The sequence below is a fragment of the Nematostella vectensis genome, chromosome 10 (assembly GCF_932526225.1).
Source record: "Nematostella vectensis chromosome 10, jaNemVect1.1, whole genome shotgun sequence".
Classification (NCBI taxonomy): Eukaryota; Metazoa; Cnidaria; class Anthozoa; order Actiniaria; family Edwardsiidae; genus Nematostella; species Nematostella vectensis.
In genome coordinates this window covers 7,729,242-7,945,191 of record NC_064043.1, presented here as the reverse complement: position 1 = coordinate 7,945,191, position 215,950 = coordinate 7,729,242, and the positions used below count along the sequence as shown (strand labels likewise).

The 215,950-nt window shown below is 40.5% G+C and overlaps 21 protein-coding genes and 3 long non-coding RNA genes across 36 annotated transcripts; 9 read left to right on the top strand and 15 right to left on the bottom strand.

Annotated features, from left to right (window-relative positions):
• The first annotated feature begins 286 nt into the window (after window positions 1-286).
• Window positions 287-11,035, top strand: LOC5521892 (phosphoribosylformylglycinamidine synthase). Its single transcript, XM_001641610.3, has 10 exons — window positions 287-1,219; window positions 3,598-3,725; window positions 3,837-3,965; window positions 4,764-5,024; window positions 5,374-5,604; window positions 6,032-6,244; window positions 6,495-6,769; window positions 7,887-8,117; window positions 8,406-8,783; window positions 9,359-11,035. Exons 1-10 carry the CDS (start codon window positions 336-338, stop codon window positions 10,715-10,717), a joined length of 4,089 nt encoding a protein of 1,362 aa, XP_001641660.3. The 5' UTR covers window positions 287-335; the 3' UTR covers window positions 10,718-11,035.
• Window positions 11,036-11,824: 789 nt separating this feature from the next.
• On the bottom strand, window positions 11,825-15,198 carry LOC5521880 (universal stress protein A-like protein). Its single transcript, XM_001641721.3, has 4 exons — window positions 15,034-15,198; window positions 13,827-13,916; window positions 13,393-13,496; window positions 11,825-13,133 (listed from the first exon to the last, which is right to left on the bottom strand). The coding sequence occupies exons 1-4, from the start codon at window positions 15,125-15,127 to the stop codon at window positions 12,939-12,941; spliced, it is 483 nt and encodes a 160-aa protein (XP_001641771.1). The 5' UTR covers window positions 15,128-15,198; the 3' UTR covers window positions 11,825-12,938.
• A 359-nt stretch (window positions 15,199-15,557) lies between these two features.
• LOC5521893 (nudix hydrolase 20, chloroplastic) lies at window positions 15,558-23,961 on the top strand. 3 transcript variants are annotated; one of them, XR_007314048.1, is made up of 10 exons: window positions 15,559-15,744; window positions 15,868-15,939; window positions 17,803-18,056; window positions 18,308-18,371; window positions 19,098-19,228; window positions 19,715-19,833; window positions 20,185-20,317; window positions 21,340-21,436; window positions 21,554-21,772; window positions 23,599-23,961. XR_007314048.1 is itself a non-coding variant. In XM_048733817.1 (9 exons), exons 1-9 carry the CDS (start codon window positions 15,684-15,686, stop codon window positions 21,610-21,612), a joined length of 843 nt encoding a protein of 280 aa, XP_048589774.1. In that variant the 5' UTR covers window positions 15,558-15,683; the 3' UTR covers window positions 21,613-23,961. The 3 variants fall into 3 exon arrangements, 2 of the variants coding, with proteins under 2 accessions (XP_048589774.1, XP_001641661.2); XM_048733817.1 differs by having other exon boundaries at window positions 15,558-15,744; window positions 17,950-18,056; window positions 21,554-23,961; XM_001641611.3 differs by having other exon boundaries at window positions 21,554-23,961.
• LOC5521885 (glutaredoxin domain-containing cysteine-rich protein CG12206) lies at window positions 23,719-28,963 on the top strand. Its single transcript, XM_032367408.2, has 4 exons — window positions 23,719-24,069; window positions 24,279-24,512; window positions 26,463-26,528; window positions 27,853-28,963. Exons 1-4 carry the CDS (start codon window positions 23,719-23,721, stop codon window positions 28,039-28,041), a joined length of 840 nt encoding a protein of 279 aa, XP_032223299.2. The 3' UTR covers window positions 28,042-28,963.
• A 939-nt stretch (window positions 28,964-29,902) lies between these two features.
• Window positions 29,903-38,816, bottom strand: LOC116604679 (nucleolar and coiled-body phosphoprotein 1). 2 transcript variants are annotated; one of them, XM_032367407.2, is made up of 7 exons: window positions 38,427-38,816; window positions 36,814-36,881; window positions 35,941-36,479; window positions 34,701-34,872; window positions 32,563-34,022; window positions 31,539-31,598; window positions 30,712-30,814 (listed from the first exon to the last, which is right to left on the bottom strand). In XM_032367407.2, the coding sequence occupies exons 2-6, from the start codon at window positions 36,866-36,868 to the stop codon at window positions 31,572-31,574; spliced, it is 2,253 nt and encodes a 750-aa protein (XP_032223298.1). In that variant the 5' UTR covers window positions 36,869-36,881; window positions 38,427-38,816; the 3' UTR covers window positions 30,712-30,814; window positions 31,539-31,571. The 2 variants fall into 2 exon arrangements, with proteins under 2 accessions (XP_032223297.1, XP_032223298.1); XM_032367406.2 differs by lacking the exon at window positions 31,539-31,598 and having other exon boundaries at window positions 29,903-30,814; window positions 38,427-38,815.
• Window positions 38,817-39,957: 1,141 nt separating this feature from the next.
• LOC5521881 (N(4)-(Beta-N-acetylglucosaminyl)-L-asparaginase) lies at window positions 39,958-47,138 on the bottom strand. The gene is made up of 12 exons (XM_001641722.3): window positions 46,913-47,138; window positions 46,346-46,451; window positions 45,965-46,012; window positions 45,472-45,584; window positions 45,260-45,320; window positions 45,091-45,142; window positions 43,974-44,032; window positions 43,706-43,758; window positions 43,152-43,227; window positions 42,859-42,966; window positions 42,236-42,369; window positions 39,958-41,594 (listed from the first exon to the last, which is right to left on the bottom strand). Exons 1-12 carry the CDS (start codon window positions 47,031-47,033, stop codon window positions 41,497-41,499), a joined length of 1,029 nt encoding a protein of 342 aa, XP_001641772.2. The 5' UTR covers window positions 47,034-47,138; the 3' UTR covers window positions 39,958-41,496.
• Window positions 41,326-42,527, top strand: LOC125573284. The gene is made up of 2 exons (XR_007314049.1): window positions 41,326-41,465; window positions 42,260-42,527. It is a non-coding gene; the product is annotated as an uncharacterized LOC125573284 (long non-coding RNA).
• Window positions 47,139-47,487: 349 nt separating the features above from the next.
• Window positions 47,488-66,702, bottom strand: LOC5521891. Of its 2 annotated transcripts, none has more exons than XM_032367272.2 (18): window positions 66,586-66,702; window positions 66,387-66,490; window positions 64,280-64,467; window positions 63,682-63,856; window positions 62,566-62,716; window positions 60,671-60,909; window positions 59,797-60,138; window positions 54,370-54,490; window positions 53,949-53,996; window positions 53,153-53,265; window positions 52,903-52,963; window positions 51,408-51,459; window positions 51,148-51,206; window positions 50,924-50,967; window positions 49,897-49,972; window positions 49,022-49,129; window positions 48,421-48,557; window positions 47,488-47,926 (listed from the first exon to the last, which is right to left on the bottom strand). In XM_032367272.2, the coding sequence occupies exons 2-18, from the start codon at window positions 66,424-66,426 to the stop codon at window positions 47,721-47,723; spliced, it is 2,160 nt and encodes a 719-aa protein (XP_032223163.1). In that variant the 5' UTR covers window positions 66,427-66,490; window positions 66,586-66,702; the 3' UTR covers window positions 47,488-47,720. The 2 variants fall into 2 exon arrangements, with proteins under 2 accessions (XP_032223163.1, XP_032223164.1); XM_032367273.2 differs by having other exon boundaries at window positions 50,924-50,964.
• LOC125573285 lies at window positions 55,608-57,225 on the bottom strand. Its single transcript, XR_007314050.1, has 2 exons — window positions 56,649-57,225; window positions 55,608-56,450 (listed from the first exon to the last, which is right to left on the bottom strand). It is a non-coding gene; the product is annotated as an uncharacterized LOC125573285 (long non-coding RNA).
• Window positions 66,703-72,328: 5,626 nt separating the features above from the next.
• On the bottom strand, window positions 72,329-88,255 carry LOC5521888. 4 transcript variants are annotated; one of them, XM_032367234.2, is made up of 7 exons: window positions 87,787-88,254; window positions 87,450-87,686; window positions 86,001-86,112; window positions 84,657-85,604; window positions 77,716-77,898; window positions 74,946-75,296; window positions 72,329-74,225 (listed from the first exon to the last, which is right to left on the bottom strand). In XM_032367234.2, the coding sequence occupies exons 3-7, from the start codon at window positions 86,071-86,073 to the stop codon at window positions 73,564-73,566; spliced, it is 2,217 nt and encodes a 738-aa protein (XP_032223125.1). In that variant the 5' UTR covers window positions 86,074-86,112; window positions 87,450-87,686; window positions 87,787-88,254; the 3' UTR covers window positions 72,329-73,563. The 4 variants fall into 4 exon arrangements, with proteins under 4 accessions (XP_032223125.1, XP_032223127.1, XP_032223124.1 ...); XM_032367236.2 differs by having other exon boundaries at window positions 72,329-74,222; window positions 87,450-88,255; XM_032367233.2 differs by having other exon boundaries at window positions 87,450-88,254.
• On the top strand, window positions 75,964-77,305 carry LOC116604617. Its single transcript, XR_004291141.2, has 2 exons — window positions 75,964-76,080; window positions 76,282-77,305. It is a non-coding gene; the product is annotated as an uncharacterized LOC116604617 (long non-coding RNA).
• Window positions 88,256-92,414: 4,159 nt separating the features above from the next.
• On the bottom strand, window positions 92,415-95,699 carry LOC5521879 (carbohydrate sulfotransferase 14). 2 transcript variants are annotated; one of them, XM_001641726.3, is made up of 3 exons: window positions 95,435-95,699; window positions 93,693-93,757; window positions 92,415-93,276 (listed from the first exon to the last, which is right to left on the bottom strand). In XM_001641726.3, the coding sequence occupies exons 1-3, from the start codon at window positions 95,595-95,597 to the stop codon at window positions 92,461-92,463; spliced, it is 1,044 nt and encodes a 347-aa protein (XP_001641776.2). In that variant the 5' UTR covers window positions 95,598-95,699; the 3' UTR covers window positions 92,415-92,460. The 2 variants fall into 2 exon arrangements, with proteins under 2 accessions (XP_001641776.2, XP_032223130.1); XM_032367239.2 differs by having other exon boundaries at window positions 93,726-93,757; window positions 95,435-95,698.
• Window positions 95,700-97,651: 1,952 nt separating this feature from the next.
• On the bottom strand, window positions 97,652-105,644 carry LOC5521887. Its single transcript, XM_001641727.3, has 9 exons — window positions 105,207-105,644; window positions 103,444-103,615; window positions 102,388-102,489; window positions 101,225-101,385; window positions 100,905-101,139; window positions 100,245-100,471; window positions 99,297-99,491; window positions 98,732-98,791; window positions 97,652-98,121 (listed from the first exon to the last, which is right to left on the bottom strand). Exons 1-9 carry the CDS (start codon window positions 105,545-105,547, stop codon window positions 97,896-97,898), a joined length of 1,719 nt encoding a protein of 572 aa, XP_001641777.1. The 5' UTR covers window positions 105,548-105,644; the 3' UTR covers window positions 97,652-97,895.
• Window positions 105,645-105,911: 267 nt separating this feature from the next.
• Window positions 105,912-122,098, bottom strand: LOC5521901 (protein Jade-3). The gene is made up of 18 exons (XM_032367333.2): window positions 121,207-122,098; window positions 119,616-119,676; window positions 118,956-118,993; window positions 118,352-118,422; window positions 116,412-116,528; window positions 115,259-115,299; window positions 114,922-114,960; window positions 114,267-114,385; window positions 113,422-113,480; window positions 113,053-113,142; window positions 112,532-112,716; window positions 111,980-112,085; window positions 111,531-111,596; window positions 111,069-111,173; window positions 110,464-110,621; window positions 109,532-109,718; window positions 109,309-109,383; window positions 105,912-108,782 (listed from the first exon to the last, which is right to left on the bottom strand). The coding sequence occupies exons 1-18, from the start codon at window positions 121,301-121,303 to the stop codon at window positions 106,638-106,640; spliced, it is 3,759 nt and encodes a 1,252-aa protein (XP_032223224.2). The 5' UTR covers window positions 121,304-122,098; the 3' UTR covers window positions 105,912-106,637.
• A 2,749-nt stretch (window positions 122,099-124,847) lies between these two features.
• On the bottom strand, window positions 124,848-129,379 carry LOC5521875. Of its 2 annotated transcripts, none has more exons than XM_032367335.2 (5): window positions 129,078-129,379; window positions 127,682-127,797; window positions 126,676-126,805; window positions 126,093-126,175; window positions 124,848-124,985 (listed from the first exon to the last, which is right to left on the bottom strand). In XM_032367335.2, the coding sequence occupies exons 1-5, from the start codon at window positions 129,340-129,342 to the stop codon at window positions 124,941-124,943; spliced, it is 639 nt and encodes a 212-aa protein (XP_032223226.2). In that variant the 5' UTR covers window positions 129,343-129,379; the 3' UTR covers window positions 124,848-124,940. The 2 variants fall into 2 exon arrangements, with proteins under 2 accessions (XP_032223226.2, XP_032223225.2); XM_032367334.2 differs by having other exon boundaries at window positions 126,093-126,178; window positions 129,078-129,377.
• Window positions 129,380-134,947: 5,568 nt separating this feature from the next.
• LOC5521902 (putative fibroblast growth factor 1) lies at window positions 134,948-140,148 on the top strand. Its single transcript, XM_032367336.2, has 4 exons — window positions 134,948-135,128; window positions 137,540-137,854; window positions 138,924-139,030; window positions 139,342-140,148. Exons 2-4 carry the CDS (start codon window positions 137,545-137,547, stop codon window positions 139,516-139,518), a joined length of 594 nt encoding a protein of 197 aa, XP_032223227.1. The 5' UTR covers window positions 134,948-135,128; window positions 137,540-137,544; the 3' UTR covers window positions 139,519-140,148.
• LOC5522004 lies at window positions 140,140-151,924 on the bottom strand. 2 transcript variants are annotated; one of them, XM_048733264.1, is made up of 19 exons: window positions 151,625-151,924; window positions 149,776-150,907; window positions 149,325-149,384; window positions 149,203-149,258; window positions 148,889-148,977; window positions 147,932-148,008; window positions 145,318-146,650; window positions 144,345-145,242; window positions 144,118-144,203; window positions 143,988-144,021; window positions 143,762-143,896; window positions 143,291-143,346; window positions 143,000-143,112; window positions 142,446-142,570; window positions 141,860-142,026; window positions 141,621-141,688; window positions 141,351-141,442; window positions 140,780-140,900; window positions 140,140-140,497 (listed from the first exon to the last, which is right to left on the bottom strand). In XM_048733264.1, exons 1-19 carry the CDS (start codon window positions 151,782-151,784, stop codon window positions 140,452-140,454), a joined length of 4,848 nt encoding a protein of 1,615 aa, XP_048589221.1. In that variant the 5' UTR covers window positions 151,785-151,924; the 3' UTR covers window positions 140,140-140,451. The 2 variants fall into 2 exon arrangements, with proteins under 2 accessions (XP_048589221.1, XP_048589222.1); XM_048733265.1 differs by having other exon boundaries at window positions 145,321-146,650.
• A 1,400-nt stretch (window positions 151,925-153,324) lies between these two features.
• Window positions 153,325-157,078, bottom strand: LOC116604643. Its single transcript, XM_032367341.2, has 6 exons — window positions 156,928-157,078; window positions 156,464-156,654; window positions 155,580-155,627; window positions 155,308-155,399; window positions 154,913-154,985; window positions 153,325-153,855 (listed from the first exon to the last, which is right to left on the bottom strand). The coding sequence occupies exons 1-6, from the start codon at window positions 157,019-157,021 to the stop codon at window positions 153,805-153,807; spliced, it is 549 nt and encodes a 182-aa protein (XP_032223232.1). The 5' UTR covers window positions 157,022-157,078; the 3' UTR covers window positions 153,325-153,804.
• A 1,838-nt stretch (window positions 157,079-158,916) lies between these two features.
• On the top strand, window positions 158,917-161,850 carry LOC5521904. The gene is made up of 2 exons (XM_001641614.3): window positions 158,917-159,142; window positions 161,267-161,850. Exons 1-2 carry the CDS (start codon window positions 159,057-159,059, stop codon window positions 161,619-161,621), a joined length of 441 nt encoding a protein of 146 aa, XP_001641664.1. The 5' UTR covers window positions 158,917-159,056; the 3' UTR covers window positions 161,622-161,850.
• A 366-nt stretch (window positions 161,851-162,216) lies between these two features.
• LOC5522005 lies at window positions 162,217-174,492 on the bottom strand. 2 transcript variants are annotated; one of them, XM_032367343.2, is made up of 17 exons: window positions 174,222-174,492; window positions 173,908-174,125; window positions 173,466-173,542; window positions 173,210-173,309; window positions 172,651-172,820; window positions 172,363-172,443; window positions 171,788-171,924; window positions 171,546-171,616; window positions 171,205-171,263; window positions 166,939-167,035; window positions 166,702-166,815; window positions 166,496-166,555; window positions 165,262-165,902; window positions 164,845-164,982; window positions 164,392-164,522; window positions 163,964-164,060; window positions 162,217-163,330 (listed from the first exon to the last, which is right to left on the bottom strand). In XM_032367343.2, the coding sequence occupies exons 1-17, from the start codon at window positions 174,321-174,323 to the stop codon at window positions 162,990-162,992; spliced, it is 2,634 nt and encodes an 877-aa protein (XP_032223234.1). In that variant the 5' UTR covers window positions 174,324-174,492; the 3' UTR covers window positions 162,217-162,989. The 2 variants fall into 2 exon arrangements, with proteins under 2 accessions (XP_032223234.1, XP_048589220.1); XM_048733263.1 differs by having other exon boundaries at window positions 163,230-163,330; window positions 163,964-164,061; window positions 164,397-164,522; window positions 174,222-174,491.
• A 235-nt stretch (window positions 174,493-174,727) lies between these two features.
• On the top strand, window positions 174,728-177,008 carry LOC5521905 (short coiled-coil protein B). The gene is made up of 6 exons (XM_001641615.3): window positions 174,728-174,902; window positions 175,072-175,134; window positions 175,832-175,909; window positions 176,014-176,075; window positions 176,297-176,373; window positions 176,836-177,008. Exons 1-6 carry the CDS (start codon window positions 174,818-174,820, stop codon window positions 176,879-176,881), a joined length of 411 nt encoding a protein of 136 aa, XP_001641665.3. The 5' UTR covers window positions 174,728-174,817; the 3' UTR covers window positions 176,882-177,008.
• Window positions 177,009-178,225: 1,217 nt separating this feature from the next.
• LOC5522006 (pre-mRNA cleavage complex 2 protein Pcf11) lies at window positions 178,226-189,518 on the bottom strand. The gene is made up of 13 exons (XM_001641733.3): window positions 189,263-189,518; window positions 187,242-187,367; window positions 186,591-186,773; window positions 185,898-186,128; window positions 184,469-185,692; window positions 182,380-184,156; window positions 181,965-182,268; window positions 181,397-181,577; window positions 181,010-181,052; window positions 180,761-180,867; window positions 180,284-180,376; window positions 180,165-180,197; window positions 178,226-179,690 (listed from the first exon to the last, which is right to left on the bottom strand). Exons 1-13 carry the CDS (start codon window positions 189,422-189,424, stop codon window positions 178,791-178,793), a joined length of 5,364 nt encoding a protein of 1,787 aa, XP_001641783.2. The 5' UTR covers window positions 189,425-189,518; the 3' UTR covers window positions 178,226-178,790.
• Window positions 189,519-190,805: 1,287 nt separating this feature from the next.
• LOC5521906 (kielin/chordin-like protein) lies at window positions 190,806-200,960 on the top strand. The gene is made up of 10 exons (XM_001641616.3): window positions 190,806-191,026; window positions 191,837-192,143; window positions 196,233-196,521; window positions 196,904-196,970; window positions 197,050-197,126; window positions 197,494-197,607; window positions 197,685-197,787; window positions 197,898-197,999; window positions 198,707-198,912; window positions 199,887-200,960. Exons 1-10 carry the CDS (start codon window positions 190,963-190,965, stop codon window positions 200,007-200,009), a joined length of 1,452 nt encoding a protein of 483 aa, XP_001641666.2. The 5' UTR covers window positions 190,806-190,962; the 3' UTR covers window positions 200,010-200,960.
• Window positions 200,961-202,013: 1,053 nt separating this feature from the next.
• On the bottom strand, window positions 202,014-206,318 carry LOC5521907. Of its 2 annotated transcripts, XM_001641734.3 has the most exons (3): window positions 206,164-206,318; window positions 205,854-206,047; window positions 202,014-203,802 (listed from the first exon to the last, which is right to left on the bottom strand). In XM_001641734.3, the coding sequence occupies exons 2-3, from the start codon at window positions 205,946-205,948 to the stop codon at window positions 202,260-202,262; spliced, it is 1,638 nt and encodes a 545-aa protein (XP_001641784.1). In that variant the 5' UTR covers window positions 205,949-206,047; window positions 206,164-206,318; the 3' UTR covers window positions 202,014-202,259. The 2 variants fall into 2 exon arrangements, with proteins under 2 accessions (XP_001641784.1, XP_032223162.1); XM_032367271.2 differs by lacking the exons at window positions 205,854-206,047; window positions 206,164-206,318 and adding an exon at window positions 205,014-205,830.
• Window positions 206,319-215,950: the final 9,632 nt, after the last annotated feature.

Below are 215,950 nucleotides of genomic sequence, written 5' to 3'. Positions count from 1 at the left end.
CAAGGTGGAACACTTTAACACAATCGCGCATAAACCATAGAATGGGAATACGTTATCTGAAGAGCCCGTCTTTCTGTGTCAACAGACATAAAAAATAGACTTGATCATAGTCGTAGTAGGGCAGCTTTTCAGCAATTTCATTGCTTGATTGCTATTTTTTCAATAAAATTCCTGGGATCTTCCATTTCTTCATTTTCATGACTTGTCAACTTGTTGAAAATAATAAATTTCCCGCTTAAATATTTTAAAAGCTGATTGGTCAACTGCTAGGTCACGTGCCATAAACCACACCATGTGCACATAAGTCTCACATCACGTCTGAACCTCGGCAGTCGATGGCAGCAAAAATGCCTTCTAAAATCATACGCTTTTATCAGGTACCGGGCTTATCCACTGGGAAGCATGAAGTAGTGCTTTCTAAACTTAGAGCTGCCATTCCTCGTGTGGAAATCACAAAACTTGCGACGGAGATATGCTTCAACGTGAGCATTCAAGATGGCTGTGAACTTGAGGCAGACAAAGTCGAACATTTAGAATGGCTTTTTAGCAAATCATTCGAAAGGGAGAACCTCACGAGAGATACATCCTTTTCAGTTGAGAAAATTGAGGCAGAGCAACCGGCTAGTAGATGTGTCGTTATTGAGATCGGTCCAAGGTTGAATTTTTCAACAGCAAACTCGACCAATGCAGTGTCCATATGCCATTCGTTGGGTTTAAAAAAAGTTGATCGTATCGAGCAATCAGTGAGATACTTGATACAGACAAAACCTAGAAACGAGGATGATGAAAAACCTCTGACTGATAAGGAGGAACAAACACTGGTATCTAAACTACATGATCGAATGACACAGTGTAGATATACTAAACCTATCACTACATTCGAGATAGACTTTCATCCCGAACCCTGCTATGACGTAGATGTCATGGAAGGGGGAAGGGGTGCATTGGAGAAAGTTAACAAAGACCTAGGACTTGCCTTTGATGAATGGGATCTCAATTATTACACCAAGCTTTTCAAGGAGAAAGTAGGCCGCAACCCAACAAGTGTTGAGTGCTTTGATCTGGCACAGTCCAACAGTGAGCACTCGCGTCATTGGTTCTTTTGTGGCCGGCTAGTGGTAGATGGCCAGGAAATTGACAAGTCATTGATGAGGATGGTCAAAGACACTCAAATAACCAGTAATGATAATAACGTCATCAAGTTTAGCGACAATAGCAGGTAATTTATATGTACAAATTGTACAATACTTCAATGATATACAGTAATGATAATAACATCATCAAGTTTTGCAATAATAGTAGGTTATTTATATGTACAAATAGTACAATACTTAAATAATAAACAGTCATGATAACATTATCCAGATTAGAGACAGTAGCTGGTAATTTAAAGTTGAACAATTTTTTATTGTTATAAGAGAACTCATCAGAATGTGATGAAGGTTATATAAAGTGTTTAATTTAACAATAAGCCACCTTTCAATTTCTTGAAAACAATTTAAATATACAAATGTAGTCCCAGTTTTCCTTTGTCGGCTTGCCAGGTATCATCTGCCGACCATGCTTTACTTGCATTCTGTAGTATAAATACAATACAACCCCCTATTCAAATGACAAAGGCTAATGTTTGAAATATACTCTGTTTATAACCCTTTTATTACTATTATGCCCTGGGGCACCTGTAAAATATAGGCCCAACTCCAAAACGTCAAAAATGCAAACCAAACATCACCAGACCCGAATACTCATGGATTCTTCCAAGGCATAGACGACCTTCTAAAGTGCATCCAAGCAATGTGATAGAATTGACTATATTGTCAAAATATCAACCTTGATTTCTGACCAATTCGTAAACAAATGCTAAAACCTGGAAACATTTCTTACGGAAAAAGGCAAAATTCCGAACTACAAATAGAGACAAGCAAATACAAATCAAGTCACAAATAGATACCTTCATTGCACTCTGTCAGGTCCCATTTTACAGCCATCAGCCACAATAATCAATGCTAAAACCTCCATTAGAAGCGAGTCACCATCTTTAGGCTAAATTGCATGCCTGCACTACACCTTGGGGTCGTTTCTCAAAACTCCCTGTAATATCCGGGCCCTTTTAGGATAATTTACCTGGCGAGGAAGAGCGTTTCTCAAAGCTTGTGGTAGCGTCCCGGTTGTTTACGCGTTCCTGATAAGCAAATTATTATTTTCAGAGTTAATGAATAAATTGGCTAAATAATTATTGAATATCAATAAAAATCGTAAATTTATTGATGTCTGTAGACATCCGGTACCCCAAACACTGCTGTGGCATCGGCACTTTTCGAAAAAAAGACAAAGAACAAGTAGATCAAGTCTCATTTTGTAGCAAACTTCCAATATCATTTTTTAAGGCGCACGGTGACAGCTAAATGTCAAATCATTTGACAGAAAAGAAACCTGATTGGCTGGTAGTGAATCCCATAAAATGATGTTAGCCGTGATTGGCCCACTTCTTTCCTGGCAGTGATATGGTTTCCTCAAGTGATGAAAATTCACTACAACTCGACACAACTTGAAAATGGTGAGATTTAATCGGAAAAAAAGCACCAAATTGGATAGTTCAACTTGGCCAATTCTAGATGAATAGTTGATCTATAAATTCAGCTGAAAATATTAAGGAAAAACATCGTTTTGGGTATCAATCAAAAGTAATTAAATTTAATTAAAAGTAATTTCTGGTAAGTTAACGGGCGAGTTTCCGGGATTTTTTCCGGGCCCGAAAATAGCGGGCGCTTTGAGAGACACCCATAAAGTTTATCGGGGGCTTACCGGGTTACTTTCCGGGTTTCTGGGTTTATCGGGACTTTTGAGAAACGACCCCCTTGACAGAGAGGCGGGAAAACTCCTCCCCCATAATCATAACAGTTTTTTTATAAGTCTCTTTGCCCCAAAGCCAGACAAAACATTTCCAGGTCCAAGGAACTCAGAATAAGCCTGAAAACAATTTTTAAATAAGGTTGGGTAGCAAAGATGGTCCACATTGGAAAGTGAGAGGCCATTCACTAGAAAATTCCTTTCCCAAACAAGAAATTATTCCATTGAATCAACCTCAGCGTGCAAACATCCATAAGCACAGCATTAATTATGCCCAAATAGACTTTATGATGTCCTAAGGCACTCTCCAGATGTGAAAAAGCTGTAATTTTTAAACAAATTACAAGCAAAACTGTTGTAAGCAACAGGCTGTAGCAGTGCTGTCGCTAGAAAGAAAAGGCACCGCAGTGCATTGTTGGAAACTTCAAGGCACACCGTCTTGGGTCAGCGGTAGCTTAACTTAACTCGTAGTGTTGGACTTGAGATAGGGGGGGGGGTTCTGTTTTCAGTCTGTTTTTCTTACAGTTTTGCTCAAAAGTACCCAGGAGTGAAAGGGCTAAAGAGTTGTGCAACATATTACTTCAACCCTACTGTTTATTGATCTATTTCCATCAACATCCACGCAGACCACTTAGATTTAGTACTAGGTTATGGGTTTGCTATCTTATGCCATTTGTTGCAAACACAGTAACTTAATGATTATCCAGCCTCCAAGTACAAGTATGCATGTGTCTTTTCAATTCGCAGTTCCATTAAAGGTTACCAAGTTCCTTTACTTATTCCTGATGAACCAGCAACTGCTAGCAAGTTTCATCTTTCAGAAGATACCACCAGACATATCATATTCTCAGCAGAAACCCACAACTTTCCAACAGGTATCTTAAGATTTGTGGTTGTAATCATTCATGTTTATTTGTGTATATTGGTCAATATGAGTTTTACACATTTGACATCTTAATACACACAATTGAATTATTTCTTTCAAGGGGTAGCTCCATTCCCAGGTGCCACAACTGGCACTGGTGGGAGAATCCGTGATGTCCAGGCTGCCGGCAGAGGGGCCCATGTAATTGCTGGGACTGCAGGATATTGCTTTGGAAACTTGCAGATACCAGGTAAAAGCTTATTGGAAATGATGGTATAAAATTCATTCTGGCTTGACAAACTGGGTAATGGCTTCTTGTGAACCAAAGTAATGCTATATCATTGCAAAGCAAAAAAATGATCAAATTAAGAATTCCATTTGTTTTTGAATGCCAGAAGTTTTTTTTTAGCATTTTTAGATTTTCTTTGGTGAACCAATCAAAAGAAGCAAGAACATATTTACAAGTTCCCCCATATAATGTACCTAAAAAACTGTATTATTATACAAATAACTTACCATAAAAATCATGTGGCTTTTTTGGGCAGCAAACTCATATGTGTTACTGCTTTTTGTGTCAAAATAGCAACAACAAAAGGCCATTTTTTTCAGCAGATACAAATCAGTCAGGGAGTTTCTTTGACTGAAAGGGTTATTTTCATTAAACAATGTTATTTTTGCATTGCTCTCTGGCATGCCAGGCACATCATTTCTGTGTTTATTTTGGCTTGAATTTGCCTATCAAAAAAGTCACATGGTTTTTAGCGCAAATTGCCTAAACCCTAAAACTTAAATGTTAAAAAATGTTGTTTTAATGAGCTATAATGTTTTTGTTTTGGCTTACCAAATTTCTAACAGCACTTGCTGTTAGGTTGCCTTGTTTACATGTAGCATTACAGAACCTAAGGACCCACTGAGAATTTATTCTTTTCCAAAATTAGATGTTTTGCTTGCAAATTATTTTTGACTTGTATAAACCAAATCAAGTTACAAAAAAAGGTGGCCTTAACTGTGCGGTCTTTATTCCATTTTAACTTATCTTACTTTCCAGGCTACAAGCTTCCATGGGAGGATCCTGATCTGGTTTACCCCAACAACATGGCGCCTGCTTTGGAGGTGGCAATAGAGGCCAGTAACGGTGCATCTGACTATGGCAACAAGTTTGGAGAGCCCGTCCTTGCCGGCTTTGCCAGGTCATTTGGTATGAGGATGCCAAATGGAGAGAGACGTGAATGGGTGAAACCCATCATGTTTAGTGGTGGATTAGGAACCATTGATGCCCATAGTGTGACTAAATTGGCACCAGAAAAGGGTAAGTGTACCTATTACACCTATCGTACCTATCACAGTCCAAAAGGTGGTTTATTTCTTATTGGAGGATTGTCTGCTTGCTTTTTTTGCTAATCGTATTATCCCTATGCATCCGAATAAAGAGAGCTAGCATAGGTTATTCTATAATTGAATGTTAGAGTAGGCTGGAGGTTATTCTGTATTTTTGTTAGGGCTGTATAGGGGTGTACCCCCTCCCTGGCTGCTAAAAAGTAGTTTGTTTCTTTCTGAAGGATCTTCAAATACTATCCTTTTACCATATGATACATATGACTGTGCATCCCCAGCAAATACTGGGCATGTTTTTCTCATCATATTTTTTACTAATCTAGGCATGGAAGTGGTCAAGATAGGCGGACCTGCGTACCGCATAGGGGTAGGTGGAGGGGCTGCTTCATCTATCCAGGTTCAAGGAGACAACATCTCAGAACTCGACTTTGGAGCTGTCCAGCGGGGGGATGCAGAGATGGAGCAAAAACTAAACAGGGCTATCCGAGCCTGTCTGGAAATGGGCAAGAGAAATCCTATCTGCAGTATACATGACCAGGGAGCTGGGGGCAATGGTGGGTATACAATCATTGCAATTAAAGGGGCAGTGTCATGGTGATAGCTTTGCAATAGCTCTCCATCCCGGACACAAGAATTTTAGTTAAATTCTAATATTGACTTATGAGCCTTTGGTACATGTGGGAGGGTAGGGTTATTTTCAAGATTTGTATTAACAGAAAGTACATTGAATGTAATAACAGACAAGTGGGCATTCCCAATTTGATTGAGTATGTCTCAATCAGCCTGCTTGAAAACATCCCAGACCAACTAAACCATTTGCCACAATACATCTGACCAATTACAATTTAGAAAATTTGGATTTGACTTTTTAATTTTGATTTCTAAAGAGGTGTGTTGTAGTAAAGCCATCCTTTGTGTTGGTCACACAATCTCTAGTATTAGAGTTGTATTCACACCTGCAAATAAGTATTTTTGTTTCAGGTAATGTTTTGAAGGAGATCTGTGAGCCTGCAGGTGCCGTTATAAGAGTGAAGGATTTTATCCTTGGAGACCCAACTCTGTCTGTAATGGAGCTCTGGGGGGCTGAATACCAGGAAAGCAATGCCCTACTTGTGAGGGCTGAAGATGCAGCAAAACTAAGAACAATATCGAGTCGAGAGAAAGTTCCTGTCTCATTTGTAGGGACAATAACTGGTAAGACAATTTTAGGATAATTTGTCCTTTCTGAATTTTAGTGAGATAATGTAACATTTTTGACCATGAGATTATCACAGGGCATGAATGTAGTTAGTGTGTATGGCCCGGACTTGAGCTTGTAAGGCATTCTGGTCTTAAGGATTTGTGTGAGTTGTGTAATGGAATAAGGCACCCCGAAAGTGGTGGCGAAGTATATAAAATGTTATTTTATATTTTGTGTGTAATCCGTTTTTTTTTTTTTTTTCAGGTGATGGGAGAATAGTTCTTGAAGATGATAACTCCTCTGAGGAAAACGGGATGCTTGACACTTCTTTGGCTAAACGCCAAAAGACCACAAAATACCCTGTAGACCTAGAGCTGGACGTAGTTTTGGGCAAGATGCCAAAGAAAGTGTTTACACTTGATCACGTCAGTCCCATGTTGCAACCTCTTTCATTGCCTCAGGGTCTAACTGTGGCAGAAGCCTTACGCCGTGTTCTAAGGCTGCCCTCAGTGGCCAGCAAGCGCTACCTAACAAACAAGGTACATTTATTTTTATTTCTGTGCGTAAAGTTTAACAAAATAAGACCATGTTTTTCAAAGGACCCTTTTAGGGGTTGGGGACTTATTATCAGTGACAGGAGGTGAGGGCAAACAACGCCAAATGCATGGTGGGTGATAATCTACAATGCAGCCCCACCCAAGGGGAAAAGCAGCACTCAAGAACGATAGCACATATAAGCTACAATCATACCTTTGCATAGTGTTGCTACTTAAAGCAAAAACAAAATGCTTTGTCAGTTATCCAATCACAACACAAGAAAGACACAGCCCATGCAAATGTTTGCCTGTATTGTGACAGGAGAAGAGCAAATGCAAATTTGATAAAGGTGGCAGACTTTCGCCCTTATGAAAAAGCTACTAACAAAGCAATTGTACCGCAAAGACACCGCCCATGCAAGTGATTGCCAGTACTATGCAAGAAAAGAGAACAATTTAAGTTAAATGGATTCAAGCAAACTGCTACCCTTGTAAGCAGTTGCCTTGTCTGGATTGTAGCTCAACTTAAACTCAAGGATGTGCAAGAAATACACTACTATGCAAGTTGCTACATTTGAGATGTACTGCACACACTCAATCTACCGCCCTTGCAAGTAGTGGATTGTATATCTATAGTTCAAATTACACTTAAGTCGACTTAAAAAAAAGTAGCCGGCGCTGATACTTAACACTATGAATACCTTAGTGGTAATGTGGTACTAACCCTAGGGCGGGGGGGGGGGGGGGATAGAGTACTTCAGGGTAAAGGATGCTTTTCGGGAAATTTGAAAAATACCCCAGAAGCCCTAAAAAATACCAATTCTAAGAAAAAAGCCTATTTTTCTCGGATCCCCCCTACAAAATACCTGAAACCCGATTTTGACCCATAAAAAATATGACGAGCATTCCTATCAGGTCGACATGGGAAGAGCCCCCCCCCCCCGGGGGTACTAACTCAATTATCAAAGCTCAATACCTGAACAAATACTTGTATAAACTGTGTACCTAGTGCTTTATCTATTCTGACAGTTACTCCTTGTCATGTAAAGCACAAATTGAACCATATAAGTAATTCCACAAGACAAAGTGCTAACATATTCTCTGTGTGATTCCTGTGAAGGTTGATCGCAGTGTAACAGGACTGATTGCACAGCAGCAGTGCGTTGGTCCTCTCCATACGCCAGTTGCAGGTGTTGCTGTTACAGCTCTCTCCCACTTTCACACTGTTGGGTCCGCAACAGCTGTAGGGGAACAGCCAATCAAATGCTTGGTAGACCCTGGATGTGGAGCACGCATGACTGTGGGGGAGGCTCTTACGAACTTGGTGTTTGCAAAGATCACAGATCTAAAGGTACGTTAGCAAGGAAGACTTCGCAATCACCCTACTAAAATACGGGTTTGCAAAAGTATTGGACATCTTCCTCCTTACAGACACTTCCCTAGGTCTTGGCTTCATATTCTTTACTTAAAATCTCTTATTGAAACCCCCATTAAAGTGGATATTACATAAAGGCCATCTGAGAGTGTCAGTGATATGGTAGTTCTACTTTAATGGTTCTAACTGTCCACGTTTTATGATAGCAGTGTACTGTGAAAGATATCCATAAAAGATTTCTCATTAGTTACGCTTTTGTTTAAGGACGTCAAATGTAGCGGCAACTGGATGTGGGCTGCCAAGCTTCCAGGAGAAGGAGCGGCTTTATACGACACATGTAAAGCCATGTGTGGTGTCATGGCTGAGCTGGGTATCGCCGTGGATGGCGGCAAAGACTCACTAAGTATGGCTGCCCGTGTCGGCAGTGACACGGTAAAGGCACCAGGTGCTCTGGTGGTGTCTGTCTATGCTGCATGCCCTGATGTCTGCTTGACCGTGACCCCAGACCTAAAGCTTCCTGGCGGGAATGGGACCCTCCTGTATGTCCGCATGGGTGCGGAGGGGTGGCGGCTTGGTGGAAGTGCACTGGCCCAGGTGTATCAGCAGATTGGGGATGTGTCGCCTGATATGGACAATCCACAGGTTCGTACAGAGAAGGGGATGGAGGTACTTGGTTCTTGGGTAGGTGGATGACTTGTAGGGGCTACATCGCTTTCCGTGGGCCATGGATAACTAAACTGTTTGCATCAGAGGAGAGACGCAAGCTAGCCTGTAGAATCACACCTTAATCCTTTCATTTGGCTGACTTTGGCACATACTAGATATACTTAAAGAATCATACAATTTGCCGAGTTAATCTCCTTATTTCTGTTTGCCACTACTTTACATCGAGGGAATACGATCAACTGTCAGATCTCTGACCGATCAAATTGTAGTTAATGTAATACCTACTATAGTGATCCAACTATTAGGGCTATAGTGTTCCCAGGCTTATTTAACCATCACTTGGGCAGACTTGTTACGGACGTTACTCTTTTGTTTCTGGTTGGATTTATTTATTTATTTATGTTCGAACTTCGGTTGGTTTAAGGTGTTTAGCATTGCCTGCGTTCTGTGCCCTCGCTGTCATTTTTTCTAATAATTAGTAAAAGAAATAGGTTAAATTAGTTAGGAGTTGTTGCCCTTGTTTTTTATGCTTTTTATTTTATCATTTTTAGCTTTTCATCTCTGCGTTCAACACAACGCAAGAGCTACTCTCACAGAAGCTCATCACTTCCGGTCACGACGTCAGCGACGGAGGCCTAGTCACCACTCTGCTGGAAATGGCATTTGCTGGAAACTGTGGCCTGGACACCAACATCCCTGTCACCAGCTGGACGCCACAGCACAGCAAAGCCATAGATGTATTGTTCGCCGAAGAGCTTGGCCTGGTTCTGGAAGTTAAACCTGAGAATGTCGAGGCTGTTCAGAATGCGTATCAGAGGAACGGTGTATGTTGTCTTGTGATTGGTAAAACTGCCGGATTAGGCGAAGGTTCTGGTATCTTAATCAAAGTTGATGGTGAGACGGTCCTGGAGGATAAGATGGTGGCGCTGAGGGACCTGTGGGAGGAGACGAGTTTCCAGCTTGAACTGTTGCAGTCCAACCCAAGCTGTGTGGAAATCGAAAAGGCAGGGCTGAAGCACCGGAAAGCTCCGGAGTACAACCTCACCTTTGAACCAACCGCAGTGACGCCTATTGAAGATCGAGACAACTGTCCCAAAGTGGCTGTCATCCGCGAGGAGGGAAGTAATGGTGATCGAGAAATGGTTGCGAGCTTCTACATGGCGGGATTCCAAGTGTGGGATGTGACGATGAATGACATCTGTCGGGGAGATTTAACTCTGGATGGATTCCGTGGAGTTGTCTTTGTAGGCGGCTTTAGCTATGCAGACGTCTTGGGCTCTGCCAAAGGATGGGCAGCAGTGTGTCAGATAAACCCCACCGCAAAAGCTCAGTTCGAAGCTTTCTTAGCCCGGGACGACACCTTCAGTTTAGGTATCTGTAACGGTTGCCAACTGATGGCTCTTCTCGGCTGGGTTGGTTCTGAAGATACGGGCGAAACCCCCAAATTTGCCTCCCCGTCCCAAGGCGTCTGCTTTACCCATAACATCTCGGAGCGGTTTGAGTCTCGTTTTGTCACCGTCACCATTGAGTCCAGCCCCGCCCTCATGCTTCAAGGCCTGGAAGGGTCCAGCCTTGGGGTCTGGGTCGCCCACGGCGAGGGCCGCGCCCAATTCGTCAGGCCTGAAGTCCTAGACAACGTCGTATCCAAAAATCTCGCACCCGTCCGCTACGTCGACGACGATGGCAATATCACTACTCAGTACCCCTTGAATCCTAACGGGTCACCCCTCGGTATAGCCGGGCTGTGTTCACCAGATGGGCGGCACCTTGCTATGATGCCACACCCAGAGAGGTGCACGTTGCCATGGCAATGGGCGTGGATGCCTGAGGAGTGGCGTGGAAGTATGTCTACGTCTCCATGGTTACGCATGTTCCAGAATGCATATGAGTGGTGCGTGAAAGAGGGATAAGCGCAGAGGCAGAAACATTTAGAATGAAAACAATTATAGAATTGAAAAAATAGAAGCATGCATCGTGTACCTTAAAAAGCATAATAATATTCGTGTAATCAGAATAGAGCAGTTGACACGGGCGTGACATAAAAAAAAAACGCAGTAAATTTGAATCATACTATGTAATTTGCCGTTTTAGGACTGCGCACTTAAAGGGACTCTAGAATCCTTGATGTTCGATAGTATATGTTTGTAATACTATTGAATGCGCTAGGTCTTTCAGCTATCGCTGCATAGCCTCACCGCTCAATAAAATAAAACCACCTTAGAATTACCGTCATTTGTTTTGCTACAATTATAGCACTCTATATTTGTAGATATATTTTCCAACCTGAAATGTTACTCCCTCAATCAGCTCCGCGAGGCAGGCAGCGCTTATCGAAGTTAAACACAAACGCGGTAAAATCAAACACAAACATAACTATCTCAGCCACATACTCGATGATTCGGCGCTTTCTCGTTCGGCCGCGCAAAGCAGAGGTAGAGACATTTAGGATCCCCTGGGGCTTCAAGCATGTTTCGATCACAGATGGCCCAAGCTCTAGGTCCATTTTATCATTTGTGTTTCTAGGCCTCCTGTCGCGGCTATTTGCACTCGATTTATATGAAGAGGGTAAGGACAACTTTACCAGGGTCACCCTAGGTACCGCCATGTAGTGTCTGTAACATCGGGGTTTTTGTTAACAGGCTGCCCTTAAGAAGGCGCGCGCGTCAAGCTTTTTTCATTTTTGCTACCTTGATCGAAAACAACAATTTGATTATTTTGTAATCAGCTTGTAGTCCCATCGTTAGAGTACATAGAGCAAATCTGTGTAGCAAAACCATTCAGGAGTAACTTAAAATCGCGCTTATTGCGCTAGAATTGAGTGGATAGCAGTGCGGTAAAAATTGGTGCGCGAATGTGAAGCGCCGAGTCCAGGTTTGAAATAATGAATTCTTGCCATATTTCAAACGCAAGACTGACTACTCTCTTGAGGAACAGCAGCACAGAGAGCCCAAGCTCGAAGTTTGTGGTTTGGAGGATTTGTACGAAATTCACACAAAAAAAACACTGACTCATTGAGCTGTTAGAAGTGATCACTTTTAGTCCCTAGTATTCCCTAGTCTATGTATCGAAAAACTCGGCTACCTCTGCTTTACTCTACTGTAATGATATGTCACGCGATTCACATCCGGGTTCTGTGTGTGTAATAAATTCAACATGGCGGCGTTTACCATGCGGTCGTTTGTCCGTCTCGTAAATAACTAAACATTATTATTAGCCATGAGCAATTAAGCCCTTGTGCACCGTTAGCAATAAGGACCGTGCACACTATGAGCAGTTAGGCCCTTGAACAATTAAGCACTTGTGCAACGTAAACATTTAAGCCCTTAGTGCACTTTAAGAAGTAAGGCCCGATCACGAGAGAAATTGGGACCCTTCAAACTGATCACTAATACCTGTATGCACCATGAATTAGGCCATGAGCAGTAAGGCCCTTGTGCTATTATGCTCCAGGATCCAGCGTTCTTTGCGGGAAACGCCCGGGAAAAGGAAACGCCCGCAAAATACGCTGGATCTTCGAGCATGTTGCGCTATGCGATTGTAGACATTTTTTTACCTTCTGCGTGTAATTATGATTTGCTGAAGGGGATGGGTAGACACAGATACCATAATCATAGAATGTATGAAAACTTGGCTTTCTTTCAACAAGCAAATATTGCTTTTTGGTGTCAGAGTTGGGTTGTCTTTTCCTACTATCTACATTTATGCTGGAGGAAGCAGTACCTGCCAGTTTTTCCCAGGTTCTTTTAAATATTGCTTTTTCATGGACATGAATAGTGACCCAGTACCAATATCCGTGTTGTAAAGGCCGAAAGATAAAAAGGGGAGGACAGCATACAGCCCTGGGTAAGGAAAAACCTTTTCCCCTTTTTTCCAATTTTATTCCAGCAAGGCAACCCCACGTTTCATGGTTGATGTGCTTGCATTCTAGTTAGACAACCTTGAGAACAAGAAAATTTGTCGCATAATTGAGAAATTGTAATAAATAATAACTGCTCTATACCCTGGTTCTAGAGCCTTGAAGGTCTCTATTTAGTGGCCAGCGAGGTTGAGATGTCTCTCCAAGGGAACTGCTCTAGGGTGCGGTTTTCATTGTACATGTACATGCCTATTCACTATTTTTTAATCCAACAATCAGGGAGGGCTGATGCATACAGGAACATGTGCATGATGTATTATGAAGTCGCTCACACTGCCCATGACAGTCCTTCGGACCATGCTCTGGCCACGTGACCCTATCACCACATAGTTAGGTTTGGACTTTTTTATCAGTTTGATGATGGCTGGTCCAGGGTTGTCTCCTTCCAGTAGATGCTTCTCACACTCGCACTATGGACAAGAAAAAAAAAACAATAAATAAGGGGGGACTTCTCAGGTAATGAAATATCTGATCAAACAAGTAGGAAATAATAGATCAAAAGATGCTTTGAGGAGGGTGGGGTGGGGCAAATTCCCACCCCACCCCCCCCCCAAAAAAAAAAACAACAACAAGTATGCCTTTCACAGAGGAAATTCAGAACTATTCGAAGCATAAATTGCCATCATCATTCAACTATTGGATTTTTAAATTTAAAACATGAATACTTACATGCCGCTCTTTACACATCCTTTCAAACCCCTCCAGTAGTTTCTTGCTTTGTAAGCTAGCCTTCTTCGCTTCTGCCAACCATTCATTATACAGGGTCGTTCCAACTGGAACACACAAAATGTAAAGTGTTATACAGTACAGGGGCGTAGCCAGGGGGGCGGCCCAGGGGGCCCGGGGCCCCCTTCTAGCAGCCAAAAATACAGTACATGTATGAGACATCTAAAATACAGGAGAAAATGCCTTGAAAGGGCCTTTTGCACCCCCTCCTGTTAAAAATCCTGGCAAGGCCACTGCAGTATTGTATTGAACTTCATACAACAACATGCAAGTATGTCAACAAGCCTTAATTTTTGTTTAGGCTTTGAGGGTGTTTCTGAGGCCTGTGGCCTCAGAGCCCTTGATTTGCTACTGTCCATATTCCACACTTCACTTACAAGCATCCGGCGGAATGAAAATTGGAGGAAGTTCTTGTGAGTGAACTAACATCAGAAGATTATCATCTCTGTGGATGTTTTCAAAATACCCTGGCAAAAAAAGATACGTAAGTAGAGCAGACATCCAAGCCTCCTGTGTGTTTGGTGAGGGGAAGGGGGAAGGGGGAGGGGGGGTGTTCTGAGCCCCCCAAAAAATCCTGTCTGTGCAGGTTATGGCCTGCGTCAATATCATTATCTACAAAAGTATTCTTATGGCTGAAACATCTCTTGCAGTGGGGTGCTGTGATAACCCCAGGATACTGATAATAACTTGATTATATAATAATTATGTAGACATTTGCTGGAAGATACAGGCAATTGTAATATGAATAAAGATTTGGTATATGCGCAGATGAAGGGGAATGTGGTTAGACAATGGATCTGAATTAATCCGTTTCATTTCACACCTGCACCAACCAACCAATATATACAATATTAAAAAAAATGTAGGGTAATAATTGTCGGGTAGTGTAGTCTGGTAATAATGGGGGGAGGGGGTGAATAGGGGTATGTAAATCCACCGAGCCGCAAAATTTTCGGGGCAAATCCGTGAATCCGCAGATATTTTTAGATCCGCTTGGTTTGACAGGTAAACAATATAGCAACGATTGTAATTCATTTAAAATCCGAAATTCGACCGTCAATGCAGTCAAAATCCGAAATCCGTGCCCAAATTGTCAACAGATCCGTGATCTGCCGTATTTCCAAAATCCGCCAATCCGCTGAATAAATCATCAAAATCCGTAATCCGTGAGCATTTCGGGGCTGAATCCGCCGATCCGCGAACCTATTCACCCCCCCCCCCCCCCCCTAGAAACAGTAAAATGCTTATAGAAAAAAATCAAAAAAAGCTACTAAAAACAAAAGCATATTGTCAATACACTGCATAACTTCTTAACGCTTTAATTACCTTGGCCTTTCATCAGAGTAGCTCATTAATTTCAATATTGGGCGATAACCGGAGAGCGTAAAGGTCAATTTCAAGGAATACTTTACCCATGATAAGCTCATTATAACTCGCAGATGTTAAAATCATATTCCTTACGTACCCAAAAAATACAAAGAACGAGTACAATTTTCTGGTGCGACACGAAGGAACTAATTTACGCAAGACTGACTACACGAGATCTACTCGTCACAAAACACCAGTCCATAGCACATTACTCACATTCAAATGCCCTCATACTGTGCTCACTGTGGTCTATGGCTAGCAGAACTCGTCTTTTCTCATATTTTGTATCTTGCTGAGACTCTGTGGCCATCTTGGCGTACTTTATGCGGGCCTTTATGCGGACTGTGTAGGTTTCTCGCCCGAGGAAAAACTCGGCCAAGACAAGATGATTTATGAGTGTCCAATTTATTCAGCATGGGAGGGGCCAATCCCCTTCTCCCCTCCTTGTATGTCACGCAATGCTCTTGATTGTCAAGTTCATCATATACAGATATAGAGTAATAGAGAATAGAGTAGTATCAAGCGTGACGAAATGCGATATTTTCATTTTTTTTTCATGTTGCTTAGGGTCGCTCTTGTTTTACTGGGGGTCTCCTCGTTCGCCGTGACTCGGGCCAAGTCGTTTTATCATATCATATCAGACTACTTGAGAATTTTTATATGATAGATAATCGTTTGTTGTTGAAGTATCAACTAATGCGCAAACCTAACACGGCGGGTTTCCTGTGTTTTTTAATTCTGTTACTAGGCCAGCGGATTCATCGTTGCGGCAGCAGTTGCTTTATTTGCCCACTCTCAACTGTTCAATCTTGCTTTCATGTTTGTAGGATGAGTTTTATAAGATCAATTATCTTGATTGAAAAGAAATGAGCTCGAAGGAATACAGAGAACATAGCTACGCCAGCACACCTACAATATCACCAACAGGTAAAAACAATACTAACCAAGCAGTTAGACCATCCATCTTTTTTAACCTTAGTGAATAAATCGTATTGTTTCCTGCTTGTTTCTCATTTGATGTACATGACCTTCTATGACACACTTTTATAGAAATGACAAGTAGCCCATGGTCAAGCAATATCTTGAAGCTCGTTCAACGACTGAACAACTTTCATGCAGCAGGTATGTTTTCTCCATTCCAGCTCTGAACAACAATACCATACCTGTCAACTCTCAGCTTCAGGTGGAAGTCTCAGGATTTTAGGCCGGCCTTCTCCCGCTCTCCCGCCTTGAGCTAGTCTGCTAGGCGGCTCTCATTCAGGCTTATTCAGAAATGTTTTGTTTTCCAATATTGGGAATTCTGGCAAAGGCCAAGCAGAATTCCCAATATTCGAAAACAAAACATTTCCGAATAGCCCTGAATGAGACCGGCTAGCCTGGAACACCAAATGTCCCGCTTTTAGCGATCTTATCACTTCAAAAAAATTCCATCTATTGAAAATTGACATATTGCCTATTTTCTATCAGTGAAAAGTAATAATTCCTTGTGTAGTGCCATTGTGCGCAAGAGCTTTCTAATGGCAAACATCTGCTGAGTGCTGATTGGCTTAATGATAACAGGAAACCATTTAGCTGCTTTAGCTTGTGAGCCCTCTGTGAGGGTATACCCCACCCCTCCCCCCAAAACATATATACTCACCCCTCCCCCCCCCTCCAAATAAAATTCTCACGTCTGGGGTGGACAGTATTGCGATACTCCATAGATTGTGGGAGTTTAGAGGAGGGGGAGGAAAACATTTCAGGGCACCCTGCCTACTATATGCTTTCTTCTATTCAGTAGACGTATAGGGCCATCAAAGTTGGTGTACCTTTTCCTTGAAAGGTTGGCCACGCCTCTGTGTCAATAGAATTATATATTTGGCTTATGAAAATGTCTTTGATTTTAATATTTTTGCTAACTTACCTGAGTTCACACAGGAAAAGACAATATAAATAAGTGCCTCTTCTTAAACTTGGTTGAATAGGTAAGTATTTGAGGTTACCTTAGTAAGTAGGTAAATGCAAAACCCAAGATCACTCATAATTCATAGATCTGACGCACACGAATATCCAATCAGAAAGCAGCAAATAGAAGCCAGCTAAGTGCAACCCAAATGTCCCACAAAAGTCCCACAAATTGTACATGTCGAATGAAGACAGTGAATCCTGCTTTGATTTATCTAAAATATAGACGTTTATAGGGGTTTTCCTGTGACTTGGAAAAAAAACACGGTGTCCTAATATGATGGAAACTTGTCTTGTTAATCCAAGCTTGGTGAAAATCTTTAAGAGAAGCATAGAAATAGATAAATATGGTTGTTGAATGGGAATGAATCCAGCTCAAAATACGAAAACTTGGAAATGTTAAGATTGAGCGGTGCTTCTTTGGTAGGCACTATGTGTTTATGTGTTTCAAAGCTATTTTTGTCAACTTACAGTGATTTAAGTGCTGGAACAGTAGAACAAATCCGGATTTGCTGTTTACGTCTGACTTCTAACTACAAGTTTTATCAGCAAACGTCAAGATCTATAGCAAAAATACAAACGACAGTCTCATTCTTATATGTAATTGTAGTAACCTAGGATAATATCAAACACAAGTTTAATGGAAGGACTTACACTGCTCTTGTATGTGGTTTGTTTGCTTTTGGTTTTTCCTTTCTTTGTAGTAAGCTTTACAGGTTTTTCTTTAATTTGAGTTCAAACTCCGCACTAAAAGTGGCCAGTCAACGAAAACAGGGCTAGCACTTTCTACGCTGACCGGAAAATGCTTATTTGCTTGTCCAGATTCACAGGAAAATATCTCAAACCAATCTTGTTTGGCATCGATTGCCGACTTTTCGTGGGACATGTGGGACCACATGGCTGTTATTGCATAATCTCTTTCCTGATTGGCTATTCCTGTGTACGTGATTGACATGTCGGATCTATGAATTGAGGTATGATCTGTCAAAAAAACAATATTTGATTTGCAGTGAGACTTATGCCCCTATTTTAATTGTGTAGGGTCATCCAAGGTTCATTGCAAGCCATTTGTTGTAGATGGTATCACAGTGGGAACTATACTACCTAATGTTCTAACTCAAATCAGAAAATACCCAGATATCTTTGCTGTTATCAAGACTACTGACAGTGATGAACATGTGACACTAGTTCCCAGTCTCTTGACATTTGAGGAGAGAACACAGAAGGTCAATGAGGTCGTACAGGAGTTTAGAAAAAAGGACTTGTTTGTCACTCTAAGAGGGTGGAGAGATGAGGTAGGAATAAGTTCTTGAAGGTCCGATCATATAATTTACAAAAAGACTTTTAGAGCAATCAGTTAGGTTAAATTTAAACCGCTGAATGCTAAATATTCTATGAGGGGTTAGGAGGGGTATATTGGTTCCCTGGAATAAGATACAAGCAAGGTTTTTGTCCTATCCCATGTGCAACCTTATTCCCAAAACCACCCCTCTAACAGCGAGAATTAAGTTGTTGGCTATAAAGTGTGCACAATTATGTTATACAGATGTATGCTGTAGGGAGATCATTCAGTGACAGACCTTTCTTCATGATGGAGCGTTCCGCCGCATGTGAGTGATTACATGCTCTCTATCATTTACAAAGTGTGGATTGTAGTATTATTGTGTACATAATGCAATCCCACTTTTGTCACATTGAAGGGGAAATTAAAGATTGGTGATCATTATGTATGATGTTAGAGGGAAAAATCAGGGATGACAAGTCTTTCAGCGATGTATATCCCAAAAGATCTATTTCTAAGGGCGGATAACAGGGAAGAGTTTTTTGGGTCTTTTGAAAAAAAAGGAATCCTCTTTGGGGTGGATCTTTTCTTATGCTTTAAATTTGCAGTTGCTTTCTCCCCTTTTGCTAATGGTGATGATGCGCCTGGTGTTATAACTGTGATGATGATGCATCTGGTGTTATAATTGTGATGACGATGCGTCTTGTGTTGTAATTGTGACGATGTATCTGTTGTTATAATTGTTGTGACGATGCGTCTGGTGTTATAATGTGTTGTAATTGTGACGATGTATCTGTTGTTATAATTGTGGTGACGTGTTATAATTGCAACGATGCGTCTGGTGTTATAATTGTGATGACGATGCGTCTTGTGTTGTAATTGTGACAATGTATCTGTTGTTATAATTGTGGTGACAATGGGTTTGGTGTTATAATGGTGATGATGCATCTGGTGTTATAATTGCAACGATGCGTCTGGTGTTATAATTGTGACAATGCGTCTGATGTTATAATTATGATGATGCATCTGGTGTTATAATGGTGTTATGCTTTAGGTCTGCTTGGAATAACTCAGTATGGTGTACATCTAAATGGTTACCATAGAGATGTCAACGGCATGCTTTTTATGTGGGTGGCCAGGAGAAGTCTTTCCAAACCAACATATCCTGGAAAATTAGACCAACTGGTATGTCAAGTATTGTTTAACAAATTTTTGCGTACAGATTACACCTCAAAGGTACTGTTAAAATAACACACTAAAAACACACAAATACATAACTCACTACAATAACAACTAAATGGTAGATCACAACTGGCACTATTTCCACTTGTCTATGTAAAAAGTAAGTGGATGTCTGGGGAGGGGATAGTCCCTTCACACTACCACACTACCTATTGGCACTACTACATTGTTTCCTAAGTCTTAAAGTGATTTGTTTTTTGTAAAGGTCTTAGGGAAATTTAGGGAAAGGTAGCTTTTGATCTTAAAAAGTCTTCATTTTGCTTGCTACATGTCATGTACTGGGGAGGCATGATACATATAATTTATGAAAACTGTGAGGAAGAGCCACACCTGTATTTATTATTTCTTTTAGAAAACCAGGGGGATGGGGGGAACTCAGCCACTCAAGCACCTAGGGGTGCTTCGGTACTGATAAACAATGTGATTTAGGTGGCTGGAGGTATCCCCTGTGGTTCAAACACAAGAGAAACATTGATCAAGGAGTGTGCAGAAGAGGCATTGATAGCTGAAAGCCTTGCAGCAAACGCCAAGCCTGTGGGGACGGTCAGGTAAAGAAACCATTAACTATTTAACCTTAGTTTATTTTTGTGCAATCATTGCTCTTGTGCTATACAATCAGGCACACAGCTATAGCTGGATACAGAGGACACACCCACTGCTCTTTGATTGTCAAAAACACCTTTTCTTATTAAAGACACATTTCAATTCCTGGCACCTTTTCCCAAGTCCTAATCCCAGTTATCTATTCTTCTGAAAAAGTACCAGCAAAGATGATGCAACACTACTTAACTTTATAGCAAATTACGTATAAAGCTTTAACCTGTGCTATTCCTCTATTGTAGATGTACTAACTATGTAGGTACCACTGCTCCATTTGAGATTTTTTGTCTTTCTCACAGCTATGTGTTTGAAGATGAACGTGGGGTCTTTCCCGAGGTTCAGTTTGTTTATGACCTGGAGCTACCTGAGAGTTTTACTCCAAAAGCAAGTGATGGTGAAGTGAGTGACTTCTACTACTGGCCTATCAGCAAGGTATACTTTATACAGTCTTATCTTCGGGAACCCAGGGTGCGGAGTAATAAAGAAGCAAATTAAAAACAAAAGCAAGTTCGAAAAAGATGCAAGCAATATAGTAAGGGGAGGGGTGGGTGGGGGGTCAGTGAGGGGATATTGTATGGAAAAATGCTGGGAAAACTGAAATAAAGCTGGAAGAACAAGGTGGAAAAAGGCGGGTGGAAAGGGTAGGGGGAAGAGAAAAGAAAGGAGCGTAAAATTTCTCTTAAAAGAAAGGAGTGTAAAGTTCTTCCTAAAAGAAAGGAGTGTAAAGTTCTTCCTAAAAGAAAGGAGTGTAAAGTTCTTCCTAAAAGAAAGGAGTGTAAAGTTCTTCCTAAAAGAAAGGAGTGTAAAGTTCCTCCTAAAAGACAGGAGTGTAAAGCTCCTCCTTTCTCTTCTCTCTCGCGCCCACTCCCCCTCCACCGCCTCGTTTGCGTGCCTTGTTAGGCTGACCTCGAAGTCCTGGGTGCCCGAGGTTGACCCAGTCTACAAATTCACATTCTACACTATTTTGTTCCCTTGTTGTTCCCATGATTTTAGTCAAATTTTGTACGATTTATTTAAACAATCATTCAACGATAGCATTCATTCCTTGAGCCTCATTCCTTTACAGCCCGAACCTGACACTAGTTGATCAATTTGTAATGCCGAAAACAGTCTCAGGTCTGGTTATGTGCCAGTTTTCAGCTTTCAATGCATTTTTCACCAAACTTTTAGGCTACTAGAAGGTCAACCAATCGGAATACAGTTCTGATAATAGAGCACTTGCGTGATTTGACTAATCTATGTTATTTCGGAATTTTCCCAAATTAGATTTTGCGCTAGAAACTGCGCGCTAGAAGCTGCGCGATAAATGCAAATCAGCATTGTTTTAAAAATGGGAATGTTTGTCTTTATACTGAAATATAATACCACTGTACCTCTAGTGAGATTCCATTGAGACTAAACTGTACATTAATAAACATAAAACATGACATGATGTTCAATTCGTGTGGCTTCAGGTAAAGGAGATGATTGCCACAAATGAGTACAAGTTCAACAGTGCCTTAGTAGTACTTGATTTCCTGATACGGCATGGTGAAGTCTCCCCAGACACCGGTAAGTGAAACTGGTACAAAGGATGCAAACATATTGTAAATAAAGACGAATAAACGACAAATGGAAATTGCACATGAAGCAAAGTTGCTCATCCTTTCCCTTTCTTTTACTTTTTAGAACCAAATTACATGGATTTTGTTCTCGGTTGTCATCGTCAAGCTAATTGGCGGTTCTAGACACTGAACTGTTTGTTAACATAGATTGCCTGAGTACCTGACTATCATACTTGGATCAGGCGCACGAAAGCTCTTACGGCTTGTCACCAAGTCATTCTAACCAAAGCCTTATAAAAGCCCTGTGCAAATAACGCCAACATCGCACAGTAATATGGGAAAGGTTGGTGACCAACCTAATAGCATCGTCCAGCGTGTGTAGCAATAAGTCGCTAGTGTTTCTGGGGACAGCACCTGCTGTGTTTTTCGGAATCAATGCTAGTAATGTACAGTGGACCCAGGCGAATATGAGGGCTGGACGCATGCGCATGTGAGGGATAGACGCAGGCGAATGTGAGGGCTGGACGCAGGCGCATGTGAGGAATAGACCCTGGTGCATGTGAGGGATGGACGCAGGCGAATGTGAGTGCTGGACGCAGGTGGATGTGAGGGCTGGACGCAGGTGAGTGAGGGATGGATGCAGGCAAATGTGAGGGATGGACGCAGGCGAATGTGAGGGCTGGACGCCGGCGCATGTGAGGAATAGACCCTGGTGCATGTGAGGGCTGGACGCAGGTGAATGTGAGGGCTGGACGCAGGTGGATGTGAGGGCTGGGCGCAGGTGAGTGAGGGATGGACGCAGGCAAATGTGAGGGATGGACGCAGGCGAATGTGAGGGCTGGACGCCGGCGAATGTGAGGGCTGGACGCCGGCGAATGTCAAAGCTGGACGCAGGCGAATGCGAGGGATGGACGCAGGCGCATGTGAGGGATGGACGCAGGCGAATGTCAAAGCTGGACGCAGGCGAATGTGAGGGATGGACCCTGGTTCATGAAAGGGATGGACTTCACACTAGGCATGAGCTCGCACTGAGCCCTGTGATGACGAAATCTCTTTGGAGCCCTATTAACGACGGTGACGTAATTCAGAAAATTTCACGAATGAGAGAAGTCCTACACTCTCTACGTGCGGAGTATACAATACTGAGTGATAGTGATGACACTGGAACGCGGGCCAACTTTAGGCCAGACTGGTAAAGATTTCGCTCTTGGATTCTTGAATGGAATTACGCATAATTTATACCTTTACAGAATAATGACGTTGTGCAACAGTAACTATTCCGAATGGGAATTCCCACTGAAGGAAAACGTCGATGAAAAAAAAAATCCTAAACGTTATCTTAATTTAAATGTAGTTATGAAAGTTAATATTAACTATGATTCAATGTTGAACACGATCAACGTGATCGAAAAATCTGTCTCCACGCTTGACGCTCATTTCTGGACTAGTTTCGTCGCCAAAGGGATAAAGTGCTTCGTCAGCCCTAGTTGCTCGGAAATGCAAAAAAAAAGACAATTCGCTTTAGTACTGCTAAGCCTAGGAAACGTTATATCTCTTAGCATAAGCGGGTGTTAGGTTTACAGCACGGCTTAATTCTCCAAGACTGAACGCATTCTTACGAGACCCGTTTGACTATCTGAGTTGATTCTATTTTTGCTGTCACCGTTATTACCGCTACGTAAGTTTCTTAAAGGCAAAGCAAAAATTCAAATCATCATTGAAGTTACACAGTGCGTGCATTAATCCTTATTTTTGTATAGGTTTTGGCGTACGGACAACACAGAAATTTTTGAGGGCAGATTTCGTTTCGTTTGGTTTTGTTTCGCCGGAACGAATAGGATATTATTTTCATTTAGGCGAGTTTTAACTTTAACAATTAATTATTAACAAATAACGAATCTTAGTTCTACTTCACCTGTCTGCTAAGATGTATGCAAATGACATCAAATTATTCAAATTCTCGTAGACAAAAAAAGCTGCCTAGCCATTCGTTGCAAATCGCACATAGCGCGTAAGTGCTTGTTTTGTATTTTTGAGAGGGTTACGGTTCGCTTTTATCAGGAATTATAGTAGAAGCTACTTTGAGTATGCTTTGAAGGACCTGGATGCCCTAGTGAGCGGTCATCTCATGCCTGCGTATCCGAATAAATTATTTGTTTGCCACTTTAGACCTGGTGGTCGTGCGAATCAATTGTGGACTCCGTAGAAAAGAGACATCAAGCCGTGTTGGCAAAAGCAGCTGTCGCTTCCGACTCTTAGAATTTACCTCCTTGGAGATCAGAGTTGGTGATGGGTGATCGGTTGTGCAACACAATCAAGGAAACTGCGGAGGGTAGTGTGTTTTCGCACGGTCACACTGCGTTGAGATTCTTCGTACACAGGGGAAGGTTACGACTTCACCATCCAAAGATGTCAAATGATATTGATAACGGAGTTGCACTAAACGGAGTAGAACTCATCGGGTACAGTGATCGGAATGGGAGAAAATCAAGTTTAAAAGATGTTATCTTTCCTAATGAGAGGCAGGAACAAGAGGAAGAAATATTAGGCCCCTCTGGGACTATCCGAGGAGTGAAGAACTTGATCAAACAAAGGCAGGAAGCGCTCTTGAGGAATGAGACTCTTAGTAAAACGAGACAGGTGGGAAAATCATGAACTTCCGTATAAAATATATTTGGAGCAATATCATTTCAATAGTTAATTTTCGTTTGAAATATTCATTGTTTGCTGTAGAACGTTAACTTTAAACGAAATAACTTTTAAATTCGATTGACTTAGAAAGAAGTGCGCTGAAGTTTTCCGAAGTAGTTGGATAAGTTTGAAAAGCAGTTTATTTCCTTATGCTTCAGGAACCAGCTGATGAATTTTTGGGGAAAATAATATTTTACACGACTTCCATGGGTGGTATTCGCTCGACTGTGGACGAATGTCGGTTCGTGAAGAAACTTTTTGACAACCTTAACGTGGAAATCGACGAAAGAGACATCTTTATTCACAAGGAGCATCAAGTAGAGCTGGATAGAAGGTTACAGGAAGAGAAGGCGCCCGTCCCGCAAGTATTCGTCAATGGCATTTGTCTAGGGGTAAGAGACTATTAGCTTTTAATCGTTTCTTTTGAGATTAACTCGCATTATTGTCTGTATGTATTGCCGATAAATTGAGCCATTTTTTCTCGCATTAACCCGTGAATTGTTCCATTTCATGAGCCGCTATTCCTATGAATAAGATTATACAACTGCAGAATGCTATAAGTAGTCCGAAAGTAGTCTGAGCTAAAAACAGTTCAAGATTTACAAATTTATGCAAAATGTTGCAGAGTATTCAATTTGCTCTACAGGATGACTTACGCTCTTTGCGATTCAAATGTAAGGATTTTAGACAGAGTCTCTGAAGTGTGTAAATACACTTATCTTTAACTATATGCTACAAAACTTTATGTATATTCACTTTGCGGTTGTAATCCTATGATTTTCTTGCCCTCGCTAGCTGATGATATAATACTATATTATATTTTGTTTATTTTCTGTTGATATTTGATGTTTGGTTCTTTATTTAAAATTTAGAAAAGTTTCGCCGATTACCGATACAAGTATGTGTTAATGACACTTCATGGTAAACATTTCGACTCCTTATAAGTCTTTATTTAAACTATTTTACGCTGTATTTGTCTCGGTAACACAGAAACAGCCTTAGTTATTATTCAGGTTATTATTATGTCGGTTATGTTTTATTAGAAGGGAGGGGAGGTAGGAGTGCAGACGGTAAATTTGCAAAGATAACTTCATGGTCAAGCTTCTATTTTATTATTATTTATCGCACTTATCTTTCGTTTTAATGAACGCTTTACAATTATTTCATGCTGCAACCGTCGTTGTCGTTTTCCTAATTTTGATGCTCCTCTTCCACCGCATGAAGCGTCTGTGGACAACGTAATGTGTTTACGCACTCTCTATTAGGGGTTTTCTAAGTTATGTGCACCAGTCTATTTAAAAATGCTAGACATTCTAGTAAGATTTTGCCATTCCGTAAAGGCGGTGCTCCTGAAAACACATTTTTTTGACCTGATGACAATCGAAATCAAAGTTCTTTTTATAGAAATAATTTCAATTACGTCTCTTTTCAAAGTATTGAAGAGCAACTAGCTCAACATCCGGTGTTTATTTTACCCCCATTTATTATTTTACACAAGCTTTGTGCTCCTTGTTTATACATACTGAGATTTGTGCGCGAAAAGTCGTCACATGAAATTCTTATGATCACCCCAGATAAGTCACCTTGGTTTTATTGATTTCTTCCCAAGTAGAGAAAAAGAGCGAGTCGTAGAGATTATTCCATTTTTTTTTCACTAGTGACGACAAGGGTATTGGTGTGACCGGCTTTGTCATTTGTTGTCAGAGCACTTGTTTTAACAATTGCATAAAAACGTAAATGGCATCAAGCCGGTTTTAAAACCTTGCGTGGAGATTCTTGAATATGTGTAGGAGAACGATACAAAAGACGAAAAAAAAAAAAGAAACGGCTGCAACTCTTTTTTGGTTTGAGAGACAGACAGAAACTTACATTGAAATATATCTGTCTCGCTAGTGTCACGTACCAGACTGAAACTACCGCCAAAATATCCGCTCGACCAATCCTTTTGGTGCTTTAGCCAATAATCAGCCCGAGAAATCGGTGCGCGTGAATTCGCTTTACCTATTGCCCATTGCTGGGTTAAAGTTGCGAGGTAAAATAAAACCAGCAATACAGGGGCGTGCTTAGAGAAAAACCTAGGGTGGGGTCCAGGGTAGTAATCCACTGATCACACATCAATTTAGTTGACAATAGGGATCCTTAACTTTGGTAAGAAATCACTAGATCCATTTGGACATTTTTTTCTATCCAAATGCACATATGAAATTAAATCGTCTTCGTTAACCACCAAGGAAGTGGTCAACCGAAGTCGAATACATATCTTCTTATGAGCAAAGTAGGGTAACAAAAAAGACACATACTTATAGTCTAACACTACTGACCTTTGTACTTTACCTTCTTAGGGTAGTAAAGAGTTATTGCATCTAAACGAAACTGGTGAGCTCAAAGAACTGCTTTCTGGGTTCAAGGTAAGGAATAAAGATTGTGAGGATCTTCTTTTCGCATTTCCAATCAAATAGCCGCATATGCGCACATATGTATTTCCTTGGACATTTCGTGAATTTAGGTAATAGTCTAGTAGGGTTTTGGGGAGCACTTAAAGGGGGGGGGGGGAAGAATGGCCCCGGTGATCCAGCATATCGTTACTAGTCACCTACTATACTAGTTCTCAAATTATATTAACGAGTCCTGTGTTAATCGTGAAAGGTTCTGATCCAGGGCGTTTGCTAGTTAAGTAGTAAGGCAAAAGTCACTTGACATCTTCTTTCCAAAACACAGAAATCCCCAAATTGCAAGATACATAGACCAATTCGTTCATAGTCTGTGTCTGGAAGCACGGGTGGCTTAGCGTGTTAGCGCGCTGGCCTATCACCACTGTGTACCGGGTTCGAGTCCTGGCTCTGACTCGAGGGCTTTTCTCGGGCTTGGTATCTCAAGTGAGAGGGTTTTCTTTCTCTTGTGCTTTCCAGTCCGTCCCATTCACGGGGCGCACCCCACCCCACCCCTACATTATCCACCCATACTCCAACCCAACCTTAAAATATACCAAAACCTGATTATCCAAGATACAATATGCACCGGATTACCAAACACTCATACATCAGCATCAGCGCACCTTAAAACTCAATTATTAACTTGTCATCATTCCTGCTAGTATTTCAAGTTAAACGAATTCCTATTTTTAACATCCGTTATTGTGTTTTTTCCCTTTTTTTAATACTGTGTTTGTTGGATGTAATAATATACTCCCACCCCGATGCCTCTTAGGAGAAAACGGCTAAAATGTATCTAGACTTTATCCTGTTGTACTTGTTATAAGAAATATTCGATATACTAGAACAAAAATTACCTCGCATGTAATAGACCCCGGTAACTAGTCCCGCCCATAAGGCAAATAAGTAATATCGTGATAATGTCATCGTATAATGTCACCGTTCGCTTTTTTATATTTTTCTCCCTTTACGATGTTAGTTGTTACTTCTTCACAACCCCTCCGCCGGTACATCCCTCCTTCCGTTATTTGTAGGGGCGTATCCCAGCCACGTAATCAGGAATGGGAGGGGGGCTGCGCAGTCATGGGCTTCATATGGACAAAGTATAGTATTTGAATATTCCTTAAATGAACCACTTTTTGGCCGCCTGCCAAGGGAGAGTGCGCGCGGTATCCAGGGTCATTCAAGGGAGGGGGCTCATTTTATGCCCAATACTAAGGCCTCTTGGGAACTCTCTCCCTGATTAGGACCGGTGACTTTCAACCTTCTGACCACTGTAATTATATTCTCTTTCAACCAGAAACAACGAGACGTGTGTGCTAGATGCGGTGGCTTTCGGTTCATTAACTGCTCCTCGTGTAACGGTAGCAAGCGGACGCGGCGCATGCGCATTTCACGTGAGATCAACATGCTCAAGTGTACAAAGTGCAACGAGAATGGACTTCTGAAATGTCCGGACTGTGCCCCAGAGCCAGTTACAATAATCTAGATTCCTCAAGCTTATGCCTACAACACAGAAAACGCCCCACTGCAGTTCCCGCAATAAGAAGTCTAGATTGATGCAGCTAGCTCGCTACCTCGCGTGTAGCAGGTGGCAAACCCGTAGTATATAGGAAAAGACTCGTTTCGCCAATCAGTGCGGCCATGGTTAGAAACTTTTGCCTGGGAAGAGAGGGAGGGGGACGTAGGGACAGATGCTATTTTCTTTCATAATTCCTTTGTACGTTTCCGATTTTACTAGGGGATCATGCCCTCCTGTGTGACGTAACACAGTGACGTTGTGCCCATAACACGGCCCTGCAACAGAGTAATATGCAGCGTTATTCGAGGATGAAGCTTATTTCAAAATTCCAAATACATTATAATTTATTATGCAGTACACTATCCTTCGAGTTAAATTAAAGCGTTCTAAGCCTGCAAAGATTTTTTTCTGATGACATTTCTAACAATGACAGGGCCGGGCCGCAGCAGGGGATGGAGCACTGGGGCACGTGCCCCCATCCCCCCCCCCCCCCCCCCCCCCCCCCACAATATTTGAAAAAAATATGTGGCTGGTTTCTTTATTGTGCCCTTCCAATATCTTAAAGCTTGCTACGGCACTGATTGAAAATGTATCATTTTAGTGTCACGCGACTAGAGTTAGAAACACGTACTTCCACGAATACAAAAGGTTTCCACACCATCAAAACCAATTGCCGCGAACTATTTCCAACACCTTCTGACGAATGTCTGATTTAATTAGTCATGGGAAACCAGATCCTTTTTTCTCATATAAAGTTTTACCCTTTTTTACACCTAGCTAAGTAACGCTTAAATCGTATGAATAACTAAAGAGTCACGATGGTATATAAATAGGCACTAGCAATGTGATAAAAAAAGGGAAGAAGAGATCAGAGGAGAGAGAGAGAAAAGAGGGAAGATTTCAGTTCAGAAGGGATCGGAGGAGAGAGGAGTTAAGTCAGAGTCACACTGAAGATGGCCTGACCGAGGTTTAGTCAGAGACAGAGAGAGAAGACGACTCGGAGGGAGTTCTACGAGGAAATAAAGCAAGCATCAATACGCTGTCCTATAACCCCCTATGACATTAGGTAGACAACCTTTAAAATTAGCTTTATATTCAATACTTTTTTAGTTTTATAGGTCGAGGATCCGCAGCGCTTTTTTTTCTTGAGGCCACTGGGTCTCTACCCGCTGGTCACAAGAGAGACGCACGAGGCTCTGGGACCAGGGTACTGGGTCTCCGAGTATGCATATGATGAGGCCCCTGTGTGATATAACAGATAGTGCACATTTCTACCTCTCTTCGCAAGAAAAACAAATTCTGTTTTTTTTTTTATTCCCAAAGTAAAATGATAGTCCTATCTTCTTTGTTTCCTAACTCAAATCTATAGGGCTCCACACCGCAAAGATGCTTCAAGGAGCTTCCGCAAACCACAGGCCCTAAGGGGGAAACCTCGTTCCCCATTTATATTGAAAATTAAGAAGTCTTTGGGGACCAGGGAGTCATGATTTAAAGCTGAATTGACCAAATCCCCACTGTTGTTTGACCCGTGATTGATTTGTTTGACTTTTCTCCCAAAAGACTTTGAGAATTGTCTTACCATGCTTTGCAAACTCTTATGGCGGCGAGATGCGTCATGGGTTCCACAAGCCTCCAAGGAGTGGACATTGTGCCACCTTGATCGGATGTGCCTCTCTAAGACGTGTCAGACATGTCTGAGTATCTTGATCTCGTCTGTTTATTGCTTTTTTTCGAACGGTACTGGCCGTTTGACGGGTCAATGGGTCCGACTGCGTGATTAGTTGATTTGCACGATTATCGCGCTTTTTGCGATAACCTGTGGAACAACTTCTAGAAACTTGTTTTAATTCAACGTCTTATACAACATTGTTGACATCATTCTTTACGTTTTTTTGTTGCGATCGTTTTGTACGTTTATTGTCTTTTTTAAATCATGTGAGTGTGATAAAACTAATTTAATGTTTAATTTATAAGTAAAATAAACCTATCTTTGTGAGATGGCGTATAATAAAAATATTTATCTCGTGTCTATGTTATTGAAAATGGTACTTATCGACGCCCCTAGAGACTCACTATGCGTTGTGGGGTCAAGTTTCCCTGCAAAGCATCCTGGGGCTCAAGACACTGGAAAAGCATTCTGGGATCAGATTCACACGCTAAGTATTCTGGAACATACAAACTAGTAAGTACTCGGCCTAAAGATCGTGTTCTTGTGTTGCAAAATATCCTGGGATCGATACGCTATCGAGGTATTCTGGGCTCAAAGACGTTCGCATAGCATTCTGGTACACGAATACTCGCAAACCTTTGTCTCTTATGACACCATGACACTCTGGCTATGAGAGTTGCAATAAATCTTGCTCTCTGTCATCACAAAGTTCCCCACGGTGAGGTGTCTCTTGCAGACGACACACTTCATGCACTGGCGGTGGAGTATGCAGTCATCAAACTTGCACTTCTCCATCTGATACACAGTGGTCCCGCACACCGCACACTTGTCTACCTTCGCGCCTCCGAACGCACTCTTGACGGGCTCTTGCAGCGAGCGCCTGTCGCGCTGAATGTTAGATTTGTTGCTAGGCTCGGAAACGCGAGGCTTGGAAGATTCGGCGCGTTGTAAGGGTTCAGCGGTTTTTCTAGTTTTGCTCTCTTCCCAGGACATTTTGAGCGCGGCCGGGGTGACATGCGTGGGCGACTCGGGAGACTTTTTCTCCTTGACGTCACCTATGATGATCGGCTTCTGTAATAATACAACGAAAGATTCATAAGTTAGGAATGCAGAATGTTACATTGGTTAAAAACATGAAAAAAAACGTGAGATTCTAGAAATTCTCGTCCCCTTCACAAAGGATGACTAATACTCCAAAGGTGGGAGATCTTTTTAAAGAACTTTAAAGTTCCATTTTTAATTACGGTTGTTGTTTTACAAACACTCTGTATCTCGGGATTTTTTCTGGAACCTTTTTTTGTGAGTTCTAAATAATTCTATTCCGTTTCGAAAAGCACAGCAATGCGGTTTTATATTTTCCATGGAAGGTTGAGGGAATCGGTTAAACGTGCAAAGCACGTTTAAACTTCTGTAAAGATACTTTTGATTCATTACTTGTATTCAAATTATTGCGTACACACTACCACGAGCTCCCAAGCTACCAAAGAGACACTTACCCTTTATGCCTTAGATACCTTTTAATACCCGGTTAGTAGATTACACGACCAAAAAACAAATTAAAGTTTATAAGACGACGATATTGAGCCTCGTGCTGACAATTCCCCTAGAGGCTAATTTCCGTTATTGCTATACTCGGATAACTCAAACTCCCCGCTAACTGGAACTGACTTTAAGTCCCCTAGAGGCTAATTTTCAGTCATTGTTACTAGGATAACTAAAACCGTTTTTGTTTCCTTGGAGAGTTGTTCCAGTTAACGGTGTTCGATATCGATAACGTATGCCATATCGTACTAACAAGAGACCAAGTTGTTTTTATGTATCCCGTGCACTATGAGTGTTGTATTTCTCCAGAATCCTGTAAGGAGAGATTGCGAGCATCATTGGGTATAGTAAAAGCAATGAATAATAAAACAATAAAAAACTGTGCTAGGTAATAATTCTCATGAGACAACGAGACTATTTCCACTTTTGCAATAGAACGTGTGATTCCATAAAAGATCCATACATCCAAATTAAAGATATTTCTCAAAGACCCGTGCTCCCCCTGGGAGTGGTTAAAATATAGTGTTTGACGGGAAATTGGCACTGAAAGACGCCCACTCCCATACCCCGGAATTTCCAATTTTCTCTGTTTGGGGTATGGCTTCTTTTCTGGAATCACACAATCAGATGAAACAACAATCGGACTAGCACTTGTCAAACTAAAGGCTCGGTTGTAAAACAGCGCCACAGGCGCGTACCTTAACCGCTAAAAAACGGATCATAACTTATTGGTTAGGTTCGTAAAACACTATGTTTTGCTATATGATAACCCCTCAGAAAATCGCTGAGTACGCGCTTGGTGCCGGTATTATTGGGAATGTTTTCAAAAAGCAATCGCCAACAACGGGGAGTCAAGATGTTACATAATCACTATGATCAGTCACATGATCACTATGATCAGTTAAAGGATCACTATGATCAGTTAAAGGATCACTATGATCAGTTAAAGGATCACTATGATCAGTTAAAGGATCACTATGATCAGTTAAAGGATCACTATGATCAGTTACAGGATCACTACGATCAGTTAAAGGATCACTATGATCAGTAGTTACATGATCGTTATGATCAGTTAAATAATCATTATGACCAGTTACATGATAACTATGTCCAGTCACATGATCACTACGACCAGTTACATGATCATTGTGATCAGTCACATGATCACTATGACCAGTCACCTGATCGCTATGACCAGTCACATGATCGCTATGACCAGTCACATGATCGCTATGATCAGTCACATGATCGCTATGTTTTGGTCCAGCTATCATTACCTGTTCACTGGTAGTGTTACCATCCTGGAGGATCTGTGAAGCCCGCTTTGACTTTCTATTGGCCATAGCGATCCAAGCAGGCTGGTCAGTCGCTACCACGAAATCCTTAGCGGGCGGTGTAGATTTCCCAGCATCCTCCATGGGTGGCTTTTCGTCCTTGTTGTCATTTGTGTCCCTGTTACTTGGTGGAACACACCACGACTTCGTTCGTCCCCGAACTTCCTGTTGCTTTACAGCCTCGATTTTTGCGGGCGGGGGTGGAGTTTGCCCAGATTTGCTCTTATTCAGCTCGTTTTTAGACTGATCAAGGATGAGAACTGACTCTTGGGAATGGGTGGCGATCTTCACACTCCAAGATTGGCCTCGTCTGATGACAGGCTTAGAAGCGATCTTTTTACCCTCGCTCGTTTCTTTGGAATCAAACTTATTATCTTTGCGCATCTCGGTGATTTTGTCTGACTCATTTGTATCCTCACCCTCGAGGCTCATATCTTTTTCCTTTAAACTTTGTTTGAGTGTTTTTACATTAAAACTCTCCTCCTTGACAGTGTCGGTAGACTTACTGTCCTCCTCTTTCTTTGAATGACTTCGCTCAACTTTTCGAAGTACAACTTTTTGGATTTCGTCTTTTCCATTATCAGCTGACTTTAAGTTCTGAAATCTTTTCTCTGATGATGAAAGGTGTTCAGAGGTCTGTTTCTTAAAAGCCGGCGTTTCTGTTTTGTGTGGGCCATCGATGTTTTCTCCATCCTGAGATTCATGGTTGATTTTAGCAGATTTTAAGCTCCCCAAAGAACTTATTCTTTTCTCAGATAATTTAGGCGATGGTTGTTTTTTCGATACGGGGGGAGGCGTCTTTGCTTTAATAGGCTTTTCAGTTGATGCGCTGGATGATGTGGTGGGTTCTAAACCTTGATGGGGTTTTTCAGTTGTAGGTGGTGGTGTTTTTGTATTTTCAGTAGCCTTCGCAGCGTCTGTTGTCTTCTTTTCAACGCGGAGCGAATCAGACCTTTCTTTTTTCTCAGTTGACTGTCGAGAAAAAGTTGCCTTTGAAACTGCAAGTTTTGGGGGATTTCTCGTCTCTGACAAGATTCTATCAACATCAGACATAATCTCACCCATCACATCTTCCTTTCGCTCTGTGCTCTTTTTATTTATTGGCGAACTGACCGAGGATGGCGAACTTTCCGAGGAACCTTCCTCGCTTCCTTCCAATATCGTATCTTCGGCCACACTTTTCTTTTCCTGTGCGGTTGTGTGCACTTTTAGGTCTTTAGGCAACGTTGTTGATCTCTTGTGGTGGGTAGGATCCTTTTTGATAGGGGGCTCTGTTGAGACTTGTGATGAGGTCCTAACACGTGAAGGGGGGCGTCGATGTTTGGGCTTTACTTTGATTTTATCATGAGCTGCTTGTAGTTTTTCTACAGATGTGTTGGCGCGCGTATCAAAGTCCACAGCACCTGAGAGATGATAACAGAGTTGTAAATTTCAACGTCATATTCAAACTCCATTTAGGTTCATACAAGAAATAACAAGCCCTAGCCTTCTACATACCTCCTCCCCCGTCGCTTCTTGTTCCCAAAGAAATAACATTTGATGTATTTATGCCTAGTTCAGGAACCATTATTGTTGTCTTTAAGATACAGACTGAAGTAAGGAAAACGGTGCGCTCCGCAAGAACAACTTCTCTCCGTTCGTCCGTTCTCCATTTTGTTTTTAAACGGCCCCACGGCTTTCTGGGATAGACACAGGGGAACCATAAAGCCTTTCTAAAATATATATTTTTTAAATTTGCGCATATGATGTTTTCCAACCTCAGCAAGACTGCCGCACTTCCATTATCATCGGACGTATCAAAACAGATATGCCCCTTGCACGTTTAAATACCGCTAATACTACTTTTATTTGGAATTTTAGTCAACCTGATTAAAAACTTCTAGTGTAACAACAAAAGGGAAGCCCCTGTGCTGGCCGGAATCTCGTTTTTATTTGTGATACCGCTGTTATTTCTCGCGGGCCTAGCAAAATGTGAGCCCAGAGAAACCGCTGGCTAATGTCCCTTATTTCTGGGAATGAAGTATCTCCAAAGAGTGAGTAAAGTTCCCCCTCACCACCCCAAGCACTTCCCGTCCACATACCTTCCGCTCCACCACTAAGAGTCTCAAATGAACCATATACTGGTGAGTACAGTGTAGGGAGGGAGGCCGCTTTGGTAGGTCCCCTCTGCACCTCTAGCCCCTCCTCCTCCTGCATGTTTTCATGGCTGCCACCTTGTCGATTTTTAAGCTCCTTCAACAGGCTATCTGGTTTCTGCAGAACAATGCTACATATTAGCAGTGATAGAGAAAAATGGCATGCGTTTTGAAGTACATAATTTTGTCTTGTTATTAGGGGTACCCTTTGCACTGTATTTCAGTGTAATTTCCATGAGAAGCAAACCTTGAAGTGGTTGATTTGCATGAAGGAAACAAATACCCCATGAGTAATACTGTGAGTATAGCTTTAAAATGATGAGTGGTGACTGTTTGTAAGGGTGGGGAAAAACTACCTCATTTTTGTAGGGTGGGGGAAAACTACCTCATTTTTGTAGGGTGGGGAAAACTACCTCCTTTTTGTAGGGTGGAGAGCAACTACCTTCTTTTTGAAGGGTGGGGAAACCTACCTCATTTTTGTAAGGGTGGGGAAACCAACTCCTTTTTGTATGGTGGGGAGCAACTTTCTCCTTTTTGTAGGGTGGGAAGCAACTACCACCTTTTTGTAGGATGGGGAAACCAACTCCTTTTTGTAGGGTGGGAAGCAACTACCACCTTTTTGTAGGTTGGGGAAACCAACTCCTTTTTGTAGGGTGGGGAAACCAACTTCTTTTTAGTAGAGTGGGGAAAACTACTCCTTTTGTAAGGTGGGGAATCCAACTTCTTTTTTGTAGGGTGGGGAAAACTACCCCCTTTTTTGTAGGGTGGGGAGCAACAATCTCATTTTTGTAGGGTGGGGAAAACTACCTTCTTTTTGTAGGGTGGGGAGAAACTACCTCCTTTTTGTAGGGTGGGAAAACTACCTTCTTCTTGTAAGGTGGGGAAACTTCTTTTTTTGTAGGGTCGGGAAAACTACCTCCTTTTTGCAGGGTGTGGAGAAAATTCCCCTTTTGGGGACAGCTATCCCCTTTTAATAGGTGGGAGGGAAACTATGTACTTTGTGAAGGGTGGGAAGCAACAATCCCCTTTTTGTAGTATGGGGGAAAACTCCCTTGTGAATGTCTGCTTACTTTTTTCTTTCATTTTGGGTATGAGAGGGCATCTTGTGCCTTTACAAGTTTAAAATGGCTCGAGAGCATGGAAAGAATAAACCCTCCCACTGCGGAAGGCACAACACTGATTTTACCTTAAAAACGGGAGGAGGCATACTAACAGTACGTGCTACTTCTGTTTTATGCACTGAAGCAACAGCCACACTAGCAGGTCTTTTCTTTACTTCAGACCCTAGCATCGGGTCTGATTTGGCTCTGTAGCGAAGGTTGCTGGCCCCTGATCTCTCTCCAATGGCTGCTCCAATCGGTTTGTATGTCTCCTCTGGTAGATCTTCACAGGACTTTGTTCTTTTGGGATTTTTTTTACGGCTGAAGAATTTCCTCACCCTCTTCCAACTTGGAAGCTTCCACCTTGAACGTCTTTTTTTCTCATGCTTGTCATCTTGCTCATCTTCAGACATAACTTCCTCTTGACTACTCATGTCTTTCTCAGGGAGCGAAATACGAACGTGAGATGTCTTGGTCTTTACATTCTCAGTTGATCTGGATACATCACCACTGGAGCCTGGTGCCAAACCTCCCTCAGCTCCTGAGGGCAATGCTGGATCAGATTCAAACTTACTGAGAAATTCTAAGGACAGCTTGCCAGGCTTTTTGAGTGGTTTGTCAATATCTAACAAATAAAAAATAGCACATTCCATGTCACCAAAATATTTTTAGACACCCATCTTAACTAACATAAGATAAACTCACCACCTTCAACTTCAATCTTATTCTTACCCCCCCACCCTAGGGGGGTACTTAAAGGGGCTCTTCTAGTAGATTATAATCAAATCTAATAAACGAAACTAGGTATTTTTTTATGATAAAATCCCAATTAGGAGAATGTTAATTCTATAGTGCTATAAACTAATGAAATGATAAAACAAAGTATTTCAAGATCATACAAATTATAGAAATTTACACATAATAGGAATCATGAATAGACACCATCAGAGTCATTTTACCATTAGCTGAAAGTGAAGACTTTAATCCAGTTGGGCTGGAAGATCCTTCAGCCATGGTGCTAGGTGCTCTAGAGAGATAAAAAAGGACTTTAGATAGTTTACATGACTCTTGACCATTCAGAATGTCAGAAAGCCCCCATTGGATGATATAAAATTGTTTATCAAATATGAATTGATTTGAGAGTGTGCATTTTTATGAAGTGTCCTAATAGCATACATACACCTTTAAGCAGCATTGTCACCCAGGGTGGTAGCAGGGGGTGGGGAACTAGGGGCACGTGCCCCCCCCCCCCAATATTTTCCAAAACGATAAGGCAATGACTGGTAGGGGCGTGGCTTTGCCCCCCATTATTTTTCATAAGTGGCCTGTTACGGCCATGTCACCAGTATAGGGCAGACAGAAACCTTAACCAACAACAGGCAGAAGAATCTATTAGAATCTACACTATTTAACAGGGCATCCACCGTCAATTATCAGTCACATCCTCAAAGAAACTTCCAATAGACACACTGCTTGTGAAAGTCAAATGGCAGTTTTAAGACCAAGGGTGGTACCCTGTACTTTGTACAACTAGATAAACTTCAGCAATGCCAGAGCCATATAATAATGGCCATAGATACCCTTCTAATTTGATTGATCCATAATATCCTGCAATCATTTGGTTGTAGAACCAATTGACAATTAAGGGGTGGCAGAGTGGTCCCATAAGTGTGGAGGCAAAAGTTTGGAGGGAAGGGTGGGTAGTGGTTCTTGCTGAGTTGGGGAATGAACATTTTAAATTGGCCAAAGGAAGAGCCCTGAAACTTAATGGTCATCATGAAGAAGCATTAAAAACCTAAGGTTTTTAGTTGGGGGGGGGGGGGGGGGGGGGCGAAAAAGCTGTGTAATTAAACTTGTCATTGACGACCAAACAGCATGTCTATGTCGATTATGTAAATCTTGCAAATCATTACTGGGTTTCAGCTTTTTATTGTTTTGCTTTCTGTTTATTTGTTTTTATTTTTAATTACGAAGCATGAAGGAGTCACTAAAACATATCATATCAACTTTTAATACGAAATATTTTTCAAAGCTTCAACTTTTTCCATGCAACAGGTCAAATAGCCACTAATGAAGTTGTGATTTGAGAGTCTATGTTACTTAGTTATTTGTTCTTCATTTTTTTATTATTGAATGCAGATTATGGCGTACAAATTAAATGTCAGCAAACCCAGTGTCACAGCAACGTTCAATGAAATAAAAATAAATAAAAAAGAAAAAAAAAACAAAGGGGTTATCTATACAACAAATTGGTAAGGGTTAAATTGGCCCTGTTAAACTTTGGATAAGAGTCGAAGAAAGGCCACAAGGCCAGACATCATCGCAAGTCAACCATCACCAAAATATAATCGGGAATCAAACATGCGATTATTGCTTCGATCAATCGCCCCAACTGAACATTAAGATTCGTTCCGAGGATTAACAAATTGTTAAAATCCTCAAAATCTAGAAATGAACTAAATTACCTAGAAGCATATCAAGAGAGACCAGATAACAACAAAAAGCGAAGAGATTTGAGCTGTTTTATCAGGCTAACGTGTTTGTTTACGAACGATGGAAAGATTCAACTTACCTTTGCTTTGGATTCCAAGGCCTTGTTCCCGATTGATTCGAGACAATTGTATCACAAATCTAACCAGAGATTCAGCTGATGAGATTTGCACTCACTCGTGCTGTAGCAATCAGATCCCGATCATTACGATAGGCTTTCTAGGGTGTAAAATCAAATAATTTTTCTGTATGGAGTGCGTTGACCTCGAGAAACGCTACCAACATTCATCTTTCGCGTCTCTATTGCCGTACCAATATTTTTATAGACACCGAATCCTCGTAGATACAAATACGAGAGAATGATAGTTCACTCAATGGTGTGACATTATCCTACGACAGTTCAATAACCTCAGCACCCATCTAATTTCCAATTCACGATGAGTAGTCTCTCCTTTCCAGCGTTTAGTTCGAGAAGCTCCGATCACAGTTCATTGTGTTCACACATCCTTATTTGGTATGACTGAGGGTCTACAACTCTTGAGAAAAACACAGGCTACCCAGAATGATCTCCAGCGGTATGTGTATTCTTTAGCTTTGAAAAGGAAAAATATTTCATGTTAGTCAGAGTATCCATCTGGAACACAAATATTACTCACTACAGAGTAAATTGCCTCTGGATGACATATTAAATACTTATTACGTGATTTTTCTCTCTGCAGGGCTGTTATAAAAATACAAGAAACGTATGAATAATAAAATCTCCTAGTGGCTTTCTGTGGGTTCTTTTTGGCTTTGCATACAACCCGTGATTGCGTTGCTTGCGGGGGAGGCTAACCTTTGCATATGCGAGAAATAGTGTTTGATGAACCAAATCAATGTACGTATATTGGAAATCAGCAGAGCACGGATAAAGTCAGGATACCCAAGCGAAGTAGGCATGTGTTACGTATTCAGGTATAGCAATATACTTGCTTGATAGTACAATGTTTTCCCAGACAACATTTACCCAGCCAACGGTTAATTAAAGTTAAATTCATTTTTTATTTTATTTTGAGGTCTAAAAATCCCATTATGCTCAAACTATGTGCACTTTTTTTCTAAAGCGCTAAGTAAAATGAAACAGAGAAAACAAAAACGGCGGCCCCCTACATCTTAAAAATAGAAACAGGCCCGTAGCCAGGGGGGGGGGGGGGGGGGGGAGGGGGCTACCCGGCTTGAAGGTCCGCTCAGAGTAAACAAAAAAATATAACGTTTGGCTGGATATACCGTGCACATCAATATGTTTTTAAAATGACTATAAAAATCTTTTTATGATTATAATCTTTATTCTTGTCACTATACCATAAATTGAATTTATTTGAAGTATTGATTGCCTAATGTAATAAGGCGAGGAGAGGGGTATATCGGAAATTTGGTCCGCTCAAATGGAAAAACAAACAACCCCGCTCAAAATCCTGGCTACGGGCGACTACCAGGAGATTAGCAGTGTGTGTTGAATCAAAGATTATAGGACGAACGACTGCAGTTGTAGTCGCCTGTGTAAGCAAGCATTTCTGTGTCGTTCTTAGGGCGAAAAGATAAGAACAAGACCGGAGAACGATTTTTTTTTTTTACGATTTGACCGCGCGAAAAATAACATTATCATCGCAGGCTGCATAAAGCCAAAGTGCAACTAGCCTGCTTGCAGGCGTTACTCGGTGTTATTATCGCGGAAAACCCGCTCAGTTCGGTGATCGGGCGCCATCTTGCAGGCGTTACTAGGTGTTATTATCGCGAAAAACCCGCTCAGTTCGGTAATCGGGCGCCATCTTGCAGGCGTTACTCGGTGTTATTATCGCGGTAATCCCGCTCAGTTCGGTGATCGGGCACCATCTTGCAGGCGTTACTCGGTGTTATTATCGCGGAAAACCCGCCCAGTTCGGTGATCGGGCGCCATCTTGCAGGCGTTACTCGGTGTTATTATCGCGGAAAACCCGCTCAGTTCGGTGATCGGGCGCCATCTTGCAGGCGTTACTCGGTGTTATTATCGCGGTAAACCCGCTCAGTTCGGTGATCGGGCGCCATCTTGCAGGCGTTACTCGGTGTTATTATCGCGGTAAACCCGCTCAGTTCGGTGATCGGGCGCCATCTTGCAGGCGTTACTCGGTGTTATTATCGCGGAAAACCCGCTCAGTTCGGTGATCGGGCGCCATCTTGCAGGCGTAACTCGGTGTTATTATCGCGGTAAACCCGCTCAGTTCGGTGATCGGGCGCCATCTTGCAGTCGTTACTCGGTGTTATTATCGCGGTAAACCCGCTCAGTTCGGTGATCGGGCGCCATCTTGGTTTCTGGGGGCGAGCGCAAAAACGGACGCAGGGCAGGGGGGAGAGAAAAGAGAAGGGGGGAAAACCGCCTGCACAAATACCCGTGATTCACACATCCGCCCTCAACTAATAATGACTTCCGGTAGTCTTGTCACGTATCCTTTACGAGCCAATCAAATCAAGAAAAGTTTTCCTTTGCTTTGAACTGTCAAATGAGAGGTTTTGTAAAGCAGTTCGCCAACATGTCACGTATCCTTTACGAGTCAATCAAATCGAGAAAAGTTTTCCTTTGCTTTGAACTGTCAAATGAGAGGTTTTGTAAAGCAGTTCGCCAACATTTCCTCTTTCTTGTAGACAACCGAGCGTAGCGTTGACAGCAAAGCTCTACCGACCACCAACGCCGTAGCTGAGTTCTCACAACATCCCAGTCGCCGCCTCCGGTGGTAAAGAACCAAGCCTTCGATAATTGTTCTCTACCCATCCCCGCGGACCCTAGTCGAGGGTGTGGACAAGAGCATCGCTCTCAACACCTGCGTCTTCGAGGTGCCGTTATTGCCGAGCGCTCCATTGAGCTTGGCTTTACATTGACTAAGAGACGTAAGAGGCTTTGGAAACGGGAATTGTTTTTGTGTAGATCGTAGAGCTTGATTAGCAAGTTTGGAATGTCTACACTCGTTAATCCCGCTGCGAATAGCGACAGCATTTATGTCAAGAGCAGCCAACATTTCTGGCCAGCATTGGGAGGTGCTGTGAATCAGTTTGCCAACATTTCCTTTGTCTTTTGTTTCATCGAGCGAGGCGTGGCCAGCAATACTGGGTAATGTTGGCGTTGTATGCACGGTGATATATTATTCAATGGGTTTGACAGGTATAACAGTGACGTTCCCTCCAAGCTTGGGACTCACGACAGAGAACTTGAAGAAAGACCAGCCATGACAGGCAGCACCTGAAACAAAATATCAAAATCCAAAAATAATAATTAAAGGCGAACTTTCTCTCTAAAGTAGAAACGTTCCTTAAGCTACGAACGCGCGTCGGTTGAATACGAACGGTTGACCAATCAATCAGTTTATAATCAAATGGCTCGGCACATCTGGTCTCTAGCAACTAGGCTACTGTCGGGTACCCGAATGCGCGACGAATGAATGCCGAGCGACGGGCTTATCAATTAGGCCTATAACCAAAACGCTTAGTGCGACGAATAAATGCTGAGCGGTCATTTTATCATTACACCTATAACAAGCATAACCAGTTTCTGGAACCCAGGCTACTTTCGAAGAGCAGTAATTTACACAAAATGAGTAAAAGACTAAAATTTATCGTACGTGAGAGCATAATTATGGTGCGAGTACGACATCTTCTACTCGTGGCTCGCAAGTCACTCGTTCATATAAAAGCTTTAAGATTCGTTTCTTACCATGAATAGTGTCCAAAAATCTGGTATCGCGATTGTTTGAGTGACGCGAAAAAAAAAGTGTCGCGAAATTTTCATGTCACAAAAATTCAATGTAATTAGTTAGTTCGACAGAGATGTACTGGGGGAGTATATGCAACATCACATTCTTGTGTACAGTTCTCGAAAATTACCATATTCTCCTTGCTTGTTTACAGCCACCAAGCCCCCACTAAAATCTGGGTAATACTTGACTATCCTACCAAGTGCCATTTGGGCCGCCTGTGTTGGGGGTTTTCCCTGACGCATGTACTCCACTGCTACAAGACTGCAGTTGATAAAACAATGAGCTACTTGCTGCATAATGGAATAAGATTTACAGGGAAATGTGCACAGAGGAAACTACTCCCAGGGATTGAAATAACAAACAATTGTGCTGCATTGTTCAGGGTAATCCAGTTTATATTAAAACAACAAGTTTTCCAAGGTCTCAATTGTCTATCCAGAGGACTAGCATACCTTTTGCTTACAAGGGTGGTTCTATTGAACCAATAGGACCACCCCTGTGTCAACGACTGCCATGACATGCTGTGCGTGTGTGCTTGTGTTAGGAAAGTCGTTTTTACGTTATTGTGTGATCCCAGGAAAAATCCATGCCCCTCTACCACAGAAGAGAGGCCCTTCACCTCCATAATTGGCTGAAATTCTGTTTAATTGGAAGTTGGCACTCAAGAAAGAACCCCCCGCCTTTATTAATCATAGGTGCGTGATGAATAAATGAATTTGAGTCTATGAAAGCTTTGTGTGTGGCTCTTACCTTGGCAAAAACCTCATCATAACGTCCCCATCACCAGTAGCCGCCGCACCACCTACTTCATTATCGACATAAGCACCTGAGCCAGCAATAGGGGAGTCACCAACCCTTCTGAGCGGAGAAAGACAATGACCGTGTTAATAAAATAACCCTAGCAGATCCTTTATGGACAATGGTCATAGAGATTCTTGCAATAATGAAGAAATTTGACAATACTTAGAACAATTTAATTTTTCTCTCTTTGGAAACACCTGCCTCTCACCTCGTACTAGGATTTCCTGGTTGGATGCACTTACCCAGGGACTTTATGACTTGCTCCATTGGTTGAAGTTCCTCCTGCCATATTGCCATTGGCATCAACCACCACCATACCTAGAACACAGAAAGATAAGAACCAAGGAGAAGAGAGGCTCAAAGGAGTAGGGGGGCGGGGGCATTAAGGGGGAAGAGGCATAAAGAGAGAGGTACTGAGGGATGGGGAGAACTCAGGGTAAGGGGTCATGCAGGGAGAGGTGATAGAGGGGGGAGGGAACTCAGGGGAAGGAACTAAGGAAGAGGTACTAAGGGGGGAGTCCCCCAGGGAAAGGTACTGAGGGAAACTGGGCACACAGGGGGAGGAGCTCAGGGGGAAAGGGAACTCAGGGGGAGGCACTAATGGAAAAGAGGACTCACAGGGAGGCAGATGGGGGGCAAGTGTAAGGGGGCACTAAGGGGGAACTAAAAAGAAGGGGGCCCTCAGCTATTAAGATGGGGATATGAAATATCAAAAGTTTCATATGGGCTAAGTATGTACAGTAATTTATAGTAGATTTATTTTCTCCATAATCATAGGAAAGAAGTTCTTACATACCAATTGTATCATGGTTATTTCTGTCAACTTCTTTGTTGACTTTGCTTGTGTACCTGGATGGTCAGATTAAATAAAAGTGAAGCTGTCAACAATATTTTTTATACTCATAATGTTCTTCTTATAGTAAGGAGAATCCTATTATCAGGTATTCTTGACAAAAATACAATGGCATAAGTTCTCACTACCTGAAAATAAGGAGAATTCCAAGTTTATCATAATTGTCATGAAATAAAGAGATGGCAGCTCACAACCCCCTGGCAGCACAAACCTTTTATCACTCTTTGGTTTGTACGGGCCACAGGACGTTGAAGGGTTGGGCACAACGTTCTGATCAAATCAAGAACATTTGTTAAGGCTCTGAAACAACATTCTGCTCAAATCAAGAACATTTGTTAAGGCTCTGAAACAACATTCTGATCAAATCAAGAACATTTGTTAAGGCTTTGAGACAACATTCTGCTCAAATCGAGAACATTTGTTAAGGCTCTGAAACAACATTCTGCTCAAATCGAGAATGGGATATTTCATTTTCGCTATAAAGTGTTAGATTTTATAACTCAGTTTCTTGATCAGAGCATGTGCACAATTTTATTGGAAATGTGTAGCACACGCTCATGCTCATACCAGTAGTGGGAGCTTGGGGCAAAAAATACAAGAAATGAGGAGGTTGCATATGATTTTTGAGATGTCGTAAGCAGAAAAGTTGTAGTGTGACGTTGGTTGGTGAGCCAGCAGTTGTAAGGAGCTAGTTGAGGGCATAAACAGCAGCAAAAAGGGGTGGAGATACTGTAGACCCAGGTTGTTTACCATTTAATCAAAAATTCGGGTACTTCTGGTTATTTTGTACATGGTAAAGATTCCTCCCACTGGAAAATTTCCGGAAATTGTGGAATTGCTTGGGAGTTAGTCCACTTTTACTGGGGATACCAGAAATCCTGTGTAGTTGCAGTTTTCCATAGAATATCTGACCACGGCCACTATTCTCCAGGACCCCAAAAGTAGAACTTCTGGGTACAGAAGCAAATTGTACATAAGTCACCCAGGAAATTTTGGAATATAGAAAACTTTTTCTTACCATTTTGGCATCCCGGAAAAACTGGATCTCATTCCAGAATTTTCTATTAAATGGTAAACAACCCTAGTATCCACCCTGCAACTTGCGAGTCACTAAATTGGTCATCCGAATCCTTTTCCATAGACTGCAGAAGCAAAAATGTATTGGGGACACTTTATCCTCCGCTAACCAAAATATAGGTTTTCTTTTGTAAGGCAGAAACATTATTTGGGTTAGTGCCCCCTTGCCCCACACATTTTCACTGTCCATGTTCATGTTGGTGTCAGCAAAACCAAAGAAGATTCAAAGCACATATATGGATCAAGAGTACCTGTCTGTAATTGGGTTGACATTTATTGCTTTTCCATTTTTTCCACATATCCCTGAAAATAAGCATCCTATGGTAAGAAGACTAAATTGCTTATTAACTTTCTGCAAGGCCATTGTTACAGAATCCTTAAATATACACAAAAACACTCACAATTATATTAGTGTCTTACATTGAAGCTTTTGTTGTCAAGTTCTCTTCTTTAAATCCCATCTGAATTGCAAACCTTGTAGCTGATAAAAACAAAAGAACAAATAAAAGACAGATGAAGATTTTCCCCTTTTTTTCTAACATGTTCTCTCTTATCAAATCTCTAAGAATAGTTGGGGCATACCCATCTCATGTGAGCTTTGAGACTGTATATTTATAAGTAATGCTGCCTACCATCTTCCCCCACAAGAAAGGTCTCTTTAGAGTGTTCCATCACACTCCTTGCCACACCGATGGCATTCTTAACCCTCTTTAAACATCCTACTGCTCCAACATCGTGTGTTATCCTGCAAATGATACACACTAAATTACATTCAAGTGGCTAGTACAAGTACATCAAGTGGGGGATATTGATTCTGTATTCGAAAAAGAAATAAGAATATGCATTAAATAATGTTTTTCTGCCAGCCAGGTAGGGGTGTGGGAAAGATAAGAACCGACTACTGTAGATTAGATAACAATGATCAATGAATGAAAAAAGCTTATCACTGACATATGAATTAAGCACGCAGACCTAGACATCATAAGCTGTATTCTATCACTACGCAAATTCATGTATGGCAGCCATAGAATTTAAAATAAAAAGAACTGAATTCAGCTATATGTCTTTATGTATGCCTGCAAATTTCTTTTATTCTGAATTAGGGGCTAAAAAGGTGTTACTCACCCATCCATAATCATAGCATCAAGAGTGGTTTCCCCATCTTCATTCGGACTTGAAATAAAAAAAGCATTAGAATCAAAATTATTGGATTTGCTTGTCACTTGACAGACAGGCAAGAGGGCCAGACAGGTGAGACAGACAGACGGATGGACGGACAGATGGACGGACAGACAGACAATGGAATGGACAGAATGACAGACATGCAAAAAGACAGAAGGACAGACAGACAGACGGACAGACAGACAATGAAATTGATAGAATGACAGGCAAATAGAAGGATGGACAGACAGAAAAACAGATGGATGGATAGACAAATTGAAAGAGGGACGAAAGGACAGACAGACGGACAAACAAGGCACACAGACAAAAAAGTTGTTGCCTCACCTGCCCCCATAACCCACAGTTCCGTCACACTGCTCTACCTCACACACAGAACATCCAACCTCCACAGCATCCAGAGCTGAGGACCCAGAAGATATCACCTTCCATGCTAGCGATAAAAAAAAGATATATAAAGCACATACGTGATGCTCATCAGGAAATTTGAAAAATACCCCTAACAATACCTGCACACCAAACAATGTTACCCTAAAGACTACCCTTCGAAAGACAAATATTGTCAAAGAGTCTTGTTTAACAGTCTAAGTATTAAATTGTAGAAAACGTTGGCTCGTAGCGTCTCTCTCTGCAAACCCCTAAAAATACCATTTCTAATAGAAAATCCTATTTTCTCTCAGATACCCTGTAAAAAAGCTGAGACCCGATTTTGATTCCTAAAAAAAACGATGGGCATCCCTTTCAGGTCGACCTGGCTACGGGCCTGTACAACGTATGTTAAATGTATATATTCTCCGGTCACTAGTCAGTCTAGCGATCTCGCAGAGAGAATATTGAGCAGGGAACTCTTCCTTGGCCACATCATAACAAATTTCGTTTCAGTTTTCTACAAACCTTGTGCAGTGGCATTTGTGAATGGCGGGCCCCATGTGTTGATGACGATCGGCAGACTAGCTTCTTTGCATTGAAATAGATGAATTGCTAAAGCTATAAAGGCAACAAATAATAGTCGCATGGCTGTTCCGTGAGACGGAAGGACTTCATGCGACCATATGTACAAGACATCAACTCTTTTTCTGCCAGGCGTTCCTACTTCTACTTAAAGTTGCCGCGGAGGCCTGGTAAACTTTAACGGAAGAAAAGGAACGCTGTGGCAAGAGAAAAGGGGGAGAGGGGGGGAGGTAGTCGCTAACCAAGCTTTCGCGCAATTTCGAATATTTAATATATATTTTTGAAAAATTCAGCCTATTGGTTCCCAAGGTTCTTTTACGAGGCGGGTGTTCGCTGAATTTAGACCCTCCCATCTATCCACCCCGTAATCTAGGATGGGGCTATGATAGGGCAATGGCGTTCAGTCCTTGAATGATAACGCCCCGGGCTAAAATGGGCGTCTAGGTATTTTATTTTTTTAGAAAGAGCCATCGGATGCAGTTGATGCAATATTTCATGTATTGTCTAACTCTTTTAGCTTACGGTCATAAGCGTGTTTATTGAATTTTTGGTATACAACAGTAAAAAAGCATAGGCTATTCTAAAACCTCAATTTGCCAAGCCACACGACGAAAATATTGTGGGCACTTTTAATGAGTTTGTCATTTCTTTTTTGGAGTCTGCACTACGAGTCTGTATTATGAACGTGGACATTTTTGCGCTACATTCCTTTTTTTGTGAAGCGCCGCAAAACTCAACAACGCAACGCCTCTTACAACACTGACATGACGACTATCGAGAACAAGCCGACACAAAAAATCTTGACTGTACTTGACACTGCTCCGCTCGTGGGTCCACACGCGGGCTCCCGTGCGGCTCTAGCAGGATCAAATGGAGCCTTGTCCCCAACTACTGACTTGCCCAGCGCGGGATTACGAACCGAGTATTTGAAACTTGTCCATTTATAACTAGCAGCACCTGGGAAAGGGACAAAGGAAACACAGTGAGATAGAGTAGAGGTGTAGTTCGGCATGATTGCCTTGATTGCGCAGTGCCGTAGCAGGCCTCGTAATATTTAGGGGGAGGGGGGGACAATACAAAAACATTAAGAAAATATTTGTGGGCACGGCCACGCCCCTTCTGGTCAATTCCTTTTAATTTTTAAAGATATTGGAGGGGGGACACTTGCCCCCAGTGCCCCACCCCCTGCTACGGTCCTGCTGCGTATTCAACCACGAGTACTCAGTAGAATTTTGAAATATTTGTACAGTGACAATTGCCACATGCTTTAGATGTTTTTTACATAAGACAGGGGCGTTGCGTGTTTCTCTAGTACACAACCTTTTAGCGCCATCGCCACTTCCACTACCTCATCTCTACCATCGTTATGGTCACGAGCTCCCTCTGGGGAGTACCTGCTAGCCTAACCCTTCCCTCCCCTCCCCTACCCCTAGAGGAACCAGTTCTCATACCGTATTCTCCTTTTTTGTTCACGGCGATAACAGAGCCAGTAAATCCGTCCTTGTAGATTTTGTGAATCCTCATCAGTGCCATCTCGGCAGCTTTTTCGGGAGAGAATCCTTGTCTCATGAACTCTACTGTCTGGTACCTGCCAACGTTTGCAGTTAGTTTGCCGGCATATAGCTGGAGATGGGCATAGACCATTCAATTTTAAATAACATAGATACAATTACTATGTCTGCTCACCCTCCACCGCTAAGCTACAGGTTTGTATTCATAGGGGCGTAGATAACAGAGACAGTGTGTGGGTCTTTGCTGGTATTATGTAAAAGTGATAAAAGAGCTATTACATGCAAAATATTTTGTGCCCCACAATTTGAAAATTTTGCTTACAGGCGTGTTAGATAGGATCATTAGATAGGAGGTATTCTTTAGATAGGGGGCGTCTATTAGGTCATTTACGGTAATATTAAAAGATAAATTTCATATTCTGCGACACAGATAAGAATCCCTCCCTCCCCCTCTTCAATAAGTACCCCCTCCCCTCTCCCACGGGGTATTATTAAAGCTTTTTGGTTTATTTTGTTTACGCGAATAAGGCATGGTTCTCACGTGGGCAAGTATTTCGCCATGATGTCACCGTTACCCGTGGCAGCGGCTGCGCCCACGTCATTGTCAGCGTACGCTCCCGCGCCCGCGATGGGAGAATCACCGACACGTCTGAAAATAAGCACATATATTTTGGATTCAACAAAAGAAATCGTCATCCGAGCTGGAAAACGTACGTAGCTTTAATGATAGGGAAATCAGGGGCGGATTCTGGGGTAAGCTATAAATCAACACAACGTTGAAAAATTATGTTGTACGCCTATGTAAAATAGAGTAGTTATTAATAGTAGTTATAGAGTAGTTATTAATAGTAGTTATAGAGTAGTTATTAATAGTACTTATAGAGTAGTTATTAATAGTACTTATAGAGTAGTTATTAATAGTAGTTATAGAGTAGTTATTAACAGTAGTTATAAAGTAGTTATTAATAGTAGTAATAGAGAAGTTATTAATAGTAGTTATAGAGTAGTTATTAATTAATAGTAGTTATATAGTAGTTATTAATAGTAGTTATAGAGTAGTTATTAATAGTAGTTATAGAGTAGTTATTGCGCTGACGTTTCGAGCCCTAGCCCTTCGTCGGAGAGCGCGACAAGTCTTTTTTAGTCTTTCTAGTTATTCCATAAAGCGCGGACTCAGGGGTAGTTCCGCGGGGTAGTTCGCGGGGTAGTTCCGCGAATTTACAAGAACCACCAGCCTTAGTAGGAAAAATTAATTTTTTTACTATTTGTATAGTGCGAGTTACAAACACGAGAACTGATCAAATAAGTGTAAGTAATTTATAAGCACGGGCCACCCTTACGTCCTTATTATGATGGGGAAGACAAGGGCTTTAAAGTGTTCCGTTTTAGAGAGGCTTAAAGAAGTGCGGGCTTTACCCGGGTATCTTGAATCCGAGTCCATTGGTGGAGCAACCCGCGGCTACATTACCATTGGCGTCAACAGCAACCATTCCTACGGAAAAGACTTCTTTTAGGATGCAATTCTCATATCTCTAATTAGCATCTCACATAGCTTCACACAGTAGGTGTTGTTATCTTTCCTGCGTAACTAATATGTTTCTTGTCATTTGCAGGTGCGTACGACATGACGGAAAAACCCTGAACATGCGAAGAAATGGAGAAAGAAGATACAATTTCTTACAATGGCCGTCAGTTCCTGGTATTCCGGACTGATTTTCCCTTTTCAAAACACAAATAACGTGAGGCTGAAATGCACATACCCAGATTTTGGCCTTTTAAGATAATTTTTTCCTTGATCATCTTTGCGCTTGTATGAGCTCAGTGACGAAAAGGTCAAATTTCAATGTCACTTGAAATTCGCACCAATTTAAAAAAAGTCGTATTTGATATTTTGTTTGATATTACTCCCTAAGTACTTAGGGGAATTTTCCGCCCTATTTGATGTGAAATGTGCTTATTGGAAACTTCAGGTCATGATTTTCCGTCATGTCGTTCCCAGAGCCCACGCATCTTTGTGCCAGCGGCTTGCCGCGTAGTCCATGGACCCACCCGACAACATTTGTAAGCATTGTATATTACTTTACATATTACTCTCATGCGAAATCTCGTGATGAAGGCCCGTAGCCAGGGGGGTTTAGGGCTCGGAGGAACACCCCCACTCGACTGGAAGGTCCGCTCTAACGAAGGAAAATTAACTACCACTACGAAGTAGGACGAGCTACTTAAAAAAAAAATAGTCCGCCTAATAGGTAAAAGAACCCTCTCCCCCGCTCAAAATGCTGGCTACGGGCCTGTGATAAGGATACATTTACCACTCTTGTCCCTTGGGTTTGTTAGGGAAAGCCATGTTTACCATGATATCACATCTCCCACCAACCACACGGAACCCGATCAGAACGCCTTCAACTAGGCTATTCCATAATGTCAGAAAAAAGTCAAATACCTATTGTATCGTGATTGTCCTCGGCGACCTCTCTTCTCTTTCTACTAAGGAGAGTGAGAACAATTCAGTGTCAGCTTGTTTTTTCCATGCTCTGAAACCCAAGCGGGCTTAAGGGGAGGGAGGGGAGGGGGGAGGCGGTGGGTAAAGGTCTCGACCCCAGAAAGGGCTTCATCTTCAGATCTTCTGGCCTGTCTACATCAAGCCACGATCGAAGTTTGATTTACCTTTGTGTATCTGGGAAGGAGTAAGGACGGCAGCCTGACTGCGGGTCCCCTGGAAGATTCTTTAACAGAACAAACAACTGAATCAGCGGAATCATACTACGAGGGCGGGGAAAAGAATCAGTGAAAAGTAAAAACATCATTTGTCTGATGCACAAAACTCAAACCAGACGTTTAAACCCAATGTTTTTTTCTGTCTCTGAGCTCGTCGGCTAGCGATGCTAATTTCGTTATGCAATGATCAATGGTGTTAGTACACAAACCTTCCAGAAGTTTGGTTGGCATTTGTTTGACTTCCAGTCCTCCCAGACCTTTCTAAAAAAATAAATATTTTTTAAGACTTTGACCCCTTTATTGTCACCTCTTATCGACCCTCTTATCTAGTAGAAAACCCCCAAGGGAGCTTTCTCTTCCCACTCAGGGCCATTACAAGCCCACCAACCCTATTACGTATGTCGAAGCCTGCTACGGCACTGCGCAATCAAAGAAATCATGACGAAATACACCTCTACTCTATTTTACTGTGTTTCCTTTGTACCTTTCCCAGGCCGGGACCTAGGCAACGGCAGGCTGATTATTTGTTTTTTTATACGGAGAGACCGAGTCGCTTGGTATCTGGCTAGAAACCATGCGCGGGCTAATGGATTAAGGTAAACATTCAGGGTTTCCCTGGATACGCGTATCTAGAATGATCAATAGATCAAAGAAAACGTGAATGTCACTCCATTCCTAGTGTAGCTGTTCAAGCCTAAAGCAGAGTCTGGATGGGGTTAACCGACTAGCGACAAACGGCTTAAAAAGTAACTGACTACCGATAAAACATGAAAAAAAACTAGTGACTAGCGACAAAAAAATATTTGCCGACTACCGACATTTTATTATTTCCGGTATTTTTACTATTTACTAAAATTGTCAATCTACTTTAATTCGGCCATTTCCGAATCTGCACTATGCATTTTCTGTTGCATCAACTTTTCAGTCAATTATTAATACATAATTAATTTATTATCAATAAGTTATTTATTACTTGTCAATCCTAAATAATGTTTAATCTTGTTTATACATGAAATCTAGTACAAAAGCGACGTACTACCATAGATTTACCGACTACCGACAAAGACCGATAATTCTTACCGACCACCGACAAATTTTGGAAATTTTAACTGACTACCGACATGCAGACCCAGACCGACATTCAGACCGACATGCAGACCCAGACCGACATGCAGACCGAGACCGACATGCAGACCGACATGCAGACCCAGACCGACATGCAGACCGAGACCGACATGCAGACCCAGACCGACATGCAGACCGACATGCAGACCGAAACCGACATGCAGACCCAGACCGACATGCAGACCGACATGCAGACCGACATGCAGACCCAGACCGACATTCAGACCGACATGCAGACCGACATGCAGACCGACATGCAGACCCAGACCGACATGCAGACCCAGACCGACATGCAGACCCAGACCGACATGCAGACCCAGACCGACATGCAGACCCAGACCGACATGCAGACCCAGACCGACATGCAGACCGAGACCGACATGCAGACCCAGACCGACATGCAGACCCAGACCGACATGCAGACCCAGACCGACATGCAGACCCAGACCGACATGCAGACCCAGACCGACATGCAGACCCAGACCGACATGCAGACCGACATGCAGACCCAGACCGACATGCAGACCCAGACTGACATGCAGACCCAGACCCACATGCAGACCGACAAGTACAACTTACCTGGAGTTGTTAGTGGTTAGGCTCTCTTCGGGAAAACCAAACTCTTTGGCAAAATTTGTTGCTGAAAGAGAAGTTACAAAGCAAATAGAAGAGAAAAGATGGCTTACACGTTGTTAACTTGTTCAATCATCGAAAGTGCGAGAATAATATTTTGCCCCTCCCCCCTCCACCCTCTTATATCCGCCAAGCCCTCCTAAATCTTATCATTTTATACTATACTATGCACATTCTCATCAGTTTTTTGCTGTACCATCATCTCCAATAAGTAAAGAGTGCTTCGTGTAGTTCATGACCGCACGGGCTACCCCTATAGCGTTTTTGACGCGTCTAAGGCAACCAACAGCACCACTTTGATGGCCGACTCTGAGAGAGAAAATTAGCTGAAATGAGTAATGCGTATGTTTGGAAAGGTGTAATCCAGCTCTAATATAACAATATAGTGTTGAGGTTCGCCGGCATGAATACAGTAGATTGGCAAAACGCTGTATATATTATACACCGCGTCTATGGCAAAAGTTATGCGGTGGCTAATATATGCAGCTAGGAGCTTCAGTGGTTTTTACACATGCCTACATGCGGGCTTGTCGTGTAGACGCGAAGCCGACTTAGAATAATTTTAACCCGAGCAGCGCAGCGCAGCAAGTGTAAAACCAAAACATTTACAAAGTTCCAATAAAAAATATATCATCTGACAATCCGGGCATCGATGATAAAAGGATAGACATTGACTATTCTTCGATAATAAATGACCCACCTTTTGGCGACCAAAGGGTGCGCAAATTCTGCGCAGCCCCTAGGTACGCGCCTGATATTACAAAAGGCGTCCTAATAGAATTCATTTCTGTAGGAATGATTGCGCGCAAGCTGCGACCTAGGTACGTGCTTTATATCTGTATACTGATAGATCAACCTAGCGTAATGATATAAGTAGTTGGTAGAGTCCTCGTCCCTTCAAGGGCAAACGAGTATATGACTCGAGCTATCGGGATGATGTGAGTCGCTTGTGAATGAAGAAAAAGGCCAAGGCATGTATTTTTGTGACTCACCCATTCATAATAAGGGCGTCAAGCGTGGTCTCGCCCACCTCGTTGGGCCTGTGAATCAACAAAAGAAATATCTGAATATGTTCTCGTCTTTTGGTTATAAATACAGGCAACTTTATTAAGCCCGTAGAAGAACTACCCCAAACATTTGAAAGTACATGATATCCTGCTACCTCCCCCCCTCCCCTTTTCTTCTAGCATATACAAGGAATAACGTAGCCTCCTTCCCTCACTCATATATGGCAAAACTTTCTAGCTACGATCATGGGCGGTAAGGGAAGAAAAAAACTGAAATTGGATAAATAAATTAATCGTTTACACGGTCGCAGTCTTTAGTTAGTTTTTCTCCTAGATTATTTTCAGCACTCGTGCCAAGCCGTCCTGGATCTCCACAGGTATAATCAGTTAAGTTCGCTTTACTCACTTCCCTCCAAAGCCTACGTTTGGGTTCAAGGGGTTGTTCGCACACGGCTTCAGTTCACATGCTGTGATACCACTCACGATACCATCCACAGCAGAGCCGCCTTTCATCAGCGTCTCAAAGCCTATGGAGAAGAAATAATGACAAAAGAGGAAATACTTAATTAAGGTAATTCTCTTGAATTGCAATGAGCACCCCTTCTGCGCATAGTGGAGCGCGTTTTTTTTTTTTTTTTTTTTTTTTTTTTTTTACTATAAAATCAATTTTACAGAAAAACGAAGTCGGTTACCCCCATTCTTTATTTACTCGAATAGTTAAATATATACGAAAAAATGATGTACTGAAAGAAGGAAAAATAGTAGTTGGAATGGTAGTTTGATAGTAGAAGTTTGTTTATTCTCTCTTAAAAGCCTTAAAAATACTTTAAAATTGCGATTTCACCGTATAAATAATGGGGAAAACAGTGTCTTTTAGTGCGATCTTCTAAAATGTGATTTGTCTTGAACGTTAGCTACAACGGGTTATTGTTTAGGAGATCGGATTTTGGCAGCTCGTCAAACAGAACTTAATTTTCTAAAGACTATAGGCACTCTTTTTGAAAACTAAAGGTTTGGTTTTCACTTGTGCTTAAACGGCAGCACAACAGAACGCTTCCGCTTGCGCTTGTGTTTGACCGATTCTCACTTGTGTTGCGCTTGTGTTTGACCGATTCTCACTTGTGTTGCGCTTGTGTTTGACCGATTCTCACTTGTGTTGCGCTTTCGTTTGCACTTACGCTTGCGTCCTTGTGAGGGATTTTTCCTCGCGCGATCAGTAAAAACGCGTCAACTCTGCGCCCCTCTGTTGTGAAAACGAGCTCGGTCCCCCCCATTTTTTTAATTACATTTTTTAATGCACTTAACTTCAATATTGTTTATGCCAAGTTTTAAAAAATTCTGGATAGTAGAACTATTTTTTAAGACAGCGGACTAGAAGGAAAAGACGGCAAAACCGCCATTTACCAGAATCGCAGAAAAGATACCATAAAGGATAAAAAGTAATTTAAATAACACGGACAGAAAATAGTTGGCAGGAAACGGGAAGAAGGCAAAAGACGGCAGAAACCTCATTCAAAGCCTAAATGATAAGAATTATCAATGCGTGAAAGACGGGAGAAGAAATAAGGGAGGATATAGGGAACTTATGAGGACGAGGAAGGGATGAGAAAAGATATGACTTTCCCACGTCTTCTTTGTTTTTTATATTGAGTATAATACTGGCGACTCTTGCATCGTTCTTTGCGTTATTAGACAGCTGTGATGAGACTTATTTAACCAGAAATGTAGCTTTTTTTTGTTAAAAGCGGGTATTCGTACCATGGCACCTGGGGAGAAGTGGGACATAAAAGGGGATAATGGTTGTGATACGGGTAGAGATTGGTGGCAGGGGTGAGGGCGGGTGGGTCATTGTGGGGATAATGCTACGGTGAGTGGAGTTAGACTATAAGGAGTGTCCAGGATAGTGACGCGGTTGTTCTTACCATGGAGTATAGGGTGAATGGGAAGATTAAGAAGGAGGTAGTGGGTAGGGGAGGTATAGACCGGAAAACAAAAAGGCTGATAAGGGGTAAGGTGTACATGCTGGTGGAAAAAGAAGTGAGTTCAAATATAATGAAAACAACAAAAGTTCAAAAACATGCACGTAAATGTATAATAAATGACGGTAAATAAGGAATAGAATATTTCATAGAGCTCTTTGAAAAGTTAAGCAGCCTCACGTGTGTTCTAGTACAGGGTTTATCATCAGGAGGTAAGAACAAGTACTAGTAAAATGCGAAGGGGAGAATGGAAACTGGGAGCCGAGGGATGCTAGGGGGAGGAGAAAATATGGAGATACCTGGTAAGGAAAAAGTTCGCATTTGAGACGTGTGTCAAAGTAAATGAGTTGCTAGCCAATTCACCTTACCCCTACACGTCAACGTGAGGTTGCTTTAGGGAAGTGGATGCGACCTTGCTAGCTGTATACTAAATTTAATTTCTTGGTCTTGACTTCTAACACCTTTAAGCTATCTTGAGCCTGGTAGGATTTCTTATAGCTGGATGGTGCTATTGGAAGCCAAAAATATATGTGAGATAAGTCTGTAGTGAGCATGGCTGACAAACGCGCAAATAAATCGGTGAAATTATTGAATGGCACTTAAGAATTGTAAGTACTTGTTATGTTGTAAAGTACAAATGTATTCGGGCGCTAATGAAATCGAAGTTAAACAAGGATGAAATTATTTGGAAAACATTATTTCTTACCTTGTTGTAAGCGTGGTTTACTTTTTGAAAAAGTGTAGAGTGTACGTGATAACAGTTTATAACTGTTTGTAAAGCTCGTGCTTCTCATTGTCTATTGTATTCCCGTTCTACTGTTTCTCCCCCATTGCTTTTACCCCATTTAACGAGCGGATGAGGATTGCCAATAAAACATATTGTGTGATTTAAACTTTTCTTTCTACCCTCTGTTAATGACAGTATTGGACAGTATTGCTGCATCGAGAACCCCACCCCCTCCATGTTCCATCTGCTATGTTGATAGGTAGATGGGATGGTATGAATGTTAATGCCTTTATTTATTATGATATGGGGGGATTAATTAATGTTATCACATGCAAGCTATATAAGAAGACTTTCCTCTTTGTGTTTATGAAAGTAAATTGCCAAAAATTGCAAAAAAAATGCCTAGATTGGTACAGAGTTCGACATTTAGCAATATCATTATGTACAGTCATTCACAGGTCATTAAGAAACTTGTTGAACTACTACCGGCTTTCAATAGCCAATCTCGATAGAAAGTTATCTGTCCCGTGATACCGAGTCCTTGTCACGAGTCGCATGTTACCTGTATCTGAGGCGAGCGTGAAGCTCCATGTATTCAACACTACTGGAAGTTTGGACGCCCCAAGACTCTGATGCAAATAGATATTTAGGACAGCCAGAAACAGTACAGATCTCAGAACAATCACCGCCATGTCTGAAATGTTACTCGAGAAACAAACGCCACGCGTGACCTCTGTAACAGTAAGAATACCTTTTGTCAGTTTCTCAGGCATGTGTGACGTCATGGATCTCGTGGATTCCTGTGCGTGACTTATCACCAGGCTCATCACGGATCACAGGGAACCCGAGGCGAATGCGAATACGAATGATATGATAGGGCTAGGTTGTTATACTTTGTTTTTTTTTTTCATCAAGCAGACAGAAAGCGGAAGGGTTTCGACATCAGGTCCGTGACTATGACTGAGGAGAGGAGTTCGTGTTTGACTTATTGTTTAATACAATAAATACGATGAAAGCCGGATAGATCAATCTTTCTGCTCTGCGGGTTAAAGGGATGTGTAGGGAAGGAAGGAATAGAAAGCAGATAGAAACCCGGATAGATCAATCTTTCTGCTCTGCGGGTTAAAGGGATGTGTAGGGTAGGAAGGAATAGAAAGCAGATAGAAACCCGGATAGGTCAATCTTTCTGCTCTGTGGGTTAAAGGGATGTGTAGGGAAGGCAGGAATAGGAAGCAGATAGAAACCCGGATAGGTCAATCTTTCTGCTCTGCGGGTTGAAGAGATGTGTAGGGAAGGAAGGAATAGAAAGCAGATAGAAACCCGGATAGGACAATCTTTCTGCTCTGCGGGTTAAAGGGATGTGTAGGGTAGGAAGGTATAGGAAGCAGCGTTTAAGGAGAAAATAACAGCTGGAGTTGTCGAGAGTTCATTGGGATTTTGTTTATAAAGAAATATAATTTTTATATTTTGGAACTGGCTCCCAGAACTAGAGAAAAGCACTTGGGCACACTTTGCATATATTGAACTATTTCCCCCACTTCCAGCCACCAAGCACCAACACTCCCTCCTCTATTTAAAATCAAACACATCAACAGTCCACTACAATTTACAATACATACCAAGATAATTGAGCCAAAAATTGCCGTTTTTGCCGAACGCGTTCACTTCAATGAGGTGAGCGTACCCCAGGGGCTTCGTAAACTTTATGACTTGTAACCAGAAGAGCAAAAACGTTACTGTGACCATCTTTAGTTAGTTGAGAAGGTCCCTGAAAAGAAACTAAGTTTCCTTGGTACCAGACCCCCAAAACGACAGCGTTTTCTTCATATGATAAATGGAAAAGATACATGTTATAAAATGAGGAAAAAAAAAGAAAAAAATAGAAAAGAAAAAATAGAGGCCGGCAAGGATCGAACTTGGTCAGATATGGAGAAGCCAAAAATATAGGATACTCCCAGTCATGCGCTGAAACACCGTATGGCGGCTAAAGCTATACGGCTAGGCTGGAGATTTTGGCCCCAACACCGCAACCTTGCGAACTGTATAATGCAAGGAGCCACCCGCACATTAAGAGGGAGCAAGTGCTCATAAGTAGGAGCAATCAACTTCCCCATGTTCTGGTACTATATAGGTGTCACGGCGTTTCCTATGATCAGGCTATTTTTAGACGCGCGGATGAGCCAATCAGATTCAACCTTTGTGTTGACGTTTTGGCTGAGCTCAACTGCACGCGCAGTCTCAGATAAAAAGCTATGGCCTCTCTTCGGTTCTTTGACTTTTTGTTGCTCTTTTCTTTAATATGAATCCAGCCCTACCTATGACTTTGAATTCTAGCTTGCAATTTTTTTGGTAAACAAACAAAACCGACAGATGATAGATAAAAATGTATTCTTCCTAACTGCAATTTGCGCGTGCAGCCTCACGTCACTCGCGCGCGCGACCAACGTCAAAGTAGCTGATTGGCCCGTTCGTGCGCGCACGTCTAAAAATAGCCTGATCCTAGGAAACGCTGTGACATTTATATAATACAGATGATTGCCCCTACTTATGAGCCCCTGGAGGGGCGCAATAACCAGGTTCCTAGCCCTGTTTTATACGATATACCCAACACACCCCCCACAAGTCGTGTAACAAATGAAAGGAACTGATTAAAAAACAGATTTATTACAAGTTGTCAAAAATTGAGCTTTAACGCTCTAGAGATCTCAGAACACTAGGAACGTACTAGTACGCATGCGCAAAAAACCAGATTAACACACTGAGGCACGTCATCACCAGAGTTGAGCTCGCTGTTAATAGCAAAAAAAACAAAACAACGTGTTAGTTGCGAGACGGAATAGAATAGTATTGGAGAATCGAGATGAGCACCCCCCCCCCCCAACCTTTTTGGGACCGACCCGACCAAAAGATGCAGCAAAGAAGAATTGATCAAGCCAAATTGCCAAATTGAGAGAAATATCGAGCAAGAAAAAAATGTACCCCCCCATTAGATTTTAAATGTCCGGTCCTTCAAATCAGACACTGTATTTTTAAATCCCCTGCCTACATCCTATAAACCCCCCCCTACACACACACACACTCTCCCGTGCACCCCTGACCCTCCACTGTTTATGTAAGGTCATGTTACCTCTTGTTCCGGTACTGGGGCTAGGAGCTTTCTTCGCTTCACACATTCTTTCAGTCAACAATGTAGCAGCGCCCACGAGCGCGTCAGCGGTTTTTCCAAGCGACGTGATCATCTCAGGAGTCACGTGACTTATGTCGTCACACAACTCGTGGTAGCAGACGGTCATAAAGCCGCGATAGTCAGCAGAATCCGTAAGAAACACCGCTGGCCAGGATGGCTCAGAGTCCCAGAATTGTCTGTGATCGCTGCGGAAGAATGCTTCCATGGCGTATCGTTGAAGGGATGGTAGCTTGGATGTCTGACCGGTGAACGGAAGTAGAACATCTTCAATCCGGAAGTCATCTATAACGGGATGCACACAACTGTAGCAACAGAGATTAGGAGCGCAGAGATACATGGGGGGGGGGGGGGGGGGGAGGGGCAGAGAGGAAAGATAGGCATGGATTCCAACATGCGGTCGCTTTCGAAGACTTTGGAGGCTCATTTGTTCAAAATAATTACAAATTTCCATGGTCTTGTCATTTTTTGGGAGAAGGTTGGCAACATTAGTAAAATACAGATTTTTAAGAAACATTTTGGTTTTAGTTAGCGGGAGATTCGAGGGATTCAATGTAGCTAACTTGAGTCAGGCTAATCAACTGAGGAATTTAGGAATTCTAAAACCTTGTAGCCTTTTACATGGTACAGGACCGTAGCAAAGGGTGGGGCACTGGTGAACTTGGGGAGATTCGAGGGATTCAATGTAGCTAACTTTAGTCAGTACTTAGAACTGTGCGTTGTAGTGAAATAAAACTCGCAACCAGAACAATAATTTTTCGCGTTTTCAAAAACTTATTTTTGGTTTTAAGGCAAGCTTGTAAAAACTTTTTCTCACCATCTTTCTTGTAGCTATCATAAAACGCCTTCTGAAGGCTAGCATCCGGGACCTTGCGCCCGATAGCCACTAAGAAGTTGCCACGATGCAGGTTATCGCTTATTCTCTTGAGCTGCTCCGGTGGCATGACATGCCCCGCCCCTGCTGGAAGCACCTGAGAGTTTGGCGTCGAGTTGTAGTTCATGACAGTGTCCATCACGTAAGCACCCTGGATGCTCCCCCCGGTCTCGTTCAAATACCTGATAAAAACGCAGTCAGCAATCCAAGAAGTTTTCATTTTCAGGGAACTTGGAAAATTCAGGCTGGTTCTCATTAAAACACAAGCGCAACGCACATCATTTTCTGATTCGAACGCAAGATATAACTCGACTTTTTTTTTTACGCTTGCGTTTGACCGACTCTCACTTGTTGCGCGCATGCGCTTGCATCCTAGAGAGAGACAGCTTTAAAACACCATAAGAGGTTTGATGGTCTTAGACTATCGCCAAGCTGATAGAAATCCTTGTAGAGAAACATGGAAATAAATATAACTTTACGAGGTACTTGGTTTGAACAAGGGGGTTTAAAATCGTTTTGGTATGAGATCGGAGGATAAATGAAAATCAAGACAATGTTATTTTTTGAAGGTGGGATTAGGGATAGATACTGAAATGCAAAGGTGTAATACTCTGGGTGCCAGAGACTTATAGACCCCAGGCTACAAATAACAGACCGAGCGGCAATTACACGCAATCCTATCTCGACCGACAGTGCTGAAAAACGCAAGACTAGTTCTAGTACCACGCGGTTAAACCAGCCTTTTTGTTTTGAAATGGCGGCGTTTTACCGGCGAACTGTCACATTTCGACGAATGCTAAGAAAACTAGACCAAACCTAAGGTTAAAATTTTCTTTATGACTCCTTTATTATCACACAAATCTGGCATCTTTTGTACAGTTGGTTTTAATGCTGTACAGTTAGTCAAAACAACGACTGAATTCAGCCTTTCGTACCTTTACTCGAACGATTCAACACTACAATTGTGTTTGGTTTCGCCAGAGCACGCGCATGCGCATACGTTATTCAGCACTGTCATCTCGACCAAGGTGCGTACACACGGGGGTGCACACTGCCCCCCCCCCCCCCCCCCCCCTTTGCGGCCAAAATAGGGTCTTTTCTTATTAGGGAATCTTAAAATACTATGCTTTTTCCATATGATATCTATGACTGCCCCCCTCCCCCCAATATGTCTATTTTCGTGCGGGGAAAATTCCACAACAGGTCAGAGTGAAATTGTACCAGAGAAAGGTACACTTTGCCAGGAATGTCTGAAAACTCTCCAAAAAATGGGCCAGGAAGGGTAGTAATCCCCGCCAGATCAGGTAAAAATCCCCGCCAGGTCGGATAAAAATCCCCGCCAGATAGGGTAAAAATCCCTGCCAGGTAGGGTAAAAATCCCCGCCAGATCGGGTAGAAATCCCCGCTAGGTAGGGTACAATAGGTAGGGTAAAAATCCCCGCCAGGTCGGGTAAAAATCCCCGCAAGATCGGGTAAAAATCCCCGCCAGGTCGGGTAAAAATCCCCGCCAGATCGGGTAAAAATCCCCGCCAGGTAGGGTAAAAATCCCTGCCAGGTAGGGTAAAAACCCCCGCCAGGTAGGGTAAAAATCCCTGCCAGGTAGGGTAACAATTCCCGCCAGGCAGAGTAAAAATCCCCGCCAAGTAGGGTAAAAATCCAGGCCAGGTAGGGTAGAAATCCCCGCCAGATCGGGTAAAAATTCCCGCCAGGTAGGGTAAAAATCCCCGCCAGGTCGGATTGCACAAGGTCACTAGTGGGACGGGGGCGAAGGGGTTGTGAATCGTTCGCCGCGCTTTCAGGTCTAGGCCGGTGCGAATATTTCAGTATCATACACAAACCTGGTTAAGTTGGAGACAAAGTAACCGCTGCCGCAGAGTGCCCTGGCGCATCCACAGCTAAAATTGCCACAGGAGCCCCGGTCCTGTACCTCCTCTAGGTCAAAGGCAACGAACAGAAGCGTGTGGTTTTGAGTGCACTTGACGTCTTCATCTGCGAGGTAATCAAATAGGGGGAGAGTATCAAATGAAGGGGTCGGGGTCATTATAGCCCCTCCCCACGACTATCTGTTCTATAGCTCATCGGTCGTTGTATAATTCTTGTTAGTATAAAATCTACTCACATACTATCACGAATCTGGCAATTTGATTGGCTCCCGTATTCACTATCTATTGAGCCATTAATAGTGATCAGCGACAAAAGCGGTTATTTATTACAGAGAATTATTAAAATGGTCCTTTATTTGAAGGTAGTACGTGAGTGTTTATATATTAAAAACAGTTAAACTACTCGTTCTCGTTTGCTATGAGTCAAATAGTCAACTCGGCGCTACTATTGACTCATAGAAAACTTGAACTCGTAGTCTAATTGTTAATTTGAATTCATCAATTAGAGGTCTATCACAAATCCTTCATTCTGATTGGCTGAGCCACTCATGGTCTATTAGTAATAGAGGGTGAGTAGCGAAATTTAGCGACGACTTTTTAACGGACTTTGATAATGCTATCCCAGAAATAAAACAAAGGCAACCAGATATGGAATGAGGATTTTTAACGGTAAGAAAACAACCGAAAACGCCGATAAATTCATGTAACATTTTCAAGTTTTTTCAGCGGGAAATCCCCCAGAGATGTAAGTAACAATACAGAAACAATCAAAAATATTTGGGGAGCACAGCCACGCCCCTACTGGTCTTTTCCTCATAATTTTTGAAAATATTGAGGGGGCCCGTGCCCCCAGTGCCCGACCCCCTGCTACGACCATGCCATCTAGTTGGTGAATTCCAAAACAATAAGACCTCTTGGCCTATTGGACTATGATTTTGAATAGACCAGTTGGTATTTTAGATTCTAGTCAAATCGGCCTCGAGGTCTTATTGTTAAATAGCGTGTAGAAGGGCCGCCATCCCGGGCTCATTATACCCCACCCCACCCCTATCAGTTCTCTAGCTAGCTCACCTGTCGTGGTATAATTCTTGATAGCGTGTAGAAGGGCCGCCATACCGGAGCCATTATCATCCACGCCATTGGTAGTTGATACCGTGTCGTAATGAGACGCGATGATGACGAGTTTGTCTTGGCTTGTGCCATAGTATCGACCAGGAAGGAGACCAATCACATTCAAGCCTGGGTACTAGAATTAACCAACCACATTAACCCCTGAGTACTAGATTTAAATAATCATATATTCAAGCTTGAGTGCTAAGGTGTTGTGCTGGTGCGTAGTCATAGATAATATAAGATTTGACTCTTTTTTGTCTTTGTTTTTATTTGCTTTTGTTTTTTGGTTGACCGCGTTTTCCAGCGAAACGGAAAGGAACGCTTCTCTGTAGAAGAGCTTATTCGGAATTCCCAAGTCATCAGACCAGCTCTGCCACCCTCCTTATACAGTCGAAGCTCTGAGCGAGAAGCGAACAGCTCATTTAACGACCATAGTTTCAAACCAACAACAAAGTTTTTCTTTTAATTTTAAGCTCTCATAAGAGACAGCTCCTTTAACGACCACAATTTTTAGTTCCTAAAGATGGTCGCTTACGAAAGCCTCGATTGTACTCACATTTTCCTGATTGGAAGGAAACTGTTCCGTCCACGTGTCCAGTCCGTGCTTAACGAATAATTGGATGATGTAGTCCCGAGCCACCGCCTTCGCTGTTGGGTCTACGTGGTTGTTTCTTGTGGCATTGAAGTGAGAGAGGTACGCGCGCAGCTCTTCCTCTTGGAAAATGCCCTCCGCGAAAAGAAAGACTAGAAAAAAAGTTTAGAGAGGCTAGGGAGGAAGAAGTTCTTATTTTTGAGTTTGGAAACGGTCTGCTTTTGTACGGGGAGAATTTTCCTTGAATCCTAACACTTCAACCAGGCGTTTCTCGAGCACTCGTTCAGGGATCTGGACCGAGCGTCAAATCGAGGCGAGGCGAGGACCATGCCTCTTTTGAAGATCGGGCAATAGCACATTCTTCGCTAAACTACGGGAAACCAACTACGGTCGCCTCGAGTTTTATATAATTATTACAGTTCTTTTTACGCATTGCCGAATTATAAAGTTCCGAAAGTCATTGGAAGATACAAGAATTCTTTACGTGAAGCCGTGGACAGGCTAATGTAAACAGCCGAGAGGCTGGGAAGGGCGGCATCGGGAACGGAGAGAGTGGCCACGCCTTCGTCGACCTCAAGTTCTACCTCTTCAACTTCGTTGCCAGCCGCATCCACTTCTTCGCCTTCTCTATCCTTGCCCCTGTGGCCCCTGGCCCTAGTCGTCAGGTCCCTTACAGCGCCCCTACGCCAGCGGCAGAACACTCAAGGCTGTTTGGGTACAGACCACCTACTAAGTCCAGGCATCGAAGGCATCGAAGGCAAGGGCGAACGAGAGGCCGTTCCCGGCTATATCAAAGGGGGTACACAGGGGAAGCGCTAGATTTCGATACCATATAATTTTAAGTTTTGTTTTTATATAAATAAGTAAATGGATTGTGAGTAAAAGCATGAGTGTTATACATGAAAGTACAATAGTGCAGTTGCGTAGTTGCGTGATTTAGGTAACACGAGAAAGGGATAGAACATCTATTCGGTGTGCCAATCGCGCCAAATGCCTTTGAATTTGTTGAAGGCGGAAAAAAAAGTCTGCAACATCCTCGCTAACAGAATTAATCTCCGAGAAAGATCGATCAAGGTACTACGGGAATATGCCTCAAAAAATGCTTTTACTCGTACTTACACTTAAGACCCGAGACACGCGCCCGGGGGAGTTTTTCAGGTTAAAAGTGATAGGGATGCTCGTCCGGAAATTCGAAAAATACCCCTAAAAAATACCTGTACACCAAAAATTGCTACCCTAAAAATACCCAAGAGGCCCTGAAAAATACCAATTCTAAGAGAAAAACCTATTTTTTTCTCGGATACCCCCTAAAAATACCCGAGGCCCGATTTTGACCCCTAAAAAATACGACGAGCATCCCTATCAGGTCGACATGGGAAGAACACACTGGATTTGACGCTCGGTACAGATTCCTGAACGGGTGCTCCCAGGAACGCCTGGTTGAAGTGTTAGAATAGAAAATGCGACGAATTTCGACTTCAAAAGAATTGTCAGAAAATATCGAACCGGAAATGCGGATCAAAATTAGAGCAAACACCGGACGCGCTTAAGCAACATTGACACGTAAAATGAGCGAGACACGTTTCAAGTTTCTTGAGAATGAAAAATGTCAAACTTTAACCACTTTCTAGCGAAAAGATTCTGCATTTAAGTTCGAAGTATAGGACAGAAAATGCGCCCAGCCTAACATTGATTTCAGTAGTGAAAATGCTAAACATTTTTTATGCAAACAGAAAAAAAAAACGGTTTTATGATTACGAAACGTAAAATTTGACATTTGTGAGATATGTTAAGCTTGATGTTGATTAAGGTTGATGTTTGACTTTTAAAACATAAAATGTAAGGGTAGAACCTTTTTAATTTTGACCCTGAAATTACCCATAAATGCGGTCCCTAACCAAATAAACCGAACGATAAAGAATAGTGATGGATCATTTCATCGGAGGACTCTTATGAATAAATGAATGATTAATTTCTAGGGTATACATTATAGTTTTATAACAAGGGGCGAAACTATCGTAATCACTGGTGCTATACCTACCCTAGCAGCAGAAAATAAGGAGAATCTTACCTTGGAAAATAAGTACACAATGAATTGTTATCCACCGCATGCCTGTGTCGTGGCAGGCGAAAATAAAGTCGAAAGAAGATGTGCCAAACAGAGCTCTTCAAGGCCTAATATAAAAGGGAAAGAAGTATTAGAACTCACGTTAGTCATTTGAAGACGCTCTCAAAGATAGGGGATGATAGTAACAGTACTCTGTACCAACCTGTTAAGAGCAGACAAACGTAGTCTCACCTAGCGAAGTCAGGACTCTAACCGCGACTCACTGCTTACTGGTAAAGAAGATCAACTAGGATCAACCAGGGGTCACAAACGGTGACGTCACGCCAGCAACGAGGAGCTTTGTTGCACGGCACTGTGCACGGTAGTCTCCCGCGCAGCCGCTTTATTGTGATCTAGTTCCATTGTTCTCTTTTGTGTTTTCCTGACTATTTAACATTGCCAATCACACTTTATTTCACGGGTTAATGAAAACCACTCTAAAAGTAAAGTCCCGGGAAGGGGGGGTAAGGGGTAGGGGTAACCGTCGGAGACCCCGAAAAAATACCCTAAAAATAACACCGTGCGAAAAAATCACAACCCCCCCCCCCCAAAAAAAAAAAAAATACCTTACAAAAAATGTTTTGTCATCCTTTCAGTTTCTTGGAAAATAGTTCAATATTCAACACAAATTTGGGATGCATTTTTGTTTATTTTAGCGGAGCCAAGCGCGGCCGCAGGCCGCGCGCGTAGCCCCATAGGCATAGAAATATGGTATAGGTATGCGACTTGGTTTTTGTGGTCACCGCGCGGGTACCCTGTGGTGTCACTCGCCAGCCAGCCAGCCAGCCAGTCAGCCGCGCGACTCCCAGGCCCCACTCGGCCCTGAAATGGCGACTAAATACAAGCACGGACCAGGGGAAAAAGTTCTTGTCGGTTATGCGATGATTATTTATTTTGCCTCAAATTTTGTGATTTAAGGATAAAGTCAACTAGAGGAGATCTACTAACATTCATTCACGCCAAGATTTATCTGGTTTTAGCTAGTAAATTTAAGCAAGTAACAGTTCACATTAAAAAGCGAACAGAACCACAAGAAAGCGACCAAAAAAAAAAAAAAAAAAAAAAAAAACAATGCAAGGTGAGTTTCGGACGACGATTTGTATTTCATTTCTATTGAGGATATGACAGTTATTAGGCTTTTTGTTGTCCTTTTTGTATGCTTTGAGAATGCGAGTACTTAACTTAGTAATCAAATTATTTGAGCATAACAGGTTTTGTTTTGACATTCTTCGTTTTATCTATATTCTTGATTGTGTTGAATAAAATACAATACAACAAAAACTGGAATTCGTCTTTAATAAGACTTCTTCAGGGCAGATTGATTGTGTTGAGATATTTCATAAAGGCTAACCAATATCGTGTTGCATTTGTCAAATACTGCTAAAGAAGACCGTTTTTGTCTTTATATCCTGTGCTCTTAGTCCTAAGAAGATACATATCCTTAGAAGATACAGCAGCTTTTTCAACTTACAAGAGAAATTTTGCTTACCGAGGATAAAAAAAACACCCTATTTTCAATATGTATTGTTGTTATTGTCTGCATCTTGCATCTCATGTGTTTATTTTTTTTCAAATAGTTGTGAAAAATTAGTTAGATTATAAATGGCTTGATAAAAAGATTGTTTTGAAAGAAATAATAAATAATTGTTTTCACTCTTTTATGATCCAGTAACTACCTGAAGGCCAAGATGAATGCTAAAAACTGGAAGACATGAGAATTAAAAATCATGTCTTGAAGAGAACAGTAGGATGTTCTTATTCACTAGTCATTTGATACCCCCACACCCATGGTCCCAGGGAAGGGTGGGGGATTAAACTTTAATAAAAGCCTGTTTCCAAGTTAAGAGTCAAAAACAGTCAATACCACCACCCCTCTTGACATATTCTGGTTAAAAAGTGGTCTAAAACCCCACATTAACCCCTGACTTCTGCGGAACCATAAGGGAGGGGGCGCAAATGACTAGTTCATTACTATGTGATTCAGCAGTACACACTCATAGGTTTTTTTAGAACAAGATACTTATATAATATAAAACTAGAAACAAACTTTTGCTTTTTAAATAATAAATCTGTAAAGAAAACAGTTTTCTGTCAACCTAAAGATAATGGGAAATGGGATATTTTAGAAAAGTACTGAATATAATTATCACATTATTGTTATTATATTTTCTTTTCAAACATTTAAGGAAGAGTCATATTTCTTCCTTTTTCTTCTCCCTGTTGACTATTTTTATGCAATTGATGCTCTTTGCTATTTCCCCTCTACACCAAAAATAAATTAATAAACAGATTTGATTTTTAAATTATAAATTTTCATTTATTACTTTCACTTATATTTTCTTTTTAGGATTTTCTTTCCAAGTCTCTTGCCCATTACATTTATTTTAAATGTTTAGATTTATTTCATTGGAATAGTTAGATCCAGGGTTTCTCAAAACACCAAAATATAATGCATTACTGGATGTATATTTGTAGATATTAATTCCCATGGGGATGGAAAATCACCACTTAAAATGGTACATTAAATCTTCAGCATTGCATCTTATCTAAAATTGTGTCTGACACTATATTCCATCTTTGAAATCCTGTTTCATCCATTGTTCTTCGCAAGAACAAAGCTTGTCAGAATGTAGCTTTACAAATGTACATCAATGGAACTTTTATTAAGGGGAATGGTTTTTTAGGGCAAGATACTCAAACTTTATAACACTAGCAACAACCTTGTTCTTTTTCAATAATAGAATTCTGTTCACATAGCTTGGATAGCAAAGACATGGCCTCTTTAGAGGCCTGTGGTGGTGAAAGGGTTAAGATAATGGGAAAGGGGAAATGTCAAGAAATGCTCAATCAAATTATTTTCATTACTGTTATATTTTTTTCACCAAACCTTTCAAGTTGAGTCAATTCACTTTATATCTCCTCTCCCGTCGATTATTTTTTAGTCAATTGATATTCTTTGATTCCTCTCTACCCCAAACATAGATCAATGAAAGGGTTTGGTTTGAAATTAGAAGTTAGCATTTTCAATCTGTTTTTTCTTCATTGCATTCATTTGGGAGTAGGCCATCAACAACAAGGCCACTATATGGTAAAGTGGGGTGCACCAATATGTAATGCATGAAAGGAGATATATTTTTGGATTTTAATTTCCAGACATTTTTCTGAATATTCGATCCAATGAAGGAGAGAATCGCCACTAAATCAATACATAAAAATCTCAGTATGGCATCTAAACAGTCTAAATATATTATTTTGAATCTTTGGAATGCTGTTACATCCATGACATTTTCTGCACAAGGGCAAAGCTTGTGGGAGTATTGTTTTGATTACAAAAAAGATATTCATAATGGAACTTCTATGATGGGACATAATAATTACCATTAGACTCTTGACAACTTTGACAGCCATATCCACACCAGGAATTGTGTTTGTTAACTGCATAATTTAAATTATTGAATAAGGTCTGGATCCATTTGGTTGGTACAATAAATAAATCTCAGTAGAGAGCAGGATCCTAGATCCCCCAATAATACCTTTGATCAGTCAACACAAAAGGTGTTTATGTTGGCTCCGCTTTTAGGCAGTGCCTAAATATATATATTATTAAGAAATTGCTGACAAAGTATCCTACTAAGGTAGGGTAAAAATCCCCACCAGGTAGGGTAAAAATCCACACCAGGTCGGGTAAAAATCCCCGCCAGGTCGGGCAAAAATCCCCACCAGGTCGGGTAAAAATCCCCACCAGGTCGGGTAAAAATCCCCCCCAGGTCGGGTAAAAATCCCCGCCAGGTCGGGTAAAATCCCCGCCAGGTAGGGTAAAAATACCTGCCAGGTCGGATTGCACAAGGTCACTGGTGGGACGGGGGCGAAGGGGTTGTGAATCGTTCGCCGCGCTTTCGGGTTTAGGGCCGTGCGAATATTTCAGTATTATATACAAACCTGTTTAAGTTTAATACGACTCATCGGTCGTTGTATAATTCTTATTAGTATAGATCCACTCACATACTATCACGAATCTCGCAATTTGATTGGCTCCCGTACTCACTATCTGTTCAGTTTCATGTGAAATAGTTCAATATTCAACACAAATTGGGGATGCATTTTTTTAAGAAATTGCTGACAAAGTATCCTATTTCCCCAGTTCCCGTGATTTTACTCGATTACACAAAACCTTGGGAGGGCGTTATTCAAAGTTTTGGTTCAAAGGGGGCGCTTATTGGGGGGAGGCGCTTATTCGAGGAAGGCGCTCATTCACGAAATACGGTAACTCTCCGGCTAGGACACAAAGAATTTCAGTCAAATTCCAATATTGTCTTATGATCCTTTGGTACATGTGAGAGACTTAAATTCAAAGGATGTTACAACAAAGTGTCAATAAACAGTCAATAAAGTTTTCAATAAAATATTGCATTAACAATGTATTGACAGCTTAAAGTTCAACTGTTTGTAGACAATTAAAGCCTACAACCAACACTGGACAGACATGCGCAGTACCATGACGCTGCCCCTTTCAGTAACCAAAGAATTCCGATCGTGTTTTTATAGAGTCGGTAGTCCAACACATGAACGTACATTGTAAAGAAACCCCACGGATCTGTGTGATAGTTTTGTCTGTGGGCTTACAACAAATTATACGAAATGCGCAGTTTCGTTTCCGTTTTCAATGTAAGCTGGACATTCCGTAAACGCACACGCAAACTTTTCTCCTTTAGGATGTGGTTTTTTTTTTTGGCTAGGGTGCAGATTACGAATTTTTTTTCAATTAGTCCAGTCGGTACGCACGATAGAAAGCCATTATTCTTTGGCCCTCCTTACTAGTCGGGAAAATATTTACAAAATCACCCTCTCCCCCCCCCCCCCCCTCCTCTTCAATGCTCAAACTTCTTCGAGACAGATCGGGGTAGCGAATTTACCAGAGTAAGTTGATAGCATAAAGTGCTCGGAGTTGGTTTAGTTTTTAGAGCGGGGTTAATGTAGTTATTAGAAGTTAGAGTAGAGTTAGTAGAAATTACAGTTGAGTATAGTGGTGAAGAAAGGGGATGGCAATAGCGATTGGAGTTGAGATGGAATAGAGTGCGGATAGGAGCAGGGGCTGGCGGGAGGAGGTACCAAGAGGGGGCTCAATGTATGAACGCTGGGTGTTGAGATAGGACAGAATTGAGATGACAAGGAAGGGATGGTATAAGGGGATGGAGAGAGGTAGTTGACACCATGTAATCAAAGATGAGAGTTGGGCATTTGGGATAGGTACAGGGGAGAGTAAAATGGAAAAGGGAGAGGGTTGATGGAAGGGGATGGAGAGAGGTAGTTGACACCATGTAATCAAAGATGAGAGTTGGGCATTTGGGATAGGTACAGGGGAGAGTTAAATGGAAAAGGGAGAGGGTTGATGGGAGGGGTCAGGCGCATTCCTAGGATTGGCCGAGGTGGGGGGGGGGGGGGGGGGGTCGCAGTCATAGGTATCATATAGAAAATGCATAGTATTTTAAGATTCCTTCATAAGAGATGACCCACGCCGCCAAGGGGCGAGCACCCCCCTCTGTACGCGCCTCGGGGGTGGAGAGCAAGACTTGAAGGCACAAAGTTTAAAGCCGCATTGTCACCAGTTTACTTCCGGAGGTCCGACGGAAACCTTGACCGTTAAAAAGACAAAAGAATCTATTAGAATCCGAAATATTTAACAGGCCATCCGCTCTAAATTATCAATCACGTCCTCAAAGAAACTTCCAATAGACTTACTGCTTTCAATATTTTAAAATATTTTTCGCGTTTTCCGTTAAAACTCATCGTAGATTGTTACGTTATCGACCGGAAATAACCTGGTGACAATGCGGCTTTAAGCTCAGGGCTGGGATATAGAAAGATGGTTAGCGATTTGCCAATGCACGCAGACAAACACACGACTATTTCATTCTAAAAAATTTATATCCGTTCTATGTACAGTTCTAAATCTTATATTAAAGAAATTCCATCTGGCCGGAATGGCGCCAGGTTTAATTGATTTCAATAAATAAAGCTATTTGTCGCGACAAACACGTTGAATACTACGGAATAACCCGCCTTTAAATTACCTCCATTCGGAGCCTCACCCGGACTTGCCGGTTGTGTTGGTGTGATGCGTTGTGTGTCGTGCCCGTTATGTGTTTACGTGTCCGTGATTTAACGATGGCAAGCCATAATACGAGCACCGAAAAGAATCGATCCAAAAAATATGGCGGGAGGCTGAGCCAGAAGCGAGCTTTACAATCAAGTTTAAAAAGACGTGATGCGAAAAGTTCGTTTCACAGAGCAGGGCCCGTCATATCTTTTGAACAATGTTATCTTCATATCTAACTAAAGTACTTTATACGTACCTACGTCTAGATTAACTACCTTTTCTCGGTTTTCAACATTACGGTGATGTGTGGATTTTGCATATAAATTTTAAATCTCTGTTTAAAAAATCTTATAAATTATTATATTTCTCTTTTACTAACGCCACATGATGGATCAAGTCGCGGGTGAGAAAACTATTCGTATTGTCTTTGTTCCTATTTAATTATTTTTTACAAAAACGCGGGCACTGAGTTCCGATAATTTAGCCCCATTTTGATAACTTGGCTTTGTCGTGTTGTTTAGAGAGACAGTATTTGCTTATTGTGGTGGGCTTGACAGGGAATTTAACAGCAAGGTGCCATTATAAGATTCTGCAACGTTCCCATCCCGCGCTGCGGGACAAAATCGCTTAACCCTTTCCACTCCAAAGTCAAAAACAGCCCCAATTACTCTCATTACTGCATCAACATGCGAACATTGGTTGAAAATTCAGATAAAGATTTGGATGGTTCAAAGAATGATCATTATACAGACTCTTGAAAAAAGCTGAATTTAGGAGCTGGTCAGATTTGGAGAGAAAGGATTAAGACAAATACCACGCGAATGGAAACTCACGTGTCGTCGCATTACGTCCTGTTGCCACCTAACATCACAAAATCGCGCGACTGTCTCTTAAAATCTACAACATTTACTTCTCGTAAAAAAATTTAAAGCCTGGGAAACCAAGCCTTGAATTCAGCACAGTGCGAGGGAATCCCATGCGCCACTTCGGGCATGAATCCGAGGCTCAGTAACCCAGGGTGCCTAGGTTTACTCAGGGAGTAAACTATACATACTGCGGAAACGACCTTCTGTAGTTTCCAGGTCTCGGCATTTCCACTAGTATGGGTTCCTGGAAAGACTCATTATGCATCCAGTCTCCGTAGTATTTTTTCTCGGGCGAGCCAAAATGTTCGTGGAGGTAGTAGTCCTGCTGTTGTCTCACGCATTGCGGGCACTCACACTCCTCGACCGTTCTCTCCAGCGTTCTGTAAACCCCGCTATTCCGTCTTTGCGGGGACCCGTCACTCAGTGAGTTCGACCCGGATTCTAATTCCGTCTGTGCGCACGTACAACGCGGTAACGGAGTACTCTCGCAACACAGCCTTTCGTTCATCTGCGTTCGTCTTTCTTTATGACGTCGCTTCCGGTCTTGGTTGGATTTCGCAGGCTTTTTGCGCGCGTTTCTATCGCCACCCTTAAGGGGTTCGTTGCTCGATGCTTCGTCTTCTAGGGGTGACGGGGGGCCTGTGGAACGTATGGTGGATTCCGAAGTCGTTGAGCTACCGCTGGACGGAGGAAAGACATGCTGGCGGCGCAGTTTCATGAAGACGGTTAACAACAGGCCTCCCATGACAAGGACACCGACTATAAAGATGGCGAGGAAGGAGATCTCAGCGCTTCCAAGAGTGCGTGTGATTGTACCCAGACTCACAGCGGGAGGTCCTACTGAATCAGAGCACAATTTATCAAAAATAGTGATCAACCTTATTTAGGAAAAGTAACAATCCACAAATAAATTTGATACTTGATTGATGACGTTTGAGGACCTTTATAGCTATATAAATGTGGCGAAACTACGTGTGACTTAGTTTGTGCGTTAACGCGTAGGTATCCCGCGTGTCACAATCCAACCAGCAAGCTGCGCACACGCTGCCCCAGCGCTTCGTAAAACCAGCCAAGAACGCCGTGAAAATAGCACTGAGTTTTACTGTTAAAAAAGGCCAATCACGCCGCCAATTCATGCTGCCGCTCAATGTGGAGCCACACAAAGCATCCATTTCGATTTAAGCAAGTAACCAAGATATTTTCCATCAATAGCGTCAATAACGTATCAGATTTCATTCATAGATTGTTATTATGAATTTTCCTTGCGAATAAACCGTTGTATTTTCAATGATAAACAATAACAAAGGCGTGGTTGTTCTCATTCTTTAAGATCTTTTCTTACCCTTTGTCATTACAACTACCACCACCACCACCACCACCAACACCACCATCGCCATCGCCATCGCCATCGCCATCGCCATCGCCATCGCCATCGCCATCGCCATCGCCATCGCCATCGCCATCGCCACCGCCATCGCCATCGCCATCATCATCATCATCATCATCATCATCATCACCAACATTGTCAACTAGTATCGCCCTCACACCAATCATCGTTACCTTCAGCAGTGTAGGACGCTGTGAATCCCCGTCTGGTTCCGTTAATCCACTTCCCAACGTGGTAATAGTACAAGTACATGCTGTTACCGCTCGAGATGATCGGTTTGTCGTAGTCGTCTCGTTTAATCTTCGCCAATAGATCGGCGCTCGAGTCGTTTCCGTCGCGAACGAAGATGTAGTCGCCATCGAGCTTGAGTGCGTCAAACCAGAGCTTGACTTTTTTCCCGCCCTGAATGTTGATTACCCATGTGCACTGTGATCGGTTTGGTTTTTTAAAGAGCTGAGGAGATGACGTGATCATTCCCTCTTGCTCCGTCAGGCGACAGCCACATGCACATCTGTTGCGAGTCTCTGAAATGGAACAAAGTTGATCACATTTAGTTAAATCGGAAAAATACAGTGCAGACCCTCCAGCCTCCCGAACCGGACTCTTAAAAAATATCTAAATGTCTTTTTTTTTTAACAATTATTATCCATAGGTTATTTTTAACGTTAGCAATTTAATGGAGCCTTTTTTTGGTCAATATGTAGCAGGCCTTGAAATATTAGGGGGGGGCACAGAAACATAAGGGAATATTAGGAGACACTGCCACGCCCCTGCTGATTCCTTATAATTTCTAAACATATTGAGGGAAACGCGACCACACCCCTCTGCTACTGCCCTAAATTAATAAGGGGTTTAAGTAGATTTAGTGCGTTGCTAAAATGGCATCTCATTTACATGGATCTTTCTGCGACACACAAGAATCTCGAATCTAAACTCCTTAATAAAGAAAACCGCATTACTCAGGACAGTTGTTGCCCTTATTGCCGGGGATTCACGACGTTGCTAACAGGGTGATAAACGGTTAAAAAACGGCGCGGGTCAGGAAAAATTCTGAACGAAAAAAAGCTTGCGCGCGCATAACCATAGAAACCTACCTCAACTACCAGAATGCAGCGCGCGCTTTTTTTTAATTTTACATCAAACGAAGCGCGCGGTGCACGCCGGTAGATAAGGTACGTTCCCATGGTGAGTGCGCGGGCATGCTGAATGGCCTATTAACGGAATGAATACATGCAGCCCATACGTTATTAATTTTGACATTTTTACGTAAACATGTGTAAATAGGTCTGGATCACCGCCTGTTACAAGGTAAGTATTTTGACCGAGAAACGAGAGAAATCCGCCTCGACAAATATTTGTTGTAGCTCGTTAGCATTTTTTTCATCTTCCGTAAATTGAGATTCATAGCCAAAACTAAAGCGTTACAAATGAAAACTTGTTCAGATGGCATCTTTGAAACGAGGGTGTGCTATTCGATATTTTAGGCTACCAAACAATTTTTTTTCCTAGGATCGTCAATCATTTGAGATTCAACAAACGTGCCAAGGTCAAGCGTACGTTTCAAGCAAGATAAAACGCTTTAAAGTGAGATGTACTAAATATAGTCATGCCCCCTCTTCTCCTCTCCTCTCTGGCGAAGAGGTCAAGTGACTATTCTAAGACAAACTGGCATTGGACGTGCAAGCTTCACATGCCTCTCATAAAGAACGTGCGCCAAAGTGATTGTACACGTGACTGGTGTCTTAACACGTGCGAACGAAGAAATCACGCATGCGCACACGACATCAAGCATTAAAAATTAATGAAGATTGAAATAAAAAATGGAAATAAGGGGAGAAAAGGAGAGATAAGGAAGAACATTTTTCCTTATTTCTAGACGCTTGCTATCGTTCGATCTTGAGATACCAAAACATGCTATTTCAAAAAACCATTACGACCATCAAAGTTTGGCTCATTATCATTACACCAGACTATGTTTATGGTTTTGAAAGGAGAGGTGAATCGCGATAAGTAAACACGACGTTATCGCTATTTTTGTGCAGAAATCAGTCGAATAAAATATCAGAAATCGGCTGGGCTTTTATTGGCTCTGCCCTAGACGACGTGGCGTTTGAGTAAATATTGCACTGTTTGTTTTGGTCGCGTACATGGCTCGGCTCGCATCGATATTTCTTACGCATTACTGTAACAGAAAACCGACTTTATCTACTAGGGAATCAATCACGCGATGGGGAAAGCCAAGTAATATCCAATTTAAAAACGTGGTTATATCGATATTTCTTCAGTTCGTCGCAGATATTTAAAGAAAAAAAGGAGAAATGATAACAGAAAAGTACAGTTAGTTTAGTCATCAAAGTTTATGAAAAACGATATAAATCAAACTGCTGCACTTGGGACTTTTCTTTGCTCTTTTACTGGCGTTTCCAGCCTGGAAATTTTAGACTTTTTTTTAAATAAGAACATTTATAGCAGATATAGTTTATGTCAACATTCCGTTTCGCTAAAGTAATCGAAAGCACTTCGCCCACGTTTCGCGATGTGTATTTTTAGCTGCCTGTTATATAACTACAATGATGCTCACGTGCCCGTGTGTCGATGTGTGGAAAGAGAGATTGGACCCACAACCATATAATTACTTATCAGATTTAAAAAAAAGGTATACAACCTAAAACCCTGACATAGATCAACCATCGCACTCCCCTCTCACACACAAATTGTATGTTTTATGATAATAACAAAAAAAGATCATGATAATAATAATAATATACTAATAAAAATAATAAAAATAAGTAGCTAATTTGCTACTTGACGTAAATTTTTATCCCTCAAAGAGAATAATTCACCGCAGAGCCCAAACTTTCTTCTTTTTTTATTCGCTCAATGATCTAACCCATTTGAACCTTAGATTGACAATATCATAATAAAATAAATATAGGGCCTTACCGGGGCAGGGTCTGAGTGCACAGGGCTCCCACATGACAGATTTCCCAACGCAGTCTTTCTTCTGATCTCCAGAGGCGGTCAAACTCAGGCAAAACCTGTACCTATATCTTCGTCCCTGGCCACAGGAGCTTGAACAGAGGTTCCAGAAAGACCACTGACTCCACCCGTCATAGATAGACTTGCCTGTGAGGGAGAGGCTTGGTGTTAGCACTGATACGAGGGCGAGCAAACAAGGGCATCGTACTCCATACATGTTCACACTTCGAGATCACACGAAAATTCTTCATACTAAGTGTTTGGAATTTTATCTGATATTTTGGGAACGAACCGTTCACATATTAAACTCCCTGTACCTTCTATGTGACAATCATATAATTTACAGTAAGGAGAATTCATATTTGGAGCTGATGACGAGCAAACCGCGAATACAAAATGCACTTAAGGGGAACCACCAACAGATAAAGCTCATAAATAGAACCAAGCAACTTCTATTGCTAGCTACATTCGTTCTTTGTTATGATTTTATTTGTATAAAGAGCGGCTGGAGAGTTTTCCTCCAAATGTGTAATTTTAGACATGTTGAAACAGGGATTTGTTAGGTTATGCATCTATTTTTAACAGTTTTATTCACGTCAATTAGTCAGCTGGATAATACTTCTTCTGATTTAATATCAATTATTAGTTTTCAGCTGGAATGACTATTATCTTTCTTCGATGTGTTTTTCTCTCTCAAAATACTCTATAAAGTTGCCCCCGCAACGTTCCCCCTTGGTCTATCAGCAAGTGCAAGGTTCTTTCACGCCATGGTTTAAATTTGTTTTAAATACTTATTTTCCCTCAGGCGCAAGAGGTTCTTTTGCTTTGGAAAGATATTAATGCATGCCATCTAAAGATCCGACACTAGAAAAGTCTTGTCAGAAAAGAGAGCTCGCGCTTCAGCTGTCGCGTGATGAGTATTAAATATAAAGGAAACCTTATCTGATTTTGCACTTATCCAAAGACACGAGAAAGGTTGTACTTGTATCAATTAAAAGCCGGTATGTAAAACAAATGTTCCACGCGATTGAGAGCTATGTCATTTAAAAAAAAAACAAGAGAAGAATATATAACTCGATGCACGGCCCATCACACCAACCAAGCGAAAGGTGGTCAGCAAAATAATGCTCCATTAAACCGCTGTAGCCCTAAAGACTGGAAAATTTGACAATGCTTGAATCATAAGATTAACGCTTTGGTCTGCTGTTATTAGTACGAGTGATGTTTTTGCTTTTATCCGCGGATCTGTGGTTGGCCGCTCACTTACTCTCCGCCTTTCTGGAACCTGGACTGCCATCAGCTGTTATTCAAAGCCTTATACAATTCATGTGAAGTGGTCGTGCTGCTTTTACGCCCCTTTGAAGATGATGCGAAACCCACTGCACGTCGAATTTTGTGCCCAAGGGGGGGGGGGGGGGGGGGGGGGGGGGGGGCTCACCCTCCCACAACGACCGAAAGTCTATTGAGAACTTTTGGTTCTCAATAGACGTGCTATTTGTAAACAAAACTAAAAATCATAAGCTAGATCGCTCTGGTATGTAGCCAAATCCGACAATAAACGCACAGTGGAGATACTGCAAAGGCATAACAAAAAACCCGTTTTGTTCTTTCGGATGTGATCTGATTTTTATCAGAGAACTCCCTCCCTCCCCCTCTCCCCCCAAGAAAAATTCATGGGTACGGGCCTGGGTGTACATACATCATTCGGATGAAATCGAAAAAATGAATCCAAATAAACTGCTCGTAAAATTATTTATAGCAGCGACACTTTTTCTACAATACGGCTTTGCGATATCGGCTTTTTCTCTTAAGATTTCCATATCAAGAAAATTTAGCCAAAACTTGCCGTTTTCCCAGACGCGGTCATTTCCATATAAGGAAACTAATATATTCCTTATTTGGAAAACCTGCATGATTCTTGTCATTTTTAAGGCTGCCGTACCGCAGGGTCTTCCCAAACTTTATGAATTGTATTCAAAAGAGAAAAACAGTGACTGTGACCATCTTTAGTCAATGGAGAAACCCTCTGAAAAGAAACTTAAATTGCTCGGTACCAGACCCCTAAAACGACAACGTTTTCTTCATATGTTGAGTGGCATCTTTTTATAAACACTGTGCATTAATATCCATTCAAATAGTAGTACAGTAAGACTGAAAAAAAACTCATTTCTTAGCATAAGCTAAATGATTGCCAAACGAAATTCTAACGAATCTAACACGATATATAACCCATATATAACCCATATATAACCATAATATCACCCCCTTCAAGCAACACGTGATCATTTAGGGCAATAAAAATCAATAAACATTTTTCGAGTACTTGTAATTGTTTTGATTGATTAATACTTGGTATTTTCCTAGAGAAACTCACGTTCAATCATATATTGACAAATTACACTCTCTGCTTTTGGTTGCCACAACAGACACGAGGCTACACCTTTCTAGAAATCAATCTAGTACTACTAGATTGATTCATTTGAACATTATTGTGGGTTTTGAGTAAGATGTTGCAAAATATATCCTCGAAATTTTTGGATCAAATGTTGCAGGACCATAGGCAAAAAGTTCATAAAAACTCAATCTAGATAGAACTTTAAAACGGTAATTCGAGTCACAAAGATCCAATATTGTCTGCTTGGGTGTGCTGGCGTATAGACTAACGATGCGAGGCGCAGGCCGAAAAAACAACAAAACTCCGAATTGTTTAAATACTGGATAAATAGCAATTATATCCAACTCTGAGAACCATCTAAGGTATTTATTGAAACGTTTAAGCTGACGAAATATTCAAGAGTAAAAAATACTTATGTGACAATGACGTTTATTCCTTAAAAAAACAAATACATTTTATGCGACAAATGGAAAGGTTCCAATGCTACTCGCTTGTCATTTTATATCAGTCGTTGCAGTCGCGGGTCTTATTGTCTATGCCCATGCGATAAGACCGCCACATAGCAATAGTCGACCACATGATACGCCAAATCCGCTCTCCCAACACGATATTCACAGTTTGCAAGCAGTAAATACAACCACGCCAGAGGGTCATTTTTCAGACAACGCCATCTGAACGATCTCTGACAAGCCACACCGCGATAATACCAAGCTCCTCCTTCTGCTAATGAGTTTTCTCCGCCCATCTAGACCTTCCAGACGACAAGCAACACCTGCTGAAGTCACACAGCCATAACACAACGCGTCACACGATTCATCATATAAAGTCCGTATAACATAGTCACACAGCCACAAACACAGCACGGCATACGATTCATCATAGATTCATCGTTGCCCTTGTACCTTGCAAAGACACAACAACACAGCGATTTATCAGACGTCTGGAATAAATCGCAGCGTGTCTTAGAAATTTCTCTGCGCTGAGTACAGATTTCATCATATCCAGCCCCCGTTTGATAAACATGAACCATCTTAGACGTTATCTTAAACTTTTCTGCAGCGGCGTAGCCAGGATTTTTAACAGGAGGAGGCCCAAAAGGCCCTTTCAAGGAATTTTCTCCTGTATTTTAGATAATGTCTCATACATTTGCTGTACTTTTGGCTGCTAGAAGGACCACCCCCTGGCTACAACCCTATTCTGTAAGGGAAACACAAACAGAACATTCCATCATACGACTCGTCATATACCCAGTATCCCTAAAAACTGAGAGCTTACATGATAAAGGGGATGTTTTTTTCTGAGTTAAGCAACAGTTTCATCATTTTCTAGTCCGTGTTTCAAGTACACGATTAAACGACTTTTTCTAAAAACCTTTTTTTTGCATCCCTCGAATTGTCATATACATAAAATCGCAAACTTTCATGATAAAGCGTGTTTAAACAATTTCTTTGCGTGTATCACTGGTTTCCTCATATATGCCAGGGATGGATCTAGCTTTTTGCCAAGGGAGGAGGGGGGGGGGGGGGGGGTTGACCAAAAAATGTCGTCATTATTTTACCTTCGTAACGATTTTAAAATGAACAGCCACTATAAAAACAATAAAAAAGGCCAATGTTTCATGCACACAATTACTTGACGTGACATTTTCTTAGACTTTTCAGCGAGGAACAAACCAACGGAACAATAGAGCACTCGATTCATCATACCATTCGTCTCACCCTTATCAAGCATAACATCTTAAACTAACTTGCTCCTATGCCTCATACGTCCTTAAATGCGCAAATACTCAGCTTTATACATCGTACCCGCCATACCCTTGTATCACTAATAAAATTACAAAACTAACCTACGCACATGTCTCGCGCCATTACAGACTTCTAAAAGAACAAAGCATCTTAAAATGTTCCAAATAAAGCCATTACAGTTTTGTTCCAGACAATGGTAATGATTTAAAATAATAGCACAGAATAATAATAAAAAAGCATTAACCCTTAGGAAGCCTCCAAATCTCCATTCTACTTTCATTTCCTTTGGAGTCTGATACGGTGCTATTATATGCACGTGGTCATATCCTATTCTTAATTGAGATATTTCGCTAAAAAGCACAGCGATTGAGTATCTAGGAGGCGGGGCGCTTTTATCTATTCCTGCTTAATTTGGAATCTGATATTAGTTGCTATTTTTCTGCAAAGTAGAGAAATTGCGCGTCAATAAAATCCGCTCGAGGTCCAAACGGAAACTTGCTTGAGTGTACTATCAATCAAATTGATGAAATACTTTTTGTTTTGTGGGAGTGTCTAGACGCTTCTGGAAACGGCTCTTTCGATTCATTTTTAACCCTTTTAAAAAGATTGTCAAATAGTTTACTAAGCCGAAAATTTTCCCACAAAAAAGCCCTTGAAACTGAACCAGATTCATAAGTACAAGGTCAAAATTTAGGCGTCTCACACGACAACTTAACCAAACATCCCTAGGACATAGCGCGGCTTCCTTCTAAGACGACAGGCTCTTGGTATTGATAATATTATCTCAGAATTAAAGCAAAGATTTCTTGAGTATTATCACAAAATTGCAGCACGTCGCCTTTAAATGTTGGCAGAATATAGACAATTTGAGACAAAAGGCCGGTCGAAGTTTCGCGCTTGCAAATCAGATAATACACTTGCTGAAAAATACGTCTCTTTGGACCGACAACTCAATTTCTTTATTGTTATTTTTGGTAAACATATTTTAATAAAAAAATGTTAAGTATCATAGTAAGTGATTTTTCAGTCTTGGATCTTTTTTGCGATTATTTTTGGCGGTATTATTGAAGCACGGTAACTAAATACACCTTATCACTTACGTCTCGCGACCACTTTTCGCAAAGCGAAAATGACAATGTACAGGATCCTAAATACGAAAGAAACCAAGTACACAAATACAAGGAGACTGCGAAGATACAACAAAACAAGCACTACACTCGCAAAGAAAGCGAATAAAATCGATTTTATGTTTGCCTTACAGTCTTTCAGGCAACAGATTATAAGAGTTTTAAGCCCTTATCTCTGCTGGATGCTAATATAAAACGCAGATAAAATAAGATGGTATGTAGGAGCCACTTGGGGAATCACACACGGCTTGTCATTATGACAGACTGTCACTTAGTGAAGCAAATAAACCACTTTCTGCTTGCTCTTAAGTAGTTACCAAACTACAGATTGACTGTTGCAGGCTCTCCAAACATGCATTTTTAAAGATAGCCACTAAAATATTCGATATCATGAGATAAAGGAGCGTTTTATGTGAGCAATTTTGAACCGTGTCCAGAGCTTTTTAAGTGGGGTGCTTTGACATCGCTTAGCCAACATTAGCCCAAATGGATTTTTCAGTTTCTTTTTGTTAAACGTCAAAACAAAACTAAATGACGCTATTCATTGTCGGGATTAACTACAGTTGGAAGGCTTGTTTAGGGAATAAATTATTGGAAACTATTTTAAGGAATGAATGTGCAGAAAATGCTAAGAACCGGAAACGATTAGCAAGTTGCAGTTGCATGCGAACATTATCACACCCACAGAATCCGCTAAGCGGGAAAATAACACCCTTGGGACCGATTTTCTGCATAATCGAGCTAAAAAATATTTAATAGTTTTACAGCCGGAACTATGGCTTTGCGCTAAGCCAGTATTTTACTGGGTAATCGGCTTCAATATGGATTCAAAAGTATAAAATCCCCAGAGATATCAAGAGAATGTCAAAGGAAAGAGACCTAATGTGTACACACATCGCAAAGAGACAAGGTCAATAACAATGAGTATTGACTTTTGCTGAAGCGAATAATTCTGTTTACCCTGCTAGCTATTCATCGGTTAATTACTTTTACACAATTTCCCTCCTCCATTGTACAATTTCTATAACCTCGTATTGTTTCAAGACACAGAAGAAGCCATTAATTACACCTAAAACCGCGAAAAGAGCGGAAATTTCACCTCATAAAACCCCGAAATCCCATTCACACCAGCATGTCGCTAATGCTAGTTTATTGTCTAAAGTGATGTTGAGTTTCGTAAAGTCCTTTTAGTTCAATCTTCGTGCACTCACTTTGTTGGAATGTTGTAGCCTCGGAGCAAATCGGACTAATTGGTTGTTAACGAGCGGCAAAGTCGTTGTTAGTGGTGCAAACACTGCCAAGAGCTAATAACTTCCAGATTTCGCTAACTGTGGAAAGCTCAACTAATACTTATGCCCTCCCCCTGTATCACAAACGATTAAAAACCCATTACACACTAGTATACCGCAAAGGTTAAACACAACGCAATAGGATCGCTGTTTATAGAGTATTAGCGCCTCTGGGGCCGCATCTGGGGGCTTTAGAATGGGAATGCGCCTAATTCTACTACCCTAAGCCTACAGACATTATTATCTTCTTATACTCTCCTTAGGCAGTGACGTGTGCTCAGAGACACTTATGGGTCACAAGGTCGCATCGGTAAATCTTAGCAATGTGGACTAAGCCACTAATTCTTACCTGGTCCAAGGGTTGAGACGCATAAAGAAGACTGCACAGTTTCCTTCCCCGTAAGACTCGATATTGTAGTGTAGCGAAAACAGTATCCCTTGATGTAATCGTTGAATAAAGTACATGGTAGAAACACCGCCGTTTGCCCGGGTAGTGCGGGTCGCTCAGTTATATATTTTCTCGAAAGTTGCTCGTAAACTTTGATAGTGTCTGTAGTTTTGTGGCACTCGGGGGCCGCGAATGAGATAGAGAATGAACCTGAGCAAGGCAGGATAGATTTGTGCGGCGTTGTCAACTCGTGCTTGCTCCATCTTACGCTCACCGGAGAACTCGTGGATAGCGTCTTATTGCTGAACCCAGAGACGTACTCAAAGTAATAAACGCCCTGAGTATCAAACAGGTCACAACTAAACATCAGCCGGATTCTGTTCTGACTACCGCTCTGTTTACCATTCCTGAGTTTCCTTACGTTCCTCTGTGTGATCAAGATGCGTTTCTTGTCGTGAACAAAGTACAAGTTTACCTGATCTCGGTACTGCCGTGATCTAGGTAGACAGACTCTGTCGTGGTAGATCCAAATAGAACCGAATCTCGTGAGTGTTGTGTGATTCCGGGGCGCCTCGATCCTAGTATTGCCCCAGGATATAGCCATGCTTTCGTTCAATAAACCGGTCGGCCCGTTGTTAGAGACACGATATTTGAAGGTGTATGTAGCAGCATGATCGAAGGTGTCGCACGGCACCCGTAGCTTTAGTTCAGTAGAAATTATTGGTATTTTAAAGGTTCGAAGTCTCTCTTTCCATTGATCGCTTAAAACGTGTACTACGAGTTTTCGCGGAGCTGTAGAGTTTACGAGTTGCTTGGGTATGTAGAATGTGATGTTAACATCCCCACTCAATACTGAGGAAATTGTGGATACTCTGGCGAATACACTGTTCTTGCCCGCCTTTGCCACGTCTAAAGAAAGGAAGAAACAATATGAAAGAAAACTCTTCAAAGAACAAAGAAACGATAGATTCCGATAGACCCGCACTTATTGGCGACTCGGGAATATTACGGAGAGTATAGTGTTCAGTAACTCCTAGGTCATGTTTATGTCTGTATGCAGTTCAGATAAAGAGAGTCAGACGCTGTTTAAATGCTCATTTGTGCATTGTTGACCAAACATAAGCAAACACAATTCGCGCGTGAGGTTCTACGGACGAGGTTTGGCCAACTGCGCGTTGTGCAGCCATAGACAAATAATAGCCGCTAGCGTAGCGCACAGTAACCGACGATGGACATTTTAATCAATGACACAACAAGCAATATGTGAACATAATATACGCACACCACGACAAGCTGAAAACTCACCAGGAAACTCACCGTAGCAAATCGATGAAAGAGAGCCGAGAAGAAGCAGGTAGCATGCCCATCCATCCCTCATTGTACCGCCGTCATGGATGAAACTCTACTAGACAGTCCCCTGTATAAACGAAAACCAGTCGAACTCAGCACGATGGAAGAGTGCAGCGCGCGCCGTCGGGGATGTGTGCTTTATACATATTTATCCATCATTTACTTAGCCATTTAAGCCGTTATTAGCTGGCACCATCTCGTGTGATATTATGCTGTAAAACAATTAGCATTCCGCTCAGATTATGGCTCTTTTGTACCATGGAACAATGCTCCGGGGAGCAAGCCAATAAGATCTTCGCTATCGCCAGAGCTCTTCGCTTTGAATTAAGCAGATGTTTCTGTGGCAGTTTTGACCGAGAGTCGAAGGGCTCTCGCGAATTCTCGGCCTCTGACTGCGATAATGTGTTTCTAAAACTCTCTACAGGGTGCATGTAGAGTGTTTACTTTAACTATTAACCACATCCCGCCTTATATCCTGTTTACATGTCAAGCTAGGCTTCAGGTTCAGCCCCTAAATGTTCACAGTCATTAGCATATTTTCGCTGAGTAGATATTATGTCTCCACTATAAACCGTGCGATCCTCACTTTCTTTACTTAAATCTGTTGCACGCTTGTAATCCTGTCACCGTAAATAACCATGGTTAAATTTGAAACTAAATTACTACCTATTTCTCGAATGTATTCAGCGATCTACTAGCCTCACGCCATAATCGCAGTTCTGGTTCTTACTAGGAACAATATAGGTCGTTGATTATTAGGCCGGGAATAATAACCTAACACAAGATGCCGTTCTCCCCTGATACTATAATTGAATATTCTATTTTAAAAATAATTAGAAGTTTACAATGAAAGGTTTTTCCTTCAAACGCCCCTTCTTTGGTAAGCTAATCTATACACGTGTATAGGCAGATTTGAGCTGTCAGTCCGACCGCTCAACTTCAGCTCATGTCAAACAATTTGGACAAATACGTCAACAGATGCGTTTAGCAAGATAAGTGTAAGATCGAAACTACGGTCTGAGATGATTTCGTACATTGACAAGGCCGTGGCAATGTTTGCAGTGTTTGAGGCCCTAAGCAACAGAGGCAGCTAGATATACAAATTTCTCTCTTAAGAGATTAATTCTGAAAGTAAGCCCAGACCAGATGCCCCTATCCCTAAATGCCGTATGATATCACTAGTGATTGCTGTGTTTGTTCAAAGATTACGGAATTACAGTCCAAATTTCTAACGCAAACAAGAAGGCGCGAAATAGGACGAAATCGCTGACAACAAATGCCCACAAACAGGGTTTTTTAACCAAAATAACACGGATAAGAAATTACCGATTTATGACTTAACGCTTCATTTAGAAAGCGAGCGAAGGAACTGTCTCGAGAGCTTCTTAAACACACGTAACTTACCTTACTTATTTCGCTCGCTTCTCGTAAAGTGATTGTTCGGTGATTGTTCTGTGATTCTAACAGCTTGGTGTGAACTCGGGTTGTTTTGTTCTTTCGTGTGAGACGCGCACGACAGTGTAAAACTGAAAACCACTTAAGAAACTCGGTCAAACTTGTGTCAAGTTCGTCTAAAAAAATCCGTAACCGCCACGACTCAGATATCTTGATAGCAACAGCTATAGGCACAACAAGATCTCCCTGAAAGAACGTAGAAAACCACGGAGTTAAACATGGCGCGAGTTGTGTTATTATTGTTCGCCTTGTAAGCGCCAACGGAAAAACCTTGAAGCGTTTGAACCTTTCACTCAATCCTGCGTGCCAACTGATTTAATCCTCTCCCGGACGACCCTGCTGATATTTACTTTCGACTTCCAGCTCTTAGATTCGCACATGAAAACAATCCAAAGTCCGTAGGGAGCGCGAAACCTGTATAGCTTCTAAATGTTGTTCTGTGTTGTTGTTCTGATCCTCAAGACCGAAATTATCATGCGAACGCAAAGCACTCATGGATTATGACAGAGTGGTGCTGACTCTTTCCTAATGGACTGAAGTTAAGTATTTGAAATGCTTCCCCAACAGCCTCTTTCTACCGGAAACACATCTAGAACGATGGCAATCACTACTCTATCATTCCAGTCTTGTATTTTCTATTTGATCGCGAGTTCCACGTGTCTTCCTATCACAGAGGAGAACAATTTGATACGATTTGCATGAGAATAAGTTGATTGCACGCTCGACTAGCCTGCGGCAGTTCTAAGTGTGCTAAAATTGACAACGGTATTATCACTTGATGAGGGGGGAGGGAATGTTTAGTCCATCATCCAATAAAACACAATAGTAATTTGTGTCCTGATAGATAAGTGATCAAAAACAGTTTTACAACAAAAACGAGATTTCGGGTGAAAGAATCGCACGCATTTAGTAGGGCTTTTCGAGTCACGACTAAACCCCCAATATTCATTATTCTAGCGATAAATCGAGAACCAAAACATTGACTAGGTTGGCAAAGGCCATTTTCCCCTAAAAAGGACTCCCGTCCAGACCAATTTACGGATTAATTATTCAGACAAGGTCGTTCCTCGATTGGGATTAAGTAATTTTAAGTCTTTACGATGTGTGTTATTTGTGAAATTCTTTCGCGAAAGCCCAAATTAGGTTTCCCTCTTAGCGCTCTAGAGGACCACTCGAAGTAGCCCACTCTTTGCGCTCTAAAGCTACTTACTCTAACTCAATTCAGACTCTGAGTGTGAGTCGAATTTGCATATGGGTGTAATTAGCTTCCAGAAGTTTGTCCCGAAAGCGAGTGGGAATAACTTTAACACTTTGCCTCGACGCCTGAATAAATAATTCTCACTGGAATCGACGCACGCCTCGAAATTGTCTGACCCAACCTCGACTTTTAAACTCCCCACTTTAAGACTTAAACTGAGTCTTTTGTATTTTAAATTACTATGGAAACACTTTATGGTGCTTTTTGCTTTATATATGGGTTGTGTATTATTAAAAAAATGTTACGTTTAATCATATTTGGTGCGAAAGTATGTAATATTTTGGTGACAAAGTATGTATTCAGCTAGGTATTGAGAGGCTAAAAGCAGCAACCTGGTAAATTGGTTCTTTTGTGCGATATTTATTTATCTATTTATTTACTTAAAACCGAAGGAAATTAGAGTGTCGATCGATAAAATCTTACCATATTAAATAAAAAAAAAATTAATCTATAAATAAAGTCTTTCTGAATGAAAATACAGATCGAACTCGAAAAATATTTTTGTTCGAATACGCAACCAAATACATTTTTCTCTTGGCCTTAGCTAAGAAGCTATCGCACGGATAAGTGCTTATCTAATACATCTTCTTCCCCTCCTCCTATAATCCCCTCAAGTGTGTGTAATGGCTGAAAGGAAGGCGCAATGCGTCCACACACGTTACATTTGACATACCGTCACGTTTAAAAACAGCCTTTTTTTTGTGCGCAAAATATAAACTGCATAGTATTGTTCTTGATGCGTGCCATTTTTACGCTCCAGCACAATACCGAGTCGCACAAAGCATCCATTACAATATTCGATAATTTGATTAAAAATCGTTAATATAGAAACGGATTTTAATCGGGGAAGATTATTTTGGAGTTTCCTCATATAGATCCAGTAGACCATCAAAATAAGCCTGAACAGAGGAGTGGCTGTTCTTGAGGATAACTTTTAGAGAAACGCTTGAGCTTGCAGTCTTTTGAAAAAAAAATAAATAATGTGATTTCCCAAGGCCCTAATAAGATGTAAAGCTGTGAGAAGAGGGATGCAAAGAATTATTAAATGAGTTAGAGATTCTATGACTATATTTTCGATGTATATCAAGATTAGACGTCATTTATCAATCATAATGACAGTTATCAAGCTATTCCACAATTTGTCAAGACACCATTAATTTTCTCTTCAGACTTTGCGCATGCATCATTCATAACCAAAAAAAAAAAAAAAAAGAAAAAAATACTCTCTCAATGAAAACTAGATCGATAAAAAAAAATAAAAAAATAAATAAATAACAAAGTTAAAACAAGCGACACGTAAACTGATGTAGTTCCGGAAGGTAAAATTTTATTTCTAAGCAAAAGACTCAACAGAAAAAAAAGAGCTTTGTTATATTTTAAAAATCTCGTTCACATTTTGTGACCTAGGGAACGTGTAAAAATTATTCTAGGTTGGACTTAGAGATAAGCGTTGCCTTACTAGGTGTTCAGGCGCTAACAAGGCTGATTGGTAGGACATTTCTTTTATTGTCTCTCTATTGGTCAAAGTGCCAGGCGCTAACAAGGATGATTGGTAGGACATTTCTTTTATTGTCTCTCTATTGTTCAAATGCCAGGCGAAGGAGTTTTGCCTTCAGTTTATAAATCATTTCCATAACAACACCGTCTTACGACAGGGGTATAGTTAAAAGTTTGAATCTTTGCGTAGCGAGAACTTCCATAGGTAACGTTTCGCTGAACTTGCCCTATTCCCCCGTGCTCAAAGTGAAACAAACTTGTTAGGTTAACATCTCAGCCTTGCTAGACGAGTTAAAAAGTTCGTAAAATTGAAATTAATAAGATGCAGCTTACAAAGAGATTGCAGACTATCTCTTTGCGATTAAATCTGCCACGAATTACGATAATAGGGGACGTTGACATTTGAAAAATGAAAGATTGAGATCTGAAAATAGATTTCAAAACAGAGGGTCTTCACTTATGATGTCAGCCATTGTCTGGAAAACGTCAATTGACATTTGTAGACATTGCCTATCATTTTATCTTAAGTAAACATCTAGTGAAGTTAAAAGAATTGGAATAAGAATAACATAGCAGGAAAAAAATAGAAATTTATGAAATTTGTATACAGGTACTTTACACAACCGATTGAACCAAACCGGCCCAAAATAGTTGGTGATGGATGTACTAATCAATAATTGTCTATAATGCTCTTACACAAAAACACATCTAGATTGTTTCCCTTGAAAACACTGCAAGTCTGACAACTCGATTCTAAAAAAGTAAATTTTGTCTAGGTTCTGACATATTTGCGCTGTGTTGTTTGCTTATTTATCTTTTGTGATTTGACTGAAGAATAGCAAGCGAGCATAGAATCTGACAGGTAAAGCGATAGAGGGTGCTTTCCTCGCATGAAACATGACTTTGAGCAAACAGTCTGGCAGGTAGTGTAGGATGTGTCACAGTTCTTCCGTCTACAATTGTGACGAGTTTTTGACATTTTGAAACAATATTCTGACAACTATGGGATGTTCGTAAAAGCGAGGCATCCGTAGAATTGTCAACCCAGGTGCCGTCTGTTCAATTTTGTTATAATTCATTTACAAACAAGGTAACCAGAATGACTTTATAGTAAGCAGAAGAAGGAATCCTAAAATAATAGGTTTTTTGTACTGGTATTCCCCCTTTTTATTGATAAGAGAACATTTTAATCATAGCACCTGCAGATCTATTTCAATTAGCAAAGGAGAGTCGGTCATGGTGTTAAGTCATCTCAATAAAGTTAGAGTTGATGACAAAAGATAATCATTTAGACAATTTTAAAAAGATTGAACTTACTTAGAGAAAGCCCATATATTACTTGAAGTATTGGCTAGAAGTACGTTATACGTCGTTAAATCAAACTTTCATCTCAAACGCAACCTATTTTTGCGAGCTCAAAAATGCCATGTCTCACAGTTTTATTCGTAACCTTTTTTGTACCATTTGTTTACCAAGAGTCTGCATCTATATCAAGTGAATTTTTAGCGCTATCTTTGTAAATATAAAAACAGACAGTAGCAGAAATTTTATGACAAGAACGGGGCATTACAATTTGTCTTGCTATGCTATCACTAACGCGCCAAAATAACTCGTGCTCGGATAACTTTTGCACATGTGTGCACACAGCTAATCCATAATAACAACCACTTTACACGTTATTATACTAATGCGACCTTAAAAGTCACGTTCTATCGAGGTGAAACTTTTTGCTGTTTGTGCCTCCGTGAGGTACGCTCAAAGACCGGCGAAGGCGGTTTAGAAAGGTTAAACCAACGCCAGTGCTGTTGACATACCAGAGATGAAAGATAGAACCCCCACAATCAAAATGACACCTTGGACAAGTTAAATGCGACCGAGCCAGTCTACATTCATACCCACTAACATTAGCGCGAGCCCTGAATAAGAGAACTGTGGTATCTATCATTTACTTGAAATTATTTTAAAACTCAGGATAGTCAGTGTCGCCAGTGGCAGTGGTAAGGAAAACAATTTAGCAATAAACCAGTAAACTATACTTTTAAACATCTAGAGAACCTACAAGCAGTCCAGCTACTCAGAGATTGACGTGCGTGCTAAGTTTGGGTGAATAAAAAAAACTGTAATGTACTTTACTTGATTGATACTTATCAACTCTTGAATGCGAAAAGCATAACTCCAACTTTATTTCAAAACTTTAAATTTATGTTAGGAGCGTCGCCTTAGACCAGGATAGGGGTACGAAAAGAGCACGTAATCGCGCTCAAACTTCCTAAGCGCTTTTTGCACAAGTTTTCGAGGTACGGTGCTCAGTAATTTATCATTTAATCTATTCCCAGTCTCTGGATCATCATAGTAATGTTGTCTTGTCGGATACACAACCTTGTCCTGAATATTCAAGAGTCTAAACACTTTTTGTGAGTCTTGCTCTATGTTCTCTAGCGAACCTACGAAATCGTAATTCATGGCGCATGGCTGGCACAAGTCTTTGAATGGCATCCAATGGTCATTTAACTTCGCTGCCTTTGTTTTTGATATATGCAAGAAAAAATCGGAGAGAGTTATTGACAACTTCTCGGAGTTGTGTTTTCTTCGATGCTTAGTCATCTCGTTGACGTATCGCTTCACGAAACCATTTCCTGGTATGGCCGTTGAATTTTGTAGCTTGTTTTTGTAAGCCGAGAGTAATCGGCTGAGAGGCTCCCTTACAAAGACGAACTTAAAGTATGTGTCTAGCCTTCGCTGAATTGCACGCGGGGGTAGGTCTTCCAGAAACTTAAAGTCCTTGTGGTCAAACTTGGCAATGTGGTTCACATTTTTGTCACGGCCGTCTAACACACGAAAGACGCGCTTCCAGTTCGCGCACCCTGCTTTGGGGATGAAACAGAACAACAGCTTATGTTCATCGTCCACGATGACTTGTCGGGCAAGGATCCGTTTCTCAGCGACCGATAGTCTAGACCATGATGCTTGACGGCCTTGGCACTCCGCTCTTAGATTGGCGAGTCTCTCCTCCGAAGAGATCTGAGAAATAAAAATGGGATCTAAACATTAAAGTCCTTTGCTCAGACATGTGTGATGTAAAAATAAAATAAACGCAGATAATTTGCTTGTGCATAAGAAAGCCTATATTTTTTTTAAATTAAAAGAGTACATTTGGTTTCAGCTTGCGTACGGCACTCGTACGCACGGCACTCGGTACTCTTACGCACGGCACTCGGCACTTCTACGCACTGCACTCGGCATTCTTACGCACGGCATTCGGCACTCTTACGCACGGCACTCGGCATTCTTACGCACGACATTCGGCATTTGTTACGCACGACACTTGGCACCTAGTTAAAATATTAAAAAGGAAAACAGAACAACATCGTCACGCAAGTGCGGCCTAAGCGACTTGACGTAAGTACGTTGCGTGATTATGTGACCGATAAACTAACCATAAATGTCGGGTATAAGTAAGACCAACTTACTAGGTGATTTGGAGACTCCATTTGATTTGATTCTGAAAAAAAATGAGTAGGTCAAAAACAAGCTGAAACAAAATGAGATAGAGGACGTGTCGATAAATATTAATAATGTAGAGAAAGTTCTTAGCCTTAAATATGTTTCCTGTCACAAAGAAAACTTAGCACCAATATCTTGACACGAGGCGTAACACTCGGTATTCGTACGCGCGACACTCGGCACTCGTACCCGCGACACTCGGCACCAGTACCCGCGACAATCGACACTTGTACGCACGACACTCGCCACTCACAATCGGCACTCGTACCCTCGACACTCGTACCCGCGACAATCGACACTTGTACGCACGACACTCGCCACTCACAATCGGCACTCGTACCCTCGACACTCGTACCCGCGACAATCGACACTTGTACGCACGACACTCGTCATTTCTACGCACGACACTCGGCACTCGTACCTGCGACAATCGGCACTCGTACCCTCGACTTTCGGCACTCGTGCGAACGATACTCGGCACTCGTACGCACGGCACTCGGCACTTGTACGCACGACACTCGGCACTCGTACCCTTGATACTCGATACTCGTGCAAACGATACTCAGCACTCGTACGCACGACACTCGGCACTTGTACGCGGGATATTCGGCATTTTTACTGACGACACTCGACACTCGTACCTGCGACACCCGGCACTCGTACGCACGACACTTTTACGGGGGATACTCGGCATTTGTACGCACGACATTCGGCACTCGTACCCGCGACACTCAGCACTCGTGCGAACGACAATCGGCACTCTTACGCACGACACACGGCGCTCTTACGCACGACACACGGCGCTCTTACGCACGGCAATCGGTATTCGTACGCTGGACACTCATACGCACGGCACTCGACATTCGTAGCACGACATACGGCGCTTTTACGCACGGCACTCGGCATTCGTACGCTGGACACACGGCACTCGTACGTATGACACTCGGCATTCATACGCACGACCCTTCGTGCGTACATTCGCACGACATTCGGCATTCGTACTAACGGCACTCGGCAATTGTTCGTGAAACACTCGACATGTGTGCTGCGACACTCGGTACCGTACATTGCCTTCGGCAGTTCGATGATGCGAGAACCCCTCTAAGCACTCAGAATGTCATTTGGCTATTATACTATTATTTTGCGCTATGCTATCGTTATAGCAACAAAATTATGGTTTAGAATTCTTTAGTAGTGCTCTCTTAACGTTCGCCTCAAACTCAAACAAAAGCTTGTGTCCTTTTTTCAAGAGATGGCTATTTAAATTATAAGCGTTTATAGAGGATACTGTACGAGAAGAGCCCGAGATCAAAAAACGCTAGAAATGTGTAAAATGCACGACAAATGGTAAAGTATCGCAAAATGCGAAAGTTCTTCCCCGTCGTAGGCAGAGAGAAATCCGAGTTGAGCGCTATGACCTCATTATTGTAACTGCAAAAACTCTTAATACCCGCCGGTAAATATCTGTGAGCCGGTAAGACACAACATGTTCGGCTATTGCTGAAGAAACGATCTGGCGGAGTATCCGTTTACGTGCTACAGGAGAATTATTATCAAGTCCGAAAGGCTTGAAAATTAGTCCTCTAAAAGGAAATTTCTTACAAGCACCCAAAATATGTGAAAGGAATATCCAAGTTGTTATTTGTGTTTTATAAACATCTATAAATCTGCTTACCTTGAGAATTCCGTGTCTGCCGTGTCAAGGTAGCCAAATGAAGAGGCTTGCTTGTCGAATCACTGTCGTTTGTGTTAGCGTCGTAAGTATAAAATAACAGACATAAAGTAGCTATCAACAAGAGAAGTAAAGTGATAGTTTTCTTTCTAGGTCTCTGGAACATCTTTAAACGCCTCGGCAAAGCAAATGTCACTAGTATATATATGCGATCAATTGGAAGCTTCAATGACGGACGTTGGCTTGAACTCCGGAAGTCAGAAACAGATAATATCCCCGGTTAATTCTATCCACTGGGGAAAAGATGGGAGGGGAGGGGAGTGATGTCAGGTTCGGCCACGGATGGCATCCCCCCCGCATAGGATCTACGGATGGGGGAATGTGCGTATACTTTATAAGAACGTTTGATTTTCAGTTGAGGCTGGGCTGTTCCTATTTTTGGAAAATTTTAAGGCTGAATATGTTCTTAACGATTTCTTAAATTTAAGTGTATATAAGAATATACCCAATGAATTACGAGGAAGACGATTACACACTAATGATCATTAGCAATAATAAGGTTGTTACTATGAGTAAAATTTGATTCTGCATTTTAGAACGCATCAGGACTAAAAAGGAAAAGTTTTTCTGCTATCTGAGCCTCGGCATGTTCTTAGCATGTTCCTAAAATTTGGTGAAATCTTAGGCTGGACGTTCTTATTAAAAAGGTTCTTATAAAAAAAAAGAGTGTATATATAAAATCCCGACTTTTCTTCTTATAAACAGCGCAGGCATTTAGTAATAATAGTTGCTGGTTGTTATCATGCAAACAATATTTCCGTACGTGTGCGGTGTGCTTCGCGAACATTTTTCTTGTCAGAGACGTAGGGCAACCGTAAAATAGGGGGGAGGGGGTGGCACAATACAGAAACATAAAGAAAATATTCAGGGGGGGGGGGGCAACCACGCCCCTACTGGTCATGTCCTTATAATATTGGGGGGCACATGCCCCCAGTGCTCCACCCCCTTCTACGGCTCTGTTTGTTTAGTGGTGAGCTAGCAAGGCTGCGCTAATAATTCAGGGTGCGGGGAGTTTTCTCTCCTCCCCCTCTTCCGTAGAGACACTGTCTCAGCCTCCTTGTTTTGTTTAGCTTTAAAGGATAATTTAGATTTTGTTTACAACTGATGGTTTCCTTAGTCTAGATTTCAATTTTCTTCGAAACCACATGTAATTCTCACCCCGTGCTTTGGACAAGGACAATTTTATTCTCTCCTTATATTAAGAAATTTGTTGTACTCACGCGCTAAGTTGCTTAATCAGTAGTGTTTTTTTAAATTTGATTATTTTGAAAATACGCAGGGACGAGAGACCAACCGTGATTTTCCGCACCCTCAAGAGCTTTTGGCTGATTGGTTCGTTTTGCCCAATGTATCCAATTCTCCCCGTTCACTCTTGAAATGTGTTACATATATTTCCTTTCATGTAAGACCACCACATAGATTGCTGCCTGGTCGAACTAGCGAGCCTAGTTCTGTATGTTTTGTGTTGCTGCTGATGTGGGCAAACAATCAAAGCAGCTTGAATCACCACCCTCGCCTTCGTCTTAAAAATCCCAGGTAGTCTTCTAACAATATTACTCCGCGAGGAGTCGTTTCGACCCTCACAGTAAAGAAGTCGCTGGACTCCTTTAAAAGGGTTATTCTGGCTATCTTGAAATAGTCGATTTGGGGATTTTCGAGGAATGGGTTTACAAAAAAACTATTCCAAGAAGAGTCGTTTTGAATCTTTCATCGAGGAGATTTCTGCTCCTCCAAGAATCATTCTGCCGAATTACTATGTCGTAGTGTAAAATAAAAGGGATTCACATGGCATACCGATACTGATGTACTGAATAACAAATCAAAGCGTAAAACAAAAATGTGCGAATCTGATTCTGCGATTACGAAGATACTGGGCCACCTTAAGAAAACGTTAATACCTATGCTCTCTCGTGCTCTCTGGGCCATCTGTGGTACGAGCACGCGTTACGCGCTTTTAACTGCCACAGGAAACCATAAAAAGAAAAAGCCTTCCACCTGTTGAAATGCTACGTAACTAAACAATTCCACGCACAGTTGCACCTAACTAGCCTGAAACTCAAGGGCGAAATGAGTCAATCAATAAGAGATAAATATTGTGAATAAGGTCATATAAAAAGAACTTGGAGGTCACAATATGACTGTATGCAATATGACTAAAAGTCAAGAAACGGCAGTTTATTGGTCTTGTTGATTTCTTAAAAGGTTTGAGTTATCGAGGTTAAAATATATATAATTGGACCCCCTTAACTTGAAACCTCAAGGCAAACGAAAAACAGTTCGAGTTAGCGGGGGCTGGGATTGATGCAGATTTCTTTTAAGTACTTTTAAGCATTAAAATTCTTCACGGAAATCACTAACAGAATTCAACAGTATGTAATCACGTGACTCGTTGCGAGTCGAATGATCACATCCGGGTAAGCTTCTCATTAGCCTCGTTCTCGTGGGCCCCTTCCTGCTTGCCACTCATCTCCATGTCGTCGATGTCCATGCCTGGTTCCTCCATGCCGCCGCCTGGACGGTGGGAGGGCGGGAGGTTACAGTAGGCCATGGCGCGTGAATACGAGCGAGGTTTTTCGATGGCGCACAAGCTACATCCGCACATGCCCGTGTAGCGCTTACGGAAGTAAAAGCTGAAGATGGAAGGGCATCCGTTAGCAAAGCTCTAATAGGCTTCCGCAGCAAGACCGAATTCAAAACGTTTTTTGTAAACGTTTTTTTTTTAATATCAAATCTCTTTTTATCTATTTTTAAATGGAGAGAGATAGAGAGAAAGAGAGAGAGAGAGAGAGAGAGAGAGAGAGAGAGAGAGAGAGAGAGAGAGAGAGAGAGAGAGAGAGAGAGAGAGAGAGAGAGAGAGAGAGAGAGAGAGAGAGAGAGAGAGAGAGAGAGAGAGAGAGTTCAAATTTGGCCAGCAATGATAGCAAAGCTCTAAAGCTTTAGCAGCAAGACCATATCAATTCATTCGTTACACCGAATCTTTTGTTTATTTATTTCTAAAGGGAGAGAGAAAGAAAAAAAAGGTCAAATCTGGCCAGCAAAGTGTGACGCACATTGTTTGTAAAATGAACAAAACGCGAAAATTATATGATGCGTAATACACACCTCTCAAAATCTCCAATTTTTTTTTTAAAATAAACATTAAATAACAACCAACGTTCAACCCAACTGGGTTTAATTGGAGCTTTACCTCTAAGAGGAAACATAAACAAGACAATACAATAAATAAGAATGAGTACTTACAAGAAAGACAGAAGCCAAAGGGAGAACACACTTGCAGCGATGGCCAAGACGATCCAGATGCTGTGAACAAGAGAAGATATGAAAACGACAAACGCTGAGGCAGCGAAAAATGGAGAGGCAGAGATGTTGGCCCAGTAAGGCTGGCGCTGGCGCTTGGCAAAGCTGCACACAATGTTGGCAAGTGCTGCGAAATAGTTCGCCAGCATTTCTTCCAGTCGATCAAACATACGCCAGGCCGATATTGGCGCTGTTTTGAAGGGAAGCCTAAAAATCCTTCAAGGGCACAGCGGCGTAGCCAGGATTTTTAACAGAAGGGGGCCCAAAAGGCCCTTTCAAGGTATTTTCCCCTGTGTTTTAGATAATGTCTCATACATTTACTGTATTTTTGGCTGCTAGAAGGAGGGGGGGGGGGGGGCGGCCCGGGCCCCCTGGGACACCCCCCTGGCTACGCCCCTGCGGCAGACAGAGAAAACACAGGAAGCAAGGGTGACCTAGTTCTCACCGCCCTATTCAATACAAAAACCAGCCTACGCCTCCCATGGGTTGTTCGAGACGATGCACTCACTTGAGCACGTGCAATAGAGGCAGAGCAAGACAAGTCCACACCCCTCCCCCCATGAAGGGCGAGTGTAGCAACTGCTTGAAGGCGAAGTCTGCAGCGACCGGCGTCTTGGATTCCGGGTCGACCATCCGCAAGAGCACAAGTCCTGTAGCAATAACCCCTGTGTTCATACCGAAATCAGCTATCGCACGCTCAAACCTGGGACAAAACAGAGTTTTAGTAGTATATTGTATAACACACAAATTTCGTGTCACTTTAATTTTACCAACTACGCCATTTTCAAAACATCCTGACAAATAACAGAAATATTAAAGTACTAAGGAAGTTAGGTGATGCGAAAATTCCGTGATTGACATATTGATGGATTGAAGAAGGACGCAATCAGCCAAAGAAAATGTAAATACCGCTCCCTAACATTGGTATAATACCAATGAGTTCACATGTTGTGTCGTTAAACATGGGCCTCTCGAAATCGGGAGATTTAAACTTGTAAAGTCTCAATTAGATATATTCTAAAGTCCCTAGTCGATTTGCGCGAGGCGTGGTTTTGTAGTATATAGAAACCCGCGACATACTTATTCCTGCGAACTAACTATGCTTGAATCCGGGTAAAATAAAGTTTGTCATGCAATAAAACACGTCCAAAATAGGTCTAAATATTCAAACAAAAAACGACACAATATTGTCACCCAAGTCGGACCTCCTCCGCAGGCATCTCTCTTAGAAAGAGAAAAGAGGAATCGAAAACGCGAACCGAGCTCCCTGTGTAGAAAGCAAAACTTCTTGGTAAGGGAGGGAGGCCCCTCGTTCCCACTCCCCTCACGTCCCAGATGCTAGAAACACAGGTAGCCTAAACCGCCCACAGCGCTTTTTGGTCAATAGAGTAGCGTTTGCCAATAGATTTGCCTGCGAAGGATGCTATGACGGACCAACGAACTTTAAGCTACACACCAGTGATTGGGGAGCAGATAGCGTGCGAATACACCGAGCATCAGGAAATTCCACAAGAAGCCGCAACCACACAGGATCAGCAGGGGACCAATATCTACAGCTACAGCTCGGATATCCACGGTGGAGACGGCGGCGGTGATGAGGAAGTCCAGGGATGATGACGAGATGCGCTCCATGAGTGACGCGTCTACTAGTTCGTTGATTGTGTCCACTCGCTCAATGATCAACTGTCAATTAAAATACTTGTCAAACAATGATACCGAATAAAGGAACAAAGAAACCCATACAAGATCTAAAACCTGTAAAAAATGCAGCTAAAGCCAGAAAGAAAATAAAAACATGTACACAACAAAATCAAACAAGAAAAAAATATCCATGCTCTCACAGAAACGAAATAATGCACATCTTGTGGCAGACAAAACGATAACAACACAGGACTTACCCCCCATAACTTATCAAATGGTCCCTCCCTAGATGGTCCGCTCCTAGATGGTTTATGTGGCGACAGGGTAGCATGTGTATGCCAGTGAGCTTTAAACATTATTATCGCTCAAATAAAAGCCACAGCTAGATAACAAGACGAAAATAGTAAACAGAGACTGCATAATAAGAGGGCTCCGTCAGTGTGAGCTCTTTGCACCAGAACTTCCGCAGACATACCTGCAGCACAATGCCCCCCGCCATGCACAGCGGAAAGAGTGGAATCCCAGATAGAAAGTTCAGCTCTATCAACTTGTCCGAGGTGCTCTCGATAAAGACTAGGGCGAGTTTGCAGCCGTACCCGAAGAGCATCGCGATCCCGAGGATGGCAATGTGGAGCGCGAGAACATCAATCGAGCTTGCGCGAACCGTCTGTATACCAGCAAGCGGGCGACTGCCGACCGCATAGACGCCTCTGAAGTGGAATCGGAATGTCAGGGTTGTCTGTTTGTCTCTTTTGTCCTGTCTGTCCCTGAGGGAGGGAAGGAAGGGGTGCTTACCTGATAGAAATCTTCACATCTTGTGCGGTGTCGATCCGTTCTTGCTTGACCCAGCCCCGGTAGGTAGCGATATTGACCCACATCACACCACAAATGACAGAGAAAACAAGCCCGAGGGTAGCAGACGCCAGACCGAAGTCTCCACCATTCTCAAACCCTAACTGCGAGACAACAGCGAAAAACATTCATGTCACAATCTCAATCATGAAACCAAAAGCCCATGTACACGCCAGTCTCAATCATGAAACCCAAAGCACATGTACACGCCAGTCACAATCATGAACCCAAAGCACATATATACGCCAGTCCCAATCATGAACCCAAAACACATATATACACGCCGGTCTCAATCATGAGCCCAAAACACATATATACGCCAGTCTCAATCATAAACCCAAGGCACATATATACGCCAGTCTCAATCATGAACCCAAAGCACATATATACGCCAGTCACAATCATGAACCCAAAGCACATATATACGCCAGTCACAATCATGAACCCAAAGCACATATATACGCCAGTCACAATCATGAACCCAAAGCACATATATACGCCAGTCACAATCATGAACCCAAAGCACATATATACGCCAGTCACAATCATGAACCCAAAGCACATATATACGCCAGTCACAATCATGAACCCAAAGCACATATATACGCCAGTCACAATCATGAACCCAAAACACATATACACGCCAGTCACAATCATGAACCCGAAACGCATATACACCTATTTCAATAAACGTTGTCAGTGCAAATGGCGAATGGCAGTTGCCAAATGCCAGTTCTAACACCAGGCACTGCTTATGGGTATAATTATTTCTAAGAATAAAGATGATTAGTAATAAAATCGCAGAAATTATCCACATTATCCTACATTTAGTAGAATTTTTTGAAAGGAGAGAAGCTGGGTTGGAACAAGAATGAAAGAGAAAATGATGCTGATAGCGATGTTTCTGTTTACGCGAATGCACAGAAAGGATCATAACCTGTTCGTGGATAGCCTCTGTGCAAGAAAGCGAATTTTCACGGACTTTTTTAAATGAAATTTCGGTCTTGTTTATTGGCTAAAGTGTATCATCCCGAATTTTTCAATCGGAACCTTCGGCATGCTTTCCTCGTTCCCAGAGCCCGCTTACTTTGTATGCGCATGCGTACCTTTTTGTAAGTTTGTGTCAATCCTCCAGCCGTCCCATGACCACCTGCGAACCCTATAGGCAGAACTGACGCAAACAGGGGGCTCACATCAAACACAGGGATCTGGAAAAAGGATTAGGTGGCTTTTACAAATCCTCTTACAGCATATACGCCTATACTTCGCAAGACCCACTCACTATCTAGTTTACGATTCATCCTGAAAAGGGTGTTGCAGTTTATTTTAAAAAAGTATATTGGCCAAGCAGTCCCTATCCTGTACATTAGCTAGGCCCGCCTCCCCAAAATCAAATAATCTAAGCCGGTTTAAGGCATCGAGGTAATTTCAATAGTACGGTGGATCCCAAGCAATGCTGAATATCCCATATTCCCAACGAAACGAGAATTTCCACAGGCCGATCAAACTGATCAGCAAGCCTCAGAACTGGCCTTAAGCTAAATGCTATCAAAATGGCTGTACAGGGGTGGTGGATGAGGAGAGGGTGGGGGGACTCTCCCCCCTCTTTGCACAGAGCCGATGATTGTATGTGTCTTTGTTTTTACATTAAGCGCGCGGCAAATTTGCATCAAACGTTACATGTATAAATCGATTGTAAGATAAAAGACGATATTATCAGGGGCAGATCCAGGATTTTAAAATGTGGGGTGGATAATGGCCGGATAGACAGCTTATAACTGATCAAGTGGTTCTTGTTAGGTCACTACAGATCTTACAATACTTCATGCCGAATTGGATTTGTCGCATCAGCAAAGTCAAGCTATTTTCTTTAAACAAAGTGACTTTTCAATTTTTTTTTACTCAAAAAAAGGGGGGGATTATCCACCCAATCCGACCCCCTTGTATCCGCCCCTGATTATAAATTTTTAAAACTGTTTGAATTAATTTTTAGCGGTACACTATGCCAAACACAGGTACCCCCTTCCCTCCTCGAAACCACCACCCCTTCCCCCACTTCCGCCCCGCACTGCCCTGTGTACGCGTCTGTGAGTCGAGATGAGAGTACACGAGAGTATATGGTCAAACGGCTATGCGTCTTGGAACTCTCATCGTGGCTTTACCAGCAATGCCGCTGTGACAACAAGAGCTACCGTCCACTGGCCCCAGGCAATCAGCATGCCGTACATGAGTTGAGGCCCAGCCTGATTCCAGATGACCTTGACATTCGGAATCTTGGTTCCGAGGAAGAGTGAGGAGAAGACGATGTTGATAAGAAATCCTGCTAGGTTGTACCTGGGGGTAAACAACAGTGGTCAGGGGCGGACCCGGGAGCTCCAAAAAGGAGGGGGGGGGGGGGGGGGGGCAAGGACTCTTAGTTTCTTTTCAGATACCTTCTCCATTGACCAAAGATGGTCACAGTCACTGTTTTTCTCTTCTGATTACAAGTCATACGATGCACCTGCGGTACGGTAACCTTAAAAATTACAAGAATCATACAGTTTTTCCAAATAAGAAATATATTAGTTACTTTGACCGCGTTTGGCAAAAACGACAATTTTTGGATTAATTTTCTTGATATGGCAAGGGTTTCAAGAAAGGGGGGGCGGAGCCAATGTTCTTCTGTGTATTTCCTTATATTATTTGTTATTTTTAGGCCAAATATCTGAGGGAGGCAGGGGCCGCTCGGCCCACCCCTGAATACGCCCCTGGTGGTTTATCAAATTGAACTGACAACATTGGTACTAGAAGTAGACTGCGAATAGCTAGCATTTTCGTGGATTACAGCGAAAATATTGACCGAGCGAAAATTATTGGAGAAGGGTTTTCTCTCTAGGAAATACTGCTGCACAGACTAGAGTACTAACCCAATGGTAAATCGTTTATGCCACAAAGCAAGTCGCCCAAAAGTAATATCATGTCCTTTTTAAAAAATCATTTAGTTTAACGAGAATTTTCCTTATCACCAGAAAGTTCATACGTTTCCTGAGATGGTCACTACAGTTGAGCCTTTTTACCCTGTCCGGCATGTGAGGGCAGGACTTTGTATAAAAAAAAATAATGAGACAGGCCCGTACCCAGGGCAGGGGGTGCGAACGAACCCTCCACAACGGCCTCTTTCGGTTTTCAATAGGCGTGCTTTTTTGTAGACAAACCCATAAAGCATAAGCTATATCACTCTGGTATGTAGCCAAATCCGACAATAATCCGTTGTCGTGGAGATACTGCAAAGCCATAAAACATCCCTCTTTGTTCTTTCGGGGTGGTTAAATTTTGATCAGAATCCTGGGTACGGGCCTGTGAGATTCTAAAGACTTGCTACTTGAGAACATGATACAAATTTTTCATATGGGCTTATCATGAGCTAAAAAAGGAAGTGCGATAAGTAGAGAAATAAAAACAACCTTTACGAATGATAAACCGCCATTGAAAGGAAGCCTGGGGCGAGGAAATAACTGGATTACTGATAAGACCAAACATTTCACGTGACATGACCTTCTATGTTCTTTCTTTCTCACCAAAGCTGATTGTACATTGATTAGTACTTTTGTAAGTTCAGGGCTACTGCACTGCGCTTAGAAACAATTCTGAAGAAATATAACGTGTTGGATTAAAAGTTGCCAAGTTAATCAACCAGCCAAGGGCTCTGAACACATTCTCGGAAACCCAGGGGTATTTTCCTCAAACGTTTGTCTCGCGAGTGAAATGTTAGAACACAGAGTCGACAAAATGTAGGTGTTTAGAGGGCCAGGGGCCGCCGAGGCAAACCGCAGCGAGAGACACGTGGTCATGAAAACACATCGCAGATATTAACTAAAATAAACTGAAGTTTTCAAGTTAACTCAAATATCAATAGATGCAAACAATTATAAACAAATTTACTTACCATCCTAGCGTAAAATTCCTTTTAATAAACCCAGATACTTGAGGGTCTAAATTCGCAAGCTGCAGTATAACAAGTCCAACTATCCCACCTATAACAGAGGCAGGGAGATACAGCTTCTGAAAAATCCAACAATACAGTCGTAGAAACTTTCCCAGGACAAGCAGAAAGCACAGCCAACAAAAAGAGGCCACGGCGGCATAGGGCAAAGACTTTTCAGGTGCCGTGCAGATTCCATCCACTAGCTCATAACCAATAGGGCATAAACATGCTGTAGCGTCCGATTTTGCTACGCAGACCCCAGCAGTACCACAAGAGCCGCTTACGGAAGCATTACAGCTCATGTTTAGGCTGTTGGGGGATCGAGATTACGCTACACTCGCTGGCGTGGAGATCTATAAGAACACTTGATCTCTGTTTTGCAGGCGAGCCGTTGGTATTATGAAACACGATAGCTGTTGACAGGGTTGTCAGTCAAATGCGGGACTTTGCGTCGCTAGTCTTGACAGGAGAGCTGCAGAGGTTGAATTACCAATTAAAGTACGATCCTAGCGAGCGCAGTAGAAGACGCTGCCATAAGTAAATCAAATTTTCCTATGTAAACTCTCGGTTTGTTAAGAGGTGCGCATTTGTCCCTTAAGTATATGAAATAAATCGGTTTAAGAGGTGCTCTTATGGTCGGTAAAAGGGCCACTACAAAAGCACATGTTCAAAACTCTCTCCTTTATTTCTACTGAACACCCTACTATCATTGACCTTACCATAAACAAACAAAACTGAATACACTAAGAAGTACCAATAACTTAAGATGCAGAGCCGCCCATCTTTGCAGAGCACCTTCCACAAATCACATAAAATGGGGTGTAATGGGGAGGAAAGCCAGACATCAGCCACATCCCGAGTCATAACTGAGATAGAGTCAGCTCAACCTTCCAAGAATACATTGCTCTTCGCCGCTAAAGCAGTACGTTATCGAACTTTGCTCCTTTAGCCTCTGGGGTGTGAAGTAAATGCTACTTCAGGAGTGGCTCGATTATTTTTCTTTATACATAAAAAAAATAAAATAATAGCAATAAAAAAATTATGATAAAATTAAACCGGCTGCCTTCCGAGCAAGACAAGCCATTTTAGCCCGGTGTTTCTCTTCGTACGTTTCTCTTTGCTCTACTTGTATATTCATTGACGTTTCTGAAAATGGTTTCTCAATGACGGAGAAAGCGGAGGAGAAACGCAGACAGCGCTTTTATGCATAATATACGCATCTTACAGCCCCGCTACGATTTTATTTTTCACTTTCTTCACTAAAAATAAACCAGCTTTAGCAAGGGTTCCTCGCTAGCTTAAACGTACAAGACTACAATCCTCTAAATACATAAAGTCTATATTGGAAAATTTCTTAGACGCACGAAGTAACCCCGATCACTGACGCTCAATTCAAACCATAGCGGAGCCACACACTCGAGCTAACATGTTGCCACAAACGCGGGCAGGAGATAGACGCAGGCTCACACTCAAGCGGCCGCGACAACGCAGTGATTCCGAGTTACGCATGCGTAACTCTTTTGCCAAAGGGCTGCTGCCTTTCGGACTCCGCCGATTGGCGCTTGGCAAGAACGTGGGGTGCCTGTGGTGCTGGATTTGACATTCGGGGCAGGGGGACTCGGGCTGACCGCTGGTGAATGATCGAAGTGACGTGAGCCGTTGAACTCGATCCAATTCGTTCTCCTCGTCCGATTCCGCGCTTTCGTTCCGTTCTTCTGAATCGGAGGTCTTGCAGTGATACGCAGTCTTCGGTGAGCGCACTTTTCTCGCGAGGAAGTCCGTAATGTGAGGATGTCTCGTGCCTACGTCCTCGTTATGTTTACTGTTCAATGTCCGCCGTCGCTCTACCTTCCCACCACGTGAACGCCGGTGCGCGCGCATATCGCTACTTCGACGCCGCTGACTAGACAAAGGATTCTTATTGTCGGATCCGCAGTCCAAATAAGCTCCATTCCTCCTTTTTCGAGGCCGAGACTGAGGCTTATTTTCTTTCATAACGCCGTCACTCTCGCTAGACTCCGACTCGGTTTTTCGACGAGTCCCGAGGTTTTCACTCGGTAGGTCGTCGCTCCGGAGTCGGGTGCGTCTAGTTTCGCGAGCCGGCGAGTTTTCGAAATCTAATGGACTTTCTTTCATGACTTCTACCCTGTCGCTCGGCTCCAATTCGGGTTTTCGCTTGGCAGGTGGACTTCCATACGGAGGGTCGTCGCTCCGTATTCGGGTGCGTCTCGTTTCTCGAACCGGGGAATCCTCAAAATCTGACGGATTATGCAACTTATATTCTTTCGAGCTCGAAGAATTTAACGACTCGGACACTCTTTGTAACTTCGTCGGCACAGAGTCGGTATCACTATTATTTCGTCGAGCAGATCGGACGAGTCTCGTGTCCCGACCAGTTGAACTCTCAGAGTCATCGACCTTAAGGATATTGATAGGTGCCGGCGAGATACCACAGAGATCGTTATTCATCGAAGTGCGTCGTGGTCGGGCCGATCTCGTCCGAGACGGCGAAGACAGAACAGCGTCGAGTGTGCCCTGGGCACTGCAGTTCTTTAGGTCTCCTGTGGAGCTATCGCTGATATAAGTCAGCTGTCTGCGACGGCGTAAAGACCGAGCAGGATTCGTTGCGCTATCATCTCTCGTGGCGGCGTCTTCGGATGACGACGTGGCTTCCCCTTCAGAGCCTCTACCCCTGGTTTTAGGCCTGTCCAACCCGATCCTCTGCGGACTCGATCCAAGTGGAACAGCCTTCTCGTCTGCGTCTTGTTTCGAATTCGTGCGACGCCGAGTAAGAGGAGCCTGGGGAACATCGCAGCTTTCTACCTGCTCTCGCCATTTAGTCCTGGGACTAGGGACCTTATCTGATGCGTCCGTCCTCGGGGGTGCTTCATCTGAACGGCTCTCTGAGCACTCCTCAGAAAGGTTCCTCAAGGACCTTCGCGGCGTGTGTCTGTTGTCGCTGACCGAATCACCGCTAATGCCCCTAGTACGTTTCTTTGACCTGGAGGGAGGAGTACTTGGCTTGCCGTCTTCATCAACGGCGTGCTGCGGCGAGTCACACTTTGCGGTAATAGCTTTAGCTGACTCCTGATTGGGAGTGCTAAGACGCTGGGACCGTTTGGTCCCTACCAAGGACCTCGGACGCCTGGCAGGGCCCGAGGACTCAGAGTCAGATGAGTCCCCTTCCTCCCTCGCTCCCGATAGGTCGCACGAATCGCCCTCAAGACAACTCCCAGGAGAGTCCTCCTCTCCTAGACTACTACCCGCATCTTCGCTGTTCCGAGGGCTTCCAATATTATAGGCGCTATCAAGCCTCGTGGACACATCTCCCCAAGGGGAGTCCTCCTGGGGAGCACTGCCATCACTGCTAAAGTTTTCTCGGCACGCTGCGCGGATGTAGCTGAGCTCTTGGTCGTCAATGGTGATAGATTCGTCGGTCATGACCTCATTTGCTTGCCAGAAGACTCTTTCGCGCACTCGGAATAACTCGCGACGCATCTTTTCACGCTTGCCCACCATGTAGCACAGGTTCCGAAGCTACGAAAAGAGGAGAGGCCACAAATGAAAAAATCGGTAGGGACATGTAGAAGAGGGTTCCAAAGATACGAAAACACGGGAGATCAAAGGATAGGACAAGGAAAAAAAAAACTCTTTGCCTCATTTAGACTGGGACAAAGCAGCAGGTGCAAGAGAACCGTACTGCTCTATTTACGGTCATTCCCGTGCAAAAGTAGAGCCAGGCTCCACAGTAATGATTCGGTTAACGTAACTGTGAATTAGTATATGAAGAATCAACTTTCAGGGCTTTGAAGGGCACCCTTTTCTTTTAAAAAAGCGGTTGTTATTTTTCATAGATTCTTACATGGAAGTTTTCATTACACAAGCTTATGAAGCTAGTGCAACGAGACGAGACAGTTTCAAACGAGATGTTTTCACATAACGACGAGTTTTTTTTTTTATCTGTTGAACAATCCCAGACTCGACCAGGGTCTACCCCTCTCCTTTAACCTGGGGCGTGAGGGGTGGACCCTGGCGCGCGACGGTGAGGCCCAGCCATGCTTACCCTCTCCAGATCACATCGCATCTTCATCAGCCGCTCAATCTGGACTTGCAGATTTTTACTGATATCAGCCGCACCCTAGAAAACAAACACCCATAACTTTGTTCAACCTTTGCACAATCGATTGCATTTACCTAACACATACATGGGACAATACATCAAAGAGGAAAACATGGGAGCCTAATAATATTAAATTCTTTATGATTATATTCCATTAATGTTATACCTGTTTTCCTGATAATTTCTCCTGCTGCTGTGGCGTGGGAGGTACCAGTGGGACGTCGTCCCTGGCCTTCCGCTTGAGCGTCCAGTACGCATGGATGTGACTGGCAAGCTCCTTAGGTAACGCTAGATCCTTTGCTATCTCACCCACATCGACATAGTTGTAGAATTCCCCTTCCATCTGCTTTAACCTGAAACGGAGTGGCACACAGCTTAGTGCTACAAGCTATGTCTCTCAAGCTAGAGGTATCTACATTTGGGACTGTGAATCCTTCATCTTCTGCGATAGGTCGTCAAGCTCCAGGTCCCTACCCTCAATGCACTTCATGGTCTGCATTGGGGGAGGTAAAAGAACTACCGGGGACAATGACCATGGGTATTATAGTGTTCTCAGTGAATCTTATAAACACAGAGTAAACACTGCGAGCAGGTTAGATCCTTAATTGCTGGGGTCTGAAATAAATAAAGTGTTGATACCGTGTATAGCGAGAAGTAACATGGTGAGATGATCTGACTTCAAAAGTACACAGTTAATAAGTGTGAGTTAGTATGTAACCAATGTCACTGAGAACGGTACCAAATAATCCAAATAATCCTTACATGCTGTTTTCCATCTCACAAAAGGGATGTAGTGCTATTTGTATGTGCTGACCACAATTACTCTTTTCTTTGAATTTCTTACTTCAGATACAGAGATTAGTGCAGTGTGCGGCATTCCTTACATGCAAATTGTAAGGAAACCAGCTGGGAAATGGAAGTAGCATGAACACTTACTGTCCAGTAATGATAAATGATTTCGGGAGCTACATACTGCATTTCTGATACTCAATTACTTGACAAAGTATTGCATTTGCTTATAATGGAAAATATCTGGAAATTCATCAAAGTTATGTCTCAACTGTTTCAGTGACAGCACAGGGGAGTATGAAGTCTAACCTTTTTTGTCTTTGGTTTTCAGCTTCTTCCTTGTCCTGCTTGATTTTCTCGGGTGATCTGGGTGGTGACTTGTTGGGTGATTTCCGGGGTGACTTGGGTGGTCTTCCTGGTGACTTTCCAGGGGACTTGTTCTTGTACCCATGCTTGGAGCAGTAACTCTAATAAAGATATAGTGTTCAGTAATCCACTTGTTTTGATGCCTTTGTTATTCTTTTAAAAGGAAACAGGCTGACTAAATACTGTGTTGCAGATAATAATAAAATTAAAACAAGCAGCTTTGAGTATGGAGGCAAAGAATATATTTGCTAGCATTAAATGGGAAATGTACAATTATCAAACCCCAAAGCATACGAAACTGAATTCATACCTAAAAAAAACATTGTTTGTACCTTTACCAAGTACCAAGTTCCTAGAGCAAACATTGTAGAGAATGCTTTCATCGTTATTCTAATGTTGAATAAACTGTTTACCTAACCTAGAGAATACCAATTAATTTTTATACCATCCAACCAAGATTTCTACTAAAAAAATCCTAAAGATTTCTTTTAAGATGTCTAATTACCCCCCATTCCCTCCCAGGAGTATTTCCTTTGCTGTCTTCTTACCACATGTCTAACACCATCAACCTCCGTGTCGTCCAGTATTGTTCTCATGTCGAGCCCCTCTTGAAAGCCGCAAGTTACATGGAAGGCAGTTACACATGATTTTACCTGGGAATAAGTAATATAATGACTTGACAAATTACACATCACTTTTGTTCTTTAAGCATCTCACATCATAGCTGTCTGTCGTGATAATTTTCAATAATATATTATTATTATTATTTTATTATTATTATTATTATTATTATTATTATTATTATTATTATTATTATATATTTTATTGTAAGAGGATTGGATTTTAAGAGTTTTAGGTGGTTTTGTAGCCAATGAAAGCATGCATCATTATTTTATTCTTTAGATGAGGTAGCATTTTAGTTGATACTGACAAAAAAGTTTTTCTAACTACATCTATAGCAGCAGCACAAATGTCCTTGCATGGGCCAATCAGAGCCTTTTATCACTTACCGAGCACTGTATACATGCTCCAACCTTTTCCTTGCAAAGATAACAGACCAGATTCCATCGGCTTGTCTGCAAACAATACCACACTCTTTATTAAAGTTTAAACTAAAAGATATATCTATTTGTATGAAGGTTGACTTCCCAGTGCTGTATAGATTACATATATCAGCATAACACAATGAGGACTTGAAATTTCATCATTTTTGGAAGACCAACGAAATCAGTTCAAATTCCAGTGCTTCAAAATCAACCTTTGACTGACTTTGAAACAGACTTGACACATGCTCCTTCTGCTGCTGAGCTTATTTTGAACTTCCTAAAGAGAGTATACCATATGTTTGATCTACAATAGTTATGCCCTGACTGCTACAAAATTCTACAATTTTAGGATAAGTAGATAAAAGGTTACAGCCATCACATACAAGGGCTGGCTTTCCATATTATTAACTTACTGGGATTTTTTCAACCTTGATAATTGGCTCCATTCTTTCAACATTGCCGAATCCAACCTCTGGCACCCACAAAGCACAGCTAACATGGATGTAGGTCTTACCACCCCTGGTAAAATACAACAGAGACATTTATTTAGGGCTGGGCTAGGAGAGGATTGGGGGAGGGGGGGGGGGGGTTACACAATAGGCAGCACTTTATCTGCATAAAAAAATACAGTGCACCACACATACATACTTGCATATATGGGTCAGATTTTACTTCTAACTATACCTATATGTTACCTCAATGTATAAGGTTTTTAGAATTGACAAAAACATTTTATTTTTGTATCCAAATTTATGGATAATGAAAATCGCGTGGTTATTCCTAAAAAAAATAAAAATAAACATTGTGGATTTGAGTACTGTACATTACTGAGCTTTTTATTTTTATTTTGCAGGGCCTAAAACAGATGGTTACTTTGTCACTATAAAAACTCTATGAACTGATCAATGGGACTAGAAGGGGGAGGTACAAATACATAAATCACAGGTTAAGACCCCATGGCTTACTTTGCCTTCTTCATAGCCCCTCCACACGCAGAGCAAAGTTTGCACGGAGGTTTTGCCACACCCCATCGACATGGTTGACATAACCAGCTACCAGAGGGAATGCTTTGAATTCCATAACAAGCCTGATGGACACAGATGTCGCACGAGTCACAGAACACCATTTCATTCCCTTCTTCACTTTCAGGCTGCAAGAGGACAAGACACAGATTAGAGATAATAATATAACAGTAATTTAATAAGGTTAACAAAAAACAAGCAGAAACAATACCTACCTGAGTTGTCTATCATACTACAAACAAATTAATTTTTCTTGTAACAATTCAAACAAGCATTTTACATGAAATGTAAAATGAAATTGTCTGTTTTAAAAATTTTTAATAGTACCAAGGTTTTAAGCCAGAAAGGGCTTAAACAAAATCGAAAAAAATAATTGAAGTAAAATATTTAAAACCTGAAGTTAAAGATTAGAACAGTATATAACAACAACACTTGAAATGTAAAATATAATTTATGATTTTTACCGATTGACAAACATCACAGCAAACGCTTTCATCATATTCAATGCTTAATCCCTTTTGAGTGACAATGGCATATCCCATGTTTTCATAACACTAGAAAGGGAATCAGCACATGTTAGATAAAGTCTCACATTCTGCACGTCTATGTAGCACAACAAGAGGGGTAAGAGAACAGGCAAAAGCCAGAATTTGCCAAAGCTAAAGGACTGTATAACTTTACAACATTTAAAATATTTTCAATATCAGATCTAAGATTTTCACTAATTGGTAGTCAAAAGTGTGCATAATGCCCTCAGCATCTAACAACTAGCTATGTATCTGGTATTCAAGGAGTTCCCATTCTTTTGGTACAACATCAAGTCTGCACTGTACCTTGTCCTCCATGTATGCAATGGCTTTCTCAAGTGTCCCTTCATCAAGCTCAGTTTTACCTAAACAAGACAAAGTTATACTCAGCAGGGGTTTCATTAGGTTTCTGAGTAGGCGGTGGAGATTGATAAGTAGAGGGTGGAAGTTATTTCATTTCATCAGTTCAAATAATGCATTAATCAACTATTTTTAAAAACTAGTCAGCATTTGGGAAATAGTAGCTGGCTGTCCCGCCGGCTGCAAGGCCAAAATGAAACCCCTGATCAGAAAAACATAGTAAGCTTAACCTACTTCACTTGTGGCAAAAGTCTGAAGGCTAAACAGTAAGAATGACTGATCATAAGATAACCCAGGAAGAAGAATATCACAAACTCAGATGAAACAACAAACTTTTTGAGAACAAGAAAATTATTTAGTGGTATTTACCATTGTGTAGCATACCCCACAGAATTTAAGGTACAATGGGTAGGTAGTAAATTCAAACCCAAATCAAAGTTTGACACAGATTTGTGGTTTATAAAGTAAACATCTCAAACAGTGTACTGTGATTAATGAAAAGTGAAGGAAGGCGAAACAGGGCAAGAATATACCACCAATGCTTGTTACCAGTTAAATGAAGGACAAAAGGGGAAAAAAAGAGAAAAAAATGAAATAAATAAAAATACGAGCAAAGAAAGGAATAATGCAGTTGCTGGTCAATGTGGGTAGTGTAATTATATAATATTGTAAGTGTATTTTTCCATTGTATTGTATCTTATGTATATTTATGTTTTATTTATGTAATTATCTGAAACATTCTAAAATGTAAAAAAAGTTAAAAGAAAGGTTTTAAAAGGCAGCAGACTCACCCTTGTTCCGTCTTGACCTATTCAAAGCAGTCAGCCATTCCACATCTGTCCTATTCAAGTCATAGATACACTGAGTCCTGCTCTTTTTCTTTTCATCTGCCTTCAGAAACTTGGGAGGTCTAGAACAAATGAACACAGCAAAAGGATAAAGGACAGGATGGAATCACAGATAATGGGATCCACAATCTAGGGCATGCAATTTGATATTTCTCTGGGATGCAAAGTAAAATGGGAATCTGGAATCTGATGAAACCAGAGGCACTGGGGTCCTGGATCTAAATTCCAGAATATGAAAGATTCTTTCATCTCTCTATACAGGGTGACAAAGCAATCAGTTATCACAAGGGCAGAAGGATGACTGTTTTGATTTACAGTATTTACCAGCGTATTGTGGATCCAAACATTTATCTCATCTTGTTACTTCTGTTTCTTTTTTTTGGTTGTTTCTCATTTCCTTGCCATTTCTATTGGGGTGCATATTATATGGGGGTTGTCAATTTCTTTAAAAACTTTTTTTTTAAAGTGCAGATTATACACGGGTTCACATTTTAAGCCAGTAAATATGGTATAAAAAATAACATTACACCAATAAATATCAGCTTATCTATGAAATAAAATAAAATGCTTTAAATAATCCATTATCTTTTCCACTCACAGTTTAAAAGATGCCTTTTTATAATGAGCCTCCACAAGCCTACAATAAAGGAAATAAATGTGAGCAATTGCATGTGGGAACAGCTACATGTACATTCATCTAGCAGAACAGAGTAAAAGATAAGAGGAAAATTGGTGGGGAAGAAAGGGGAAAATTTAGTATAAAACAGGCTTCACAGAGTTTTTTCTTGTCTTTGTAGAACTGGAGAGAAACATTTCCCAAGCAACCAACAACCCAGGGTGCTGAATACATGGTCATTATGATAAGGTGAGAACAAACAACAACACTTAGCACATGGTAGTACCCCCTACCATGCCGGAACAAGAGATGCACTTACCTAGCACATGGCTGAGACAGCCCATCAGGATTTACTGGGACCTGAGACAGAGCATGAGGAATAGAATGAGAATCACTTAAATATAGAAACATCAGTTATGCACCTATATTGGCATTGTAATTAGTAATTTGAAGGAGACGCTGAGACATATCACAGCAAGGCACCACCTACACAAAATACATTTAAAAGGGATCTTTTATTTGGAATGAGTGTTTGACAAAACAACTACCTCTCCTCCTTGTGGGCTAAGTGGTTCTGCCTATACACCATTCTAGACTAAAGAGCAAGTGGCTTCACCTGGTACTCCCACTAGACAGACCTGGAGGTCTAACCCGCACCCCCCTCCCTTGTCTGGCTGCTACTCACCTACACCCCCCTCCCTTGTCTGGCTGCTACTCACATGCACCGCCTCCCCTTTTCTGGCTACTACTCACCTGCACCCCCCCCCCTTGTCTGGCTGCTACTCACCTGCACCCCCTCCCTTTGTCTGGCTGCTACTTACCTGCACCCCCCCCCTTGTCTGGCTGCTACTAACATGCACCCCCCTCCCTTGTCTGGCTGCTACTCACCTACACCTCCCCCCCTTGTCTGGCTGCTACTCACCTGCACCCCCATCCCCTTGTCTGGCTGCTACTCACCTGCACCCCCCCCCTTGTCTGGCTGCTACTTACCAGCACCCCCCTCCCCTTGTCTGGCTGCTACTAACCTGCTTCCCCCTCCCCTTGTCTGGCTGCTACTCACCTGCACCCCCCCCCCCTTGTCTGGCTGCTACTCACCTGCACCCCCCTCCCCTTGTCTGGCTGCTACTCACCTGCACCCCCCCTTGTCTGGCTGCTACTCACCTGCACCCCCCCCTTGTCTGGCTGCTACTCACCTGCACCCCCCTCCCCTTGTCTGGCTGCTACTCACCTGCACCCCCCCCTTGTCTGGCTGCTACTCACCTGCACCCCCCTCCCTTTGTCTGGCTGCTACTCACCTGCACCCCCCCCCCCCCTTGTCTGGCTGCTACTCACCTGCACCCCCCTCCCTTTGTCTGGCTGCTACTCACCTGCACCCCCCTCCCCTTGTCTGGCTGCTACTCACCTGCACCCCCCTCCCCTTGTCTGGCTGCTACTCACATGCACCCCTCCCCCCTTGTCTGGCTGCTACTCACCTGCACCCCCCGTTCCCACTCTTGTCTCCAAGTGTCTGTAATACTCATGTAGTTCTCTGTATTAAGGATCTGAGAGTCAGGGAGCTTCATGGCACTGATTAGGTCTGTGCGGAAAATCTGAAACATCAACAAAAACAAGGTTACATGTCAGTCAGAGAGAGTATATTCGTTTGAGATTTCATATCAAAACAACAAAATGGTTGTGTTTTGAGCCTGAATACAGATTCAGTTACATAAAATAACTAATAGTTTGACAAATTTCATCTGTATTTAAGACCTCTTTGAGGCAAACCTAAAGTACAGCATTTAAGATTATTTAAAAACTGTGAATTCTATGATATCTGGCTAAGAAACACGAGCTTCAAACAGTGCTAAGTCTCCTTGAGAGGTAAGGATTTTGACTGACAGAATGGATATTATTTTTTAGCAGACATGCCATTTACAGCAGCCTTCTTTCTTGTGTGTTAGTCTATGGCATTACTTTGAAATTATTCTATTGAATAAATGGTACTGTAGGCTCTAAAACCCAACACAGTAGCTTTTTATGAGAGATTGTCATACTTTTAGTGCTAAAAGGGTTGAAAACAAAAGATTTGAAATAGAACATGATTGTAAGTAATTCAAATACATACAGCCTTGAAAATAATCATTGTCAAATACAGTAGAATACTTATTTCAAATATTTATCTTTGAAAAACATTTCAAAACTCCCCAAAATGAATAATTTTCTAGCCATGCATATAATATTATCAGTGAAATTTGATCACAGGGGAAAGCTTTTTTAGTCTGAAGTTATAATATGTTAAAATCCACAATATCCTCACACAAAACACAAAACAGTGTACCTCTATAAATATATACTTTAGTACAGAACTGGGCGATGTATAGAAAGAAAAATAAATACATTCAAGACAACAGAACAAGAATCACACCTTAGAATCAGTTTTACCTTATCTGACATGGGAAGCACTTCCCAGACAAAAGCAATAAATGCAGAACAAATATATTCATATCTTGAATGAGCTACTGCACCAGGTATTAATAATACCAACTCACATCTGAGATTTTTAGCAATAATGCACCAAAGCACAAAGAGAGCTAAGGACAAGACTGGGGTCAGATGCTGGCTATGTCTAGCCAGTTCAACAGGGACTGTAATTTATTCACAGTAATTAAGTTCGGAGCTCATGCTTCCTGACTCCCCTCTGTTTGGGAAGAGATCAGCTTGAAGTTCATTCAAAAAACAAACCCAGTACGATTATTTCCTACACATTACAATTTTCAGACATAACCATAACCATAAGCTTTAGAAAAAAATGAACTACTTACATCTTCCACAAGACAAAACTTTGTCATAACAACATTGGTATATGCCATGCATCAAAAGATAAATGCTTCTAAGCATTAAGTATTTAAGGATCTCAAAATATATGCAATATGAGACAAAGAATCAAATTTACAGTTGGAAGATCAGAGCTTACTCTGTGTAGTTTTGTATTAATTTCAAGCATGGAAAACATAAGAGGTGAAATGTTTTTTTTATAAAGCTGTAGACTAGAATAACAAAAATCAAGTAATATTATAGTATCAAGTAATATTAAAACACAATCAAGGAACATGGCAATCCTCAGCAAGCAACACACAATAAGGAAAAGTCAAAAGAATTATTCAAGAAAACAAGCAGGGTGCATAAAATAAAACAATGTGTCCAAACAAGCTAATTGTGCTTTGAATCAAGTGGAAAAAATATGGATAACTCATTCTTACACTAAAAGAAACAATGCAAAAAACTTTTCCCTACTTACTCATTTTTTATTGGAACTCAATTTTAGTTTGTAAAAAATAAAAAAAAACATTTCAATAAGTGGTGTTCACTGGACCAAGAAGTTCCCTACACAGTATATAAATTACAATATGGTAATGGTTAGCAAACTTCTTACCTCTGCTGGTTTGTGACCTGTGCGCCCATCCAAAGACAGAAGTGGGATGGGAGAGGGGGGGCAGGATGAAGCTAAAGTAAAGCATGAAAATATTGAACATTAACAAATAAACCTTGACATCAAATACACCTATTTCAATTAAGTTTGATAATAAGAAAATGAACAGTTTGACCAATAACAATGTTTTCTTGTGTTAAAAATGTGTTCATTCATTACAAGGGCATCACTTAACTTAATTTAGCCTCACTAAATGTTATTAAAAGATACAAGACTTGTTTTCGCCAACTATTGGTGTTAGGCATTCATAATTTTCCATTTTTCTTATAGGCAATCTTAAGTGAAATATGTGTATAATGAATAGTTTCTAGGGAATAAAGGGGAGTCAAACCTTGATGGTAGCGTAATAGGAATCCTAAATTGAAACACTATGGGGGAATCTACAGCAAGCAATTCTGATTTTAATTTTGTACATTCTTATGCAATATCAGCAAATTATTATTTCTTTTTTTGCTATTTATAAAAAAATAAGTCTGAGAAAAAATGAAGGGACATATCTTTAAATATAAAAAGAAGAAAACACCAATTACTTAAAAACATTGCTTACTTTTCCATTCTTCAGTGATCAAACTAAATGTTGGTGTCCTAAAAAGAAATAAACATTGGAGATGATCAATAAAATAAAAAAAATATTATTAATTACGAACATACTTGAGTGTATTTACATTCTTCTGATAGCCACAAAAAATATATTCAATTTAAGATTGATCTGATCTTTCTTTAGGATGTAACACAACATTTTGGAAGACTTTATTGATATTAATTAAATTATTTGATTTTAGACTAAAACTAAAAAAAATATGTAGTGAACTTTGAACAAATTTTTTACACCTAATTCAGAAAATGTTATAAATGAACTCCAGTGATGCCAGAGCCAAATATGGATGTTTTTTTTTTAGGGATTATTGAAAGATTGATCCACATTCTCCAGCATTCAGTTGAAATAATGGTACCCTTCAGTTGTGCAACTGCCATTTGCCAATTGCAATTTGCTGTTTACCATGATAACTTATTTTAAAGGAGTAGATTATATAAGCACAAATGATAACTTGTTAAATAATTTTGAAGATTGCTTGGGTCACTTCTATACCACAATTTAATTGAGCATACTGCCTAACAATGGCCAATTGTTACAATGATTCCTGTATATCCTTCCACACAGGCGACCATAAAATGGATTATTTATAGTACTTCATTGCAAGCTTACCCTTTTCCTTCTAATGGTTTTGGCCTTTTGCTTGCTTTCCTTTCAAAATCAATACCTTCCTCTGTAAAAAAAAAATATGGTTACTATATACAAGGAAATGTTTGACATGACCGATTAATGGATTAAGCAGACACAGTGTACTAAATAAACATGAAAATCAGAACACAAAAAATTAAATTCCAAAGTACAAAAATATTAAATACATGTCAAGCAAAATGAATACCAATTTTGCAAATTGTCAAAGATAATTACTGGTTTGAAGCCTAATAAAAGGTTTACTATTTCTAACATCCCTTTTTATTCAGAATACAATAAAACAATTTCCTCTAGTTGTTGATCTTGCAACTTCATAATTACTGTAAATCTAGCTATAAAGAAAAGCTTGCATTAAGATAGATGGTCAAAATCAGACATTCAAAACTTTTATTTATTTTTTTATTATGACACAGTAAACTCAATTGTGTTGTTTTTATAAGAAAATATTGGTGTTCACATTGTGTTACAAAATAGCTAAAGCTGCTGTATGAATTTACGAATTGAACATAAGCTCAGAGGAAACCCCTAGGCCCTACATAATTAATAACACTTTTGCATTCTGTTAGAAATGTTAGCAATACGACCTCAACCAATCATAGTCGAGAATAAAGCTTGAAATGTATGATACAAATGCGTATTTGTGTCATAATTTTTCAAAACCTAAATGGAAGTTACACTGCGTTAACTCAATGTCAAAATAAGTGTTTTACATTAATGTTCGCCCATGGCTGGGACAAAAATGCCTTAGAGGTTATAGGCAAATTGGCCGAACTGAAAAACATAGTCTTTTTTATCATCATTCAAAACAAAATTTATCCACCACCTACTCTTTGCTTTCTATACAAGAGCTGTCGTAGTTTATAAACCTTTTTGTATTATGCAAATTCCAAAAACTATCAGACTAAAAAAAAAATTGTAGATTTTAATGTCAAATGAAATATTCTTGTAATATGTTTATACCGCCAAAAGTTACAAGGTTCCATGATTTATCCCATTGTAGGTCCTGCTATCAAAATACGCGCTGGGAGTAATTAGTTAACAGGCTGACAATATCCTCTGGAAGTCTTAATTTATCTAAGAGACGACTTTAACTAGAGATCATACATTATAAATGCAGAGCGAGGGAATCACATGGTCTGAAATTCGATAACAACAATACAAAAATACGTTTAGTGGTGGCGGCGCCAGGCGAGCGTTGTCTAGTCGGCATGTGAACGATTCTGTACTAGATAGAGAGAAGAGCACGATTTAAACCAGTATTTTGGAGATACAAGCGACGGTAAGCATTCAACGGCGAAACGAAATTACGAAACGTTGACCCAAACTCTACGCATCTCCAAAATAACGACCGCCTTCTAAACTTCGGGAAAATGTGGCGAGGGTTTTGACCTGGTAAAGCATCCAACGATAGATATAAAGCCTAACGAAAATACCTCCTAATGTAACGAGCTATTGGATTGAATTTTTTGCGTGTAAAGTTTGTAAAAATGGCGGAATTACGAAGCGTTCTCTGCATATATTACAAGGTTCACACGATCGAGAGGCGAGGTCTTACCGAGCAGTGATGAATCAACGTCCTTTTTCCCTGTCTTAGAATTTGATCCCATGCCTGAAATGCTGTCGAAATGATAACCCAGGCCTTCTTCTATCATACAGACTTCAAATCACAACGGTTTTGTATTTGTTTGTGTCCTAAAATCCCACAAATTTCGGCCATACTAAACACTTCCCGCCAAACCGACGTCATGCTCGAGCGAGGCCTGCAGAGCACTCATCCATGCCGTGACGTCACCGCCACCCCAGACCGCCGCCGCGCGGGAAAAATACGCAACGGGCTACCTGTACTTTTGAAAGGGGAGAGGGATGGGGGCGAGGTCAGAAAAACTTATCAAGAACTAGAAAAATAAAGGGAAAGATTGCATTCCTACATTGCGCGTTCTTTTATTTGCTCAGGTCCTACACATTTTGGATGAAGACCAGAAAAAAGATGTAAAATTCGTGAAAGAAATAAGGTAAAAAAACAATGATTATGTACCCTTGGGTTTCCAGGGGTGAAATTCAACAACCGACCCTTTAAAAAATTTCCAAGGTCCGCTTACCTAATTCAACAAAAACAAACATCTTTGAGGATGGGGGGGGGGGCGAAGCAAGGGTATTAAGAAAGGGGAGGGGCAGATTCCATGGATATGCTTATATTTCTTGTGATTTCTTGTGATTGAAGCCAAATATCTAAAAATTGGGGGTGGGGGGTGGGGTGGGGCCTGTTCAGTCCATCCCTAGATCGGCCCCTGTTGTCTTATTCATAAATTCCATAATAAATACATCATTAACATTATGTGCATTCCTCTATACTGTCTTTTCTTGTCAACTTGGCCTTATTCATAAATTCTATAATAAATACATCATTAACATTATGTGCATTCCTCTATACTGTCTTTTCTTGTCAACTTGGCTTAACCAATGGAAGGTACCACTGGGGACAAAAAGAAAATAAAATAAAGTACTTTTAGTAAAATTCTTAAAGGGGCAGTGTCATGGTACTGTGCTTGTCTGGAATCTGTGTTTATTGTAGGCTTAATTGTTTACAAACAGAGAACTTTAAGCTGTCAATACCTTGTTAAAATAATAACAATATTTTTTTAAAAAACTATGTTTATTGACAGTATTTGGTCATTTCTTTTGAATGTAAGTCTCACACATGTACCAAAGGCTCATAAGTCAATATTAGAATTTGACTGAAATTCATTGTGTCTGAGCCAGAGAGCTATTGCAAAGCTCTTACCATGACACTGCCCCTTTAAAGTATATTTAAAACATAACCCCTATCAGGTTGCTGGCATATTTCCAGGTATTGTGAATGTAAAATGATCTGAAAATAAAAAGACTTTGCTTTTTCTCTGCCAGGCATTTAGTTGTCAGACTATATTTTGAATCTGAAGACAAATATATATAATGTCAACCACTATATGGAAAGGGGTTATTTTTTATGTTCAAAAGATATATTTGATACTCACTGCTTCAGTCATGCCTGCTTGCTCTCTGCCTGATGTATCAAAAGGTGGTTTAAGGTAGCCCCTTAAAAAGAAAGACAACATTTTCAGAAGATTGAGAAGGTAAGGATAATTATGGTCTTGACCTTGACTTCAAGAAATCCATCAGAGTTGACGGCACAAAATTCATAAAACTATCACCTGTCTTATTTTATAAGCTGGTTAGTGGCAAAGGATTTGCCAATAAATTACTGGGCTAGGACGAAAATTATTAGGCTAAGCTTGGACAAATACTACAAATACAGAATTTGTACTTTGTAACACTTTCCATATGGTATAAAGAAAAAAAAAATCACTGGGATATTAGAAAACTTACTTGAAGTGCTTTCTAACCAGCTCATGAAAGGTTGTTATCTTGTCCTGAAAATAATATCAAACATCATTTTGCATAAAGATTACTATATTTAGCAGTCACAAAATTATTGGAAATAAAGGGAAAAAAAAGGAAAGACAGACAGACATTCAACTTTATCTAGTTTTACAGCCTGATTAACAAATGTTATATGGGTCTTTTAAATGAGCCACTATAACAGGCACAGTGTGCTGCCTTGTAATAATAATTGGAAATTAAACTAACAGAAATGAAGAAAGTGGTAGTACATGAAAATTAAGGCCTAACCCAATCCTTCTTTCTCACATTTCAGCCACTTACAATATTTTGGGTGGGTCTGTCACACAATTTTAAGTATTCTTATGGTCTGAGGGTGAGTAATTTTAGACTGTGCGACTCAAAATGCGAGTGACATGCCTTTATGACACAAGCAATTTCCATAACTTCTGTGTCTCATTTCTATCTACTGCTTAGGAAATTATAATCACTTATGCCACAGACTTACTAAGGGTGGGCAAACTGAATCACAGATAAAGGAGAACCATTGAATACCCGTCGCTACATGGGTTATCTCTTCCGTGTAGAGAACTTCCAAGAGATCAGCAGATTCTTTATCACCAGCACTTAAAAAGCGGGCGTGTGTTTTAGGGTGTACATCCAAGCCACTACAATCAGATGACAACATGAAAATTATCAGGCTATGGATTAAGACCACTTTATTTATCACAAGCACTTAAAAACCAGGAGTGTTTTAGAGTGTACATCCAAGCTACAACAATCAGATAACAAAGGTGACAAAATATCAGGCTATGGATTAAGATTACTTTATTTATCGCAAGCACTTAAAAAGTTGTTGTGTGCTTTCGGGTGTACATTCAAGCCTTTGCAATCAGATAACCAGCAATTAAGAATTAGATCTTTTTTTTGTTGTGAACATCCAACCAATAGCAGCATCAGATAAATGATCAGGGCATGGGTAGTTATCACTAGCACTCAAAAACAGGGCAACTAGCATTGTCTAATTTTTTTTAGCTTCTGAAATAGAGAAAAAGAATGCTGTCTGTGAAAAAGAAATGATCAACCACTAGCAACTATTAAACAGTGTGGTTCATAGTTATTTGCACAAAATTCTTGCAAGCAAATGAAACAAGCAACACAAAAAGCTCTGCGCAGGAAGGTATATACCTCCATAATCACTTGTCATTTAACCATGTGCCTTACCGAGCTTCATGTACCATATGTACTATGGCTAATCTACTGAGAAGACTGTGAGATGTTTCTTGAGCAGACTGCCATAATCCTGCAAAAGTAATTTTGCACAAATCTGTTTCCATACAAGGTCTTAACAAGGTGTTGCTGTGCAGGGTTTGGCAGGAAATTGCTAGTCAAGAATATTTTCCACATATTTTACAGTTGATGGACTTGAAATCATTCAATCAAGATTCAATTGTCACTCACCAAGGCAAGCAAAAAGAAAAGAAAAGGGATTGATTATGATCAGATAAAAGAAATATGATACAGAGAAGAAGGCAACATACCATTATGCACAGGTTGAGAACCGAAGAAGCTTCCCAGGGATAATAAGCGTTCAGCCAACAATTTATAATGCTAAAAAACAAACAAATGTTTCCAATATCTTAAATATGTGTGAGATTCAAAACAAACCAGATAACATTGCCATCGTTTATACCTTTGCCTCATCAGCAGCCACCTTGACAAAATCTGTGAAGAATTCTTTGGGCAAAGGTCTCTCCCCATCAACACATGATCTGGAAAACCTGGCAATGATATCCCAGGATAGATCAATTGCCCATTGTTCTATATTAGCCAATGAGTGAAGAAGGCTGACTCGGGATCCTAGACTTCCAGCTTTTCCAAGCTTCCTGGTTTTTCCAACAGCAACAACCTTCAGGTCTTTGGTGTGGACCGGCTCGTCAGGTGGTGTGCATTCTCCTATATCAGAAAGGTCACCTGTTATCCATCGATCAGCTACCTCTAGAGTAAGCCTAACCTAAAAATAATAAATATAAATAAATAAATACATAAATAAATGAATGAACGAATGAATAAATTGGAGTAGCTAATTACCCTCACTGCAGCTAGATGCTGAATTATAAAGCCCAGATTCAGCCGTGGTCAAGTTGAAAGCATGGTAAAGGCGCCTCAGGCAGCCGCCATACAACTCATGTCTGACCACGGATCACAGTTTTAAGGAGGGAGGAAAACTGGAAAACCTAGAGAAAAACCCTTGAAGCAAAGGCGAGATCCAACCAACTCAACTCACGTCGGAACCAGGAATCGAACCCAGAACCCAGTGGTGAGAAGCTCAGGCACTACAAAGCTATGCAAAAGTCATCCACTACTCTCTTAGCATACCAAACCTTTTACAGGGCTTCTGGAATTACAAGCTTGTGTGGAAGCGCGTAATTTGGCTTTCTCCGCGTAATCCACAAATTTCCGCGTAATCCCGCATAATTTGGCTAAATGTTGAAAGACAAAACATTTAAGTGCACAGCTGATGTGTTCTTTTAGGGTTCTTACCTCTATTTCTTGTAAGAAAAGAGAGATATTCTTCGTAAGAGTGCGATATTTCGAACCGAATTTCGAAAACAAATAAAAAGGTCTAGGCATTCTTTCCTAAACCGCGAAGGCCTAGGACTAATAATAAAATACCTTTTTTAATTGGCTGGTGGCTAGGAGCCAATGAAAGCTCGCCTAAGATATTTTCGCGCAAAAAATTAACAAGTTATTTTGTGCTTTCCTTCGGTACATATTGTAGTTTGGACGTAACAGTTGATATTCCGTGTAATTTAGCGCGTAATTCAGTAAAGATTTTTAAATAAAAATGTATTGCAAAATTTCGCGTAATTTAGCGCATAATGATTTATTTTCCGCGTAATTTAGCAAAGAATCCCGCGTAATTTTGAGGTTTTTTCTGCGTAATTCCAGAAGCCCTGCTTTTAACATTATCTCAATGCATTTTTCAGGAGAATGAATTATGCCCTATTATTGAGGTGAACAGAGTACAGGCGAAGAGGGTAAGAACAAAACATTGTTTACCTTTTTTTCTGGATCTGGAGTACACAAAATGGTAACAGCCCAGTTACACAGTGTGTCCGATGATGGTCTTGGAGCAATGGCATCTACTGAAAAAAGAGCAGGTGATGTACTAAAAAAACAATAACACTAAAAGCATTAAAGTCTAAAGGCATTGTTAGAGGAGAATGGGGATTGCTCAAGCTTAAGACAAGGCAATATCTGAGCAAAGTTGGTAGTGGTAAGACCTTAATACCCAACTTTAACTTTGCCTGCAAAAGTCCAAGTTTTATATGCTATAGGAAGATCATTAGCTCTTGGTTAAATTTATGGTGATTTTGCACACAGGTTGAGAACTGTGTGCCTCTTAGCACTCAAAGGCTTTGCAATTGAATCAGTTTTTACAGTCTTTTTTGTTGTTTATTAACAGCCTTGTGTCCAGGTGCTCATTGGCATCCCTGCTTTTTTTTAAATGACAAGATAAAACATGGGCTACTGCTAGCCAGTTATAGCTCAAGCAGCAGTCTCATGCATTGACTGAGAACAATGAACCAATGTCCAACAAAAGAAAACCATATGTACAGAGCAATAATTTGTAAATATTTACCAGGGGATAATTCAGTCTTTCTTATATTTGTTTCATCTGATGCCTGATCTGAATTTGGCTTTCTTGAGAGTTCAACATCTATGTTGATATAAACCTCACTGCCTACAACTTGTACCTCATATGTTTGTTGCTGTGAAATAAATGAATATCAGTACATCCACATTTTATCATCCATCATCATGAATGGAAACAATGTGTCTATAACACAACAACCATCACACTTCCTTCTGCTTACAAAAATTAATGTTCCTTAAGCCTGGTTTCCATATAGCTGTAACAGCCGTAGGGGTCATACCAGTCGTCTAGGGTTTGCCCCCGAGGTGAGAACACGACTTGCATACGACCAATATGACCCAAATGTTTGTTGGTTTCCATTTGGTTATACTGGTTGTATTATATGTACACTCATATGTACGAAAAAGAGAAAGAGAAGGTCGAAGAGGACACAGATTTTGAGTCCTGACTATTTTCAAGGGAAGGGAGCCGCTAGGGGTGTTCAACACATTGGTACTTCTTCCATAAAACTCCGCACACTTGTTTCAAGTTGGAAATAACAACCAAGCATCCTGTGTATTGTTGCTTGAGAGTGTTTCCATTATAAAAGTTCAGTCGTATCACACCAATTTCCGGTCATAACAGTCATAGAGATACTGTAGAACTGTTCGCAAGGAATTTTTTGTGGATGATTCTTATTACCCTTACGACTGTTACCACTATATGAAAACCAGGCTTTAGTATGGGTTAAATGCTGACCTCTTAAACAAACCCCAACAAAATGGCAGACAAAGTTTTAAATCAAAGGTAAAAAAAATTGAACCCTATGACAAGCTTGCATACCTTAGCCGCTAAATCCTGAACAAAGGAGGAGGAGGGGGGATGGGGGGCAGGCATAGTTTTCTTATGCAAGTGATCTAAAATTTGACCATTCCTAGCTAATTCACTGATAAAACTTGACAGTGTTTTAAAGGAAAATCCTATCCTGTTATTAGAAATATTCTCTGCTTACCTGTAGACCTGTGGAAGACTCTCCTGTCTTGAGGTTGAAGTCATAATGATGCCAGGGACAAAATACAGTAGGATATCCATCTAGGTCCTCAATATCTCCAAGCTCCAGGGGGCCTCCTGGTGGTATACAGGAATACTGGTTTGGTATTAATGCGCTAGTCATTTGAAACCCCCACCCCATGATCCCAGGGAAGTTTGGGGTTAATATGGGGGTTTAGAGCACTTTTGAACAAGAATCTGTCCCAAAGGGGTGGGGGAATTGACAGTTTTTTTTTTACTTAAAGACATGTCCCCACCATGGGGCTTGGAGACAAATGAATAACATTACAAATGTATTTTGCAAAAATCATGTCACCTTCTGGTTAACACTTTCTCTGTAGCAAGCAATTTGTATCAGCATGTGGCCAGTGGAATGGCGAAAATTTGTGACACAAATATGAATAATAACTAATGCCAGATGAAGATAATTTTTTTTTTTCATTTTTTAGTAACTGTTATCTTTATAGTTATTGGCACAAATGTACTTGCTGAGGTGTACTGGCTTATTTCAGATGACTTGTTGTCGTTGCCAGGTAGTTGCCTATAGTTTGCATCCCGAGGGATAGGAGCATTTGATTGCAGTTTTGTCCCAAGGGGGGGGGGACTTCTGTTTTTTACCGGGTCAAATTCCAGTCTGTAATTTCAGTCTGTACATAACTTATTGGAATTTGTTCAATGTTGTTTTAGATCCCATTATTTCTACAAGTGCAGGAGGACTTGAGTGGGTCACTTTATTGGGCTCCCTTATTTTAGACATGTCCCTTTTCCTTGGTACTCAGAGCTCCACAGCTCCACAGACTCCCAGTTTTAAGCCTTCATCTCCCGGCAAAAAAATCAAAACTTCCTATACATCAACTGTTATCGCCTGGGATAATTTATCGAAAACTCCTTATACAGTATTTGAAGCACAATCTCCCTGTTTTTTTTAACTTTCAAGGTTGGCAAGTATGACATACGGTGTGAAGTTCTATGATGAAGCTTTGTTAGAAGGCGAATGTCATGTGATTTCTTAATTCAACAAAAGGCTGATTTAGAAAACACAATTTTTTCCTAACATGTTTATGTCTACGAATTTCACAATATGACTTTTCCCTTCATAACATCAGAAAAAAAACATATTGGAAATACTGCTACAATCGCCTAAGGATCTGAAAATCCTACTATGTTTTCATGTCGTAGCTGAGAGCCATAGCTGATCCGTGGAATTGATTTTCACTCTACGAGAACAAGCGTGGCACAGGCAAGTTGCATACGACAAGTTGTGTATAAAATATAATTAATCAACTTACTTTGTCGCAATTTCCTATGAAGACAAACAATTTTAAAACCTTTTTCGGCATGTTTATTACTATTCTCACCTTCGTGCGGGCATATTGTGTCTATCGCAAATAAACTCCTCTCCCCTTCACACACGCCATTTTTGCCAACGAAGAACACTGCTACGTTTTCGTGTGACGGGTCATCGGGGTACAAAACAGTGCACTGTGTACCGGAGAAGTCAGAAACCCGACCAATAAGTTGCCAACTAGATCCCTCTACGACTTCCCGAAGGGCACTCACTAATTCAGGCTGAAAACTATCTTGTAATTTTGCTGGCGAAATTTTTGTTTTCTCATCCGCCATATTGGATTCAAAAATCGGTTCCAGTCTCCCAGGTTATGGTATGCCTGTGGTAGTAACAGCAGCGAGGAACAGAGAGTAATTCAGAATATTCATCCACAAAGAGTTCATACCTCGATTTCTATAGAATGAGCCAGTAAATAAAAAGGAAAATGTGGGCTGGTATTCTAAAGGGAGCCTTGGCCATGGATAAACTTGTGATGCTAACTGAATCCTTTTTTTTTAATTGTTCTCGCTGTTTATACATGGCCGTTTTCAGATAAAATATTTAGGAGCTTCGCACAGCATAGTGTTCTTGCAAGCGTCGAGCCTGATGATCACATACGGTAGAGACCAAAGAAGACATTCCATCTATATAGACTCAGGAAATGGTGTCTACGGACGTGGATTCCATTTGCTCACGCAATTAAATCCTCACATAATCGCGCTGTGGGTATCCTCGCTAGCGCGCACGTAGAGCCTACACTTGACTACAGTGTCAGTAGCGGATCTAGGGAGAGGTTTTAGGTGGTTTAACCCCCCCCCCCCCCTTGGGCTGCCGGATGCCAGAAAACCATTTGTCACTGAGCCAAACCCCCCTTTAGCGAAAAGCTAGATCCGGCTCTGAGTGTGTACTGGTTCTTGGCACGGTTTTGCTACCCTGTGTAATCATTCCCTTTTGTTCAGTTCTTGCATAAGTGTTGGGAAGCCTGTGATCCCATGAGTGATCATCGCTGACATAAGAGAAGTAGTCGTGGGCGCATTTCCCTCTATGCCCTTGGGAAATTGTTACCCGGTCTCAAGTGGTATACGACTAAACTCTTTGTTGCATGTACTCTGAAGTTGATCCGTGTAGGATGAGAGCGGTAGGTGTTCAACAAAGAACATAGCTAGCGTTTGAGCGCGCAAAAATATGAGGGAGAGAGGATCACGTTTCCCTTTCCCCCTTGCCTTTTTTTGTACCCGTCGTTCTTTCCACTGAGACCACGTAAACACAGTGGCGTTTATATATTGATTTTATCAGCTTATCCTTAATTACTATAATGAATTTTGCAAGCAAGGCAGAAATAAGGAGAATTCTGTAGTATGTACATTGTGAAAAATGTTTGTATTAAAGAATTGCACAATGTATTGTTAAAACGTTGATCGAAAAAAGAGTCAAGGCCAAAAAAGGGATACCGTGATTTCCACATCTTCCACACTGAATCAATTTCCAAATAACAGATAGCTGTTTCCGCTGTTCCATTTATCTAAAATACCAGAGAATTCTGGAAAATTCACTAAACAGCAGAGCATTCCCGAGCTTTTTGTCTATTTTAGTTCTTTTGTCCTTGAAGCTCTTGTGAGTGATTTTGATAATACTCTTTCGTGAATCTTCCACAACTCCAATTCTTAGGATTTTAAATTTTCGTCTATAAAGCTTCTCACCAGAGCTATTTTGTCACTGAAGACTTTCGAAGCTTTGACAAACGTACATCCTTCACTCTTGAAAATATTCCAGTTAAGTGGCGTTTGTTGTCTGTTAAGAAATTTGAACTTTCCTATCGGCGATCTTTTAACGAAAATTATCATCAACGACCGGCACTGGTCGGCGCGTGCCACAAAAAACACGCCCTTCTATCATGATTTTCATTCTTTCATCGACAAATAACTTGAGATAAAGAATATCACAAATTGCACCGTAAGCTTGTGAAGTGAATCATGAACAACGATTCTAGCAACTCCAGCCTTTTTTCGAGAATGTGCAAGCAAGGATGGGCACCTAAGTATTAAAGGGGGTCCCCTGGGGAGAGAGTTGCTGTGTGGCATGAAAAAGGTCAGATTAAAAGCGTGTCAAGCCTGTGCCCTATCCATACAAGCGTCGTAGGATTACAGACCCAGTGAGTGGCGTGGGGAAGAGTGATACGCTATTTAGTCTTCAGAACCGCGCGTATTTACAAAAGGGTAGAATTACTAACAACAAGGGAAACAAAATTAGTCTTACTTGTTACACTTTGAGAAGAGGAGAAGGAAAGACATTGCGCATAAAACAAATGTGAGTATTTTCCCATGCATGTATCTCTCGTATTCAATAATCTTGTTTACATTTGTTGCTGACACGAGCGTAATGAGATCAGGGCACTCTGATCATACTTCACTCGATGGCTCGTCATGCTTTTTTACAGCACAAAAGAACTTGCCAATGCAATTATTATGGTCCTATTTCGCTCAAGAGAAAATGTAAGAATGGGTCTAAAAGTCAGAGTACGGAAAGAGTTGCCGTTCTCTTGTGCTATTATGCAAGCTTTGGAAGGTCTCAGACATTATCCTGCTTGAATCACTGGGCATCACTCTGTGAAACGTTGCACGGAACGGAACTTGCGGATTGTAAACTTGTTGGCGATACTTGAACCACGCGCTCAAAGCACACATCCGCACCGCCCGGCCATTGACCTGCTTAAACGTAAAGAAACTAAACAGCTGAAAACGGTATTAAAAATGTCGATCCATCACTGACCTATTAATTTTTTTATGAATTTAAAAAGTTTTTTGCGAAAAAAGGATAGAAGTTTGATACTTTATAAAATTTCTCTATTGAAAAAGCCTATAGAAATGTATGTTTTTTTTACTTAGTATTAATTAGGAGCGTACAATGGTCTCACCAAGTGCACAGAATTCTCAGAAAAATCTAGAAGCAGATTAAAAGCATTAAAAAGCTATTTTCTCCTAGTCTGAGGGAGTGCTTTATTCAATAGACCTAGATAAAAAGAATAAAGTCGAACGGCAATCACTTTATCGCATCAATTACAACGTGAATATGATTGTAGTAGAAGTAGGCGCATTTTGGCGCATTCATCAAGCTGCAGAATGGAGTAAAACAGTAGACCATCAAATCTTAACCCTATCCTTTGGGGATAATATGTGTTGACTGGTCCCCCCCGCGCTGACCACGAAAACTAAATCGTTAACCACCCTGAAAAGCAAGCATCTCTCCAGTGTCCACTCCTATGATTGTTGTACTTTCCAGTGCTAGGCCGATGAAGTACCTTAACGGAATGAAAAGGTTAAGGGTATGGAAAAGTGATACTTACAAGTAACTACAAGTGAAAACGCTCGTGATGCTTGATTTTAATGTAGTGCCCAGACACGTAAACAGAAAAAATAAACGCGGATTCGCCAAAAACTTCTAACATCAAGTACGTCTCTTACAGCGCAGCCAAGTTAATGCGCGCAAATGTACATCAAACAATTTAAGCCATTTGTTCAATTTTTACCCTTTTTGACATCCTTAAATCCAATGATGTAGACGTTTTCATGTAAAACTTATAGTGATCATGATAAACATGACAGTTTTTTATTTCTGTAAAACTTTTATTTCTGTAAAAATTCAGCGGCTTTTTCTTTGGTGAGCACATCGCGAACAAATCACGCCAGAAAGAGACAACGCCCGCAAGCACTGCTAGGTTTCTGTGAAAGAACAATTCTACACATATAATTTTTTCACACATATTTTTTTGATACGCACATTGATGCGGCTAATCATCAAATAGGAATAACTGATCTCTAAGATGTTGGTTAGAATGCGTTTGTAAGTGGTTTATTGATTATATCAAAAAACGTGAAAAGTAGTGAGAAGCAAGAGAATGCCCTCCTTAATGGGTTAAAAATTCTAGAAATGTAAGGGTCTTTCAACTAGTTCAACTGGACTTAGTGACTGTTATTATACATATATTTAAGAATCTACGAGTGAATTCCCCGCATTACCAGAGGAGACATTATCAAGATACTTAGCCGAAGCAGTGCCTGTTAGTCTCGGCAAGAAAGCTCATCTGGAAATTCGTCTACTCAACACAACAGATATTTTTTACCTATCAGCATAGCAAGAATCTTGGAGATATAAAACGCCCCTTGAAATAGAGAACCGCCATGGTCAAACAACACTGAAGATTTAACAGATAGTTTTGTTCTCAACTTAGCCAGGGAAGCTGCTCAGTTCGGCATATACAGTGAGATGTGTCTGAGCGTTAGATGAGCTCCTGTAGTAAGCTCCCGCTATGAATGGTTAGTGTTTATCGGTTAGTATTGCTTTAATCTGGCTTTGGTCACCGCTAGCTGTGCATTTCCATTACAGCACATTATAAATAAGGAATCTCTTTGTTCCCAAAAAATTGCTTCGACTAGATTAATTAGTTGCTAAGACTAACGGTTTGTACAAACTTTAGCTATTATGGATTTTCTGTTATGTGATTAATCCATTTGTTTTGACATACTTAAACTGTCTCATATATGTTTTTTTCTTGGCCAAAATTTAGAATTTAGTCGAAAAAATACTCCTTTTGTGCCAAATATATTCATTTATGGCAGTACACATCTAGTTCCAAATGTGAGCGATTGCGGGACAGGGCAGGCCGCGTTTGGCAACCCATCCCTAACAAGGAATTCTCTGCACCAATCTCACTATTTCATTCTTTGTTAGTCTCGTGCAGACATCATCAGCATTGTCCTACATTGCTAAGCAGTTGACCAACAGATCTGTCAAGCACCTCTCGGCACCAGAAAAAAGTGCTTCTTTCTAAAGCGACGATATCAAAACTCTGAAAAAGACGAAGATAATTACTCGCGTATGCCTTTTATGAACGACAAACGAAAAATATAACAGATCCCGATTTTGTATTGATTTGGCTTTATACACTTTAGCGCGTCCAATGCTATTTTTGTTGCAACATCTACAGGGTTCCGATTGATAGCAGGGGTCCATTTTTTCATTCTTATCCATCCTTTACACGATCACGTAGCCGAAGTCGCTGACATCTACCTTTATAATAAAAGAATTTGGTAAATTTTGTAGGGCGACTATATGCAGCCTTCAATTTTACACCTAATGTAGTAATAATAAGTCGATAATATAGAAAATAATCAAAAAATGAAACTTCACGTGTATGCCATCATCTCTCAAATCACGAGCGACATTTCCGTTCTCTACTACGATATCAAGACTGATAATTTTTCGCCAAATTATTATCCGTGCAAACTTTGACCTGAGCAAAAAAAAAGAATGCGCGCAACGGAATGTAAATCTCTCCCGTTATCTCAAAGTCATGCCTCCTTTGTTAAACAAGGCGAAGTAAACTTAGTCATTAAATAGAAAAACACCATGACATTGGACTTGTAAGCCAAACAAAAACAAACGATGAACGCCAATATCGTATCATCACAGTTAGGGAAGGATTGAAATTGATCGGGTGAGCATACAGAGAGGTACTGCAATACACCGTGGATTATTTTGCGCAATTTTCACAGGCCAAACATTCGAGAAACGTGCCTGTTCAAGCCCAACACTATCTGAAATCGCGCTATTAAGGCCCTAAGTACCCGCACCCGAATTAAAGTCAGTTTAGAGCGATTATCTCTGTTTGATTGGCACGCTGAATAGGCTTTTGACAGTGCTACAAGCCATTTGCGCGAGAGGTTTGCAAGACTCGAGTGTGGAATTGTACAGTGCTCGTGCAAATATGGAAATCCCATGCTATTTGGAAATCCCTATTACGAGTTTGGCTGTAGGAGGCTAATAAGGTAGTCTGAACCGGAAGCTCATTCAAAAAGGTAGCAGTTTTGCGTACGAAAACATGTGTTTATAAGGAGTAGCCGCGTATTTTTGATAAAATACCAACATTCACGCAACGCAGCGAACGATTATAAAACCGCTAAGAGCGAGCAGACGTGCTAAATACCATCGCTGAACACACTGGAGAATTGCAGTCATATCCCATTCTGGCATTGTTGAAAACAAAAAGAGAATCTTGAGACAAAGCAATTCTATTGAAACTCAGGTAATGTTATAAACTCTTAATGCTACCACATGACTGGCTGTATAATCAAAACATTAAGTTAAACCTGATAAATACAACAAAGATGTCGACATCATGTCCCTTTATAGGCCCGTGGGGTAATTCCACGCTAGCTAGTCAGCTAAAGGTCATCCTTACAAAGGAAGTGCCCAGATAGACATATCTAACACAATGCTAACAGGGGCGCTATCGGTTGCCATTGATCTGAGGCAGGGAAGAGATGGAGAGGAATAATCTTTGTAGAGTATTTTAGGGAGTAAGTAGGGGCATGGGAGGGGTAAATGTAGCTGAGGGTATTATTTGCTTAGGGTTTTACGCTATGTTGGATAAGGGGTATGTCAGAGGGTAGGGAGGCAATAGGTGACAGTAGGCTTGGAGTAGGTTGCTGTTGGCTAAGAAGAAAGGTAGGGTGTTAGCGGTGTTGTGTAGGTTGTATAGGGGTAAGTTAGAGGGTAGAGTACAGTAGGCGAGGGGTGGGTTGTGGCGTTAATAGAGGCGGAAGGGGTATTGCGGGTAGGGCTATGGTATGGCAGACACTGTAGGCAAGGGTTATTGTTGGGTTGTGATAAAGTCTCTCATAATCAAAATGTAATGTATATTCCATTTTTTTCTAACTTGCACTGTAGAATTACTTTTAAACCAGTTTTTTTGGAACAGTTTTAAACCTTGAAAATGTTGAAAAGAAAAACAAACATCATAAGAAGTTTTACATAAGTTGAAATTTTGACAAGGCTAGGGAAAAGAAACCTTTAAAAGAATATAAAGCATTTTAACATATGGAAAAAAGCAAGAATATAATTCGTATGATTATTATAAATACGCATACTCTGATGACTTCTAGATAGCTATATTTCATCTACACAGTTGACCCTCTTATGGAAGACAAAAAACTGTCGTTTGAGGAAAAACAACTTAAAATGCTCTTCACAAAGTTTCCGGCATTTAAGACAGTAATATCACGGGTTTCAATGTAAGAGCAAATAAATTGTTACATCACAAGAGGGTGTCTGTTGTTATAAAAGCGTGAAATACAAACAAGTCAAGGTGTTCCACCAAAGGTCACGTACGAAATGTTTTGGGATTTAAAAAAACGTGAATTAAATTAAAAATATTTTTTCTTAGTGAAAGAATAGAATGTTTAAGTTCGCATGTAGATTGAGGAGTAATTTTGTCAATATCATATCAGCGTTTGAAAAACGCCAACTAAATTACCACAGAACTTGACGCGCGAGTAGTGCAAGCGAAAATTGAGTCTGATGAGTGCATATGTCACACCTTGGGGTATTCAACGGCCAAGTTCATAAAACAGAACGTGTGAGAGAGTGTGTGTGGTGTGTATTAGAATTTTTTCACTCTCAAAAATACGCCAACGCTATTACGTTCAACACGAGTGAAACAAACGCATTGACGCATTGCGGATACAGAAGGCGGTGCCAACGACACGTCTTTCGCGTTAGAGCGATCAAAACGACGTTCCTGGAATACCAAATAATCAAGAGCAACAATACTAATTGCAGATTAAAATGCACATTTGTTGTCTAACTGGACTGATACAAAAATAACCACATCAAGCTAATAGTACTCTTTCTCCGCCTTTCATATTTGTGATAATTATTCCTCTTTGTTTAAATAAGGTCATTGTCCAGTGCTTTTTGTTCGCGTTTCTGAATTCGAAATTATTATAAGATAATCACTGAACCCCGCCTTGATTCCAGAAGCGTTTGTTTTACAATTAGCTAGTTAAGAAGAGGTTCGCTTATTTCGAGAAAGACTAAGTATCATCAGTTCACACAAACGTGTCGAGGTGAAATCGACTATCACAACGCGTCGTTAATCTATGAAAGAAAACCTAAAAACAACCGGAACAAGAATAAAGAAAAATGCGTTTTTACTTAGTCCCCTGTAGTTCTTTAGGCTTCTTAACAAAAAGATTAATCAATCTTAGCTACTTTGTTCATGGAGCTAATTGTTGGACTTGTAAGTCTTGTTTCACATTCAATGAAACAGAAACTTTTTAAAGCGCGGTTACAATGCCGAAGTGTAACATCGCTCGTTTACACTTAGCTGCAAAGTCGCGCTTGATTGCAGGAAAACACACGAAGTGGGTGCTAAGGTAATTCACGCCCATTCTTTTCTACAGGAACTCTAAAAATAAGAATTTCATTTACAAAGAGGGAGTGCGATTTGTAATCCAAATGCCAGCAATCACATAGCGTTACTGATTTACAGTCACACTTTACTTAGACACAAACATTAAGGTAATTATCAAGCTCTTATTGTATAGAAATTTAGTCCAAAACGGAAGGGTCGTGCCACTTGATATTGGCTGCCAAAGCCTGCGTGATATATAACAAGGGAACGCACTGCCTCATTTGATGTCTACCTTTTCACAGCCAACATGACGATCACCATGCTAACGTTTCTTGTCGCTGCGCTATCGGCAACACAGCTAACCGCCGCCTTTCCGACAACAACAACGACTCCGGTGACAACGCAAACAACCACTACCGACGTCTCGAGGACGGAACCACTGATTGAGTTACCGACGGCACAAGAGAAACGCAAACCGTGTCCGAAACGGAAAGAAAAAATTCTACCGCCATCATCTTTCTACGCAGTGCGCAGGCTTTACTCAGAGCATAAATTCGTCATTATGATTGACAGGAAAGGTGCTGTCAGGGGAACAACGGATATCTACAGCAGATATGGTGAGATTTTACACTACTTCTACATATTTCTATATTAGAAACCGAATCGAACTTTAAAAATCTCACTGAAGGGCATTCGTTTCCGTGCGTGGGGCATGTAAATCTGATGTGGTGGAGGCCGAGTTTCGGAAGTTTTTTTGACATTCGCTTAGCGTGTTGCGCACAACCAAACGTAAATCGTTCTGGGTGTTGTTATTGAACTAGAACTTAATCCTAGAAAGTACTAAAACATGACAACTTCCAACGGATAAGACTTTACTAGTGGCCAAATCGGTTTTATGTTTGCGAGCAGGATACAAAAGAATCGAAAGAATCCGACAAGTATGTTTTTTTAGTTCGTTTTATCGAAGGATCAGGAGATTCAGAGACTGTCATATCTTCATCTCGACTTAGGCACTTTGGAGATGACACACGTCTTGTTTCTATGAAGGTTTAAGCTGCTTAAGCTAAAATCAGTTTACGAAAGGAAACCCTGGTGTTTGTACAAAGAATAATCACTGCCATCTCGTGCTATTCCCAAAGCGCCTTAAAACGACAATAAAAGCTACTCAACGGATCAGCAAACGCGATTACTTTGAACTGAACAAAGCGTAGTCATTTCGTAAACCAACTAAAATAGTAGAAGTTCCATCCTCTTGTCACGCCTTTGACAAAGGATTGCTCAATAATTTTCGACTTCGTTACCAGAAATTACGTCAAAGACTTGTTCATCTGGCGTTTTGATAAACTAGAAACTCGATTCTTTTTGTTTTTTTCCGTTTTGCACCCAACGCAGAGTCCCAGCACGTACACATTTCTGTGGACAAAGTGGTTGAATAGGCTTAACGAAGTAGAAAGCAAGTGCGGTAAAAGTGTGTTAACTTGTTCTTAACGAGGTGTTATGCAAATAACAAAACCACAACCTGTAACTCCACCTCTTGGGGAGCTAGGGGTAGTTCACATTCTCTTTGTCCGAATATTATAAGTTGCGATGTTTACAATTCACAAATTTAGCATTGATTCATTTAGCTGTCTGAAAGTTCACTGCTTATTAAATAAGGCACTCATGTATTTCTTATTCTAATTCTAGCCCTAATGAAAATCGAGACGGCGGGCCTGAATGGACTTTTCCGCGCGAAGGCAATCGCAACAAACCTATATTTGTCCATGGACAGTAGAGGAAGACTATACACAACGGTAAGGAATTAATATACCTCTCTCAATCAAAGACAAAAAATAAAAATAATTTGAAAAAGGCATGAAAGCAGAACTATAAACTTTTTTTTGTCATAGCAGCAGACTGAACCAGCATCTACCTTATCTAACTGGTCAAATTAAAGAAAAAATTATCTAAAATAAATCTTAAATATGGCCTTAAGGCTGGCTGGGCTCTCGTCTCTTCTCGAAAATTACTGAAATTAGGAGCCTTTGTCACAAATTTTACAGTATTAATGTTTTCTAAGGATTATAAAACAACATTGTCTCATGATGTTTATTTATCATAACAGAGAAATCGCACTGAGGAAAATGTGTTCAGAAAGAAGGACTCTCCGTCCCATGGCTGGTTCACATACGAAAGCTACAAATATTGCGATATGTACATCGGCTTCAAGAGAAACCACCATCCGAGGCTGGGCTTCAAAGTCAAACCCGGAAAACACACAGCCCATTTCTTAGAAATTTAGCGGATTTCCAAAAGACGTAGACACAGAGTCAGCAGAGCCCCGTGGTAATCCACGCGCGCGCAAGCGTTCCAGGACGCAGTTCGGTATTGTCCTGACAAGCATTCATTATTGGACAATATTAGGTTGCCTGCAAAACGGCTAATTAAAATGCAGGAGTTTGGAAATTCTTGGGTCAACGAGCCTGGTTATAGATCATCTAGTAATTGCCAAAATAGCAAAACTCCATCAACAACAGCTTTTTAAAAGTTTTTCGTTCATCGAATGCCCTATTTAACTTGTAAATAATATTATGAAAGGGGCGAGAGGCAGATTATATACCATTACGGTGGAATCGCACAGAAAGAGAATCTAAAGTAAAATTGTATGTATAAAGTATGGTAGCAGATCGCCAATTTACGTAGCTGTAGATGCGTAGTCATATAATAAGTATGTCAAAAGTATTTAGTTATTGAGAGCAGAACTTTTTAACATATAAACTCGCCCGTTTAGAGAAAAACATGAGTCCAAATGATCACATAGTTATCGCTACAACACTACTAAAATGTTTATAGAATTACTGGAGTGTATTAGATATGATTCTACAGAATCACCCTTAAAATAATTGAATTAAAACGCAGAAAATACGAGCCATCACCGTGTAATGTTTAATAAATACGACTTCAAGAAATTATGGGTACAAAGATTCTCTTGGAATTATGCATAATTTCCTAACGGATTTCACATAATAGGGGATACTGTTCTGTAATAAAAGAAAAAAAGAAAATAAATACGATAGCAACAGAGTATGATAAAAGTGATTTCAATTATTTTGTACAATTCGGTATCTATTATTTTAGAGATATATTAGTTGTTTCTCAAGGGTACTATTAATCTTGTGTCCTGAAGAATTTATTGCTAATACACTCATCTGCTTCGGCTGATCAGCGGTTTTGTTCACTTGAGGTAGACTCGTACCAGGCCAGGATGCAGCTGCTCGTGTCTACGACGAATACAAACAGTGATCAATGAGAGACAAAAGCGCGCGAAAATTCTACACTTACTTTAACTCGAATTCACAGCATAGACAAACAACGAAATAGTTCCAATACTACTCTGTTCAAGCAACCAGCTCTCTTGCTTCAAAATAGCGACATTTTACTAGCAATGCGCAGAATGTACGCCAGAACAAACTAAATCCTAAAAACGCCACTCAGCACTGTCAGTCGATTTCTCTTTGCGTCTCAACGTGGACAAAATGCCCAGCGCAAACATCCCTCCTCACCTGTAGTCATGCTGTCTGAGGTACTCAAGCACAGCCGGCTTGATCTTCGCCTTGCCCCCTCTGCTATGATTCCCACGACCCGTTACCACCGATATGTAACGTGGACGGTTCTTAGAGGATTCTGCGACGAATAAACGGGAAGAAAATAAGGGATAGCAAAATACGAATAGCGTAAAAAAGAAGAACTGACGGCGTCAAAACCACACCACCCAAAGGCACAACGAACGGTTGGCAAGCGGTAGCAAGCCATCTTAACACAAATCCTGAGTATCCTGACTATTCTCTGATAGCCAGGGAACACTATGGGGTGAGAATGCTGTAACACCAAACCCTAAAGCGCCAAGGCGAGATGCCCCAGTCAAGTGTGATCATTTGGTCACGTGTGAAACCAATCAAATCACGTGTTAACCTTGCTGGTAAGCCTCTCGCTGAAGGCGCCATAAGCCCCAGTAACGAGTTTTAACACGGTGCGAATAATAACAAGATCACGTGTTTACCTTGCCGCAAAGCCTCAGTGACATTTTAGTCATATGTTAACCACGTGCTAATCATATTACGATCACGTGCTTACCTTGGTGGGTAAGTCTTTCACTCAAGGCGCGCAAAGCCTCCGTCACGTGCAAGCCGTGAAGGTCCAGACTGTACTTATCATGGCCTGTATTCCTGTTAGTAAAATAAATGTTTGGAAAATTTAGTACTTGTATAGCGCAAATCAGTCTAGTAGGACATGATCAAATACAGTTTACATATGAGTTGCGGCTTAAATCGTCAGTATTAAAACACACAGAAATACTGCCAAGACAAGAGAAAAGCAAAAGCACGGGTATTCCATCATCCTTACGTGTATTCCAGTATCCGGGCAGCGGCCCGGTCGTTTGCTTGCTTGATCTTTTCGCTATGAATACGACCCTGAAACATATACCACGTAATTGTTATGACATTGGTTTAAATATAAACAGAAATCTCATAAAATATTCGGATCACAATATTCAGATTTACAGTTATTTTTGAGACTCTAAATTTTAACACAAGACAAAGACGGCTTCTGGTGCTTCGAGCACTAGAACATCTCAGACTAACCTGTGACGCGTAGAACTGCGCCAGTTGGCCCTGCTTCTTGGAGAATGCCAGGGCCGCTTTCTTAAAGCACTCGTCGCGTAGCTGGTAGTGGATGGCGGCTTCCGCGCGGAAGTCCGCATACTCCGACTCCTCGGTCGCCTGGTATCTATCGCGCCCACGAGGGTCTTCTGTTAATAAAAAAAACATCCAATTTTCACTTGCGGGATTTATGGATTATCATCACCACCAGCATCTGCACAATCACCATATTCACTTCTCATCAAATCATCATTTGTGGTTTATTGCTAGTGTTTTTTCACATCGTCCTTTTATCGGCTTTACCATCATCATATCCATCACTATCATGTTCAGTGTCAATTTTTTTTTTGTTATTTTCATCATCGTCGCTCATTACACTAACATAACCACATGACAGTGCTCTATAATCAACACACCAGAAAAACATCATAACTTATCGTCGCTTTATTTCTTTACTTAAAAAATTGCAACAGACAACAGAAACTCTCCAACAACGACTACTCGACTACTTGTTGCTTGCGTTTGAAAGTAAAAAGACTACTTTCTTGGGTTTCTTGTGAGGACTCACCATCAGCGCAGAGCCAGCTCCAGTCCTCTTGAACGGAACCCTCCTCCGGGTCGACCACAGGGATAGGGCGCGGCTGAAGGTTACAGGAAGTCTGCACCATGACCACCGTGGGCGCCAGCTCGTACCTGAAAAACAGCGCCATAGTTAAAACATCAGGGTGATTTAGATCCACGAAGACGGTACCGGACGCCTATTTTAATACGTTAAAAAGGTAGAAGGCGGAGTCCATCTTTAGGCTGTGTACTTGGTCGCTCACCCATAGGGTCATCACAATAACACTTTTCTCATTCATGTCATCTGCGTAGCAGCACAGTGTGGCGTGTATGGCAATCTGGACCCCATAGAAAACTTGTAAGTCTCTGCCTACAATTCCAAATAATGCCAGCAAGGCTTTCCCCAAAACAGCCTCGTTGTAATTGTAAATTAGGTAATATCTATTTTTATAGACATCAGGCAGGAGTGCGACGTGGCAGTAAATTTAGAGCAATTTAGCCTATGCCTGTAATTCTGGATAAATTCGTGGTTGAAATAATAATAGGGTTAGGTCAATTTACTTGTTTGCTTGAAAAAGTTCTTCCAATGCCTGAGGGTCGACTCCTGGAAACATGGCGTGCAGCTTTTGTCGTTTGAGAACCACTGCCATGTTAACGTCAGAATCGCGCAGATCCTGAAACACACAGGGAAAATTTCCTTGGCAAGAGATCTAACATGGGGCTAGCACTATCAATTGTGATTTTCATTGAAGACCCAATAAAGTAATTAGCATGGATTGCATCAAGATACGGAGTCGAGTTAAGGTTATAGTTGAGGGACTTCAGTTTCTTTTAAATTTCACTTCTACTCACCTGGTCATTTCGGCTCTGCTCAAGCGCCATCTGTTCATCCATAATCTCTCTCAGGTCTGAAAAGCAGAAAAGATTTTCATTACCTAAACAAATGGCAGATGAGGGTTGGCTCGAGGACTCGAGGTCACAGTGAAAGGCATTTGACAGGAGGCTGGACTTGCTACATAGATTCGCTCCAAAAAAGATAAATGGAGTCCACAGGATAGAGAGAACGATAAAATATAGTAACCTCTCACAATCATTAAAGTAGCCGCTGCTTTGGCGGTCAATTTTGAAAAGGGCGGGGGTTTAAGCAAAAAAATATATATAAGTAGCTATATCTTAGGAGCGATACTCCTAACATTTACTTCCTGGTGGTAAATTTATTGGACAGTCTAAAAAAATTACATTTTTTAATGATAAAAACATCAACACAGCAATGTATCCTGTGATGGAGGATTTTGCCCCTTTAAAACTCCCACAGTAACTCACTAGTCACAGGTTTGCAATGTGCTCCGCGAGCCAAAACGGATGGGGAATGCAGTTGGAGCGGCACTTTTCGGCTAGGCCGCGCCCTTGGGGAGCGACTGTGATGCCTAGAGGGTGAACCACGTGATGGAGTAGTGCCTATGAACGTAAAAAAAAAAGTATTACGACCTATGAGTTTTTTTATTCAAATGGAATAAAAGTTTGATAAAAAATGAACATTTTTATTTACCTTTATTCTTTCGAGATACGATCCCTTTCCTTTCCTGAATACACATGAATAAAAAAAAATTGATACTGAGACTTTACTTAAACTTTCACACTTAGTTAACTATATTACTGATTACATTAATCATGATTACCTGCACGCTTTTCTTCCATTGATTGTACAGAAGATTGGCAAACTTGGCATCAACATCAACAATCATATCTTCCTTGTCCAAGTTGCCTAAGGTAAAAAAAAAATTAAAAAGGGAACAAGTCAAGCAACTTGTTCAATGAACCTGTCCGGTGCGTATATTTGTATGATCAGTCTTGTTGCTACTTTAGGATCCTAATTGGCCGTAGGGAAGGCCAAACCCTGACTCACCCTCTAAGTCAAGCCCTGACATCCTGCCAAACATCTCGACGAGATGAAATGCCACAGCAGGTTCCAACGTCATTTGAAATGTCTCTTGGTCACCCCTTTCTGGAGGCTTCTCATCTTCAACAAGCACTGCATCTCCCTGGCCTAACTTGTTAGGGATCTGTAGTACGGAAGTTGGCAGCACTTGTGGCCCGAGAATCGGACTGCTATCAGGAAACCCCGGGACACAACTGTCATGATAGGAGAAGTCTTTCACATTATCTGAGGTGTTTGAGGCGTCATCAAGTGATTCGGCGCCAGGATTGGAGAGTAAATTAACATCGCTTTTGAGTAATTCTTGAACTGCTCTGTTGACATCACCATCGCACAAAGCAAGGGTCTTTTTAATAGTGTCTCCATGAAGATTTGTAAAGCAGGTTTCAAGAAATTCAAGTCCTGTGACCTGCGATTCAACCTCGGGTGATTCACTCTTTTGCAAAGCCTCGGCCTCTTTAGCTAAAGATTCTGCTCTGATTTGCGCGACGCCCTCGATGGGATATCGTGCTTTGCACTTCTCTTGGAGTATCTCATCAGACTCTGAGTCAGCATTGTTGAAACTGTCTCCGTAAGACACAAGCCCCGCGCTGTAATCAACTCGGGTAATTCGCATTCCTGCAGAACCACTTTCTGTCCCTAAGCATGAGTCAGAGTCTGAGGTTGACAGCGTTTTTTGTTCTTCAGGTGAGGCTGCGTAATAATGGCCATGTGTAGCGGAAAGGTGTAAAGCCTTCTCAGGGCATAAAACATCCTCGTTTGACTCATTCCCACTGTTTCCACTGACGTCAGAATCATAGTCGTCTTCTCCACAGTCAGAAGTCTCATTTTGCCCTGTAACAGGCTCGCAAGCATCATCATCATCATCCTCATTTTCAGCAGCACCACCATCATCATCATTTTCAGCAGCATCATCATTTTCAGCAGCAGCAGCAGCAGCAGCAGCATCATCATCATCATCATCATCATTAACATCATCATCATGACGTTCCGCAGATGAACCATCTTCCTCAACCAACACATCTGGGGATACGTTTCCATTTGACTCGATTATCACATCATCGGAACAGCCTGTATCATCTTCTACTTTAAATGGAATGCTAGTGTTGGCAAAGGTGTCCCCGCCGCGCTTGACCACCACACTGTCAGAACAGATTGTTACGTCCTCTCTTGCATTACACGGAAGGTAAGCAAGGTCAAGTGCGTCCGCATCTTGCTTCATTATCAGATTATCCAAGCAGCCTGTGTCTTCACATTCTTCTACTCTAGACTGATCGCCAGGGCTCTTGAAGAAATCTTGTCTCAGCTGTTTCTTATCGCTCAAGTTAGTAAAGTCCTCTAGCTCGGACGCACTTGTGGAGTCATATGGGAGGTCATCCACTTTCGTAATCCTTTCCTTGAAGTCTGATGAAGGTGAAGGAACCCCAGCAGATGCACTGCTTTTATGAGGTTCCATGTCTACGCTTTTACGCCGTTCCTTGGAAAGCCTTTTCTTTCTAAGACGCTGTCCTTTTGGTCTCGGGCTGGACTCGTTGTCTCCATCATTGTCTCCACTGCTCAGAGCTCCAGAACAAACTCCACTCTCACTGTCGGAACGCTTGGTGTCGTCCTCTTTATCTTGTCTTTCGTTGATCACTGGATGCTTAACGGTGAAACTTCCATCTCTCCCTGTTTCCCCACCACCAGCTAACCGTCTCCTTTCCCTTTGAACTCGCTGTGGTTTTGGCTGATTCTTATTCTTGTCAGTACTCTTTTTCTCGTACATCTCAGGCGTCTTGTGTTGACTATAAGCCTGCATTAACTTTTCCAGCTCTTCCACAGGAGAGCGGCTGCCGTGTGACATTTCCCTCTCATTGATAACAGCTATGCTTGTATTCGCCGCTTTTCTTGGATATTGCTTGGCAATAGGGCTTTTTGTCTTTGTATTTTTACCATCCATGTGGGTTTGATAATTTGAACGAGGACTTATTTGTCTTTGAAGATCCCTTCTAGACATGTTTAAAGGCTTGCTTTTGCTGTCTGTCTGCTTCTGTGTCTGTTCTTGTTGACTTTGTTCTCTTGTTAAAGTGTCAGTCTGACCTTTTTTAGTTGTGGTGTTCTTATCAGTTTCCATACCAGCATTTGCATTATGACCATTGTTTTCTTTCGTGGTTGCTTTAGGACTCACAGACATTTTCTCTTGTTCCTCATTTAATATTTTTTCTATAGTCATATTGTGTTCATATCTCTCTAACATTGACTTAATTTTATCCAAACCAACCCCATGAGTATTGTTTCTGCAAAATAAAATAAAAATTGTTGAAATCAGCTAATTCCTAATTTGTTACTGTTAATCAGAAATATATCTTCTGATATTGGGTATATTTTTTTATATATTTTGATATATTTTTGTCGTTTTTATTTTCTATAACTTAAATTTTTTTATGGATTTGAAAATATCATTTAACAACCAGAATCCCTATTGATATCAGCAATGCTGAAGGGGTATTCTGTCACATAAACTTATATTGTCCAGGACTATAACAGTAGCGCAAACGTACAGCCTGCGATCGAATGTAACCCGACGTGTTGCACCGTCAAGAACCAAGAGGCTCAGTGACTTTCTCTCAAGTATTTAAATGTTTTGTAATTGTTCCTGTAATTCAGTCCTATGGCTGCGATAGGAATAAATAAACACAAACACATTAGTATAAAGATTGGTTAAAAATATAATCATTACTGTGTCTACATTGGTCATCTTCATTGATGCATTGCTTTTAATTTCGGCAGCTTTGAACAATTATTAATCACTAATGGAGTGAAAATAAAGCAATAAAGAAACATAACTGACTAGAAACAACACCTTTTTTTGTTGTTGTAAAAATAAAATTAACTATCTAAAAGAACCATCTGTTCACAGCCCTTGACAATTTTTCCCGGACTCCCCTTGTCATGCAATAAAAACAAAGCCAATTTCATATTCTTACATGAGAAATCCACCCCCTGATATAATGTTTGGAAAGATGCATGGTTTGAAACAACATTAATCTGGAGTTCACAGGTTCCATGTAAAGATCTTAGTTTACCATGCAGATATTTTTCCAAATGTTACACTGAAAGAATACATCATAAGTAATGACACAAAAATGCATTTGTATTTAAAAAAAGTTACCCTGCTAGCAGAGCTTTCTTCCTGTTTGTTTCTATCAGTTCACTTATCCGTGTCGCAAGTCTGTTCTTTTGCGTTTTCGTTTGTTTGTGACCTCGAACGAGACCAAGAAAGAACAGACTCACGACACGGATAAGTGAACTGATAGAAACAAACAGGAAAAATCTCTGCTAGCAGGGTAAAAAAAGTATACACCTATTTATAAAATGAAGCCAAATAGCTATTTATTTGCACTTGCCACATTTTTTTAATTGGTGTATAAATCTTGTGCATTAATGTGTTGTTTATCATTTGGGATTTACATGTTCATAAATCAAACAAAATTGAAAATAATTATCCATCACTGAAACCAAACAAAAGTGGAGAATAATGCATAATAGGTCATGTGGTATATCTCTTATAAACTTACTTAAATAACTGTTTAGGTTTCCATTTCCAGTGTGTACTGGGTTCTCTTATAATCACTTTATAGCCTAGTCTTTGAGCCTGTACGAAAAAAAACAATGTCATGCATATAACAAGAACAGGTCACATGATGACAAGTTTTGAAGACAGCAACACCAGGCCAGGGTAAAGACTACACAGTGGTACTCATTGTGATACTCAAATAATGTGCATTCTGGCTATCAATTAAGAATGATTCTGAGTGAGGTGATAATAAACTTTTTTATACATGGATGGAATGTGTAATTCAAGAAAAAAATTCAATCCCCACCCCCTGCATGCTTTGCATCCATTTCCCAGTGGTCTAACAGTTATTTTCCTTATTTATTCTAGAAAAAAATCGAACTTAAGCAAGCCTTCAACAGTTTGATATTACTAATGGATGAATTAGATAAAAACACATAGAAAAAATATTAATCTCAGGACTTAAGCAAGCCTTCAACAGTTTGATATTACTAATGGATGAATTAGATAGAAACACATAGAAAAAATATTAATCTCAGGACTGAAAGGTCGCTGAATATAAAAATGTGGCACTTTGTAATTGGAAATGCAGGGGAAAAAGTCTGATGGAAAATGGGAATTGACTATTGCTTGTAGAGCTTATTTCAAATTATGCTTAGTTTTATTTTTTTAACTGGACATTTTAGCAAATGAATATCCAGGCCCGTAGCCAGGATTTTGAGCGGGGGGGGGGGGGGGGGGGTAGCTTGCCCTAGCTCACAGTGCTTCATCAGAGCGGACCTTCCAGTCAAAGGGAGGGTTCTTTCAAACCCCCAATCCCCCCTGGCTACGGGCCTGATATCTGTGGAATGGAAACCTATACCATACCCTAACAAAATTCCCTCCATGGGGGAACGGACCTTTCTGGAATTATACACAAAAGGTGATGATATCCAAATTGAGAGTAAATAATCCTTACCATAAGCACATATGGTCTCATTTCCCAGGACTGAGTGTTAGTGTTATCAATGATCACAGGAGAAATGCCTTCCTCCATGGCTTTCAAAGCTGAAACAGTATTGGGAAAAAATACCATAAATATCATAATAATAATCACCATATAATCATCATCAACGTTATTTCACCCCCTCTAAATAATAATAATAATCATTTTAATGTAGTGTCCATTAGGATTTCCATACTTTTCAACATTAACTTATGTAGAAAAAAACTATTAATTATAATCACAATGATCATCTTCAGCACAAACATCATTATTCAGATCTTAATCACCTCTTTTCTTGTTCCATTCATGGGCATCACTGAGCTTCATCAAGTCAAACTCATAGCTGGAACAGAACAGCAAATGTCAAAAAGTATATAAAACACCAGAAAGCCAAAACAATCTTACTTACTTCCCATTATTGACAAAGAAGTCATCAGTTGAGTATATAACACCATTAGCTCGTAGTTGCCTGCAGTAAAGACAAAAACATTTGCTGGGAATAAAATCCATTTGTGGAGGTTTGTTTTGTTCCAATTTTGTGTCATGGTTTTTGTGGTTACAGTTGTCAAGGTAAACATTTATAAAAAGGTCAGATAGAAACAGGCCAAAAATTTCCTAGGAATTTCAATACAAAGGGAAATAAGGCAGTTAGTAAAACTTTAGTTAGTAAAACTTGAAAACATCAATGCATATGACGAACGATCTGCCTTATTAATAAATGGTATTATTAACAGGCCCATTATCAGGGGGAAATAGTTTGCCAAATAGCCAAGGGAACAAAACCTTGGCAATAGGCCCCAGTTAGGTAACTGGTGAATGATGTGCATCAGGGAACAAAAGACTATAACTAATAGACTTACTTAGCCAAAGAGGTCTTGCCGCTACCTGGAAGCCCCCTCATTAAAATCAACAGTTTGCTGTGATTTGGATTCTGAGAATGTTGTCCAGGATTTCCATGGTAACTAGGGTATGGCTGGAACACTTGGCCTGACTGCCATCTTGGTCTTGCCCCACCCATAGAAGGACCCTGGTTACCAGCCCACCCACAAGCAGCTCCCCTAGGTATAAATACCCCCCTACCCCAAAATTGCCCCAACTGTGGGGGTGGCAAACGTGGTCTTATATTAAAATCTAAAGGCCCAGCAGACCGTCCTGTGCTAGGGCCAGGAAGACCAGGCCACGGCCTTGGTATGTTTCCTGCCTGGTTAAAGATTACAGGGTCCATATATGGTTGGGGAAAAAACTGTCTTTGAGATACAGAATTGGCTAAGCGATTTACTGCAGGCACTGGTAAGTTAGGGCCAAGCTGTGGATATTGTTGAGAATCTGGCCATGGTGGTAGTTGATTAGCTGATCCTTGAATATTGGCCAAGTGACCAGAGACAGTTTTAACAGTGGTTTTGGTGACTTTTGTAGTGGTATGTAGCTCACGACTTGTAACAGGTGCTTCAATGGTTACATTGAGATTATCCACTTTCTGTATATCACCCTTATCATTTTTCTGAGGTTGTATCAACAGGTTATTAAATCCCTTTCTTTCCATATCTACCTCACAATTGGGTATAACAGCCTCTGTTTGGGTTACTAAAGACAAAGCCAAGCTTGCTGAATCACGTTCATTTTTCTCTAGGTCTGATAATTCAATTTCAGCATTTATATGTTCTATCAATGCTATATCAGAACCAGTTCTCTTTGGATTAATATGGCCACTCATTCCATCTATTGATTTTCCTGACTCAATCCCTTTCTTATAAAAGGTACTGTCCCCACTGAATGGCCTCTGCTTTGCTCCATCAGACTGCACTTGTATGGCACTTCTACCAATAGCATGCTCTTGATGAATAGGTTTTGACAAAGGCCTTGAATTTCCTCTCAAGCAGACAGAATCAGTGTAGTCATCTAATTTATTCATTTTAGTTCCTCTTGGGGATGACGCCTTGTTGCCAGGTGTTGCTTGTGACAGTGTAAACAAGGTGTCAAGAGCACTATCCACTGCAAGTAAACACTAGGGGTTATTTTATTTTTTCACATACCGTACCTGCTAACCTCTTGAAATCGCATAGCTGTCAACCCAACTTGGGCAGAAATCTTGTGAAATAGGGTGAAATACTGTAGATATGTGAAAAAACGAAGAAAGAGGGTGGATACAGAAAATGTATGACCATTCCCACCAAAATTAGGCTTGTGATCAGGTCCAAAATCTTGTGACACCTGCCTAATGCGGGTGAGTGGACGGCTGTGACATAGATAACATGGAGATCTGGCTATATTTATCTTTGACTTAACCTTTTTTGCCGGGAGCATTTTTGCATCAAGCTAACACCTTGAACACCCCTAAAGGACAGCAGATACTCAGTCCTTCCACCCTTTTCCACCGAGTTTACACCCTACACTATGTACACACTCTTATGTAACATTATTGATTGATACTGTAGATGTCGAATGTCTCTCAAATCGACAAGGGAATCAGTAAACGCTATTTCAAAGGTACTTCTCGCAAAACATAAACAAGAATTAATTTAGGTCATATGATCAACTGAATAAGAAGTTCACCAATTCAAAACATTTGCAAAGCGACGTGTCACTCAAGCTCGGCGGTGATCAACATATGTTTGAGTAGGATCTAAAACATTAACCATAACACTTAAAATCGCTATCGTTCCTCGCATAATAATAGCACAAAAGGTGTTATTAAGCGAGGAAACCTACCATTATAGTCGTTCTCTGTGAGAATAAGATGAACAACTTCAGGTTCAAGCGAATGGCGGAACATCTCTTGGAGTTGCGCTAAAGCAACAAGACGACCCTTTTGGTCGAGTTTAGCGGGGTTAGAGATCGTGGATGACTGATAGGAATTTGATACGGACATTGTGCTACAAGTAGAGAAGTACTTCGATTTAGGGATGCCCAAGAAATAGGCCCAATGAAAGGATAATTCAGCAATGGCGGTTGGGAAGAGCACACGAGTGTCACTTCCGTTCGCCTCTGAATAAACAAACCACAGGGGGCCCAATGGGAGTTATCCACAGGTAACTCAGGGACAAGGAGCTTGGTTTGCATAGCCCTCCTTCCTCTGCCTTGTGAAAATGCATACATGTCAACGCATTAGGCGATTTTGAGCCCCTTCTCACGCTCTCCCGCGTTGAGCACCAAATCTCCCGCTTTTTAGCAATTTTTATCACTTCTGAAAAAATATTCTATTGAAAATCGTCATTTTGCCAATTTTCTATTAAAATATATGAAACAATAATTCCCTTGCGTAGCATAATTTATCTAACACCCTTGTGAGATCTATAAGTGGATTTGTTCGTGAGAGCTCTATACGGCCAACGCCTGCAAGGTTTAATCCACCAAAAAAGTGAATATACCCCGCCCCTCCCCCCAAAAAGTCCTCAAGCCTTGAGATTTTCAGAGGTTGACAGTCACGGAAAATGTAATATTTGAGAAATGGCGGGCGCTTGTTCAAGATGGCTTATTTTACAGTCAGTGGGCTCTCTCTGTAAGTTTTTACTCCAAGTTACGGGCTCCTGCACAAACTTGAAAATTTCAAAGATTTCTGGATGGAATATTAATGAAAATTCCTGGTGTTGTAAAATGACGCCCCCAAAACTTATTAACATATGCACAGGGGCGGTAAGGGGAGTCCCTGCACGTTTCACGAGTTTCAAAAAACTTGGAAATCACGTTTCACCATAAACTGACGACAAGGATCAATCTTTACTTAGAAATCATGTAGCACAGATCATGATTTTAAAGAGCATAGATCGTACGATTCATGATGATCAAATCTCTCCATCCACAAATCATGACGAAGGTAGCAATCACGGTATTCAATTTGTCCTTTTCACAATTCATGATAAACAAAAAAAGGCTGTTCATGGATCAAGAAAATAACCCTTACCCCCCTTGTATGCAATTATCCATATTTTTTAACCCCTTAAAGTCTTCTTCCCCCTCCTCCTTAAAAAAATGTAGAAGTAGGAAGAGTTATGGAAAATGAAAGAAATGGGTCCTAAAATTACAATATACTCTTGAAACAAAGTCTGGTAATTCACACTACACGTTATTTACATGTGACTCCAGTGTTTGCAACTTGTTTTTTTTCCCTCAATGTTCAACTAGAACCCACTTCTACTTTCCACAACAAATTTTGCAGGTTGCAGTTATGAAAACTTTTCATGTGTAATTATTTTTTGCAAGACAAATTGCAACCTAAATGTGTATGTTAATAGAGTGGTTTTCAAAAGTGAAATACTTTTTAGTTTATTTAGTACTTATACACTGTAATGTCTTTGTTCTCATTTGTTCTGGCTTGATTATTACACTTTAACAAATATATTTTGTTGCACACGATTTTGAAAACCACTCTATAACCTTTTGGATCTTGCATATAACATGAAACACATAAATAGTTTGAACATTTTTTATTATTTAAATTTTCCTTTTAATGCAAGAAGTAGGGGTGAACCTTAAAACAATGCACAACTTGCATTCAATTTGTTGTAAAGGCTATCTCTAAAACAATCTCACAAGACTGATAATTAATATTTTGCAACTGTTGTAACTTCTGTTATACTTCACAAAAATAGGTATGATACTTCCATGTAATGTTAAATGTGTAGTACTTCAAACTTGACAACTTCACCAGAAATAAAGAAAAATTTATATCAATTTATAACTTTTATCTCCTTCTAGCTAGTGAAGTTAGCAGGCAAGAAGTTATAAATGGATTTCACACAATAATACAGCCTAAATAATAGTGTATGTTAAGTTAAAGTCATGTTAACACCCCACACTGACTTAAATTATTTACATGAGTACTTTTAGCTTTTAGGTTATTGACAAAATAATATGTAATCAGACAACAGTATTTTTGGTTTCTTTAAAAACTATTTCTCAAACCAAGAGGCCTCACGTGCTTCAGTCAAATAGCACTCGACCTGGCAAACAAACAAGAGAAATGAGAACATTAACATAGCACAATTGCAAAACACCCCAACCAACTCTTAATCACAACCCCACCTCTCATCAAGGCTTCGAAGCTTACTAGCTAAGGAGATGCTTGGGCGATCTTCACCCCCCTCTTTCTTGTGATAAGCTTTAAGGTTGCAAGTCGTGAGAGACCTTAAATCTTTCTAGCCTTTAAATGCTTGTCATGTTTGTGCAACATGTTTGTGTCCCCCTCTCCTTAGCAAGCACTCCACAAGAAGCTATGAAGCTCACTAGCCATGAAAATTTATTAGAGGTTAAAAGTGGACACAATGAAGCCATCATAACAAGCATTAAATGTATTATTTACAGGGCTTCTGGAATTAGGCAAAAAAACTCAAAATTACGCGGGATTCTTTGCTAAATTATGCACTAAATTACGCGGAAAATCAATCATTACGTGCTAAATTACGCTGGATTTTGCAATACATTTTTCTTTAAAAATCAAAATTTTGCGTGATTCTTTACTAAATTACATGCTAAATAACACGGAATATCAACTGTTACGCCCAAACTACATTTTGTACCGAAGGAAAGCATGAAATAACTTGAAAAGGTTAATGTTTTGCGTGAAAATATCTTAGGCAAGTTTTTATTGGCTCCTAGCCACCAGCCAATTAAAAAAGGTATTTTGTTATTAGTCCTAGGCCTTCGCGGTTTAGCAAAGAACGCCTCATTTTATTTGTTTTCGAAATTCAGTTCGAAATATCGCACTCTTACGAAGAATATCTCCCTTTTTTTTACGAGAAATAGAGGTAAGAACCCTAAAAGAACACAGCTGTGCAATTAAATGTTTTGTCTTTCAAAATATTGCCAAATTACGCGGGATTACGCGGAAATTTGTGGATTACGCGGATTATGCGGAAAAAACCAAATTACGTGCTTCCGCACAAGCGCGTAATTCCAGAAGCCCTGTATTTAAGATGGGAATAAAAAGGATAAAGATATTTTACCCACTTGATGATAGCAAAATCATGCACTTATTCAAAAAGGTGGAACATTTACTACCTTCTTAATCATTTCCTCATCAGCGATAACTTGCATCTCTTTCATCATTTCCAGGAAAATCTCTACTCCAATTCTGCAAAGCAAAAGATATGCTGCATCACACCAGGGTGACCATAAAAACAAGATCTTATCAATTTGTTGTACCAGGGCTGAAAATGACACTCTGTCCTAGTCATTTTTCAACTATGACTTTGCAATTTCAACAAGATGTTTTGAGCTTTTTTTTGCAAAGCTTTAAAAATGGCTTATGTGCAAAATGTGGAAACAAATATCCCTTTAAATGACAGCTGTTACCTATTTGTAATGCTTGAGTTTTCTGGCACTGTTCATGATTGTAATTCTTATTGTTTTAAATTTATCCATTACATTATCTATAATTATGAGAGGTGTCTTACCTGTCATTGAACTTGATCAATGTGTCAAAGACTTCTGAAAAGAATGAGGGATCCCACTTTTGTGAAGGGTTATCAAAGTACATCTCTGTCATCTGTTGGGAAAAGATCAATAAGATTTAAACTATTGTATAACGTTATACTAAAGCAATGCTTACAGGCTAGACACTTATAGTCTTGCCCCTGATTACCGAGAAATGAAAAGCCTCTTTGCAATCACTCCTAGGGCCAATTCTACAACACTTACACTACACACAAATGGCTAACTATACTACCTTTTGAATCAGCTTCTCTCTTTCCTGGTACTCCTCTTCAGACATCATCTAAAGAAATAGAGATATGGATTTATAAGAAATACAAGGTGAGCATCAGTCTAAAAGTAATCCCTCTCTCCCCTTCCCTGATGGGGACCAAATAAATAATATTTCCAGCCCACCACAAACCCCTGATCAGCACTAGCATTATTATGGCATTTCCCTCATATCTGCCTTTTCTTCTATGGAACATAACTGCTCCAGTTATACCAACAGAAAAATACAGACTAATTCACACAACCAAGCTAACCATATGTTCTGCCTCTGGCGACCTTCGAAAGCATAGTGAGCAAGGTTTTTTTTCCCATTTCAGACAAAATATTTTCTTGACAAAGGGTCCATACCCTGTTCTCTTGCTTGAAAAAGAAAAAAAACATATCTCAGCAATCGGTTCACCTGGCAAGGTTCAGATATCATGGCCATGTTGAATTCTTTTAAAGCTGACTTGACAGCAATAAGGAAACCAAATTAGTGGGCCTATATTTAACAAACAGATTTCATTTTTGCATGCATTTGTCCCCTAATAGATGCACAGATGACATCAAAGCATATCATGTACATAAAAGTATGCAACAAAATGCAATAACAGCACTCGATTTAGGAATCTTCGTATAAAATGTTCAACTGTCTTGCTATTATCATAACCACCCCATATGTAACAATTCATACTTATGATGCTGTTGATAATATCACTTTCCCTTTTTAAGCGGAACACGAACACACATAATATAGTGTGAATACATTTAAATCTTCAGGAGCAAAGTATATGTAACTAAATTTAAATCATTAGTGATACTCTTATTGTAAGTATGAGATCATTCATGTGAATCTTGTCTTACACCCACCGAACTTTCTATCTCGTCGACATCACTGATCCAACGAGAGATCCAGCTGCCTTTTTTGGTTTTATCAACCCATTCTCTTAGCTTTGTTCTCTCGTCGTCCACAGTGACATCTGCAATATTTCGTCTCCAACACGACAAACAAGACGAAGCGGGAGCCAAAAGCCGGCTTCTGGCGACCACGGGATTTCTCACTACAAGGGGAAAACACAAACAGATCATCCCTATAGCGCTATAAAATCATGCGAAATACTGATACAACAGGACAGCCTTTTATCTAACACCGATTGTACAAGCTTTTCTCACTACAGAACGTGGAATGCAGTCGGCAATGTAGCTTCATATGACGCAAAACGTTTGTCTGTACAACTGCCTGTGTTCTTACTTGTGTTCAAAACTTCCGAGTCATTCAAACGGGAAGTCTGATGAAAAATGCTTAAATAATAAACCTCTTTCATTTTACCTACCTGTTATACTCAGACTTCGTGAGAATTTGTGAAGACTTGGGGAGGTTTGGGTGAATGTCTTCACCAACCTTCTTCCCAACAGCGCCGCCGCCATCTTGCTCAACCTTGCAGTCGTTTCACGCGGCGAAATGGAAACGAGGCTCGGTTTCTGGGAATCAGAGGCGAGTAAATATCGATTGGGCAAAATGAGTGGGCATCGCTATCGCAAGAATTTTTGCCTTGCCATGTATGGTATATGTTTAAAGAGCCCTTGACAGCCACACTTTCTTATTGTTTTTATTTAATATTGGAGATACATCGAAATAACCATCTTAAAACAAAGTTGAATTCTTTATTTACCAAATTCAAACGAAAATATCACATTGGCTTCCATAATCAGCCGATGAAAAAGGATGCTTTTTCAAACTTGGTTCTTTGCTAGGATGACAAAATGTCATCTGTTTAAAGTTAATCAATTGAACATACAAAAATGCTTTTGAGGTGATGCGTTTATAAAAGCCAGATGATATTAGAAGAAAGACGCCCAACGCGGAGGTTAAAAGGCATTAAAAAACAGTGACACTTTTTAAAATTAAAATTTTATGCTTTAAAAACAGTCAGTTTATGTGTTTTAAATCATATTTGGCAGCTTAACATGATCTTCAGCCATAGACTGTGAAACCCCTCTTGTCTCCCGGATCAGGACATGTACTCCTAACTGATAAGGGCACGTCAGGAACGGACAAAACAGACTTCGCACATAACAGACTTCTTACCTACGCAGACGTCAAAGACGTACCATGGCTCCGCGTCTGTATGTTTGTTCATCTCACCCACCCTATTTCAAGTACAGTTTATACCTACTGGATACGCTAATTATTTTGCGGGCTGCAGCCTAGGCTGGGGGGGGGGGGGGGGGGGGGGGCAGTCATAGGTATCATATGGAAAAGGTAGAGTATTTGAAGATTCCTTAATAAGAAATGACCCACGTTTTGGCCGCCAAGGGGGGATGCGCGCACACCCGGTGCACCCCCCTGTGTACGCGCCTGAGCTGTCATCTGAATCCAGCTTTATAGGAACAGCCGAGAAGAAAAACTCAGGGTCGGATAAGGGATGATATATAAATGTCTCTTATATTATATAAAATAGAGTTTCAAAAAGTCGTAACCCCTCTTTTCCACCCCCCCCCCCCCCCCCCCCCATTTTTTAATTCGCCGACTTGATTCCGACTCCAGTTCGTCCATGTCAAAAGGCGGGGAGATCAGTTTACTACTGCCCATTCTGAATACTATTCCAGCGTTTATTTGATCTTCTCTGGAAACCCCCCCTGGACAATAAACTAGATGAAATGAAGCGATTAAATTATTCCAACCGTGTGATCTGACCACTCGCTTTGTACGGGTCAGTTGATACCCATAACGCTGGTTACACAAGAAGGAACCAAGCCAATCTAGCCCTGGGAGGCGGGAAGGGTGAAGAATGCATAACAGATGAGGTGAGAGAAGAACGTGTGGGAAAAAAGGACCAAAATGATGTGATTGAGCTTTAACTTTATTTGAAGGAAGGGTAGCAAAAAAAAAAACGCTACTAAACTCACTCTGTTAATGATAACTGCGAGAAGGAAGGTTCTTCAAAACAGCAACTCACAGCCTTTCTTTCTGACCAAACCAACCAGCTAACATTTAATTCCAAGCAATGCTGGCGCTTTTTGTATATTATGTTGGGGGGAGGGGGGGGGTACAGAGAAATGGTTCGTCAGAATTATGGTCAACCGAGCTGTGAGTAAGCCGACGATGACTGATGTTTGCGCTATTTGCTTGAGCAGGCTTAAAAGCTAACAAAGAACTGTTAGAATTGTAGTATATATTTATCAGGATTTAATTTATAGCAAAATATCTTCCGTACCGGTTCAGTGTTTTTATGACAAAGCAGCGCGCAAGTACCCATGGATTAACCACCGATGCATTCAACCGTTGTTTGGGTGCCTGCTACGCATCGACGGACCAATAAACCACAACGATTTCAGATATGCACTGGAGGCTTTATTAGTTCTTGCGTGCGAGAGTTGGTGTGCAGATAGAAGATCAACAAGCGACAAAGAGCAAACCAGAGCAAGACTGTTGGCGTGAAGACTGCGTTCATAAGAAATCATGAAGACGATACAATTTCCTGGTTTGATGAACTCTCAAGCGAAGCTATTACAGATTCAGGCAATGGGAGCGAGGACTGAACTCGGGTATGTAACACCTTTTGCGACATAGTGGAGATGTTTCGTGGAGTCTTGGGAATGAGATGGTAAATGTACAACATAATAAACGTGTTCGAGAAATACGTACTAAAATCTTTGTCCACCATGTGTACATTTCTGCAATTATTTTTCACATATAGCAAAATTGTCCAAGCTAATTCAATGGCACTTCAACATGAGAAACTCTATTAACTTGTTTAAAATCTGTGTAAACTTGATCGTGTCTAAGTTTTAAAGCTGAAAACACTTTCTTTTATTTGTTCCAGGCCCAGGAAAAGCACAAACTTGGACAGGATCATAAAGATGTGCTTTTCCTGGGCCTGAAACAAATAAAAGAAAGTGTTTTCAGCTTAAAATTTGGACACGATCAATTATATGTGCTTTTCCTGGGCCTGAAACAAATAAAAGAAAGTATTTTCAGCTCTTAAAACTTGAACACGCATAATAGACACGTATTGAGATAATTACTTTTTTATGACCTGCGGAGAGGATAGGGAAGGGAACAACTGAACCTGAAAGACGAAAAGCGAATAGACTAGACGTTACGAGATAAGGACTGAAGAGAAGCTTGCTACTTGAAAGCAACTGTAGCAGGTATCCTGTCCGAGTTGCCTTGTTCCTGTTCCGCTCCAAAACCTTTTCACCTGCTTTACAGAAGTTTTTGGTAAATTAACACAAAAAAGGTACAAAAATGTTATTAACATCTGGAGCAGAAGTTTAAGATTGGACAGCAGATTGGACAGCTGGGTCGAATGTTGATTTTGTTCAAGTTCCACTATGTACGAGTCATAAGATAAAACACCGGGAACTGTCAGCACCCGGATCACGAGATTCAGGGAAGACAGGATTTTATTCATTATTAATATGCGCATTCGTGATAACATTATATTGATCGTATAGAAAGCGAGGTCAAACCCCTAACTCATGCATGGTTGGGTATTCATCGCACGGCACTTCATCAACCTGTACCTATTATAAAGGAAACATGACACCAAAATGAAATAAGCATTTATGATGAAATATAGCTATCGATGTTTGGTTTTAAAACTGCGTTTGCGCTTATTGATTACATGAGTCTTTAGAATCTTGTTTTAAAAATGTCTTGCTGGTGGCGACTTTCTTGATTGGCTGACGTCAAGAGTTGTACACACTTGGTGGGGATTCAGTCGAACTCCGCTTGCCAGGGACGGGTGAGGTTTTACCCAAAAATATTCGTCATTATTTTACCTATTTTGGAATGAAAGACACAATGAAAACAATGAAAAAGGCAATCCAAGAAAGAGGGGGGTTAAACCCTCTATTCTACATTAATAACACAAACCAGTTAAGGGCGGGCATCTCTTTATTAATAGCTCGTGGTGGCATGTATACAATAGAAATAAATGTAAAGTATGTAACTACAGAAGTTTAAATCAACGAGATCTAAATTTGTGAAAGAGACGTTTCGAATGACCTTGCATATCTTACGACTCTTTAAATACCGACTCTCATAAACTTCCATGGGAGGTATTTGTGTACATTCCGAAACATGAAAATATATATTTATGATATCATCTTCCCACAACTCTTTGCGACATGCGCGTGAAACCGAGGTCAGGCATCAGAATAGTCAACAAGATGCAAAATTGTCAACAAGATGGAAGTTTGTTTGTTTTTCTCGCGCACGTCGCAATTAATTGTGGGGTAGATATGAGGAAGGTGAATAGTTGTCCGTTGGGGGTGGGGGAGCGGGGCGATTATCGGAAGTTATATCGTAGACATGTACTTTTAACGCTCCATTTAATTTTTGCGCTATCAGCATTCCGCGACAATGTAATGGATGTTTTTTTTTAATCAAGTGCTAACTTGCGCTAAATAAATTATCATTAATTGTTATAAGCCTTGCCCCTCGCTCCTATTGGCTAAGCAGCTTCTCGGTTAGTGACGTCACTCTTGATTTGCCGCTCGCTCGTCAGGAAAAAGCTTATCGCAAAAAAATGTTTGACAACAGAAGGCTGTCACAAGACGCATGGGGAAGAGGCTAAATTATTACTATCCGTTAGTAGAGTGTGCGTGAGTGTTTCTAGAAATGAGGTGTACAGATACTGATTTTTCTATGATATCCTATTCCAGTACTACAAAAGCACCTGTGTACCAAAAACCAAAAGATCTGTTACGAGGCAGCGAGGGTACGCCGAAATGCTGCTACTGCAAAAGCGAAGAGGACGAAGATATCGATCATTTCTTTCTCTCCTGCGGCAAATTCCACGAGATTCGAGAATCCCTCCTTCTACAACTCAAAGAGAACCTCGAGGCTCTTGGTGATCGGGGAGTTCAGGCTTGGGACGCTTTTAATCAGGGGTCAGCTACCATTAGGTCCCAGATCGTCCTCGGTCTATTTAGCTTCGGCAGTCACGTGGATGAAGTGGTTGGTCAATTTCGTGAGCAGTTCGTTGCCGGAGCCTGGAATGAGCGGATTGTGATCTGAAAGACAAACGAGCCCGCGAACAAGCTGGCAGTGGATACACAAGGGTTTGGTTTTGCGCCAAGCCTATTATTTATGCTTGGAATGACATTTAGTGAACCACGGAGTACACAGAAAAGAAAAGTAACAATCAAGATGCTGTATTGTCCTCACTAGGATAACTCGTTTTATTCAATGAAAAAAAAAATGAAATGGATTAAGTTTTATAATAAATAAAGAAAAACTGATAATACATGACGGTGTTTTTAGCCAAGATGTCCCGCATAGCGACTCAATCAATCACCACTGTGGCGATTTTGTAATCTATTTATATAGCATCATTTACTCTCTCGTGTTCGAAGATCACTTCACGTTCAAAGCTCCAAACTGGTTGCTGAGCTCTCTCATCACGTCCTTGTGGGGCATCCCTTGCTGCTTGACTTTCCCGTAATTCTCCTTGACAAACAGAGCGAACTTGTTGGGTGTTCGGGTCTGCGCCGGAGTACCGTCCTTCTTCACAGGCGGCTGCAGTTTTAGTCGACTGCAAGTTAAAAAAAAATCATTAATTCTTTTGATCCGACTTGCGAACCGTTACAATGGTCTTCTGTTGTTTTTTTTGCACATTTAAACGTCTCTATATTTCCATCATTAGATTACGTTAGTATGATGGGGTGAATTTTATCGTGATACAAACAAACCCAATTCGGTAATTAAATGATTATCGCATTTGTCTCATCACCCCTCCCCCCCCCCCCCACAAAAAAAAGGGAAAAAAAAGGGAACAAGGAAAAAAAAAGGCACCGCATTTTGATACGTGTTTTGGGTTTATCTCCTCCCTTTCCCTAGTACCATTGACCCTCACAAGGTCTAAGGATCATTGTTATATGGTTTCATTGTCTGATCAGGGAAGAAAATACATCGAAAAAAACAGACATAGCATGCTTGTTTTTTTATTAAAAGAATCGATCTAATAAAATTCCATAAATAATCCTTCAATAACGTAAATATTTACAACGAATATATTATATCAATATATATCTCAATATATATCTATACAATTTTATCCTTTTTTTAGATGTACAACTAAGCCTTTCTTATAATATTACAAACTATCTTACAATGCCATATACTGTCGCAAATGTACATTTAATGCTTTCACTTTTTTCCATATATAATTAGGCACATTTTGATGCGAAGTTTAGAAAATTACTCTCCATATAAGCATTTATTAAATTTTAATTATGTTATTCCATAAAGTATAATTACTAATAATATAAACTTCAATAGCTAACGCAGAAATTGTGAAATATGAAAATAAGCACTAACGGGCCCCCAACAAAAATTATTTGTGTATGTTCTTTCTTCCTTTGTTGAATGAAACTTTTTTTTTTATCACTGATAGAAAAAGTCAGCTAGTTTTTGCATGCATGAACTCGTAAGATCCCACTCATCGAGTTGCAGCAGAAACCTATCCCTATTGGTTGTTTTTGACAAGCTCTTAATGACGTCATATGTAAGACCTCTCTTTGCAACTGTCCTCGCCATCGACTCACTAAGCATGCCTCGTAACTTGGTAACCAGGTCTGTGGAGATGTTTCGCGCCTTTTCCACTTCCTGCCATTCATTTCTTTGTGTCGAGTACGTGCGTACTGGTATTTGGTGCATAAACGCAGCGAGCTCTGTTCCATAGAAGACCCTCTTCATGGCTCTAGCATCCTCAAGCGCTCTGTGTGCTACGGGGAAATAGATGTTTAGACACCCTGTGAAGACTTTAAGCTTTTATACAATGCAAAGCACGCTACCGTGGTCAATTTGACAGTTTTGGGATGTTAGTCAATGTGGATATGAGAAACAATCTGATCAACATTGTGCACTCATTGTGCTTCCAAGTTTAAGACTTTGATCCTCGTAGTTGTCACTTTCTCGAAGCTTTGTCTAACTGGTCATGGAAACGAAGCAATTTCATTTCAAAAAGACTTTGGGGCACATACGGCTTTCCAAGCTCAACATTTGCTGTGTGTCGGCTAGCCTTAAAAAAATATTTTTAATAACCCGCTTTTTAAATGTCTATGCTTACTTTCATAAGGTACGTTCAATAAATTTTCTTTAAATACTCTAATGGATTAATCTGGTTATTATTACAGTGCGATTCCTGTTATTATGGTCACCAAGAAATGTGCAAAAAACGTAGTTTTGATTTTGACTGACAGCTTTAAAGATGTCAATTATATTATTTCATTGGAAGGCTGATTGCCAAAGAGTGTTAATTCTATCAATCAAATAACATCTTCTTTTTAGCATTCTAATAAACTTCTTATGTGTAAAGTAAGAAAAGATATAAAAACTTAGGAATGTGAGAAGCATACCATTGTAGTTTTCTTTGGGGAAATACGTAGAAAACAGACTTTCCATTCCCACTTTAGAACTAGGCGTGAGCATCTTCGTTGATTGATTTTTTCGGAGCAGGAAAATAAACAACAATACCTTTTTAAGGATATATAATCACTGTCAAGCAAGCGAAAAATCTTTCCTTTTAACGTGGAGAAAATTAAGCAAATTTTACACTCCATTGCTCATTGGGCTTTGTAACATCTAATTTGAAATCGGAATTTTTCTCGGGTATTTCTAGATAAGACCGCATGCCAGCATACTTTTGTGCCAAATGAGACATTCCCAGTCCTACACGGCCTCCCTGCAATACCTACGACTCTATTGATTCAATTACAAACAAGGAGAAAATAAGATATATTCCACCAGAATTAGCATAGAGTAGTTGTCTAATCTGATATCAGACCTGCCTAAGATGGACCAATGTGTCACCAAACTGCACAAACGACAAGATGTTCTGATCCATGTCCTTCCTTCTACTGATTTCGGACAAGAGAATGGGAAAATCGTAGGAAAACCCATTGTGCGCCAGGAGAACTGTTGAAAAAAAAAATACATAATAAATTGTCATATATTATTAGGACAACTGCGGGGACGCCCCTTTAAATTGCTATTCATCAACCTCCTCATATGATCTTCTCCATCTTTCCTAAAAACACCCTACATCTGAGGTTTTTCTTGCAGCGAAACCAGTGACACCAAACAATGAAATTATGTATTGAATGTTTATGCCGACCTATCACGAGCTGGATTTAAAAACAGTAAAATGGAAAGTTTTTTTCACATAATTTCACATATTGCTCGTATTTCCACTGTTCTTCATTTAAATGTCATTGATATGTTTAGAAACATGTTTTACCTGGGTAGTGGGGCTTTCCAGTGGAACGTTCAACCAGGAAAGTCACTATTTTCAGCCATTTTGAAAACTTTGTCAAAACCTTTGACAAGTCAGGCTTGGCACGCAAGGTTCTCTTCTTGATGCCACATTTGTTAGACACTGAAACATAATCAATTTTTTTCCCTGTAAAACTGTTTTCCTTCAAACGGGGTATCTATTGAAAAGCGATGCGTAAATTATAAAACAAAGCCAGCTTTTAACCCTGACCCCTTCCTTTCGAAATTCACATCAACATTTTACTTCAAATCACATTCCCACAGAAAGACAAGAAATAGTTTTTTTTTAACAAATGCATTTTTTATAATAGGAAATTTTCTTCTGTGAAAATCCTGTATCAAAATGGGGTTGAAGGTAGTCTTACTCATGTTTGGAGCTTACCAATTCTTGGAATCTTCTTTGAAGTATACACAAGGGACTGGAACTCTTCAGTTGTTGTAAGATTCACTTCTTCTGGCAACGGCTGGACTGAGGCTGCTATCTCAATGATGTGATCGCTATAGACTGACCCTCCCGTCCCCTCACAGTCATACAAAAAATAGAGCGGGGCAGGGCTAGGAGTGCCGATCCCAGAACTTTCAGGAACTCTTGGACCAGAGCTGATGATGTCACTTTCAGAATCAGGAACAGTTGAGGTAAGATTGCATGTCTTGATTTTAGAATTAGAAAAACGTTGTATAGTGATAGAGGTATCAATCAGAATCTCTGAACTAAAATCTTTTCGAAGATTGCTGAGGTTCTTAGACACAGGAACACCGCTTCTAACAGGGTTGAAGGTTTGGGATTTGGAACAAGAATCTCTTGGAACGTGACTGGGGTTCTCAATTTCCGAACTAGTAGCTTCTTGGTGCAGAATTTCATCTGATTTCCTTTTTTCGCTGGCATTGTCAGTGTTATTAGACACCGAAGTCCCAAAGAACTTTGTGATTAGCGTAGCACCTTTTGAAGGCCTCTTTATTGTTATATTTCCCTTTTCTATTGTTTCTTGCATTTGCTTCGTTTTGCTTTTATTCCTTTGAGACCTGTAGAGAAGAGATTTTAAGAGTAGTACACAAACAGAGGGGGGGGGGGGGGGTCAAATCGCATGATGTTCACTACATGTCACATCGATACAAAACGAAGAAAGGATTTCGATGAAATAATGGCCATTAACACTTACCCTTTTCTTTTCATTCTATCCAGCTAACTGTGAAAAACCTTTCTATTCAAAAACGCCCGAATCACATCTTGATACTTTGATGTCAACATCTTTCGTCTTCCTGATCATCTGAGATATCGATGATCTCGAACTCCAGCCTTGTTTCCTCGCCAACAGAAATTGTTTGGTTTCGGACGCAAATACAAATTTTCCTGTTGTTGTTGTTGTTGTTCGATCGACAATAAATGAAGCCGTTGGCAGAGAATCAAGACGCTTTTCATTTTCAAAATAACGTTTCTCAAATGCATTTTTTACGTCGCATTCAATGTATGTTTTAAGCCCTCAATTTATTAGTGCTAGTATCGTATTTCTACTTGCCCCCTTTCTCTGATAGATGGATACAGATAACGTCACAGCGTGTCATTAACGAAAAAAGTACGCAACGAGACGTAGTCGAGTCAAGATCAGCACACCAACCTGTGGCAGTATCCACATCTTTGTTTTTCGGTATTGATGGACTTTGAGTGACGGCTTATTCTGGAAAAAAAATATAGACGTGCTTTGGAAGGTCTGAACTGATTGTGGCCACAAGAACTTAGAAAACTATAGGGGGATTTCTTATGTAAAACAAACAACGAGTGTAAACATCATTAGCAATGGGTGATTTATATATAAATACCCACGTGTTTGAGCAGAATTCATTAGTGCATGCATAGACGAATTTAGCGTTTATCTTGTAGGTATGGCAACGGCTGATTGGCGGGAGATCTTGAAGTATGTAGTTTGCCCTTGCCGCCCTATAAGAAAATAAATACGAATATAAATAAGAGCACTTTACTATATATATTGGGCAAGCAAATAACTTTAACTTCGCGCTAAGGATTAGCTAAATGAGTAAAGCGATAAGTGACTTTACTTGCCATTTTTTCCAAACAGGGCCATGTCCAGCCTTGACGCCGCTTATAAGCCAGGCAGCGGCGTGACACATCTCGTGGATGAGTGTGTCACGCAAGCGATCTAACAGCAATCATCACTACATCAATAATTTAGGCATAACACATGGTGATGTGTGGTGTAAGAAGGAAATTATGCTCTCGCACAATACAGGGTCACTCCCATCCCCGGCAGCTAATTCAAGCAAGGAACTGAGGAACCTTTGATCAAATATTGTCAAAAAATATAACAGACTTCATTCGTGTTTATTTTGAAGTTTTCTTTCCAAATGTGAACAAGAACGACATTCTTAAACATGAAACATGTAGTGAAATATGGCGAGTTCAAACCATGCTACATATTTTAGTGTATGTTGTTGTCATCTAAACGGGGGGAAGTGATATAAATTTAAAAGAAATATAACAAAAAAAGGATGCACAAAAAGCATCGTTGATCAAAAGTAATGAAGGAAACAATTAGTTCTCTATACCAGACTCCATCCATGGATAATTTTAAAGCTTTCTTTCCAAATGTGAACAAGAAAAACATTCTTAAACATGAAACATGTAGTGAAATGTGGCGTGTTCAAACCATGCTACATATCTTAGTGTGTATGTTGTTTTAACATGGGGAAGTGATATAAATTTTAAAGAAATATAACAAAAAAAGGTTGCACAAAAAGCAATGTTGATCAACAGTGTAATGTATTAGCACACTTTACTTAAGTATCATATAACAGAGATGACGTTACTAATACTAATCTTGACATCGCTTTTTAAAACTCTCTTTCCTTTCCATTCACGAGCATCCGCGGCAGAATATATGCGGGTGTTTGGTTCGATTTTGGTTAGGGGTCTTGTTCCGCAGTCTCACTTTGAAAAATGAGGCCGTGAGAGACTAGAACTAAATTTCAGTTTGACAGATTGACAGACGAAAATCGAACATTGTGCCATGTTTTTACATGGGACTCGTGATCTCTCGTACGGTGTTCGTGGTCAATAAATCAACAAGAGGAGTGCACAAGCAAGATTTTTAGAGCACATTTCAGTAAATTTGGAAAAATGTTCGCTCGTTACTTGGGACGAGTTACCACAGCTTTCAAAGAGTGTTGAAGGAGAATTTAATAACAGTTTCAGACCGATTTTGCCGACTTATTTTGAGCCAGGTCGAAAGCGTACCACAAAATTGGACCCAAACACATTGACCCCTCAACCGGCCTGTACCGGCTTTGGAAAGTACCCACAACCCAAAAAATTCATAAATGCAAAATAAACACAACAAGATGAAGATACTCAGGCATCAGTCTAAGGGATAAATGGTCTTGCAGATATGCATCCAACCAAGGTGATGGCATCTACTCTTAAGCCAAATAATAGCACAGGTTCTTTGACAAATCTCAAATCGAACAAGGAGAGAAAAGCAGAACCACCCCTCTCAATAAAACGCTCAAAATACCACACAAGGGAGAGAGATCAGCAAACACAGCTCAAGACACAAATAGATACCTTTATTCTGATCCTCCAGGTACATTTCCATGGCCTCAAAACACAATGTCCACTCCTTGAAGGATTGTACAACCACGAAGATGTCTTTACGTATTGCAAAGCATTCTGGGAGATCCAGGGGAAAATTCACAGGAGGGCCAGTCAACACTCCTACCCCCAAAGTCAGATGTTTTTTTATAAGTCTTTTCACCCCGAAGCCAAACAAATCAATTCCAGCTCATACAGACCCAGAATAGCAGTGTAAACAATTTTGCAATCAATTTGGTTTCAGAAAAGACAGCATTTAGGAGAGCTGTGGTGATTCATTAGAAAATTATTTTCTCATCCAGGCAAAGCCAAACAAGAAAAAAATCATCATGAATCCACCTTTGCTTGCAAATATCCATAAGTAAAGCACTCAATTGTGCCTCAAAAGACTTCATGATGTCCTGAGACACTCCCCTAATATGCTCATAGCTGTATTTTTTATGAAAAATACAAGCAACCATCAACTTGTGCTGGCTTCAGCACAACGACGAGGGATTAAAAGTGGGGACCGCAAAGCACTGTTGGAAAGCTTGGATATCGCTGACTAGGTGCAGCTGTGTTTGACTTTGATGGGCTGTATAAAACTCAGAATAGGGGGGGGGAGGTATCTGTTTTCAGTCTGTTTTTTGTAAATTCAGCTCAAAAAAAGCCAGGAGTCAATGGGTTAATCAACCACCCCTAGATTTTAATCAAAATAACTAGACCTTTTTAGACTTGTGCTGTGACATACACCAGTGGATTGGATCACATATATGCCATTTCTAGCAAGTGAATATCTTTAACCTAGAAAATAGAATTTTTTTTTACTTGGACATGACTGGACTCATTGATAGGGATGATATGCATAGCTTTTTTTAGAAAAAAATGCCCAAGAAAACATCAGATTCAGGCAAGGTTTTGTGATAAGATTACTTTGACGGTGAATATACAGGAAAAGTACCAAAAGTGGGTTGACACTGCTGCTTTGAATTTATAAAGGCAAATATTTTTATAGAATTTGGGCTCCCTGTGGTTTCCCCAATGGTTTTAACATAAGAATTATCTGTGAGAATATCAGCCATAACTAAAAGGAGGCTTGTTTGTCTATCAAGCAGAATTTGCTTACACTGTTGTATGCACCTAAGCTTGCGAAAAAGGCATTGTTCTCAGGCAGTGAGGCAAGCATGATTTTTTTAGGGTGTGTTGGTAAACACATTGACCCCTCAACCGGCTTGTACCGGCTTTGGGAAGTACCCACAACCCAAAAAATTCATAAATGCAAAATAAACACAACATGATAAAGATGATGTCCTGAGACACTCTCCTAATATGCTCATAGCTGTATTTTTGATGAAAAATACAACCATCAACATGTGCTGGCTTCAGCACAACGACGAGGGATTAAAAGTGGGGACCGCAAAGCACTGTTGGAAAGCTTGGATACTGCTGCGGTGCTTGACTTTGACGGGCTGTATACAACTCATAATAGGGGGGGAGGTATCTGTTTTTAGTCTGTTTTTTTGTAAATTCAGCTCAAAAAAAGCAAGGAGTCAATGGGCTAAACAAGCAAAACGAGCATCCTTACTCAATGCCTAAATACTCTAGCTCACTTGGCTATGGATTGTACGGCGTTTGGGAAAACTTATCAGTTCATAACAATGGCCCAATGCCTTCTAGTAATTGCTGAAGAGCATGCAACAAGTTTTAGCAAACCCAAGTGATGCTAAAAGGTGAAAAACACCTTGACAGAAAAGCTTAAACTGTAAAACAATCAAAACAGATTATAAAATGGTTTTGCTCATAAACTTCAGGCTGTTGTGTTGCTTTTAAAACTGACCAAATAGGTCGGGGAGGAAATGGATATGCCAAAAAAATCAAATTCTACCAACCATGACTCTCGATAAAAGAATAAAGACTTAATATATTCCAAACCCTCTAACAATTAGCCTACCTTACGTTTATTGGTATTTTTAGTGAAGAAAAACTAAGCTGCCGCCATCTTTGTTTTTGTTTCAAAATGTCAGAAACAAGAGGGAGTAGCAGGGGTAAGACCACGGGCACAAGGAATTCAACAATCCCAAATAAAATTTAGGATTGTGCCAGCTATTCAAATCTCGATAACAAAAAAAACCTAAAATTCTAAAATTTCAAGCTTAGCTGGCTGCATGCATACCATGTAGCGTTGGAACAACACTGAAGCAACTGAATATCACTGTCGCAGCATTTCCTTTCTATTTGAAACTCTAGTTTGTAATACCATATAAGGTCATGGCGTATGCCATAAGTGGTAAATACTGTGATTAAAAATCAGTCTATATTCGCAAACCAAAGTGTGCGGTTGTGTTAACTGACTGAAATGAATATATAGCGAAAGACACTAAAAACAGTCTTGCTCCTAGTACCGCTCGTACTTCCCGCGTCCACGACTCTCTTTTCGTAAAACGTGTCTTGTACGATTGTACCTAGACTCCTGTCACAAGAAAGCACTTTGCATTGAAGATACATCGCCACTCAAATCTATGTTTTTCATAGGAGGATTCTTATAGGAAGTGTGCTCACTCTTGGAATAGGGGATCACTTGACCTTTTGGGCTGCAAACTCAAACCAAAATTGACCGTGCCCGTTTCGTCAAAGAATGACGAGAGTGCGCGACTTTGTCACCCAAACATTCCCGTGATCTCCTAGCGCAAGTCCCCTACTGGAAAACTAAAAACAGCAATGAAGGAAACAATTAGGTCTCACCTGCAGAATCAATTACTTTGTCGGCAAGCTCAATCCTTGCAGTATTTATACCTGCCTTCCTAGAAATGCACCAATAGTACAAAATATTGTGAGGTATAACCCATTTCTGAGTTTTCAATCATAGTGCCATATAGCCGGGTGCAACCCCAGTCATTTCCATTTGCTTGAGCTTGAATTATTATCTATTTCTTTACAGCATCCTTTGAAAAAATTCAGACTCTACACAGGAAGCTGCTCCCTGTCCAACGCTAGCTTGTCCCTGGTATAGTCATAATGAGGTGTGAAGACACTGGGGGTTGAGGAACACTACAGGGCAAAGAGGGAAGGTCGGATGGACTAACCTTCCATAGTAACAAAACCCTGCTGTACTTCTCATCTTGTTGTTCCAGGTTATACTGAAATCAGCTGGGAGCTGGTCAAACAAAGCAAATTTCTTTTTACAAGGCCTGTAGCACTGGGGTTTGGAGGGTTCAGAAGGACCACCACACTTGAAGGTCTGCTCATGTGAACAAGACTTGAAAAATACTGTGAGCTTTGAGAAGATGCCAAAGTCTTAAAATCCTGGCTTTTAAAAAATACACACCTTTTTTTCAAAGACAGTATTATTGTACAGCTCAAACAACTCCTTTGCCAACTGCTCTTTGCCTTTCTTAAAGTTCTTTGCATTACTGTAGGGGGTAACAATTGAGTCTAGAGTACTACCAGGACGAGGTGGTGTGGCTATGAATAAAACAAAGAAATATATAATACTATTCTGACTTTTTTCTGAGTTTTTAGGGGCAACGGTTTACTCAACAAAGCACAACAAGCGGAGAGATGGAAGATAGCCTTATGAACCCTACATAGGTCTCTATAGTTTTCTATTTCACCCTCTTGCTTATTTATCCCGCTTCATTTTCTCTTACATTGAGTCACTGATGATATCACAAGAACAGTGATTAAGCTAAGGCATTATTACAATCTGAGCAACCTATGACTTCATTTTAAACTATTCACTTAGTTCTACTGAAGAAGCATAGAGTGTAAACCCTTAGCTCTGCCCACAGAAAAGTTAAATCTTCATTGCACAAACTAGATGCATAACTGATCCTAGATCCTTTAAGCAACAATGCAGGAATAAGCAAATATATTTTTTCATGAGAATATAGAAAACAGTACCTGAAGATGCAGTCCTATTGGAGGGAGTGTACTTGGTCTTACGGCTCTTTCCACCAGTTGTCAAAGCACTGGTCTTGAGTCCTAAATAAGGTAACAACACCATATAAGAAAAAAATTGTTAACTCAAATGAATAATATTGATGATATTTTAATGATAATAGTAAAAATTTTGATGACCATGAGAAACACCTTTCACAAACAAGCCTTATTGCCAATATTTAAAAAATATATAAAATTGTATTATTATTTAACGGTGTATCAGCATGACAATGCCTAACTGTATGGTACCTGGTGGTTTATTTACAGGTTTTGGTGTGGCAAATGTCCATGTTTCTGGTAGATTGTCTTTATTTAAAGCAGGCTCATCCTCAAAAACTTCTCTGTCACAGTCTAGCACTGGTCTTTCATCATCGTCAGAGGAATCCTCATCACTTACAATGAAATCATCCAAACTGCCTCTAAAAAAGAGAGTGGAAAACACAACATTGTATTTCCTTTTATTAATATTTTTTTCTTATAAAGTAAGATTTCTAATCAGGGATTGTTACTATCCTGCACAAAGAATATTTAGGTTGCTTTTATTTTCTCAGGAGAGGTATTGTTAGGAAGTCTAAATCAAAATTACAACATATCATAGATTTGAAACTTTTTCTTCCAAAACTTATCCATCCTTAGGCTAATGATCAGAGTCGGGTTCCTAGAAAGTAGGTTAAATGCTAACCCAGGAATGAATGCACTTTTTATCCAATCAAATGTCGAGATAGTATTCTGTATTCATCGCTAACCTGCTTTCTAAGAACCATTCTCTGAAAATGACTTTGAAACTTTGAACCACATTTCCACATACCGACTTTTTGTTTTCTTTGTTCTCTCAAGATCACTAGGTGTTCCTGATTGACGAGTTCCTGACAGGCGGAGTGGGATAGGTGTCCTGTGCTTGGTAAAAACTTAAAAACAAAAGAAACAAAGCAATTCAACAAAAATATATTAACAAGGTTATCCACAAACAAGGTGAACTTAATGTTGATTAAACATAGTTAAGTCTGCCGGCGAATTTGCTAGGGACAGCCGTGTATAGACACTGTAATGTTTGGAATGCTCACATGACTCAAGATCATCTGAATCACTATCATCAACACTGTTTTCTGGGTTGTATTTCTGTAGCATCCGCTGCCGTAGACTGACACAAAAAAGATAAAATTAATCAGTATGGTATACCCATTTGGTATCCTAACACGATACATCTTACTGTTGTTTTCACCATTCTATGAAATATTGCTGATAATATTCAACAGTTAAATCTCGTTCAGGCTTCCGTAATCGAAAATCCATGAAGCGTTTTCATTGTTTCCAATCATGCTTCCTCTAGGAGCCTATGGGGCAAGGTGCTTACCAATGAAAAGCATCAAATGTTAGTTTAAATAGCAGGAGCCAGAAAGCATTTTATCATTTGGAGATTAGTGAAGATAGAGTTTGCAGAATACTCAAGTTAAGGTTCCATCTGCATAAGTGAATTCTTTGAAATTGCATAATCCACTAAGCTACCTTTTTGGTTGGGGAGGTGAAGCAAATGGTTCTGCACTGGCAGGACGAGATACCGCATCGGAACTATCGGTACAATCACTGTCAGCCAAAATAATCGGCGTATTTCTATGGTGATCACTCGAAGTGTTCTCGGTGTGAATGACAAGATTCTGGATGCTTTTGTCCGAATGACTTGATTTGCGCTCCAAATTTTTTCGATTCTCGATTTCTTTAGATAACTGCAACAGAATAACATTGGGTTCATTTTTATTACAAACCAGAAAGTGACTGAAGGATATTATCTTTTCGGACAACACGACTTATAAATTTCTTACCAAGATAATAGTTTCGTCAATCGGCCTCCGGAACCATCCAAATCGTGTTCCAAGATCATTAAACTTTGCGCATAAAGCCTCGCTCGTCATCTTTCCTTCCATTTTTGATTTATCTTTAAGGCATTTAGGGATAACACAAGCATAAATGATCGCTACCAAATACTTTAAGAAGTCATTTTGGTAGAATTTGCCATTTCAGCTTAATCGTGTCGTCTTGTTTTCTGTGCACCGTATTTATTCAAATCGCGCGCCAACCAAGCTTGTCAAAGAGCACGGGGGTAGGTAGGGTGGGGCAGGTATTGTCATGGGACCAGGAATTTTAACTAGGATATTGATCACACAAACTAAACAAATGCGACAAAACATATTTTTTTAATAAAAAAAATTAAAAATCTGCAAAAGTTTTCTGCAGACTGCATATTACCACTTATGACCCTTATCTCCCCTCCCCTCTCCCCACTGGACCTAGGAATTCGCAGACAAAAAACTGGGTCAATTTCTGCGCCTGCGTGTGACGAGTAGCCGCTGTATAAACTCACAACAACCAGATTCCGTTTACAGATGAGTTTTTGAAGACCATATTTTTACTAAAAAAAATGTCAGGAGCGGAACATGAGGCAAAACACGAGGCAAAAATGGTATCTATACCCTTATCCTCAGATGACGAAGTCACTTCTGGAGGTAAAGATGGCTGATTTGGATAAAAACGCTTACTAAAAGTAGAATCAAAAGATTAGGAAGTGCAATATCTACGACACACACAGATGATTACAATTATAAGTAACTTAAGTACATATGGTCACAATATATAATAAAATATAATATATGCGTCTATTTTTCATAATTCAAGGATTTTATAGAAATAGTAGTCCCAGTCATCACATGGAAAGAGGAGATAATGTAACTGTATCAGGTATGTGTACTCTTCTAGTGTTTTCATGAGAACTTAATTAACTTACAACTGTGACTGTAAGTTATTACTTATGCAGTAGTCAATTGAAACCCCCAACCCCATGGTCCCAAGGAAGGGTGGGGGATTAGACTTTGACCCTGTACAAAATAGAGAAAAGTCCCCACCCCCTCGGGACAAAACCACAGTCAAATGCCCCTTCCCCTCGGGCTGCGAACTATAGGCAACTACCTGGCGACAACAACAAGACATCTGAAATAAGCCTTTGTCTTTCAAAGCCAGTACACCTCAGCAAGTACATTTGTGCCAATAACCATGAAGATAACAATTACTAAAAAATGAAAAAATAAAGCATCTTCATCTGGCATTATCTATCATTCATATTTGTTTTTGCACATTTCACTGTGCAGCTTGCCACACAATGATACATAGAATTGCTTGCTACAGAAGAGAAAGAGTCTCAAACCTGACTGAGATGACTTTTGCAAAGTGCATTTGTGATGTTATTTATTTGTCTCCAATGTCAATTCCCCCACCCCCTCAGGACAGATTCTCGTTCACAAGTGCTTTAAGCCCCCACATTAACCCCGCACTTCCCCAGGACCATGGGAGGTTTGAATGACTAGTGCATTAGTAATAAAATACAAAGTTGTTATCTTTCTGTTTATTTTAATCTCATACAAAAATATTTACTTCACAGGCAATGTTGATGAGGAGGACGCAGAAGAAAAAGCAAGAATCATATCTGAAGTGCTAGAACTACAAAACACCCTAGATGGTATATGCTTCAGTTGATATGACAATTATGATTATTAGACAAGCCAATCTATAAGTTTTGTTCACAAGAACTTGGATAATAGTGAACTTAACATTTTTTTATAGATCTATCACAAAGAGTTGACGCCATTAAAGATGAGAACTTGAAGCTGAAATCAGAAAACCAGGTACCTTTAAACATAAAGTTTTATCATTAACTTCAGGGTTTTCAAAACGTTCCTTAAAGGATTCACAGTTTGTAAGCTTGGCAGCAGACTGGGATTTGCATTGCACGAGAATCTCGAATCACATAAACTGTGGCAAACAAACATTAAAATGTGTATATGAAGGGCTAAAAGGAAGATGCTGCTGACACAAATATTTGCTAAAGCTTATTGTTTACTTCTAGGTTCTTGGGCAGTACATAGAAAATCTTATGTCAGCTTCAAGCGTATTTCAACCTACTAACACTGGCAGTAAAAAAAGGTAAGCACAACTACCATTCTTTTCACTTCCCATGGAAATGGCGGTGGACGTCACAAATCAGGCCCCTAGACAGAAAGGAAGGGGGGGGTTGAAGATCCACCCCACTCTCCTGGAAGTCTGCACAAACAGGGAGTTAGCACAAGATACCTGCTTGTTTTCAGCCACCCTTCTTCCTCCTTACCTCCTCATACCATATAACGCCTATTGATTTTGCTTTTATTTCTTTAACTTTTTGTTGCCTTTATGACAATGCCTCCAAAATTTCTGTTCTTCCCTAGTTCATCACTTTCAAGGATGACAGAAGGAAACAAAATTGGGGGGTGCACTTTGGTTTCGTTGAATAAATATGTTTTGTTTTAGACAGCAAATTATGAAGAGAGGACTGGACCTTTTTCTGTCACCATCCATGATCTTATTTCATATGCATGGCTTTAATAGTGGTGAGGTTTTGTTGTTTTGTAGGCAAGGCACAAGCAAATCAGCTTCAAAGAAAGGAGAGAAAAGATAGATTTACATCTATATGACATTCAATGTCTTTTGTAAATAATAGCAGAATGTTATTTAAACGAAGTGACAGAAACAGCATTATGTACAATACCTGATCACTCAAAAATAAAATGTAGAAATGAATGGAATTCATTATGTATCACTAATCTGTGAACTTCTGACTGTTTTTTTTAAAAAAAACTTAAAAACCATCAAACATGTGTTTAATTACACAGAGCGCTGGCTACTATTTTTTAAAGTTGACTTCAGTTTTATTTGAACTAAAAAGATAAATGACTTCCACCTCCTACTTATCAATCTCCACTGCCTTTTCTGAAAGTTAAAGAAAGCCATGTCTAAGATGGTTTGCTGATCTCTTTTTCTTGCCTGGCATTTTGATAGTTAAATTAAAGTTTAGCAGCTTTTTTTGTTTGATTTCAAATTTGTCTAAAAACCCAAGCTATTATTTAGCCATACAACAGTTCTATCACACTCCTTGAGAACCTGTTTTAAAATAACCAACCTTGTTTGAGCTCATTTTGCATTTATTACTATTTTGTAAAAGTCAATGTAGTAGTCGGCGAGTTAAAGAAGCTGCACCTTTCTTGACCCAGCCATTAGGGTACATTGGCTGTCTTATGGTGTATACAAGTTTTCTTATAGGGGAGGGGAGGTCAATTTCAGTCCAGGAAGACAGTGTAAGCAGGGTAAGGTCTACTGCAGAATACCTAGTTGAAGATCTCATATGGGTTGCTGTTCAGTCATGTCATGAATATATTTACAGGCCCTGTAGCCCGAATTTTGAGCAAGGGGATGGGGGGGTTCATTTATCCATAAAGCCATCTATTTTCTCTCAGGTAGCTTGACCCCCGGGGTACATTCTATATCAATTAGACGGGGATCATTGTCTTATCTTCTAGGGTGTAAGTTTTGAGCCTTGGATATCTTTTAGGGGTGAAAATTAGAATGCCCAGATTTTTTTTTTTAGGGTGCTATCATAGCAATCGCTCATCTAACTTGTAGCTCATGGAAGAGCTTGGAAACGTGTTAATTTTCCATTAGAGTCAACGTTTTAAATACAATTTTTTTACATTTGTTTGAGGTATCTTTCAGGGGGTAAATTTGTGCCAAACCACGCCCACTTTAGTATCTTTTAGGGTAGTTTTCGAAAAATCCCGACAATGATCCCCATCCGTTTGATATCAACTCATTAAATGAGTTGGTTATTACAATCAGGAAGTGTGGATACTTTGAAAACCATCCAAGAACTTGCTGATGGGTCATGGATCAGGTGTATAGGGGAAGGGAGGGTTCAGAGGGAAGGGCCATATTCACCAACCAATAGATATACAAAGACAACGAAGTATTTGAAAGAAATCAACTTTATTTTAACTTTATACCAAATAATACAGATGAGATGCATATGTTCGTTCTATACCTTTCCTTGTGACACAAAGCAAAAGTACTCTTTTGAAAAATGACCAAATACGAGTCACGGAGGGAAAAGTATTTAAAAAAGGCATATCATCACTCTATATAATCATTCGCAAGACATTAAAAATATAGCCACTAAAAGAATAGAACTGTTTCACACACACACACAGATGATTATGTCACCGCTAAAACAATAAAAGAAATTTGAACTGAAATCATCAGATGTAGTGTGAAATAGCCCTATATCACTATCAAATAACACACAACCCCAAATAAAGGTGGTCAAAGTGATTCTTTATTGAGACAAATGAAGTTCAATACATGTTCATGGGTGCTGAGGGGCTGGGAGGTCTCATGTGTTAAGGAGGATGTTGAACAAGATGCATGTATGCATGGAAGATGCTCGCACAACAGTGGTGTGTAACCACCATTCAATCTGCAAGATCTATTCCAAAGAATCCAAAAATAAAAATGTTCGCTTCTCTAGCCGATGTATATTATAATTTCTGTTCAATTCCACAAGCCTCTTTATTATCAGGAATACCAAGATTCTCATTCAATTCAATCTTAACATTTAAATCTGAAGTAGTGTCCATTTTTGTACTAACATCACTCCCTGTTTGCTTTTGTGAACCACCATCAAGCGATTCTAATTCTTTGATCTTCTCATCTGGTGTAGGAGAGTGGACAGTTTTATCATTCGCATCTGATGCAATTACAATCACAGATTTGCCATTCTTGTCTGATTCAGTAGGCAGAGCACTGCCGATTTTGTCTTCTAACAGCTGAGAAGTGACAGACTTGTCTGATGAAGTTGAGACATTAGTTGTGCTAGCCCCCACTGTTATATTTACATCAGCTTTACTCGACTCCTCGGTGGAACTTACATTCTTACTCTCAACCTCCAATACCGTGGAAACAACAGTTTTGCTAGACTGGACATTGCTATCACTGTCTGATGGAACAGAGGGCACAACCTTACTACCCTCGTCTGATGGAGTAAAGGTTATGACTGAGCTATTTTTATCAGATGCGTTACAAGTAGTTGTCTTGCTATTTCCTGATAAAATAGCTTTGTCATTTTTCTCTAAGATTTCTACCTCACCCACTTTCTCAACCTTCACCTCTACTTTGCTAATCCGTTCTTCCTCTTCGTTCCCATTACTTTCTTGTTTAACCTCCACATTCATGGCTACCTGGTTACCAGCTTGTGATTCTATTAGCGCTCTCTGGTCCACTACTGTTTTCTTCTCGTCCAAGTCCATTGCCTCTTCCTGAGATTGCACTGACTCTAATTGCTCCTCGACTTTCTCTTGTTTGATATTTGGCTCGTCTAGGGTGGGCGACTGGAGTTCCTCACCTTCCTCGACCTCTAGTTCTGCCTCCTCCACACTCAACTATACAAATTGTATGTGAATAAACGCGGAAGAGGTATTATTATGCAAGAACCAGGTCAAGGGGAAAGAAAAACAAAACAATTTGGTTAGGATTTTTATCATTAAAAGTCATAGTTTACACTGCTACAAGATCATTCCATACAAAAGTCACAACTGGCATAACTTGCAGCAAACAACAGTAAAATGACTGTGCCAGGGCGAGCAACACACAAACTGACTTTATTAATAAACACACAAAGTAATTTAATTAATAGACAAACAAATGGGTAGAGATATTGTAAAGACAAGAAGTGGAACACACAAAGATGCTGCAATTTCATTGGCAAAAAATAGGTAGCAATAAATAATGGCAGCCAAAAAAGCCTGAAAGAAGTTGAAACACCGAGAAGACAAACAAATGACGATAAAATGGACTAAATAATGCTCTTCTAAAATAAGATAAATTCTACTGATATACTGCTTCAAAACCCCCACCTTTGAATCCAGGTAACAGAGTTTGTGGTAGGTCTGTTGAAAAAGGATAGAGGACAAAGAGTTTACGGATGACATAAAGTATAAAAACAGCACGACAGAAACAGAAATGTGTTACTTGCCTTTCCTTCGAAACGCAATGCATCTTTGTAATGCCACTCTTCATTGCTCTCATCCCAAAACTGCTCAAACTTCTCAAAGCAAACACTGCAAGACTGCAAACAAAAGCAATACCTGCTTATAAACTTTAAGGCACTTGTCTGACACTGGTTGTGTGGCTTTAATTGGAATTTTTAAATATAATGTCAAATTAGAAAAAAAAATCATTTTCCACAGAATATTTTGTGCTTCAGCATTGGTACAAGACATAAAACGGATTTTAAAATGGATTGAAGGTTTAGGTTGTTACAAAAATATAGATATCATTTGTATTGACTCCCCCCTTCCCGACAATTTGTCACACAGTGCCTTCAATTGTCAAAACATCCTGGGGAAATAATGATACCATTTTGGAACTCTGCAGTCATCACTGAAGAAGATTGCACAGAGAAAGTTGTGGGGAACCTATGGAGAGAGGTGAACAGGAAAATAAGACCTACCGCTTCTGCATCTGTGTCGCTTGCAAGGACAGGACAGCTTTCAGAATCCGTGGCCTGCTGTGCATCAGGCTCATCAGCCCTCTCCAAGTCAAAGAATGAACTATGGGCTAAAAAAAATAAAGAGGTGATGGTACAAAAAATGAATATTTTTAACGTATCAAAAATTACCATTTCTTATAAGGAACACGCCCTGTCTTAGCATTGTTGCTCTCTATCGTCCAAGCAACAAAGATGTGTTCAGATCCCTACCTTTATCTTCTGGATCCATGATTTCCTCATAGTCAAGCCAGTCCTTTGACACAATAAAAATAATGGTGTTTTTAGTGAAAACACAAATGTTACAGGAATATTTAGAAAGTTATTTTCAACACTAGGGGTAAATCCTAATTAATAGGGGGTAATTAGCATAAACCCCCAAGTTAGGTTACATACACTAGAAGAGTCTGCATTAGATAACCAGTGTTGCCCCACCAAATATGAGCAAAAAAATTAACTGTAGTATGTTTGTATTTGTGCTTTTAAACATTAGAATAGTTTTCAAAGGAGGATAAATCATTGTTTACATGATACTCAAGAATGCAGCTTACAACATTGATTATCACACTGCGACCTGACTTGAAATAGCTGTATACTCACCTCTACTGGGATATACCATTGTCTGTGCGCAACACGTCTTCCATCCTTCTCTCTGCGGTTCCTTCTGAAGTGCCAGTCAAGATGTTCCCTATACATTGCTGCCTCCTCTCCTGGAAACCGCAGTCCGCATGAGGAACACTGCGTCCCTTCATACAGCATCATGATAATACCACTGTAGCGTCTAACAAGTAAAAAGTATCAAATTGAGCATCTGATAAAATACCTGCATAAATAGCTTTGATAAACAAATTGCAGACAAGTAGGATATTACAATTTGATGAGGGTTAAAGAGACTCTTTCAACTGCAATTTTGTAATCCTAGGAAAAGATATTGCAATATTTTCAATTCCATTTGGAAAAATAGAACAAAACTTTGTTTTAGATGGCTATTTAAATATTTCTTCACATCATTGGTTCCCCAATATTTAATAAAAACAATAACATATGTTTATTTTAGTAGTTAAATAAATGCATTTCAACCATTGTAAAATTCAATCCACCCTACAGTAAACAAAAAGCTCAATTCTATTCCCAAAGTGCTAGATGATTGATGAAATATACAACTTACTTTTTCAGGTCTTCTGGGTCAAGGCTTATCTCAGGAATTTTGGTTGCTGCTTCTTTACTTTTCTCTATCATCTGCTGTAGTATCAGTTGTGTTAGTGGTACTTCAGCTGGTGCATGGGCAGGAGCAGGGCGAGGTACTGGCAGGGGTGGTTGGCCGGGTGGGGTTGCTACACGTGGAGGAGTCTCTACTTCTTGTGTGACAGTCTTGATGATTCCTGCCTGACAAAGCTTCCGGAACAAGTCATCAACTGTCTTCTTCTCCATTCTGGTTGGTGTTGGAGGTTCATGAGGCATGGGGCTTGCACCTGGGAACAGAGTGTTATTAAATTCAACGGAAACTAAATAAGGTCATTAGATAATACAGAGTAGTTAGATAAACATTAAGAACCATGAAATCTGCTCATGCTAGAACCTACCTCTATGTGGCGATCCCGGTATTAGTGGTGGCCCCTGTAACCCGCCAGGGCCATCAGAGATGGGGATAGGGCCTCCATGGTGAGCTGGCACATCACCCCTTGGTCTTCCATGGCCGAACGCCATGGGTTGGTGTCCATTAGGATGTGGCTGATGTGGAAATGGTCCTTCATGCACTCCCCCTGGTTCCCTGTGAGGCTCCCTGTAATCTGCCATGTGTCTATCCTGTCCCATTATGAGACCAGGGCGATCATGTGTAAGTCTGTCTGGGTGATCATGCGGATGTCTGTCTGGGTGTTCATGCAGATGCCTGTCTGGGTGATCATGCAGATGTCGATCTGCATGCACCATATGAGAATCAATGTCACCCTGCCATGGCCCACTATGACTGATCGGGATTTCAACAGGACCCTGCTCAATAAATGGGTGCCTGTTAATATGTGGTGGTCCATCATGCATGTATGGCCCTTCATCCACTCTGCGTGGGTTTCCTGCTGGGTGCCACTCAGGAGGCATATCCCTTTGGTGCATTCCTCTTCCCATTGGAGTATCAATAAAACCAGGCTCATCTCTGTAAGGGCCATCTCTCCTGGGTGGGCCTCCTCTCCTTCTTCCTCTCCTATTTTTACCACCTCTCCTTGAGCCACCTTCTTCAAATGGTGGTTCCTTGTAAAATCTAGGTCCCTGTTGCCTTGGTCCTCCCTCATGTGGGGGACCGCCTCTGCCATACAACCCTTCTCTGTGTGGCAGATCAATTGCAGGTTTATTCCCCCTCACTGGATGGCCTTCAGGAACCAGCACACCTCTTCTCATTGGTTCTTCTCTGTGCAGTAGATCTACAGGCGTATTCCCCCTCATTGGATGGTTGTCAGATGATGGCCCAGCTCGCATTTGTTCTTCTCTATGTAGCACATCATCAGGCATATCCGCCCTCATTGGATGTCCCTCAGAGAGTGGCCCACCTCTTCTAATTGGTTCTTCTCTGTGAGGGCTACCTCTTCTGACTTCTTGTGAAGAAGATTCATCCATTGCAAGCTGCCCTTTGTCCCCAAGGAGTCCTTTTTTGATATTTGGTTCATCAATTTCTGGAGGGTTTCTTGGTTGAGCCATTGCATCATCACCCTGTTTACGATAATTCCTGCGTCTTCCACCTCTCTGTCGTCTTCCTCTTTTTGCAGGACCTTTTTCTTCAACAGGAACTGCTTCCCCCCTTCTTTTGGGTGCTAACTCGTGTTCAGTCCTGTGACTTTGCACATCTGGGCCAGGTGGTACTAAGCTTTCATTGCCAACATCAGAACTGGGACTTCCTAAAATTGAATTACCTTCTAAACTTGGAAGCCTTTCCGGTCTCTGAACAGGCTGGTCAAGTCTTGCTGGAATGCGAATTTCTCCTAAGTCTGGGATAATTCTGGGACTTCCTATAGCTTCTTCCTCTTCAAAATTCAGACTTCCCTCAACACTAGGCACTTTCACTCTAGGCTCTTCTCTTGGCTTCTGATTACTTTTCCCAACAGACAAATTCTCACCTCGGCCTTTACTTGGCATATCATGACCTGGGTCTACCTTTTGGATGGGTTGGTCAAGCCTTGCTGGAATTTTGATATCACCAAAAGGTGAAACTACTTCATGTTCCTGTTCCATTGGTACATGTTCCTGGTGAAGAATCTGCTTGTCTTCCCACTCCACCTGTCTTTGTAGCTCATAAAACTCAAATAGTTTATCAATCAATTCGACATACTGATCCTTGGAAATAAGACCTTCTGTAAGTCGATTTTCGGCCTGCAGAAGAGTAAATTTTTAAACAACAAATTAATGCCAGACTCATAAAACATGCAAGTGATATCACATCAAAGGTTTAAAAAGTTCTTGTGATATCCTGCTAGCAATTTGCCCAAGTGATAATGCTAGTAACACAACGTATCACAGCTTGTTATTAAGTTATAAAATTATGTTGGATAATACCAGCATAAAACACAAGAAGACAATAGCGTTATCTTGACAATGTAGTCAATAAATGAGAAAAATGTCATGTAAAAAGGGCAAGTCTTATCCCATTTAGGCAAAACCATCATGTTTAAAGGCATACCCTACCTCTTTAAGAATAACCTCTCTATGCTCCAGGCTAAGTTCATGTGGAACATCACACTGTGGGCCAGTTGACTCGTATCGCTGCTGTTTTGGAAGTCCTCCACCCATCAGAGGTGGAATAGATGCAGGGTCAACAGGTTCAGTAGAGCCATGATGCAATCGAATCTCTGATAGTTCCTTTGCAGATAGCAAGGGTTTCGGTTTCTTTGATGGTGGTTCCTTATTCTGCTGTGGAACAGGGCTGGGTCGTTTGCCAGGTCTGGTAACTGGCCCTGCACTTCTCTCATGTCTTTCTGGTGGACTATCATTCCTGGTATTCGGTCTTAAATCTTTCTCATCCCTGTCAAGCTTTTTAAAATGCAGCTTTGGCTTGTCTTTTGACTCCCTTTCTCGTTCTCTCTGGGCTGAATCCCTGCTATTTTTTATATTACCACCCCGGTTCTCTTTCACACCATCAAACTCTTTATTGTTTAATTTATCATTCTCTCTCCTACTTACAACATTCCCATACCCACCTCTTCCCCTTCCCCTGAAACCTCTTCCTCTAAACCCTTCTTTATTATCTACTGAAGGACCAAACCCTTCTAATCTTCTGTCGTTATCTTCAAGGCTTCTTCTTCTACCTTCCCTCCTAAACCTCTCTTGTTGACGACTGGAGCCCCCACGAGTTGGGTGGGGTCTTCTATCCCTGTCATCAGTGGGTGATGAACTTCTGCTTCGTTTCCTGTCATGAACTGATCTACCAGGCACTCTGGGGTAATCTGAGACTGGCTGTCGCAGCTCCTCCCGTCTTCTGACCGGCTCCTCTTTAGAAAATTCCTTTTGGTGAGCACTATGTCTTATGGTATTTACATCAGAGCTCCTGGGTCTATCATTCCAGGTCTTCTGGCTGTGAAACGATTTAGGTTGATCCTTCTGAACCGAAGATTCTTTCCTAGACTGTTCTCGCTCTTGTGGACTTGGAGAACCCTGAATGGCTCCTCGAGAAGATATGCTAGACAGTTGCACAGATCTATTTCGATCTGGATGTAGCTCAATCTTCATTTCTCCTGTGAGCTTCTGTTCTTCTGTACTATTGGTTTCACGAGTTGGAGTCTGTTCTTTATGCCTTAGTCGAGGGTCTCTGCTAGGAACAACATCTTGACTGCCTCTGGTTGGCTCTGCAACTGTCATGACTGGGGTAGTTGTCCATGTTTGAGTTATGCCAGCAAGTACAGAAGTGCTAGGCTGCAAGATTGTAGAAAATTTAGTTTTAATACTCAAAAACTGTGATTGACTTTTTTAAGGATGACTTACTGTTGACAAAACACGGTGAAATTTTGATACAGTGATTCTCAATATAGCTACTCTTACAGACTCAATTTGATTTAAACAGCCATCCTAAGTACTCACTTGAGCAGGTGATGGGAAAAGAAAAGAAATCTTCACCAACCTCATTCCTAAGCTGTTGTAAGAGCTTCTGACGCTCCTGCTCTTGCTTCTTGAGGATAAGCTCCTTCTTGAGTTGATGTTCCTGGATTTCTAGCTCTGTCAGACGAAGCTGTTCTTCTTGCAACCTCTGCAACTCCAGCAGTCTCTGCTGATGCTCATTTTTTTGTATGTCCACTACAACAGGGGTAGGGGCTACTTGAATGGGATGACTTGCAGGACCAAGATTTTCAGTCTATGAGAGCAAAACATGCAAAAATAGACGGAATAAGTTTTGTTTCTATAAATAGTAAGTGGCAATGGCTCTGTCAAAAACATCCATCACTGGAAGAATTGAATACCCAACTTATACTTGGTTACCCCATGTAACCTCAAATGCTTTTAGGTGAATTTGAAAAAAATACCCAACTCTCAAGAATCAATATGCTCTATGTTCAAGTTTAAGAAATTATCCTGAAAGACCTAGTGAGTTTAAAAAAAAATGATGTGGAAAATTATCTACATCAAAATTAATTTTAACAGCTCCAAAAAAGATAATTAATGTTTGATAACTAACATATTGTCAAACCTAAAGATAACTAAACCAAAGCTGTAGGGTACAAGATTTCTGGCACCCACCGATGGTAGTTGCTATATTCTGTTGGGATTTGGGGTCTGGGATTTGTCTGAAAATCATGTCCTGTAAGCCTGAATGTACCTTCATTAAGAATTTGGGATTGATATGTATTGACGGTGACGGAGGTGGTGCTGGGGCGTTGATTGGCCATCCTGGATCAATGCCACGCACTTTCACATCAAGCTCATAAAGCACTTTATTGGAAAAGTATTGTGGCCAGGTGTTACGTAGCTTGTATAGATCTTTTCGGACTTTCTCATCACCCTGAAGAAAAAATGAAATGAGCAATCAATAATCTGTTTTTTACTTTTTTGTTACCGGGTGTGAGGCAACAGTCCACAGAGAAATCTGCTGGTGATTTTTTGTGAAGCAGATAAAGACTTTCTTGGTATAATTGTTTAATATCAGCAAAATGGCTCAACACCAGGATACCAATTATGGCATGTAGGTTTGCTATGATGTTTCTAAAAAAAGCCAACCAGCAATAGTTCTCATCCGTTTACAATGATTTTGGCAGTGTCCCACAATACCAGTTCTCTGTGAATCAAGTCAAAATTATTATTTTCAAGTTAATGTCTATTGAAAAAAAGGATAAATGATTACGATATTAATAGAATATCTATTTGAGAACTGATATTGTGGGACTTAAAAAGTGTATGCCTCACAGTTTTACAATAAGAAACTGAAATTTCAAACAGTCAAAAATTTGTTCAGACAGGACTGTCTTTTTACCTTTGCAAAGACAGCTACAAAAACACTAACAAGGCTTTGTGCAATGAGCATTAGATAGTCTCCTCCCACATTCTTTATGATGGAGTCCAACAAGTAGAGAGAGGGCAACCGATACTGTTGAGCCACCTACAAAGATACATAAATTATACATTAAACACTACATTACGCACTGAAAAGAAACTGACTGAGTGATATTTACTCACTGAAAATTTAATTGAGCAATTTTCACACACGGAAAATATAACTAATTATTGCATCAACAACATTACAAAAAATATGTTTTTTCTACAATAACAACTATATTCAAAACATTTAATTTCAATATTTCTAAAGGAACAAGGCCAGGCGTTCAGCTGGACAAACAGACAGACAAAAAATGGACTAGCATTGGCAGCTTTGTAGTATTACCAACACTACCATATCAGTTTTTTTTAGGAACAAGCTCTCTTGGCTAAATTGAGAGATATGTTTTAAAAGATGTCTGTGTTATACTGATATTTATTTTCAGATACCTCTTGTTTGATTACTTAAAATCAGGATTCAAACATTATTTATCACCCAAGTGGCAAAGTGAAGCTAAAATCAGCACAAAAATGGCTACCCCCCTTAAACCAGAGAACTAGAACAAAAATTAAACTCTCGATGAAAATATGACCAATGATATGCGAAAAGAGAGGAAGATTTTAACTCTATCCTGCTTGATTTTTTTCAAATTACAACAATTCATAGCATAAACTCTACTAGGAATATTCAAAAGGGTTTCACATACCACAGAATGACAATAAACACCGGTATATGTTGAATTACAATTACACACACTGTTACGCGATCTCAGTCTCGCAACCCTACACTTAGCAGCTAAAATATCTACATTTTAGCCTATAAGCTACCACTGCAGAATTCCTCCTTTGAAAGTAAACCTGTAATATAACAAAGCTTTTGTAAAAAAACTTGTTCTAACCACTTAAAGGATGAGCTAATCGCACGGCACAAGCCGCGATTGATAAACATACTACCGTTGCGCAAGTCACGTTGCAGATTCTAAGTTGTAAACAGATAATTCAAAAGCCAAATAGTTTTAAAATCGGCTGTAAAGATACTGTTGGCTCGTAAACATGGCGGAAACAAGGAAGATTCATGAATGGCCCAGAGAAACCGGCACGTAATTCAAATTAAACTCAAATCTTGGTCAAATTTTTTCAAGAATCAGCTCCTCTTGTGCTTCTAGATTTCATATGTGAGGTATAAGTCTACTTCAAGTTTCTAAATATGTTTTATTTTTGCCTTTGAATTGTACGATATATAAGCAAATCGAAGAAATTTATTTTCCCGCTTCGAGTTCCGTTACCACCGGCCATCTTTACTTCGGATTTGAATTGAAAAGGTGTCGATTGTTGGTGGTCCTTACCCTTTTATAGCGTGGTTTCATGATTAAGGAAGACTGCCGACCATAACACTTTTACCAACTCTATTTGATACTACTAAGAAGCGAAAACTGTCAACAACTTCATTAACTCAAACATGTTTGAGAAAAAAAGCTACAGTCTCAGGTTTATTCACATCACATTATCGGGGTTTATATTATGCCTGTAACAGAATTTACTAATAACAAACAGGAAAATTTTATTTTTAGCAGTTCTTTCTGGCCTTATTAAGTATCCTCTCTGAACAACCACGACATCAAACCAATGTATAGTAAAGAAAATTAGAACATTCATAGCACAGGGCTTTAGATTGTAATTCGAAAGAACTCTTCAAGTTCAAACACAAAAGATTTCAACTGGATTCTAGATGTCAAACAAGAAGGACCTGTAAGAACAAGCTCAACTAACGGTGATAAAATAACAACTAAGTATGATCATCCTGCGACCCTACGATATATATGACGAAAAGTAAAAGATGCGATTAAAGTAAGGGACCCAATGTTTTATAGTAGTAAGAATACGATACAAAGGCAGTTTTTGAGTCGTATTTTAGCTTATTAACTGTTGGAAACGGTCGAAATAGCGCGTTTATCTCACCGTTTGGATGCGTTTCTCGATGAGTTTCACGATGCTGGCTGCATACTGGCCGTTTTCTTCAGCCAACATTGTAAGAACATTTATTAGCGGCTTCGAGTTGAATGTGAGATCTGCTAGGGAGGAGGCATACTCTTCGATCGCTCCTTCCTCTTCAGATCCCATCTTGGGGGAATCTTGGAGAAGAACAGCGAAAAGCAGAAGTTGGAAATAAGAAAGCGAAACAAGATGGCGGCGATCGTTACGAAAATAGCCTCTCTTTCACGAGAAGACCACGTGGTCCCCCAAGTAAGGAAGGAACTCTGGGTAATATTTTGAGACTCTGTGGTCTACCTGTGGCAACGGCACAAGATGGGCTCTTTATGAACGAGAACGCTAAATATTATACTCGCGTTAGTATGTTTCTCCACATCTTTTGCTACTCGTTTTACAGCCCCAGAATAACAAAATTGTCTATACCAAACCGTAAAATGGCTCCAATTTGTGAAAGCAGTGAATTTATCAACTGTTTACACTACAGTCACAAGAGATATGACAGAATTAGCAGCCGTACATACTAATGCCTAGTGCACACTAGCAACATAACAACATAACGACATGGGCGCGCGCACTATGTTTAGCCCGACATAACGACATGGACATAATGACATAAAAAACATGTTTTTTCTCCTATGTCGTTATGCCCATGTCGATGTGTCAAAGATAAGAGTGCGCGCGCCCATGTAGTTATGTCGATATGTGCACTAGGCATAAGTGCATATTTAAATCTGTGCGAGATTTATAGTATGCGATTTCTTCCAGTATACCTTGCTGGCAGAGCTTTCTTCCTGTTTGTTTCTAGCAGTTTAGTTATCCAAGTCGCGTCCTTCTCGATCATTCCCGTTTGTTTTATAGGGGGGCGTTGGGTTTTGCGGTATTGGCCCTTTTTTGTATGAGATTGCGGTAAAAGAGCAAAAAAAAAAAAATGCGGTGATGCGGTATTTCAAAACACTGCGAGATGCGAGATTTTGCATAAACGGCGGTATTGCGGTAAAAAGTTAAAAAGTAAAATATTGCGGTGTTGCGGTGTTTATTAGTCCTCCTGCGGTGCGCGGGATTTGCCATTGGTACGGGATGATCTAGCGGGAAACTTGGGAAATGTCGGGGTGTCGCGCATGCTCTTCAAAACCTCGTCCTTCTGTGCGGTATGCGATATTTCCGGTTTTTTTTTTCTGCGGCATTGCGGTATTTTCGAAAATTGTGTGCGGTATTGCGGTAATTAGACCCAACAGCGCCCTCCTCTCCTCCTTTATAGGGACACAAACAAAAACGCGAAAGAACAAAGAAAGACGCGACACCGATAAGAAAACAGCTAGAAACAAACAGGAGAAAAACTCTGCTATCAAGGCAAGGCCGTTGGCATCATTTTAAATGTAAATAAGGAGATGTAGAAAATTTCCGATTTTGTATATTTTACATGTCCTTGTCAAAGACAAGGTAACTTGATTCCTAGTGTTAAAGATCCATCGGTCTTATTATAATTGTGAAGCAACCCATCTCTGTTCAGCTCCCCCGCGTTTCTCCTTGACGGGAAGTGCTGGCACATAGCGGAAGTTCCACGACTGTGATAATTAGCTGGTGATCAGATAAGATCATGGAACCGACTGGCCGACGGCAAACTGCTTGAACTGCGATCAGTTAGCGTAGAACTCGGTTGTTAGAACATGATGTTGCTTCTGGGCAATCTAGTGATGCCGTTCCTGATGTTGCTTGGCCTATCGACATCAGGTGAGATATTTTATTTTTATGGTACGATATTGTGTGCTGTTTGAAGTATTCCTTACTTGCTTTGTTGATCTGTGCTCGAGTGATCTTTTCTCTGCAACACTTCCATTTACTAGAACCGAACAGTGATCAAATCTTATAAGAATTACAATGTGATTTTTATCGATGCTATTTTGAACTTGTTTCGCGGCTTTTGTTTTCTTGTTTATTGTCTTGTTCCAAGGATTGAAAGCATTAGATATGTTATCTTGGTCATCTTCTATACCTTGCGATTACAACATTGCGTTACTCCTCGAGTCTCGTAGGGGTTAGGGTAGCGAAGTCTATAAGTATGATACAAGTTCCGCATCTATCCTTCCCGTTAGTCTTTACATTTATGTTGTTATGAATCATTGACTGCTCCCATAACATCCTCGATGGACTGATGCTAGTGTAATAATTAGACGCGGCAAAACAAAAATGAGGAATCAGACAAACTTGCTCTCTCTATTTTTTGATAAAAAGAAAATGACATTTTTTACTCTTTACAATATGGACGGGATATACAATGCAATTCTCAGGTCCATGTAGAAGCTATCGGAAGCATTTCACCACATTGGATTGGTTTGGATTGATGCAACACAGACGAAAAATACAATAGAACAATGAGGGTAATCTAGCCAATCATGTTAGGCCTTACGAGCGGACTTCTACACTTCTCAATTCTCTTGATTACCGGATGTGGCGTTGTATTGGTGTGGCTTACGCCGTACCTAGTCATCGCCGACGATGAAATTAAACGGATTAATTTGACGATGTGATTTGTCTATTTAGACTTGATTGAGACCATAGACATGTTCAAAGAGACAGGGCTATCCATTGGCTCCCATCAAGGCGTCGAAGTCACGAACCTCAACCAGTCCACCAATCACAGTCTCGCATTTCACTTTGGATTGATGACGACTGACGTCAGGGCTACCGACACAGCTGTTCAGCGGTTTCGCGCCGCTTTTGACATGACAGGTATCTTTGCCATCTCTGCCTGGGTTCGTCTGGACTTTGAGGAGATGTTTTCGCGGAACACTGTCGTGTCATTGAGTTCGGAGAGAGGTACCAAGGTGCTGGCGCTTTTTTCAGTCAGGTAATAAGCACTTTGGTTAAGCTCTTTGGAGAACCCCTTGTATCACCCATAAATGTAATAACACCCATAAATGTAATAACACCCATAAATGTTATAACAACCATAAATGTAATATCAGGTCGCCCATAAATGTTATAAGAACCATAAATGTAATATCAGGTTGCCCATAAATGTTATAACAACCATAAATGTAAGAACACATCGCCCATAAATGAAATAAACAATCAACCATAAATGTAAGAACATGTCGCCCATAAATGTTATAAACCACGTTAACCATAAATGTAATAACACGTCGCCCATAAATGTTATAACTTATAATTTTGAATCGTAGGAACAACATTAGACAACCAAACTTGGCAGATGTCATGTAGGTGTCAAGGGGGGTGCAACAATATGTCAACTGAAAATGACATCATCGATGACGTCACTAAGAACGGCAATAATTTTATCTCATCATAGAAACATAACGCGGTCAACTAGGCAGATGTCATGTAGGTGTCAAGGGGGGTGCAACGATAAGTCAACTGAGCATGACGTCATCGATTACGTCACTAAAAACGGCAATACTCATATCTCATCATAGAAACGTAATAAGGCTGTCTAACTTGGCAGATGTCATGTAGGTGTCAAGGGGGGTGCAACGATATGTCAACTGAGCATGACGTCATCGATGACGTCAATAAAAACGGCAATACTCATATCTTATCATAGAAACATAAGGCTGCCGAACTTGGCAGATGTCATGTAGGTTTCAAAGGTGAAAAGGACCGGAAACAGAATACCGAATACCTGGAGGAAAACCCAAGAGCCCAAAACAAAGAAACCTCATAAACGTAAATAATAACAGAACAATATATGTTAATTATATATAACAAATGTCGTAGAGTTCCGAACCGACAATTAAGAACAATAAATAAAAAGTTTATCTTTCAAATTATCTTATGCGGGTGGCCGGTTTTTATCTTTGTCTACAAAATAACTTAAAACATGTATGTCCGTGATCTTAGGTACGGTTTTCGGAGCGCAGCCTTTGTGGAGCACTTGGAAGTCTATCGTTTTCCACTATTGCCGAAAACCGCTAAAAACTCGCATGGGTTCTAGAAGTCTTACAAAGAAAGACTGAAAACAAATGCTTAGAGGCGGGCGGCCCGCGGGGGACTCTCCAGAAAAGTAGACGGGGAAACCGACCTATCTTTTAGGGTATAAAATTCTTACCAACTGCCATCCTTTAGGGGATTTTTAAGATTTTTTTCCCGTTTCTGCTAGAGCCTCACGCTAATGGTGGCCTTATTCGCCCGTAATGTATTTTATATTAAAGCACAATTCAGCTGATCAGTTGATACTTCCGGCTTTATTGTCGGTAACAATACAGGATCTATCAGCTAATTAAAACAGCATTGTTCTCGCGATACTAAATAGAAAACAAAATTGACAGTTTGACAGTTTACCAGAGAAACCACAACTTCTAGGCCCGTATTTTATCGTGCGCGAATCCCAATTATTGCGACTTCCCAGTCGTGAGTCGCGATCGAAAACTACGGCAAGAGAATGATCCAGCAGGACTATGAGAGGTTTCATTTCTCCTTGTACCTTAAAGATTTCAAAGGCTCTTCTGTATCTGCTGTCACCAAGTTCTTTTTCTGCCGAAATTTTACGGTGCTTTCCTGCAAACTTGGTATTCGATTCATTGTTTAGACCGAGAGATCAAACAACGAGAGCTGCACGAATAACGCTGTGAATTATTTTACTGCATAGTGTGTACGGGTAAAATGACCGTTTTATTTCCTTTTAAGATAATAAGGATTATGATTAGAACTATGAAATAATTATGGAATATGCATTCTTTCTGGAATTAATGCACAACAAAGCCGAGGTAAAACACTTTAACACACTCGCGCATAAACCATAGAATTTGAATATGTTATCTGAGGAGCCCGCTAAACTCAGTTCGATTTTCCTTGGAAACCCATTGATTTCCATTCACATTGGATGCGACGGCTGGTCTCGATCATCCCAACGTCAGGCGTTGATTGACTACGCGCTAATCCCAAACTATCCCAAACCAGACGACGATCTTGAATCCGCCGAGGTCACGTGTAACGACAATGAGTTCAATTCGGATAACATAGAGTTTACAGCTGTTCTTGATGACGTCATCGATGACGTCATGCCGAGGCGGTGAAACCTACATGACATCTGCCAAGTTAGACCGCCTTATGATGTTTCTATGATGAGATATGAGTATTGCCGTTTTTAGTGACGTAATCGATGACGTCATTTTCAGTTGACATATTGTTGCACCCCCCTTGACACCTACATGACATCTGCCAAGTTAGACCACCTTATGTTTCTATGATGAGATGTGAGTATTGCCGTTTTTAGTGACATCATCAAAGACGTCATGCTCAGTTGACATATCGTTGCACCCCCCTTGACACCTACATGACATCTGCCAAGTTAGGTTGTCTAATGTTGTTCCTATGAGTCAAAATTATAAGTTTTTGGGCGACCTGTTCTTACATTAATGGTTAACGTGGTTTATAACATTTATTGGCGACGTGTTCTTACATTTATGGTTGACTGTTTATTACATTTATGGGCGATGTGTTCTTACATTTATGGTTGTTATAACATGTATGGGTGACTGTTATTACATTTTTCGTTGTTATAACATTTATGGGTGATACACCCCTCACCCTGAATTTGATGTTTTCTCTGCGAGGAAATGGGCACTTTGGATTAGCTCCTCAAAGAGTCTATCATTCAAAGATTGATGCCTTTTTATTTTATGCGAACCCAGTTTTTGTTAATTGACAATCGCAATCGTTATACATTTACTTTGTAATAACCCTTAATAGACTTTGTGATAGCTGATATTACGTATTACGTTGAAATTAAGTTGTGGGATCCCACTTTTATATTCCTAAGCGTAAAAAATCAATATTAATCAATCGATTAATATCGGAAATCAATAAAAATCGATAACGTGAAACTGTGTGAGTATCGATTATTATTGATTTTTATCGAAAAATATTGAAATTATCGATTATTATTGATCATATTGATAAATATCGATTTCTTCAATTCCGTCGAAATGTATCATCCTTAACCGACATGATCAATTGTTTGACTCTTTTTTTTTAAATAAAATCAGATAGACAAGGTAAGATAAACAAAGCGAGTCTTTATATTGCTTCAAAAAGGCTCAATTTTACCATTTGCAAACCACATTCAAGATATACAAGATATCGAGCCGCGCTCATTCCGTGCCAAACCTAATTGTTTAGTATTTAATTATATTGGCACATGAGAAGCTTGACGTCTAAATCAATTACGTGCGGCACTGTAAAAGTTCGACACCGCTTCAAACGTGGATACCTTGTTGTGCCGCATTTGTTTTGGTTTTTGCAAGGCAACAGTAACTGACCCATTGGAACGACGCAATCAGTTCGGCATCTGAATCAACATTGTGTCGACCTAAATGAATTAGAAACCTTGAGCAACGACGACGACATCCAAAAACAGTGGAATTTCGCTAAGAATTCAATAGCAGCACGTGGAAATGCATTCTGTCTGATACATTTCAGCCGTTTTCTATAAAACCACGACGTGAAAATTTTAAGTTTCACCTTCAGTTAAGGACGCGGACGTTTGCACTATAAACTCCACCCCACTTTTTTATTGATCGCCACGCGCGAAAACATCTTTTTCGATCGTGTTTGTCCTAGCCGTCGTCGTCGTCCTTGCTTTCCAGTGGTCAGTTTTAAATATAAGAAATCGATAAAACCCGATATTAATCGATAATAATCAATATGATTGAGTACTCTTGGGCTGTGAGTATCGATTATTATCGATTTCTAATATCAATCAATGATAATCAACTGATTAATATCGATTAATATTGATTAATTCGATTAGTTTCCGATGATCGATTTTTATCGATTGCTAGGGCCGGGACTTGTGATAAGACTTGGCGCACTTTGTGATAAACGTAAAATTACCGTATAAGCAAATCATACTTTTAAATTACTAGGGCTTTTATACACTTCCCTCTCCGTCAGATCAAACAGACAGTGTATTTTGTAGAACCTGGATGAACAATCTTGAGATGGATTTCACATACGAATCGCGTGACCGACTTATGACCATACGACACGAGTCACGCAATATTAGCGCCGTGTTTGTGTGGCGTCACGTGGCAGTGCGCGTCGATACCAAGAAGCAGCACGTGACTTTTATTCTAGATGGGAAGGTGACAGAGGTGAAGCCGCTGAAGGAGAAGATGGAGACGATACCTGTAGAGGCGGAACTTCGGCTGGGTCAGATGCTGGAGGCTATGTCGAAAGGGATAGGAGAGATCACCAGGCGATTTAAGGTTGTTTAATCGTTAAGTTTACCAATTTTAAGACCTGCGGCACTATTTTAGTAGAGCTCTGATAACTCGAGCACTCATACTCGAACTTTCCCTCACTTAACTTGTAATTTGTCTAACTGGAATCTTTTGTAAAAAAGGTTTGCACCTCGTACTTGCCAAAGAGATATTCCAATTTATTATTAGAGACAAGGGTAAAACGATACTTTTAAAAAGCAAATAGCAAAATCAGAAAAGCCAGATACCCTATGACTGCTGTGTTTACTTAGGGAAGGGAGGGTGCATATAAGGAGCTCTTTTGATATTTTCCTTCAAACCACGTGAGAATGTGGGAACCCACAGCGAACCCCACACCTAATACTCATTTACCCCCTCTACAAAACAGGGTTCAATGGCCGATGTGAAAATAACTTTTGAGGGGGAAGAGAAGGCCGCTAACAGTTCTGTTGGAGGTAACTCCCAAAGCTCGTTTCTATACTCGTTTCATTTAGTCAGAATACGTGTAATTCTATTTCATTACTTGTATTTTAGAGATTATTCCAAGCACCAAAAACTGTACTAACGGAACATTGTGGGAAAAGGACAACGGCACTGTCTGTGAATGTCGGGTAAAGTCGTGTTTGGTTTGCTTTGCCATAACACCCTTCAATTCGTGAATAGCTAATCATTACTTTAAAATGTCATACCGCGTTAACTAGTGAAACCAGGACATTTCGAAATATCCCATTTGAAATTGACGTTTCTAATACTAGTGTAATTATAGTTTGTACATTGTAGTGGTATTTGCTTTTTATACCCAGTGTTCTTTTCACGGCACCCTCCAGGCTTTCTAGTATCCTGTTCTTACATGTGGTTAAACGTAGCCAGCATACTAGGAGACAGGCCACAGGCTCTTTTCATGTATTGGTTGAAGAAACCTCATCGTCATTGTTCCATAAGATGTTAGTACGTTCTGTTGATTATTTATCTTGGTAGAATGGACTGATTGTCTGCATTGATAACTGTACGTGTCGGGACAACGGTACCGTGTATCACAATGGCGACCGCTGGAAGCATAGCAACAACACATGTATCACGTGCCATTGCCAGGTTTGTAAACATTGACCTGAGAATTTCTTCTTAATTTCCGAATATATTCCACCTTTCGACAAATTGCTTTTTTTAAGGCTGGGAAGATTATCTGCTCACCAAAGAAGTGCGCAAAGCTGAATTGTTCTGGTGCTTCGAGGCCAGTTACCTTACCAGGACAATGTTGCCCAATGTGCCTAGGTATGTTGGCCGATTGGTCTCGAGGCCTTTCCGTCTTGAATTCTGACTTTAGTATACTGGCCTGTATGCATGCTGCTAATATCAGCGGAAATATATTCTTGTGATTTCAGAGCCGGAGGGGTGTTCTGCGATCACATGTCGGAAGCCGAACTGCACCGGCCTCTCAGGAAGAGTTGTCAAGTTGAAAGAAAAGTGCTGCCCTGTCTGTGAAGGTAAAACACACGATGATGATGGTGATGATAACGTTAATGATAATGACGGTTACATAAATGATGATGATGATGATGATGTAATAACTTTGACGATGGTGACGGTTAAAGTAAATCATGATGGTGATAAAGATGGTGATGGTGGTAGTGATGTTGTGTTAATATTGATGATGATGATGGTGATGATAACGTTAATGATAATGACGGTTACATAAATGATGATGATGATGATGATGATGTAATAACTTTGACGATGATGACGGTTAAAGTAAATCATGATGGTGATAAAGATGGTGATGGTGGTAGTGATGTTGTGTTAATATTGATGATGATGATGGTGATGATAACGTTAATGATAATGACGGTTACATAAATGATGATGATGATGATGATGTAATAACTTTGACGATGATGACGGTTAAAGTAAATCATGATGGTGATAAAGATGGTGATGGTGGTAGTGATGTTGTGTTAATATTGATGATGATGATGGTGATGATAACGTTAATGATAATGACGGTTACATAAATGATGATGATGATGATGATGATGATGTAATAACTTTGACGATGATGACGGTTAAAGTAAATCATGATGGTGACAAAGATGGTGATGGTGGTAGTGATGTTGTGTTAATATTGATGATGATGATGATGACGGCTTGAGTAAATGGTGAAGATGATGATGATGATATTGATGTCACCCGACAGAGCACCAGTGTCGTGGTACAGATAAGCTGTATAGTAGCTGCGGCACGATGTGTCCCTGGACATGCACAAACCTGTATGACGACGACGAATGTCCCGAGGAATGCAACCGCGGCTGTTTCTGCCCTCGAGGGATGGTCGTTGATCGGAATGGGAAGTGCGTATTGGCGACGAGATGTGGATGCAAATACGAAGGCAAGATGTTTTTGGTGAGCTAATATTTAATGTTCTATTCATGGCTAATGTAATAAAAGTTTGAGTGAAAAAGGAGTCACACAAAACGGAACGAGAGAGGTGTATTTTTAAACACGAGACATGCCTTAAAAGGCCTGTCTTGAGACTTGGTGGGGCTTATACGCGGACAAAATCTGTTTTTGCTAATATCTCCCAAAGCTACAAAGCTTCAACATTGATGTCGGCCCTAAGATTATTTCATAGTATGTTGCTATATGTTTCGAATTGTTGGCAAATTTAAAGAGACCAAAAAAGGGGAATACACAACGACAATAAAGAAAGGCTTAAATGGTATATTTATAATCGTCATAAAATTCCCCACATCATGCTGTCTTTTAATCGTGTCCAGCGTCACGTGACCGTGAGAACCGTTGCCATGGAAAGATAGTTTCGTTTGTATTTCAGATGCTGTAGGTGGACAGCCCTAAAAGGCATTACGATAAGACGACTACTATAGGGATTGAAAATATGCATTTACATTTACACTATGCTTCTGTATTCCCCATTTTCCATTGAAATTAGAAATCGAAAAATTCCGCTCTTGTCAAAATGTTGAGATCCGTGTGAATAAAGTGCTTGCCAAGTTTGGTTTCATTAGCACCTTGTGTCCCCGAGATATTGATGAAAATGTGTTTTTTAAAGCATAAACCTGTAAGTCAGGCCTTAATATACCTGATAAAATACTAGAATAATGTATATGTTCATCATCCCCCCTTGCTGTTACGTGTTAAATGTCAACGTTGCAACAAGCCAGGACAGTTAAGAAATTTGTGAAATGCTAAAAATGTCTGGCCACTTAATTAAGAAATACGCGCAGGACGTAACTAGCGGTTCGAATAAATAAATAAACCCTAGCTCATGCATACTAACTTTGCATAATTAAGCTTCTCCACACTAATGAAGCCTAATAAGGTAGAAACAAACACCCATGCTTATTCTTGTATTTCAGGCAGGCCAGGAATACCTCCCGGTCAGCTGCATTAAGTGCAAGTGCATGAGCGGTCGAATGCAGTGTAGAAAGGTCTGCGATGTGTACAAGAGAGGGTTAGCTACCCACAAGTTTGGCCCATAGGTAGCGGATTTAATCTACTGCTCTTAACGCTAGATCGCTGGAAGCGTTAATCTATTATTCCAAACTGGTTAGCGAAGCCAACAAAAGGGGAAAAATGTTTTATTTCATAGAATATGAGCTAAATTCAAATAAAATTGAAATAAAGTATTCATTGAGTTTTGACTCACAAGGGGACGAATAGTGGTCTATTCATGTCATTCAAAACAATATAAGACAATATAATTATCCTAGATGTGAATGTTAAACGCAAAACCGCGCTATAGAAGGGATAGGGACGCCCACTTTTCACACCTCGAGAAGTTTGACATCAGAACCAACATGGCGGACTAACCGTTAGGCAGAGCGATAGACACAAAATTTCATAATAAAACTTTGAATGCGTCCTTTAAAACCCAAATAACTTCCTCATCTTTCTCAACTTAATGTTTCTTTCTACCTTTGATAGTTTTTTATAGAACCAAATATTCGATTTCGATAAGAAAATTCGATATGTCTTGACAGCTCGACGGCTTAGCGACAACTGAAGGTGTCGCTGCCCTGGGCACGCTCCTTTTATAGCGCGGTTTCGCGTTTAAGATTTATTTTTTAATAATCTAAACTTGTGTCGTGGTTATTAGGCAAGCATTTCTCATAATATAATGCCAAGTTCAGATGAGTATTCTGATGTACAGAATAAAAACGTCTAGGTACGAAGAGGACGTAAGCAGACTTCGTTCCACTATATGGCCACAATAACGAGTAGTATACAGGGTTCCGTTTGCATATGAAATTGATAACTAAGTGCGAAAAACCACCAAAACAATATGTTGCATTCAACAATGATGTAATGTATAAGTAACCGTCTTCTGACCTTCTGATGCGTCCCAGAAAAAGATGATGTTATCTCTCTAACAGTCTTCTCCCCCGGCGGCCAAAAAGGTGGTCATTTCTTATTAAAGAGTTTTCAAATTCTATGCTTTTTTAATGATACATATGACTGCGCACCCCCCCCCCCCCCCCCAGACAATCCTGGGTACGCGCCTGTCTTATGCGACCATTGAAGCAATTTAGAAAATCCGGAGGGGTTTTATTGGTCTTTTTAAATGAATTACCCATTTATCTCGTTACTACCGAATTCGCCGAATTAACACAACAAAAATAAATCCAATTTGTGGAAGCACGGGTGGCCACGTGCGTTAGAGACTGTCGGCCTCTCACTTCTGTGGCCCAGGTTCGAATCCTGGCTCAAACTGGGGATTTTTTCCGGGTTCCTGCCTTGATTCAAATTTGTGTCACAAGTGAATTGAAGTTATTCTCCCGTGTTTCCAGTCTTCTCGGATAAGGACACTAAACCGGAGGTCCCGTCTCTAGCTGCACAACACTAACCTGAACCAAAGGGACGTAAAAGAACCACTGGGGACGCAATAAACCCTCTGGCAGTGACCACCCCTAATGACAGTGCTTACTAACCGAGGGCCATATGTTAGAAAACTGTATATTCGATTAAATATGTTACCCTCGATAAACAAACAAACAAAGATCCGTTTTTACTTTAGAGTGCAAACAGTAAAGGCGTTAAAGATTGGTTAGTAAATAGTACTACTTTCTACAATTTAGTGTAAAAAGTTGAACTGCAAAGCCTCTATTTAGTAAAATAGTTGAACCGTCGTTTTGGCTTTCTTTTGTTTTCTTTTGTCTCACTGTTTCGGTTGAGCGGCCACACTATTTTGTGAGGGAAATTGACAGATCACTATTTAGTAATTGTACAAAATAGTGAGATTTAGTCTTCCTAATCTTTTGCTGTTTGCACTCAATGCTAGCCTGTAAGACACACGTTGTCTTTGGGGGATCTTCTGGTTGGACAGTTCCTTACCCTGTTTAGAAACGTGCGCGTTTTTCTATCAACTGGCCTGGAAGCGCTCAGCCAGAAGGGATTTGGGATGTTGGGTCAAGTCAATGTAGCAAAATTCGTTGACGGGTTCCTATAATTTCTTTGTTTGGGCAGTGCCATTATAAAAAAACTAGTAACTTTTAAACACGGTGTATTTACGACAAATAATGTCCATCTTGACGTATATGCATTACAGTAAGTAATGTACCTTAACGATGCATACCATATTCATATATATATGATATACCTTTTTAATTTTGATTATTATTGAAATAAATAGCTTTGCAATGTGACAATCTGTACCTTAGTAAAAAAAATTTTTAAAAAGTCCTCAAAATAGACCAACGAAGTCCTGGAAATTAAAAAAACTATAGATGGAGTTAACTCTTCTTTAAACCTAGACACAGTAAGAATGAGTCTTGATTGAGCGTCTTACTAACATCAGCTATGGTCTCCTCGACCTTCTCAAGTTCTTTGTGCCACAGGTCCTTCGGTATTACAGGGACGCTAAAGAACTCTCGACCAATAGAAACATTTCTCCCGCGATTGCGCTTTGCGGGACGCGCGCGTTTGCGCGAGCGATTAAACGTCGCGTCTGCGTCCTCATTGTCACTGCTGCTCGGAGAAGGCTTGGGCGAATCGCACCTTTTCACGCGTTCTGCTGACTTAAGTTTCTTGCCTTTATACTTTGGTAAATTCTCAAATACAACGTAGCTTGGGTAGGTGTTAACGGGAGTGTGTCGACTAAGCTGCAAGTTGCGTCTGCGTTTAACCAAAGGTACACCATCCGCAGTAGTTCTGCCGTCTTTCGACAAACCTACTCGAAATTTATTTTTACCGTCTGCAATAGATGGCAAGAAGCTTTTTAAATCATCAATTTTGATGACGAGGGTCCTTACAGTGCGCTTTCTTGCACTTCGCTTTCTTGCTCGAAGCTTTTCTATAGTGTTCTGCTTTTGTAGCGGTGATGTTTTTTGTACATCTTTACGCTTTTCACCCCTTAATTTCTCAACAGTTTTCTCATGCTTTGACAGCTCTCTTTTTAGATTCTCGATTTTCGCCTGCCTTGAAGTGAGTACGGGAGATGTGATGCGGAAAGACCAAGGTGTCCCTTCACTCTCCCCAGCACAAGGTATTGCCACGCCCTCAAGTGGCTGGCTCTCCTTCTTTGCCCCATCTTTTAGAGGCGATTGTTCAGAGAAATCTTTACGAATTTCATGCTTAGATTTTCTCTTGCTAACAGACTTTTCTTGCGGTTCTGGTACAGGTGCTTGATGTCCTCTCGGGCGACAAATATCAGTTGTAGTCTTCTCATTCAGAGAATAAACTTGCCTTTTGTGTTCGCCCAAAATGAGACTCTTGTCGAATAAAACTTTAGCCGGGTTGTTACTCACGCAGCTTGGAAGGTTCGTCACGTCACCCATGACGTCACTTCTCATGCTGACGTCACATGTACTCCACATAACAGAAGTCTCAGTCAAGTCGATAAAACCACCAGGGTATGCGTCATTCTCCTTACTTAGTATTTCCGAGGCATCCTTAATAGATAACGGCGCGTATTCAGACGCTAAGCTGAAAGCGGATACAATTTTCGGAAATGTATCTACCGTTTCTTCGTCGCTATCGTCTTTGGTCAGATCAATGACCGGGACCACAGCACACGTACTGTGAGGAAATGGGTTCTTCTCGGGGGGTGGTGATGGTGGAAGCGATTTTACCAGGATGCCGTTAAAGTGTCTGGTCGTTTGTGGAGGCCGTTTGTAAATACGTTTCGTTGCCATGTCCACGATTGTACCGTCAGGCAGCTGATAAACGTAGGGGTTTGTACAGCCGACCATGTAAGGATTAGCTTGAGAGCCCACGAGCGCCGAAGGGCCCTGGAAACTGGTGTAGTTCTCTGATATTTGAGCCTGTTGGTGGTTCCTACGAACAAAGGGGAATACTTGAGTATCGTAAATCGTTTGTAAATTTTCATGATTGCCTGAAGAAGGGAAACAGTGGTTGATGAATGTGTGTGTGTGTGGGGTATCGTCACCTTATGATCAAAATGTTGTGGAGTCATGGTTACGAATATCATGATGTATTAGAGTACATACAAAGGAAAACTATGGGAAGTTTTTTCTACAACACAAAAAGTATTTCAGTAAATCAAAACAGCGCGTGCTTGTTGAGATGGCGTATTTCTCTAGTGCGTGCGGGAGCGCATACAAACGTTGTTTGCAGAGCGTGCTGAAAAGTTTAGCTTCAAAACCCTGTAGTCATCGTTACTTTTAGTGTCCTTTTGTAAGGATGCAAAAAAAAAAAAAAAATACAAGAAAAGTTGAGAACCGAATTTCGAACCGAAGTTGGATCAAGGTATTTGATCTTTTTCGCTTCAAGTTAAAATGGATGTGTGAATTACGAATTCCGTGGTAAGTCCCCTGATTTACTATAGCTAACAACCAATCAGACAGCGAGATTACGCAAGTGTTGTAGAAATATTGATAACCCTTATCGGCATAGTACCATTGCGGTCCAACCACAACATTTCATTTGCAAAGGAGCTTCTAAATCTAAGAGTATCTGATTGAAAGTTCCTCAATTAAGAACTTGCTTGAGTTAGCCCATGGACATGCATTTTTTTCAGTCAATCGGTATTGTACGGGAGCATAAAATGGCGGCGTGATTTGCCCTTCTTAACATCGGAAGAATTTTATGCACCCTTTCATGAACAAGCGATTCGCCGCTGTCGGGTTTTAAGATCAACGAAGGGCGATAGCCGGTCCTAGTGACCAAATTCACCCGATCGGCGAAACCGCTATTGAATAAGTAACTTAAGTGTTTGATGAGTTTCTGAATATACTTGCTTATTCATGTGTACAAGAGAATAGATTGCAAAACCTTAGGACTATCTATCTTAGTAGGCACTATAAAGATGTAAAATGTCTTATCACATAAATTGGGAAAAATGGCATAAATTAAAGTAATCTTATACAAATTCTTACTAGTAGCACTGTCGAAAGAGAGTGCTCGATAATTGTCAAAACATCAGTCGATTCAAATGGATATTGTTTTCAATAAATTTGCTTAAATCCCAAGACTAGATGCATCAGGTTATCATCAAATACGTTAATCAGTTATTAAAACCATGTTACCTTTTAGTTTACAGCTAACGAAACGACAATGAGCGAAGGAATCGCCGGGATGAGACAAAATGGCAGACCAAGTGTTAACCCAGCATGCATTGTGTGCTCACGTGACTACTATGATAACGTTGATTGGTCAACAATACCACGTACGCTAGTTGGTGTTTCTCAAGCAGATTTTACTTAATAATTTTGAGAGTTTCATATTTACGTACTTTAAATTGCTAAACACCTAAAGAAGGGAGTTATATGAATGCAAAGTTCTAACATTCATTAAGTCAACTCGAACAATGATTTTTTTTTTTCCTAAAAAAGTTGAATAAAAAAACATGAATATTCAGGTTTCACTAGTTATAGGAGTTTTTTTCCCTGGGGATACCCAGTCTGCCAGTAGAACGCGTTATATACAAACCTTGTAACTCGATGCTAGATTTATCATAAGTTCGGGCTTATCATATATTACAATTTCTGTCCACGTAGCATATATAAAATCCTCGCCAGATTGTAATACCTACCACTTCTACCGATGGAGTTCGGTATCATTACAATAACAAATTAACGGTATACATAATGTAGGAGTGAATGAGCCGCTTAGAAGGCACCAGTGAGGTATTACATGTGAACAATAACCATCTCCGCCAATTTGCATGACGCTTTTGTTCGAAAAACGTGGAGCAGTCGACCATTACCATGTCACAACAAGTAAAGACTCTTTATCATGTCACAACAATTAAAGACTCTTCTTCGAAATAACCATCTGTAGAGGCTTCGAAGTAATAGAACAAAATACAATGCAACCATGAATGGAACCACTTGATTATTAGGGAATGAACCGAGTATGCGCTATACCTTTTGAAATCTCCATGTGTTACACAACTTATACCCGGTTGTACGCTGTCACGAGGGAGCATTAGTTTATTCCGCTGTTCGTTGGAGGGATTCATTCGATCTATCAATTCAGTAGGCTAGGATGTAGCTTCCTATTTAATACAGCGTGTTCTGCTTACGTAACGAATTCCAAGTTGAGTGACACGTTCCTCATTCTAAAGGAAAAAAAAAATCAAACATTACAATCCCTCTCGTGGTTCACGCTTCGCAACTAAATTAAACACGAAAACACAATGCATGACTAGTTTAGAATTCGAAGTGCATGTCTTACCAAAACCCATGTGTCCTTGCGGGGAGCCTAAATTACCCTTTTCTTCTAAGGTATCGGTATTTTGGTCTATGTTTTGTAGTCTTCGTGACTTCAACCTCCGTTACGTCACGACGGGGTTGTTCAAATACATTCTTGGCGCGCGTTACGGAGGCGGTCAACAGTCATTTCCGCCAATAAAGTGTTTTGATTGGCTGTTTTGAATCGGAAAAACCGGTTCTACCGGACAAACTTGTTTTAAAGGTTTCGCAATCCTTTTATACGTAATAGCTTTTACTTGAAATGCCAGAAATTTCAAAATAAATTGCTTGAACTATTCGCAGATTTATGTCTCAGAATAAGTCTGTTATCGAAGAATGTTAATTTCTTGGTCTTCAACCACCATTTTAAATAAAACTTCACCGCAAAACTTATCGAATCGTGGTCAATATCATGATTCATGTTTGTTCATGTTATGTTTTCGAAGGGTGAAGCTTCGCTTTTGCACAAGCAAACTTCCACCAATCGGGAAATCATAAACCCAATTTGCTCATTCAAGGGCAAAATGATTATAGTCAGTCTCGACTCATAAACAGTCTGGTTGTCACAGTTTATGAACCGTGATCCTGGATTCTAGACTTCTTTCATCATGATATAAGTTGTGTAAGATCTAATTATAGATAAATCTTTGCTGGGCTGAACATTAAATGGAAGTCCGAAATGCGGGAATTCCGTGAAGATGGGTAAATGCAATGAAGGTAAATACACCAAACCCCGACCAATGGATCTGCTATGATAGATATGGTGCGCTTAAAATGAACATCATTACTCGATAAATCATACAAACTAAATAACGATATAAGCAAAAGTACTTCAAATACTCCAAATACAATCTAAATCAAGTTGTAATTTGACAAAATACCGAGTAATAGTTAAAATGTTTTTGTAAGAGCGTGAAGAAAAGAACATATGCAAATTGCATCTGTACATGCATGGTACGCGCGCTATCATTGGTCTAAAACTAATCAACGTAAATATCAGAAGTATACATCGCTCGCAAAATAAAAGCACCTACTACATTCCCAATAGAACAGGCAATCCATACTAAATTGCTACGTCAGAAAGCCAGAAATCGGCCGGTTCGGTGAATCGACAACACATATGTATTTTGTAAATATTCTAACGAAGCACGTGTTTACGATGAACCATCCGTAACCTAATGGCAGCACTAGTAAAAGGCTGTTCGACGAGTAAGACCCACAGCCCGAACCTAAACTCCGGCATACCCTGCAAACATAATTTGGCTCCTATTTTATAAATAAAAATGTAAAATTCTTTTGTAGAACAGTTCTGGATGGGTATTCTGGCTTCGTTCGGCTACAGCCTTGTTTTCCTCGAACTTTCCCAGCGATCCATAGTACATGGCAGACTTTATTTCATTTCTCACAGTTTGAGGGAAAGTTCATTTTTGTGTGTATGGGGGGGAGGGGGGGGGGGGAAGGGGGCTCGAGAAATTTTTGAGGTCTAAAGGGAGGGGCGTCGAAAGTGTTTGGTTTTTACAGTCCTTTGGGTGTTGTCTCTACTATATAGTTTTATGAAGTTTCTAATCAGACTTCTTGGTTTAACTTGTTTCGGTTTGGGGGCAGTTATCAGTGCCGTACATTACTATTTTTGGTTATATCGATTTACCTACTTATTATGCAAATATTCAAGATGGCCGCGCGGAGTTTGAAACTTGAATTTGTTTTGTTAGCGAGACGTCGCATCGCAAAAATCGACCAAAACAGCAAAATATCCTGCTCTATACCAAGTTTGATATTTGATTGATGAGTTCCTGTGGTCGAAAGTAAAATATCGTTTGGGAAACCATTTCAAATTAAGCGCTTTTATTGGAGACTGCCGTAAAATCGAACTCTTTTCTTAATGTTTACGTTTAGAAAATGAGAAATATGAGTGTGATGGACAAAATTCTACGGCTTAGAACCTTGACAGGACTAAACTAGGATAAATGAGGATCATGGCATACTTAAACAATTTTCACCACAAGCCGAAACGAGTGCCCACAGGGTATGGTGAAAGTTGAGGAGAGCGGAGGTTGAATTGTGAGGACGAAAGTGCGAGTCAAGGCCCAATGTCTATACAACAGGGAAAAATCGCCGAAGAATAGGTATGAAAATTCGTGTCAACATTTAGCCGAAAAGCTTTTTACCCTACACTTGTCTCTCGGGGGTTCGCTTCTTATCATTCTTTAGCTAAATGTCTTGCCCTGCGACCACCACAACAACATGGGGGGGGGGGGGGGGCACTCTAGCTGTAAACATGACTGTTGGTTCCGACAGATACGAACATTTTATGCCCCCAAAAAAATGGAACCGCGCCACCCCTAAGAATATACCTGCATCTGAACTCTATACCCAAAACTCCACCAAGAATAGATAGCCCCCCCTTCCCCCAAAAAAAGTAACCCAAATCTGAGTTCTATTCGTAAATCATACAAAAGCTTGAAACTTGCCAGTCCCGTAAAAAAAGTTTTAGAAGGAAAATCTGCTTATCAAATTTAATTTGTTTTTATTCCCTTTTATAAAAAAAAAAAACCTCTATCCTCCTCACCTCCAAGGCCCTAGTCATCAAACCCGGTACAATTTTACTTCCTTGTCTTCGCACCTTATGTGAGCACACCACATGTGACATGCCCTCAGTCATCACAACCTCACTCCCCTTACCATGCATTTCTCAACCTTTAATTTTATACTCTATGCCTTTTCATATTTGTCTGGCACACACCATAAAATAGCCCTCATTGAGTAAGCGCATTACATAGCCACTCAAACCAGTGCCCCCGCTAAAATCTAATGCTAGAGGGGCATAATATGTTAAAATAAGCATTTGCGATAAGAACTTTTTGATGAATTAGCCCCCCCTACTCATCCTCAAAAATACCCAAACCTGAGTTCTATACATAAAATATACTAATTTGCTTATTAAATAAAATCAATTTTATTCCATTTTTATAAAAAAGACAACAAACAAACTCTGTGCAATAGGCACTGAGATAAAAAAATGCTCCTGAAGCATCACCAAATATAAATATTTATTTTCCATACAGTATGATATCTATGACTGCACAATCATACTCCTAGAATCTCCAAGGCCTAGTAATCAAACCTGGTACAAGAGGGGTAAAAACAAGGGCATAATATGCTAAAATAAGCATTTGCGATAAGGACTTTTTGTCAAATTAGCCCCCCCCCCCCAAAAAAAAAAAATACCCAAACCTGAGTTCTATACATAAAATATACCAAGTATAGAAACTTACCTCCCAAACAATTACTCAAACCTATATACCCCAAACATATAAATTCTTAACACATTGACCCCTCAACCGGCCTGTACCGGCTTTGGGAAGTACCCACAACCCAAAAAATTCATAAATTCAAAATAAACACAACAAGATGAAGATACTCAGGCATCAGTCTAAGGGATAAATAATCTTGCAGATATGCATCCAACCAAGTTGTTGGCATCTACTCTTAAGCCAAATAATAGCACAGGTTCTTTGACAAATCTCAAATCGAACAAGGAGAGAAAAGCAGAATGACCCCTCTCAATAAAACGCTCAAAATACCACACAATGGAGAGAGATCAGCAAACACAGCTCAAGACACAAATAGATACCTTTATTCTGATCCTCCAGGTACATTTACTTGGCCTCAAAACACAATGTCCATTCCTTGAAGGATTGTACAACCACGAAAATATCTTTACGTATTGCAAAGCATTCTGGGAGATCCAGGGGAAAATTCACGAGGGGAGGACCAGTCAACACTCCTCTCCCCAAAGTCAGATGGTTTTTTATAAGTCTTTTCACCCCGAAGCCAAACAAATCAATTCCAGCTCATACAGACCCAGAATAGCAGTGTAAACAATTTTGAAATCAATTTGGTTTCAGAAAAGACAGCATTTAGGAGAGCTGTGGTGATTCATTAGAAAAATATTTTCTCATCCGGGCAAAGCCAAACAAGAAAAAATCATCATGAATCCACCTTTGCTTGCAAATATCCATAAGCAAAGCACTCAATTATGCCCCAAAAGACTTCATGATGTCCTGAGACACTCTCCTAATATGCTCATAGCTGTATTTTTGATGAAAAATACAAGCAACCATCAACTTGTGCTGGCTTCAGCACATCGACCAGGGATTAAAAGTGGGGACCGCAAAGCACTGTTGGAAAGCCTGGATACCGCTGACTTGGTGCAGCTGTGTTTGACTTTGACGGGCTGTATAAAACTCAGAATATGGGGGGGAGGTATCTGTTTTCAGTCTGTTTTTTGTAAATTCAGCTCCAAAAAAGCCAGGAGTCAATGGGTTAATATCACTATAGTTTTAAAGGGGAGCTTCAACACTCAGACTTGCCTATCAAATCATTTAATTTAACTCCCTTTTTATAAAAAAAAAAAAGACTCTTTGCGCATATAATAGAGACTGGCGAGAAAAAAAATAAGCCTGAAGTATCACCAAATATGAATAGATATTTTCTATATGATAATTGCTCTAGTGAAGCTTGGAGCCTCTGGTACCCAGAGTATGACTATACCCCCATTCTCCTATTATCTCCAAGCCTAGTAATCAAACATGGTACAAGTTTACTTCATCTTCACAACCTGTGTCAGCACCCCCAATTAGACATACCCTTAGTCACCACCCCTTTGCCCTTACAATGCCTTTTCCTCACACTAGTTAACACTTTATGCCTTTTTCCATTTGTCTGCACACACAATGAAATACACCCTCAATGGCTCTAACTTGGTGTTAGAACCTGTGTATTAAGCACGATTTGTGTCACAAAACTTCCTTTTTTTAATAAAATGAATCATGATGAAAACAGAGCTGGATACAATGAAGTCCTTTGGGGATGGTTCTGACACCGAGGTATACATACACCCCTCATTGAATAAGCACATTACATAGCCCCTCAAACAAGTGCCCCCTCTAGAATCCATTTATAAAAAAAAGCCATAATGTGAGCATTTGTGGTAAGGACTTTTTTTTACAACGAGTAATAGCAAACTAATGCAGCAATGAATAATGACTGCCATCCCTGAGATTTACTGATCATAGCAAATCTATTTATTCCAGGATCAAATATAAACATTTAAACAGTACTTTCATGTAGTGTCTTTAAATTGCATACAATAAACAGTGAATCGCGGCCAATCTGTATACGATTTAGCTTCATTTTTTTTAATGAGACTCGCTGCCATTCTGTATAAGATTCATTTTAGTTTCAATATTCCAGCTAAAATTTTTCTTGGAGTGTCTTCATTCCGAGTGCGAAAGCAAGATAAATCCAGGGAAATTTTGTGCATTTGTATGACTTGATGAAACGTACAACTAGATAATTGGTGATCAATGTTATAGTCTGCTAGCAGTGGCTTACCCTTCCGCGTTCATTACAGTACGATTCGGTGAAGTCGTAAAAATAACCCTGCAAATGAGGTCTGTTGCCGATGAGAAACAACACAAATAGGGTATATATGATACTGAGTCGGTGAAATCCCTGCTTAAACAGATAAGAAGAAATCACTGCTAGCAGAGAGTAAAAAAGCGGCGTTCAACATGATTTTCCCCATTCAACGGAACCGCCATTTTGTTTTCCCACTCTGAGTTGAGGCGTGTCCGCGTGAGACTGGGCATAGTAATACTCATCTCTGATTGGTTCATCAGATTGTTTATCAAATATAACCAAAAATGGAAATGTTCCGCACTGGTTATTTGGCAAGCACAATCCAGGAGTCCAGGACACGTATTAAGCCACATTTTATCAATGCAATGCAAACCTGTATACACCCTAAATACATCTTTTTTATGATTTCCGCTATATAATATTATAAAGTGCTTATGTTCCATATCTAAAATATAAACAAAGCATTTGAATGCTAAAAGCACTAATTCTCCATCATTAAAATCTTGCTCATTTGTCATATCTGATTCGCTGTCTTCCTCTCGCTCTCTTTTCTCTTTTCTTGCAAGGAGAAGAATGAAAATCCTTTTCGCTCCTTCTTTTACTTCATCTATAGCATCAACCATTATAAGGTTGCAACCTGGAGTTAGTCGCATCTTTGAGACATTGAGTGCCTTCACTTTTTCTGAATTAATGTTTTCAGGCAATATGTCCCCCCCACTTTCTGTCCAGCTTGCAGCTAATCTGTTGATCGCGTTCCTTTAACATTGCCATTGCTGTTTCCTTTCTTTGCTCCTTCTTTCTTCGATTTTCGGGAGGGGGGCACCGCAAATATGGGGGAAGCGTAAGGGGGGGCATGTGTAACCGGGTGATATTTTGGGTTATTTTAGATTTTGCAAACATTTTAAGTAAGCGATTTTTGGATTGCGATTATAATTGTTTTACGTATTTTACGGATTGTTTCTCAAACGTGATTCTAATTCGATCCGTACACGTTTAGGAATTTACTTTCAACATGCTTCAAATTCCTTTAGATGAGTATCAATAGCTTGATAGTGATAATTGACTTAAGTTTAGCGTCCTTCTACCATTTCCCAGGAAGATTAATTTCTAAATTTGACAGGACAATGGACGCTGAGTAATTTGAACGGTAGTAAATGTTATCGTCCCTAGAAAAATGCGCGTCCCCAAACGAGTTTAAAAGCGGCTGTTTTTACAGTATCTGTTTTTTTTAGTTTAGTACCGTTGAGCAAAGGAGACGCATTGCTTGCGCGGCGTGATGCGGGAGCGAGATATGCAGTTGCTCAGGGAAGACAGTCAGCAGAGATAAGCTACAAGCTTAGAGCGCTGTCCGTACGGGCCTGTCATGCCAGTTGTGTTCAGTTTGATTTACAAGTTGTAAGTACTTTGTTTTTAAAAACTAGCCATTGGTTTAAGGTTACCTTTTCTCGGGATTTGACTATGTTTGTTATCACTTGAAATTTATTATTTAATTTGTTTATAAATCCTTATAAGTCCATGCCTTGCATCATGTATTCGTTCTCACGTTGCCTTTCGCTCGATCGTTTTCGTTTCATTCCAGTTAATTTTGCCTCCTTTTTGGCTGGTGTCAGAACCTGATAGTTTTGCCTTCAGTATTGCATTTGTTTCTACATTTTTCGTAACCGCACGGTAAATGTCAAGTTCTGACGCTTACACATGGAAGATTTTGTTCCTCCTGAAGGGAGGGTCAACTGATTTTAACAGTTACTTTTAACAAAATCCTCACCCCCCCCCCCCCCCCCCCCCCCCATCACCCCTCGGGATAATACTGGAATTTAGGGATCTTTTAAGCAAGAACGACGGCGACGGCTAGGACAACGCGATCGAAAAAGATGTTTTCGCGCGTAGTGATAAATAATAATTTAATTGCAATGGAATAAGCAAAACATTATAGTCAGAGAGAGATGAAAATAAACTTAGAACATTATTTCTACAGCGGCGAACGTAATTATTGGAGTTTACAGTGCAAACGTCAGTGTCCTCAATTGACCGTGAAACTTGGAGTTTTCACGTCGTGGTTTTACGGAAAGCGGCTGAAATGTATCAGACAGAACGCATTCCCACGTGCTGTTATTGAATTCTGAATCAAATTCCATTGTTTTCTGCCGTCGGCGTCTGCGTTGCCGTCGTCGTTGCTTAAGGTCCCTTTTAATGCAACGACGACGGCAACGCGAATGTCGACGGCAGAAAACAATTGAAATTCAAAGCCAGACATGAAAAGTGCTCGAAATGGATTCTGTCTGAAACATTTCAGCCGTTTTTTTTAATACAACGTGAAAACTCCAAGTTTCACGGTCTAGCGGGGACGGGAACGTGTGCGCTGAAAACTATGCTATCCGTGTTTGCTATGTTAGAAATAAGGTTCTAGATTTGTCTATAATTTTGGGGTACTACAAAAACGAGTGAAATTTATCAAAACTAGTTTTGAATTGTGCGCAAAGCACGACAGCTTTTTTAGGTTTTACGTTCTCTCTGCCGTCGCCGTCGCAGTTGCTTAAATTCACTAATAAATGACCTTTCCCTTAATCGACATGAAGTCACTAAAGCTATGAAAATGATGCTGTGTTCTGATGCTCACTGATCGACGTATTTCTATTCTACGCTCGTTGAATAGTATCAATAATATCAATCAGATACGCTACTACATTCTCATTGGCTTACTTCCACAGCAAAAGTGGCCACGGTAGTATGTGTCGAATTTTTTTTTTAAATCGTCTGATGACACGCGAGCTTGTGAAGGACAACATATCTAGACCACTATCTTTTTTGATTTAGAATGAAAATGTCTTTACCCTGTTATTTGAGTTCGGCAGTCAATTTCAATGAGTTTGATATACGCGTTAATATTGTGTTAGTGCGGCAGTGTTCGTGTTAACGCAGCAACGTTGAGTAGAGGCGCTGCGCTAGCGCGATTGAGTTTGGTTAGAACGACAGACCGGCATCGACAAAAGCCATTTTCTTTCAAATCACAACACTCTAAGGTTTACTGTCTAGCGACACAGGAACGTTCGCGCTGTGAGCCCAACTTGTTCGTTACGGCAGAAACAGTGCCTGATGCTTGTCTTTGCTTATTTGAAACCACAAAAACGAATTCATTTTGTCGAAACTAGTTTAGAATGCGTGAAGATATTTTTGGTCACGTTCTCCTTGCCGTCGTGTTGCTTAAAAACTCTACTTTTGTGTTGGTACGGAAAGCGTTGTGTTGGCGCAAAAATGTTGTGTTGAGGTCATGGATATTGTCAGCCAACAATGTTTGCTTCTATAGCCCTTATATTAGATTAGAGTAGCATGTGTAAGGGTGAAAGACCGAAGAAAATACTTCAAAGAAAAGTAAATATTAGATCAAGTTATTGAAAGTTCGAGTTATCTGTAGATTAGTATGTATTGAATTTTAAATTTCTTTATATGTCATTTTAGATGTTCTGCAAAAATAAAGGCAAACCGAATGAACAACTGGCAAGCAGACTTCAATGCGACATATACATATTATATAAAATACAGCCTCACATATCCTGTTTGTGTTCTCTATGACTAAAAAACGGAATCAAAACAAAAATTATACACAGACAAAACGCCTAACTGAAGCTTATATGCTCTTTGCTGCTCGAATGCTTAATGATTATGCCGTTCAAATGATTCTTCAACAGACAAAAAAACTACTTACTTTCGAGGGATTACGAGTATTTTATAAAAAAGGCTCTTAAAATTATTACACAAAAGACTTCCGAGGAGCTAACAGTAAATCCTGGGGGGTCAAGCCGACGCATCTTCGCATGGTAGCAGCGGGAGACACTTAACCAGATCCTTGCCTATGTTCGAGAAAAGAGAGGATTCTATGGAGGTAAATGAACGTTTTTAGAGATAAATGAATCAATAGACTAAATTCTAAGAAACCGGTGAAAAAGTCAACAGAGGTAGGAGTGGAAAACTAGCTTGAGAACAGCCGTACATTTCCTTCTGTAATTGCTCAATCCCGATTTAAGTTATGACGTTTTCTGAAAATGCCTTCTAAAAAGGCCAATTGACGTGCTTTAAAAGTAATGGAACGCATTTATAGGGGAACGAGCAAACAAAAATCTAAAGTTTGGAGGTAACAAAGTGATACATAGCAAAACTAAGTCAGACTGGGAAAAATATATATATATACAACTCGTATGGTGTAACTTTTTCGCAGGTCCTTAACACTGATTTTTTCCTGAGATCAATATTTATCATAGTGTTAGTACAACCAAGTGAGAAAAACATGTAACTTGCCACAATAGACCAATTGTGCAACATTTCCAGAGTTAACAAAAATAGATGTCAAT

Coding starts and splice junctions, on each gene's coding strand:
- LOC5522004 (XM_048733264.1), bottom strand. CDS start 151,784: ATGTCCGTATCAAATTCCTATCAGTCATCCACGATCTCTAACCCCGCT. Junction 148,978..149,202: donor TGAATGGAACAAGAAAAGAG/GTGATTAAGATC, acceptor ATACTGTTTCAG/CTTTGAAAGCCATGGAGGAA. Junction 141,689..141,859: donor CGCAGTTCTACGCGTCACAG/GTTAGTCTGAGA, acceptor TATATGTTTCAG/GGTCGTATTCATAGCGAAAA.
- LOC116604643 (XM_032367341.2), bottom strand. CDS start 157,021: ATGGCGGCGGCGCTGTTGGGAAGAAGGTTGGTGAAGACATTCACCCAA. Junction 155,628..156,463: donor TCGACGAGATAGAAAGTTCG/GTGGGTGTAAGA, acceptor CTATTTCTTTAG/ATGATGTCTGAAGAGGAGTA. Junction 155,400..155,579: donor GAGAGAAGCTGATTCAAAAG/GTAGTATAGTTA, acceptor TTTTCCCAACAG/ATGACAGAGATGTACTTTGA.
- LOC5521887 (XM_001641727.3), bottom strand. CDS start 105,547: ATGAGCTGTAATGCTTCCGTAAGCGGCTCTTGTGGTACTGCTGGGGTC. Junction 101,386..102,387: donor TGACACAAACTTACAAAAAG/GTACGCATGCGC, acceptor GTTGTCTCGCAG/TTAGGGTTTGAGAATGGTGG. Junction 98,122..98,731: donor CTTTGGCTTCTGTCTTTCTT/GTAAGTACTCAT, acceptor TTCCATCTTCAG/CTTTTACTTCCGTAAGCGCT.
- LOC5521901 (XM_032367333.2), bottom strand. CDS start 121,303: ATGATAGAAGAAGGCCTGGGTTATCATTTCGACAGCATTTCAGGCATG. Junction 112,086..112,531: donor GGGGCTATGAAGAAGGCAAA/GTAAGCCATGGG, acceptor GTATTTTACCAG/GGGTGGTAAGACCTACATCC. Junction 108,783..109,308: donor TGCGATGTGATCTGGAGAGG/GTAAGCATGGCT, acceptor CTCTTTTCGTAG/CTTCGGAACCTGTGCTACAT.
- LOC5521881 (XM_001641722.3), bottom strand. CDS start 47,033: ATGCGACTATTATTTGTTGCCTTTATAGCTTTAGCAATTCATCTATTT. Junction 45,321..45,471: donor CTTTCTTGTGGGGGAAGATG/GTAGGCAGCATT, acceptor TGTTTTTATCAG/CTACAAGGTTTGCAATTCAG. Junction 45,143..45,259: donor TTGACAACAAAAGCTTCAAT/GTAAGACACTAA, acceptor GCTTATTTTCAG/GGATATGTGGAAAAAATGGA.
- LOC5522006 (XM_001641733.3), bottom strand. CDS start 189,424: ATGGGATCTGAAGAGGAAGGAGCGATCGAAGAGTATGCCTCCTCCCTA. Junction 181,053..181,396: donor AATGGTATATCCCAGTAGAG/GTGAGTATACAG, acceptor ATTGTGTCAAAG/GACTGGCTTGACTATGAGGA. Junction 180,868..181,009: donor CATGGATCCAGAAGATAAAG/GTAGGGATCTGA, acceptor TATTTTTTTTAG/CCCATAGTTCATTCTTTGAC.
- LOC5521905 (XM_001641615.3), top strand. CDS start 174,818: ATGTCAGGAGCGGAACATGAGGCAAAACACGAGGCAAAAATGGTATCT. Junction 175,135..175,831: donor AGATAATGTAACTGTATCAG/GTATGTGTACTC, acceptor TTTACTTCACAG/GCAATGTTGATGAGGAGGAC. Junction 175,910..176,013: donor ACTACAAAACACCCTAGATG/GTATATGCTTCA, acceptor ATTTTTTTATAG/ATCTATCACAAAGAGTTGAC.
- LOC5521891 (XM_032367272.2), bottom strand. CDS start 66,426: ATGCGGTGGATAACAATTCATTGTGTACTTATTTTCCAAG. Junction 51,207..51,407: donor GCCAACCAAACTTCTGGAAG/GTTTGTGTACTA, acceptor GTTCTGTTAAAG/AATCTTCCAGGGGACCCGCA. Junction 50,968..51,147: donor TCCTTCCCAGATACACAAAG/GTAAATCAAACT, acceptor CACTCTCCTTAG/TAGAAAGAGAAGAGAGGTCG.
- LOC5521906 (XM_001641616.3), top strand. CDS start 190,963: ATGATGTTGCTTCTGGGCAATCTAGTGATGCCGTTCCTGATGTTGCTT. Junction 191,027..191,836: donor GCTTGGCCTATCGACATCAG/GTGAGATATTTT, acceptor TTGTCTATTTAG/ACTTGATTGAGACCATAGAC. Junction 197,608..197,684: donor GTATCACGTGCCATTGCCAG/GTTTGTAAACAT, acceptor GCTTTTTTTAAG/GCTGGGAAGATTATCTGCTC.
- LOC5521880 (XM_001641721.3), bottom strand. CDS start 15,127: ATGGCCACAGAGTCTCAGCAAGATACAAAATATGAGAAAAGACGAGTT. Junction 13,917..15,033: donor CAGTATGAGGGCATTTGAAT/GTGAGTAATGTG, acceptor TTTTTTTGCCAG/GGTATTTTGAAAACATCCAC. Junction 13,134..13,392: donor GGATGTGTAAAGAGCGGCAT/GTAAGTATTCAT, acceptor TCTTGTCCATAG/TGCGAGTGTGAGAAGCATCT.
- LOC5521892 (XM_001641610.3), top strand. CDS start 336: ATGGCAGCAAAAATGCCTTCTAAAATCATACGCTTTTATCAGGTACCG. Junction 5,605..6,031: donor CCAGGGAGCTGGGGGCAATG/GTGGGTATACAA, acceptor TTTTTGTTTCAG/GTAATGTTTTGAAGGAGATC. Junction 8,784..9,358: donor CTGATATGGACAATCCACAG/GTTCGTACAGAG, acceptor TATCATTTTTAG/CTTTTCATCTCTGCGTTCAA.
- LOC5521893 (XM_001641611.3), top strand. CDS start 15,684: ATGAGCTCGAAGGAATACAGAGAACATAGCTACGCCAGCACACCTACA. Junction 15,745..15,867: donor ACCTACAATATCACCAACAG/GTAAAAACAATA, acceptor ACACTTTTATAG/AAATGACAAGTAGCCCATGG. Junction 15,940..17,802: donor GAACAACTTTCATGCAGCAG/GTATGTTTTCTC, acceptor TTAATTGTGTAG/GGTCATCCAAGGTTCATTGC.
- LOC5521907 (XM_001641734.3), bottom strand. CDS start 205,948: ATGAATCCCTCCAACGAACAGCGGAATAAACTAATGCTCCCTCGTGAC. Junction 203,803..205,853: donor ACACATGGAGATTTCAAAAG/GTATAGCGCATA, acceptor CTTTGTTCGTAG/GAACCACCAACAGGCTCAAA.
- LOC5521902 (XM_032367336.2), top strand. CDS start 137,545: ATGACGATCACCATGCTAACGTTTCTTGTCGCTGCGCTATCGGCAACA. Junction 137,855..138,923: donor GGATATCTACAGCAGATATG/GTGAGATTTTAC, acceptor TTCTAATTCTAG/CCCTAATGAAAATCGAGACG. Junction 139,031..139,341: donor GAGGAAGACTATACACAACG/GTAAGGAATTAA, acceptor TTATCATAACAG/AGAAATCGCACTGAGGAAAA.
- LOC5521888 (XM_032367233.2), bottom strand. CDS start 86,073: ATGAGGGATGGATGGGCATGCTACCTGCTTCTTCTCGGCTCTCTTTCA. Junction 85,605..86,000: donor TTGCTACGGTGAGTTTCCTG/GTGAGTTTTCAG, acceptor TCCTTTCTTTAG/ACGTGGCAAAGGCGGGCAAG. Junction 74,226..74,945: donor AGCGTCCTACACTGCTGAAG/GTAACGATGATT, acceptor GCTCTGATTCAG/TAGGACCTCCCGCTGTGAGT.
- LOC116604679 (XM_032367406.2), bottom strand. CDS start 36,868: ATGGCTGAAGGATCTTCCAGCCCAACTGGATTAAAGTCTTCACTTTCA. Junction 34,873..35,940: donor TGCCTCCTCCCGTTTTTAAG/GTAAAATCAGTG, acceptor ATTGTTCTGCAG/AAACCAGATAGCCTGTTGAA. Junction 30,815..32,562: donor GTAACACTACCAGTGAACAG/GTAATGATAGCT, acceptor GTATTATTACAG/AAGCCGATCATCATAGGTGA.
- LOC5521904 (XM_001641614.3), top strand. CDS start 159,057: ATGAAGACGATACAATTTCCTGGTTTGATGAACTCTCAAGCGAAGCTA. Junction 159,143..161,266: donor GGAGCGAGGACTGAACTCGG/GTATGTAACACC, acceptor ATCCTATTCCAG/TACTACAAAAGCACCTGTGT.
- LOC5521885 (XM_032367408.2), top strand. CDS start 23,719: ATGGGTGATCGGTTGTGCAACACAATCAAGGAAACTGCGGAGGGTAGT. Junction 24,070..24,278: donor CTCTTAGTAAAACGAGACAG/GTGGGAAAATCA, acceptor CTTATGCTTCAG/GAACCAGCTGATGAATTTTT. Junction 26,529..27,852: donor AACTGCTTTCTGGGTTCAAG/GTAAGGAATAAA, acceptor TCTTTCAACCAG/AAACAACGAGACGTGTGTGC.
- LOC5521879 (XM_001641726.3), bottom strand. CDS start 95,597: ATGTTCCAGAGACCTAGAAAGAAAACTATCACTTTACTTCTCTTGTTG. Junction 93,758..95,434: donor GCAGACACGGAATTCTCAAG/GTAAGCAGATTT, acceptor ATTTTTTTTCAG/AATCAAATCAAATGGAGTCT. Junction 93,277..93,692: donor ACTTATACCCGACATTTATG/GTTAGTTTATCG, acceptor TTTATTTCTCAG/ATCTCTTCGGAGGAGAGACT.
- LOC5522005 (XM_032367343.2), bottom strand. CDS start 174,323: ATGGAAGGAAAGATGACGAGCGAGGCTTTATGCGCAAAGTTTAATGAT. Junction 172,821..173,209: donor ACAAAGAAAACAAAAAGTCG/GTATGTGGAAAT, acceptor TCTCTTTTTTAG/AGGCAGTTTGGATGATTTCA. Junction 167,036..171,204: donor CAAAGTAATTGATTCTGCAG/GTGAGACCTAAT, acceptor GATTGCTGTTAG/ATCGCTTGCGTGACACACTC.
- LOC5521875 (XM_032367334.2), bottom strand. CDS start 129,342: ATGGCGGATGAGAAAACAAAAATTTCGCCAGCAAAATTACAAGATAGT. Junction 127,798..129,077: donor CACAATATGCCCGCACGAAG/GTGAGAATAGTA, acceptor GTATACCACCAG/GAGGCCCCCTGGAGCTTGGA. Junction 126,179..126,675: donor AAAGACTGAATTATCCCCTG/GTAAATATTTAC, acceptor CTCTTTTTTCAG/TAGATGCCATTGCTCCAAGA.